Consider the following 288,358-nt stretch of genomic DNA (forward strand, 5'->3'; position numbering starts at 1 on the left):
AGCTATACTACAAAGCTGTAATCATCAAGACAGTATGGTACTGGCACAAGAACAGACACTAAGATCATGGAACAGAATAGAGAGCCCAGAAATGAACCCAGAAACATATGGCCAACTAATCTTTGATAAAGCAGGAAAGAATATCCAATGGAATAAAAAGAGTCTCTTCAGCAAGTGGTGCTAAGAAAACTGGACAGCAACATGCAGAAGAATAAACCTAGACAACTTTCTTACACCATACAAAATAATAAACTCAAAATGGATGAAAGACCTCAATGTAAGACAGGAAGCCATCAAAATCCTCAAGGAGAAAGCAGGCAAAAACCTCTTTGATGTTGCCCGCAGCAACTTCATACTCAACACGTCTCCAGAGGCAAGGGAAACAAAAACAAAAATGAATTCTTGGGACCTCATCAAAATAAATAGCTTCTGCACAGCAACAGAAACAATCAGCAAAACTAAAAGGCAACCGACAGAATGGGAGAAGATATTTGCAAACGACGTATCAGATAAAGGGTTAGGATCCAAAATCTACAGAGAACTTATCAAACTCATAACTCAAAAAACAAATAATCCAGTGAAGAAATGGGCAAAAGACATGAATAGACACTTTTCCAAAGAAGACATCCAGAAGGCCAACCAACACATGAAAAAATGCTCAACTTCACTCATCATCAGGGAAATACAAATCAAAACCACAAAGAGATACCACTTACCCCTGTCAGAATGGCTAACATTAATAACTCAGGCAACAACAGATGTTGGCAAGGATGCGGAGAAAGAGGATCTCTTTTGTATTGGTGGGAATGCAAACTGGTGCAGCCACTCTGGAAAACAGGATGAAATTTCCTCAAAAAACTAAAAATAGAGGAGGTACCCTAAGCCCCAGCAATTGCACTACTAGGTATTCATCCCAGAGATACAGGTATGCTATTTCAAAGGGACACATGCACCCCAATGTTTATATCATCACTATCAACAATAGCCAAAGTATGGAAAGAGCTCAAATGTCCATCGATGGATGAATGGATAAAAAAGATATGGCATATATATATACGTGCACAATGGAGTATTATTTGGCTATCAAAAAGAATGAAATCTTGCCATTTGCAACTATGTGGATGGAATTGGAGGGTATTATGCTAAGTGAAATTAGTCAGAGAAAGACAAATATCATATGGTTTCACTCATATGAGGACTTTAAGAGGCAAAACAGATGAACATAAGGGAAGGGAAACAAAAATAATATAAAAACATGGAAGGGGACAAAATATAACAGACTCATAAATATGGAGAACAAACAGGATTACTTGAGGGGTTGTGGGAGGGGATATGGGCTAAATGGGTAACGGGAACTAAGGAATCTACTCCTGAAATCATTGTTTCACTATATGCTAACTAATTTGGATGTTAATTAAAAAATAAATTAAATTTAAAAAAAAACTTGGGAGTAGTGGAAGATGGCAGCATAGGAGGATGCTGGGATCACCTCATCATGCTGATCACTTAGATTCCACCCACACCTGCCTAAATAACCTAGAAAACCGCCAGAAGAATAGCAGAATGGACTCTCTGGAGCCAAGCATAGACAAGAGGCCCACGGAAGAGAGTAGGAAGAGTGGAGAGGCGGTGTGTTACACAGACTGGCAGGAGGGAGCCGGGGAGGTGGAGGGGCAGCCTGCCCAGCAAGGCAGAATCCCTGAGTCTGGCTTGCAAAAGTGAAGGGGCTGGACTCCGTGACTTCTGACAGCCAGAGGGACATAACACCTGGAATGTTATAAGACAACAAATCTGCTCAGAAAGCGGGAGGGTGAGAGAACACTGGGAGGGAGATGTGTTGGTCCCTGGAAGACAGAGCTTAGCTCAGCGGGGAACAATGGTGCTGGCCAGCACCATCTCCCTTTCCCATCCCCCAGCCACAACCCCAAAGGGAACCAGTTCACCAAACTTGCTTGCACCACACAAACACCCAAACCTGTGCTTCTGTGGATCCATGCCTCCAAAGGGTTGTCATCCCACCCAGTGCTGCAGGGCCTGTCCCGCAGGGGACCACCAATGGCAAAGTGAGCCAAACCTGCCCCTCCCACCCCTGTGCACCTTGCGGATCCACCCCGGCTAATATGCCAGATCCCATCAAAGCAGCACCACAAGCCTGGCAGTGTGCAAGTAGCCCAGACAGAGGCCACAGCACTCCACAGTGAGTCCTGCCCCTGGGAGAGGGGAAGATAATGTACACACCAGTCTGACTGTGGCCCCAGCTGAGGGCTGGGGACACACATCAGGTCTGACTGTGGCCCCACCCACCAACACAAGTTATTCCAGACACAACAGGGGAAGTGCCCTGCAGTTCCACCACCCCAGGGACTCTCCAAAATGACAAAACAGAAGAATTCTGCTCAAAAGAAACTCCAGGAAGTAGCGACAGCTAACGAATTGATCAAAAACGATTTAGGCAATATAACAGAAAAAGAGTTTAGAATAATCGTCATAAAATTAATCCCTGGGCTTGAAAAAAGTATAAAGGACAGCAGAGAATCTATTGCCACAGAGATCAATTGACTAAGAAATAGTCAGGAGGAGCTAAAAAAAAAAATGCTATAAATGAGGTGCAAAATAAAATGGAGGCGACCACAGCTCGGATTGAAGAGGAAGAGGAGAGAATAGGTGAATTAGAAGATAAAATTAGAAGAAAAAGAGGAAGCTGAGAAAAAGAAAGATAAAAAAATCCAGGAGTATGAGGGGGAGAATTAGAGAACTAAGTGATGCAATCAAACACAACAATATCCATATTATATGAATTCCAGAAGAGGAAGAGAGAGAGAAAGGGGATGAAGGTGTACTTGAATAAATCATAGCTGAGAACTTCCCTGATCTGGGGAAGGAAAAATGCATTGATATCCAAGAGGCACAGAGAACTCCCTTCAGACATAGATTGAATCGATCTTCTGCATGACATATCATAGTGAAACTGGCATAATACAAGGATAAAGACAAAATTCTGAAAGCAGTTAGGGATAAAAATGCTCTCACATATAAAGGGAGACCAATAAGACTAGTGACAGACCTATCTACTGAAACTTGGCAGGCCAGAATAGAATGGCAGGAAATCTTCAATATGATGAACAGAAAAAATATGCAGCTGAGAATCCTTTATCCAGCAACCTTGTCATTCAGAAGAGAGAGAGAGATAAAGGTTTTCCCAAACAAACAAAAACTGAAGGAATTCATCACCACTAAACCAGCCCTACAAGAAATCCTAAGGGGGATTCTGTGTGTGAAATGTTGCAAGGACCACAAAGTACCAGAGACATCATACAAGCATGAAACCTACAGATATCACAATGACTCTAAACCCATATCTTTCTATAATAACACTGAATGTAAATGTACTAAATGCTCCAACCAAAAGACATAGGGTATCAGAATGGATAAAAAAACCCAAGACCCATCTATTTTCTGTCTACAAGAGACTCATCTTAGACCTGAGGACACCTTCAGATTGAAAGTGAGGGGATGGAGAACTATCTATCATGCTACTGGAAGTCAAAATAAAGCTGGAGTACCCATACTTATATCAGACAAACTAGACTTTAAAGGCTGTAACAAGAGATGAAGGAGGGCATGATATAATAATTATAGGGTCTATCCATCAGGAAGAGCTAACAATTATAAATGTCTATGTGCCGAATACAGTAGCCCCCAAATATATAAAACAATTAATCACAAACATAAGCAACCTTATTGATAAGAATGAGGTAATTGCAGGAGACTTTCATACTCCACTTACAGTAATGGATAGATCATCTAGACACACAGTCAATAAAGAAACAAGGGCCCTGAATGATACATTGGAACAGATGGACTTGATAGATATATTTAGAACTCTGCATCTCAAAGCAACAGATATACTTTCTTCTCGGGTGCACATGGAACATTCTCCAAGATAGATCACATACTGCATCACAAAACAGCCCTTCATAAGTATAAAAGAGTTGAGATCATACCATGCACACTTTCAGACCACAATGCTATGACACTTAAAATCAACTACAGGAAAAGTCTGGAAAACCTCCAAAAGCATGGATGTTAAAAAACACCCTACTAAAGAATGAATGGGTCAACCAGGCAATTAGAGAAGAAATTAAAAGATATATGGAAACAAATGATAATGAAAATACAACAATCCAAACGCTTTGGGATACAGAGAATGCAGTCCTGAGAGGAAAATACATTGCAATCCAGGCCTATCTCAAGAAACAAGAAAAATCCCAAATACAAAATCTAACAGCACACCTAAAAGAAACAGAAGCAGAACAGCAAACACACCCCAAACCCAGCAGAAGAGAAACAATAAAGATCAGAACAGAAATAAACAATATAGAATCTAAAAAAAAATTGTACAGCAGATCAATGAAACCAAGAGTTGGTTTTTTGAAAAAATAAACAAAATTGAGAAACCTCTAGCCAGGCTTCTCAAAAAGAAAAGGGAGAGGACCCAAAAAGATCATGAATGAAAATGGAATTATTATAACCAATCCCTCAGAAATACAAGCAATTATCAGGGAATACTATGAAAAATTATAAGCCAACAAACTGGACAACCTGGAAGAAATGGACAAATTCCTAAACACCCACACACTTCCAAAACTCAAACAGGAAGACACACAAAGCTTGAACAGACCCATAACCAGTGAAGAAATTGTCTCAGTTATCAAAAATCTCCCAACAAATAAGAGTCCAGGACCAGATGGCTTCCCTGGGGAATTCTACCAGACATTTAAAGCAGAGATGCTACCTATCTTTCTCAAGCTGTTCCAAAAAAAATAAAGGTAAGGAAAACTTCCAGACTCATTCTATGAAGCCAGCATTACTTTGATTCCTAAACCAGACAGAGACCCAGCAAAAAAAGAGAACTACAGGCCAAAATCCCTGATGAATATGGATGCAAAAATTCTCAATAAGATACTAGCAAATCGAATTCAACAGCATATAAAAAGAATTATTCACCATGATCAAGTGGGATACATTCCTGGGCTGCAGGGCTCGTTCAACATTCGCAAATCAATCAATGTGATACATCACATTAATGAAAGAAAAAAATAAGAAACATATGATCCTGTCAATCGATGCAGAAAAAGCATTTGACAAAATTCAGCATGCTTTCTTAATAAAAACCCTCGAGAAAGTTGGGATAGAAGGAACATATTTACACATCATAAAAGCCATTTATGAAAAGCCCACAGCTAACATCATCCTCAATGGGAAAAAACTGAGAACTTTTTCCCTGAGATCAGGAACACGACAGGGATGTCCACTCTCACCACTGTTGTTTAACATAGTGTGGAAGTTCTAGCATCAGCAATAAGATAAAAAAAGGAAACCAAAGCATCAAAACTGGCAAAGACAAAGTCAAGCTTTCACTTCTTGCAGATGACATGATATTATACATGGAAAACCCGATAGACTCCACCAAAAGTCTGCTAGAATGGATACATGAATTCAGCAATGTCGCAGGATACAAAATCAATGTACAGAAATCAGTCGCATTCTTATACACTAATAATGAAGCAACAGAAAGACAAATAAAGAAACTGATTCCATTCACATTGCACCAAGAAGCATAAAATACCTAGGAATAAATCTAACCAAAGATGTAAAAGATCTGTATGCTGAAAACTATAGAAAGCTTATGAAGAAAATTGAAGAAGATATAAAGAAATGTAAAAACATTCCATGCTCATGGATTGGAAGAACAAATATTGTTAAAATGTCAGTACTACTCAAAGCTATCTACACATTCAATGTAATCCCAATCAAAATTGCACCAGCATTCTTCTCAAAGCTAGAACAAGCAATCCTAAAATTCGTGTGGAACCACAAAAGACCCAGAATAGCCAAAGTAATTTTGAAGAAGACCAAAGCAGGAGGCATCACAATCCCAAACTTTAGCCTCTACTACAAAGCTGTAATCATCAAGACAGCATGGTATTGGCACAAAAACAGACACATAGACCAGTGGAATAGAATAGAAACCCCAGAATTAGGCCCACAAAATATGGCCAACTAATCTTTGACAAAGCAGGAAAGAATATCCAATGGAAAAAAAGACAGTCTCTTTAACAAATGGTGTTGGGAGAACTGAACAGCAACATGCAGAAGGATGAAACTAGACCAGTTTTTTACACCATTCACAAAAATAAACTCAAAATGGATAAAGGACCTGAATGTGAGACAGGAAACCATCAAAACCCTAGAGGAGAAAGCAGGAAAAGACCTCTCTGACCTCAGCCACAACAACTTCTTTCTTGACACATCCCCAAAGGCAAGGGAATTGAAAGCAAAAATGACCTATTGGGACCTCACAAAGATAAAAAGATTCTGCACTGCAAAGGAAATAAACAACAAAACTAAAAGGCAACCAACGGAATGGGAAAAGATATTTGCAAATGACATATCAGACAAAGGGCTAGTATCCAAAATCTATAAAGAGCTCACCAAACTCCACACCCGAAAAACAAATAACCAGTGAAGAAATGGGCAGAAAACATGAATAGACACTTCTCTAAAGAAGACATCCGGATGGCTAACAGGCACATGAAATGATGCTCAACGTCGCTCCTTATCAGGGAAATACAAAGCAGACTCAGACATCACCTCACGCCAGTCAGAATGGCTAAAATGAACAAATCAGGAGACTATAGACACTGGAGAGGATGTGGAGAAACGGGAACCCTCTTGCACTGTTGGTGGGAATGCAAACTGGTGCAGCCACTCTGGAAAACAGTGTGAAGGTTCCTCAAAAAATTAAAACTAGATCTACCCTATGACCCAGCAATAGCACTGCTAGGAATTTATCCAAGGGATACAGGAGTACTGATGCATAGGCGCACCTGTACCCCAATGTTGATAGCAGCACTTTCAACAACAGCCAAATTATGGAAACAGCCTAAATGTCCATCAAGTGATGAATGGATAAAGAAATTGTGTTTTATATACACAATGGAATACTACATGGTAATGAGAAAGAATGAAATCTGACCCTTTGTAGCAATATGAATGGAACTGGGGAGTGTTATGCTAAGTGAAATAAGTCATACAGAGAAAGACAGATACCATATGTTTTCACTCTTATGTGGATCCTGAGAAAATTAACAGAAGACCATGGGGGGGGGAAGGAAAAAAATAGGTTAGAGAAGGAGGGAGCCAAAACATAAGAGACTCTTAAAAACTGAGAACAAACTGAGGGTTGATGGGGGGTGGGAGGTAGGGGAGGGTGGGTGATGGGTATTGAGGAGGGCACCTGTTGGGATGAGCACTGGGTGCTGCATGGAAACCAATTTGACAATAAATTTCATATTTAAAAAATCAAAATAAAAAAACAAAAAATAACATAAATAAAGTAAAAAATGAAAACCCTAAATTAAAACAAACTATTAGAAGTAATAAATTCAGTAAAGTTGCAGGATACAAAATTAATATATAGAAATCTATTGCATTTCTATACATTAACAATGAACTATCAGAAAAAGAAATCCATATTATTTACAATTGAATCATATAGAATAAAATACATAGCAATACATTTTACCAAGAAGGTGAAATATCTTTCGTCTGAAAACTATAAGACATTGATGAAAAAGCTGAAGACAACACAAATAAATGGAAAGATATGCTATTCTCGTGGACTGGAAGAATTAAATATTGTTAAAACATCCACATTACCCAAAGCAATCTATAGATTCAATGCAATCCCTATCAAAATACCAACATTTTTCACAGAACTAGAATTTTAAAAATTCTAAAACTTGTATAAAACCATAAATGATTTCAAATAGCCAAAGAAATCTTGAAAAAGAAAAACAAAGTTGGTGGTATCACAATCCCAGATTTCAAACTGTATTACAAAATATCACAACAGTGTAATACTAGCACAAAACAGACACATAGATTAATGGAACGGAATTGAGAGCCCATAAATAAACCCACATTTATATGGTCAATTAATCTATGGCAAAGGAGGCAAGAATATAAAATGGGGAATACAGTGTATTCAATAAATGGTATTTAGAGAACTTGACAACTACATGCAATAGAATGAAACTGGATCATTTCCTTACTCTGAATAGGAAAATAAATTCAAAATAGATTAAACACCTCAACATAAGTTCTGGAGCCATAAAACACCTAAAAGAAAACATAGGCAGTAAACTCTTGGATATCAGTCTTATTTCAATATTTTTTGTATCTGTCTCTTCAGCAAGAGAACAAAAACAAAAATAAACAATTAGAACTACATCAAACTAAAAGGCTTTTGCACAGTAAAGGAAACCATCAACAAAATGTAAAGGCAACCTAAAGAATAGGAGAAATATATTTTCAAATGATATATTCAATAAGGGGTTAATATCCAAAATATATAAAGAACTTATGCAACTCAACACCAAAAATCCCGCAAATAATCTTATTTTAAAATGGGCAAAGGACCTAAATAGACATTTTTCCAAAGAAGACATACATATGGCCAACAGACACATGAAAAAATTTTCATCACTAATCACCAGAGAACTGCAAATCAAACTCATAATAAGGTATTCACTTCACACCTGTCAGAGCAGCTAATATCAAAAAGATAAGAAATAATAAGTATTGGCAAGGATGTGCAGAAAAAGGAACCCTGTTCACTCTTTCTTTTTCATTTGAGAGAAAGGGTGTGTGTGTGTGTGTGTGTGTGTGTGTGTGTGTGTGAACAGGGGAGAGGGCAGATAGGAGAGAGAGATTCTTAAGCAGGCTCCATGATCAGCATGGAGCCCAACGTGGAGCTCAATCCCATGACTCTGGGATCATGATCTGAGCTGAACTCAAGAGTTAGACACTTAACCAACTGAACCACTAGGCACCCCAAGGAACCCTTGTGCACCCTTAATGGGAATGTAAATTGTTGCAGCCACTATGGAAAACAGTATCAAGTTTCTTCAAAGAATTAAAAATAGAAATACCACATAATGCAGCAATTCCACTCTTGGGTATTTCCTTGGAGAAAATAAAAACATTGAAAATATATATGTACCCTTATGTTCACTGCAGCATTACTTACAATAATCAAGATACGAAATCAACCTAAATGTCCATCAACATATGAATAGATAAAGGAGACATGGTACACACACACACACACACACACACACACACAGGAATATTACTCAACCATAAAGAAAAATAAAGTATTGCCATTTGCATCCCCATGGATGGACCCAAAGAATATTTTACTAAGTGAAATAAGTCAGACTAAGAAAGACAAATACCATACAATTTCATTTATATGTGGAATGTTTAACAAGACAACAAACAAAATAATAGAAGACTCATAAATACAGAGAATATATGATGATTACCAGAGAAGATGGGGTGACAGAGATTAAGGTGCTCCAGCTTCCAGTTATAAAATAAATAAATCACAGTAATGTAGAGTATAGTACAGGAAATATCATCAATAATATTGTATTAACTTTGTAAGGTGACAGATGATAATTACATTTGTGGTGAGCATTTAATAATGTATTTAAATTTGGAATCATTAAATTGTATACCCAAAAGTAATTTACATTGTATGTTGACTATACTTCAGTTTAAAAATAAAAATAATAGTAATAGTGATAATAATAATAACATGAAGAGAGAGAATTGCACTGCACATACTGAAGAGGTAAGAATTTAAAAATAAAAATATGCTTAATATACTTCCAAAAATAAAAAAGAAGGAATAAAAGATGATCGTATTTGACCATATAGCTTTAATAAAGTACCAAGTAGAATTTCTGAAAATGAAACTAATAATATTGAAATTTAAAACTCAGGGTCCTGGATGACTCAGTAAGTTAAGCATTCAACTCTTGATTTTGGCTCACGTCATGATCTGATGCTTCATGCATTCAGCCTTGCATCAGACTCTGCACTGACAGTGCAGAGCCTGCTTGGAATTCTCTCTCTCCCTCCCCTCCCCTATTCATTTTCTCTCCCTCTCTGTCTCTCTCTCTCTCTGTCTCTCTCTCAATGGACAGGTTATATAACAGAATAGACTTCACTGAAGAGAAACTTAGTCGACCAGAAGGCAGAACCAGCAAAATTACACAGAATTCATACTTGAAAGAAATATAAATTCAAAATAAGAAAAGCACTAAAAGTATAAATCAATACATTAAGTAAACAGATAAGTAAAATTATACTTCTGGAATAGCAGTGTGAGGACCCCTGCAGAACTGTTTTCCCGTGAAACAACCATAACTGGTAAAAATTAATCTTTCTAAATAAAAACCATTTTTAAGTCTCTGGGAATTTCCCTAAGGGTACAGAACAACTGAAGGAATATTTGCTCAAGAAAATTTACTAAGTCTCAGTGGGAACTGCTATAACCTGTGGAACTTAAGCCCCAACTCTCTCCCTCCCCTGCCCCGCCTCAGCTTGATGGAAGCTCCACTCTGTAGGGTATGGTCATGGAGATGGGGCTCCCTATCACTTCCATTCCCAATCAATGGATATGATATCATATCAAGGAATATGGTATCACTGGGGAGGACAGGAAATCAACCTTTCTCTTCCACTCCAACTCTGAGTTGCAGAAGCTAAATTCCTGGTGAATGTGACTGAGAGTTCAAGAGCTCCCTTCCTACCCTCATGCCTTATTCATAAGGTAGAGAAGGTTAAAATACTGGGACCCTGACCATCCTCCCCCACAACTAACTCATAGGATGGAGGCTTCATCCTGTGAGAGGTAAGACGAGAAGACCACAGACTAATATTCTCGCCCTATCTCCAGAGTAGTGACTCAGAGATTGTGCCCAGGGGGAGAGACAGGCCACAGGGACAGAGAGCTTCACAGCAATTCCCAAAGGAAGTGAATGAATGTGAAACAAATAGGCAAGTCCAAATCTAAAGGTGCTCTAGAAAAAAATGGAGATTTTGAATACAAATATTTAAGAATAATCTGGTAGCTGTCTGAGATCAATAAGCTAAACCATAGGCCAGTTAGGTTACCAGAGAGACAATGGAAAGAGATAGTCAAAGAAAGTCTGCTAAACCACTGTCATCCCAGCGTGACTGCACATGCCCAAGGCATTGAGTGAAGGTGCTGCATGCCTGCTTTCTCTAGTCTCCCAAGTACCTGTTTGCCATGGTAGTCATCAGCAAATACTTAGTGATTCAAACTAATCAAATAATTAATGAAAGAATAAAATACAAGGGACACATTAAAATATAATACTGCAGAAAATCTGGAACTAAGATGATAAACCCATTAGGCAACTACTAACAGAAAGAAAGCTGGTACAGAAATGCTAATATCAGACAGCAAGCAGAAGTGCAGATGAGAGACATTCCAAAATGATAAAAAGTGCCAACCAAACAAAAAGTACAACACTCCTAAACTTGGAACACACAATAACAAAGCCTCAAGACACATATAGTGAAAACTGGAGGGACTTAAGGAAGAAATAGACAAATCCACAATCACAGAGGGAGGTTTTAACTTCTCTCACTCAATAATGTAAAACAAGGGGTGCCTGGATGGTTCAGTTAGTTGGGCATCCAACTTCAGCTCAGGTCATAATCTCACAGTCTGTGAGTTTGAGTCCTACATCTGGCTCTGTGCTGACAGCTCAGAGCCTGGAGCCTGCTTCAGATTTTGTGTGTGTGTGTGTGTGTGTGTGTGTCTCTCTTTCTCTACCTTTCCCCCACTCACACTCTGTCTCTCTCCCTCTTTCAAAAATAAATAAACATTAAAAAAACATTTTAAATAATTGGTAAAACATGCAGACAAAAAAAAAAGTAGAGAGGAGGCACAACACAATAAACAAATTTGACCTGACTCCTAATGATAATAAGATATGCATTGTTTCCAAGTACACATGGACCATTTACAAAAAAGAAACCATGCAAGGCACAAAGTGGGTCTCAACAAAGTTCAAAGGGCTGAAATCAACAGGGTACATCTACAGTAAAATTAAGCTAGAAAAAAAATCATTTAAAAATAAATAGAAAATCATAGGGGCGCCTGGGTGGCTCAGTTGGTTAAGCATCTGACTTTGGTTCAGGTCATCATCTCACAGCTTGAGAGCTCAAGCCCTGCGTCAGGCTCTGTGCTGACAGTTCAGAGCCTGGAGCCTCCTTCTGATTCTGTGTCTCCCTCTCTCTGCCCCTCCCCCACTTGCTGTCTCTCTCTCCTTCTCTCTCAAATATAAATAAATATTTTTTACATTTTTTAAATATATAAATAAATAGAAAATCACCATATGTTTGGAAATTAACTAATACACTTTTAAATAACACATGAGTCAATGAGTTAGTTCAGATTGCCAAATTACTCTTCTAAGCATTTGTATTAACCTCAACAATCATGTGTAAGAATTTCCATTTCCCCAAATGTCCATTGATTGATGAATGGATAAAGAATATGTGGTGCACATATACAATGGAATATTACTCAGTGATTAAAAAGAATGAAATCTTGCCATTTGTTACAAAGTGGATGGAACTAGAGTGTATTCTGCCAGGTGAAATAAGTCAGTCAGAGAAAGACAAATATCATATGATTTCACTGATATGTAGAATTTAAGAAACAAAACAGATGAACATAAGGGAAGAGAAGCAAAATAAGATAAAAACAGAGAGGGAAGCAAACCATAAGAGACTCTCAAATACAGAGAACAAACTGAGAGTTGCTGGAGGGGAGGTGGGTGGGGGATGGACTAACAGGGTGATGGGGCATTCAGGAGGGCACTTGTTGGGATGAGCACTGGGTGTCATTTGTAAGAGATGAATCACTGGGTTCTACTCCTGAAACCAGTCCTACATTGTATGTTAACTAACTTGAATTTAAATAAACAAATTAAAAAAAAAGAATTTCCATTTCCCTACATCCCTGTCAATACTTTGTATTTACCACTTATTGATGCAAATCAGAAGGATAAATTTGTTTTTTGAGAGTTTATTTACATTACCCGATGACCCAAAAAGTCAATTACTTGTCCATATGTGTACTAGTTTCCACTTCTTGGAGTTTTCAGTTCAAACCCACTGTTTATTTCTCTATTGGATTTCCAGTCTATTTCTTTTTAGGTTGCAAAAGATTGTTGTACATTCATAATATACATCCTTATGTGCTATATGAAAAAAAAACATATCCACAACAACACCATATGTTTGGAAATTTTAAAAAACATCTTCTAAATTACTCATGGAGAAAGGAAGTAATAAATAAGTCCAAGAAGACATCATCATGGACATAACAAATCACTTAGCATTGAATAATAACAAAAATACTGCACAGCAAGTCCTGCATCGTGCAGGCACAGTGACACTTATGAGAAAGCTTATGCCTTAAATGTTTAGGAGAGTATTAGCTAAGCCTCCCACTTAGGAAGTTGAGAACAACAGATAAATGCAAAAAATAGAGGGAAGAGAATAATAAAAATGAGAGAAAAAGTTAATAAAATAAGAATAGATGCACTAGATACAGTCAATAATGCCAAATACTTACCTGTACAATTTTAAATGATTGAGATGATTTTTAAAATGAGATTGCATATAGTAAATACGTGCATTTTATCATATGTCATTTATATTTCACTAAAACTGTTTCTTAAAAAAGGATAGAAGGAGCCAAGTTGGCGGAACAGCATGGAAGTTTTTTTTGTGTCTCACGTCCATGAAATAAAGCCAGATCAACACTAAACCATCCTGCAAACCTAGAAAACTGATTTGAAGATTAACACAACAATCTGCCCAACCTGAACACAGAACTTGGCAGGAACATGGCATAGAGAGGTGAATTGGGGAAGAGAGAAGCCACAGAGGGCAGGGAGCTATTTTTGTTTGTGGAGAGAGGACAGAGATGGGGAGAGAGTATGGGAAAAGCATCCCTCCCCAAAAGCAGTTGGAGAGAAAGTGGAAGAGTGGAAACAGCTGCAGGGACTGAACTAAAAAAGGGAGAAAGGAGAAAGGAGAGGGTTTAAATTCAATTAAGACTCTATAAACAAGGGGAGCACGGAGTCTGAAACTCTGCAGCTTGATACCTGGCAGTGCTCGGGTGAGAAGGGCGAATCCCCAGGAACAAAGTGAAGTCTGGGGGTCCTCGGGCCACACAGAGAGAGGTGGTTCCCTTGCTAGGAGGACATTTGGTAGAGCTGTGCAGCCCCACCCCCCAGACAAAGGTGCCAGCAGACCCTGGAGACCTACCACATTTGCTGGTGATGGGACAAGGTCACTAAGGGCGAAGCCCAGTGCCAGATGTGTGTTGTGATTCTCCATAATCCTTTAAATACTGCTGCTACATGATTGCATGAACATTTTATGGGGCAGCCTGGCACCCAGCTTCAGTCTCTGGGCATCAGCAGCAGCATAGTCCTCTGAATGTTCCTGAGTGCATCTGGCACCTGGCTATTGCTTGGTGAGCTCCTCCCCCAGAATGTCTGAATGGGACAAAGCCACAGTACCTCAGAAGTGAGGAGCTGGGAAACACAGCCACATCTGAGATAAAACTCAGGAGTGAGGTGCCACCTGGCAACCTGATGGCTTGGTCACAGGCAGTGTAAAAGCGGGCAGTGGACAGAAGCCAGAGACAAAGGACAGGTGCACAATTGTGGATTGGCAAGAACAGAGTTGCAATACTAGAGACTGGGTAGCTGGGTGACACCATTGTCACCACTCCCACGCATGCACATATGCACCTATAAGCGACACAACAATCCACCCCAGTGGGCTAAGCAGCGCCATCAGGTGGAGAAAGGAGCCATTATATTAAGCCACGCCCAACTGGGCCAACCTCGCTCTTCAGGACCACCACAATTCTGTCCACCTGCCTACTTTACAGACTATAAATTGCTTTGTTGTTGACATATGGAGAAAACGATGTAATTTCAATCGCATTTCAGTGTTTGCTGATCCAGCTATTCAATTTTCTTTTTTTTTTCCTTTTTTTCTCTTTTTTGTTTTTTCTTTCTTTTTCTTGAATACAGAAAAAGAAAAAAATTAGTTTTATTTTCAATTATTAAAATATTTTCCTTAATTTTTCTCTGCTATACTTTTCACTTTTTTGTAAATTTTTCAAATTGCATTTTACTTCCATCATTTCATCTTATTCTATTTCATTGTATTCATTTTTTCAAATTTTCAAATGTTTTCATTTTTTTCTCTCTTTTCCCCTTTTTCTCTATTCTATCAAGCCCCTTTCAACACACAGACCAAAACACACCTACGCTGTAGCATCATCTATTCAATTTTGTGTGTGTGTATCTGTTGTTTTTAATTTTTTAATTTTAATTTTTTTAATTTTAATTTTTTTTCTCATTAATTCCTTTTCTTCCTTAAAATGCCAAAACGAAGGAATTCATCCCAAAAGAAAGAGCAGAAATAAACGACTGCCAGGGACTTAACCAACACAGAAACGAGTAAGATGTCTGAATGATACTTTAGAATCACGATAATAATACTAGCTGGAGTCGAAAATAGATTAGGATCCCTTTCTTCAGAGATAAAAGAAGTAAAACCTGGTCAGGATGAAAAAAAAAATGTTAAAACTGAGCTGCAATCTCAACTGGATGCCATGGCAGCAAGGATGAATGAGGCAGAGCAGCGAATCAGTGATAGAGAGGACAAACTTATGGTGAAAAATGAAACAGAAAAAAAAGAGGGGGATTAAGGCAAAAGAGCACCATTTAAGAGTTAGAGAAGGACCGGCAGAAGATGGCGGCATAGGAGGATGCTGGGCTCACCGCGCGTCCTGTTGATCACTTAGATTCCACCTACACCTGCCTAAATAACCCAGAAAACCACCAGAAGACTAGCAGAATGGAGTCTCTGGAGCCAAGCGCAGACGAGAGGCCCACGGAAGAGGGTAGGAAGGATGGAGAGGCTGTGCGCGCTGCACGGACTGGCAGGAGGGAACCAGAAGGAGGGGCAGCCTGCTGGCTAAGCAGAGCCCCCAAGTCTGGCTTGCAAAAGTGGAAGGGCCAGATGGAGTGTGTTCCGACAGCAAGCGTGACTTAGCATCAGGGAGGTCATAAGTTAACAGCTCTGCTCGGAAAGCGGGAAGGCTAGAGGACAAAGGGAGGGAGAGTTGCTGAGCCCCGGGACAGAGCTCAGTTTGGCGGGGAAAAAAGGCACTCGCCAGCGCCATCTCCCTCACCCATCCCCCAGCCAAAATCCCAAAGGGAGCCAGTTCCTGCCAGGGAACTTTCTTGCTCCGGGCAAACACCCAATGTTGTGCTTCTGCAAATCCATCCCTCCGGTGGCAGGTCTGACTCCCTCCCACTGCCACAGGGCCCCTCACAAAGCGGATCACCGAAGGGGAAGCGAGCTAAGCCTGCCCCTCCCGCCCCGTGCACCTTGCCTATCCACCCCAGCTAATATGCCAGATCCCCAGCACCAGAAGCCTGGCAGTGTGCAAGCAGCCCAGACGGGTCACGCCACCCCACAGTGAATCCTGCCCCTAGGAGAGGGGAAGAGAAGGCACACACCAGTCTGACTGTGGCCCCAGCGGTGGGCTGGGGACAGACATCAGGTCTGATTGCGGCCCCGCCCACCAAATCCAGTTATACACCACAGCACAGGGGAAGTGCCCTGCAGGTCCCCACCACTCCAGGGAATATCCAAAATGACCAAACAGAAGAATTTCCCTCAAAAGAATCCCCAGGAAATAACAACAGCTAATGAACTCATCAAAAAGGATTTAAATAATATAACAGAAAGTGAATTTAGAATAATAGTCATAAAATTAATCGCTGGGCTTCAAAACAGTATAGAGGACAGCAGAGAATCTCTTGCTACAGAGATCAAGGGACTAAGGAACAGTCAGGAGGAGCTGAAAAACGCTTTAAATAAGATGCAAAATAAAATGGAAACAACCACGGCGAGAGGAGAGAATAGGTGAACTAGAAGATAAAATTATGGAAAAAGAGGAAGCTGAGAAAAAGAGAGATAAAAAAAATCCAGCAGTATGAGGGGAAAATTAGAGAACTAAGTGATACACTAAAAAGAAATAATATACGCATAATTGGTATCCCAGAGGAGGAAGAGAGAGGAGGAAGGAATGGTGCTGAAGGTATACTTGAAGAAATAATAGCTGAGAACTTCCCTGAACTGGGGAAGGAAAAAGGCATTGAAATCCAAGAGGCACAGAGAACTCCCTTCAGACGTAACTTGAATCGATCTTCTGCATGACATATCATAGTGAAACTGGCAAAATACAAGGATAAAGAGAAAATTCTGAAAGCAGCAAGGGATAAACGTGCTCTAACATATAAAGGGAGACCTATAAGACTCGTGACTGATCTCTCTTTTGAAACTTGGCAGGCCAAAAAGGATAGGCAGGAGATCTTCAATGTGTTGAACAGAAGAAATATGCAGCCGAAAATCCTTTATCCAGCAACTCTGTCATTTAGAATAGAAGGAGAGATAAAGGTCTTCCCAAACAAACAAAAACTGAAGGAATTCGTCACCACTAAACCAGCCCTACAAGAAATCCTAAGGGGGATCCTGTGAGACAAAGTACCAGATACATCGCTACAAGCATAAAACATACAGACATCACAATGACTCTAAACCCGTATCTTTCTATAATAACACTGAATGTAAATGGATTAAATGCGCCAACCAAAAGACATAGGGTATCAGAATGGATAAAAAAACAAGACCCATCTATTTGCTGTCTACAAGAGACTCATTTTAGACCTGAGGACACCTTCAGATTTAGAGTGAGGGGATGGAGAACTATTTATCATGCTACTAGAAGCCAAAAGAAAGCTGGAGTAGCCATACTGACATCAGACAAACTAGACTTTAAATTAAAGGCTGTAACAAGAGATGAAGAAGGGCATTATATAATAATTACAGGGTCTATCCATCAGGAAGAGCTAACAATTATAATTGTCGATGCGCCAAATACAGGAGCCCCCAAATATATAAAACAATTACTCATAAACATAAGCAACCTTATTGATAAGAATGTGGTAATTGCAGGCGACTTTAACACTCCACTTACAGAAGTGGATAGATCATCTAGACACACAGTCAATAAAGAAACAAGGGCCCTGAATGATACATTGGATCAGATGGACTTGACAGATATATGTAGAACTCTGCATCCCAAAGCAACAGAATATACTTTCTTCTCAAATGCACATGGAACATTCTCCAAGATAGATCATATACTGGGTCACAAAACAGCCCTTCATAAGTATACAAGAATTGAAGTCATACCATGCATACTTTCAGACCACAATGCTATGAAGCTTGAAATCAACCACAGGAAAAAGTCTGGAAAACCTCCAAAAGCATGGAGGTTAAAGAACACCCTACTAAAGAATGAATGGGTCAACCAGGCAATTAGAGAAGAAATTAAAAAATACATGGAAACAAATGAAAAGGAAAATACAACAATCTAAACGCTTTGGGATGCAGCGAAGGCAGTCCTGAGAGGAAAATACATTGCAATCCAGGCCTATCTCAAGAAACAAGAAAAATCCCAAATACAAAATCTAACAGCACACCTAAAGGAACAGAAGCAGAACAGCAAAGGCAGCCTAAACCCAGCAGAAGAAGAGAAATAATAAAGATCAGAACAGAAATAAACAATATAGAATCTAAAAAAACTGTAGAGCAGGTCAATGAAACCAAGAGTTGGTTTTTGGAAAAAATAAACAAAATTGACAAACCTCTAGCCAGGCTTCTCAAAAAGAAAAGGGAGATGACCCAAATAGATAAAATCATGAATGAAAATGGAATTATTACAACCAATCCCTCAGAGATACAAACAATTATCAGGGAATACTATGAAAAATTATATGCCAACAAATTGGACAATCTGGAAGAAATGGACAAATTCCTAAACACCCACACTCTTCCAAAACTCAATCAGGAGGAAATAGAAAGCTGGAACAGACCTAAAACTAGAGAAGAAATTGGATCGGTTATCAAAAATCTCCCAACAAATAAGAGTCCAGGACCAGATGGCTTCCCAGGGGAGTTCTACCAGACGTTTAAAGCAGAGATAATACCTATCCTTCTCAAGCTATTCCAAGAAATAGAAAGGGAAGGAAAACTTCCAGACTCATTCTATGAAGCCAGTATTACTTTGATTCCTAAACCAGACAGAGACCCAGTAAAAAAAGAGAACTACAGGCCAATATCCCTGATGAATATGGATGCAAAAATTCTCTATAAGATATTAGCAAATCGAATTCAACAGCATATAAAAAGAATTATTCACCATGATCAAGTGGGATTCATTCCTGGGATGCAGGGCTGGGTCAACATTCGCAAATCAATCAACGTGATACATCACATTAATGAAAGAAAAGATAAGAACCATATGATCCTGTCAATCAATGCAGAAAAGGCATTTGACAAAATTCAGCACCCTTTCTTAGTAAAAACCCTTGAGAAAGTTGGATAGAAGGAACATACTTAAACATCATAAAAGCCATTTATGAAAAGCCCACAGCTAACATCATCCTCAATGGGGAAAAACTGAGAACTTTTTCCCTGAGATCAGGAACACAACAGGGATGCCCACTCTCACTGCTGTTGTTTAACATAGTGTTGGAAGTTCTAGCATCAGCAATCAGACAACAAAAGGAAATCAAAGGCATCAAAATTGGCAAAGATGAAGTCAAGCTTTCACTTTTTACAGATGACATGATACTAAACATGGAAAATCCGATAGACTCCACCAAAAGTCTGCTAGAACTGATACATGAATTCAGCAAAGTTGCAGGATACAAAATCAATGTACAGAAATCAGTTGCATTCTTATACACTAACAATGAAGCAACAGAAAGACAAATAAAGAAACTGATCCCATTCACAACTGCACCAAGAAGCATAAAATACCTATGAATAAACCTAACCAAAGATGTAAAAGATCTGTATGCTGAAAACTACAGAAAGCTTATGAAGGTAATTGAAGAAGATATAAAGAAATGGAAAGACATTCCCTGCTCATGGATTGGAAGAATAAATATTGTCAAAATGTCAATACTACCCAAAACTATCTACACATTCAATGCAATCACAATCAAAATTGCACCAGCATTCTTCTCGAAACTAGAACAAGCAATCCTAAATTTATATGGAACCACAAAAGACCCAGAATAGCCAAAGTAATTTTGAAGAAGATCAAAGCGGGAGGCATCACAATCCCAGACTTTAGCCTCTACTACAAAGCTGTAATCATCAAGACAGCATGGTATTGGCACAAAAACAGACACATAGATCAATGGAATAGAATAGAAAGCCCAGAACTAGACCCACAAACATATGGCCAACTCATCTTTGACAAAGCAGGAAAGAACATCCAATGGAAAAAAGACAGTCTCTTTTACAAATGGTGCTGAGAGAACTGGACAGCAACATGCAGAAGATTGAAATGAGACCACTTTCTCACACCATTCACAAAAATAAACTCAAAATGGATAAAGGACCTGAATGTGAGACAGGAAACCATCAAAACCTTAGAGGAGAAAGCAGGAAAAGATCTCTCTGACCTCAGCCGTAGCAATCTCTTACTCGACACATCCCCAAAGGCAAGGGAATTAAAAGCAAAAATGAATTACTGGGACCTCATGAAGATAAAAGCTTCTGCACAGCAAAGGAAACAACCAACAAAACTAAAAGGCAACCAACGGAATAGGAAAAGATATTTGCAAATGACATATCGGACAAAAGGCTAGTATCCAAAATCTATAAAGAGCTCGCCAAACTCCACACCCGAAAAACAAATAATCCAGTGAAGAAACGGGCAGAAAACATGAATAGACACTTCTCTAAATAAGACATCCGGATGGCCAACAGGCACATGAAAAGATGCTCAACGTCGCTCCTCATCAAGGAAATACAAATCAAAACCACACTCAGATATCACCTCACGCCAGTCAGAGTGGCCAAAATGAACAAATCAGGAGACTATAGACACTGGAGAGGTTGTGGAGAAACGGGAACCCTCTTGCACTGTTGGTGGGAATGCAAATTGGTGCAGCCACTCTGGAAAACCGTGTGGAGGTTCCTCAGAAAATTAAAAATAGACCTACCCTATGACCCAGCAATAGCACTGCTAGGAATTTACCCAAGGGATACAGGAGTACTGATGCATAGGGGCACTTGTATCCCAATGTTTATAGCAGCACTCTCAACAATAGCCAAATTATGGAAAGAGCCTAAATGTCTATCAACTGATGAATGGATAAAGAAATTGTGGTTTACATACACAATGGAGTACTACATGGCAGTGAGAAAGAACGAAATATGGCCCTTTGTAGCAACATGGATGGAACTGGAGAGTGTGATGCTAAGTGAAATAAGCCATACAGAGAAAGACAGATACCATATGCTTTCACTCTAATGTGGATCTTGAGAAACTTAACAGAAACCCATGGAGGAGGGGAAGAAAAAAAAAAGAGGTTAGAGTGGGAGAGAGCCAAAGCATAAGAGACTCTTAAAAACTGAGAACAAACTGAGGGTTGATGGGGGGTGAGAGGGAGGAGAGGGGGGGTGATGGTTATTGAGGAGGGCACCTTTTGGGATGAGCACTGGGTGTTGTATGGAAACCAATTTGACAATAAATTTCATATATTGAAAAAAATACATAAATGCAAAAAAAAAAAGAAACTCTATGGGACCTACACAGCTTGAAGGTTGATCATTTCCGTTCACTTGTATTCTGGGAACATTTATTTTCCAGTCATCTCAAGTTTATCAGTCTTAAATAGCAACAACCATCTCTTTATCTACTTTAGATTTATTTATTACTTACCAAGAAATAAACTGATGTCAAGACACCCCCCAAAAAAAAGAGTTAGAGAAATCAGTGACTCATTAAAAAGCAATAACATAAGAATCATAGGAGTCCCAGAAGATGAGAGAGAGAAAAAGGGGTAGAAGGTTTATGGGAGCAAATCATAGCAGAAAACTTTCCTAACCTAAGGGAAAGATACAGGCATCAAAATCCAGGAAGCACAGAGGACTCCCATTAGATTCAACAAAAACCGACCATCAACAAGGCATATTGTAGTCAAATTCACAAAATACTCAGGCAAGGAGAGAATCATGAAAGCAACAAGGGAAAAAAAAGTCCTTAACCTACAAGGGAGAACAGATCAGGTTGCAGCAGACCTATCCACAGAAACTTGGCAGGCCAGAAAGGAGTGGCAGGATATATTCAATGTGCTGAAGTGGAAAAATATGCAGCCAAGAATTTTTTATCCAGCAAGACTTCATTCAAAATAGGAGAGATTAAAAGTTTTTTAGACAAACAAAAATTAAAGGAGTTTGTGACCAGTAAACTATCCCTGCAAGAAATTTTAAGAGGGACTCTCTGAGGGGAGAAAAGATTTAAAAAATATAATAACAATAATGATAATAATAATAACAATAACAATAATAATAATAAAGATCAAAAACAACAAAGACTAGAAAGGACCAGAGAACACCACCAGACACTCCAACTCTATAGGTGACATAATGGCAATAAATTCATATCTTTCAGTACTCACTCTAAACATCAATGGACTAAATTCTCCAATAAAAGACATAGTATAACAGAATGAATAAGAAAACAAGATCCATCTATATGCAGTTTACAAGAGACCCACTTTAGACCTCAAGACACCTTCAGATTGAAAGAAAGGAGACAGAGAACCATCTACCATGCCAATGGTCAACAAAAGAAAGCCAGAGTAGCCATACTTATATCAGACTATCTAGACTTTAAAATAAAGACTTTAACAAGAGATGAAGACATTATATCATACTCAAGGGGTCTACAGACCAAGAAGACCTAACAATTGTAAACATTTATGCTCCAGGGGCACCTAGGTGTCTCAATGGTTGAGTGTCTGACTTTGGCTCAGGTCATGATCTCACAGCTCATGAGTTAGAGCCCTATGTCGGGCTCTGTGCTGACAGTTCAGAACCTGGAGCCTGCTTCGGATTCTGTCTCCCTCTCTCTTTGCCCCTAACCCACTTGCATTCTGTCTCTGTCTCTCAAAAATAAACATTAAAAAAAATTTAAACATTTATGCTCCAAATGTGGAACACCCAAATATATAAATCAATTAATCACAAACATAAAGAAACTCATTGATAATAATACCATAATAGTAGGGGACTTCAACACCCCACTTATAACAATGGATGCATCATCTAATCAGAAAACCAACAAGGAAACAATGGATTTGAATGACACACTGGACCAGAGGGACTTAACAGATATATTCAGAACATTTCATCCTAAAGCAGCAGAATATACATTCTTCCCCAGTACACATGGAACGTTCTCCAGAATATATCACATACTGGGGCACAAATCAGCCCTCAACAAGTATAAAAAGATCGAGATCATACCGTGCATATTTTCAGACCATAACATTATGAAACTCGAAATCAACCACAATAAAAAATTTGGAAAGGTGACAAATACTTAGAGACTAAAGAACTTCCTACTAAAGAATGAATGGGCTAACCAAGAAGTTACAAAGGAAATTAAAAATATATGGAAGTCAATGAAAATGATAACACCACAACCCAAAACCTCTGGGATGCAGCAAAGGCAGACATAAGAGGGAAATTTATAGCAATCCAAGCCTTCCTAAAGAATGAAGAAAGGTCTCAGACACAGAACCTAACCTTACACCTTGAAGAGCTGGAAAAAACAACAGCAAATAAACCCCAAAGCATCAGAAGACAGGAAATAATAAAGATTAAAGCAGAAATCAATGCTATCAAAACCAAATACAGTAGAACAGATCAATGAAACCAGAAGCTGGTTCTTTGAAAGTTTTAACAATATTGATAAACCACCAGCCAGTTTTATAAAAAAGAAAAAGGAAAGGACCCACATAAATAAAATCAAGAATAAAAGAGGAGATATCACAACCAACACAGCAGGAATACAAACAATAATAAGAGAATATTATGAGCAATTATATGCCAATAAAGTGGGCAATCTAGAAGAAATGGAAAAATTCCTAGAAACATATAAACTACCGAAACTGAAACAGGAAGAAATAGAAAATTTGAACAGACCCATAACCAGTAAGGAAATAAAATTAGTAATCAAAAAACTGCCAAAAAACAAAACTCCAGGGTCAGATAGCTTTCCAGGGGATTCTACCAAGCATTTAAGGAAGAGTTAACAACTATTCTCTTGAAGCTGTTACAAAAAAATAGAAATGGAAGGAAAGATTCCAAACTATTTCCATGAACTCAGCATTACCTTGATTCCAAAACCAAAGACCCCATTACAAGGGAGAACTACAGACCAATTTCCCTGATGAACATGGATGCAAAAATCCTCAACAAGATATTAACCAACTGGATCCAACAATACATTAAAAAAAATTATTCCCCATGACCAAGTGGTATTTATACCTGGGATGCAGGGCTGGTTCAATATCCAGAAAACAATCAATGTGACTCATCACATCAATAAAAGAAAGGACAAGAACCAAATGATCCTCCCAATTGATGCAGAGAAGGCATTTGACAAACTACAGCATCTTTTCTTGGTAAAACCCTAAAGTAGGGATAGAAAGATCATACCTTGAGGTCATAAAAGCCATATATGAAAGACCCAATGCTAATATCATCCTCAATGGGGAAAAAATTAGAGTTTTCCCCCCTAAAGTCAGGAACAAGACAGAGATGTCCACTCTTACCACTGTTATTAACATAGTATTGGAAGTCTTAGCCTCAGCAGTCAGACAACACAAAAATAAAAGGCATCCAAATGGGCCAGGAGGAGGTCAAACTTTCACTCTTTGCAGATGACATGATACTCTATATGGAAAACCCAAAAGATTCCACCAAAAAAACTGCTAGAGCTGATCCATGAATTCAGCAAAGTGGCGGGATATAAAATCAATCCACAAACTGAGGGTTGATAAGGGGTGGGAAGGAGGGGGTGTTGGTGACGGGTATTGAGAAGGGCACCTGTTGAAATGAGCACTGGGTGTTGTATGGAAACCAATTTGACAATAAATTTCATATTAAATAAATAAATAAATAAATAAATAAATAAATAAATAAAATCAATGCACAGAAATTGGTTGCATTCCTACACACCAACAATGAAGCAACAGAAAGAGAAATCAAGGAATAGAAAACCATAAAATACTTAAGAATAAATTTTGCACCAAAAACCATAAAATACCTAGGAATAAATCTAACCAAAGAGTGAAAAATCTATACACTAAAAACTATAGAAAGCTTATGAAAGAAATTGAAGACATGAAAAAATGGAAAAATATTCCATGCTTCTGGATAGGAAGAACAAATATTGTTAAATGTCAATACTACCCAAAAATCAATCTACATATTCAATACAATACCTATCAAAATAACACCAGCATTCTTCACAGAGCTAGAACAAATAATCCTAAAATTTGTATGGAACCAGAAAAGATGCCGAATAGCCAAAGCAATCTTGAAAAAGAAAACCAATGCTGGAGGCATCATAATCCCGGTCTTCAAGCTGTATTACAAAGCTGTAATCATCAAGACAGTATGGTACTGGCACAAAAACAGACACTCAGATCGATGGAACAGAATAGAGAAGCCAGAAGTGGGCCCACAAATGTATGGCCAACTAATCTTTGACAAAGCAGGCAAGAATATCCAATGGAATAAAGACAGTCTCTTGAGCAAGTGGTGCTGGGAAAACTGGACACTGACATGCAGAAAAATGAACCTGGACCACTTTCTTCCACCATACACAATAATAAACTCAAGATGGATGAAATACCTAAGTGTAAGACAGGAAGCCATCAAAATCCTCGAAGAGAAAGGAGACAAAAATCTCTTTGACCTTGGCCACAGCAACTTCTTACTCAACATGTCTCCAAGGCAAGGGAAACAAAAGCAAAAATGAACTATTGGGACCTCATCAAAATAAAAACTTCTGCACAGCGAAGGAAACAATCAGCAAAACTAAAAGGCAACTGACAGAATGGGAGAAGATATTTGCAAACAACATATCAGATAAAGGGTTAGTATCCAAAATGTATAAAGAACTTATCAAACTCAACACCCAAAAAATAAATAATCCAGTGAAGATAATGGGCAAAAGACATAAATAGACACTTCTTCAAAGAAGACACCCAGAAGGCCAACCAACATGTGAAAAAATGCTCAACATCACTCATAACCAAGGAAATACAAATCAAAACCACAATGAGGTATCACCTCACACCTGTCAGAATGGCTAACATTAATAACTCAGGCAACAACAGATGTTGGTGAGGATGTGGAGAGAGAGGATCTCTTTTGCACTATTGAGAATGCAAACTGGTGCAGCCACTCTGGAAAACAGGATGGAGGTTCCTCAAAGAATTAAAAATAGAACTACCCTATGACCCAGCAATTGCACAACTAGGTATCTATCCAAGAGATACAGGTATGCTGTTTCGAAGGGGCACATGCACCCCAATGTTTATAGAAGCACTGTCAACAATAGCCAAAGTATGAAAAGAGCCCAAATGTCCATCGATGGATGAATGGATAAAGAAGATGTGGTATATATATACAATGGAGTATTACTTGGCAATCAAAAAGAATGAGATCTTTTCATTTGCAAGTACATGGATGGAGCTACAGGATATTATGCTAAGTGAAATTAGTCAGTCAAAGAAAGACAATTATCATATGAGACTTCACTCATATGAGGACTTTAAGACACAGAACAGTTGAACACAAGGGAAGGGAAGCAAAAATAATATAAAAACAGGGAGGAGGACAAAACATAAGAGACTTTTAAATATGAAGAACAAACAGGATTACTGGAGGGGTTGTGGGAAGGGAGATGAGCTAAATGGTTAAGGGGCATTAAGGAATCTACTTCTGAAATCATTGTACTATATGCTAACTAACTTGGATATAAATTAATAATAAATGAATAAATAAATAAATAAATAAATAAATAAATAATAAAATTAAAAAGGTATGGGATTGACCCTGATACAAACATGGAAAAATTTAGACAGTATGCTGTGAAATGGACAAAGGCAATTTGCAGAACAATGTAATCTCATTTTTGTTGCTCAAAAAGGGGAGCTGGAGAAAAGGAAGATTGAAAGATATCTCTTCAGACAGAGGTCACCTCCAGGAAGGGGACAGGCCATGAGGTGAGGACAGAGGAGGACATAGAGATGATGGGCTGGGTGCAAACTCAGGAAGGAGAAAGACAGTCCTGATGTCTGTCGCCTCCAGCTCCTTCTGCCAGGGCTCTGTCTTCCATCTTGGAAAGAACAGTGACATGCAGAAGGCCCCAGACTGCTCCCTTCATCCGTGAAGTGGTGGTCCTCACTCATCTTATGATCTTAGTGGCATCTGTCCTTCCTTCTTGGGCCAGATGCCTGTAAATAGAGCAGCTGCTAGCCCTGTAGGGCCACGTGATTTGCAAGGCAATGTCACCAGGTGGAGTCCGCATGCTCTCCCAGAGTTCCCTGGCCCCATGTTGATGGGCTGCACAGAATGTGTGTTATCAAGAACTATTAAACGGGGTGAAAGACAACTTGTTAGCAGCAAAGGAATCCTCATCAGCTTTTCTGCTCCACTGTGCCGCCCTGGCTCCACTGAACACCAACTGCCCCCCAATTCCCCACACAGAGAAGGAGCTGCTGATCTTACTGGCTGGGATGGGCATTTGCTAGGCCTCACTTACTAAAGGGCAGGGCCACTATGTCTTCAAAATCACCAGCCTTGGGGCGCCTGGGTGTCTCAGTCGCTTAAGTATCCAACTTCAGCTCAGGTCATGATCTCACAATTCATGAGTTTGAGCCCCACAACAGGCTCTGTGCTGACAGCTCAGAGCCTGGAGCTTGCTTCAGATTCTGTGTCTCCCTTTCTCTGCCTCTCTCTCTCTCTCTGTCTCTCTCTCTCTCCCTCTCTCTCAAAAATAGATAAACATTATCATTAAAAATTAAAAAAAAAATCACCACCCTTTTAGGGCCCTGAGCTTTCCTGCCTGCTTCCTGTCCATCTCATCCTCTTCCTCACCCCACCCAGCAGTCTTGGCTGAGCAAACTGGTCCCAAGATTTATACTTGTTTGGAGAAAGAAGGTTCACTTGGGAGGTCAGCATAAACTACACCTCCCCCTCAACTTCCTGCAGAGAGTTCTTCATGTGGCTGCCAGCAGGGCGCACCTTTGTTCACAGCTGTGCCTGCAGAAGTCTTCCCAGTTTACACCCTCCCAGTAGAGAGGCACTGGATTCTAACACCCAGTTCATACAACAGACATCTCACAGCTCATTTTTTAAAATATTTTCTGAAACAATTTTTATTGAGCTATAATTCACGTAACATGAAATTTACCCCCAGCAGGGCACAGCAATTGGGGTCAAGTCTGTCTGAGGTCCAGCAGAGGCAGGTAACTGTGTTCCTGGGGTTGAGTGCCCAGGCCTAGTCCACAGCATAGCCTGCAGACCCAGCGGGAGAGGGCGGCGTGGTGACCTTGGCTTCTTTTGTCTGGTAATGCACACTGTGTGGGCAGGGGTTTGGTAGCAAGCCCCAGCAATTCAGACCAGAAAGACCTGGCCTCCCCTACTCCCCTACTGGCAGAGGGTGAGCCCTTGGGCCTGGGCCCCCATGTGACTCCTCTCCTGCTCCTCTCTCATCAGAGCTGGCATGAACCTGAGTGGGGCCCAGGGTTCTTGGGTATAAGGATAGGTTCTCCTGGTGCTGTGGGGGCATCCAGTGCCTGAGCCAGTATGGGGAAAAGGTGCACGGTACCGTGTGCTGTTGGGGCTCAACAAAACCTGTGCTTGGCTCATCCCAGGCAAGGAAGGAAGTAGAGACACCACCAAATGCCACAATGGAAAGCAAAATGAAGGGAGAAGGTGGCCACCCAGGCCAAATGAATAACTTCAGGGTTCTCATGGTCAGTAGCCATGTGGCATCAACAGCATCTGTGGCTTCCATAGCAGGGGTCTGTGTGGCATGAATGGCTATTCCTCCTATCCTGCTGGCAGCACACAAAGGATTGAAATAAAATTAACAACCACTGGAGTGCAAAAGTCCCAAGTGACCCCCACAGAGGCTTGTGCAGACAAGGCCACAGAGCAGAGCAGAGCACATTGGGGAACAGGAGATGCAGTCTCCAGGGCCACCAGGAGAGCCACGGACCCCAGGCTCTGAGGATCCAAACTTACAGCACAGCCTTGTGGGCTGAAAGAAAATATGGGGCCAAAAACATGTGTGTGGGTCAGACTGAGAGAAGACTTCTGCCTGGCCAGGAGTCTTAGGCCAGCATAGAGAGGGGCTGAGGAGGAAGGAGGCACAGGAGATGCTGAGGGTTCACTTCCTGACACAGAAAGCACGAGGCTGTAACTCAGCCTTAGCACTGTACCTTGTGGTCATGGCCTCAGGGGAGGGTCAGATCTGGAAGCACACAGAAGAGAGCAGGAGGGCCTCACAATGCTTCACTCTGCCCTGTGACTTTCCCATGCTCCCTTCCCTGGGAGACCTCTATTAGGAGCAAGGAAGCTGATGGTTAGTGCTTCAAACGAGACAAAGTTCAGTGTTAGAGTTGGAGCCACCACCAACAACCATTTTATATAAAAAGGAAGTTATGAAAAAGAACAAGAATCCAAAGGGATAAAGGAAACTACCTGCTCGTACCTATGGCATTTGGAACCGGTTCAGGGTCTACCCACTGGCCTCTCTAGGGGCCCTGCCACATAAGTGTGCCCCAGTGGCTTCACCCCGCACCACATACCCCTCAACTCCCACCTAGGGCTCCACCAATGCTGCTTAGGTGGGAAAAGGCCTGGAAAGGCTGGGGACCAGCCCCCAGGAGAGCATCACCCAGTGGAGACGGGGCACCACTCCCCTGATCCGAGGGACCGCTTGGACAGCCTTTTTCCTCCATCCCTACTCACTCACTCTGCCCTCATTCCTGCTCCAGGACAGCACAGAAGTGTTTGCTGGGCTCCCAAATGTTTGCCCATGGCTTTTGCAAAGGACCTCACTGTGAGAATCTGCATACAAACTGTCTGTTAGGTTTTATTTTCTTGAATAAAGAAAGGGCTTAGGTGAAAACTTTTCTGGCTGATGTTTGCTTGTTAGAGTTCTAAACCTTTTACTTTCCATCTCATAGAGTTGGTTTATGCATCAGTTGGGGGCCTGGCAAGGAGAAAAAGAAAGTGCTTTGATGTCTGGCCAAAATCTCCCCTACAATACCCTCAAACACTGTCCCAACAGTGCAGGGCCACCCCCAAAGGTCCCACTGAGAATGAAGCAAGCTCTGGGTCTCCGTTACAAGGTAATCCTGGGTCTCATCTGCTGCTCCTGCACCGATGTCACCCCCACCTCCCACGTTCCCAGTGTTCTCCTCCATGGCCCTCACACTGCCTCCTGCCTTCCTGTTCAGACACAGATGGCCCTTTCTAGCTCTCCAGACTCCAAAATGCCCTTTCAAAGACACTTATCAGCATCCTTCATGATAGGATATAATGACTGCCTGGGTTCCTGACTCCTATGTATATTTGCCTTCTAAGAGGACCATTCTGGTCCCAGGCTTACCATACATGCTTGTCTCTCCTCCCTTCAAAGCCAGAAAATAAGTTTAAAGGGGAATATAACCCTGTTACCAAAAAAAGAATTGGAAGCAGACCATCAGCAAGCAGACATGAGATTTCAATCAATTTCTGGGAGACAGAAGGCAGATGGAAATGCAGTGGTAGATGAAACAAAGGGTGGGGAGCCTCAACACAAAATACAGGCAGACGGGGGTGAGCATGTCTGGAAGGACCCAGAGAGGCCCCAGCCCATAGAAAGGGGGTAAATCTGAGGAGACGTATCTGGAAAGAATACCACGGACACACCCAACAGGTTGTGAGGTCTGACTTCCTGCCCCTTAACCATGAAAATCCATAAGGAACAGCTCCTATCAGGCCAGAACAGGTTGCATTTTCTTTCCTTGGACTGTGCAGCACCTGGGATAGCATAAAGCAGAGTGAACACTTTTCAAATCGAGGTGACCACTCTCACCTCCTTTGCTTCATTCTCTTTTCCTTGTGACCAATGATCAGTAAAACAGGTTACACTATAAGGAAAGCAGCACCAACATCCAGAAAAAGTCCCACCTAACTGGGGAGAAAGGGCTGAGGCCCCAAAGGCTGGACATCAGGGCTACAGCATCGAAGGCCTCCTGCCACCACCAGGGATCAGGAGGCACAGTCCAGCTCAGCCCAGCTGTCCCCTCAGGCCATATGTCCAGGGCATGAGAGATGCCATGGGTGACACAGAGCATCCCACTCAAACGTGGTACAGTGTGACATGAACAAATAAAGTCAAGTGACAACAGAGTACTTTACAAGGACTAGAAATTTTCACTCCATCATCTTCTTCCCCCACAGATAGACACCCTCCCTTGGGGTCTGAAGATGCACATGGTGATAACAATCCTTTACATGGCAAACCAACCTGTCCTACTAGCTTTGTATGACCACACAAAATTAATCCTCATTCCAACTCTATGCAATAACAACTACCACCTTTCTTTTACAGAACAGGAGACCCAACACTCAGTGGTTGCCAAGGTCAAGCAGCTGGGAAGCAGGGGAGTTTAGACTTGAACCCAGACCATCTGCTCCCAGGGGACACTCTCACCCAATGCTCTGCTGCCTGTTAACAGCACCATTGTTTGCTCTCTAATTTCTGTTTTAAATTAACATAAAGTAAAAGTCGTTGCTTTGGAATACAGTTCTATGAGTGTGAACAACTGTATGCAGTCATGGAACCACCGCAACAATCAAGATTCAGAACAGTCTCATCACCCCCCAAAACTCCCTCATGCTGCCATTTTGGGGCCAGCTTCACTCCCAATCCCTGCCTCTGGAAGCCGCTGAGCAGCTCTCCATTTCTACACCAGCAACACCTTTTTAAGGACAGCATGTTGGTATCCAGGACTTTACCCCATCCTACAGCCATGAGCACTGGAGTCTGGGGGTAAGTTGAATGGAGACAGAAAACATGTAGGTAATGAAAGTATAGAATAGATTTTGACACATGACTTCACACAACTGGAGTCAAACAAGGTGCTAGCCAAGCCCAGAATGAATGGAAAGCCTGCACAAAGATTCTCTAAGCCCCAGAGCACGTGACTCTCCACATCTTCTCTTTCCTGCCTATCAAACATGAACAGTGATCACCACCTTACATGGTATTCACATGCAAGAGAATGAAGTGGGACCCTCACACAATCTACAAAAATTAACTCAAAATGGATTCATGATCCTAATGTAAAACCTAGAACTATAAAATCCTTAGAGGAAAACTTAAAGGGAAATCTTCATGACATTGGACTTCACAACAATTTCTTAGATATGACACCAAAAACACAAGTAACCTAAGGACAGCAACATGTTGCTAGTTTGGACTTAATCGAAACTAAAACCTTTTGTGCATCAAAGGGACTATCAACAAAATAAAAGTGCACCTCACAAAATGGGAGAAAATATTTCCAAATTACATGCCTCATAAGAGATTAATACCCAAAATATATATAAAGAACTCCTACAACTTAACAAGGGAAAAAAAGTTTTTTGGTTTTTTTTCTTTTTATTTTTTTTATTTTATATATATATATATATATATGAAATTTATTGACAAATTGGTTTCCATACAACACCCAGTGCTCATCCCAAAAGGTGCCCTCCTCAATGCCCATCACCCACCCTCCCCTCCCTCCCACCCCCCATCAACCCTCAGTTTGTTCTCAGTTTTTAACAGTCTCTTATGCTTTGGCTCTCTCCCACTCTAACCTCTTTTTTTTTTTTTTTTTTTTGGAAAAAAAGTTTTTTAATGGACAAAAGACTTGAATAGACATTGCTTCAAAGAAAATATACAGAGTCAATAAACACATGAAAAGATGCTCAACATCGCTAGTTATCAGAGAAAAATCAAAACTACAATGAGATATCACTTCACATCCGTTAGGATGGCTATTATTAAATAATTAATTAAGTTTTTAAAAAAAGAAAATAACAAGTGTTAGTGGGAATTTGGGGAAATTGGAACCCTTGTCCATTGCTGGTGAGAATGTAAGATGGGGCAGCTGCTGTGGAAAGCAGTCTGGCCATTCCTCAAAACAACAAAAATAGAATTACATGTAATCCAGCAATTCCACTTGTGAGTATATGTGGAAAAGAATTGAAAACGTGGATTCAAGTAGATGTTTGGACCTCCATGTTCATAGCAGCATTATTCACAATAACTGAAAAGTGGAAACAACCTATCAGTAGAACAAAATGTGGTATTTACTTTACAATGTAATATTATTAAACCACAAAAAGGACTGGGGTTTGATACATCCTACAACATATATGAACTTCAAAAATACTAAGCTAAGTGAAATAAGCCATACACAAAGGGACAAATATATATGGCTCCACTTATATGATGTATCTAGAGTAGGCAGGTTTGTAGAGATAAAAAGTAGACAAGTTGCCAGGGGTTGGGGGAGGAGAGTGGAGAGTCACTGCTGAGTGGTTACAGAATTTCTGTTTGAGATGATGTAAGAATTGTTGGAATAGACAGTGGTAATTGTTGCACAACATTGAGAATGTAATTAATGTCACTGAATTTTATGCTTAAAATGTTTAAAATGGCAAATTTATGTTATATATATTTTACTAATTTTTTTAATAATGTAGTATATAAGAAAAGAATTGTAAATGACTGAATTGTATGGAGTGTAAATTGTATGTCAGTAAAGCTATTTTAAAAGAGGGAAAGAGAAGGAGAGCAAGAGAGAGAGAAATGAGAAACTTAGTGGCAAAGGCCACATGATTTGGGACATAGGGAAGGCTGATGCCCTTGGCCTTCAATGCTGGACACAGCATTTTGAAGTCATTATCTGCCTGTTAATAATGAGACCTACAACAAACCTCAAAATTCCAATTTTTTGTACCAGAAATGAAAATGGACAGTCCCCACATTTCCTGTTTATATGAGAACAAAGTTGTGCACAAGTGTGAAGCCATGTTTGTGCAGCAGAGTCAAGGACCTTGGAAGGACAGGGACCAAGGGAACCACTTGTGCACCTGCACAATGCTGCAAGGCCCCACATGTAGGAAGTGCTGGGAAGGGTGGCAGCCAATCTGAAGTTCTCTGTCCCACTCCTTAACAGCTCTATTTCATAATCAATCTCAATATGAGTAGTCAACATTATGAATCAAAGTACATATGCGAACTATCAACTTCATTTTATTGTAACCAATCTACTCAAGGCATTATATATGATTTATTGATTTTTTTTGAAGAGCAAAAGGACCTCATTTCTTTACATGCACATTCTGTTCTGGACATTGCCAGCATTGTTTATACACAGAGCTCAAACTGAATGAGAAATCTGGACCTGATATAATAAGCACTGTGGGCTCTTTACTGGAATTGTCAGCGGAGAGAAGCAGAAACAAGAGATTATTCTGATGGCCCTATGCAGCACTGGACAGCAGAGACTGATCCAACCAGAGTCCAGTGCGGAAGTGAAACTGTGCCCACAGGGTTATTGATGTTGACTAGCAGAAAGTTTAAAGTTTCTTTGTCAGAAAACTGTGTCACCCTAATCAGCTGTTGTGTCTTTTCGGACCCCACTAACAAGCCCACTAGCTGTCTCTACAGAAGCCTGGACTCAAGATCAACTGATATGGTTCCAGCCTAGGAATGAGCAAAGTCCTGAATTTCTTACCTGCAATAATAAGCTCAAGACCCCATCCAATTTATACAGGCTCTCAAAACATGCCCACAGCCCCTTCTCCGTGTCTTAAGGTAACCTCCTGACATCAGGGACTAAATTTTGCCTTGGTGTGATGCTAAGTGTCCACTCCAAGTGAATATGGGAGGTATGTTACATATATGTTTGTTCAATGTGCATGCACCATCTCTCCTCATAAATAGTCATAAGTTTCCCCACCCTTTTTATCAACATGTATGTAAGCTCATGCCTATGGTTATAAAAAACTGATTCTCTCCCCCTTCAGGGAGGTAGATTCAAGACTTGCCTTCCTGTCTCCTCATTTGGCTGCCTCTCAAATAAACTCTCTCCTTGCTGCAAACCTGAAGTCTCAGTGACTGTCATTGCTACACATCAGGCAGACAGACTTGGGTTGGGTTACAGAAGAATTGCCATTGCTGCATCCAGGACTCATGCCCACCATGGGCGCTGGAGCTATCCAGAGGGACCTCATGGAAGCAACAGTGACCATAACCATTAAGAGGACTATTTCTACATGCCAGACCCAATTCCCTCTCAGGGCAACCTGGGAAAACTGAGCGTTGGGGAATTTGAAACTCCAGAAGTCATACACTAGGTGCAACAAAGCCTGGATGCCAAAACTAAGCCACTCTGGACCTGAAGCCAGTACCTTCAACCACCGAGCTGGACTACCTCCCCTATGCATGTGCTCCCTGAATCCATTAATGAGTGCCATAGGTTTCAAACATCTCCAAATAGAAGTTATGAGGAGCAACAGAAGAGTGACTAACACACAGAACCCCCAGAATTGTATTACAGCTCAACAATATTTGTTAAAATTATTTCCATCTTGTGGACAAACAGGTGAATATTCCTCTCTCCTTCTAACTAGCACTTTTGTTTCCGAAACAATCCAATCCACCATACTTCCTCCCTCCCAGTAGCAAGAAGACCCACACCCATGACATCACCTACCACTTGCAGTCCCCCCACTAGAAAAGCAGAGGGTTTTCCCCTGCCCCTTGCCTCTAGTGTGGCCAATAGCATAAGGCAGAAGTGATGGTATGCCAGCTCATAGCCAGGTCCCAATAGGCCTTGTGTGTTTCCACCTGCCCTCCTGTGGCGCTGCCAGAGCCATGGGACCATGTCCAGGTCAGCCTACTGGAGGATCTGAGATGTATGGAGCAGACCACCCTGGCCTGTATTAGCCAGCTCTCAGCTAGCTGCTCATGCAGCTGATCTTTAGAGCACTGGTTATATGGCAACAGTTGACAGGTTCTGTGGTCATTACCTGCTTGAGGTGGGCACTCTGGGTGTCACACTTCCATCTCACAGCCCAGCCTTGGAACCCAAGGTCATACAGATTGCATGTGAAGGGGCTGAGAATTAAATGTAAGTCATCAGACTTGAAGGACAGTGCACTTTACCCCCTTCCTGCCATGCCAGAGCTCCTGAAATTACTTTGAACCAAATGGCTGTTTTTCCACTGGAGCTTTCTCTTTCTCTTCCTTGGATTCTATGCATCAAATCTTCTGGTCCACTAAAAGCCAACAGAGATGTGAAGAGGGAAGCTTTGGAGATTGGATGAGGCCTTTCTTCAAGGGAGGTGGCCATCAGCTCTATCACACTGGGATTTAATTATGTTCTCTGCGTTAACAGGTCTTCATGGACATCTACTTGTGGTCTCCAGCTTCCCACCTATGCCTTGTAACTAATATGTGAAAAATAGAGCTAACCCTTTTAAGATTTAACACCAGCTGTGAACTCAATTCAAACCCCACTATGAAGACATGTGGGACATTCTAAAAAACAAAACAAAACAAAACAAAAACCTTGTTTGACAGCTTCCTTAGCTCAGGGGCAGAGTCTTCTGTTGCTTGTATTTATACAGAACAGGTCTAACTTCTATACTGCTAATATTACTAAATAGTATCACCTACCTAGGGGCACCTGGGTGGCTCAGTCAGTTCAGCATCTGACTTCAGCTCAGACACGATTTCCCATTTGTAAGTTCAAGCCTGGCATTGGGCTCTCTACTGTCAGCACAGAGAGCGCTTCAGATCTTCTGTCCCCCTCCCTCTCTGCCCCTCCACTGCTCCCTATCTCTTTCTCTCCCTCTCCCTCTCTCTCTCTCTTTCTCTCTCTCTCTCCCTCTCTCTCTGTCAAAAATAAATAAACATTAAAAAGAAAGCAACTTAAAAAAATAGTGTCACTTTCTGAGAACTCAGGTCATTTTCAGGAGCCCAGTTCACAGGCACATATCGGCTCTTAAAACATGGGCCAAGGCTCCTCCATGGACAGTTACCAACCTACTAAATTTATTGGATACAAGTGTCTCAAATAAAGTTAGTCAAAAGATATTTCTCCTTTTCATGTCCAACAAATCTCACTAGTATTTAGACAACAGTGACACAACTCTAATGTGGAGCAGGGAGTGTTGGCAGGGAGTCATAACTTGTCAGAAGCAGACTTTGGAGCCTAATTCCTTTAGTAGTGCTTGTTTAATGTATGGGCATATGACCCAGTTCTTCTGCAATGAAACATTAGGAGAAATCCTCTCTGGATTTTGAAGGAAGCCATTTTTCCTCTGAGGTAAAAAGAAAGAAGAAGCCAAGATATCTATCTATCTATCTATCTATCTATCTATCTATCTATCTCTCTATCTATCTTTCTATCTATCTCACCTCCCAGGCTTTCTACTTGCTCTTGTACTTTGAACAAGATAATGTGGTGAGATAGTATGGCCTGGAGCTTTGGCAGCCATCTTGTAACCATGAGGCAATAAGCCTGAAGACAAAAAGTCAACAAGATGAGTATGGCAGAAAGATGGAAAGAGTTTGCATCTCAGATGACAACGATGAGCCCCCAAATCAGCCCTCCAACCATCTCCCTCACTACTCTTTCTGATGTGAAATAATTATGTGGCTTTTTAAGCCACTACTAAGCTGGTAATCAATTCCTTGCAGTTGAAAACAATAAAGTGACACATAGATACAGCAACTTGTTTTATGAAGCTACCATAATCTTGATTCCCAAACCTGAAAGGACACTTCGAAAATAGAAAATTACAGCTTAATCTTCTCATAAGCATACATACAAATATCTTAAAGGAAATATTAGCAAATCAAACCTAGCAATATATTTAAAGAGTAATAGAATGTCCAAATTGGATTTATCCCAGAAATGCAAAGTTGGTCTATCATTTGAAAATCACTTATAGTGTTTCACCACATTAACAGATTAAAAGAGAAAATAGAACCATTTCAATAAATGTAGACAAGCATTTGATAAAACACCCACATGAGGACATGAATGGCTGATCTGGATGAATGGTCCATGGATGTGTTTACTGCAAAACTTCATCAAGTTGTAACAGAAACTGGGCATTTTGTATGTATGTTACACTCAAAATGAAAAGCCTACTTAAGAGATGGCCCAAATTTCCTCATAACAATTTCAAAAAATTGAATAAGAAGATAAAATCTTCCCACATAGAAAGCACCAGGCCCAGATGGTTTTACAGTCAGCTGATATGTCAGATGACAGAGCTCTGCAATCACATTACCTCCCCAGAGCATGTAAAAAGATTTTGATTCAGGGGCATCTGGGTGGCTCAGTAGGTTAGGTGTCTAACTCTTGATCTCATGGTTCATGATATTGAGCCCCCACATCAGGCTTCCAGTGCAGAGCCTGCTTGGGATTCTCTCTCTCCTGCTCTCTGCCCCTCCCCCACAAGCTCTCTCTCCCTCTTTCTCTTCCTCTCTCTCCCTCTCTCAAAATAAATAAATAAACTTTTTTTAAAAAAGAGCTTGATGAGGCACCTGGGTGGCTCAGTCAGATAAGCGTCATGATCTTGTGGTTCTCATGTTCAAGCCCTGCATTTGGCTTTCTGCTGTCAGCATGGAGCCTGCCTTGGATCCTCTATCCATCCACTTCTCCCTCTGCCCCTTCCCCACTTGTCCTCTCTCTCTCTCTCTCTCTCAAAAATAAACATTAAAAAAAGAGCTTGATTCATGAGAATAGTAAAACCTTGATATCAAACCCAAATGACTGACAAGATAAGCTCACCCACAAACATAAATTCAAATCCCATACAAATTTTAGGAACTTGAATATAGCACTTAAAAATTGATAGCTTGGCAGTACACCTGGTGGTCTTGCAGATCTATTTCTTGCTCCAACACTGTTTGGATGGAACAGACCCAGGGATGCCCCTTCTACCAGCCTCTGACCACCCTCCAAACTTTTTTTCCAGTTTGAACCTTTGGAGGCATCTTCTCAGCCACCCTCTGCCTCTGGAACCAGCCAACACCTTATTTTGAGCTTAGCTCCATATTATCAATCAACCATGAGCTCTCAGATTCATAAGAATTATTCCACCAAGGTGGAGGCTGCCATCAACCACCTGGTCAATACGCACCTGTGGGGCTCCATACATACCTCTCTCTGGGCATCTATTTTGACCACAATGAGTTGGCTCTGTAGGGCATGGGCATTTCTTCCACAAGTTGACTAAGAAGTGCAAGGGCACTGAGTATCTCTTGAAGATGCAAAACCAGCTCAGCAAGTGGCCACACCCTCTTCCAGGATGTGCAAAGTCCATCTCAAGATGAGCGAAGTAAAACCCTAGAGGTCACAGAAGCCGCCCTGGTTCTGGAAAACCTGAACGAAGTCCTTTTGAATCTGCACGCCCTGGGTTCTTCCCACACAGACCATCATCTCTGTGACTTCCTGGAGAACCACTTCCTAGATGATGAGGTGAAACTCATCAAGAAGATGGGCAACCACCTGACTAACCTCTGCAGACTTGGTTAGGCAAGTGTCTCTTCAAAAGGCTCACCTTCAAGCATGACCAGGAGCCCCTGAAGCCCAGAAGCCTTTGAGGGGCCCCTTTAGCATCCCCTTGGTGCCAGGGCTTGTTCTTGAGCCTCTCCCTGAAGATGCAGTAGGCAACTTTTTATCCATCTTGGAGCCTTCTCCCAAGACATGGACCAAATGGAATCAATAAAGTTTGTTGCAGAAAAAAAAAAAAAAACACCTAATAGCTTGATCAAAAAGGGTTTATCTCAGAAATGCAAAGTTGGCTTAAAGTTGTGGAATGAGGTTTATCACATAATAGATTGAAAAAAAAAGAAATGTCAATATCATCAACAGATGTAGAAAAGGCATTTGATAAAATTCAGTACCTCATACAAGTTAAGTATCAATATCATCAACAGATGTAGAAAAGGCATTTGATAAAATTCAGTACCTTATACAAGTTAAAAACTCTAAGGGTGCCTGGGTGGCTCAGTCGGTTGGGCGTCTGACTTCGGCTCAGGTCACTCTCACAGTCGGTGAGTTTGAGCCCCATGTCAGGCTCTGTGCTGACAGCTCAGCACAGATTCTGTGTCTTCCTCTCTCTCTGCCCTTCCCCTGCTCATGCTCTATCTCTCTCTGTCTCAAAAATAAATTTTTAAAAAACATTTTAAAAAATTAAAAAAAAAAAAAACTTCTTAACAAACACACTGGGAAGATGGCACAGTAGAAAGCACCAGGAATCCATATCCCCACAGAGACGGGACAATTGCACCGGCAGAATCCCCTGATGTAGCTATTTTGGAACTCTGGAGTCTATTGAAGGTTTGAAACTTCCAGGGGAAGGCTTGAGCAGTAAGCTATGGTTAATTTTAGTCAATTTCAGCTTTTAGCACAAAGCAGCTACCCATCCCCCACCCCCAGCCACATGGCAGAAAACTGTGCATGTGCTCCTAGAGTAGCTTGCACACACCTTACAGGAGCAAGAGTGGACAAAAAGAAACTTATCCTCTAAATACTGAGGATTATGCCCTGGTCACTGCTGCTTCTGCTCTCAGAAGTGCAAAGTGGAGGGCAGACATTGTTGCACTTCCTCCCATTATTGCACTGTTCATTTCCCTATGGCAGAAATAACTTCTAGGGATTGTAAAGGGCCGACATCTTTTCCCTGCCTTTTGTCTTTCTCTTTTTCCATTTTTGGGAGATATACACTAAAAACTAGGACATTCAAAAGCAACATATACAGGGGAAATTAGAATGTCACCACACATGCCCAGGGGGAGGTGAAGGCTCAGAAAAGACCAGAAAAATACCTTGAGTTTATAGTTCTGTCTGATCTTAAGCACAGTCAGGTGACAGATTGGACAACAGATCAAAAATAAATAAAAACAAAAACAGCAAACTCTGTAGATGGGAAAGAATCAGATTTCTGGAGTTATCACATTACTAGATTCAAATGTCTAGTTTTCAACAACAACAACGACAAAATAACAAGTCATAGAAAGAAATAGAAAAGTATGGCTCCTCCAAAGTAAATAAATAAACAAACAAACAAACTGTCCTGAAAGAAGACTTGCTGGCAGATCTACTTGACAAAGACAACTATATTAAGATACACAAAGAACTAAAGAAAGATGTGGGAAAAGTCAAGAAAAAAAATGTGTTAACAAACTGGAAATACCAATAAAGAAATAGAAAACCAAAAAAATACCAAAAAAGAAATTCTGGAACTGAAAAATATAATAACTGAAATGAAAACTTACTAGAAGAATTCAAAGGCAGGTTTGAGCAGGCAGAAGAAAGAATCACTAAATGAGAATTATTGACTCTGAGAAAAAGATTAAAGAAAAGTGAACAGAGCCTAAAGGAACTATGGGCATCACCAAGCAGACCAGCAAACGCATCGTGGAAGTCCCAGAAGGAAGAGAGAGAGAGGAAGGGGCAGAGAGAATATTTGAAGAAATAATAGCCAAAAATTTAACAAATCTGATGAAAGAATGATATAAACATGTAAGAAATTCAACAAACTTCCAAAGGATGAACTCAAAGAGACCCACACCTAGACACATTAAAATCAAACTTTCAGGGGCGCCTGGATGGCGCAGTCGGTTAAGCATCCGACTTCAGCCAGGTCACGATCTCACGGTCCGTGGGTTCGAGCCCCGCATCGGGCTCTGGGCTGATGGCTCAGAGCCTGGAGCCTGTTTCCGATTCTGTGTCTCCCTCTCTCTCTGCCCCTCCCCCGTTCATGCTCTGTCTCTCTCTGTCCCAAAAATAAATAAACGTTGAAAAAAAAATTAAAAAAAAAAAATCAAACTTTCAAAAGGCGACAAGAACATTTTGAAAGCAGGAAGAGAATTGTGACTCTTTCCAAACAAGGAGTCCTCAATAAGATTACCAGAAGATTTCTTGTCAAAAATTTTGGAGTCCAAGAGCTCCTGGGTGGCTCAGTTGGTTAAGTGTCTGACTTCGGCTCAGGTCATGATCTCACCATTCATGAGTTTGAGCCCCACATCAGGCTCTCTGCTGACAGCACAGAGCCTGCCTCAGATCTTCTGTCTGTCTCTCTCTCTCAAATAAAACTTATTTATTTTGAGAGAGAGAGAGAGAGCACTAGCAGGGGAGGGACAGAGAGTGAGACACAGAATCTGAAGCAAGCTCCAGGCTCTGAGCTGTCAGCACACCTCAACCCAGGGCTCGAACCCACGAACTATGAGATCATGATCTGAGCCAAAGTCGGACGCCTAACTGACCCACCCAGGTGCCCCACTCTCAAATAAAATTCAGAAGAAAAAAAAGAAAAACAGAAAAACATAGTCAACCAAGGATCCTATCTATATATGAAAAAACTGTCCTGCAGATTGAAATGAAAACACACTAAGCAGTAACTTAAAGTCTATATGAAGAAATAAATATCTCAGTAAAGGTAAATACATGGGCAATTACAAAAGCTTGTATTATTGTAACAACGGTATATAACTCCAGGTTTTGTTTCATACACAAAAACAATTATTAGTCTAAAAACTAATATTATTTTAACTTTGCAACTACACATTTTATTTTCTACATATTTTTGGAGACTAATGCATTAAACAATATATTAGTTTACATTTTGGAAACTTAAATGTATAAAGATGCAATTTGGAGAAAACAACTGGAAGAATGGGGATGGAAATGATAAAGGAGGGGAGTTGTGGGTTTTTTCAAATTTTCATTCAAACCCTAGTTAGTTAACATATAGTTTAAAATTGCCTTCAGGAGTAGAATTTAGTGATTCATCATATGCACATAACACTCAGTGCTCATCATAACAAGTGCCCTTCTTTTTTTTTTTTTTTGACTTTTTATTTTTTTTTATATGAAATTTATTGACAAATTGGTTTCCATACAACACCCAGTGCTCATCCCAAAAGGTGCCCTCCTCAATACCCATCACCCACCCTCCCCTCCCTCCCACCCCCCATCAACCCTCAGTTTGTTCTCAGTTTTTAACAGTCTCTTATGCTTTGGCTCTCTCCCACTCTAACCTCTTTTTTTTTTTTTCCTTCCCCTCCCCCATGGGTTCCTGTTAAGTTTCTCAGGATCCACATAAGAGTGAAACCATATGGTATCTGTCTTTCTCTGTATGGCTTATTTCACTTAGCATTACACTCTCCAGTTCCATCCACGTTGCTACAAAAGGCCATATTTCATTTTTTCTCATTGCCACGTAGTATTCCATTGTGTATATATACCACAATTTCTTTATCCATTCATCAGTTGATGGACATTTAGGCTTTTTCCATAATTTGGCTATTGTTGAGAGTGCTGCTATGAACATTGGGGTACAAGTGCCCCTATGCATCAGTACTCCTGTATCCCTTGGATAAATTCCTAGCAGTGCTATTGCTGGGTCATAGGGTAGGTCTATTTTTAATTTTCTGAGGAACCTCCACACTGCTTTCCAGAGCGGCTGCACCAATTTGCATTCCCACCAACAGTGCAAGAGGGTTCCCGTTTCTCCACATCCTCTCCAGCATCTATAGTCTCCTGATTTGTTCATTTTGGCCACTCTGACTGGCGTGAGGTGATACCTGAGTGTGGTTTTGATTTGTATTTCCCTGACAAGGAGCGACGCTGAACATCTTTTCATGTGCCTGTTGGCCATCTGGATGTCTTCTTTAGAGAAGTGTCTATTCATGTTTTCTGCCCATTTCTTCACTGGGTTATTTGTTTTTCGGGTGTGGAGTTTGGTGAGCTCTTTATAGATTTTAGATACTAGCCCTTTGTCCGATATGTCATTTGCAAATATCTTTTCCTATTCCGTTGGTTGCCTTTTAGTTTTGTTGGTTGTTTCCTTTGCTGTGCAGAAGCTTTTTATCTTCATAAGGTCCCAGTAATTCACTTTTGCTTTTAATTCCCTTGCCTTTGGGGATGTGTCGAGTAAGAGATTGCTACGGCTGAGGTCAGAGAGGTCTTTTCCTGCTTTCTCCTCTAAGGTTCTGATGGTTTCCTGTCTCACATTTAGGTCCTTTATCCATTTTGAGTTTATTTTTGTAAATGGTGTGAGAAAGTGGTCTAGTTTCAATCTTCTGCATGTTGCTGTCCAGTTCTCCCAGCACCATTTGTTAAAGAGGCTGTCTTTTTTCCATTGGATGTTCTTTCCTGCTTTGTCAAAGATGAGTTGGCCATACGTTTGTGGGTCTAGTTCTGGGGTTTCTATTCTATTCCATTGGTCTGTGTGTCTGTTTTTGTGCCAATACCATGCTGTCTTGATGATGACAGCTTTGTAGTAGAGGCTAAAGTCTGGGATTGTGATGCCTCCTCCTTTGGTCTTCTTCTTCAAAATTCCTTTGGCTATTCGGGGCCTTTTGTGGTTCCACACAAATCTTAGGATTGCTTGTTCTAATTTCGAGAAGAATGCTGGTGCAATTTTGATTGGGATTGCATTGAATGTGTAGATAGCTTTGGGTAGTATTGACATTTTGACAATATTTATTTTTCCAATCCATGAGCAGGGAATGTCTTTCCATTTCTTTAAATCTTCTTCAATTACCTTCATAAGCTTTCTATAGTTTTCAGCATACAGATCCTTTACATCTTTGGTTAGATTTATTCCTAGGTATTTTATGCTTCTTGGTGCAATTGTGAATGGGATCATTTTCTTTATTTGTCTTTCTGTTGCTTCATTGTTAGTGTATAAGAATGCAACTGATTTCTGTACATTGATTTTGTATCCTGCAACTTTGCTGAATTCATGTATCAGTTCTAGCAGACTTTTGGTGGAGTCTATCGGATTTTCCATGTATAATATCATGTCGTCTGCAAAAAGCGAAAGCTTGACTTCATCTTTGCCAATTTTGATGCCTTTGATTTCCTTTTGTTGTCTGATTGCTGATGCTAGAACTTCCAGCACTGTGTTAAACAACAGCGGTGAGAGTGGGCATCCCTGTCGTGTTCCTGATCTCAGGGGAAAAGCTCTCAGTTTTTCCCCATTGAGGATGATGTTAGCTGTGGGCTTTTCATAAATGGCTTTTATGATCTTTAAGTATGTTCCTTCTATCCCGACTTTCTCAAGGGTTTTTATTAAGAAAGGGTGCTGGATTTTGTCAAAGGCCTTTTCTGCATCGATTGACAGGGTCATATGGTTCTTCTCTTTTTTTTTGTTAATGTGATGTATCACGTTGATTGATTTGTGAATGTTGAACCAGCCCTGCATCCCAGGAATGAATCCCACTTGATCATGGTGAATAATTCTTTTTATATGCTGTTGAATTCGATTTGCTAATATCTTATAGAGAATTTTTGCATCCATATTCATCAGGGATATTGGCCTGTAGTTCTCTTTATTTACTGGGTCTTTGTCTGGTTTAGGAATCAAAGTAATACTGGCTTCATAGAATGAGTCTGGAAGTTTTCCTTACCTTTCTATTTCTTGGAATAGCTTGAGAAGGATAGGTATTATCTCTGCTTTAAACGTCTGGTAGAACTCCCCTGGGAAGCCATCTGGTCCTGGACTCTTATTTGTTGGGAGATTTTTGATAACCGATTCAATTTCTTCGCTGGTTATGGGTCTGTTCAAGCTTTCTATTTCCTCCTGATTGAGTTTTGGAAGAGTGTGGGTGTTCAGGAATTTGTCCATTTCTTCCAGGTTGTCCAATTTGTTGGCATATAATTTTTCATAGTATTCCCTGATAATTGTTTGTATCTCTGAGGGATTGGTTGTAATAATTCCATTTTCATTCATGATTTTATCTATTTGGGTCATCTCCCTTTTCTTTTTGAGAAGCCTGGCTAGAGGTTTGTCAATTTTGTTTATTTTTTCAAAAAACCAACTCTTGGTTTCGTTGATCTGCTCTACAGTTTTTTTAGATTCTATATTGTTTATTTCTGCTCTGATCTTTATTATTTCTCTTCTTCTGCTGGGTTTAGGCTGCCTTTGCTGTTCTGCTTCTAGTTCCTTTAGGTGTGCTGTTAGATTTTGTATTTGGGATTTTTCTTGTTTCTTGAGATAGGCCTGGATTGCAATGTATTTCCCTCTCAGGACTGCCTTCGCTGCGTCCCAAAGCGTTTGGATTGTTGTATTTTCATTTTCGTTTGTTTCCATATATTTTTTGATTTCTTCTCTAATTGCCTGGTTGACCCACTCATCCGTTAGTAGGGTGTTCTTTAACCTCCATGCTTTTGGAGGCTTTCCAGACTTTTTCCTGTGGTTGATTTCAAGCTTCACAGCATTGTGGTCTGAAAGTATGCATGGTATAATTTCAATTCTTGTAAACTTATGAAGGGCTGTTTTGTGACCCAGTATATGATCTATCTTGGAGAATGTTCCATGTGCACTCGAGAAGAAAGTATATTCTGTTGCTTTGGGATGCAGAGTTCTAAATATATCTGTCAAGTCCATCTGATCCAATGTCTCATTCAGGGCCCTTGTTTCTTTACTGACCGTGTGTCTAGATGATCTATCCTTTTCTGTAAGTGGGGTGTTAAAGTCCCCTGCAATTACCACATTCTTATCAATAAGGTTGCTTCTGTTTATGAGTAATTGTTTTATATATTTGGGGGCTCTGGTATTCGGCACATAGACATTTATAATTGTTAGCTCTTCTTGATGGATAGACCCTGTAACTATTATATAATGTCCTTCTTCATCTCTTGTTACAGCCTTTAATTGAAAGTCTAGTTTGTCTGATATAAGTATGGCTACTCCAGCTTTCTTTTGGCTTCCAGTAGCATGATAAATAGTTCTCCATCCCCTCACTCTCATTCTAAAGGTGTCCTCAGGTCTAAAATGAGTCTCTTGTAGACAGCAAATAGATGGGTCTTGTTTTTTTATCCATTCTGATACCCTATGTCTTTTGGTTGGCGCATTTAATCCATTTACATTCAGTGTTATTATAGAAAGATACGGGTTTAGAGTCATTGTGATGTCTGTATGTTTTATGCTTGTAGTGATGTCTCTGGTACTTTGTCTCACAGGGTCCCCCTTAGGATCTCTTGTAGGGCTGGTTTAGTGGTGACAAATTCCTTCAGTTTTTGTTTGTTTGGGAAGACCTTTATCTCTCCTTCTATTCTGAATGACAGACTTGCTGGATAAAGGATTCTCGGCTGCATATTTTTTCTGTCTAGCACACTGAAAATCTCGTGCCAATTCTTTCTGGCCTGCCAAGTTTCAAAAGAGAGATCAGTCACGAGTCTTATAGGTCTCCCTTTATATGTGAGGGCACGTTTACCCCTTGCTGCTTTCAGAATTTTCTCTTTATCCTTGTATTTTGCCAGTTTCACTATGATATGTCGTGCAGAAGATCGATTCAAGTTACGTCTGAAGGGAGTTCTCTGTGCCTCTTGGATTTCAATGCCTTTTTCCTTCCCCAGTTCAGGGAAGTTCTCAGCTATGATTTCTTCAAGTACCCCTTCAGCACCTTTCCCTCTCTCTTCCTCCTCTGGGATACCAATTATGTGTATATTATTTCTTTTTAGTGTATCACTTAGTTCTCTAATTTTCCCCTCATACTCCTGGATTTTTTTATCTCTCTTTTTCTCAGCTTCCTCTTTTTCCATAACTTTATCTTCTAGTTCACCTATTCTCTCCTCTGCCTCTTCCATCTGAGCCGTGGTGGTTTGCATTTTGTTTTGCATTTCCTTTAAAGCGTTTTTCAGCTCCTCGTGACTGTTCCTTAGTCCCTTGATCTCTGTAGCAAGAGATTCTCTGCTGTCCTGTATACTGTTTTCAAGCCCAGCGATTAATTTTATGACTATTATTCTAAATTCACTTTGTTATATTATTTAAATCCTTTTTGATCAGCTCATTAGCTGTTGTTATTTCCTGGAGATTCTTCTGAGGGGAATTCTTCCACTTCGTCATTTTGGATAGTCCCTGGTGTGGTGAGGACCTGCAGGGCACTTCCCCTGTGCTGTGGTGTATAACTGGAGTTGGTGGGCGGGGCCACAGTCAGTCCTGATGTCTGCCCCAGCCCACCGCTGGGGCCACAGTCAGACTGGTGTGTGCCTTCTCTTCCCCTTTTCTAGGGGCGGGATTCCCTGTGGGGTGGTGTGGCCCGTCTGGGCTACTTGCACACTGCCAGGCTTGTGGTGCTGGGGATCTGGCGTATTAGCTGGGGTGGGTAGGCAAGGTGCACGGCGGCAGGGGGGGCAGGCTTAGCTCGCTTCTCCTTAGGTGATCCACTTCAGGAGGGGCCCTGTGGCAGCCAGAGGGAGTCAGATCCGCTGCCGGAGGTTTGGCTCCGCAGAAGCACAGAGTTGGGTGTTTGCGCGGAGCGAGCAATTTCCCTGGCCGGAACCGGTTCCCTTTGGGATTTTGGCTGGGGGATGGGCGGGGGAGATGGCGCTGGCGAGCGCCTTTGTTGCCCGCCAAACTGAGCTCTGTCGTCCGGGGGCTCTGCAGCTCACCCTCCCTTTGTCCTCCAGCCTTCCCGCTTTCCGAGCAGAGCTGTTAACTTATGACCTCCCAGACGCTAAGTCGCGCTTGCTGTCTGAACACAGTCCGTCAGGCCCCTCCGCTTTTGCAAGCCAGACTCGGGGGCTCTGCTTGGCTGGCGAGCCGCCCTTCCACCCCGGCTCCCTCCCGCCAGTCCGTGGAGCGCGCACCGCCTCGCCGCCCTTCCTACCCTCTTCCGTGGGCCTCTCGTCTGCACTTGGGTCCGGTGACTCAGTTCTGCTAATCCTCTGGCGGTTTTCTGGGTTATTTAGGCAGGTGTAGGTGGAATCTAAGTGATCAGCAGGACGCGCGGTGAGCCCAGCGTCCTCCTACGCCGCCATCTTCCCCAAGATCACAAGTGCCCTTCTTAATACCCATCCCCCACCTACCTCCTTCCATCAACCCTGTTTGTTCTCTATCTTCAAGAGTCTCTGGTGGTTTGTTTCCCTCTCTCTCTCTTTTCCCCCCTCCTAAGTGCTCATCTGTTTTGTTTCTTAAATTCTACATAAGGGTGAAATCATATGGCATTTATCTTTCTCTGACTGACTTAATTCGTTTAGCCAAATGCACTCTATCTCCATCCACTTCATTCCAAATGGTAAGATTTCATTTTTTGATGGCTAAATAATATTCCATTAATCTTCTTTATCCATTCATCAGTCAGTGGATATTTGGGGTCTTCACATAGTTTGGCTATTTTTAATAACGTTGCTATAAACATCAAATCTTTATGATTTGGTAAATACCTAGTTGTGCAATTGCTGGGTCATAGGATAGTTTTATTTTTAACTTTTTGAGTAAACTCCATACTATTTTCCAGAGTGGGTGCATCAGTTTGCATTCCCACCAATATGTAAGAAGCTTCCCCTTTCTCCACATCCTCGCCAATATCTGTTGTTTCCTGTGTTGATAATTTTAGCCATTCTGGCAGGTGTGAGGTACTATCTCCTCATGGGTTTGATTTGTATTTCCCTGAGGATGAGTGATGGTAAGCATCTTTTCATGTGTCTGTTAGCCATCTGGATGTCTTCTTTGGAAAAATTTTAATTTATGTATTCTGCCCATTTTATGAGTAGATTATTTGTTTGGGGGGCATTGAGTTTGGTAAGTTCTTTATAAATTTTGGATACTAACCCTTTATCAGATAGGTCATCTAAAATATCTTCTCCCGTTCTATAAGCTGCCTTTTAGGTTTTTTTGAATGTTTCCTTCACTGTGCAGAAGATTTTTATCTTCATGAAGTCCCAATAGTTTATTTTTGCTTTAGTTTCCCTTACCTCTGGCAACATGTGTAGTAGAAGCTGCTCCAGCCAAAATCAAAGAGGTTGCTGCCTGTGTTCTCCTATAGGATTTTGATGGCTTCCTGTCTCATCTTTAGGTCTTTCACCCATTTTGAATTTATTTTTGTGTATGGTGTAAGTGGTCCAGTTTTATTCTTCTGCATGCTGCCACTTAGTTTTTGCAACACCATTTGTTGATGAGACTGTTTTTTCCATTGAATATTTTTTCCTGCTTTGTTGAAGATTAGTTGGCTTTATAGTTGTGGGTCCATTTCTGGGTTTTCTATTCTGTTCCATTGATCTATGTGTCTGTTTTGTGCCAACACCATACTATTTTATGACTACAGCTTTGCAATATAACTCAAAGTCTGAAACTGCAATGTTTCCAGCTTGACTTTTCTTTTTCAGTAATGCTTTAGCTATTTGGCATATTTTGTGGTTCCATAGAAGTTTTAGGACAGTTTGTTCTAGCTCTGTGAGAAATGCTGGTGGTATTTTGATAAGGATTGTATTAAATGCGTACATTGATTTTGATACTATAGACATTTTAGCAATGTTTGTTCTTCCAATCCATGAGCATGGAATGTTTTACCATTTAATTATAACCTTTTCAGTTTCCTTCATAAGTTTTCTATTGTTTTCAGAGTACAGATTTTTTACCTCTTTGGTTAGGTACCTTAATTCTTAGGTAGCTCATGGTTTTTGGTGCCATTGTAAATGGATTTGATTCCTTTACTTCTTTTTCTGCTACTTTGTTATTGGTGCACAGAAATGCAACAGATTACTGTACATTGATTTTATAGCCTGCAACTTTGCTGAATTCATGTATTAGCTCTAGCAATTTTTTGCTAGAGTCTTTCAGGTTTTCTACATAGAGTATCATGTCATCTGAAAATACTCAAAGTTTGACTTCTCCCTTGACAATTTGGATGCCTTTTATTTACTTTTGTTGTCTGACTGCTGAGGCTAAGCCTTCCAGAACTATGTTAAATAACAGTGGTGAGAGTGGGCATCCCTGTCTTGTTCCTGACTGTAGAGGAAAAGCTCTCAGTTTTTCCCCACTGAGGATGATATTAGTTGTGGATCTTTGGAATATGGCCTTTATGATATTGAGGTATGTTTCATTTATCATTACTTTGTTGAAGGTTTTTATCAAGAATGGATGCTATATTTTGTCAAATGCTTTTTCTGCATCTATTGACAAGATAATATGGTTCCTATGATTTCTGTTATTAAGGTGGTGTATCATTTTGATTGATTTGTGAATATTTTTTTTTAATTTTTTTTTAACGTTTATTTATTTTTGAGACAGAGAGAGAGAGAGAGAGCATGAACGGGGGAGGGGCAGAGAGAGAGGGAGACACAGAATCTGAAACAGGCTCCAGGCTCCGGGCTGTCAGCACAGAGCCCGACGCGGGGCTCGAACTCACGGACCGCGAGATCGTGACCTGGCTGAAGTCGGACGCTCAACCGACTGCGCCACCCAGGCGCCCCTGATTTGTGAATATTGAGCCAGCGCTGAAGGCCAGGAATAGGTCCCACTAGATCATGGTGAATAATTCTTTCAATGTACTATTGAATTTGATTTGCTAGTATCTTGTTAAGAATTTTTGCAACCCCGTTCATCAGGGATATTGGCCTGCAATTCTTCTTTTTAGTGGGCTCTTTGATTTTGGAATCATGGTAATGCTGACCTTGTAGAAGGAGTTTGGAAGCTTTCCTTCCATATATATTTTTTGGAAACATTTGGGAAGAATAGGTATTAGCTCTTCTTTAAATGTCTGGTAGAATTCCCCTGGGAAGCCATCTGGCCCCAGACTTTTGTTTGTTTGATTACTGATTCAATTTCTTTGCTGGTTATGGATCTGTTCAAATTTTCTATTTTTACCTGTTTCAGTTTTTGCTACTTTGTATGTTTCTAGGAATTTGTCCATTTCTTCCAGATTGCCCAGTTTTTTGGCATATAATTTTTCATAGTATTCTCTTACAATTGTTTGTATTTCTATGGTGTTAGTTGTGATCTCTCTTCTTTCATTTATTTTATTTATTTGGGTCCTTTCTCCTTTTGATAAGTCTGGCTAGGGGGTTATCAATTGTATTAATTCTTTCAAAGAATCAGTGCTTAGTTTTGTTAATCTGCTCTACTGGTTTCTTTGTTTCTATATTATTTATTTCTGCTGTAATCATTATTATTTTCCATCTTCTGCTGGCTTTAAGCTTTATTGGCTGTTCCTTTTCTAGCTCCTTTAGGAGTAAGGTTTGGTTGTGTATTTCAGACTTTTCTTTCTTCTTATGTAGATGTGTATTGTAATATACTTTCCTCTTAGGACTACCTTTGCTGCATCCCAAAGGTATTGGACTGTTGTGTTTTCATTTTCATTTCCTTCCATGTATTTTTTATTTCTTCTTTAATTTCCTTGTTAACTCAGTGGGATGTTCCTTAACCTCCATGTATTTGTGGTCTTTCCAAAGTTTTTCTTGTGGTTGACTTCAAATTTCCTTGTGCTGTGACCTGAAAATATGCATGGTATGACCTCAATCTTTCTGGACTTGTTGAGGACTGATTTGTAACCCAGCATGTGATCTATTCTGGACAGTGTTCCATGTGCACTGGAGAAGAATGTATATTCTGCTGCTTTAGGATGAAATGTTCTGAATATATCTGTTAAGTCCATCCAGTCCAGTGTGTCATTCAAAGCCATTGTTACCTTGTTGATTTTCTGCTTATATGATCTGTCCATTGCCATAAGTGGTGTGTTAAAGTCTCCTACTATTATTGTATTATTATCAATAAGTTCCTTTATGTTTGTTGTTGATTTATATATTTGGGTGTTCAAGTTGGGGGCGTAAATATTTACAATTTTTAGATCTTGATGGATAGACCCTTAATTGTGATATAGTGTCCTTCTTCATCTCTTGTTACAGTCTTTGGTTTAAGATCTATCTTGTCTGATATGAATATGGCTACTCCAGCTTTCTTTTGACATCCATTAGCACGGCTGTTGGTTCTCCATCCCCTCTCTTTCAATATGCAGGTGTCTTTAGGTCTAAAATGAGTCTTTTGTAGGCAACATATAGATGTGTTTTGGTTTTATATCCATTCTGATGTCCTAAGTCTTTTGATTGGGGCATTTAGTTCATTTATATTCAGAGTGATTATTTAAAGATATGAATTTAGTGCCATTGTGTTACCTGTAAAACTGATTTTTCCAATGACATTCCTTGTTCCTTTCTAGTTTTTTTTTTTTATTATAGTATTTCTTTCCCACTCAAAGAGTCTCCTAAATTTAATATTTCTTTCAAAGGGGTGTCTGTGTGGCTCAGTTGGATAAACATCAGACTTCAACTCAGGTCATGATCTCATGGTTCATGAGTTCGAGCTCCACATCAGGCTCTGTGTTAACAGCTCAGAGCCTGGAGCCTGCTTCTAATTCTGTGTCTCTCCCTCTCTCTGCCCATCCCCTGCTTGCCCTCTGACTCTCCTTCTCTCAAAAATGAATAAACATTAAATTTTTTTTAATATTTCTTGCAGGGCTGGTTATGAACTCATTTGGTTTTTTTTGTTCTTGGAAACCTTTTATCTCTCCTTCTATTCTAGATGACAGTCTTGCTGTATAAAGTATTATTGTCTGCATATTTTTCCCATTCAGCACATTGAATATATCACACCACTCTCTTCTGGCTTGTGAAGTTTCTGTGGACAGATCTGCTGTGACCCTGATCTGTCTTCCATTGTAGGTTAAAGATTCTTTTTCCCTTGTTGCTTTCAGGATTCTTGTCTGTGTATTTTGTGAATTTGAATATGATATATCTTGATGTGGATCGGCTTTTGTTGAACTTGATGGGAGTTCTCTATGGCTCTTGGATTTTGATGTCTGTTTCCTTCCCCAGGTTAGGGAAGTTTTCAGCTATAATTTGCTCAAATAAAACTTCTGCCCTTTTTCTCCCTAATTGTTCTTCTGGGACTTCTATGGTAAGAATATTTATTATGCTTTAAAGAGTTGCTAAGTTCTCCAGATCTACATTTATGATCCAATACTTTTCTTCCTTCTTTTCAGCTTCATTATTTTCTGTAATTTTATCTTCTACATCACTGATTTCATGTCTTGGCTATTGTAAACAATGCTGAAATAAACATAGGAGTGCATATATCTTTTTAAATCATTATTGTTTTTACTTTGGGTAAATATCCAGTAATGGAACTACTGAATCATATGGTACTTCTCTTTTTAATTTTTTTTTAATTTTTTAATTGTTTTCTACAGTGGCATTCCCACCAACAGTGCATGAGAGTGCCTTTTTCTTCACATCCTCACCAACACTTATTACTTCTTATCTTTTTTATTCTAGCCTTCTGACAGGTGTAAGGTGATAGCTTGCTGTGGTTAGCATCTTTTCATGTTGTCTGTTGGCCATCTGTACATCTTCTTTGGAAAAATGTGTATTCATGTCATTTTTTAATTGGATTTTTTAATTTGGATTTTTAAATTGGATTATTTGTTTTTTTGGTGTTGAGTTGTATAAGTTCTTTATATATTTTAGATCTTAATCCCTTATTGGATATATTATTTGAAAATATATTCTCCTATTCTATAGGTTGTCTTTTAGCTTTGTTGATGGTTTCTTCAGCTGTGATGTTTTACTTCTTTAAAAAAATATGTAATCCAGGGGAACCTGGGTGGCTCAGTTGGTTAAGTATCTAACTTTGGCTCAGGTCTTGATCTTGTGGTTCATGAGTTCAAGCTCTACGTCAGGCTCTGTGCTGACAGCTCAGAGCCTGGAACAAGCTTCAGATTCTGTGTCTCCCTCTCTCTGCTCATCCCCCACTTGCACTCTGCCTCTTTCTCTCTCAAAAATAAACATTAAAAAAATTAATATATTTTTCAATTTTTTTAATTAAAATGTTTTAATTTTAATCTGAAGCAAATGATGCTCATTGGTTGAATCTGAGTGGTAGATGTATAGGTGCTTATGGTACTCTATTGATTTTCTGTATGTTTGAAATATTTCATAATCTTAAAAATTAGTACCAGTTGTAAAGAATAAAATTTCAGACAGGTTTTTAACCCCCCCAGAGTGGTTGGTCCCTCTTCCTTAGAGCCAAAGACTGTCCTAAAAGTTAAGAGCAAGAAACAAAAAGATGATGCTGCATTAGGACCAGGAAAAGTGCAAGTCCACAGTGTAAAGCAGAATAACAAGAGGCAGTGTAGTGCCTTCGGTGCTGACTCCCAGCAGGCTTGCCAATTTGCAGTGTTGACTGTTTTAGGAATATAGTCAACTCTCCTAAATATAATGGTATAGGGACAAAGGGGGCTTCCATGCCAGGGAAGGCAGAGGGATGCAGAGGGTTCACTCATCAGTTTCTTGTTTATTTTTTCAATCAAGTTGAATTTTTTTTTTAGTTTTTTTAATGTTTATTTATTTTAGAGAGAGAGAGACAGAATGTGAGCAAGGGAGGGGCAGAGAGAGAGGGAGACACAGAACTCGAAGCATGCCCTAGGCTCTTTGCTGTCAGCACAGAGTCCAGCACAGGACTGGAACTCATGAACTGTGAGATCATGACCTGAGCTGAAGTCAGACACTTAACCAACTGAGCCACCGAGGCACCCCGAGTTTCTTGCTTATTGAAAGCATTGATAAAGTGATGAACATGGTGGGTGCACTTGTTACCCACCCAAACTGATGAGCAAGAACACAAAAGGCTCCAGAAGGATGCCTGCACCATGCCACCCCCATGTTCAGGTCTCTAGGCCAGGGCCCACTCAGGAGAGGGCAAGGAAAACAGAGGGCTTGGCTAAGTCAGACTCTGAATTCTGATTTTCCTGAGGTAAATGGTTGCCCCCATTCACAGGGCCTCAGTACTATATACACCCAAGTCCCCATCTGTCTTCCATACTAAGCCTCTTTGTTCTGGCAGAGACCCTGGGGTTGGACGGGCTGGGAAGACCCTCAATGGTTCAGGGTCCTTGGGGAAAAGAATCCACTCCCCCAGACAAGGAGCATTGTCTCCAGAGCAGATTCCCTCCTGGGGAAGCTGCTGCATAAACCCAGGCAGGCTGGAGTTTTATGCTCCTGCAGCCAGGATAAAAATGGTCATCATCAAACTACAGGAGAAAAGGCAGTCAAACCTCACACATGCCACCTGCAATGAGGAAGGGGGCTCAGCACACTGAAAGAAAATATTGGTAACTAAATAGCTCTAACTTCCCAGATTTAGAAGCTGTTTCATAGCTTTGCAATTAAGCCATTTTGAATTCTCCAGATTTTTCTTTAGATAAAACTAAAGGCCTCATTCCATTTTGTGGTGCTCTTATCTTCAAGCTGCTTGGAGTGGTTTTGGCAGCGTAATTATGTTTTCTGGGAAAATGTATTTCGCTGGAGGAAAAGACATTTCAGGCTCTGTTTATGAAGCTGCCCTGCACTTCACCTCCTAAGCTCATTTTCCCACAGAGGCAACTAGGGGGGACTCCTCACCTGCAGCTGCAAGCTGCAGAGGGGGCCCACACAGTGCCTGCTACTTGGGGGTGAGGCCTTTTGCTATAGCAGCCAACTCAGCCTGCCTGCACTCACCTCCTGCTTTTTCAAGTCAGAAAACTACACCTTTTCTTTTGCAAGCTCATTCCTTCTTCCTCGCTTGAGATCAGGGGCTATGCAAAAGGCCTATGGGGAGAGAAAGCAGGTCTGCCTGCCCAGCTGGGGCAGAAGTGAACCCCTCCCACAGATGTGGGAGAACAGGCACCCTAGAAGCTGACAACATGCTTCAGAGTGAGCAGCCTGATATATTTATCCTTGACAAGGAAATAATTTTCCCAGAGAGACAGTATTTTAGTTTGAAAACAGTGAAATTTTTACATGGAACTTTTTCCTAATAAAATATTTTGCAAGTTCTGCATTGAAAGGTCAATAGCAGACATTTAAGTGAACATGAACTCCTTCCCCATCTCACACCATAGCACCACAAGAGCATGGAGCACACAGCTCAGCTGGATTTTCTCAATTCTTCTCTAGTCCCTGGTACTCAAATGTGGCCCACAGGCCAGCAGCATGGACTTCCTTGGGGAGCTGGTTAGAATGCACACTCTCAGGCCCAGCCCAGAGGCCAGAATCTGCATATTAGCAAGTCTCCAGGAGAGGTTAGATCACAGATGAGTGATTTTATATCTCCCAAAGTTGAATATCCACATACCTACGTAACCCTGCATGTTTCACCTTCACATTTACCCTCAGGGCTGACTCTTCTCCTCAACCTGCTAAGATGGCATTGTCCACTCCCACCAACATCCCAGAGCTATTGCGAAGTAACTAAATTTTACATAGAGTTCAGTTTTGGAATAAGGACTAGGATACATACAAACATCTTAACAGGGATTTTCTCTGGTGAGTGATTTCTTGTTTCTTATTTGATCTAAATTTTAGTTTTTAAATTTCATCCACTGGATGCTTTTCTTCTGTCATCACAATAAAAGGGATAGTTTATTTTAAAAACAAGTAAGTGTGAACCTCAACTAATAGGGCATGAGAAATGGTAAATTCCTCTTGGATGACCTGTTGCACTCAGTACCTGTGTAAACCGCTGGGCCCTGGAGCTGCCTGCCTAGCTTCTCCATCTGGTAAATTGTGACCTACTCCCAGCTCCCGGGTCTCCTGGCTTCTGGTGCGCTGATGTTCCCGGTGTGCTGGAACCCTTGAGCAGAAGCACATCTAGGTACCACGCTTCCATCAATACCCACACTGCCGTCAAGCCAGCCCTTCCACCCCTTAGAGAGAGACGCCTGGCCCAAACTGCAGGCTGGCAGCTGCAAGGTGGCCCTTCTCACAGGAGAGCCACTCAAATGCTTTCATGAGTGCAGGCACTGCTGGAGTGCAGTGTATGGAGCCCAAGCATTCACCACACTTAAGAACTGGCACAACTCCGAGAGAAGGAAAGGAAACCACCAATTCCCCCAGCCTGTGTCGGGAAGAGTGAGCTGGCTGAGCATGGGATGTGAGCAAAGCTGGCTGAGAAAGGCTGAGCAGATTGCAAAGCTCAAAAACAAATGCTGGTCTGAAGCTGTAGGTCTCAAAAGTATGGCTGAGCAATCAGCTGGGGAGGTTTTCAAAATTCCAGCAGCCAGGGCATCCTCACACCACCCAAATCAGCATCTCTGGGCTTGGGTATTGGCTTCAGAGGGTCTTTTTACTTCCCTGGGTAATCCTGATGTGCAGCTTAGGCTGAGAACCAGGGTCAGCCATGTTTTTCTATAAAAGACCAGATAGTAAATATTTTAGTGTTGTGTGCTACACAGGCTCTGTCACAACCACTCTGCAGTTGAAGAGTAAAAGTGGCAGCAGATGACACGTAAATGAATGGGTGGGTTGAGTCCCAGTAAAACTTTATTCGACAGCCTCAGCTAGATTTGGCCACAAGGGCTCAGCCACCCTTGGTTCACAGCAGAGGATCTCAGATTTGAGAAAGGATCATCAGCATCCCCACTCCTACAGTGTTTGATTCAGTAGGCCTGGGGGAGGCCCAGAATTTGTATTTCTGACAAGCTCCCAGGAGCTACTGGTGCTGGTCAGAGAAGCACTGGTTAACAGCCACTGTAAATTGTATTTGACCCCAGAACCAATCCTATGACAGTAGAATGCCTGCGGACTGCTCTGGTAACACCTGCCCGAGTGACACACTTGGGAGGCGCTGGGGAATGGGTTGCCCTACATAATTCACAGGTGTTCCACTAGTGCCAATGAGGGGCTAGGCAAGAGAAGAAAGCCGTGGCAGCTCCCCTTGGCTGGTGCCCATAGCCTTTCCTGGGCCAGCCCCAAAAAGAACTTGCTCCATCTGAAATGAGTATACTCATCCAACTCAAACCAGCCTCAGTTTCAGTGTCCTCTGCTGGAAGGTCCAGAGGGCAGCCTTGCCAGTCAGCAGCCCCAATCCTGAATTGCCTGCCAACCATATACCCAAGACATCCTCACCCTTCACTGTCCAATACCTCTAAAGGTTTTCAGAAAATGACCTTGTCCTCAAGGGTGGGAGTGAGAGGAAAGACACCATGATCTCACACAGCGTTGGTAACAGCAGTAATTCAACAAGAATGATATCCGGGGGTGATTAAGCCAATGAAGCGTTTTAAGGACTTTATTTAGGGGCACTTGGGTGGCTTAGTTTCTTGAACATCAGACTTCAGCTCAGGTTATGGTCTCACAGTTTGTGGGTTCGAGCCCCACATTAGGCTTTCTGCTGTCAGCATGAAGCCTGCTTCAAATCTTCTGTCCCTGTCTCTCTCTCTGCCTTTCTCCCACTCGTGTTCACTCTCTCTCTCAAAAATAAACATTAAGAAAATAAAGTTATTTAAAACTTTATTTCTTTAAAGCAGCAAAATTGAAAGAAAGTACAGAGGTTTTCCAAATATCTACTGCCCTCACACATACACAGCCTCCCCTCCAAAGGGATTACATCATGGTTCATCCTCAGTGTTTGGACAAATGTATGACCTATATCCACCATTATAGCATCATACAAAGTAGTTACACTGCCCTAAAAATCCTCTGTACTCTTCCTATTCATCCTTCCTTTCCCCATCTCACCCCTAGCAACCACTAATCCTTTTACTGTCTCTGCAGTTTTGCCTTTTCCAGAATGTCATATAGGTAGAATTACACAGCATGTAGCCTTTTCAGATTGATTTCTTTCACTTAATAATATGCATCTTAATTTCATCCCTGTCTTTTCATGGCTTGATAGCTCATTTCTTTTTATTGCTGAATAATATTCCATCGTCTGGATGCACCACAGTTTATTTATCCATTCACCTACTAAAGGACATCCTGGTTCTTCTAAGTTTTGACAACAATGAATAAAGCTGTTATAAACATCCATGTGCAACTTTTTGGGCAGACATAAGTTTTCAACTTCCTTGGGTAAATAAATACCAAGGAGCACAAATGATCGCATGATAAAAATATTTCTAGTTTTATAAGAAACTACTAAACTGTCTTCCAATATGGCTGCACCATTTTGCATCCCCACCAGCTGTGAGTGAGAGTTCCTGTTGCTCCACATTCATTCCAGTACTTGGTGCTGTCTACTGGGTTTTGACCATTCTAATAGGAGTGCAGTGGTATCCCATTGTTGTTTTCATTTGCAAGTATCTGATGAGTATAATGTGGGGCATCTTTTCATTTGCTTATTTGGCATCAGTACATCTTCTTTGGTGAGGTTTCTGTTAAGGTCTTTGGCCCATTTTTTAATTGGGTTTTTTTTTTTTTTTTGGTCTTATTGTTGAGTTGGAAGAGCTCTCTGCATATTTTGGATTACAGTCCCTTATCAAATGTATCTTTTGCAAATATTTTCTCCTAGTCTGTGGCTTCTCTTCTCTTTCTCTTGACAGGGTGTTTCACAGAGCAGAAGTTTCTAACTTTAATGAAGTTCACCTTTTCAACTATTTCTTTCATGGGTCATGCCTTTGGTGTTGTATCTAGATAGTCATCACCATGGGGCGCCTGGGTGGCGCAGTCGGTTAAGCGTCCGACTTCAGCCAGGTCACGATCTCGCAGTCCGTGAGTTCGAGCCCCGCGTCGGGCTCTGGGCTGATGGCTCAGAGCCTGGAGCCTGTTTCCGATTCTGTGTCTCCCTCTCTCTCTGCCCCTCCCCCGTTCATGCTCTGTCTCTCTCTGTCCCAAAAATAAATAAACGTTGAAAAAAAAATTTAGATAGTCATCACCATACCCAAGGTCGTCTGGGTTTTCTACGGTGCCTTTTAGGAGGTTTATAATTTTTTACTTTACATTCATGTCTGTGATCCATCTTGAGTTAACTTTTGTGAAGGGTATAAGGTCTGTGTCTAGATTTATTTATTTGCATATTGATGTTCAGTTGTTACAACATTGGTGCTAGAGACACTATCTTTGTCTCATTTCATTGTCTTTTCTCTTTTGTCAAAGATCAGCTGACTACTTATGAGGCCCTATTTCTAGGCTCTCTATTCTGTTTCATTGATTTATTTGTCTTATCTTTCTCCAAGCCAGTGAATGTTTGCCCTCAATAATTCTGCTTCAAACAGCCCCAAGGTTCTCACAACTCAAGGACCCAGATCAGCCCCCTCCCACCTCACCTCGACTGTGGCAGAGGCAGCCTGGCCCTTCGTATTTGGTTCTCATGGGTGTAACAAAGAGTCTGTGATGTCCACAAAACCAGCTCCCAAAAAGGCAGATGTCAGTGCCACCACAATTGCAGCCCCTGTTTCCATCTCAAGTCAAAACGGGAACATCTTGGCTCAAAATCTGGGAACATCTATGTGAACTCTGAGCCCTAAGAGCCCCCTCCTTTCAGTCAATAACACCTCTAATGTAGAGGAGCTCTTGCCCATTAATAGAAAGTTGGTGCTTCAGAAGGAAGGTGTTCCCAGGGAGTACAGCTATTAGGAACCCCTTGCCTGCTGCTCCAAGGGCAGGGGGTTTCTGGAACATTCTCATATGCCTGCAGACCAGCCACCCCCAGGGCCTGTGGGTTCCTTGAGAACAGACTCTGGCACAGATAAGCCCTATAGAAGTTATTGATAGGATCTCAATGGCCTCCTACATTGTTATGACATCCAGGCTGGACTGAGAGCCAGTTTCACAAATGAGATAACTGAGGCTGAGGGACTGTCCTGAAGTATATCCTGGGTAAGTGGCAGGCCTAGATTTCTCCCACATCTCCTGTGAGACTCCTAGCACATACACCTGTTGCTTTTTGGAGCACTCAGTAGGTGCTCAGTAAACATTTGTAGAGCAGATGACAGAAGAATGGATGAAGCATTGTTGGCTTCACTTCAAAATCCATTTTCTGCCATGAACTTTGCTTCTAGCCAGCCCAGCAGGGCACCTTCAGATCCTTAGTACTGAAGACTCCCTGCTCACCTCCCTGTCTTGTGGTTTGTTCCTTCCTGGTGCTTTTGCATTGGCCACGAGGGAGCCAACCATCTGTGCACATTCTGCTGGGACACAATGGATCTCAGCAGCCAGCTCTGTGGCACCAATACATCAACATGAGGCAGGGGCTGGGTCACACCAACACCTGCATTTCCAAAGAGGTTCTGCAACACAACAGAAGTGTTGTTGTGTTCCCAAAACAATTCCAAATGCCACAAGTCTCCAAGAGTGGCAACAATTAGGAACACCATCCCCTCACATGACTTCAGATGATTCATAATGACTCCAGGGCATCTGGTCCAGCAAGGTAGTGAGGGGCCACCAAAGTGTCATGTCCCCTCCTTGCAGAAGTATCTTCCCTTCTGACAGCCAGGCCTTCTCCGTCTCAGGCCTGACTCAGACGCAGGAGCATCTCCTGCCTTCCATAGTCCATTACAGGCTCACTTTTCCCTTCTCATTAAGCTCTCTGCTTGCCAGCACCATTGTCCTGAAAGGGCCATCTGGCAGACAATACAGTTTCTCATTTTATGGAGCCCTTCTCCAAGATCCCTAATGCCCCTATGGCCTGAGCAACAGCCTTTCTGAGAATAAGAAAAGCTGAGCTAGCTGAGATGGAGGGCAGAGGCTAGAGAGGAGTGAGCAGGGATACACATGGGACAGAAGGAAGGAAGGGCAGCAGCCCCAGATGTGTGGTCAGCTCTGGCCCGTTCATGAGATGTCCCACAGTTCTGATTGGGTGGTGTGGCCACCTCAGGGGTCTCTGCACAGTTAGGATGTAGCCCGCAGGAAGTAATACCCCTCAAGAAACCATTTTGGACACAACACTGTGTTTTATTACCAAGAAGCATCAAAAGCAGGTGTCTTGCGAGACTTCTTTCTCCTAGAAGTGGTTTTTGGCCTCGACCACAAAGTGGGATCACTTGGTGAGCCCAGGCCCACCCCAGGGACCCTGATGTGGTTGCTGTGGTTATAGGCCAGGTTTGAGAATCACTGGCCCAGGGCCCTTCCCCCATGCCAGTGGGAATGCAGATCCAAGTGTAAAGGGTGGTGAGAGTACAGAGTGGCTTTGGGGGGAGACAGTGAGGGGGTGATGTGTAGGAAAGGAAAGGAAGTTGGAGAGTGAAGATGTGTGCTGGAATGTGGGTCAGAAACAGACAGGACTAGAAAGGCCATGGGTGCTGGATGATACTCACTCATGTGGAAAAGAATAGTGTATCTTAGGCTGTATAGACAAATCCTCTGCATCCAAGCCCCTGCTCCTGGTGATGGCCAAGCAAGCACTTAGACAGACTTTCCCATGGACTACAACAACTACATAAGGATAAAATCTAAAGTCAACCACTGGAGGCACTAGGAAACCACCCAGAGTAGGCAGATGCCAGCCGGGCATTGACACTTGGAGGAAGAGAGGTGCACCATGACTTTCGAGACCCATGGCTTCCAACAGGCAGGCCTAGCACTGAGAGTAGCTGCAACTCCAGAGAGCACAGGAAGCCAGAGAACCACGTCAGTGCATTCACTATTCCAGGAGTCTCAAAAAGGAGATGGCCAGAGGGCAGATCCTGGTTCCATGCATGCCACCTGATCCCTCTTGAGCTTGAACCTCACCTACCATGGTCCCTTGCTCAGCCCCTATGAGACTCCACAGGTGTGCTTTTTCAGCCCAGAAGGAATTTGGGGCCAAGACTTAGAATCAGCATTCCTCCCTCTGAGCTCTACAGACTTTTCTGGGAATTCTCTCTTACTTAACATTATATCATTACTATTTATCCATGTCATTAAGTATTCTTTAAAATTGTAATTTTTATTGAAGAAAGCTTCATCATTCATTCTCCCTGGCCTGACTGTAAAGTGGACAACTACCTTCACAGGTTTTTCTGAGGATTGGCCACAGGGTATGGAGCACCAAGTCTGTCTGGTGCTCCATAAATGCTAATTCTTCCCATGAGGACTATGCAAGTCCAGGCAGCCAGGAGAATGGGGTACCTCCAAGGCAGCCTCTCCCAAGGTCTTAGCTCTTCTCAAGGACACTTCATTCAAGGGAGACAATCCCAACTCTAGCTTAACAAAGAGGAAGTTATGAGAAGCTGGGATCTTTTCAGGGTGCCATAGACTTGAGGCTCTCTGAGGATGGCTTGGGAACATATGCCCTCCACTCTGCTGTCAGACAGTGAGTCCTAATACCACCTGATTCCCTCCACTGGGAGATGTAGTCTCAACAAGAGCTTTCACAGCTGGTTTGTCTTGATCTGGCTTCAGACCAGTTTCCCACACTGAGTGTTGGACTGTTAGAAGCAGACCCCACGGGAAAGACAGGGTGGTTACAGGACACTCAGGAAACACACTGTCCTCAACGTGACTCACAGGGTCTGTGACTGGAGTCCCCAAATCTGCATGTCTGAGAGGGTCCCAGGAGTTGGCTGCCCCAACTTCCCTTCCATGATATTTCCAAATTTGAGTTAACGCCTTTAGCTGCCTCATCTTAGTTGGCAGACCTTATTTTCAGTGGACTGGAAATAGATTGTCACTCCATGCTTAGTCTGGCTTTGGAATTTCTTTCTTGACTGATTTAGTCAATGTCACTCTTAAAGGAGGAGCCCAGGGCTATCTTCTCACCCAGTGGTAAGGCTCCTTGGGAATGTTGTTCCCTGGGACCCCCGACTCCCTGACTTTGCCCTGTGGTGTCCCCTTCTCACAGGACACAGCCAGCATGAAAAGTTGAGGGCTTTCTGGGTCTCTGTGCCTTTCCCAGAAAAGGCAGCCATGTCTTGCATCTCCCAAATGGGGTTATGATGAGCACTGTTTATTGAGCACTTAATGTGTTTGGATCCTCTTCTATGCAATTTAAGCTCATGTTAACCCTCACAACATTTCCATCTCATGAGGTACGTGCTGTGATTACCTGCATTTTATGGCTGTGAACACCACAGCACAAAATGGTCATGTAACCTACCTGAGGTCAGCAGCCAGTGGTGGCAAAGCAGGACCTCTGAACCCAGGATGTCTGAGTCTGGAATTTGCACTGGTAGCTGCTGTGTCACATCCCTTCATAACCAATGTGAGCTTGTTTGCATTACCTTCTCCTTTCTGTCTTGTCTATCAGAACGTGGAGGGCCACCCAGAGGCAGCTCTGGGGCTCTGGAGATGTGGGGGTTAATAAACCCCACATTCAGGCAGAGGGTAGGATCAGGGAACATCATGTATGCGTATGACTGGGCTCTGAATGTAGTTGGGAACAGAGGGTACGTGAAACTGACCCTTCTCAGAGTTTCTGCATCCTGCTGCTTACTTTGCTGGTGTGAAAATTGTGCACATGATTTTTTATTTAAAGAGAATTGGACATACAATGTGAGACAAATTTTAAATATATATAAAATGCTTAAATATATATGTGTTTGTGTGTGTTTGTGTTAATTACTTACTGTGGGATATCTGTGGATAGTGAGACTATACACAAGTTTTCTTATAGTTGTTATATTCTCTGGTATAATAATTCAAATTTTCTACATAACACATAATCTGATGATAGAGCGATCGATAGATATAGATGATAGATAGATATAGATATATAGATGATAGGCAATAGATGATAGATGATAGATAGATAGATAGATGAGAGAGAGAGACAGAGACACCACAGGATGGAATACTATTCATCCTAAACAAGAAGGAAACACTGTCATTTGTGGCAGCATGGATGGACCTTGAGGGTACTGAGCTAAATGAAATTGATGTGATTTGAAGTTTGGGTTCTAGAGCAAATGACCAAGAAAGAATTCTTAAGACGTTTTTGATGCAAAAAAGATGATTTTGTTACTGCACAAGGACAGGACCCCTGGGAAGAAAGAGCTGCACTAGGGTTGTGACGAGTGACTGATTATATACTTTTTAATTAGTGGAGGTTAGGGATAACATAAGTCTGTAAGGAATTTGGAAGCAAGACTTTCAAGACCTTGAGGGACTAACTATTAAGATAAGGTTACTCTTAGTCTTTAATAAAACATAACCATTAAGACATAAGGGCAGCCATGAGTTCCTTGCAGAATGTAATGCTCTGCATGTTTCATGTATCAGCCAGCTGTAAGGAAATTTAGTTTTGACTACCTTTTTCTTGCCTTTGTTCTCCTCATCAAAATAAGTCAGAGAAAGACAAATACTGTATGATTTCACTTATATGTGGAATCTTAAAAAAAAAAACAAAAACCTCATATGAAACAAGATCAGATGTGTGGTTACCAGAGGCAGGGGTGGTGGGGGAACAGATGAAGGGGGTCAAAAGGTAAAAATTTCCAGTGGTATAAGTACTGTGGATGTACACATGAGGACTATAGTTAACACTGCTGTTGGTATATTTGAAAGTTGCTATGAGAGTAGATCCTAAAAATTCTCATCACAAGGGAAAAAGCAAAAAACATTTTTTTAATTATCCTTTCTTCTCCCCCCCCCCACTCTGTATAGATGATGGGTGTTAACTGAACTTACTGTGGTCATTATTTCACGACACATGTAAGCTAAGACATTACACCTTGCTATACACCTTAAATTTACACAGTGCTCCATGTCAACTACATCTCAGCAACACTGAAAGAAAGAAACTTCTGTGGTTTGGTTTTCTATGAAGTTCTTCAAAAGTTATCCAGAGTCGATGAGGAGAAAGGTACTCAGAAGGTCCAAGACTCTCCCCAAACTTCCATTTGCCTGTGGCCAGCAATGTGGTAGCTCTGAGTCTGCTTGCCTCTCTCCCTGTGAATGGGGCAGCATGACCCAACCTGCACACCTGCTCACTGCCATCAAAGGGTCTGTTGCCCCCACAGGGCACAGAGACTCTTCTGGTCGTTGGCTGGGATATCACGGTGCTGTGGGGGGTGGTGCTGCTTCCACAGAGGCCACGAGCCTCTCCCAGCCATGAGAAGAAATGCTCAGAAATCAGCTTAGCCTCCACACAGGAAGTTCAGATTCAGGCAATATGCATTTGATCTCAGACAGGATCAGTTTTCGAAAAAATGCATTCAGAACCCTTGGACCCAATTACAAAACTGAAGAGTTTCCTACATAGCAGGCCGTGATAAAAGTTTTATCTAGAAATGCTGATGCTGAAACCCCAGGGAGCTCACGAGCAGGCACACTGCTCTGTAAGCAAGGCTTGAGAACTGGAGGAAATCACGCATAAAAATAACTGCGAATCGAGGATCTCCTGGGACATGTTTAAACACATCTGAAACATGTCTGAAACATGTCATTTGAGAAATAACAAGGTGAAGAGCAAGAGAAAATGCTGGAGAGGAAAAAGGGGAGAATAAAAAAAGAAAACCATTTCTGAACAGAAAAAAAGTACATAAATTTTAAAAATCAGTTTTTAAAATGAGTTAATAGAAAAGCATGGTTGGGCTGCAGTGAGATAAGAGTTTTCTTACTTGTGAGTCTGAAAAATGAGTTCAGCAACAACACCTTGTGCTTGCAGACACAGGGACACAGAACCTCACCTACAGCTTGTGAATTCCTATGGCCTTTTGGGGAAGAAATCTGCAGTAGCTGTTAAGTTTCAAAATACACACACTCCATGACCCAACGATCTCATTGTTGGAATTTATCCCACAGGAAAAAAAACAACAGGCTTCGCAGAGCTGTGCACTTGGTGTGTTCGTTGGTTCACTTGTGTGCGTTGTTTGAGGCGGCAAGACGTTGGAAACAACCCGAATGTCCAGCGGCAGAAAGAGAGAAAAGTCGTTAAAAAGAGAGGGGTTAAATCAATGGTTGTATATTCATTCTCTGGAATATTAAACAGCAACCAAAAAGAAATGGTTGAGAACTCTGCCTCTAGCCTCAGTGGATAAACCCACCTATCATTTTGTCTTTGTTTATTTTTTGCAGCCTGTTATTTTGTCCTTGTTTTCCATTTCCTATGTCTGTGTTTTAGCAGAAGTATTTCTAAAGCAGCACAGCCTTGAATATAATTTAAAATGGCATAACAAAATGGTCAGGGAAAAAAATGTGTTTTTTTGTTTGTTTGTGATATTTTTGCACAGGGATATATCCCTGGAGTGGATATGATGTGAAGTGTACAGGGGTCCTGGCAACACTCACTCACAACCTGGTTCGGTCTTAGCTGCAAAAGCGCTTGCTGTGGTTTCATTCTTTGTTCAGTCCACATGTTTAGGTGTCCTTCAAGTGTGTATGTCAAATTTCATAATAAATGAATTTCAACACTGCATTTGAAATCGGTAACCCATGTCATAAAATGTAAGTTACAGTTCAGTTTTTCCTATACAGTGTAAAAAAATGGCAAAATGTTCGTCAAACTAGCGAAAAATAAAACAATGTGCATTATCTGGTGGAGAAATCTACCAAACATTTGGGCCCCCGCTAACCCTTTCAGTTTTGTTATACTTATGCTAGCCTTAGTCTTTCTTTTTTTTAATCTTTTGACAACCCTTTGTACCCATTTCTCTCATCCCACCCCCCCACCTCTGACAAATACCAATCTGTTCTCTGTATCTATGAGCTTGGTTTTCTTTTTATTTTTTTCTTTTTAGATTTTCCATATAAGTGAAATCAGACAGTATTTGCTTTCTCTGCCTATTTCACTTAACAGATTAGGGTTTGTTCATGTTATTGCCTATGGAAAGATTTCCTTCTTCTTTGTGGCTGAATAATATATTTCCTTATATAATATATATATAACATATTATATATTATATTATTATATATTATATATTATAATATGTATTATATTATATATAATTTATATTATTATATATGTATTTCCTTCTTCTTTGTGGCTGTATAATTTTACATATATATATATAATGGATTATATATCCTATATATATATATACCCTATAATGAATTATATACCATATATATATATGGTATATAATATATGGTATATATATACATATATATATGGTATATAATATATGGTATATATATACATATATATATATACACATATATATATATTCCATGCATCTATCAGTGGACACTTGGGTTGCTTCCATGTCCTGGCTATTGTGAATAATGCTACAGTGAGCATGGGGATGCAGATATCTTTTTGAGTTAGTGTTCAGTGTTTTTGTTTTCTTCAGATAAATTACCAAAAGTGGAATTATGGGGCAGTATGGTAGTTTTATTTTTAATTTTTGAGGAACCACAATACCATTTCCATAGTTGTTGCACCAATTTACATTCCCACCAACAATGCATGGAGGTTCCCTTTTCTCTACATCCTCAACACTTCTTCTTGTCCTTTTTATAATAGCCATTCTGACAAGTCTTTTCATGTACCTGTTGGTCAGTGTACTGTTAAATGAGAAGAATAGTTTCCTTGGTTTATAGTGTGCTCCCATTTAAGTAAAAAAAAAAAAAAATCTCATACATAAGTATATGTTGGTAGGAGCATGGAAACAGATGTGGAAGGATACATAGGAAGCTGCCAACACAGGTTACCTTGGGGTAAAGGGTGTGTGTGTGTGTGTGATGGGAATAATTTAATTTTTTTTAACATTTATTATTGACAGACAGAGACAGAGCATGAGCATGGGAGGGCAGAGAGAGAGAGGGAGACAATCCGAAGTAGGCTCCAGACTCTGAGCTGTCAGAGCCCTACTCGCAGCTCGAACCCACAAACCGCAAGATCATGATCTGAGCCAAAGCCAGACACTCAACCAATGGAGCCACCCAGGTGCCCCAAGATGGGAATAATTTAAAATCCTAAAGTTACAAACCCAGCTCCAGTTACACCTCCATCTAAAAAGTACAATGCACTCATCAAAATTAAAAACTTCAGTTTATGAAGGCAACATTTAGATGATGAAAAGACAAGCTACAGGCTAGGAGAAACTATGAACTAGGTATACCTAATAAATGATTTATATAAAGAATATATAGGGGCGCCCGGGTGGCTCAGTTGCTTAAGCATCTGACTTCAGCTCAGGTCATGATCTCATGGTCCGTGGGTTCAAGCCCCGCATCAGGGGAGCCTGGAGCCTATTTCAGATTCTGTGTCTCCCTCTATCTCTGACCATCCCCCGTTCATGCTCTGTCTCTCTGTCTCAAAAATAAATAAATGTTAAAAAAATATATTTAAAAAAAAGAATATATAAATAAATACAAATTAATAATTTAAAATACAATCCAATTTTATTATTTTTAAATTAATTTATTTTTTAATTTGCATCCACATTAGTTAGCATACAGCACAACAATGATTTCAGGGGTAGATTCCTTAATGCTCCCTACCCATTTAGCCCATCCCCTCCCACAACCCCTCTAGCAACCCTCTATTCTCTGTATTTAAAAGTCTCTTATGTTGACTGTTGAAAACTGAGAGCAAACTGAGGGTTGATGGGGGGTGGGAGGGAGGGGAGGGTGGGTGGTGGGTATTGAGGAGGGCACCTTTTGGGATGAGCACTGGGTGTTGTATGGAAACCAATTTGTCAATAAATTTCATATATATATAAAAAAATAAATTAAAAAAAAAATAAAAGTCTCTTATGTTTTGTCCCCCTCTCTGTTTTTATATTATTTTTGCTTCCCTTCCCTTATGTTCATCTGTTTTGTATCTTAAATTCCTCATATGAATGAAGTCATATAGTATTTGTCTTTCTCTAATTTTGCTTAACATAATACCCTATCCACATAGCTGTAAATGGCAAGATTTCATTCTTTTTGATTGCCGAGTCATACTCCATTGTGTGTGTGTGTGTGTACATACATACCACATCTTCTTTATCCATTCATCCATTGATGGACATTTGGGCTTTTTCCATACTTTGGCTATTGTCAATAGCACTGCTATAAACATTGGGGTGCATGTGCCCCTTCGAAACAGCACACCTGTATCCCTTGGATAAATACCTAGTAGTGCAATTGCTGGGTTGTAGGTTAGTTCTATTTTGAATGTTTTGAAGAACCTCCATACTGTTTTCCATAAGACAATCCAGTTTTAAAATGAGTAAATAACAGGGCACCTGGGTGGCTCTGTCAGTTAAGTGTCTGACTCTTGATTTTGGCCCAGGTCACCATCTCACAGTTCATGAGATTGAGCCCCACATCAGGCTCTGTGCTAGGAGCACAGAGCCTGCTTGAGATTCTCTCTCTCCCTCTCTCTCTGCCCTTCCCCCACTCCCTCTCTCTTCCCCTCTCTCTCAAAATAACTAAATGCACAGTTTTTAAATATGAGCAAAAAAACATGAACAAATGCTTCACAAAATAAGATACAGAGAATTAAGTATATGAAAAGATGATCGACACCATTAGTTGTCAGAAAATTGCAAATTATGTACACAATGAGATGCTGTTATGCACCCACCAAAATGACTAAAAAAGACTGACAGTAGCAAGTGCTGGTGAGGATGTGGAGCACCAGGAACTCACGCACCCTTCTTGGGAGTAAAAATGGTACAGCCAATTTGGAGAAGCGTCTGGCAGTTTTTTGTGAACTTAAATATACACCCACATTATGACTCAGGGAAATGATGTCCCCAAGAGAAATGAAATCATATGTCTACATAATGAACAAATTGTATAAGAACATTTATATCAGCATTTCTCATGATAGCTAACACCAGGCAAAAATGTCATGTACATCAACAAGTACCTGAACAAACAAAATGTGGTCTGTTCACAGAATGGAATACTCCCCAATAAAAAGGAACGAACACTCCATACAAGCAAGCACCTTCAACCTCAAGAACGTTATGACACAAAAGAAGTGGGACAGGAGTGTCACCTCTGCAATTCTGTTGGACGTGGAGCTGATGGGAAAGGCTGGTCTGTGGTGAGGAACCAGAATGCCTGGTGCCTCGGAGAGGGCAGACATCGCAGGGGCTTCCGGAGGGTGGAATGCTCACTGTCTCCACTGGGTGCCAGGTAGCTGAGTGTATGGATTTCTCAAGTCTCATGGAATCATTTACTTACAGCCTTACATTCAATTCACTGTATGTGAATTTTACCTCAATCAAATCCAAATAACCTCAAAGATCAACATTTGGATTAACTCGGATTTGGGGATGCAGCCTCAGAGGGCTGAGGTATCCCAACCCTACATGCCTCTACCTGCTACACGGGCCTGTGTCTGCAGGGCAGTGACTACTTGCCTCCTGGTCCAGGGTCCTGGGTTTTACCACCTGAGTTCTGAGTATTGGGTGTTACATGTCTGGGTTTTCAATGAAGTTTTCAATAGTTCTTCTCTCATTTTCTCCACAACCTCCCACGTCTGCCCCCCACCCCCGCAGGGCTCCATGTCCTTGAGGCTCTTTAATCTCATGCTGTCCCACCTCCGTCCCACCTCTGACACTCCTGTCCTTCATGGGTTTCCCGATGAAAGGATGTTGTTTCAGCAGATGTTGAAAGGACATGACAGCCAGTAGTTTCCAAGGATGTGAGGTCAGAAGAAAAGGCCAGGAAAGAGGAAGGTTGGTGGCCTTCATGGGCCCCTGGGCTCTATCTGTGGGGGCTCTAAGACTAGGGAAGGTGCTCCTCAGAAGGGTGTTTCCCCCCAGCCCTTCATGTCCTGTGGGCAGAGACACAAGGAGCTGCAGGTGTACCCTAGAATGTGGCTGCTGGAGGGGACTGTGACAGCCAGCTCCCTGCTTCTACCCCAGCGGCCACACCTCCACAGACCCCAGCCCACCCAACCAGTGGAGGTCAGCTACTCCACATCCACTGTGACTGAAATGATGTCCCCCACATCTGGCCTTCTGAGGGGCAAGATTCCTACCCACACTACCAAATAGAGGGAAAGGGGTCCCAAGGCAGGGGTGAATATGCCACACCCCACAGCTTTTAAGTGATGGCAGGGACCTGAATTCAAGTCCTGGACCCCATGTCTGTGATCTCAAAGGCTACACCCAAGGTCATATGACCAACTCAGCCTCTCTGTTTCTGATGCAACAAAACTGACTAAAACTTCAGGGTGCCCTCTTGTATGGAACATGCTGGATGGCTAGTTGGTACAGACATACCCTGAATGCCCCTGTTACTCCCTATCTTGAGAACATGGAGATCCTGTCCTCCCTCTCTATTCCCATCAAGCAGAATGTGCAGAATAACATGTTTTTTATCATTCAAGGTCAGTGGTTCCCAGGAGTGGACAACCCGGAGTGTCTCCCTTGTGACAAAGACTGCCCAGGTGGCAGGCCTTGATCTCCCTGGAGTGCTGGTGGTGCAAGGAGGGAGGGGCTACAGAGAGTCACTAGGCTCAGTGGCTGTGCTATAAATGCTTACTGTAAGGGTCCCAGCAGCTTTATCCAGCCAGCCGCTCCTGGGCTTTATGTAAGTTCTCCAATAAACCTATGTCTTGATTGCTGCCTCTGGGACTTTTCTCTGGCCTCACAGGAGCATTACTCACCATAGGCTTAGAGTCTGCTGGGGTGCACACCTCCTCCCAGAGAGGAGTGACCCTCCATTATCACCTCTGATGGAGAGGAACTGCCCTAGAACTGGAGCCCATGAAGTGATTTAATCCATTTCAGCGTCTGCACAGAGCTCCTGCCTTCATTACCAAGGCCCCAAACATCTGAGTAAATTAGTCATGGGGGAAGGCTGCAGTCTGCAGAAGGTAATAAAACATATTGACACTGGCAAGAGTTAATTAAAGCTCTCACAAGAGGTCGTTCAAGAAAGACCTTGAAGCCAAACCCCAAAAGCATGGGGGAAATTAATGAAATTCACACCTATCCCCAGCCAGGCCATCTAGATGGGTACTAATAAGCCGTCAACAACTAACACATGTTTACTTTTTCTTAAACGACTTAATTTGCAAAAGTAGAGTGTGAAAGACAGCATCCCCAGTCTGCCGACAGAGGCAAAGGCAACCTCGGAGACACACACTTGCTTTTTTACAGAACATTTAGCTTTGGGCAGAGAGGAAATAAAGCAAACAAAGGTTATTGTGTGCACCAGTTCATCCAGGTCGAATGATGATGCCTCTCCCTGGGCAGGATCCCATCCCTGGATGGTCAGTGGAGCCAGTGTACACCCAGGTGAAGAAGAAAGCCAAAGAAGCCACTGGGGGGGGGACCCATGCCAGCACCAGCAGACACAGCCTGCAAGGAAACCACACACAAGTCAGGAGCAAGTTGGCTCAGTGAAGGCACCTGCCCCATCCCCTGGCCAGCAACCAGGTGCATTCAAGGCCATCAGGAGAGGGGTGGCATTGGCTTCCCTTGAGGTAAAGACTGTGGCACTTTCAGAGCAGAAGCATGTTTCCAGATCTATTCCAAAGGGACACCCAACACTCTGGTTAGCCAGTTGTTTTAGGGATAATTGTACCTCCAGGTTTCTGTGTAAGCTTAGACCAGCAATTCTCAAAGTGGGGTCCTAGATGAGCCAAATCAGGCACACTTGGGAGCTTGTTAGTAATGCACATTCTCGGACCCTGCCAGCCACCTCCTTCATGGGAAGTCCTAGAGCAGGGCCCAAAAACCAGGCTGTAACAACTCCAGTGAATTCTGACTCTTTGTTCCTCTCAGTGTCTTTCCTTTGAATAGTCACACCTGGGAGGGCTTGCCATTGGACCCCTTGCACAGAAGGGAACTTGGTGACAGCCAGAGTAGATGTAATGGGGAATCATATCAGGTAGTGAGTTTCCCATCTCCAGGGGAGTTTAAACAAAGGCCAAGCAATCACTGGGCAGAGTGGAATCCCTGAGACTCAACATCAACTGAAGCACGACTTACTTTGTAATGCACAAAAGTAATAAGACAAACTGATGGATGGATAGATGGATCATAGAGCAAATGTAGAAAAGGGTAATTGTGGATTAACTAGAGGGTGGGCATATGAGTGTCCGCTGAACAATTCGTTCAACATTTCTGAAAAATTTTCTAATAAAATGTTGTGGGAAGAAGTCAGGTGAAGAACTTCATTTAATAACCATCCTTTGACCCTGGACTTGTGGTTCTCTGACACAAAGTGTTGTGTGAATCCAGCCAGCCCTAGGGTTGGATCAATACCAGAGGCACTGGAAGGGTACATATCTCAGCAGATTCCCCTGCAAGAGTAAAAGATCACTAATGATCAAACAAAAGTGAGGGAGAGAAGTGGTAGAACCAACCCTAGATTCTCCCATATGAGGGGGGTTGGATCAAGATGGACCAAATTAGAGTCCTGGAATTACAATCTGGAAATTTCATACAAGAGCTGTAGAAACTAATGGTAGAAGAAAAGCCAGTGAGATATGTTACCCATGGTTCCATGTCAGCATAGAGCCAATGAATGACACCTGAGAATTACAGATGCCTGAGGGAAGATACACCCAGGGCACTTAATTAATGCAGTAATAAATGGGCTGCCAGTCGCAGAAGGGGGATTGAAACAGAGATGCCATCTCCATTTAAGTCAGCAATCATTCTGTGAAAAATGAGGAGAGTAAACACTGGAGGCAAATCAGGGCCATGAGGCAGGTATGTCTAGTGGGCAGTCGGCCCGAGAACCATGTGGAGACATAGCTGAGTAGGAGGGTCTATCCTTAGGAGCTTTTAAAATGTTCATTCCCAGCTCCACACCCAGATCCACAGAATGGGGATGCACTGAGGAGCAAATAGGCTGCATTTCTACCAAGTTTGCGGGGCTACTCTGATAAGCAGCCACCATGAAAACCAAGAATCACCCTGAAAGCTACCTATTCTGGAAGCAGGTGCTCTTGAGGCCCCACCCACATCCCAGTGCCTCAGTGCTGACAGAGGGACACTGCAAGCACCAACTCTGCCCCGGGTACTCTCTTACCATTCCCAGGACAGCCCTCAGCCCATGACCCTATAGCTTCCTCACCCTCCAGGGCACTAGCTCTGAGACCCCCAGATGCCCAGTGAGAACCTGCTTATTAGCCCACCCTGTATGCTGTGTCCCTACCTCACTCTTCCACACACATCTCTTATTGTGGAAATAAACAAAGACTACCCAAATGAGAACAAGAAAATGCTACATTTTCAGAACTTGTTATAGCAGGGGAGGTGAGCTACCATCTCCTGCATGTGGCAGAGTCTGGAGTGCCGGCTGGGGAGTAGGAGAGCTCTATGATGGGAAAAGGGGAAGGCTTCAAGTTTGTCTGGGGGCCCTGCAGGCAGGCAATCAGATGTAGCACATCCTATGTGACTGGTTAGGGAAGCATATTCCTTTTTTCTCTGGTTGATGCTAAGTTGGATACAGGGACAAAAATTAGGGAAGCTGGCAGTTATTGACCAAGTCTGACCGTTGGTCCAATTGCTACAGAGGTTGTGGTCTGGCTTCCTGGGTTGGTGCTGCAAGTTGTGGGTCAGATTCTATTGTCACTTATGGTCTGGCCGCTGTCTGTTATGTGTATGTGTCTCTCCCTGGAATCGCCTCCCTGATATGCTGGGTATACTCCAACCTTTGTCTTAGGTCTTTTCTTTTTTTTTTTTTTTTTAATTTTTTTTTTCCACGTTTATTTATTTTTGGGACAGAGAGAGACAGAGCATGAACGGGGGAGGGGCAGAGAGAGAGGGAGACACAGAATCGGAAACAGGCTCCAGGCTCTGAGCCATCAGCCCAGAGCCTGACGCGGGGCTCGAACTCACGGACCGCGAGATCGTGACCTGGCTGAAGTCGGACGCTTAACCAACTGCGCCACCCAGGCGCCCCAAGTCTTAGGTCTTTTCCAGGGGACTTAGCACAAGACCTTCCCCAAAAGATAAGGATGAAATTTAAGTGGCTTACGAGACAGTGGAGCCAGGGGACATGCCCCCAGAGGCCTACCAGCTCTTTGTCTGCCACCTTGCAGGCCACAAAGGTGCCCATCCAGTGTGGGGGTAGCCCTAAGCTTGGCAGCCATGAAAGGGGGTCTTCCTCTTCCTGACACACCCTGTGGCTAATGCAGTAATGGTCCCAGAGATGCCCATGCCCTGACCCCAAGACACATTAATATGGCACTTTACAGTGCAAAAGGGACTTTGCAGATGTGATTAAGGACATTGGGGTAGAGGGATTACCCTGGTTACCCAGGTGATCCCTCAGTGTAATCACATGAATCCTTAAAGAGCAGAGAACCTGGTTTTGGTCAGAAAAATGTGAAGAGGGGAGACCGGTCAGCGAGATGCCTTCCCTCAGCTGTCAGCAGTCCCCATGTCCCTGGGGTTGCACTAGGCTCTGGACACCAAGGAATCCTGCCCTGTGCCTTTACCTCCTCATCCTCTCTGGCCCCCACCTCTTTCAGGGATTGCCCAGAGTCCCAACTCCAAAACCCCTGAGAAGAGGCAACCCTTTCATACCCTTAGATCTGAAAGCCCAATTCAAGGGGGTGTAGCTCATGGGGGCATGTCAGCAGGGCAGGTAGGGGGACAATTAGGGTGAACACACAGTCAATCTACACATGGTCCTTGGCTCTCCTGTGCCAGGTGACAAGTCACACTGCTGTCACTCTTCTGCAGGGTGAGGCTTACATAGCCTTGCTGATGACTATAAAACAAATCTCACTGTTAACACCACTTGTTCCCCTCAAGCACACCTTTCTAGGGTCAGGCAGCTCCAAGAATGACCCAAACATCCAGGACCACATGACAAGGGCTGGACTGGCCTCCACTGTCCCCCGCAGTAGCCATATGGAAGCAGCATGGCTATCCTAACAAGGAGCTCCCCACACCTGCATGCCATGCCCTTAGTTGAGCTCTTCCTTCAGCTCTTGCCCCTCTCCTGTCCAAGGACACTCCTATCTAATCACCAGAACCCAACTTAAATATCCCTTCTGTGGATACAGTGCATCCCACCTGTTATGGATGAGTTCCCTGGGGAGCAAATGAGATAGATGGTGCTGGAGGAGCAGGAGCCTGGTGGGGAGTGAGGGCAGTTGGAACTCAGGAGCAGCAGTGGGCATGCAGACATACCCTGCCATGAGCCAACGGGGTTCAGGCTGCCTCTAGGAAAGGGGTGACCCTGACACAGGCGGCTCTCTTCAGCCAAGGATGACCTTCCCAGCAGCTGGGGAAGTGAGCACCCTGGTTCTGCCTTAGAGCCCAGCGCTGCCCTGTTCCCACCAAGCAGCTCAGACAGAGTGAGCAGCTCCACCCTCCGCTCTTGCTGGGCAGCACTGGCTATCTGAGTGACACCTGTTCTCCCCTCCAGATGAGCTCCTTGGGACCAAGCCTGGGCCTCAGACACCCTCAGGATAGGCACAGATAGTTCTGCTGACAGAGCTCTGGTCTCCAGACATCACCTAGATCTGACTGAAGGGGTGCAGCCTTCTTGAAAACGCTCACAACTAATGTCATGAATCATTGACATAGTGACACAGCCAGGTGGAGAGTCTAGTCCCCACACAGGTATTAGGACTTCTGAGGATACTTACCTAAAAAACACAAGGGTGAGAGGAGCAAAGGAAACACATCCTGCCATGTCAGTACCTGTTCTTGCTCTGGTGACCAAGCAAGAACTCTGAAGCTGGCCAGTATGGTCAGCTGATCAGGCTGACCCACCAAGGCTCTAAACTCTGAAGCCCCAAGCTGATAGCTTCCCCATTCCACACAGGAGAATCATGTGTAGAGAGTTAGCAATTCTGTCCTACAAAGTTCACCAGGCTACAGAAAGTAGAGTTTGCCAGATTTGGTAAGTAAAATACAGATGCCCAGTTAAATCTGAATTTCAGATAGTGAATAATTTTTAGTTCAAGTATGTCCCATGCAATATGTAGGATATGCTTATACCAATAATTCATCTGTTGTTTCTCTGAAATTCAAATTTAGCTTGGCCCCGTATTTTAACTGGCAACCTTAGGTAACCGGATGTCAGAAGCCATGCCAGGCCTCTAAGTCGCCTATACGTAGATGCCACAGAACTGGCAACAAGGAAAACAGGTTGTGTCCAGCCTCTGAGAATCAACTCCACGTCAGTCTGCTGAAAACTGACCAGGCTTGTGGCATCTGAATTCAGTTCCACCCTTTGATCTGGACTTCCATCACCACTAGAAAGGCCTCAGTTCTCCTGGTAAACAGCATTGCCAGCTTTGGCACACTCCCTGGTTTGCTGGCCACTGAAAAGCACATACCCTTGATCTGACCCAGCCACAAACCTGCTTCCTATCCATGTCAGCTGGGGCCCTTTTATTCTAAGAAAAAAGAAAACAACTTGAAAATCCAATTTGAATGGACTACACAGAAAGGGATTTTATGGGAAGTCATACTTGGAAAATCTAGCAGTATGTGAGCCTCAGGATGGGTTTGATTCAGGGGTTATCATGCTTGAATCTCTACAGTTCTCCCCTCTTATGGCTTTCTCTTCAGTCTGGCCTGCCCTTGTATACCAAGACAGTTCCCAGCAGCTCTAGGAACTACATGCTGTTTTATTCATCCAAGGGAAGAAGAGAGAAAGAAAGAGAGGGAGCAGGATAGAGGAATGGGAGATAGCTTTTCTTTCCTCAACTATGGGAAATAGGTCCTTCACTGGACTCTGACCAGGCCACCTCAGTCACCTGTCCACCTGAAAAAACCAAGTTGATGTGGACCAATCAGAACCCATTCCATGAGCTGGGGTGGTGTCAACCTCTCCTGAACACTTTGGCTACAAGGCCAGCATGCCTACTGCCCCACTGCCCTGCCCTGTCCATGCCCAGCATAATGGCAACAGGTGGCATCTTCACTGGATGGGTTAAGTCAGAGAGGGTCCCTTTCGGAGAGGTTTAGACCTGAGTTCTTTCTGGACCCACTTGAAGCAGATAACTTTCCAAAGATGCCCACATCTGTGTATCCCCCTCCCACATGCTTTTCTTAAGATGTGACAGTGACACTGTCTCACTGAGAGGTGGGGTCTGCTTTGTTTCCTATCCTCTGAATCTAAATGGGTCTGTGGCTACAGCAGAAGGAACACTATGCTCATTTCTTGGATCACAGCGCCAGCATGTGGATAAAATTCTCCTCACACAAATGTGTAAACTACATTCTCTGTGAACAGAGAAATACAAGGACAAAAAAGGGTCTTGTAACCTCACCATTCAGATAACCACCACTGACTTTAAAAAAGAAAGTACAAGCAGAACATAAAGGTATCAGAAGGCCATCAGGTAATCCTCTCAAGAACAACTGGTTCTTGTTTCTTCCATACCTGGTTTAGGTACACAAAAATTTCTCTCATTCACACAACACATGAGACTCCTGAGGCCACTCACTCCCTGCTCTGCAAGGCTTTGTGATGTTTTGGCCAACAGTCCTGGATGGTGTATCAGCACCACCTGCCCTTTTGCATCTGTCCCAGCGCACTTGGGCCACCATCAGAGGCCCCCATTGCCAAACTGGCATCTGCAGGCTAACCAGAGCTCAGGAGTCATACTCCATCCATCCCAGATGGGCCAGTGCCAATGAGTCTGGCACAGACACCCCAGGCCAGGCACTAGGCCAAGCAGGGAAGAGGTGGAGGACAGCAGCAAGGACCCAGAAGCCAGAGCCACACTGCCAGGGCCAGGCCCCTGCTCTGCAGGACATCTTGCAACTTCTTACCCTCTCTTGCCTCAGTCTCCTGCCTCTATAGTAATGGTGCAAGGATCAAGTGAGGAAGTAGTCATAATGTGCTGAGAAAGTACCTAGCAAGTACCTAGAGGGAGCTGTCAATCTGCTCCCTCTCACTGTCATCATTTCTATTACTAACTAATTGAGCCCTGGGGCCTGGCTGTGGCTGAGACAGGCAGCATGAAGCAGGGAAGCTCAGGATTTGGAAATAGCAGGATGGTTCAGATGTCCCTTTGGCTTCTCAGCTGTGTGGCTAGGTGGTTGGGGACAGGACAGTGTTAGAACTGATTGGTTCAGGTCAACTGAGCCCCAGTGGGCACAAATGCAAGTTGGGTCCAAGATGGATCCTCAGCCATGAAGCCAGTCAGGCTTCATCCAGCCTCTCAGAGCTCCACTCTGGAGTCAGGTCTGTCCTCCCAGGATCCTGGCTTGCATCATGGAGACTCCCCTGCCCCCTCACTGCTCACCCCCAGGCCTCTGCATCCCCCTCACCTTCAGCCTCTCCTCCATGAGACTGGGCCTCCCAGACTCCCAGCCCCTGCAGTGAGGGCCATGGACTGACAGAGGATGTTGGGTACAAGAACAGAAGGTCACCTTTCCTGAGATTAAATGCACATGCTCAGGTCACAGAGCACAAAACTCCAAGCCCAAAATCAACCCAAACTGGTCTTCTGACCCTACACTCATTCTCTCCTCTATAGAAACAACAGATGTGCAAAGGAACATCAAATGTCAGATCTTGAAAGTATCCCAAAGGGGCCTGCCAGGCTCTTCCCTTCTGGACAAGGCTGTGGCCTTCAACTGTCTTCTAGGATGCCAGGACTCCAGAACATTCCCAGAACTCAGTGTAATATCGCTGTGTTGCTGAGCAGGTGAATCTGCAAGCAGCCTCCTCTGCTGGAAAGAGCATTGTGGAAAGTCCTGCTAAGCTTAAAAATAAAACAGTCACTTATTTTAACAGCAAAAATGGGTTTATCCAGGAATAGCAGAGAACTGCAACTTGGGACAGGCACACTCCTGCAAAACCATAGGCAAGTCCAGCAAAGCAGAGGAACATTATTTAATGGAGAAGAAGGAGGAAACTGGAAGTGCTTATTTGAAACCAATGTGTATTGGATAGAAGCAAGAATTCAGGGTGATGACGGTTTCTCATTAGCAGAGTTGCAGAAGTAGTAGATTTCTTGCAGGAGATGCAATGTACATCTTTTCCCTATTAGGATCTGCGATTGATGATTTTTTCCTGTTGGGGACTCTTCTGTTGGGGTCTGTAATTGACAACTCTTCCTGTAATTGGTGTTTAGTGGTAGGGCTCCCCCTTCTAGCCTCTCCACCCCACTTTAGTGAGGTTTCCTTTATTGATCTTCACAGTCCAGACCTCAGGCTGAGCTTCAGAGCTAGGATCAAGCCCAGCCCTAGAATAAGCAAGCTGTGTGACCCTAGGCAAGTGACTTCCCTCCCTGAAGCTCAGTTTTCTCATTTGCAAAGTGGGAACACTGATACCCATCTTAAAGAGTTATGATAACAATTAACTGAGCCAATTTGCTATTGTGCATCCAGGAGGTGATCAACAAACATCAGCTCTTCTGATTATTTCCATCCAGTCAACACACCAACCCTAGGTAGCCTCAGACCTTTTCTGCCTCCACCTGGCACCCCTGCCCTCCATAGCTCCAGATCAGCTGACCTCCCAGAGACTAGGGAGAAGGCCACTGGTCTGGAAGCTATGGACAAACAAACCTTTACCATGTTTTTCAACGGATGAAGCTTTTACAACCTTGCAAGTGCCCAACACACATTGTCCCGTTTACCCTCCCATGGATTCTGTGAGGTGCATGTTTCATTGCCATTTGTCTCCAGATGAGTCAACAGGCCTTGGGGGGCTGCCTTCACACTTGCTAAGATTGGACCCTCACAAACCACAAAAAGCCCAGCTTGTGCCCTTTGTGCACATGAGACTCTCAAGGCTCAGAGAGCCTGAAGTCATTTTTTAGGACATTCTCCCTCCCTTGCTGGCTTTAAGGAAGCCAGTGGCCATGTTGGGAAGGCCCACGTGGCTAGGAACTGAGGATGGCCAACAAGCACATGAGCTTGAAAGGGGATCCTTCTCCAGTTGCGCCCTTAAATGGGACTCAGTCCCAGTCAACACCTGAATTGTAGCCTGGTGAAGCCCTGAAGCAGAGAACCCAGCTAAGCTGTGCCAGATCCTGACCCGCAATTACTGAGACAATAAACATGTGTTTCAATCTGCTAAGTTTGTAGTTGTTTGCTATGCAGTAATAGGTAATGAATCCAATAACTAGAGCCATGCCATTGGATTTTTCTTGCAAACTTGCAAAGGGAGGGACAGTGGAGGAAACAAGCCAAAAGCACCCTGAGAGCAGGGCTGCCCGGAAGTTCACACCGTCTGTGCCAAGATGCACCCTCTGCAGTAAAATTCAATGTGTTTGAATTGCCTTGAGGCTGCCAATTGTGTCCATGGGCACAGACACCAATGCCATGACACCCACCTCTCCTGCAGCCCAGCCCCTGCTGAGGATGAATACCAAACCTGGCACACATGATCAGGGCACAGAGCCTGGCAAGGAGACACCACCTTGGAGCCCTTGTGTCGTGGCCACTGACAGCCAGAGGGTGAGTGTCCACGACTGACACAGCAGACCCAGCAGAAAGCGGGGGCCCTTATTGAATGCCACCATCTACCATCTACACTCTGTGCCAAATGAGCTTTGCTAATAACAGTCCTCCTGATAAATCTGGGTAGCCAGGGACCCAGGAGGCCCCAAGAGTTGATACGGCTTGTCTGATCTCCTACTTGAAAGTCAGTATGACCCAGCAGGAGCCATCTGAGGAAGGCTCAGGCATCTTCTTCCTCCTTGTAGGGCAGTCCTAAAGTCTGGGGGGTTGTACGAACCACCCCAAAGCTAAGACCATACAATGTGCTCTAGCCCAGCCCTGAGCATTTATACTGAGGAAGTCCCCAAACCCTCACCACAACCATCAGGGGGAAACTGAGGCACAGAGAGGCTGTTCCTCACCTAAGGTCCCCAGCTGTTAAGAGGCAGAGCTGAATTCAAACAAATTCAGGCTGTGTGGCTGCAAAACTCCCACTCTAACTGCTGGGCTGGGAATGTAAAGGGAAACCTCTTGGGTCAGATTCTGTTCTTCCTTCTTCTTTGCCAGTGTGGAGCCAAAGTTGGGAAGTAATCATACACTTAACCAGCAAACACTGCTGTCTGCTCATTTCCAGGTGCAGTAATAACCCAAAGGGAGCATGTTTCCTGGTGATGTTCATTCTCTGAAACTGCAGTCTGCACCCCATTTTCCTGCCCACTTCCTAGGGGGAGATGCCCACTGACACCAACAGGAGGGTGGTCTCCTGCAAGGGGCCACTCAGAACGCTGGAATCTTGGGCCTAAGAAGTGTCTTCTTTTGAAAAGGAAACTCAGATCATTCTGCTTCTGAAAATCCCTGTTATTATTTTTTTAGTTTATTTGAGAGAGAGAGAGAGAGAGAGAGAGAGAGAGAGAACACAACTGGGGGAGGGGCAGAGAGAGAGAGGGAGAGAGAGAGAATCTCAAACTGGCTCCGCACTGTCAGTACAGAGCCTTGGGGCTCCAACTCAGGAACCGTGAGATATGACCTGAGCCAAACAGGGTCCGCGGCTTAACCAACGCAGCCACCCAGGCGCCCCCGTTATCTTTTTAATGCGTTCTCTTCCATGTGTGTTCTGAAGGTAGAAAAATCACGAAGGTTTTGTTCACAGCTTCTCATTTCTCTTCCTCCTCCCCTTGCAAATAATCGGTTTGGAAACTTTTGTAAAGGAAGCGGTTGACTTGGTAGCCCAAAGATGTGGAGGTGAGGAGCTTCTAGTCAAAATGATTCAGCAAGAAACCATCACCGCCCCGCGCCGCCCCAGCCGGAGGCAGGCAGCCCCCACCCCGGCCTGGGGGCGGTTTGCAGGGCGGGTCCCCCCCCTGCTCTCTAGCACTGGGCACCGACTCCCCCAGTGCGCACCGCTCTCCACACAGGCAGCCATGCGGCGAGCCCGGGAGCTGCTCGCCTTCTGCTGCCTGGTCTTGAGCACCACCGGGCGCCCTTCGCGAGGTAAGGACAGGGTCTCCCCTGGGCCACTTCGTGTTAGGGCTCCAGGGCTCTGGTCGTCCCCGTGGCGAGGTCCCGAAATTGCCCGACGGCGGCTGGGTGCGCCATGAGCTTCCAGCCAGGTTGCCCAAGTCATGTTGCTGAGCCCCAGGGAACTGCCTGGGGCGGGCGGGGGGAGGGGGCGGGCAGGGAAGCGTCCTTTGTTTTCTGCCCCTCCAGAGACCGGGGGCCTGAGAACCGTCTGCCCGAGGGAAGCTTTCCTGTGGCTCCTCCACGGGGACCTAGCCCCGGAATGTCCAATGGTTAGTTCCTGCTGCTGTCCTTCGACTTGGCTCCCGGGAGCCTGAATATCAAATACTTCCTGCCCGTCCAGCGCTGGGGGAGAAGGGGAGGGAGGGAGTCGCTGCTGTGCTCCTGGCAGCTGAGGCAGGAGACTGGGTGACTTGCCCAAGCTACACAGCCAGTGAGCACCTGTCCTCACTGGAGCACGGAGAAGCAGGCGATGCCCTCCCATCACTGGAATCATAGGCCAGGGTCACTGGTGGGGACTTAAAGGGCCCCCACTCCACCTCCTTTAACTTATATGGTGGAGGCCTCACATGCCCTCATGGTGACACTGCCTCTGACCTCTGGATTGTCTCAGGTGGGTGCTGCATTTGGGGACATCAGGGACAGGACACCCTGCTTCCTCTCTCTCCCCAACCCTCCTTCTTAGCTCTCATGGTTAGGAGACCCCCCTTCTCCCCGGGATGCCACTGTCTTCCTGTGCCCCCTACTTAGTGCCCATCCCAGGAGGGGACATCAGGGGAAGAAACTGGATGTTCAGCACATTCCTTCTCAAAACCTTAGTGAAGGGTCTGCTGGAGAGATGTGGAGCCTGCCGTCTTAACTATACTGGGATTTCATTATTCACACTCATTGTCAATTGTTTTGCCACGTTCCTCTGCTTGCCTCTGTTTCCTCACTGAACAAAGCAGGGACAGGAACAGGATTGAGTGGGAAATCCAGAGACAGGTGGCACTGGCCAACTACTAGTGGCCTCTTGCTGGCAGGTGCTCCCTCTGCTGCTGCTTACTGCTGGACCAAACCCTCTCCAATCCATGCCCACACCAGAGCCGCCTGTCCCCTTGGGAGGTAGGGGAGATGGGCTCTACCACAGCAGCAGCCCTCTGCTGTGAGACCTACTCTCTGTCACTGAGCAGCATCTGGAAAGTCCAGAGCCCACACTCACAAGCAGAGAGCCTTGGGGCACCATAGACTCCCCAAACCTACTAGCTGTGGAACCTGCAGCCTAGCCTCCCTAAGTCTCAGTGTCACCATCCATGAGATGGGTAAATAACTGCATCACCTTGGAGAGTCCTGACTGTGGGGGCCCATGGAAAGCACTCTCACTGGGTCTGGGGTGCTTGGGAGCCACCCACCCACATCCCTGCTCTGAGTCTCTGCCATGTCTCTGCCATGCTGATAGCTTCCCCCACCCCCACCCCTCTGATGTAATCCCTTCTTGTGCTTCCTTCATTTGACAGATGAAGGCCTAGCAAGAACCTCAGAAAGAGGGGCTTGGAGGCCCCTCTGTCTGGTGGATGGACAGAGACAGGAACTCAGCCCAGCCCCAACTCTGCCTCCATGGCTCTGACAGCCTTTCCCTTCCCTCCTCTGAGAACAGATTCCAGAGCCTTCCCATGGGGGAGTAGAGTATGACAGGGCCCCTGATGATGGTGCCATTTGGGCATATGACTTCCCCACACACAGACACTAAACTGCACTGACAGAAATGCAGAGCCCCATGGCAGCTTCCCTCTCTGATCCCTTCAGGACTTGGGAAATTGCTGCATCATTGTCCTTAGCCCATCTGTTATCTCTCTGGGAGGCTCCACTGGGCTGCCATGTCATACTCTGCCTCCCTCCCCTGCCCCTAGCCAAACTTGCAATGGCCCATCTTCCCATTTACAGGGCTGCCAGAGCAGAGGCCCCAGAGACCAGCAGCCACCACTCCTTCCACCTGTAAGATGACATGAGTTCTTGTTACCAGTAGCAAGGGCTAGGTACATCTGCCACACCCAGAGACCACCAGCAGCAAGGTTCACATTCCCCTGCATCCTGGGAAGGGGCCCTGAGAACTGCTATAGGCTGCATCTGGGCCCATGGGGGTCACCTGTTTACCCTCAGAGACCCCTGCTGTAGCCATATTGCATATTTGATATTTGATAATCATTACACTATTGCATGTCATTTGTCCATAAAGCTTCATGTGTACTGGCTCCTGTCTTCTCATCACTGCTCTGTGAGGCCAGTGCCATTAACATCCCTATTTTACAGAGAAGGATACAGAGGCTCAGAGAGGGGTAGGCAACTTGCCCAAGGCTTCACAGCCTGAGAGGCATAGCTGGGATTCAAATTCTGAGCATGCGTCAGTGGGTTAAATCAAGGACTAACCATATGTAGCCTCAAAAGGATGGGCCTATCCTTAACTGAGAGCCCCCTGAACACAGCTGGGTGGGTGCAGCCCCATGGAATTCATGGCAATGACCCAGACTTACTGAATTTTTGTGTCTTACAAGAAGAGCACACGGATATGGGGCTCAGGGTGACATCTCCAGGTAGGGGCAGTACCCTACCCCAGTGGACCCCAGTACCCATGAGCCTAACATTCACCACCCACCACCCAAGTTCTTAAGCATAGCCTTCCAGACTGTAAGCTCTAGGAGCAGGAACCTATAGGGCCTCCTCCCCAGGGGTCTCAACACCTGACCCACAACAAGGGCTCAGAGATGCTGTTGGGGAAAGCCCAGCGTGGATGTGTCCAAGCAGCTGCACAGAGGAAACCACCCCAGGTGACAGGGGAAGAGGCATCTGCAGGGACTGTCAGCATTTGGCTCTTGGGCACCCTGGTTCCCTTCTCAGGGATAGTTTCACAAGCTGGGGTTCCCTCCACCTCCAGTAGAACACTCCTGAAAGAGAAAGGTGATGGGGAACCCCAGCCTCCCCAGAGCACCCCCTTTTCCTTCCACTTGCAGGAACTAGCCCCCCCCCTCATAACTGGGACCCCCAAAGTAGCAATCAGGGTGGGGCAGGGCAGACCGGAGGGGACCACAGCTCTCTCCAAAGGGTCTAGTCTTCCAAACAGCTTCAGTACTTGGACACATGGCCAGCATCCTGGGTTCTACTGCCTTCCTACAGGACATGTGTCCAACACATCTTAGTTTTTCAGAAAAGTAAATTAAGGAACATCTACCAAAAGCATTTGCTACTGGATTATTTTACCAGCTGTTCTTGGTGAGGAAGTCTTTGCCCCACGTCTCTTACAGACATTGCTTGTAAGTTTGGTGGTAATTCCAAGGCAGATTACTCCTCTTTACTCTGTGTAGGAACAGTCAACTGTTGCAGCAGGTAACATCCTGGCAGTGTCCCCAAGCTCTGGCATCATCTGTCCAATTGTGGATTTCATTTAAATTCTTAGGTGTTCTGGGGCCTGTACGTGCAGTACTCCCCTTAGAGAGGAGATGCTCGGAGAGCACCTTGGGGTGGCCTGCAGAGCCTGGCACACAAACAGGGGTCAGTGTCATACCTCTGAAGGAAAGGGTGTGGAGACAGATGGAGAACAGGACAGGATGTTGGGAGTAGGAATCATTTGGGATTTATATGGAAAGTTACATTTTTAAGCAAGGAATAGCAGAACATTTCCTTGAAGCTCTGCCTCCCATTCTGATCAGAGGGAGAGGAGACTTTTAGACTCCTCTGGGTGTTGAACAATGAGGAGGGGTGGTTTATGGAAGACGACACGGGGAGATCCCCTGGGACAGGCCCCAAGCAGCTGCGGAGACTGTGGGATCCCCGGCTGCCCCCTAGCTGATTCCTACCCACAGGTTCTGCTGCAGTGCCCACTGTCCTGGGCCTGCTGAGTGCACGGCCCCTGGAAGGAGGCTACAGCAGCCTCAGATAAGCAGCCCTCTAACTTTAGCATCTTGCATCTGCACCCCGAGTGCTCAGTCCCGGGTGCTGTAACAACTGTGCATGCTGGGGGCAGACCTCAGTCCCCCACTCAGCCCAGCACAGCCTGCTGTCTCCCTCATCTGCCCCCAGGTCCCCCTGTGCCCTGGTGTCTTGCCTAGTCTCTTGAGTCATTTTCTTCAAGATCAGCTACAGTTATTCCTCTCCTGAGAGCAGGAAGGGTCCCTGGGCATCCTGCTCCCGGGGCTGCTCTGGCAGAGCCTGCATGCCCTCCTTTCATACTTGTCCACCCTGGCCAGGCCCCACAAGGGACATCTGCCCACCTTCATCTTTGCTGTTCCCCCAGGCTTTGTGCCCTTCTGGGCGTGCCCCCCACTCACTCCCCAGCTGGCATCAGAACCATTCAGGCTGTGATGCAGAATCTGGGACTGCACTCCCTAGGGAAGGCCCACCTGCCTGGGCAGGGGCAGCACAGTGCAGCTCCATGCAGAATTTCTCATTTCTCCTCACAAAACTGCTCCTCTGCCCATTGCTCTTTCTATTGTCACCCAGGCCATCACCATGCCCCCGGTCTGAATCCTGGATCAACCTTTGCTTGCTGCCCCCGCCCCCCAGCCTCCAGCTGCCCTGTCAGTCCTGTCTTAGCACAGCCTTGTCCTCTTCACCTGGGTCACCTCCACAGTTTTTTCAGTGGCCTCCCATCTGCCAGCCTCCACCCCCTCCCCCCAGGGCTCTCTTCTTGCCCAGTGTCAGCTTCCTGGGAGCCTCCCGGCCTGCGCACCTCCCCTTCCAACCTCCCCTCCAGGACTGTGGGCTCCCCAGGCTCTGAGTCATTTGGCGTTACCTGTAGTGTAGCACCTACAAGAAATACTTCTTGGATGAGAAAAAAAAAAATGTTTGGTCTTTATAATTATTTGAAGCTGATTTAAACCCACTCTGCACTCCTCTGGGGCCTTAGTCTCTCCTGGGTGGAATGGGGACACATGCTGCCCTTGGTTCTGACAAGAAAAGAACAGTTCTGGCTCTCCTGCTCCCCAGACTTCAGCTGCACAGCACACACCCAGATGCCCCATCCCTGACGACAGCCCAGGGCCCCCTTCGTGCGGGAGGGGCTCACCCCTGGCCCAGGCCACCCAGGCTGCCCTGTCATCTCTTGCTCAGAACCCACGTGGTGGTTCCTGTTCTTCTCTGAAGGACCACTGCCTCTTTGGGACATTGATTCTCCATGAAAAGCCTTTCCCTGTTGATTTCTCTTGAAGGATCCTAAAAATAGATTTGACTTTTCAACTTTTTTTTTTTAATTAAAAACTGTTCAGACAACTGTGCTGATGAAGTTTTACTGACTTGAAGCCTACATTTTAGGAAATGTGGTTAAATAAAAATAAACCAACTTCAGTGTTTTCCCTAAACTTTTTGTAACATTACTGAAATTGCTCAGGAACCAACATCACATGTTTGAACAGGACACTTATCTAAGGTTAGGCCGCACCTATTTTCACTTCATTTTTTAATCCTGTTAAATTCAAGGAAAATTAAATTTAATACGTTTTATTTAAAAAAACATTAGCAGTGGTTACCTTTGAGATCATGAGTGACTTCTAATTTTGTTCTTATATTCTTCTGTATTTTTTCAATGTCCCACCAAAAAATACATAAGCTTATAATCCGAAAAAGCAATAAATGTAATTTATACAAAGCAAAAAATAGAAGTCATATTGATCCATAGCAAGGGGGGGGGGGTGGTCCTCTAATCTCTGAGAGCAGGAATAACATTAGAGCTTCAATCCTTGTACCAACGTGGTTTCATTCTTTCTCTGCCATCTAGACTACATTGATGAGCAGAAATGAAGCTATCAAAATGGTTTTTTGTTTAAACTAAAGATCATGCTACACTTCCTGTGGTCAACAGGCACAGGTGCTAGAGGAGCAGGCCCTGGGCCCAGCCCCTCCCTCCTCACGTTAGCATGTTTGTGTGCAGGGGCCAGGAGGCCCCCCCAGTAACACCACCTGAGTCACAACCACGTGGGAAGCTGGGGAAATGCAGGTTCCAGGGCCTGACCCAGCCCAACCAGCCGAGCTGCTGGTGCTCAAGGATCACAAGTAGTTTTCCTTGTTTCCATCTTCAGAGACTTTAACCAAAGACTGTCCTGCGAGGACTGGATTCCTGCAAGAGAATCCCAGTGTTGTAAGGGACAAAGCTGTGAGGGAAACTGAGGCCAGCAGATGGCCATAACCCTGTGTTGGTAAGGGCACCAGCAGTATGCTGTTTTCACAGGGGACAGAGGGCCAGGTCCTTCGGGCTGCTAAAGCTTTGGGAGCCTTGCAGAGGTATCATGGGCTTAGTCTTGATGTTTCGCCTTTGGCCCAAGGAACCAGCTGGGGAAGATCCATCTGCCAGGCAGGGCCCTGCTTGGTCAAGCAGTGCTGGCCCTCCCCAGACAGCAGGAAGCCCAGGGCCACAGAACACACAGACCTGTACCTTCCCATGCCAGTCCTCCTTCCATTGTACTACTCACACAGGGGAGGAGAGAGCAACCAGCCAGTGCCCACCTCCCATCCCACCTGTCCTCGTTCTCACACTTGGCAGGGGTCTCATGTACACAAGGAGGTGTACAGCATACAAGGCACTATGTGCACAAGGGGGTCTTGTGCCATAGCAGGGGCACAGCACACAAGGCACCATCCTGCTCAGCACTTCCTAGGCCCAGCCAGCCCACTGGCTCTATCTAACCCCTACCCCCACTCCCATACAAGGTAACAGGCATTTCCCTCATCCCCCTTCTGTCAGTCCCCATGGGTGGGGGACTCCTTGTCCCCAGTGGAACATCCCAATGCAGCTTCCATTCTAGAAGCTCCCAGAGCTTCTATTAAAGCTCTGTTGAACTTAGACTGCCACTTCCTCCCCTCAAGTTGAGATTTCTTGACAACCCAGGGAACCAGCAAGTATCTTGACTCCCTGAAGGCCTGCCTGCCTTGTCACCATTATCTTCCTCAACCCAAATACACTTGAGTGTCTCCGACCTGAGCCAGACTTTGTCTCTCAGGAGGGGATGGGGTGGGCTGGGGTGGGCTGGGGACAAGTCAGGACTAATCTCTCCACCTTACATATGCTCAGCCAGGAAGCTTGGTTAGTGCTGCTGCTACCCACACATCCTGAGTCTCCACTTCCTGCTGTTTCGGCACCTCTGCCTGGTGCTAAACTCAGGCCTCCCCCGACTGAACATAGCCGCCTGCACCACAGGTGCTCCCCAAGGTCACAGTAGAGGGAAGCAAAGTCTCAGAGCAGCTCAGGACACCATGTCCCTATCTGTACCCACAGCCACAACCACGTATAGCTACTGAGCACCTGAAATGTGGCCATGCTACTGAGGAGCTGATTGTCACAATCTGTTTCTTTAATTTTTTTTTTTTTTCAACGTTTATTTATTTTTGGGACAGAGAGAGACAGAGCATGAACGGGGGAGGGGCAGAGAGAGAGGGAGACACAGAATCAGAAGCAGGCTCCAGGCTCTGAGCCATCAGCCCAGAGCCCGACGCGGGGCTCGAACTCACGGACCGCGAGATCGTGACCTGGCTGAAGTCGGACGCTTAACCGACTGCGCCACCCAGGCGCCCCACAATCTGTTTAATTTAGTTAATGAAATAAAACCACTCAGCCCAGGATCATCTCCGGCATGCTAATATTTCAGGGAACTCTGGGAGAAAGTCTTAGTAAAGCAGTTTACGAATGTAAAATCCTCTTCCTATTCTCCCTCCCACCAGTTTATTTAGACTTTTCCCTCCAAACTTTTGACTTTTTATTTAAAAAAATTTTTTTATTATTATTTTTTACATTTATTTATTTTTGAGAGACAGAGAGACAGAGCACTAGTCGGGGAGGGATAGAGAGGGAGGGAGACACAAAATCCGAAGCAGGCTCCAGGCTCTGAGCTGTCTGTCAGCACAGAGCCCAACGCGGGGCTCGAACTCACAAACCATGAGATCATGACCTGAGCCAAAGTTGGACGCTTAACTGACTGAGCCACCCAGGTGCCCCTGACTTTTTATTTTAATACACCAGTTGTCCACTGTAGAAAAATTGACAAATGCTGTAGAAAAACTGACAAACAGAGAAACCTAAATTCACCATGAGATGAGCCACCAACCTGAAAAGGCCACCATTGGCTTGTTGTGATACAGAACCTGTGGGGCTTTTTTTTTTTTTTAAGTTTATTTATTTATTTGGACAGAGCATGAGTGGGTAAGGGGCAGAGATAGAGGGGGACAGAGAATCTAAAGCAGGCTCTACACTGTCAGCACAGAGCCAGATGTAGGACTTGAACTCACAAAACTGTGAAATCATGACCTGAACCAAAATCAAGAATCAGATGCTCAACCAACTGAGCCACCCAGGCACCCAATATATTCGTGTTTTCTAGTTTGTAACCCGAATTGGCACATACCCATGCCTCGGCTCTCAGCCCTTCTCTACATGCCCTCCTTGCTTCAGCCATGCTGGGGTCCTGGGCCCTCAGACTCCTCTGCCCTCCTGGCCCACAGCTTGCCCCCGGGCTCTCTGTACAGATTTGTGCAGATGGCACAGCCTGATCCTGCATCTCCTGTGGACAGACCCCTGCACAGCTCCTGCCTTGCTTCACCTGCCTGCTTCTCTAGTGTTTGTCTTGCCTGTTTATTTACGGAATGTGAGCTCCAGTGAATATAGATTCTGCACCCCCTGAGCCTGCGGGATGAGGAGGGCTCCAGAAGGGCCAGTGAGTGAGCTGGACAAATAAATAAAGTCGGGTCCTTCTTCAGAGTGTGGCCTGGCTATGCTTCTGTGGGAGCTGAAAGCAGAGGATGTGGAGAGCAGGGAAGGGGTGTGGGGGTCCCTAGTTCTGCCAGGCTCTGTCAAGCACTGAGGGACCCAGCTGCTGGGGGAGAAGCCCCTCATGTTGTTTATCCCATCTTTTATCCAAATATGGGCCTCTGTGGAATAGGAAGAGCATGGAAGGATGAAAGCAAGCCAGCCATCCCTCCCTCCACCATACACCAGCTCTGCAGTGGAGCTGGGTGGGAACGTCGCCCAGGCCTGACCCCCATCCTCAGACTTGTATCCAGAACAGCACAGAAGGAGGCAGAACGTGAGGGGTACTGGGTGCTATGCTGCTGCTGGGAGCTGGGGCCCCTGGGGAGGCCAACCCAGAGCCTGGAAGCTGGGCAGATTCTGACAAGAGTCACTGAGGCAGGGTACAGTAGGAGTGTAACCACAAGTGAGAAAGTAGGACAGGCCTTTGGGCACTTCCCCATGGTCCACTTCTTGGGGACAAGCTGAGGAGCTGGGGCCAGATGGTGGTGGCCTCAAAGGCCAACTGGGGTGATTCTTCTAACCCCTGGGGCTGCATCCTGCCCAAAGGCTCTGCCACCTGGAGACATGTTTCGGTTTTCTTTAATGCATTAGGAACCTGGGTTCTGAAGGAGGCTGTATGGGCAGGCACAGAGAGACAGGACTATATTTTATTCATCACCAGACCACTCACTGCTCCTGGTCCTCAGCTCTGAGTAGGGACAACCATGGGGACGCATGATAAATGCCCTGTGGGGTGTGGGGTGGCTGGTTGAGGGGGTAGGTAGATGGCTGGAGGCCACACTGGGAGCAGACAGGAGAACCAAGGTATGAGGTGCAACACTGGCCTGAGGACCCTGCTAACAGTAATGTTCTTGTCTAGTTCTGTGCTTCTCTCTTTCAGATTTTTGTGCCCAGACCCTTAACTCAGATGTGAAACCAGGATTTCCTAAAACAATAAACCCCAATGACTCAGCAGTCCTCAAAGCGGCCAGACACAGCGTTGAAAGGTTCAACAACTGCACAAATGACATCTTCTTGTTCAAGGAGTCCCACATCAGCAGAGCCCTGGTCCAGGTGAGGGTCTGGGTCTCACCAACAGCCCGTCAAGGACATCCCTAAGAGGCCAGGCTGCAGTGACTCCTGTCTTACCAGGGGCTGGCCCACCTAGTACCCATCCATCAAGAACACAGACCCAGGCAGGCCAGGAGGCTGAGAGCAGCAGCCACACAAACAGCCCATGAGCAGCCAAAGCCAGAGTCACCCAGGGCACAGCCAAAAGGCCCTGAGCCACCTCTTACGAAAGCATGCTTCTGGGTGGAGCCATCAGGTTGTGGCCCACAGCACATCTGGAGCTAAACCAAGGAGGGCAGGGGCGGAACGGGGCAACTGGCACTGGGCGTGCTGAAGGCTGCTGGGTGGGAGTGGGGGGTGGTGGTAGTGGGAAGAAGTGGAAAGCCACCCCACAGGAACCAAAGTGAGGAAAGCATTGCCCCTGCAGAGTGCACACACTTGCACCACCCATCAGAGCCCCTGCCCTGTCTCGCCCCCGCAGCAGCCCCATAGGACATCTTGCCATTCTCCATTTGAGCCATGTTCTTTCACTCACAGAGCTTTGCCCAAACCACTGCCCCTTACCCACACACAAACCCCAAGGAAAGGTGGTGAGGTGGTCCTACTCTAACAGTTTTTACACATACTAATAATGGTACCCCTGTGTGACAAGATTATTGGAAATTCTTATCATCTTTATACGTTTTGAAAATTGCAAACTTCTTTATTTTTGAGAGAAAGCATAAGTGGGGTAGGGGCAGAGAGACAGAGGGACAGAGAATACCAAGCAGGCTCCAGGCTGACAGCAGAGTGCTTGATGTGGGGCTTTAATTCACAAACCATGAGATCGTGACCTGAACCCAAGTTGGATGCTCAACTGACTGAGCCACCCAGGTGCCCCAAAACTGCAAACTTGTTAAAGAGCAGCATATTTTTATGATCATAAAGTGTGTTGTAGAAAGGCAGTCTGGTGTACAGTGGGCTTTGAAAAGCTGTCCCATGGAAATAGCCAAAGTGTTAGCTCTGCAGGGACTCCCCTCAAGGGGCTGTGGGATCTTCTCAAGCCTGGCTCTCACCTCCTGCGGGAACACCATAAGCTCGTGGTGCTCCTGCTGGTGCTCGAGGGCCTACAGGAGCTGGTGGATGGGAGGTTATCCCTTGGTGACATTGGGGACTTTATTTCACCTGGTTCTTAGTGGGGCTGAGGCTTTATTGAGAGACCACAAACAAGGAGATGATCCAGGTTGCTGCCACATGCAAGTGGAGATCTATTTTGAAACTGGGAAAAAATTAACCACTGCTGGCATGCAGGGCAGGGACTAACCAGCAGGTCAGCACAGGCTGCAGGTGAGTGTTGGGCGTGGAGGGGGCATCACTTCGCCTTCACGGGCACAGGGCCCATCCCTGCTGATGGAGAGTTCTGGGCAGGAAGGAAATGTCTTGGACACAGAGCCGCAGTCTCAGCTGGGGACCAAGAACTGGTGCCATGAGCAGGACCAACATGAATGGGTAAGGGAGGGTTCTGGGGTCCAGGCGGCAGTGTCCCTCCCAGAGCTCTCTGGTGAGTCCCAGATAGGCCTGCACACCCTCAGCCCCTTTCCAGGGGTCACGTCCAGGCTTCTCTCCTCCCTGTCTCCATGCCTCCTGCTGGTGTGGCCAAGTAACACAGATGTGGCCTGTTTCCCCCTTAGATTGTGAAGGGTCTGAAGTACATGCTGGACATGGAGATTGGCAGAACTTCTTGCAAGAAGACCCAGCACCCTAGTCTAGACAACTGTGACTTCCAGACCAACCACACCTTACAACGGGTAATCAAAGGGGTCTCGCCTCCTTACACGCACTCACTGCTGTCCCAGCCCCTACCCACTCCCCAGGACTTTGGGAAACACCCCCTTCATCACCTCTCTGCCTGCAAAGTTCCAAATCTCACTCACAGACCCAGGAGAACACAGAGATGAGACTCCCAAGAGAGCACCTCAACCTGCCCACCCCACACTTCCTCCTCCCTGAGGGACATACCTCCAGGAAATAAACACCATGAACTTGGGGACAAGGGGTAGTTACAGCAAAAAGAGTTTTCAAACAGTTCAAAAATTATAGACACACATATACATGCAGGGAGAGAGCAAATGTGGCAAAATTCAATTTGCAAATGAAAGAAGTATATATTCTTGAATCACTCTTTCAACTTCTTTGTAGATGTGAAATTCTTCAAAACAACTTGGGGCAGGGGGAGAGCTTAATAAGGAAAATGCACACACACACAGGTATGTGTGCACATGCATAGCCCACAGGCAGCAGCACCAGAACTTAACCTCTGTGGAGCATGTCGGGAGGGCGGCCTCTGCCCCAGGAAGATTCTCAGGAGGATTCTTCTTTGTTTCAGACTTTCAGTTGCTACTCTGAAGTTTGGGTCATCCCCTGGCTCCAGAGGTTCAAGGTGCCCGTCCTCCACTGTCAGTGACTTCCACCTCACAGCAAGATTGCACCTGTGCTGTTTACTGTGCTCAGTCACAGCCCTGTCCTGGCTGTCACAGACCCTTGGACCTTCTATAGGAGCTCAGCAGTGAGCAGAAGTACCCACAGGTTCACTGCAAAGTAGCCGGAGTGGAAGAAAAAGATACTACCCCTGGCTAGATTATTTCACATTTTTTTCTAAACTTCATTTTACTAATGCTGTGTCCCAGACAGATTTGGGGTCTGGACACACAGGAGCGAGTCCTCTGGTGGGAATTTTTCAGGTTCTGGATCCCTGAGCAAGCCCAATTACCCTGTGGTCCCACGCTCACCAATGAAAAGCCCAGAGATCCATCCTTCTGACTGAATAACTGTTACAGCACTGGCAGAGGACCCAAGTCTGCTATTAAGCATCTTTGGCCTTTCATGGATGAATAAAGTCATGAATAAATAGGAATAAAGAACTGACCATCTCAAAGCATCTTTAAAGGGACAGTTAGGAAAGTGAGGTGTTGTGAGGGGTGCCCCTCTTAGTGGTCTAATGAGTATAAGTGACTTCCATAAAGCCCCTTGGAGGCTTTTCCAGCCACTCACTGCTAGCTAAAATATACTGAAGACCAAAGCAGCCAAAACAGGCCAGCATATATCTACATCATGAACTGGCAGGACAGAAAGCACCCGACTTTGGAGGGCACTTACCCTCCAGCTGGGTATTCTTCTGACAGGGAGCCATACACCCAAGTTCTCTCCACTGCCTCTGAGGCTCAGCATGCACACAGCAGCACCTGGGCAGGTGGGGTGAGGCAGAGTGCTGGGACCACTGCCCACAGCACCTCAAAAGAAGGGAGTCAAGGTTAGGGATGGAGATGTTGTGTTGAGAAGTTGGGAGAAGGAGGGGACCACTGTGAGGTGGGAGGCACTAGGGTCCTCGTAAAAGACAGGGATTGAGCTGGCATTAGAAAGTGCAAGGCTGGGCCACAGAGACACCCAGGAGCTTGTAGACAGAGGCTTCACTCAGAGAAGACAGCCCCCCCAGCCACCTTGTGTAACCCTGGGTTCAAATGCAGAGCCCCTCATGTTGGACTTCTTCCTCTCCAGGTCTCTTCAAACTATAGGCAAAGTACACTGTTGCCTTAAAAAAAAAATACAACTTGATAATTCATAGGAAACAGAAAATCTACATTAAATATGTATGACAACTTAGTACACAGTTATAAACTCGATCAGTGTGAACATCATAATGAATTATCCTTTGGCTTCCTTCAGTGAGGACAGAACTACTTTAATTATCCAAATCCTCATTCATTTTTGCTGGCTCGCCGCCTTCTGGTCATTTAATTCAGGGACAGTAATGGCAACTATGCCACAAGACATTTAATTTATTCGATGACTCTGAAGGCCATCCTTTCATAAAGATAAATGAGTTCACCCGGCCCTGTTGATCCCATACATACATTAACAAGGTGGCAGGAACCCCACCTTGGACACAGACAAGGGGACAAGAAGACACAGCAAATGAAGGGATGACCCCCTGCTAGCTCCCAGTCAGTCCTCATTTACATTTAAATACGGATCAGAGCACAGAAGGCCAGGCCTCTCCTGAAAATTATTACTAACCCTCCAGTCCCACTGGCCAACGTGGTATCACCTGGCCTCAAGGTCAAAGACGAGAATGCATACATGTCTCGGGTAGAGCAGCCTCACAGTACCACTGCTCCAAGCTGAGCTGCATTTGAACTCCCCCTGCTTAGCCAAGAGGTAGGGCTGACCTTCCCTCTGGGAACAGAGAAGGAAGCCTCACAGTTTAATCTCAAAACTCTCAGGTTTCAACACTAACCTATCCCCACAATTTTCAAAACATCATTTGAAATCTTGTCCTACAGGGATGCCTGGGTGGCTCAGTAGGTTAAGAGTCAGTCTGACTTTGGCTCAGGTCATGATCTCACGGTTATTGGGTTCGAACCCGGCATTGGGCTCTGTGCTGACAACTCAGAGCCTGAAGCCTGCTTCAGATTGTGTCTCCCTCTCTTTCTGCCCCTCCCCTGCTTGCACTCTGTCTCTCTCAAAAATGAATGAACATTAATTTTTTTTTAAATAAAATCTCTTATAAAGTAAACAAAGAGAAGTCTTAGAACTAAGGCAAACCAGCTACCGAAGATGCCAGTTGGCTGTGGGCCCCCAACCTCAGGCGTCTGCAAACCTTCTCTACTTGGGGAGCCTCAGGGACCAAACTCCAGGTGGAAATGGGACATCTGCTGTTTTATTATTTCCAATCTGCTTTATGTACTACACCTCATAGAAAACAATGCTTTAAATAACTCTTACACCAGCCATGGTCACAACAGAAGAGGCTGGGCCAGTGAGCCAGTGTGAGGCTATTCTGATTTTTGGAAGACAAGAGCTGGAATACCTGTGTCCTCCATAGAGACATATCTACCAATCATACTCTCGCAGACGTTTTTTGTTCTGGCCGCCCCTGAGCAGGCCCTGAGGGCACACTGTTTGTTCCATCAATGCACTTTGGCCCTACCAAAGATTTCTCTCCAGACTGACCTGGGAAGGGATGCCAGAGAGCCATTTGGTAGGATTCAAACAGATGAAACTAAACACCCACACAGAGATGGTGTAACTTACTGCAGGGAGCAGATGTCAGCCAGTGATGCCCTGAAGTCTCGTCTTGCCAACCCAATTTTACCTGCTGTTTTCAACTTAGAGCTTTACTCTGACTAGGAGAGAATGACTGATACAGAGGGAAGCTGTGATACCATCTAATGTTATTGTCACTGAGAAATGTAAAGTTAAGTACCTGGGATTCTAAGACATACCAGAAATAGGACTGAAGAGAAGAAATACTAATTGCTCAAGGTCTTGAAACTGAGCAAAACCAGTCAAAATTCTAACAGTCTTGCCCTGAGTGTTCTAGCGCTTTCCCCAGCCATGCCTCCTCACTAACTATACACAGACTCTAAGGGATTCAGCTCTACTGTCCCTTCTCCAGGGGTGCAGACAGGCCCCAGCCATGACGGGTGCCTCCCCAACTGCCATGGGGGCCACCTGTGAAGCTTGAAACTATGATGATGCCAGGCCACTCTAGAAGACCAGGAACCCCAGAGGACTCTGATGTGCAGCCAAGGTCCAACCCCTGGGCTGGGCAGTGACCACCAAAAGGCCAGGTCCTGGGAACACCACCCTGCCTCATCTCCCAGCTTCCCCGGCACATTTTATAGTCAGAGCACGGTTTCTGGCCCAGCAGTGTACTGGCCCTGTGTTCCCAGTGACTTTGGGAAAATCACTCCCCCCAGCTTCCATTCCCCTATAAAATGAGGCCACATCTCTTTCCATCAGTAAAAGGTCAGTGTATGTGAAAACCCCTTTTTTTTTAATTTATTTAAAAAATAAATTAACTCAACACTTTCAGAGAGAGAAAGCACTCATTGGGGGAGGGACAGAGAGAGAGGGAGAGAGAGAGAATCCCAAGCAGGCACCATGCTGTTAGCACAGCACCCAACACAAGGCTCAACTCCAACTCAGGAACCATGAGATGATGACCTGAGCCGAAATCAAGAGTCAGACGCTTAACTGACTGAGCCACCCAGGAGTCCCTGTGAAAACACTTTCTAAACTACAGACCACTCTGCAAATGCATGTTGATGATAAAAATCTCAAAACAGGGCCTCTGTCATATGAAAGGCAATAAGTGAATCCTGACAGAATTTTTGTAATAGATAATAAAGAAGCACACAATGAATGAATCAATTTAATTTTAAAAGCATGTTAGTAATTCACATTAGTGCAAATCTGCTTCATGTTTACAACAAAAGCACACCACATACTTAAACCTAACAAGGCTATATTTTGTACCTCACCATGGCAAATTACCAGATAAAACACAGCAAATGACACTTTGAGACAGAAAATCAAAATCTGAGTCAAAATCAAGACTCCTTTGCTGAAAACTCTGGAAAGCAATTTACCAGCTTCTCTGCACTGCTAAAAAGTAAGCACTAAAACCAAAGCCCTCTGTTCTCGATCAAGAAGTCAACTTATATATGCTCCTCACATTTAAATTGTTTTTTATGGCAGAATGATCAGGCTTTCCCTTTTCCTGTACAGCTGATGTATGGGATGCACCATTATCTACTAAGAAGTATTTAATAATCACTACTCAACTTTCTTTCCTGTAAAGTAATATAAATAACATTAAGTCATTCACCTAATACATTCTGCATTGCATCAACTGGACTGAAGCCAATCTCTGACCCTGTGCTACTGCTGCTGCACATAAAGCCATCCCTGAACAGGTAACACCAGATGAGCCAACCACCAGATCCTGCCTGTTTCCCCTAAAATGAGGCCAGCCCAGCACATGGGAGGGGGGTGGCCGCTGTTGGGAAAGGGAATGAAGGGATTAGTGCCAGCTAGTGCAACACCACATAAATGGTTGAGATTTTACCACAGCTATCAATCCTCTTTGAATTTTAATATCATTACCTATTGAAAATATTTCCTTTGTTAAGTTACTTAAAACAATTCCAGAGAGACAATCTCCTATGGATTCTCACAAACAGGACAGAAAGGAACAGATATTAGGCCCATTTTGTAGGCTGGAAACAGGAACACAGTATGACATCAACAAGCCCAAGAATAAAGCACTGCCAGGAGGCAATGGCTGGAGGGGCTGCCCTGTGCCCTGAGCCAGTCAGATGGACTGCTTGTCCCTAAACAAGGTCCTGACCAAAATGATCCTCTTATCAGCCCTCAATGGAATCAAATTCCAGTCCCTGTTAACATAATTATATTAGAGAAAAACTCCCAGGCAACACCATCAAAAAAGATTAATCAGCAGAAAAGTCAATTTAATTATCATTATTACATGGGTTCCCCTGACAAAATTAGGACCAGTGTACAGGCATACCTGTCAGGATATACAGCAACTTCAGGCTTGTGACCCTCTAGCAAATGGCACTAGCATGTGCACTATTCATCTGTGGGCCTAGTGGTGAGGAACAAAGGTATGTAAACAGGACCTGCCTAAATTCTCCCCTGCAGTACCCAGCTGCTGGATCATTCCATCAACGTGGTAAGTTGTTCACAGAGAAGAGCCCAGGGAGTCCTGAGCTGCTGCTTCTATGCATTTACTCGGGTCCTTGCCTTTATTTATTTATTTATTTATTTATTTATTTATTTATTTTCAACGTTTATTTATTTTTGGGACAGAGAGAGACAGAGCATGAACGGGGGAGGGGCAGAGAGAGAGGGAGACACAGAATCGGAAACAGGCTCCAGGCTCTGAGCCATCAGCCCAGAGCCCGACGCGGGGCTCGAACTCACAGACCGCGAGATCGTGACCTGGCTGAAGTCGGACGGTTAACCGACTGCGCCACCCAGGCGCCCCTGGGTCCTTACCTTTAAATGGTTATAGGGACTCAGGAGTCTTGAAAAGCCTCTGGTTCAGAGTGGGGCAGGCTGGAGGGTGTGAGCTATGGAAGGGAACACCCAGGATCAAGGTCCCAAGTCCCACACAACTCTACATCTAGAGTTAGAATATGGCTGTAAGGTCTTTACTTACATAGCTCCGCCCACTGGCCTCAATACATGTTTGCACTGAGCTCTCCTTGCCCTTCCCATGCCCCTCCCCCAAAGACAGGTATTACCCCATTTTACAGTAAAGACACTGAGGCTGGCAGGACAGCCAGTAGCAAAAACAAGATCCTTAGACAGCTCATCTACGCTCTATCCACCAAACCTTGAGGCCTGTTATAAGTGTATGAAGTCTCCTAAGTCCTAGAGAATCACTGTACTTAGAAAGGTTTTTTTTTTAACAGAAAATAGTTTAACATGGACTTATCCTCCCTATGGCAAATTATGCTTCCCTCTAAATGCAATGTCAAACCCAGGGGAGAGGTATCCCACAGGGGCCCAGACATCCACAGGGTCTCACTGTCCACTTCCAAGGACTGGCAGGTACAGGTGGAAAGGGCTGTGTGCATAGTACCTCCTGGAATAGGAGTGGTGCCCAGTGTGAGGACTCCTGGCACAGCTACAGTCAGGCTGGCTAAACAGACTGAAGGTTGAGTCTGCAGAGGAAGGGGGCCCTGAAGGAGCCCAGGTATAGGTGCCCATCATGCTCGTGCACTTCACTGATGTAGGAGGCCACCTGCCCGTCGGGATCGTGCAAGCTTCTCCGGAACGCCCCGCTGTCGCTGAGTTCTAGAACAAGGCTGTACCGTGGCACAAACTTCATCACAGTCTCCTGACTAAACAGCTGGGAAGGAAACGGCATGAGGAGAGGTTAGTTTCTGACCAAGGGAGTGGTGTGAGCAGATCCAATTTGCTAAAAACAAGACCAAAGGCCCAAAATGGAATCACTTATGCTCAGTCCCACATCACTAAACCAGATCTAACTTACTTACAGTTTGGGCTCTCCCAGAAATAGAATCTTACATGAGTCAATCAGAAATATCCTGATCAGCACTAGCAAGGTAATGTGCCTGACAGACCCCTTCCATCCCCTAAAGGAAAACAGCCCGGCAATAATCAACCTGGGTTTTTTTGTTTTTGTTTTCCCAGTGTAACCCCCTTGTTCCCACCTCTTCCTGCCTGGAAGTCTTTCATTTTGTACAGTTCCTCCAAACTCCTATCTGCTCGACTAGATGCTGCCTGAATCAGGAGTCACTGATCAAAGCCAGTAAGATCTTTGACATTTACTCAGTTAAATTTTACTTTTAACAGATGCCACAGCCACTCGCCATCTCATAAGGACCCAGCTCTTCCAGTGACAGGGAAGCCACATAGAATAAACCAGCTCCCTGCCCTTGGCACAGGACCTGCCACCCCACAGGCATCCCCCACCTCTGCCCCCATGCAGATCAGGCCAAGGAGCCTCCTGTCATGTGCACCCAGAGGCAAGACTAGCCCAGCACAAGGATTACAGCTTTCTAACAGCCCTCTGCATGGTACCCGCTAGACCCAATGCAGGCGCTACTCCAGACAACCCAGCTGAACCCAGAGAAGGGTTCAGGGCTCCCCACATCTGACAAAGACACAACACTGAAGCCAATGTCCAGACTGACATGGACTCCAGCACAGCTTAACCAGAATGAACGCCAAGCTCTCAGACTAAGTTTAACACATTTCAAACATGCAAGGTGCAAATGATGGAGACATGACGGCAGTTTGTGTTGATGAGAAAAGACCTGGACAAGTTAAATGAGCATGTCCCTGCCCCCTGAGCCCTGGCAGCTCTGCTCAAGGCCAGAGTACAGATGGAGGAAAACCCCTCCACGCTAAGCAAGGCACTGTCTAGCAGCCTCCTGACTCAGCCAGGTCAAGGGCCACATGGGGCTACTGAAGGGTTTTAAGAGCAGAGAAACCAGAGGGTGAAATATGAAATTTCTGGCACAGCAGGACACTAGGGAGGAAATGATGCCAGTACGCGACTGCATAAGGCCAATGAGCGCAAATTAATAGGCAGATGTCTACCTCTTTTTAATTTTTTTAAATGTATTCATTTTTGAGAGAGAGAAAGAGACAGAGTGAGTGGGGGAGAGGCAGAGAAAGGGAGAGAGAGAATCCCAAGCAGGCTCCGTATTGTCAGCACAGACATGGGGCTCGAACTCAAAAAACCATGAGATCATGACCTTAGCCACAACCAAGAGTTGGATGCTTAACTGACTGAGCCACCCAGGCGCCCCTATCTACCTCTTAATGTAAGGGGAAACAGCCAAACAACTGCACGTGTCCAGTGGATAATGTCTCCTAGACAAAGGAGAAACCTTGCAAAGGTCCAAACAGACATACAAGTTGACTGAGTTCTAAAAAGTTTTATGGCAACCAAAGTTACATTATAACTTAAAACACTCCATAAGACTTCCCACGGCCTGTGCCATCTCACTTCAGTGTTAGGGCCTCCCTTTTCTGCTCTATCTTATCCCTAAGACATCTCACCCTCTCTCTTTGGTTTAAGTTGCTTTCCCAGAAAGCCCTCAAATCTTCGCCCCAATTTCTAACCCCCAGTGCTGAAACTTCCCCACCCAGACTTTCTAAAAGCTCTTCAAACTCAACAGACTCCCCAGCAGAGGAGACCAGGCCCCTGACACCAGCTGCTGATGCCAAGAACCTTGCCCTCATGCCTGATCCCTTCTCTCCAAGCCATGCAAGCCGGGCTCCATGGGGTCTTATCATGTGTATGTACCTCCCACCCCAGGCTCTGCCCTACCACCCTTCCTGGCTGCCGCAGCCTCCTCCACGCCAAGCTCCTCACAGCCAGTGGAGCCATGCCACAGGCTGCTCTCCACACAGCAGCTTCAGTTGTCACTTTAAAATTTCCTTTGTGCTATATCACTCCCCACCCAAACAATTCAGTGAAGAAGTGACTTGTGAAACCCAGCAGGGTAGGTGTGTGCAGAGGCTGGAACCACAGTGGCCTAGACCAAGAGTCAGTCTTAGCAGGGTGAGGGACAGTCCACGCTGGGGGTAAGGAGAGGGCAGTGGCATGAAGCAGGGCATCAGAACCCAGGCAGGGTGAGACATGTTCCTACAGTGGGGTGATCAGGCACAGGCTGGCAGAGCTCAGGCAGAGTGAGGAGGGTGTTTGCTTGGGGACAACTTGGTGCAGGTACCAGAGCCTCTGAGAGGAAAGGCAAGCCCCTCACATGGCTGGGAGGAGGAAGAAGGCCCAGTGTAGGATGCTAGAGCTCTAGCAGGACCCATGATGGAGGGACAATGGTCAGATTGGTGATGTCTGGGGAATCTGATCAAATAGGTAGGAAAGATAATAGGATCTAGGTTTCTCACTACTAGAGAAGGGAAATACAAATACAGAAGTGGAGAAAACTAGAATAAATCCTGTGGTATGAGACTGGAAGCAGCAATACCAGCATTACTTACCAGCATCAAATTAAATAAACAGATGGCAAAAAAACATGTGTGAACATGTGTACATACACTGTATATACAGTTGACCCCTGAACAACACGGTTTAAACTGCAGCAGGTCCACCTATATGCAGATTTGTTTTGATAAATATAGTGCTGTAAATGTATTTTCTCTTCCTTACAATTTTAATATTTTTTTCTCTAGTTTACTTTATTGTAAGAATACAGTATATAATACATATAACACATAAATTATATGTTAATCAATTGTTTTGTTATCATTGAGGCTTCTGGTCAACAGGCTGTTGGTAGTTAAGTCTTTGGGGAGTCAAAGGTTATAGGCATATTTTCAACTGCACAGGGGCCAGTGTCCCTAACCCCCATGTTGTTCAACGGTCAAATGTATTGATAAATGTATGAATACACATGCATATATTCCCTGGTTTTGTCTATTGAGGGAGCCTGGTGGCAGTGATACACCAAAAGCAATGAGCACAAGCAACACCAGATCCCCTCTAGAAGGAACCAGGGCTCCTTGGAGAAATGGTTGATTACAGAGCTGGAACATGGAAAATACTGGAACATGGAAAATACAAGATGAGCCTAAACACTGTATGGTGCCAGAAAGTAAGGAACCACTCCAAAAATGTTAGGAATATGTGCAAAGGTCAGGGAGCCACACTGAAGGGGCTCCCACTGGCCATAGCCAGACAATTTGAGCCTCAAAATAAATAATGATAGTAATAGACTATAATCCATTGAATAAAAAAGACAACCATGAGATCATACCGATGTTTACTTATTTAGAAAGTACTTCTTCACAAAATATGTGTTAATTACTAGTGGAAAAAGAGTGACTTCACAATGGAGAAGCCTGGCATTCACCACAGAATCAAGTGGCCAACACTGCCACCACCAGCATGGGACAAGCTGACATTATGTGCCTCCTCACAGGACACACTGAGAACACAACTTCACTTCATGGTCTTCCTGCCAGAGATGCATAACCTAAATCTAATCATTAGAAATGCCAGATGACCCAAATGGAAGTATACTCTGCAACATAACTGACCTGTAATTCTCAAAAAGATCAAGACTAAGGCACTGTTCCAGACTGAAGAAGAATAAAGAGATGTGACAAGTCAAGGCCACTCCTTGTCCTGAGTTGAATCCTCTGTTACGACATCACCAGGGTAACTCCCAAAACTCAAATGGGGTCTGTGGATTGGATGGCCACCACTATCCATGTGAGTTTCCTGTTTCAGTGGGTGGTCATGGGGAGAATGTCCTTATTACAGGAAAATCACAAAAGTATCTGAGGATGCAGGGCATCAGGTCAGCAACTTATTGCAATAGTTCAAGGACAAAAGTCCTTTGCTGCTCTTCTAAGTCTGATACTGTCTCAAAACTAAAAACACAGAAAAACTAAAAACATACCAAAATCCTCAATGACTTCAATCACATTTAGAATAAAATCTAGCCTCTTTTTCACATCTGCAAGGCCTGTGGTCCTCTCCCATTGCACTCAATCTGCCGTCTCTGCGGCCACACAAAGGTGCTGAGCTCTCCCGCGCCAGGAACATGTGTCACCACTCTGGCTCCTTCTCACACCTGTGGTCTCAGCTCCCTGAGCACACATCCTTCCACAGTAATTCTGAGAGCCTACCGTGTGCCAGACACTGTTCTAGGTGCTGCGAACACAGGAGCGAACTAAAGATGGAGCATGTGTTCTGTCATGCGAAGAGACAAACCACCACCCCCATCACCACATCACATCCTTGCTGTGGGAAGACGGACAGGCACAGAATTGGAGTACTCACTACAGTCAGTACGGGCATTATGTGCATATTCTCATTACATTTTTTCAGTACCTAATGAAATAGAACAATGCTATTATTCTTTCCCCTTGAAAGATGGAGGAATTGAGGCAGAGAGAGATCATATCATCTGCCCAGGGTCCCACAACTGGTCTGGCCTTCTTCAAAACTCCCGTCCTTCCCACCTCACTATTCTGCCTCCTCTTAGGTCCCAGTAGGAACAGATGGTGGCTCTGGAACCAACAAAGTGAAGAGGAAGAATGTGTTATTTCTAAACAGATCAGGATTATCCACAGTGACACACTGAATTTGGAACAAAACTGAAGGCCATGGGCCAGCCCGACAGAGCAGGTACCCACAGCCCCTCAGCAGGGCCCAGACATAGGGCCCAGCAGTACAGAGACTCAGTAATTGCTGCCTAGTACCTTTCAGGGCCTTAAGTTACAATTATTTTAACATCTATTCAATATTCAATATCCAATATCAATTTCAAACATCTATTCGGTCTGTGAAATGGAGCTTGTTAGAAATGAAGGTTTCTGCATGATGGAAGTACCTATATCAGCAGGTTGCTCATCCAGTATAAAACATATAGAATTACACTGAGTACATTTCATGGAACTCACTGGGGAAAAAGGCTTTTGTAAAGGATCTGTGGCTGGCCATTGGTGGGGGTAGGTGATTTTTTTTTTTTAATGAAAAAGTTTGGTTGCTAAGAGGTCAAAGGTCAAGATCTGGTACAGGGTGCAGGAGAGATCGGGATGTGAATGACAGAAAGTTCCAGAAGGTAGGAGGACGCAGGGTGGGATGGGGCCAAGGTAAGTGTGTGCCTGATGACCATTTGAGAAGCAGCAGTATGGTCTGCAGGGGCCCCATATGAAGGCCTAGTTGCAGGATCTGTGGAAAGGGGAGGTATGGAGGGGGCAGGCATGACTGACAGACCATGATGGTGAGGTGACAACAAAACCAGAAGGAAAATATCAAAGGGTTCAAATGTTTCCATTTACATTTCAGGCTGAATAATAAAATATGTTTTAAAGAAGTCACTAACAGTACTAAATATGATCAGAATGAGAATTTTTAAAGCTACGAAGGTCAAAAAAAGATCGTAATTAGATGCATTTTCATTTTGTTTTTTGGAATTGTAGTTTTCATACTTACCTTAAAAATCATTCTTTTAATATAGGGTCTCTCAGATAAGAAATCCAACATAGAAAACCCAGGATTGGAGCGAATGGTCCCCATGCCAACCCAGTACCCGCCAGAGCTGCTAGGTCGGATGTTGTCTGGAAATCCAGGCAGGTTCTCCACGAACAGATCAGCCCCTCCCTTCATCAGGCCAGACACATAGAATCTGAAAAATTCACCCAAGCAGGTAGTGAGCAGAAGCCCCCGGATTTATGGAAAAATTTTAGCCAAGCACCAAAATTGTCTTGGTTCCAATCAATTTATGGAAACAACTATAAACCTGTCCATCATGAACAAAAGCACAGCTGATGACAGGGGCCCCTGCCCTGGGCCCAACTAGATGCAGTTGCAGGAAGATGGCCCACCTAATGGATAAAGGGACCCAGGATGCATGCAATCAGCATTAAATTGAGACTCTCCAAGGCTGCAACTTTTCAAGCAGGGTGAGACGGGGGAGAGGGAAAATGCATTCCTGAATTTTACTGCTTTCCTTATCACACAAAGGAGAAGGTAACCTGCCGCATCTCATATCATGTAGGTTGATGTCTCCTAGCCCATCCCAGGCCAGGCCACAGTGAGCTCTGGCCATCCCGACAGCTCAGTGGGTACCGCACGTACCTTCTTATCCTTGCCATTGTTGTCTCGGCCACCAGGACAAAGTCCTCTGCAGGAGAAAGCTGCACTCCGTTGGGGAACCGCAACTGGTCCAGTAAAACCTTCACTTCCTGGGTCTTGGTGTCATACTCTAGCAGGCTGCAGGGCGCCAACAGCTAAGACTCACGTGGGAGAGTTCGTGGCCTTGCCCCATTGGAGCCTTGCTCCCCTCTGAGCCTGGGGCAGAGGCCTGCAGAAGGGGATCCTCCTTACACTGCAGTGACAAGGCCCCTGATGGTCCTCTGCCCAGACCTGGCTCCAGGCTGCCCCTGGAGGCCTTCCCATCTGAAGCAGACCCAGGCATCCTCTTCCTGAGAACCCCCTAGTCAGTTTTCTCGCTGAGCTGGAATCTGGCTCAGCACCAGGGAGGGCCCCCATGGCTCCAGCCTCACAGGAGTTCCCCTTTGGAGGGATGACCTGAAACCCAGGCCAGCCTGCACGGTCCTGCCTAGAGTTCCAACCGACCACATGCTCAGATGGACTGGCCTGTTTTAATTTCATTTTTCAAAGAGAAAGTGTGAACATCTTGCTCTGTTGTGTTGCATCCATCACCCATTTCCAGAAGCCATTAATGTCCTATCTCAAAAGCTGCAATATTATGCTCAGAAACACTCCAATGACTCCCACAAATAAGCTCTGTGAAGTCACCCTGACTGACTGATGATCTCATTGAGCAGAAGATCTGAAATAAACACTCACCGCCCATCATCTGTTCCCTCCATAACCAGAAGCAGGTAATCTCGTCTCTGCCATTTGCTGCTAGAATCTGTAAAGTAAATCTTCCTCCCATCCTGAGTTACTGTAAGATCATTCACAAAGGACATTTTCCTCCCCTCTATCGGTGTCTCAGAGGAGAGCAGGAGCTTCACCTCACCTGAGGTAGGAAGGAAGAAAAGAAGGGAGGGAGAGAAGACCTGTTTTCATTCCAAGAAATTGTATCTCAATGATCTCAAAATATTAATCAGCTTACCTGATTTAAAAGGAAAAACTAAAATGAGCTTCTCTCACATGCCAGTAGATTTATTCCCTTACAGTTAAAAACCAGTGTTTTCCTTTCTTTCATCTGTTAGGTGATAAATTTTTTAAACTAACTTCATTAAAGGCAGAATCCTCCCTCTAAGGATGAGGACCTCTTCCTTTTATCAAGACAAACTGACTTTTAAAAATCTATTATGAGTCTTAGGGGCACCTGGGTGGCTCAATCGGTTGAGCATCCGACCTCAGCTCAGGTCATAATCTCACGGTTTGTGAGTTCAAACCCTGTGTATCAGCACAGAGCCTGCTTTGGATCCTCTATTCCTCATTCTCTGTTCTTCCCCCATTCTTTCCCTCCCTCTCTCTCTCTCTCCCTCCCCCTCTCCCCCCAAAAAGAAAAAAAAAATAATAATCTATTACAAGTCTTAGACAAAAGGCAACTTTCTTTTCATTTGCTTGAGAGAAATACAAAATGTTCCATTCACCTGGTTTTAAGTAAAGAAATAGTGATGGTGGTAAACTTTTAAAAATAGGAAAACAACCATTTATGGAATGATAAGCTCTCTCTTTGTATAATCTCATTTAAACCCTCACACGATCCCCCAAGGTAGGCACTACCATTAGCCCTGTATCATGGATGGGTAAACTGCACAGAGAGGCTGAAGCAGCTGCATAGTCACACAGCCAGCAAACAGGTCCCAGGTACTACCCACGATAACAAATTCCTCCATCATACAAACTCCCCTGCTGAAGCACATAGAGAAAAACAGGAGGAACAGGTGGACAAAGAACAAATGAAAAGACAGACACAGAAAACAAACAGACGAGATACAGAGAGACACAGAAAAACAAAGATAGAGGAGTTCTAACTTTTTAAGGATAAGATCCTGCAGCTAAAAAACAAATAGGAAATTGGGATATATGACAAATACCATCATGTAACTGATACATGATACACGTAGGCATTACTTGCAGTACTATTCAATGAATAAAAAAATAATACAAAGTTTCCAGTAGTCTTACTGAACAAATATCATTAAATCCACTTATGTACATATTGTTTAAAACATCTGAAGTCACCACAGAAGGAAAGAAGACATTGTTACATACGTTTCCATGGATTTACTTCAAATAGTCCCTTATACGCATCAGCCACAAAAAGAGTTCCATTGGGCCCTGCCCGGATGCCCAGGGGCCTCCCACAAGCAGGCTCATCATCTCGGGTTTCTAGAGAAACAAATGGTAGGAATCAGTGGCTGGTCCCAGGTTCTACCTGTGTCTCCAAGCATCTCATCCATCCCGTACTAAATATATGTCAAGCTGTTCAGAACAAAAAAGACCATGGCTTTAGAGACAGATGTATAGCCTAGCGTTCCAGCCCCCTCAGAACTTATGACAACTGTCTGGTGTATCCAGAGAGACCAACTGAGAACATGGATCTGAACATATGAACAACAACTGGTACCCGAGAATCACATTCATATCAGCATCCTGAGACTTGGACAGTTAACTCAGGGACATCATCAGGACCCAGGCCCCAACTCTAGAACCCCCACCCCGGAATCTCAGGAATTGTGAGTTTAATCCCAATAGCCTGACCTGAACACTGTGCCCATCTATGGCACTGCCAGTTGTCCCTCCACCTGGCTTAAAGTAAGAGCTACTATTTTAATACCTTTTTAAAACCTGAGGCAATGCATATTTATTGCAGTGGTGTTCACTGCAGGGTTCCTTATGCAGAGGCACTTACTGCAAGGATTCTCACTGCAGGGGTGCTTATGCAACATGCTTACTGCAGGGTGCTTTCTACAGGGTTGCTTTCTGCAAGGTGCTTTCTGCAGGGTTGCTTACTGCGGGGTGCTCACTGCAGGGTTGTTTACTGTGGGGTGCTCATATTGCAGAGTTGTTTACTGCAGGTTGCTTACTGTGGGGTGCTCACTGGGGGGTTGCTTACTGCGGGGTACTCACTGCATGGTTGTTTACTGTGGGGTGCTCACTGCAGAGTTGTTTACTGCAGGGTGCTCACTGCGGGGTTGCTTACTGTGGAGTGCTCACTGCGGGATTGCTTACTGCAGGGTACTCACTGCGGGGTTGTTTACTATGGGGTACTCACTGTGGGGTGTTCACTGCAGGGTTGCTTACTGCAGGGTGCTCACTGCGGGGTTGTTTACTGCAGGGTGCTCACTGCAGGGTTGCTTAGTGCACGGTGCTCACTGTAGGGTGCTCACTGCAGGATGCTCTCTACAGGGTTGTTTACTGCAGGATGCTCTCTGAAGGGTTGTTTACTGTGGGGTGCTCACTATGGGGTTGCTTACTGCAGGGTGCTCACTGCAGGGTTGTTTATTGCAGGGTTGCTTACTGCCAGGTGCTTAGTGCAGGGAGCTCACTACAGGATCACTTACTTCATGGTACTCTCTGCTGGGTCGCTTACTGCAGGGTGCTTAGTGCAGGTGCTCTCTTCAGGGAGCTCTCTGTAGGATGCTTTCTGCAGGGTTGCTTACTGCAGGGTGCTTACTGCATGGTTACTTACTGCCGGGTGCTTTCTGCAGGGTTGCTTAGTGCAGGGTACTCTCTGCAGGTTGCTTACTGCAAGGTGCTTTCTGCAGGGTTTTTAAGGGTTGCTTACTGCATGGTTGCTTTCCACAGGGTGCTTACTGCAGGGTTGTTTACTGAGGGGTGCTTTCTGCCAGGCTGCTTACTGCAGAGTACTTTCTGCAGTGTACTTAGTGCATGGTTGCTTACTGCAAGGTGCTTTCTGCAGGGTTTTTAAGGATTGCTTACTGCAGGGTGCTTACTGCATTCAGGATTGCTTACTGCAGGGTTGTTTACTGCAGTAAAGGGGTGAGCGGTGCTTACTGCAGGGTGCTTTCTGCGGGGTGCTCACTGCAGGGTGCTTACTACAAGAATCCTTACTTCAAGACACTGACTGCAAGATCACTTACTGCCAAAATATGGAATGGAAAAGGCAGGTTAAAAAACTGGATATACAGTATGATTCCATCACAAAACCAGAGTATCTGTGAACAGAAAGATATCTGAAAAGCTATTCACTAGAACGTTAACAGTTACATCTGTGAAAACTCTGAGATGATTTTTACTTCCTTCTTTGTACCTTTGTGTTGTTTGCAAATGAAAATGCATCATTTTTACAAAAACATTCTACCTATTAAAAAACAATAACTAGGGGCACCTGGGTGGTTCAGTGGGTTAAGCGTCCAACTTCGGCTCAGGTCATGATCTTGCAGTTTGTGGGTTCAAGCCCTGCGTCAGACTCTGTGCTGACAGCTCAGAGCCTGGAGCCTGCTTCAGATTCTGTGTCTCTCCCTTTGTCTCTGCCCCTCCCCCACTCACACACTAAGTCTCTCTCAAAAATAAACAAACATTAAAAAAAAACAATAACTAATAAAAAATCTGTGGGTTATCAGTTTTTAATGGTGAGATTCTTCTACTCTCATTTCCCAAAAACTGAGTGACTTCAGGGTGTTTTGACTTTGAATGACACTGCTGAAATTCCTGGGAAGCTAATGTAGGAATGACATTTAAACCTCCAAGTAACAACAGAGCCAACTGTGCTTCCACAGCAGCACTGTGACAATGGCTATAATCTTCTCCAAAGTTAAACCTCAAGGATGAACACAGGCCACTATGGAATGGCAGGGGGCGGGGCCCATGAGATAACTGGCAGGTGTGAAGGCCACTGCCTCGAAGAGTAACAATCAGGTACAGTGAGGTCCAGGGACCACAGGGCAAATGAAGAGCTGGTGGTCATACCCAGGTCAGGTTCGATCTGCCAGCTGGTCAGGGGCTCTTTTTTCTTCAAGGGTGAACCTGACTTCTAGGGAGAGTCAGTTCCACACAGTCATTCAGCACTTTTCTCAGTAACAAGAGACATGTATCAGGGGGACGGTCACTAACTTACTGCATGGGCCTGAACCAAAGCGGGCAATGGTCTCTACTTCACCATTTTCAAGTTTTACGATCCGGCCATCTGCCGTACCAGTAAACATCACATCTGTTTGAAAAAATAAAAAGGAATAAGAGTTACTAGATTAGCCTAAGAACTGTCATAGCCTTCTACAACAGAGGTGGTTTGTTTGTATTTTTCATCTCTAGAGAGAAAATGGCAGTTCTGAAGATGAAGAAGTTGTCTGAGTCCTTAAAAAGTCCTTAAAGCAAGCAAGCAGTGATAAAACCAGGGGGGCCTGGGGCCCAATGTCCCAGGTATGTGGGCTTGAACCTGACGTTGGAGCAAGGGTGCAGCCAGCAGACACCAATCTGAAAAAACAAGCGAGGATTTTCTACTCTCAAAGGAGCAAGGACTCTCAGGCTGACTCAGCACTCAGGGGCATATATGATCATGTCCGCCTCCAGTGAGTGTCTGCTGCTGCGTGGATTATATCCAACTGAAGAGAAAGAACTGCTAGAAAGTCACTCAGGATAAAACTAAAGCACACTGAGTGCTCACTTCATCAGCACATATACAATTGGATCAATGCAGAGATTAGCATGGCCCCTGTGCAAGGATGACACACAAATTCATGAAAACACTCCATAGTTCTTAAATGTATACAGGCAAACTCTAGGACAACCACTAAAACAATTCTTTAGAAAAAGTATAATTGATATGCTAAGCAAGAAGATAAAATAGAATCATAAAAATGGTCAATAAAACTATAAAAGTAGCTATACTTGTGGTGAATATAGCATAATGTATAAAATTATCAAATCCCTAAGCCATACACCTGAAACTAATGTTAACACTCTGTCAACTATAGTAAGACAAACAAAAAAACATAAAAGGCAGAAAGAGGGTGAAGACAAAAACAGGAACAAAAAACAAAGGAACAAACAGAAAACAGTAATGATTATGGTAAGTATTAATCCAACTATATAAATTATCACTTTAAATATCAACGGTCTAAATATACCTATCAAAAATACAGAGACTCTCAGAAGAAATCAAAAAACAAGACCCACTACATGCTGTCCACAGGAAACGCACTTAACATATAAAGATACACCAAGAAGAAGATATACCAAGTCAAATGTTGACAGAGCCAACTTCAGAGAAAAGAATATTAGGGATAAAGAAGAACATTACATATAATAAAGGGTCAATCTTCTAAGAAGACATCACAAGCTTTAATGTGTACGTGCCTAATAACAAATCATCAAAATCCATGAGGCGGCATTGATAGAAATGTAACGACAAAGAGATAAAAACACCATAAGAATTGAAGACTTCAGCATCTCTCTATATCAGAAATGGACAAGTCCTGCAGACAGAAAATCAATAAGGACATAGTTGAACACAAGGGCACCATTTACCAATTACATACAATTGACATCTATCAATTACTCATCCAAATACAGCAGGATACACCTTTTTCTCAAGTTCACATGGAACATTCAGGAAGACAGACCACAATCTGGGCCATAAAAACACCTTAATAAATTTAAAAGAATATAAATCATACTCTCAGACTCTCAAATCTACTCTCAGACCACAATGGAATTAAAATCCAAATCAATACAGAAAGATGGCTGGAAAATCCTAAAATACTTGAAGATTAAACACACTTCTAAATACAGCGAGGTCAAAGAAGATATCTCAAGAGAGACTGAAAAACATTTTGAACTAAATGAAAATGAAAATACAACTTATCAAAACCTGTGCATGCAGTGAAAGCAGTGCTTAGGAAGAAATGTATACCATTGAATGCATATATTAGGAAAGAAGAAAGAACTAAAATCAATTACTTAAGCTTTCATCTTAGGAAACTAAAAAAGAAAAAGAAGAGCCAAGTAAACCCAAGGTAAGCAAGAAAGAAAGGATAAGAGGAGACTGATATCTGGCACAAAAACAGACACACAGACCAATGGAATAGAATAGAAACCCCAGAACTAGACCCACAAACGTATGGCCAACTCATCTTTGACAAACCAGGAAAGAACATCCAATGGAAAAAAGACAGCCTCTTTAACAAATGGTGCTGGGAGAACTGGACAGCAACATGCAGAAGGTTGAAACTAGACCACTTTCTCACACCATTTACAAAAATAAACTCAAAATGGATAAAGGACCTAAATGTGAGACAGGAAACCATCAAAACCTTAGAGGAGAAAGCAGGAAAAGACCTCTCTGACCTCAGCCGTAGCAATCTCTTACTCGACACATCCCCAAAGGCAAGGGAATTAAAAGCAAAAGTGAATTACTGGGACCTTATGAAGATAAAAAGCTTCTGCACAGCAAAGGAAACAACCAACAAAACTAAAAGGCAACCAACGGAATGGGAAAAGATATTTGCAAATGACATATCGGACAAAGGGCTAGTATCTAAAATCTATAAAGAGCTCACCAAACTCCACACCCGAAAAACAAATAACCCAGTGAAGAAATGGGCAGAAAACATGAATAGACACTTCTCTAAAGAAGACATCCAGATGGCCAACAGGCACATGAAAAGATGTTCAGCGTCGCTCCTTATCAGGGAAATACAAATCAAAACCACACTCAGGTATCACCTCACGCCAGTCAGAGTGGCCAAAATGAACAAATCAGGAGACTATAGATGCTGGAGAGGATGTGGAGAAACGGGAACCCTCTTGCACTGTTGGTGGGAATGCAAATTGGTGCAGCCGCTCTGGAAAGCAGTGTGGAGGTTCCTCAGAAAATTAAAAATAGACCTACCCTATGACCCAGCAATAGCACTGCTAGGAATTTATCCAAGGGATACAGGAATACTGATGCATAGGGGCACTTGTACCCCAATGTTCATAGCAGCACTCTCAACAATAGCCAAATTATGGAAAGAGCCTAAATGTCCATCAACTGATGAATGGATAAAGAAATTGTGGTTTATATACACAATGGAATACTATGTGGCAATGAGAAAAAATGAAATATGGCCCTTTGTAGCAACGTGGATGGAACTGGAGAGTGTAATGCTAAGTGAAATAAGCCATACAGAGAAAGACAGATACCATATGGTTTCACTCTTATGTGGATCCTGAGAAACTTAACAGGAACCCATGGGGGAGGGGAAGGAAAAAAAAAAAAAAAGAGGTTAGAGTGGGAGAGAGCCAAAGCATAAGAGACTGTTAAAAACTGAGAACAAACTGAGGGTTGATGGGGGGTGGGAGGGAGGGGAGGGTGGGTGATGGGTATTGAGGAGGGCACCTTTTGGGATGAGCACTGGGTGTTGTATGGAAACCAATTTGTCAATAAATTTCATAAAAAAAAAAAAAAAGAGGAGACTGATATCATTAATATGAAACTGGAAACAGTAAATCAAAAGAGAAATCAGCAAAACCAAACGATGGTTCTTTGAAAAGATCAATAAATGACAATCCTCTAGCCAGGCTAAGAAAAAAGAGAGAAGATACAAATTACCAACATCAGAAATGAAAAAGGGAATATCCCGATAGACCCCATGGACATAGAAGGATAATAAAGGAATATCATAACAACTCTATGCTCACAAATTCAACAACCTAGAGGAAATAAACCAATTCCCTGAAAAACACAATCAGCCAAAACACAAGAAAAAATAGACTATTTGAATAGGCCTATATCTATGGAAGCAATGAATCAATAACTATAACCTTCCAAAACAGAAAGCACAAGCCTCTCATTAATGAATTCTTCCAAACATTTATAAGGAAGAAATAACACCGGTTCTCTACAATCTCTTCCAGAAAATAAAAGCAGAGGGAATACTTCCTAACTCGTTCTATGAAGCCAGCATTATCCTAATGACAAAACTAGTCATTACCAAAAACTACAGACCAAGATCTCTCATGAAGACAAATGCAAAAACCCTCAACAAAATATTAAGTCAAATCCAATAATATATGAAAAGAATCATACACCCCAATCAAGTGGGATTTATCCCAGGTATGCAAGGCTGGTTCAGCATTTGAAAATCAATTAAGTAATCCACAGTATCAACAGGTTAAAGAAAAATCACATGATCATATTGACACATGCAGAAGAGCATTTGACAAAAATCCAACATCTGTTCATGATAAAAACTTTCAGCAAATTAGGAATAGAAGGGCACTTCAACTTGATAAAGCACGTCTACAAAAAACCTACAGCTAACACATCCTAATTCTTGGCAACAAACTTGTAAGCTTTCCCACTAAGATTAAGGAACAAAGCAAGAATATCCCCACCTCACAACTCCTTCACAATACTGTACCAGAAGTCCTTGCTAATGCAAAAAGAGATGGAACTAAAAGGTATACTGAGAAGAAATAAATCCATCTTTGTTCATAGATGATATGATCGTCTATGTAGAGAATCCCAAAGAATCAACAACAACAACAACGAACTCATAGAATAAGTGATTATAGCAAGGTTTCAGGATTCAAGGGTTATATTTAAAAGTCAATGACTTTCCTATATACCAGAAATGAACAAGTGGAATTTAAAATTAAAAACAGAATAGCATTTACATCAGCACCCAAGAGAATAAAATATTTAGGTCTCAATATAGCAAAATATGCACAAGATCTATATGAGGAAAACTACAAAACTCTGATGAAAGAAAAAAAAAACAAACTAAATAAATGGAAAGATGTTCCATGTTCATGAACAGGAAGATTCAAAAGTGTGAAAAGTTCAGTTCTGCCCAACTTGATTTACAGATTCAAAACAATCCCAATCAAAATCCAAGCAAGTTATTTGTAGATATCCTAAAACTGATTCTATGGAGAAGGAAAAGATCCAGAGTGGCCAACACAATATTGAAGAGCAACGTCAGACGACTGACCCTACCTGACTTCAAGACTTACTATAATGCTACGATAACCAAGACATTGTGGTAATGGCAAAAAGAATTAGACAAATTGTTTGATGTAACACAATTCAGAAATAGAGCCACATAAATAGTCAACTGATCTTTCACAATGCAATCTTATATAATATATTGCAATATAATGGAGCAAAGATCATATTTCCCACAATGGTGCTGAAACATCTGGACATCCACATGCAAAAAATGAATCTAAACACAGACGTTACACCCTTCACAACAGTAAAGTCAAAATGGATCACAGACCTGAACGTAAAATGTAAAAGTATAAAACTCCTAGAGGATCACATAGGAGAAACTTTAGGTGACTTTGGGTGTGGTAATTATTTTTTTGATACAACAGAAAAGGCACAATCAATGAAAAAATAACTAATAAGTTGGACTTCATTAGAACTAAAAATTTCTGCTCTGTGAAAGACACTGTCAAGGGATTTAGAAAACAAGGCATGGACCGGGAAAAAATATTGCAAAATATACATTTGATAAAGGACTGTTACCCAAAATATACAAAGAACTCTTAAAATCAACAATAAGAAAATGAATATACCAATTTTTCAAATGGCCAAAAGCCTTAGATACCTCACCAGAGAAGGTATGCAAATGGAAAATAAGTGTATGAAAAGATGCTCAACATCATATGTCCATTTGGGAACTGCAAATTAAAACAATGAAATACCACTATACACCTATTAGAATGGCCAAAAATCTAAAACACAGACAACACCAAATGTTGGTGAAGATATAGAGCAACAAGGATTCTCATTCACTGCTGGTCAGAATGCAAAATGGTACAGCCATTTTGGAAGACAGTTTGACGGTTTCTTATAAAACTAAACATATTTTTACAATCCAGCAATTGCGCTCCATGGTACCTACCCAAATGAGTGGAAAACATAAGTCCATATAAAAACCTGCACATGGATGTTTACAGCAGCCTTATTCACAATTGACAAAATTTGGAAGCAACCAAGATGTCCTTCAGTAGGTAAATGGATAAACTCTGGTGCACTCACACATGGAGTATTACTCAGCAATAAAAAGGAATGAGCTATGAAGCCATGAAAAGACGTGGAGGAAACTTAAATGCAAATTACTAAGTGAAAGAAGCCAATTTGAAAAAGCTACATGCTACATGATTCCAATTATATGACATTCTGGAAAAGGCAAAAATATAGAGAGTAAAAAGGTACCCAAGGTTGCAGGGTGGGGAGGGATGAAAAGGTAGAGCACAGAGGAATTCTGAGGATTTGTAGAGCAGTGAAACTACTCTGTATGATATTATAATGGTGGATACACTTTATTACACATTTGTCCAAACCTACAGAATGTACAATACCAAAGGTGAACCCTAAGGTAAACTATGGACTCCAGGTCATAATGACGTGTCAGTAGAGGTTCATGAACTGTAACACATGAGCCACTCTGGTACAGCGTGTTGATAATGAAGGAGGCTGTCTATATGTGGTGGGGGGGTAGGGGAATATGGTAAATCTCTGTACTATCCCCTCAATTTTGCTAAGAATCTAAAATGCTCTAAAAAAAACAAATCTACTTAGAAAAATGAAAGCATGTTAATTGGTGATTACTCTTCTCTGGCACCGTCCCGAGGCTAGTGCCTCCTTCTGCTGCCAGCAACATGCCAGCCAATCCCCAGGGACAGCTTCCAAATGAAGCTGGAAGCAGGGGCTCCCTGGGGGCCTCCGTGTGGTTACAGCTGCAGGCAAATTAACAGGCCCCCACTCTGCCTAACCAGAAATGTCACAAGGAGAATAACCAGGGCCTTTAAGGAAAAAAAGCAAGCCCTGGTGGCAAGGTGCAATGAGGGGTCAGTCTAAGACAAAAGGGAGGAACTAAGAAAAGCATTCTCGTTGAAAGATAACGAAAAAGATCACTGTAACTCCCTGAAGTTCCAGTTGTAAATATCAATATTTGGTTTTTCACCAAAAAACACAAAATCTGCGAAATGTATTAATAAATACCAATGTCTTTTAAAGAGAAACATGAGGTTCTATCATGAAGTGCCTATCCCTCTTACAATTTTGACTCAGCCAGCCAAACAAACCAATAGTCACAGAATGCATCAGATTTGGGTCCCACATCCAGCAGCACACAGGACGCACAAGTCCACCACCACTTCACGGAAACACACCATCCTTCGGAACGAGGAGTGGCCTGCCGCATTAAGCGGCTCAGAAATCCTCATCCCATTTTAAGTTCTTTAACTTCTCATTAACCGTGTCTTTTGATTCCTGATCTTAATCTTCATCCTAAAAGGCAGAAAGTGCCTTGTGGCTAGAGATTCAAGAATCAGAACCAGAGCCACATCTAGTTGTTAGCACACAGTTAAGTTACCCCTAAACATACCCACCAAAGTCAGCCTCACACAAAAACAAACAAAACAACAGTGGAAATACAGAGAATCATTTGTACTCTTTTCAAAAATGAAATCTGTACAAAGACAAACTGAATGAAGAAGCAATGTCCTATCAAGTAATACCTACCAAACTCTGATAAATGAGCTAACATCAAGGTCATCATCTTTCCTTTTTCTCTTCAATTTGATGGGCCCAACACTTTGAGCAGAAAAAACTGCTCCACAGACATGAACTCAAAACCACACAGCACTGAAATGGTCTGTAACTCAGACAGCTGAGGGGCGTCTGCTCGACAAGCACAGCGCCTCTGCAACTGAGGAGGACGTCCAGGACCCCCCCACACACAGGAGCAGATGCATTGCGGCTGCTCTGCCAGAACCCCCCTCATAGAGCCTTGACGTTCCAGGGGTTTACTACTTACCCCCAATATTTGCTATGGACTCTGGCCCAATAAGTTGATTTTCAAATAGCCTTTCCGCCTGTCGTAACTTCATATTTGGTTGCAGAACACCAAGCAAGAGAGGGGGTTCTTTGAAGCTGTAAAATAATGCAAGTATAGGGATTTGTCTATAAGAAATACATGAAGAAAGTGTTAACCGGGGACCTTCATGCGTTATTCCCTGGTTTTTGACAAAGAGGGCATGTTGCAATAACATCCTCAGTTGCCAGAAACACAAAGGTCAAGGGGAAAAAAACATTCTAGGATATCAGAAAAGGTCACCGTACAGAAAAATTAAAATATGATTATGCCTAATGCAAGAACTTTGATAATCACTTAAGACAACTTGGGGCCTCCAACTACACAAGCTCCTGTCCCAGACCTTGAGGCAAGTTAGACCTCTTCACACCCTCTGATTCACATACCCTGGCATTTATTTTCCCAGTGGCTGCCCAGTCTGCCCAGTCTGCCCAGTCATTAAAGTCCAACTAAGGCAGAGGAGAGTGGTGCTGACATTTCACAGCTGATAGAGTTGCTTCCTGCTTCAAGGAGAAGACACAAGAAATAAGAGGAGTTTGGCTTGGGGCTGGTACCACCAGCCCATCATTCAGCACAGGTGCACTCTACCTCCTACCTGTCCCTCTCAGGGCTCAGCCTGGCTTTTCTCTGAAGCCAGCTTTCGCTGGGCCCTGGACCCTTCCCCTGACAACAGACTTCAGCTCCAGAGATCTTCCCTCTCCACTAGTCCTTCCCATCTACACACAAATACACCTACTTCTCCTGAGCCATCAAATCCTGCTGGTGACACCTACAGAAAACAAACACAGTTTAAAGCCCTTCTCCCCATGTCATCTGCTACCGCCCTGGTCCAGGCCACCACCTTCTCATTCCCACTTCCTCCCTTGTTCCCTACAGTAGATCCTCAACCCAGCAGCACCATGCACTTTGCGAGACACAGTCAGATCACAGCGTTTGGCTCTCACAGCCCTGCAACAGCCCCATCTCACCCAGAGCCTACAGCCTTTCAGGGACGCCCTTCCCAGCATACCCACAGTTACCTCTCTCCACTCCTCTCCCCCTGACCGTAACAGGCACCTCCCACCTTAAATCCTTAAATCTGTGCTCCACCCTCACCTTCTCAGTGAGGCCTGCTGTTAACACCCAATATAACATTCCATACCTAATACTCCCCCAAAAGCCTAGCCCCTACCTACCCTACTCTATTTTTTCCATAGTATTTATCAGCCTCTCACTTCTCTGTTACATTTATTGTCTGTCTATCCCCAGTAGAACACATGGCCCGTGAGATCAGAGATTTGTTTCTATTTTTCACTGCTGAATCTCAAGCACCTGGCATACAGGAGGCTCCTAATGAACACTGTGGGAGGGAGGAGTGGGGAGAGGAAGGGAAGAATGGAGTGGAGAGGGAGAATATCTCCCAATTCCTTCCCTACCTTGCCCTCAAGCAGGGCAGTTTCCCAGCCAGTCCAGCAGAGTGCAAGAACCAAGAGGGAGTGGTGGCTGAGGCTATGGAATGATGGAGAAGTTTCCCCACCTTGCCCAATCCCTTCCTTCCCAGCAGAGCACTTCACTTCCTACTGCCTCCTCTGAGTCAGGTGTGTACTCAAGATACTGTACAATTTCCTCTGAATTAAACTCTACCCCTACCCCCCATCCCACACCTTCACTATACTCTGCCTCCCAATTGTGGCTTTCTACCTGCTTTAAAAAAACACTCTGTGTAACTAGGAGTTTTATTTCCGAAGGAAGAGAGCAGGGCTGCAACCTGCATACTTTGGTGAGAAGAGCCTAGGCTACAGAGATGGACACGGCTGGGTTCAAATTCTGACCTTGGGAAGGTCAGCCCTCCTGAGGTGTGCGTGAAGACTGAACAAGCACATACAGCCAGAGATAGAGGACAGCACACCAGATACTCAGCCAACCCCTACCGCCCAGTCCTTGGACTTTGCCTAATTCCTTACACAAAGGAAGTCCTTAAGAAATATATATAGCATCAACCTAATCAGTATATCGTGCACTGTCCCTGCCAACAAGAAGTCTGAGTATTATCTCGATTGGCACACACAAAGAAACTTAAATGAAAAAATGTAAAGGATGGGTAAGAAAGGGCTCCCACTCCTGTAGCCTGAGCAGAAGCATCAAGGAAGAATGGCCCCAGGAAGCCCAAATCAGTGCTCTATGGCCAGCCAGGCCACATGGAACCTTGTTAAAGCCTGTGAACTTATCAACTCTTATTAACTCCCTGTTAATTCCTACTAAGTCCTGCTAACTCATATCAAGTCCCATTAAATCCATGTGTTAAATGTATCCTGAAAGAACTGACCAACATCCTCCAGAAATCAGGATGTCATACATGCTGTGTCTACGATGGTCCTCCAATCTGCCAAACAAGGAATGAAAGAAAGTCACCTTGCATGGCAGGTTTTTGACAAAGCCCTGCAATCTTCCTGGTGACTGCTGCTTAGAACTGAAACCAACTTCATATAATCCATTCTGGAGGGATCTGCACCCCTCTTCATTTTTCTCTTTGATTTCTCAGAGATTTCTTTTTTTAAAAAAAATTTTTTTTTTCAACGTTTATTTATTTTGGGACAGAGAGAGACGGAGCATGAACGGGGGAGGGGCAGAGAGAGAGGGAGACACAGAATCGGAAACAGGCTCCAGGCTCTGAGCCATCAGCCCAGAGCCTGACGCGGGGCTCGAACTCCCGGACCGCGAGATCGTGACCTGGCTGAAGTCGGACGCTTAACCGACTGCGCCACCCAGGCGCCCCTATTTCTCAGAGATTTCTAAGTGTGGTGTAAGGTCTCACAGGATGTCATGTAAACTAGAGGTAGATTCTCTGAGGCACCTCCATCAGATGCCCTCCCACCTGGCCAGTTGGCTTGGCCTGACCCCGTTCCCTGCCATGTCCCATACTCCTTGGCTCGTGGAGATAACAGAAGCGGAGCAGAAGCTGGTAGCTCTGCTTTTCCATCATCATCAATACTGCAACCACTTACTTGCTCCAGAGAGTGGGTTTCCCCCTTCCTTGCTCTTTTTGCTCTGAATAGAGTTTGAAAGAAGCTTTTTTGCTGTCGTCGCTAGCATTTTCTTCCAAACCTCAGCTCATTCCTATTCTTACACCTTCGCCAGTCTTCTGCTTTTGTTCTGCATTTTGGGGCCACTCCTTCCAGTTTTTGAGCAAGTCATTCCTGAAGTCTGAGCATGGGAGAGATCCCTGTCAGCCATTCTGGTTTCACTGAGTTTCTCCTCCCTTTCCTCCTCATCAGGCTCATCTACTCCACAGACAGAACTTGCTTTGTACAACTTCAAATCCTTAGTGGGCCATGTTTCCTTTCAGTTTCTGGTCAGGAGCAAACACCTATCTTTCCTTTGAATTTCTTTACTCTTTCCATGCACAAATTCACCTCTACTGAGATCAAAGGCCTCTAGCTACCAAAGCTCCATCTTTGCCTGCTCTTTCCACTCTCCTGCTCTTCTCCAAGGTTAGCTCCCCAGCCAAGGTTTTGATCCCCGGCTGTGGACACGGTTCACACTCCCACCTTAAACAACTAGATTACCTAGAAAGCCCCAGGTCAGTTTCTATTTGGGGTGGGTTGAGCTACATCCTTCTACATGTTGAGAGGGGTTAGCAAAGAGAGCCTCCTTCCTCCACCATGTGTCCTGGGAGACACCCTCAGAGAGGATACCCAGTATGCACTTGGGTCCTGCTCAGCCAAAAAGCCGCATGCAAGGGTCCACTGACACACCAGGAATTATAAGCTAGCAATCTCATGAGTCTAGAATGCCCAGGCCTTCACCCAATCTCAATCTTATATTTTAACAGCACTTTGTGCCTTTACTAATTCTAAATCCAACAACAAAAAGTAGACTCTTGTATACAGATGTCAATCTAAGGTCAGAACTGTGTCCTTTTTATATCCTTGAATCCAGCTGGGTACCTACTTAAAGCACTGTAGGTGCCAAATACTTTCTCAGTAAATTGAGTCCAATATAATGCCTTTTTATTTATAAAACATCAACGCATAATTCCATTGTATATGTTATATTCACTCTATAATGGGGACATAGTTCTGGTCTGAAGTTGTTTTTTTTTTTTTTTAATTTTTTTTTTCAACGTTTATTTGTTTTTGGGACAGAGAGAGACAGAGCATGAACGGGGGAGGGGCAGAGAGAGAGGGAGACACAGAATCGGAAACAGGCTCCAGGCTCCGAGCCATCAGCCCAGAGCCCGACGCGGGGCTCGAACTCACGGACCGCGAGATCGTGACCTGGCTGAAGTCGGACGCTTAACCGACTGCGCCACCCAGGCGCCCCAGGTCTGAAGTTTTTAAAGCCTTACATGGACTAACTTACTTAAAATAAACTTCAGAAAGCATCACCTCTGGGCAGTTTCAAAAGAAAAGGGGAATTTACTTACTGAACCAGACTGCACAACCCTCAACATCAACGTCATAAATCATCCCACCAGTAAGAGCCTGGCTCTGCACTATTATAATTACAAGTGTGAATACATTTCATGGGGCCCCTAGGTGTATACTATTTTTTTCAAGTTATAATGGACTACATTACTCATAGATGCCCACCAATGAAAGGTAATTTAGGAAAAATAGAACACTAATCACAAGTTTAAAAAAAAAAATCAGTTACTTATATGGGCACCTGGGTGGCTCAGTTGGTTAAGCGTCTGACTTCGGCTCAGGTCATGAACTCAGTTTGTGGGTTCGAGCCCCATATCAGGTTCTGTGCTGACAGCTTGGAGCCAGGAGCCTGCTTTGGATTCTGTGTCTCCCTCTTTCTCTGCCCCTCCCCTGCTCATGCTCTGTCTCTCTCTCTCTCTCAAAATAATAAACATTAAAAAAATTAAAATAAAAATCAGTTACTTATAAATTTTAAACAAGGTAACAACCTTTGTGTGTGCTTTTGCCACTTCAAATGAATTCAAGTTTTAATTATCTCTAACACATATTCGGGATTCATATTCGGGATTTTTTCTGGGTTTTGCATTTGGTTTGTATAGTTTTGTTTTTGAAAGAGTATCATGGACAATACCATGCATATATTTTGGTACACCTGAATCCACACAAAGCACAGGCAGTAAAGAAATCACAAGTCTCTGTCTCTGTCTCTCTCTCTCTCTCTCTCTCTCTGTGCCCCCCCTAGTAACTTACCTTTCAAACCAAATTGGTTTATTACCCTAGATACTATCCCAGCCTACTCTATCTGCCATGCAAGCCCTCCCAAGAATGGCCAGGGAAGCTCACCTGAGAGGCTGTGGGTCTATGGGAGAATCCAGCAGCAACAAGGCTCCAAGCAGGGGAACTGTGAGGGAGACAGCCAGCATCAAGAAGGTCACTCGGAACACACGGCCACTAAAGGAGCTGACAGAGATGGAATATAAAAAGGCAATTAGCAGAGGCTCAGCCAGGACAAGCTAGGCTGGTCTTAAAGCCCATCAAGCAGGAGCAGGCCTCTAGCCTAGATTCACCCCAAGGCTGCCAACCTCTGTGGCTTGCAATGACACTTTAGGACGGCGGTGTGGGAAACTCTTACTTGCCAGTTACTGGCCAGACAGTATGATAGGTTGCACCTTCAATCCTCTAGTAATGTCTCAAAGAGGGCAAATCAAAGAATTGATAAACACAAAAATGGGAGAAAAGAGGTACAAGGAGGTAATGGAGACACACTCGTCTATAGAGAAGATACATGCTTCCCAAAAGCCACTATTTCCTGGCACATAGATTCAAAGCAGCAACCTTAAGATTCCCAGATTTTGTAGATACAAGAGAAACAAATTCATGAAGCAAAAAGAACACAGGACAACTTCCTGAGTGACCAACTCTCCAATCATTTTTCCAATCACACTTTTAAGAACTCAAAAGCACATCCCAGCTCTCTACCTGGTAGAAGTCTGACAGATACTGACAGTTACTTAAAAAGAATCTATACGATCACAATTCCAAGTCATCTTTACTAAAGCCTTACAAAGATCTAGATGTCTTGGGAATCCTGTGTGACATTTTTGGACAAATGACCAATGGTAACTAAAATAACTCTCAAATGACCTCACATACATCATTGCTCATCTGCTAAACAAGAGAACACATTTAGCCTCTTGCAACTAAATAAACTTTATAGGATCATTATTTGCTGTAAATGAAAATTTACTAAATACATCAAGATTAACTTAAAGTAAATAAAATCATGAGCTCCCAAGGCAGAGAATCTTTCTCTGTCCAAAAAAAAAAAAAGTTGACTTAAAGAAAAAAATCCAGACTCACACTTAACAAACACTTCATTTAAGGACAAAGTTTTGTTTGACTTCTGACAAGCTAGGCTTCCACTGTATAAACCTGATCCAGGTAGAGCATAGAAATGTGGGGGCTTCAGGGAAAGTCCTAACTTTCCCAATAGTCAGCAACTCCACTTCAGGCAAGGTTCTTCACCCAAAGTCCTTAAGTTTCCCACTATGAAATGGGGTTTGGGGCAGGATAACCTCAAAGTCTTGCCCAATTTGAACATGCATGATTTTAATAAATGAATATGGAAGAAAATAAAGCATCTGTTTCTATTGAGTAGAAATGAAAGACAAAGGGAAAGAAAGACAAAAGAGGAGAGTGAAAAGCTTTCATAGTGTCACCTTGCAGAACCATGGACAGCATAACTGAAGAGTGTTTCCACCAACAATCTGAATGGGCAAGAGAACAGTCTCCCTAGAGCCTCCAGAAAGGAACACAGCCCTGCTGACACCTTGATTTTAGCAGAGACCTGTCCAGCACTGCTGACATCCAGAACCACAAGTTAATCCATTTGTGTTGTTTAAGCCACTAAGTGTGTGGTCATCCGCCATGACAGCCATAGAAAACTAACACAGTCGTCTAATTAAACTACTTTTGTTGCCTGGAAGTGGGGGACTGCTGTAACATGTGGAAATAGCTTTGTAATTGGGCAGTAGATAGAGGGAAACATTTTGAGAAGCAGGACAGGAAAAGTCCGTACTTCCTTGAACAGACATGGTAGAAAAATGGATGTTAAGGACTCTGCTAGCAAGGGCTCAGAAAGCAGCGAGGAGCATGGCAGAGAAAATGTACATCATCACAGGGAATGATTAAATTGTTGGGAACAGACTGTTAGCAGAAACACGGACAGTGAAGGCACTGCTAGCAAGGGCTCAGAAGGATGTCAGGAACAAGTTACTAGAAACTGGAAGAGAGCAAATCCTTATTATACTGTGTCCTGCAGCAATGTAGAAAGTAGAACTTGTAAATGACGAGCCAGGATGCTGAGCTGAGGCCCTTTCCAAGCAAAATGGAAGGTGTGGCCTGATTTCTTCTTGTCCTTTCTCCTCCAGAGGACAGCATAGGGGGCAGCACTAAGCACTTCTTTTGGCCTTTGACATTTCCTCCTTTGCTAATGAGAACTCTAGTCTGTGTTTACCTTCCTTCTAATAACCTTCCAAAAATGAATTTTGTTCCTAACTTCCTTCTCTTCACTCACACAGGGCTCAGAGCCCAACCCCCACCCCAGGCCAGGTCATCAGTCATTACCCTTTTGCTAGCTGGGAAAGAAGGCAGTCCCTCCCACAGAACCCGGCTGAGAGAGGCCAAGGGTGCCCAAGCTCCTAGAAGGGGACAGGTAGCCAGAAAGGGAAAATTCAGGCCAATTTCTCCCTCTCAGCCCTGTCTCCAAACCCTAAGCCACAGAGTCTTCTAATGTGACTGACACCAGTCAAGGGTACAAGAATACAGTGCATGAAAATGCACATATTGGCACAGATCAGCTATGACCTGACATGACAGCTGGCTAAGGCAACCTGAGAGATCTGCAGCAAGGGAAGGAATAAGGGCCATAAAAAGAGTAATGATAAAAACAGTGACAATAAGAATGTGCCATACAATGGGCTTCACATGGGTAGTCAGGTAGAACTATGTACGTCTCTGCTTTCCAAAGAGAAAAGAAAGCAGAGAGAGACAAGTGGGCCCACAGCCCACTGCCAGAACTGGAAGAGCACGATGGAGGGCCAGATCTGAATGTAAGGCTGTAGTCACCGTTAACAATGTTGCCTGCCAAGGACAAGTGGACGGGGAGAAGATGCCCAGACCTGGAGCCCTCGGAGCTGGGGTTTGAAAACTCTGCACAACTTAACCGTGTTTTGCCTATTCTAAACATTTCATATATATGGAATCATATAAAAATGTGACCTTTCACAAATGGCTTCTTTCACTCAGCATATGTTTTGAGATTCATCCAGGTTGCAGTATGTTATCACTACTTCATTCTTTTTTATGGCTCAACAATATTCGATTGCAAGTATATACAGGCATGTCTCTTTTACTGCGCTTCACAGATATTGCATTTTTTACAAGTTAAAGGTTCAAGACTTCAGTGGGAGATAACTGCAGATGTGGTGGAAACAGCAAGAGAACCATCAGAAGTGGAGCCTGAAATTGTGATTGAATTGCTGCAATCTCGTGATGAAACTTAAATGGATTAGGAGCTGCCTCTTACAGATGAGCAAAGAGTGGTTTCTTGAGATGGCATCTACTCCTGGAGAAGACTTTGTGAAGATTGTTGGAATGACAACAAAAGATTTAGAATATTACATAAACTTAGTTGATAAAGCAGCAGCAGGGTTTGAGGGGATTGATTCCAATTTTGAAAGAAGTTCTACTGTGGGTAAATGCTATTGAACAGCATCACGTGTTACAGAGAAATCATTTGTGAACGGAAGAGTGAATTGACGCATCAAAACTTCATTGCTTTATTTGAAGAAATTGCCACAGCCACCCAGCCTCCAGCAACCACCATCCTGATCATCAGCAGCCATCAACATCGAGGCAAGACCTTCCACCAGCAAAATGATTATGACTCACTGAAAGCTCAGATGCTGGTTAGCATTTTTAGGCAGTATTTAAAATTAAGGTATGTACATTGTTTTTCTATACATAATGCTATTGCACATTTAATAGACTACAGTGTAAGCATAATTTTTATATGCACTGGGAGACCAAACAATTCATCTGACCCACTTTATTGAGGTAAAAATGGTCTGGAACAGAACACACATTATCTCAGAGGTATGCCTGTAACACAATTTGTTTATCCACTCATGGACATTTGGGTGAGAGGGGGAAATGAGTGATTACTGAATGGGTACAACATGTTTTTATGGGGTGATGAAAAAGTTTTGAAACTAGAAAGTGTTGCCCAACACTAAGTATCACTGTACACTCTAAAGTGGTTATTTTCATGTTATATTAATTTCACCTCAATTTTTTAAAATGTTAACAGTGATGAAAATGTTCTAAACTTAAGGCTGTGGTGACTGTTGCAAAACTCTGAATATACTAAAAACCTCTGATCTGGACATTTTAAAATGGGTGAATTTCACAGTATGTGAATTATATCTTGTTTTAAAAAAAGTCAATGACCCAAACTATGCAAAGTGCCACTCTGAGGCCAGGACACTATAACTCAAAGTGATTTTCTTTAAGTGGCCTAAAGTCTTTCAACACACGGGAAATAACAATGTTTCTGTATGGTAAAGCAGGGCTATTTACAAGTCCAAATAACAGGAATAACTTTGTGTGATTCTTTTAAAAGAATCCCAAGAGAGACAAATGCAAAAGTGTGTGGTGAACGTGTGTGGCTGCACTGCACACAGCATTCAGGTAAGGTCCAACAAGGAGGTCCTGTCCTTACAAGGAGGCCAATGTAATCACCCCTCACCACCCCTGCTAAAGGTGCAGTCAGCCCCAGAGCAAGCTGCATTGTGCAATCTTTCACCACAGAGCTGTCATTAACAAAAATGGTGACACTCTGGCCAAACTGCGACTTTACCTTTTCCTTACCTAACATGATTCTACATAAAACACATCCTTCTCATTTGTCTCAGACTCTAAACTCTCCTTTACCACACCATAACTTACATTTATTTTAATCTTAATTTAGTAACCCAATTCAGAGATCTCGAGTCCCTGCTTGAATATCTGGTTGTCCCTTTACGTAATAGTAAAAAGCTCACTGATCTCCAGAACAAAAAGTCCAGCCAGGACTGAAAGCAGGTGCTTACAGCTAAAAAGGCAGCCAGAAATTGGAAGTCCATCCTTGCCAGAGTTCTAGCTACTGTCTTCTTACAATCACAGTCTAAAAAGCTAAAGAAAATTCAGAGGCCACCCAGTCCTGGGCTCCCAAAGCTGCCAGTCCCTGGAGGGCCTACACCAGATGACTAGGGCAACTTTAAATAAAGTCCAGAAATTCTGATTGGGCAGGGCCTGGGAACCCTTTTTCTGTTTTCACACTCCCCAGTTGTTCCTGATGTGCAACTGGATACCACCAACCTTGTCCAACTCCCTACCAGGTGAAAGAAGTCCATCAACATCTCCCTGGCTGATCATGAGACACAGCCTCTGATGGAAAGTTCTATGGTCAAGTTTTAGAAACAACAGCCTAAACTTAAACTCCTTGAGCAGTGCCAGCTAACAGAACTGTCATGATAGAAATACAGCAGCTACTAGCCGCATGTGGCAGCTGAGCACCTGAAATGGGGCCAGCATGTTATACAAATGAGCCAAAGATGGCCTCTGTATATTGGCTCTGTGTTGTTTATTTCTTTACTGCAGGCTGAGACCTTTAGTTCAAAAGGCCCACCAGCACCAAACTCTAACTTTTACATACTCAATTATCTTTAAAACAGCCAAACAAGCAAACTTTTAGCCATTTAGAGTCACCTGCCTTCCATACTCTATGAAAGCTCGTGGAGGGCAGTTACCCATTGATAAGACAGGCCTTGAAGTTTTAAGGCCCTTACCTGCTACTGCTGCCCCTGGGGCTCTCTGACACAGAGACTTACTGAGATACAGGTGGCCCCTCTCCTTCCCCCTTGACTCCCCTCCCCTTCTGGACTGTGGACCCCTCTCCTGCTCCCATATGCGAAACTGTCCAAGTGTCACCCAATAAAGCTCATGTGTGCCACTGCTCCCTCAGTTGTATCTTTTTTCTTGATGAGCCCCCAAATCCCTCACACTCCCTACATAGTGCAAATGAGGAACTGAATTTTTAACAGTAGTCCATTTAATTTAAATAGCTACATATGGCAAGCAGCTAGCACATCAGACAGCTCATTTAACATTCCTTCACACATGAGCATTTAATAACAAACCATATACATGTGCCAGGTACTATCCACGGCCCTGAGAGGATAGCAATAAATAAAATAGTTTCCTGCCCTCTGTTTATTTTAGTAAATAAGTAGATGCCAAACAGTGACAAATACAATGAAGAAAAACACAGTATGATGGGGTACAGAGGGGGAAGGTTGGCCACACACAGGGGTCAAAGCAGATGACCTCTGAACAGAGACTTCAGTGAAGCTGGGGAAAAAATCAAATACCTCAGGCAGAGCAATGTAGACAGAGGTAACACAGTAAGATTCAATAAGCACTTGGCATGAATAAAGAATACATGCTTTAAGGGGTTAACTTTAAGCCCCCATTCCCAAACCTTGACCACACAGACAGAATGACCAAGGCAAGCATTGAGGGGAAGCTGCTGGAACAGGTCAGGCCCACAGCCAGGGGCAGATCCCACAGTGCCCTGAAGGTCGGGGAAGTGCTTGCCAGCATGCAGGGTGAATGTCCATGAAGGCTACAACATAGAGCACTTCCCTACTTCTTTTACTTGGGGGACATTGGCTGCTCAGGTCACCTCACACAATATGTTCTGCGAAACACACTTCATCTCTGCTTGCACTGACTGGGCCCAGCTGTGTGCCTTCAGGGGCAGCAAACCCTTGACCTCCCAGACACCCAAGATCACACCACCATCCTTGGGCAAAGCATCCCCAGTCCTGCAGGAGTTCCTCAGATGGTAGGGATTGCAGAACTTTCCTGGTTGTTTCAGAGTTTGTCAAAATTCCCCAATAAATTAAATGTGATGCCCATCTGTGATGGGTATGGAGCCGGATTAAGATTCTTTCTCCCTCTCCCCCTCCCCCACACACCCCACAGGTTCCCACTCTCATGCGCATGTGCTCTCTCACTTGCTCTCTCAAAAAAAAAAAAAAAACAAACAAACAAAAAAAAAAGTGGTGCCAGAACTCAAAGCAAAGCTCTAGTTTAAACCATAACCATCATTCCACAAAATGGCTTTAATTGCCATAACTGAAAAATAAGATGACTCTACATAAAAATCTGGGTTTCCAACTTCTCTGGAAAAAAGAGATCTATGAAACCTAAGGCTGCAGGACAGGTGCACAGGGCTTTCCACTCTTCAGACAAACACACACTCTTTTCTTCTCCCAGCCCCACACCTGCTACAGACTCTACCACAAACAAAATGACCACTACATGTGCAGTGCTAAGGCCAGGGCCTGGAACATCTAAAGCACTGGGGTGTCTGGCTGGCTCAGTTGGATATGCATCTGACTCTTGATTTTGGCTCAGGTCATGATCCCAGGGTCATGGGATTGAGCCCTGCATTGGGCTCCACACTCATATAGAGCCTGCTTAAGATTTTCTCTCTCTCTCCTTCTGCCCCTCTCCCCCACTCTCTCTAAAATAAAAAATAAAAATAAAAGCACTCCCTAAATGGTAGGTAGCAGGAATGCTGCTCCCCTGGCAGCATCTGAGTCTGTGACTGTGTGGCAATGGGGCTTCTGTACCCATTTATTTTAGCCCAAGGTTCATTCCTGCAAACTCACATTTACCTATAATTCTGCCTTTCCTCCATGTCTGCCCCCTGCCTCTACACATCTGCCTTATTAAATAAAGGACACTCCATTTATCTCTATCCATTTTCACTGACAAAAGTGCGCACGTTCCCACAATACTCTCTTTCCCAATCTGTGTTGACACATCCAGGAAGGCTGGCAACTTCCGTTCCAGGGGCAGTTTGGGAAATCAATTTATTTGCCCAATCTCTTAGAAAACCCCAGAGTGATGCTCACCTCCTTGAAGACACCTGCACCCTGAAATTTCCAACATTTCAAAGGGCAATAGAACAATCATGGTGATACAACAGGATTTGGCAACTACTATTGGTTCATCCATGATTTGCAAAATCCTCTATAATTTCACCAGGCAAACCTGAAAGATGTTCTCCAACATCAGGGCAAGGCATCATTCATGGACTGAAGATTTCATGAGATCAAAAACAACCTGTGATTTTGTGGAAAACCTATTAGCCACAAATCTGTGGGGCACCAGAGGCCCAGGTGTCAAGGTGACCCGTGGAATCTGAGAAAGTCAAATAGCAGCCAGCCTAGTCTTTTAACCAACTGCACCTTGAATTTGTTGGTGTCACACATTACTTTAAACTGGGGCTCCTGGATCGTAGATGTCTTCATTTTAGCATTGAAAATAATAAGAAACAAAAGAGCCATTTGAAACACACACTCAGGGTGAAGGGCTGAGAAGAAATCATGGATTCCTGACTCTTCATGTCCATTACTTTATGATGGCCACATCTGTCTCTCCACCCTGCCTCCCTTTTTCCTCAGTCTTAAAAAGAAAAATGAATGTAGTAGAGATTTTTAATTAGCCTAAAATCATTTAGAAGTTTATTGAAAAAGCAGTTGTTAAATTTCAATGTATTCACTCTTCAGTCCTTAACAGTTACATAAAGACATTAAGCAGCTATTCTCTCTTCCAGACTGAACTATGTTCCAAAAGAGGAGGAATAGTTTCAGTGTTACAATCATTCTGATAGCGTTTCTAAAGCATACGGGGAAACTAATGCCAAATAATTATCAGCTTGCTCCAGTATTGTTCAAGTGCTTAGTTCATCTATATTCCAAACTGAATAAAAGGATTTAATGACCACATTCCCCATTATAGCTTAAGTACAGAAATTCAAGAGCTTTGGTATAAAACCTTATTTCCAAAGCATAATTTTAAAAATATGCTTCTCAATCCTTGTCCAGCTGCCAGTGCTATCCTCATTCATTCATTTCTGCTTCTCTTTTGACTCCATTACTCTAATGTTATATAAATCACTTCACTCACATAGATCTCAATGACCTTAGCAATCAGAGATAACATCACATTTTATGTCAAGAGTCAGGAGACTAGCTAAGGTATCACTAGGCATCCCTTCCACTAAAATCTACTGTCCTATTTCTGTTAATTGAATAACATATTATTCAAGGGTTTGGTTTTTTTTTTTTTCCCTGTTTAGCACATCTAAAGTTTATTCTATAGTTGTCAGATTTCTATTTCCTTTGGTTTCCTTTACTTCACCCACAATACACAATGCTTCCCTGTCTTTTGGTGAATCCTAAATTTTTAAGGTAAATCAAGAAGACAATGAGAAAATTTAGAAAAACAACTATAACTCTATAATATACAATACTAAATGTAAGGAAGAAGGTGAGAACTCATTTTGAAAAAAAGATCATTACAGATATATGGCAATGGGATCAAATACATAAGAGAAAGAAGGAAACACAGGAAAATAAGAACAATGTTCATGGACAGGGAAGTCAAGAAAATTTCTTAAATAAACATAGTTTCGTAAAAGACACAGTGGAAAAGATGAGCAGCAGATGATGATTCTGGAACACCCAATTTATCCTGCCACTAAGTCAGAAATCCCAGAGAAACTGAAAAACAATTTAATTCTGCCCCTCTGTCCTGTGGTCAGGAGTGTTCAGAGGAGCCCAGGTGAGATGGGCCCATCCCACAAGTGCCTGCAGAAGCTACATGCCCTGGTTTTCAACACACTGCACCTCAAAGCAAACTCAGGGCCAGCTACTCTTTCATTTCTCATATAGCAAGTATGAAACAAGTCTCGTTTTCATGGTTTCTGCCGTAAAGCACTGCCAATCCTTGCGTGTTAACTCTAAAAACCTCCTCTGTCATCAGCAGACCATGACTTCACAATATCCACAATAAGTAGAGTGACCAACTTGTCCTGGTTTGCCCAGGGTTAGCATTGAAAGTCCTGCATCCGTGGAAACCTCTGAGTTTATTCAGCATACTCCTGACTTTTCCACAGGCACCGGGAGTCAAAAATAACCATAATCTCTTCTCTGCCATTTGCCTTTCTAGAGTCAAAACACTCGTCTCTGCTATAGCTCTCCTTCAAATGTGGTCCTCTTATTATCAGTGAATAAATTCAGTCTTTCCCCACAAAAACTGGCCCTCATTCAGTATGCACCACACCCTTTGACATACTGATATTTCCACTAAATATCTCCATCAACTTAGAATTCAATCAGTTCCACAACTTTGAGGTTGGTCTACATGAAGCCTCTTGGTTCTCCCTAAAAATTCAAAGTTACAAGCCTCAGGAGACAAAATTAAAAAAAAGAAGCTTAAGTATTATATATGTAAATAGATGTTTAAGGGCCATGCTTCAGTTTTTAGCTAACAAAATAGTGTGCTTAAATTCTGGAAGGTTGGGAGAAGCAAAGGCCAAAAATCTGAGATTTCTTTATTAGGTAGGCATCAACTAGTTTCCTATGCTTCTCCGTCCCTATCAGGAAAAAATCTGCAAGCTTGAATTCTCACAAAATTTGCTTAACATTAAATGTCACTTCTGTTCTCTACTTTTCCCTGAAAACCACGGTGAAGGCTGGTGACCACGCAGAGAGAGGTGGGCAGGTGCAGAGGCCAGCTCTACGCTGGAACACGAGGCGCGACCTGAGCATTTCGGACCTTCCTTCCGGACAGAGCGAGCCAGGGACAGGGAAGACCTTGGACCCTGGCCAGATGGCTCTCCCCCGGGGATCAGGTAAGCCAGCAAGAAGAATAGGGCGGAGGAGGAGGAGGGGGCTGAGGGAAAGACGAGGAAGCAACTGCTCTAGAAGTTAGGGTGAGATTGAGACGAAGAAAGGGGCAGATGGGAAGCAAGGCGGTCTTGAGACCCCGAGAGCCGGGAAACAATGCTGAGATTGGAAGCAGAATGCACCAAAGCCTCAAGAAGGCGGCAGGTGCATTTCCTTGGCCAGGGCCTGTTTCCTGCCCTGTAAAATGAATTTAGCCAGAGGAATTAACTGGAATGGCACCTGCACCCCGCTTGGCAACGCATTTACCCAACTGCTGTTATTGCTGTCCTGTTGGTTAGGAGGGTCGACCCAGCCATTCGCGGCCCACGTCCGGGGTCCCGGCCTACCTGCCGTCCTTGGCCTCGGGGACCTGGCCATCGTCCGTGACGACCTGCGGCCGCAGCGGCCGGCGCTGCCGCAGCCCGTCCGCCTCGCTCATGGTGCGAGCGCCACGGTTCCCAGCCCCGCTACAACCCGGGAGACAGCAACGAGAGCTCAGCACTTGCTCAATCCCGCCGCACCGCCCTCGGCCACGCCCCTCACCCGACAGCGCGCGGATGTGACGTTACGACCACCGCTCCTTCCGGGAGCTAGCGCGCGGGGCCTCCGGAGCGTAGGTCAGAGGTTCCTCTCCGCCTGGACTAGTGAGTGGGTCAGGTCTGGGGTCACGTACCTGGCTCGGGGTGCGGGGCTCCGAAACGGGTCCCGGCCCAGTGCGGACGCCTTAGAGGCATCGGGAGGCGCGTAGCCTAACCCCGGGGTCGCCCAGCTCAGCGTCTGCGCTTCCTGTGTTTTCATTGCAGGCGGTGGGGAGGCCGGAAACGTTATGCTCAGAGTAGTGCACATAGGCGGTGCTGGACTTAGGTGTTGGCCTTTTGTGTCGGTAGAAGTTGGCGCTGCTTGTGAAGTGACAAAGACCCTGGCTCATATAAGCGGGTTAAAAAAATAACAATTTCATATTTTGGGAGGGACACGAGTGCAAGTAACGCCCGCCTAAAATTTATATTACCTTTTACAAACATCCACTTGGGAAAATTTGGGACAAATATGCCGCCCTTTGGATTAGGGACATTGAGTATTAAATCTTTTTGTTAACAGAACATTTGATAAAGTTTGTGAAAGAGTTACCCTTAGAAGTAAAAGTGGGGCTGACATAGTCATAAGAAGAATATATGCAACTAGAGAGCTTATCCCAGGTCTATACTTAATAGAACCACTGGGTAGAATAGTCCATTGACTGAACGTGCAGGTGTTTTCACTTAATACACTGCAAAAATCACGTTAACTAATACATGCTGTTTTGTCCATGCTGTAAGTGTATGTATCTGAGGTAGCATACACTGAGTTGTGGATAATGATAGACAGAATGGGAAACCCATTAAGCTGTGTACACCTTGCATTTCTTTGATGAAGAGGGGGAAAGTAATTAAATGATTGGTCAGAGGATTTGCAGAACAGGCCAAGAAAGTGACATTACTGTTTTAAGAGTCCCTCAATATAGCAAGAGTAGAAGCAGAGTGACTTTAGAATGACAAAAAAAGAGGAATTTTGAAAATTATTGTTTTGTAAGTTTAGGATTTTTCACGTGTGCATTACTCATAATGGGCATTACTAAGCACAGCTATGCCTGTTTTTATTTTAGTCCCTTTAACATGATTTAATGTGAATAAAATCAGAATTTGTCTAAATAAAAAAAAGTAAAAGTGGGGTATAAATAGAAGCTATCATTAATTGCAACAAATAAGGTTTAAGAAAGCAGGAAGCAATCTTCAGTTCGTTCGTTAGCAATATTTTAGTCAACTAGGTATATTTCTAGGTGCTGGGAGGTGACAATGAGACAAGTCCCCTCACTGAAGGTAAACTAATGAGAGATGACTTTAATCAGGTCATCATAAAGATAAACGTAAAATGTGAAATGTAATAATTGAACTAGAAAAGAATAATATGATCTTGTGAGAGCATTTGACACATGAAGGAGCTGAGAAAGGATTGGATTTGGGGGAAAAACAGGATTTCCAATCAGAGGAAACCAAGTCCTGTTACTGTGCATCATCTCTAGAAAAGGCATGTTCAGGATGAAGTATTAAAGAATTAATTTCCTGGGTGCCTGGGTGGCTCAATTAAGCATCTCACTTGATTTCAGCTCAGGCCATGATCTTGTGGGTTTGAGTCCCATGTTGGGCTGTGTGCTGACACCAGGGAGCCTGCTTGGGATTCTCTCTCCCTCTCTCTGCCCCTTCTCCCCTCATGTGCTCTTGCACTCTCTTACTCTCTCAAAATAAACTTAAAAAAAAAAAAAAGGAATCTCCTTATTGCACTTGAAGGTTTCCCTGATCAAACATGCCATTATCTTTCTTAGGCACTAGAATCCCACATGACTGTTTAATAAGAAACCAAGAGCCAGCATAAGGGAAATGAGTATATATAAATCCAGTTCAGGGATTCCAGGACTGCCAGGGATATAGTTAAGGCCTGGGAAGTATTTTATTTCATTCCCTCTCCAATACAACTGGTATAGCTGTTGTATCAAGGATAATTTAAACAGCACTGCATGACCTGGCCCTTCCTGCCTGTCTGGACTATCTCTCTGGTTCTGAATCCTATCTTTCAGATACTCAGCATTGCTTGCTGTTTCTAATTCTCTGCTGAAACCCCTTCTCCTAATTTCTCAACCAGAACATCTTTATGTCTAAGACACTTTGAACATGCCCAATTATAGGACTTAGCTCATTGCATTAGATTTCTTTGTATTTCATGCCCAGCGGTAAGGATCACCAACAAAAAACAGCCAGGAACAGAATTGTAAAAAAAAAAAGTAATAATAATAAGTTAAGTTTATTGAACTTGCTACAGCAAAGGAATTCACCAGAGGACCTGTGAGGCTCCTTAAAAGGGGGGAGTTATGGAAGCATCCATGTGAGGGTTAGGGCTAGTGTTAGTAACAGATAGTCTTGGCAGGGATGGGTCAAAATTTATAAACTAGGAGAGTCATTGGAGGAGTCAGTGGTCTTATCTGGAACACATGAGTCCATGTGGAGTCCATGTGGAGTTATTGGGAGGTCAGCTTGTCTTATCTTGGAGCAAATGGTCTGAATGAGCTAAATTAGTTAAATGGTCTGAATTTAATGCTTGTTTTTGCTGGGCAGCACAGTTTAGTACCATTTTTCTGTTTGCAAGTCACGGTGAGGTCCACATTGCTGTTTGTGGCTTCAGTTCTCCCCCCAGGCTCCAGCCTAGCTGCCACCCAGTTATCAGCAGGGAGATGGGACCCCTATAATTGGTTAGACCAAGTTTCTCAACTTCAGCACCACTGACATTTTGGGCCAGATAATTCTTTGTTGGGGGTGGCAGGGAGAAGCTCTCCTGTGCATTGCAGGATGTTTAGCAGCATCCCTGGCCTCCATCCACCAGATGCCAATAGTGTCCCACCTAGTGATGCTAATTAGTAATGTCTCCAGACATTTCCAAGTGTCCCCTGGGAGACAAAATAGCCCCTGGTTGAGAACCACTGGGTTAGACCAACCAGAAGCCACCCTCTTTGCACCCTGAGACTGGGGATGAGGCCCACTTCCATTGAAACTTTGGCCCACATGGAAGGCAATTGATTTCAATAAATCAGGGTTCTACCAGCATGGAAGGACAGGCAGTGATGCTGGGCAAGCAGCCAATTGTATGCCTCACAGCTTAAACTAGAAATACTCCCTATTTCCAGTCCAGTGCTTTTTTCCAATCCCATACTGTTTCCATTTCTTTCACAGATATCTGCTGAGAGCCTTCCAGGTGCTCAGCCAAGTGCTGTGACGAAATGAAGGTGAAATAAGGTGAGCCAACATGCAGACATGTTATAATCTCAGAGGGGAGATAAGCCTAATAACTGATATAAAATAGTGTCATGGAAGAACTGCATGATGCCTTGAGGGCCACAAGGAACAAGTGCCATCAGGTAGCAATGCCCAGAGAAGGTTTCATGGAGGAGGTGATGTGTGAACCAGGCCTTGGATAAGTAACATTATAATGGGCAGGTTGAGGGGATGGAAGAGGACAAGAAACAGGCCAAAAGTATGGAGTGCCCATGGATTGGTCGATAAGGTGATGACAATCAGGGCAGACTTCAAGGTTATGAGTAATCAAGGAAGACAAACCATCTCAAAGGGGTAAAGAAGAGCAGCAATAGACAGAGCCCTTCTCCCTGCCCTGAATCCAGGGGAGAGAAAGAGTGGCCTGCCCTAAACAGGGCTTCAAGCTAACTTGTATTGTGATAGGAAGCTCTGGTGTCAGCTCGGGCAGGAAAATGGAAAGTTAGAGAATGTAGAATAACTTGTTCACTGTAGAAAAAGCATCTTAGAGATCATGCAGGTGCCAGGCACAGACATCCACAAAAGCCCACTTAAGATGAGGGAGGGATCTATTGGAAGGATATGGGGATATCTCACAGAATACCATCACAGAAAATACAGTCAAGCCTCACAGGGACTGGAACAAGGGCCTGGAAAAACAGGAACAATGTTCGTCTCATCCTCCCTGGGGCCTCGCCATGTTTTGTCTCTTGGTCCCTGCATGTTTCTGGGGCAAGCCCTGTTATTTGCCTGCCTCCCTTCTTTTTTGCTGCCCTCTACTACAGCTGGATACATTGTTACTTTTCCAGCTCTTAAAGCTAAGGTGGTCCTAGGCTAGATTCTGGCCTTGAGATAAAGAAATCTAGGGTTTCTTTTGACCTCTAGGAAAAGTTTTTGCTTTTCTGATAAAAGGGAGAGATAGGCCTTGCCCTTTCTTCTGCTCTGAACCCCAGAGTTGTGCTTAGAGTGACAATAGTGTCTTGTGACCATGGGAAAACACTTTGAGGTCTAAACGACAGCAGTCTGAGAACAGAAAACCTAGGCTGCTCACCTCTGCCAGCAACCACCTACACCTGGGCTTTCAGATTGCATGAGGAAAACAACCCCTCATGCATGTGAGCAGTTTGTGCTTGCACCTGAATGCGTTCCATCTGACACGCATTCTCTGCATGGACATGTCCATGGCAGAAAACTACTGCCTCAAGCCCAGTTCTCCATGACTTCCCATTTCAGGAATCCCACCAACTAACTACAGTCTCTTTGTCCCAAGTCCAGATTCCTGAATTGAGACTCTAATGTTCCCAACTTTGGTGAGGTGCCCAAGCCTGGTGCTGTGTTAGAGGACAAAATCCCACATTCCACTGAACGTTCAGGAGGAACGAGAGAGGGAACTAGGCGGCAGGACTATGCGTGAGCAGGACAGGACAGCACAGCACGTTGAATGATGTCTGCTCCAATGAGAAGCAGGTAGGGGAAGAGGTAAGGATTATAAATAAGTTGACTAGAGAAAACTCCCTTAATTACACTAATGAGGAAGATTCTTAAGATCGACCCAGACTTGATAGGAAATGGTTCTCAGTAAGAAAGACATTCCCCAGTGTCTGCATGGACATGGACATTCATTGTTATTATTTCTGTTGACAAGTAGCTCGTCTGTCCCATTGTTCTTTGGGAATCTTAACACTGACATTTCCTATTTGGCACGGGTCACTTGTTAATCACGTTTCATTACACCCAGAAATCATTTCTTGAAAGCAACTAATTATTTCCCTTAGGCAATTTCTACTCTGCCTTTTTGAGCAAACATATGCATACTTGTAAGTGTATGGCTCCTGGGTGACTCAGTCGGTTAAGCATCCAACTCTTGGTTTCAGCTCAAGTCATGATCTTAAGACCTGTGTCAAGCTCCACGTGAGCCTGCTTGGGGACTCTCTGTCTTAGCCCCTCCCGACTCATGCTTGCTCTTTCTCAAAATAAATAAACTTTAAAAATATTCAAATAAAAGAGTTAAGTGTTTCCTTGACTCTCAAGAATAAAGAGATATATGATTGGCAGAGATGACGTCCTTCTTTGGGAAAGAAATCAGCCCAAAATATGTCTGTGCATCCAGAAGGCTGCTTGGCAGAAGTTTGGGTCTGCAAGAGCAAGGAGACTAGACAGAGTTACCCAGTTGGTGGCTCTTACTAAGAAAATCCCACCCTGCGGGCACCTGGGTGGCTCAGTCAGTTAAGTGTTCAACTTCGGCGCAGGTCATGATCTTGCAGTTCGTGGTTTCAAGCCCTGTGTTGGGTTCTGTTCTGACTACTAACAGCTCAGAGCCTGGAGCCTGCCTTGGATTCTGTGTCTCCCTCTCTGCCCCTCTCCCACTCGCACTCTGTCTCTTACTCTCTCTCAAAAATAAACATTAGAAAATCCCACCCTATTTGCAAGAGAAGTTGGCAGGCCAACTATTCCAACAGGTTTTCTAAACTCCTTGGTACTTAGCAGTTTGTTAATAATGTCCTAGGACAGGCAGCCACAGCTTTCTTCCCTTGTCTCTTGCTCAGTTTATTTAGAGTCGGATTTTTGCCTCTGGCTTGTCACCTCTTTGGCCATGGTTGGTACCCTATCGTGCAGATGTCAGGGGCACTAATCAGCTCCTGTGCTATTTGGAATAAAGGCTGGTGCAGGCAGGAATTCAGCTTCACGTTTAGCAAAGGCCATAGTGATGGAACCCTCAAAGTGGTACTCTTGGAGGGTCACAGTTTGCCTCTGGCATGACTGGCTGGGAACAAGTTTGGTGGTGTCCCCTAGTTTCCCCATATCTTTATGATAAGGAGAAGAGGAATCCCAGCAACCAAGCAAAAGAGTGTTGAAATAGAGACTTCTTTTTTTTTCTTCCCACTCTTTTCCCTCCAGAGAGCAGGGTGAGAACAAAATGATTCCCATCTCCAATACTTGTACACCAAGACAGCCGGCAGGAGGGGTTTTTTTGTCCCATAGGCAGCCACAGGGTTTGGTCAAAACGGGCTGTGTTCTTCACAGGCCTGTGCCATTCTTTCACAGTGGCACCTTCCCCTCATTCCACCAGAGAATTCCAGAGTGTGTGTCTTCACTCTGCAAGACAAAGAGCCATTCTTGACACATGCCAGCTACCAGCTAGGCAAGTGTGATGTCTATTCATTCAACAGATACTAAGCACTTGCCATGTCATGTGTTAGGCAGTACTCTAGGCACTGGTAATTTGCAGGTGGATCCTGCCCTCAGGGAGCTTACCTTCAAGAGAGGAAGGAGACTGTAGATGCACGTACACTGCACAGTGGGTGAGAGGGCAGGGAGTGGGGGCTACTGTTTGTGTGGGGTGGTAGATGGAAGCAGTTGACACTAAACTGTGAATAAAGTCCACTAACTGAATGTGAGTGGGAAGATCGGGGTCTTGGTGTTTGGGTATTATTTGCATTGTTTATCAGGGTGTGGCTGCAGACATAGGCTGTGAACACGTTTGCTTTCGTTCCCGTAAGTGTCACCAAGCTCCTAAAGTCCTTGCAGAGAAGTGAGCCCTGAACACAGGGCATTTACAAATTCACTGAGAAAAAGGATTCCTGAACTTATCCACTGATTTTAAGTAGTTACACTTTCTCAAGGGCATTTTCTTGTTCTACTCTTTGCCCAGGGTCCACACACCAGAGACAACACCAAGCAGATGACTGCTTCTTCTTCCCCTTTCTGCCCCATAGTACTGCTCTCTCAGCTTGCTTCCCCTTAAATCACCTGTGCCAGGAGGACCATCCTAGTAGTCAGATGCCATAATCAGAGTGTGTGGCCTTCACAGTGTCAACAGCTGGACTCAAAGGCATAAAATGAAGGTAAAAATAAAGCTGATTCTAGGCAGCAGTGGCTCAGTGCCTCAGTGGGTCCCTAGTGAATTATTTTGCCCCAGAGTGCTGAGCTTCAAGACAGTGGTTCTCAACTTTGGCTGCACATTAGAACCATCTGGGAAGCTTTAAAATATGGTGATGCCTGCATTGGTTGAGCATCCCACTCAACCAATTGATTTTGGCTCAGGTCATGATCCCAGGGTCGTGGGATCGAGGCCTGCATTGGGCTCCACACTGAACATGGAGCCTGCTTAGGATTCTCTCTCTCTCTCTCTCTCTCTCTCTCTCTCTCTCTCACTCTCACTCTCACTCTCCCTCCCTCTCCCTCTCTCTCTCTCTCTCCCTCTCCCTCCCCCTCTTCCCCTCTGCCCCTCTCCCACACTTGCACTCGCTCTCTAAAATAAAAAGTTAAAAAAACTCCAATGCTTCTGCCCCACCCCAGAAGTTATGATTAAATTGGTCCAGGGTGTGGCTTGGGCATTGTGAGTTTTGAAAGCTCTCTAGGTACTTTTAAAAGCCAAGTTGAGCATCACTGCTTAGAGAGGAAATAAGAAATAGAGAAATATGTATAGTATTCCATTTTAGGGAGGTAGAGGGGACAGGGGTCTGAGTCCAGTGTCGCTATGATTAAGAGACAAAAAGAATCACCCCTTTTACCAATTTGCATTCGGATCCTGAAGAACTGCCTGCCTGCAGGAACATCTGAGAGGCAGCTCTGGGATGAAAGAGGCTGCAGAGATTTGGCAAAACTCTGACAAAACACCCCTCCTCTTGTCTGGGACCCTGAGGGGCTGTGATTTATTGGTGGGAACACAGACTGTGGTCAGGAATGGGAGGAGAGAGGCTCTGACATGCTGGCAGTGTTTCCTATCATGACCTCAGTGGAAGTCACCTGGGTTTTGTTTCATGTCAGTTTGTTAAGCTGTACATGTTTTATACACCCTTCTATATATGTTATGTTTCATCCAAAAAAATTACTTAAAAAAAAAAGCTATTGCCTAGGGGTGCCTGGGTGGCTCAGTTGGTTAAGCATCTGACTCTTGATTTCGGCTCAGGTCATGATCTCATGGTTCATGAGATTGAGCCCCCTCACTGGGCTGACTATGCAGAGCCTGCTTGGGATTCTCTCTCCCTGCCCCATCCCCCAACTGTCTCCCTCTCTCTCAACAAGTAAACAAACAAACATTTTTTTTAAAAAGCTATTGCCTAGTTTGAAAGCTCTCTTTCTCCAGGTCACTTTCTTAAATGGAAACAGAAATACATGAAGTGTTGGGATTATTCAGTGGTCTCTGAAAGCTGGTCACTAGGGCCTAGTTGACTATGCAGAATTATTAAAAGTCCAGATTCCCCAACCCCCGCCTCCTGAGATTCAGGCTTAACAATTCTGAGACAGGAATCTGTGTTGTCATCAAGCAGGCATCCAGGTGAGCCTGGCACCAGTCCCTGGAAACTTTCCCCGGGGACCACCACATGCTCTGCAGCCAGCAGCCCATCATGAACACAGACCCAAGTGGGGACCTGACTTTGAAAGCCCTCTGGACCCAAGAATCCACAACTTGGAATAGCAATCAGCATGCAGCTGGCTTAGATCCACTTTTGAGAGAAAAGTGAATTTATTTTTATCAGTGTCTTAATTACTTGAACTCAAAAAAGCAAAAATGTCCATCCAACCCAACAGTTTAGAAATAAAATGTTAACACAAGAAGTTGCTTCCAAAACATATAATGGAAGAGAATTTCATCAAATGTCTTTCTTGTGCCTGGAGTATGAAAGTTATACAAAATATTTTCACATGACCAAATCATAAAAGCTACTTCTGAATCTAAGTCCCATACAGAGACAAATTTTAAAGGTTATATTAAGTAGTAACTGCAACCCTCTAGGGAAATGTTTTAGGAAAAAGGGAATGACTAGAAAAGTCATGGTCTTAAAATTATGGTATGGCATTTTATCGCTGGCTACTACCTATCTCTACAGCTGTTGACTGATAACACACCATATGAGTAATTTCCAGCTTTTTAAGCTTTGGGGTGAAGATAACCTTTTGCCAGGTTTTATTTATTTATATTACATTGGTCCTCCTATTTGTGCTACATTTCTCACCTACACTACATAAGATTCACCACATAAGATTCTCTGCACACTCTGTATTTGTGGACCATATTCACAAAAAAAACCCAAATTTGTAGGTTGGCAGTTATCTGACTCTGTTCAGGCTGCTATAACAAAACACCATAGACTGGAGGGTTATAAACAACAGAAATTTATTTCTCACAGCTCTGGAAGCTGAAGTGAAAGATCAAGGTGCAAACAGATTTGGTGTCTGGCGAGAACTTTCCTCCTGGTTCAGAGGTCACCATCTTGTCATCGCTGTGTCCCCACATGATGGAAGGAGCAAAGGAACTCTCTGTGTCCTCTTTTAGAAGTGCACTGATTCCATTCATGAAGGCTGTGCTCTTATAACCACCTACCAAAGGCCCCACCACCTCCTGTGATACCATCACCTTGGAAATGAGGATTTCAACATATGAATTTGAAGGGACACAAACATTCACACCATTGCGATAGCCAAGCACATCTTTTGATTGATTACATGGTGTAAAGATATACATGGATTCCATTTAAGTCTTGTTTCTAATGTAGACAACTTGTAATCACCTTACATATCCATTCATAATGTTAAATAAATGCTCAAATTCAGTGGTTTGCTACATGCAGCCATTACAAAGAAGAAGATGGGTCACCGTCTACTGATGGGGAGATAGTCATGTGACACTGGAAGGGAGAAAAGAAGTACAGAGTAATATGGAAAGGCCTCACTAACTTATGTGAAACGTTTGGATGAAATGTATGTTGGAAACCAGAATCTGTCACATTCTAGAGACATTATGCAAGACTTCCTCCTCATGTGAAAACAGATTGAGTAATTGAGACTCACACTCTCCATGGGGATAATGATGAGCAAAACATTTACAACACTTGCATACCAACACCAGAGAGCCTGAGTGTGGTAAGGAATTACTGGGCCAGGGAAAACAGAGGCTCAGGGAGGTGAGGCCACTGCTGGGAGCCACTTTTTCCCGACAGCATCTGCAAGTTCTGGGGAAAGTTGGGAGGCCATGCCACGTTTCAGACAGCTGGTTCTCAGTTGGTTCAAAGACACACCAGTAAGAGTCCTACTGAGTCATGTGAGACGGAGCAGTGGTTCACAGCGCTGGCTGGCCCGATGTGAGTCTGCTTGCGTTGGTTTCCCTCCTTCCCTGTTTCACAACCTCATTCCTCACACCTGTCCCTGGAATCACATTCCTAAGCAAATCACCTGCACGCAGGCCCTCATCTCAGTTTCTGCTTCAGGACCATGGAGATGAAGGCAGTAAGAGAACTAGAAAATAGAATGTGAGAGGTCCCAACATATGGGAAGTTAACGATCTTCAAAAAAGGAGACCAAATAGGCAAAAACTACATATGAACAGATAATGATTGAAATATTAAGATGGACAACAAGCCATTAAGATGGACCAAGAAGCCCTACAGAGCCCAAGCAGGACAAATAAAACAAGTCAACCAAAAAGTAATACTGCAAAAACTAAAGACTGTTGGTATTCACAGGTGGAGAAATTGTGTATTTACTTGGTTTAATCCTGTTATGTAGCAAAATTCCCAAACAGTGATGAAGGGAAACCTTACATAACTCCAGTTAAAGATCACTAAAACTCAAATTGGCATCACCACCCCTCCAAAAGCACTGTCTCCTGGAAAGCTTCCTCTCGGTCTGGATTTAGGCTTCTCCCCCCTATCAAAGATAGAGCTACTCAGAGGTCAACAGTAAGGTGCCTTAAAAAAGCAATAAAATAATAAAACTAAAATGCCGTTGATATTCTTCAAAGCTCTCGCAAGAAGGGACCACACCACCTTTGGTTTGAACTTGGGGGTCAAGAGTGGAGTCAGACCAGCTCCATCCACACCCCAGCTCTGCCCCGAAGTGAAATGAGAGGAGGAGATGGGGTGACCTGCTTAGGGCCTCCTTGCACACTGTGCCCAACAGTATAAGCATTGCTGCTGTGCTCCTGACATTGGGTATCCTGAGGGCGGCTGGCGCAGTGGGTGCAAGTCAGCTCTGCAAGGATTGATGGCTCAGGTTCATTCCATGGCCAGATCTCTCTCAAGTCAGGCCAGGGAGACTGGGTGAGAATTCACACTCCCCTTGCTTTTCTATGATCTCACTGCTGTGGGTGAACCTGGAATGAGCATGAGCCTGAATCAGCTCATGACTGATCTTTAGATAACTGCTGTCATGAACATTAGCTGTGATTTTTCTGTTTCTAGACTTAATAGGGACATTTTCCCTTTGGGAATTAATTATGTTGGAAAGCTGAATTTTCCCTTGAAGCACAACTTTTCATTTTGTTTTAGCTACTCTAAATGAGAATTATTCTTCAAAGGTACCGCATACTGCTTTTTTTCTGAATCTGAATAGAATTTCCCTTTGGGTTTATTGTTATTACCAATTTCATGCTGGCCTGGAGACGCACTTAATGCCAAGATTAGCTCTCTCTGGATCCCAGTCCAACCCTGTCTCTGTTTCCACACCTACAGATATCTCCTCTCTGCTTTCACTGTAGCTGCCTTCTCTTCTCTCTGCTTCTCAGTGGTCCTGACTCGGTTTTTGCTAGGACATCTCAGTTCTGACAGAAAATCCAAAGCAAAAAGTGACATCTGAGGTCAGGGCAGATGTGGTACAGCTTGACCAGCCTCTGCACATCTACCTCCTGGGCTCCATTTTTCCTGTGCCCTTCTGTTCTCAGACAGGCCCTGCCTCAGGGCAGCCAAAATCCTACTGTAGCTCATCTCTGCATCCTGTCTGTGGCCATAGATTATTCCCGCAAAAGAGGGATCCTGCTGTGACTTCCCACCGCAACCTGGGGTGCAAAAATGTGTCTTTCCCCCCGTGCATTCAGTGCCTGGCTGAGGCCCCTGGGAATACTCCCAGCCTCCCTGCCCCCCAACTTCCAGAGCACAAGAACAAGCACTGTTCCTAGGAATAGCCATTCCCAGTTCCTGCTTTGGTCCAGCTTTCTTAGGAGACAGTTGGGTCAGGGCCTTTCACCTCCCACCCCCCATGTCCCCAGTTCATAGAAACCTCATCCACCCACATGTAAAGAAAGGACAAACCTGAGTAATGGCACGTCTCTCTCAGGCAAGCCTGTGCTTTTCACAGAGGCAGTCTATGACAATGAGATTCTTTTTGCTTCCCTATCCTCGTCTGTGCTCCAAATCAGTGCCCACCACCAGAACCTTGTGTGAAGGTGGAAATGTTCTTGTCCATGCTGTCCAATCCGGTAGCTATTTGCCACGTGGCTACTGAACATGTGCACTGTGGCTACTGCCACTGAGGAACTGAATATTTTATTTTATTCTGCTCTATTCTGTATATATTTTTTACTTATGCCTAAATAGCTATGTATAACTAGTGTATTGGATAGCACAGCAATCTAGACACAGATAGGTTTACCAAATAAGAGTGTAAGATAGGTAAGCTCTTAGTGTGTCTTTCCTCCCTGTAAAGGATTTCCTCCCCAATGGATTTTTTTTAAGTGTTCTCTTTTGAATGACTAGGCCCTTTCAGTTTTGTCCTTGGGATTATATTCAGCAATAACAATAGCATTATTTCATCAAAAACATCACAACAGAAGGAAGAGAATGAACAAAATAAACTTTATTTTAACCATCCTGGTCACTGTCCGAGTTTATACCCCAGCCATTTCATAAATAGCACCATAACTACAGTCTGCCAAGTCCACCACACGTGTGACAGGTCCAAGTGCATGGTTCTCTGTTGCTAAGCACTGCTTGTTACTTAGCAACAGAGAACAGACCATCACTCTGTTTCTGTGGGCCACAGCCAGTGGCCGCCCTGTTGGTGTCACAGGCATACTTGCCTAATCAGAGAGAAGCCAGCACAACTATGACCCACAGTAGGTGTTCAGTACCCCAGACACCCCTTGAACACCTACACAGCTGCAAGGCACATATAATGTGGGGTAAAGATAAGGACAACTTTTCCCTGTTCCCAAGGACCCAGCTCAGCAGGCTGCCTTCACCTGTGTTCCACGCCACTGGCCCTCTTGTGCTTGGCTAATAAACACTTTGCAAACCTAAAGGTTTATGTCATCTTGCTAATGTTCAGATGGCTTAAGGCATTCTTAAGAAAAAGAGAGAGACCTGATTCAGAGTTCTAAGTCTCATCCTTGGACCTCTGTGGTTCTTCCCACACCAACCACAGAATGAAGGATAGGCAGTTTTCAAGGATCCAGTCCTGGCCAAACAAGTCACCTGAGTTTTCATGGGCTTCCCCGAACATCCGTACATATTTGGAGCATGCTGACCTTCTACCAAGAGGCATTTGAGGTGGAAAGGGGAATCTTTCCACATCACAGCTTGGAGAAACAGAATATATGAGTGGTTCTAGAACTAAAATTGGAGCACGTTCATACCATCACTTTTAGAAGTTAGATTTCCTTATACATAAGACAGGGTAAATAGAAATATACACCAAAACAAGGATGCTACAAGCTTGAAAGTTCTCAAGATAGCTATATTTAGACAGAGGTACAAACATTTCAAATTCAGATTCCCAGAATGCCAACATTAAAAAGGCATCCTCTGACCCTCTCCACATTTCCCCATGAGCAAAGGCACAAAAGGATATTTTCATAACTCTAAATGTTACAAAGAATGTGTATAAGTAAATCTGCACACTACATGTGTATATCTGCGCATTCTTCCAAAATATAAAAGTATAAAAATAAAATTTCTGCCTTTTGTATCTAGTACATCTGGGGGAAAAAATATGATTGCTTCTGGTTCTCAGTCATCTGAGCAGGCACACCTCACCTTCCTGTGCTGTCTGGAGGTGACACAGAAATGGAGATGACATTGACTTTTCATCCCAGGAAACCAAATTCAGGACAAGGGAAACAAATGCTAAGCATATCTAATAGTATCTCTTCATGGGTCCTCAGCAGAAAGAAGGCAGGGCTTAGCACAGACTTCACATTTGGGCAGTGTGGATTACACTCTAGGAGAGGAATGCTTCTGGGAGAGTAGGAAATGAGCCAATCTGAGAGCTACATTCTGGAAGGACAGTTAGGGGCATGGGCACTGGGTCTCAGCCAAAGCCCATCACTGAGCAGCAGTTTGTTTGTCTTTGTACTTCTGGTAGACCTTCAGGATTTCCATGATGACATGGGGGTCCTCCAAGGTGGTGGTATCTCCCAGATCCTGAGCTCTTCCTGTAATTATCTTCCTCAGGAGCCTCCGCATGACTTTTCCAGACCGAGTTTTTGGAAGACGCTTCACAACCTGGCAAGGAAAGGGTGTGGAATTCAAGTTCAGGTGGTGCCCATACTCCCAGCAGTGTCCAGCTGCACTGGGATAACAGCAAGGGATGACACCCTTGCTGGGGGCTCAGGAATGAATGACTGAGATGCCAGGCCTGCCCCAAAGATATGGAGACCTGTGGTCTCTGGTTATATCTTCACACCATCTGGACCTAAAGCTGAAATCAACCTGAAGGGCAGAATCAACCACACATCAGGGGTTTGCTGAAGCCTTCCTCCAGGTCAGGTCTGTCCATACCTGGGTCTGCCTCACTGCTGATACCTCTGTCTCCTGTTCACTACATTAATGAGGGCTCCCAGATAGCAACAGAACCAAGTATATGCCATGGCACCTCGTCTCCACCCACTGGCCTGGCCCAAAGTGGCTTTTTGCTGACATAAGTGGTAAGAGCTACTTCAGACAAAAATGTTGTCTTGCTTAGTATTTGAAAATTCAGCATTTTCAAACAGCCAGGGCCCCTTTAATGTGAACAGCAACATGCTAAGAGCTATGTTTGGGGCTTATTTGGAACAGTGACCTATCTTTTGAAAGGGGAGTTCAGGTCTCCCTAAAACTCTGGTCACCAAACAGCTTGACTTCGTATGACACCAGGGGAAGCTAGGGCCATTCCCATCTCAGAGGACCTCCTCTGAACCAAGGAAGACTGTGGGGGGAAATGTTAACAAAGGAAGGAGTGGAAACCTAATAAGGCTAGAGAATGGGCCCCCTTCTTCCCCAGACCTGACTCTAACACAGACCCTCTCAGACAGGGTCTGGCAGTGTCTCCTGCACTGACACCAGGAGATATGTTCAGAATCTAACTGGGGCTGGGGAACACTGGTACTTTCCCCATGTTTCTCTATTTAAAATCTCTTATGAATAAGGCAGAGACTTAGACAAAATGCAACAATGGAGGAATTTATCCCAAATGCAAGAAAAAGGTAAGTCCGTGGCCAGAGATCTAAGTGGAACATATATAAGTAACATGCCTTATAAGATATAAGTAACATGCCTGATGGAGAATGTAAAGCAACAATCCTAAGGATACTCACTGGGCTTGAGAAAAGAATAGAAAACATCAGTGAGACCCTGACCACAGAGATAACAGACTTAAAAAGGAATCAACCAGAGATGAAGAACTCAATACTCAAGATTGGAAACAGGCTTAATGCAATGAACAGCAGACTGGAAGAGGCAGAGGAATGAATTGGTGACTTAGAAGACAAAATAATGGAAAATAATGAAGCTGAACAAAGGTGAGAAAGAATTATGAAACATAGCAATAGACTTAGGGAACTAAGTGTGACTCCATCAAATATAATAACATTAACATTTGTATTATAGGAGTCCCAGAAGAAGAGGAGAGAGAAAAGGGGGCAGACATTTTTTTTTTTTTTTGAAGAAATGAAAGCTGAAAACTTTCCTAATCTGGGGAAGGAAACAGACATCGAGATCAAGGAGGCACAGAGAACTCCCATCAAAATCAACAAAAGCAGGCCAACACCAAGACCTATTATAATTAAATTTGCAAAATATAGTGAGAAAAATCCTAAAAGCAGCAAGAAAGAAAGTCCTCAACTTGTAAGGGAAGACCCATAAAGCTAGCTACAGATCTGTCCACAGAAACTTGGCAGACCATGATATATTCAACATGCTTAATGGGAAAAATCTGTAGCCAACAACACTCCATCCAGCAAGGCTATCATTCAGAGAAGAGAGATAAAGAGTTTCCCAGACAGACAAAACCTAAAGAAGTTTGTGACCACTAAACCAGCCCTGCAAGAAATATTAAAAGGGGACTCTGAGTGGAAAAGAAGGACCAAAAGTGACAAAGACAAGAAAGGATCAGAGAAAATCTCCAGATACAATGACAAAACAAGTAATAAAATGGCAATAAGAATAAGTACATATCTATCAAAAATTACTTTGAGGGGCGCCTGGGTGGCTCAGTCGGTTGAGTGTCCAACTTCAGCTCAGGTCATGATCTCACAGTCTGAAAGTTCGAGCCCCACGTTGGGCTCTGTGCTGATAGTGACAGCTCAGAGCCTGGAGCCTGCTTAGGATTCTGTGTCTCCCTCTCTCTCTGACCCTCCCCATTCATGCTCTGTCTCTCTCTGTCTCAAAAATAAATAAACATTTTTTAAAAATTAAAAAAATTTAAAAAATTACTTTGAATTTAAATAGACTAAACACTCCAATCAAAAGACATAGAGTGACAGAATGGATTAAAAAAAAAAAGACCCATCTATATGCTGCTTACAAGAGACCCATTTTAGATATAAAGCCACCCTGCAGATTAAAAGTGAGGGGATGGAGAAATATTTACCATGCAAATGGATGTCAAAAGAAAGCCAGAGTAGCAATTCATATTTTGGACAAAACAGATTTTAAAACAAAGACTATAACAAGAGACAAGGATACTATATAATCATAAAGGGGATAATCCAACAAGAAGATATAATAATTGTAAGTATTTATTCTCCCAATATTGGGAGCACCCCAATATATAAGACAATAACAAAAATAAAGGAACTAATTAATAATAATACAATAATAATAGGGGACTTTAACACCCCACTTACATCAATGGACAGATCACCTAAACAGAAAATCAACAAGGAAACAATAGCTTTGAATGACACACTGGACCAGATGGACTTAACAGATATATTTAGAACATATCATCCTAAAGCAGCAGAATACACATTCTTTTTGAGTGCACATTGGACATTCTCCAGAATAGATCACATATTAAGTCATAAAACAGGTCTCAGCAAGTACAAATACACTAAGATCATACCATGCATGTTTTCTGATCACAACACTATGAAACTAGAGGTCAACCACAAGAAAAAAAATTGGAAAGACAACAAATACATGGAGATTAAACAACATGCTACTAAAGAATGAACTGGTCAACCAGGAAATCAAAGAAGAAATAAAAAAATATATGGAAGCAAATGAAGATGAAAACATGTTGGTCTAAAACTTTTGTGATGCAGCAAAAGTGGTTCTAAGAGGGAAGTATGTAGCAATACAGGTCTACCTCAAGAAGCAAGAAAAATCTCAAATAAACAACCTAACCTTACACTCAAAGGACCTAGAAAAAGAACAATAAATGAAGCCTAAAGCCAGCATAAGAAGGGAAATAAGATTAGAGAAAAGATAAATGGTATAGAAACTAAAACAAAATAAATAATAAAACAGGTTCATGAAACCAGGAGCTGACTCTTTGAAAGAATTAACAAAATTGATAAACCCCTGGCCAAACTTATCAAAAAGAAAAGAGAAAGGACCCAAATAAATAAAATCACAAATGAGAGAGGAAAGATAACAACCAACACCACAGAAATACAAATAGTACTATAAGAGAACATGAAAAATTATATGTCAAAAATCTGGATAATCTGGAAAAAAATGCATAAATTCTTAGAAACATAAAAACTACCAAAACTGAAACAAGAAGAAATAGAAAACTTGAACAGACCAATAACCATCAAAGAAAATAAATCAGTAATCAAAAACTCCCGACAAACAAAAAGTCCAGTGCCAGATGACTTCACAGATGAATTCTACTAAACATTTAAGGAAGACTTAATACCTATTCTTCTCAAACCATTCCAAAAAATAAAAAAGGAAAGAAAACTTCCAAATTCATTCTATGAGGCCAGCATTATCCTCCTACCAAAACCAGATAAAGATTCCACTAAAAAAGAGAACTACAGGCCAATATCCCTAATGAACATGGATGCAAAAATTCTCAATAAAATCCTAGTAAATTGAATCCAACAATACATTAAAAGAAATATTCACCATGATCAAGTGGGATATATTCCTGGGCTGCAAGGGTGATTCAATACTTACAAATCAATCAATGTGATACACCATATTAATAAAAGAAAAGATAAAAACCATATGATCATTTCAATAGATCCAGAAAAAACATCTGACAAAATACAGCATCTATTCGTGATAAAAAAAACCATCAACAAAATAGGTTGAGAGGGAACATACATCAACATAATAAAGGTCATATATGAAAAGCTAACATCATCCTCAAAGAGGAAAAACTCTCAATTTTTCCTCTATGGTCAAGAACATGTCCACTCTCACTGCAGTTAATTAACATAGTACTGGAAATCCTAGCCACAGCAAGTAGACACCAAAAAGAAATAAAAGGCATCTAAATCAGCAAGGAAAAAAGTAAAATGTTCACTATTTACAGACAACATGATACTCTATATAGAAAACCTGAAATACTCCACCAAAACATTGCTAGAACTGATACACAAATTCAGTAAAGTCATGGGACACAAAATCAACATACAGAAATCTGTCACATTTCTTTTTTTTTAAAGTTTTTATGTATTTATTTTGAGAGAGAGAGAAAGAGCACCAGGGAGGGACAGAAAGGAGGGAGAGAGAATTCCAAGCAGTCTCTGCACTGTCAGCGTGAAGCCCAACATGGGGCTCAAACCCATGAACTGTGAGATCATGATCTGAACTGAAATCAAGAGTTGGACGCTTAAACAACTGAGCCACCCAGGTGCCCCTGTTAAATTTCTTTAAACTAATAATGAAGCAGCAGAAAGGGAAACTAAGGAATCAATCCCATTTACAATTGCACCCAAAACCATAAGATACAGAGGAATAATCCTGACCAAAAAGGTGAAAAACCTGTACTCTGAAAACTATAAAACACTGATGAAAGAAACTGAAGATGACATCAAGAAATAGACATTCCATGCTCATGAGCTGGAAGAACAAATACTGTTGAAATGTCTATACTACCCAAAGCAATCTGCACATTTAATGCATTCCCTATCAAAATACCAACAGCATTTTTTCACAAGAACTAGAACAAACAATCCGAAAATTTGTATGGAATCACAAAAGGCCCTGAAGAGCCAAAGCAACCTTGAAAAAGCAAAGCTAGAGGCATCACAGTTCCAGACTTAAGGAACATTACAAGGCTGTAGTAATCAAAACAGTATGGTACTAACACAAAAATAGACACACAGATCAATGGGACAGAACAGAAAACCCAGAATGAACCCACAACTACATAGTCAATTAACCATCAACAAAGCAGGAAAAAATATCCAATGGGAAAAAGACAGTCTCTTCAACAAATGGTGTTAGGAAAACTGGACAGTTACTTGCAAAGGAATGAAACTAGACCATTTTCTTACACCAAACACAAAAATAAATTCAAAATGTATTAAAGGCCTAAATGTGAGACCTGAAATCATCAAAATCCTAGAGGAGAACACAGACAGTAACCTCTTTGGCATCAGCCATAGCAACTTCTTTCTAGATCTGTCTCCTGAGGCAAGGGAAACAAAAACAAGAATAAACTATTGGGACTTCATCAAAATAAAAAGTTTCTGCACAGCAAGGAAACAATCAACAAAACTAAAAGGCAACCTATGGAATGGGAGAAGATATTTGCAGATGACATATCTGATAAAGAGTTAATACCAAATATGTATAAAGAAGTTTTATAACTCAACACCCAAAAAAACAATCTAATTAAAAATGGGGAGAAGACATCAATAGACATTTTTGCAAAAAAGACATCCAGATGGCCAACAAACCCATGAAAACATCCTCAACATCACTCATCATCAGGCAAGTACAAATCAAAACTTCAATGAGACATCACCTCACACCTGTCAGAATGGCTAAAATCAACAACACAGGAAACAGTATGTCATGGTGATGATGTGGAGAAAGGAGAGCCCTCTTGCACTGTTGGTGGGAATATAAATTGGTGCAGCCACTGCGAAAAACAGTATGGAGGTTCTTCAAAAAGTTAATAATAGAGCTACCCTATGATCCAGCAATTGCACTACTAGGTATTTACCCAAGGAATCCAAAAATACTAATTCAAGGGGATGCATGCACCCTGATATTTATAGCATTATCTACAATAGCCAAATTATGGAAACAGCCCAAGTATCCATCAACTGATGAATGGATAAAGAAGACGTGGTATGGGGCGCCTGGGTGGCGCAGTCGGTTAAGCGTCCGACTTCAGCCAGGTCACGATCTCGTGGTCCGTGAGTTCGAGCCCCGCGTCAGGCTCTGGGCTGATGGCTCAGAGCCTGGAGCCTGTTTCCGATTCTGTGTCTCCCTCTCTCTCTGCCCCTCCCCCGTTCATGCGCTGTCTCTCTCTGTCCCAAAAATAAATAAACGTTAAAAAAAAAATTTATAAAAAAAAAAAAAGACGTGGTGTGTGTGTGTGGGTGTGTGTGTGTGTATGTACATATATATATATATATATATATATAGTATATATAGTAGAGTGTGTGTGTGTATATATATATATGTGTGTATATATATAGTAGAGAATATTATCTAAGCAAAATTAAGTCAGTCAGAGAAAGACAAATACCATTATGATTGCACTCATATGTGTAATTTAAGAAAAAAAACAGAGATAAGGGGAAAAAAGAGAGATGGGCAAACCAAGAAACAGACTCTTAACTACAGAGGGGAGGTGGGCAGGGGGATGGGTGAAATATGTGGTGGGGATTAAGGAGTGCACTCGTTGTGATGAACACAGAGTAATATATGGAATGGTTGAATCACTATATTGTACATCTAAAACTAATTATCACTCTGTATTGTTAATTAACTGGAATTTAAATTAAAACTTTAAAAAAAAATAACTAAAATCTCTAATTTTCTTCACCACTCAGACCTGCTCCTATAAATAGCTTCCAAAGGCCAAAGTAAGAGAATGCCTAATCCTGCCCAGCACTGTACCCTGAACAGGTGAATTGTGTAAAGGTTTGCTGCGAGGTATTCTGACCTTCCCCTCTCTATGAGGATACAGCAACTCACCATCCCCACCTACCTCCCTGGAAACCAAACAGCTAATGTCCACTTTGCTGCTGATGAAAGGATCACTTGTTGTTTGTTAATTGTGGGAAGCAGAGAAGGAGGCTTACAACCAGTAGTGCCATCACACCTGAAGGGCAGGTGCCACTCACCAGAATCTGATCAGGCACCGCATACTTGGCAATCTTGTTGGCCACTGCTGACCTGACCTCCTTCACCACCAAATCTGGGTCACCTGCATTGTCCTTCAACACAATAAAGGCAAATGCAGCTGGAAGGAAGCAAAGATTTGGGGTGTATTAGACCACAAACCATCTCCTGAGGCAGAGCATTGTATATAGTCACTATAAATCCTACAGATCTTAAAATCATACACTGGTGACCTTGTAGCAGCTGCTTTGTTTCATTGTAGCCCTGAAGATGTGTTTCCATTTCATCCAAAGCAGAAGCAATTCTCACAGCTCCTTTGAACATCCCAGTGAAGCCAACACGTAGTTGAGAGCTCTCTGGGGCTCTGGTTGATTGGCTGGGGGTGTGACCTTGGAGGCATAACTTAACCCCCTCCCACTGTCCTTGCACCTGTGAAGTAGACCATAATGTGGGCTGACAGGAGAATACTATCCACTCCTGTGAGATGGTACATGGGAACACAGCACATGGCACTAATCTTGTGGGTACATGTATAGCACGGTGGGAACTAGCCACAGTAGCTATTAAAATGTAAATGAAGTTAAGGTTAAGATGTAGTTCCTTGGTCGCATGATCCGCTTATAGCTATGGCTACTCTCCTGGACAGCACAGATGAAAAGCAAGCTCCATCTTGGCAGGAAGTTCTGTTGGGCAATGCTGACTAACCAATATTTTAACATAAACACTAATTTTTGTCTGTCAGTATCCTGCCAGGTTCCAATTAACAGTGGTTCCCACAGGTCTCTACATTTCTTGTGAATCCACCTGGGATAATCTTGCATATGTGGTACCCAGGGATCCAATTCTATTGTTTCTCCACATGAGCAATCCCACAACCAGTGGGGACAGTCTCTTTCCCCATGGATCTGCAATGCCCTGTCATACATGGAGTTCCTATATATGTGTAGCCTGTGTATACCTGCACCATTCCACCCATCTTAATTAATTCTCCCCATGGCACATGCCATGGCACAACCTACTTGTAGCTTCTTCATTGATTGTGTTTATTGCATATTGTCCATCTCTCCCCTCTACTCCCTGACCCTCCAGCATGAAAGCTCAATGAAGCAGGGACTTATGTCCCTTGCCAGGTCTGGGTCCTAATCAGACAAGACCCAGGGCCTCCCCTCGATTAGATCAAGTGCACAGGGAGTAGGGACAAACAGGTACCCAACAACTTTTGCTGTTGTGTATTACAAATAGATGGCTGCTCAAATTTGTTAGAAATCAGAAAAATGTATATCACCATACCCATGATACACACGTCTTCCCCAGTACTAAAGTCCTGGTGATCCCAAAGTTATTTGTGTGCATCTGCTGATGGGATTATGAGGTGGCCCAAGGCCTCTGAGTGTCACAGGCAAGGATGTGTTCCCATCTCCATCCCTCTCCTATCCCTGCCCCCTCTCCAGTGCTTCCCAGTCTCCTGCTAAGGAAGGGCGGGGGAGGGGGGGGCAACCTCATGAACACATGCTTCTCACGGCAACTGAAAATGCTGTTTTTAAAGGAACTTCAATAAATGTTGAATTTTACAATGAGTTGATTTAGATAAGGTGTTTGCGTAAATAATGGAATAGTGGCACATAAACATGGCAGGAAGGCAGGTAACAATGGGACATGCTGCGACAGAGGCTGTCCCTGACAGCAAGAGGGAGAGTGTCCAATCCCAGGCTGCTTGGCCAGGCAGTGGAGGATGGTTTGCCCAACAGGGCAGTGTAGGGTCAAAAGTATCCAGCTAATGCCAACCCAAGTGAGTGTGGCCACTGTGTACCAAGCACTATGATACTCAAGTGATCCTGCCACTTCCCACACCCACCTGCTTAGAATCTGGCAGACTTTGGAACAATGTGTGTCTTCAGTAAGACCACCCTGACCATCATTTAGCACTCCCCTGGCATGTCACTTGCATGGGAACCACAGGTCAAATTCCTCCAGAACAAGTCCCAGAGCAGCAGAAGAGTCCACTCCAGGGCACACTCCTGTCTGCCAGCTCCTATGTGGCTGCAGAGCTGGCACCAGGCGCTGTAACCCAGCATGTGCAAGGAGACGCTCTGAGCACGATAGGACATTTCATGTGAACCGTCGGCAACTGGGCCACCACAGCCACACAGACAGAGGATGAAACTCCCAAGCTCAGTAGAGGCCAAATAGGTCCTGGCTGCTTGTGGATGTGTGTCCTCAAAGGACGGCAGAATTAGGACATTTCAGAAATCTGACCCTCACCTAACATGCATGCCATCAAGTCTATTCACCCAAAATCCACGTAAGACAGAAGGAAGCAACAGCTTAACCTATAAAAATCCCCTGCCACCCACCTTCCAGATTCTGCTCCTTTTACAAAGTGCCCACAATGGGCGTAAGACCAGGAATGAGGAGCTCCTTTTGTGGGCACTCACCTTCTCCTTTGATGTCATGGGGGTAGCCAATGACAGCAGTCTCTGCCACAGCGGGATGGCTAGCCTGTGCAGAACACAACAAGACAAAACATGCAAGAGGTGAACCGCCTGAGTCAGCACGCAAGTAAATCTGAGGCCTCAAAGAGGCATCCTACCCAAGGAGGCTGGGCCATTCTCACCATCGAGTCCTCGATCTCAGCAGTCCCCAGCCTGTGGCCACTGATGTTGATGACGTCATCCATCCGCCCTGTGATCTGGTAGTAGCCGCCCTCGGTCCGGTAAGCCCCATCTCCAGTGAAGTAGTAGCCTGCACCACAATGGGAGAATTCAGCACCAATACCTCTGAACCAGGACCCAGCAGGGCTCCCGTCCCTCCAGGAAGGATACAGTAGTACCCACACCCCAACTCTCTCTATGGAAGAAAGCCCTGAAGCCCCAGCTCTGCTAACCTCCTGCCTGTTTGTACCCCTGGCAACCCCTTGTGGAGACACTTCTCTAGATAGTGCCATCTGGCTATGTGCTAGAGAGAGGGCAGTGGCTCTGAGTCAGCAGAATTCTGACCATGTCATAACCGCAAACGTTGGGGAGCAGAAGATGTACAAGGAGCCCACCCAAGCATCCCCAAAAGTGAGTCTCTTTCACAAGCTTGAGACTGAAGATGATGGGTTCCCACAGGCACACTGTATATATTCTTCCAACCCAACAACACAAAGCAAAACAGGAAAAAAACAAAAAGTAAACCAGAAGAAAACTCACAGCCATCATGACAGTTTTCCAAAGTTGTTTCTTCATCCTTCTCTCTTAGTAGCCTAAGGCATGCACACCACAGGCCAGGCACTTTGGGTTCTGCATGCAGCCCCACTTAACCCCCAAGAATTCTTACCAGTCCAGAGACCAGGGGACTTAGGGAGGTGAAGTGGATGGGGGGAGGATTCCAACTCCAAAGTATCACTGCTCTACACTCAGTCATCATTTCCTTAAAAATGTTTTCTGAGCTTATGATTCCCAGTGTGTGCAAAAATGCATGACATGATCCACTTTAGCCAGCTCACCTGGGTAAGGCTTGAAGTAGGCCTCCATGAATCTCTGGTGGTCTCCATAGATGGTCCTGGCCATGCCCGGCCAGGCCTGGGACAGGCACAGAGCCCCAGAGACATCACCGCCCTCCACAACGTTTCCCTACAGACCCAGAGACACACATGTGAGAGAACTGGCAGATTCTGCTTCAGAAGCAAAAAACTAACATTCTTCTGAAAAATGATAGAGGGAAGTGCCAGAAAAATGCATGAAAACAGAAACATGAAAAATGACAAGGAGGCCCCAAGAGGAACTGCCTTTCTCCTCCGTAAGGAAGCAGCATGGAGAGGGTTTCCCAGAAAACCTAGGGCTCACCCCATGTGGCAGTTTCAACTGTGTCCTTGAATGCTTGCCCTCCACCACCTAAAAGAGCCTGGCACACGTGACGTGGGACAGCGAGCAGAGGAGGCCATGAAGGCAGACAGGAGTGTCAGGAGCTTGGCAGGGCACCCGTGAAGGAAGGAGATGCCTCTGCAAGGCCCTTACCTTCTCATCCATGAGAATTGGGACAATGCCATAAAAGGGTCTCATAGCCATGCCAGGGAGGATTTCTGCTCCTTCTTCCGAGGGGCGTGGGGCGATGCAGATGCCACCCGTTTCTGCAGGGAGAATGGGGAAGAAATGCAGGATGGGCCTAGCAGCTAGTGGAATGTTTATCGAGACACTGCCATGAAAGTGTCCATTGCAGACACACAAGTGCTCTCCCAGGGTGGGAGATGGGTGCTTGCCCCTGTCTGCTCAAGGAAATGACACAGTGATCCCAGTGACACAAAGACCTCTTTCTGAGGCAAGCCCAGACTTGGGTTCTGGTCCTCTCATCTGCAGAAACGAGATTGGGGACCCAAGGAGAGGTCAGTCCAGCTATGGCTCTCCACAGGGATAGGGGCTTCCTCCCTTCATCCATGGCTCTGTGGGAAGGGGAAGAACCCACCTACTTGCACAGGAAGATGGAGGAAAAGAACTGCTTCTGGGCCCACACCAAACAATGAAAAGTGATGCTCACAATTCTGTTCTCACATCTCTGGCACTTCCCTCTATCAGCCTGCATGGAAATGCCTCACAAGACTCAGCTGTAGGGAGTCTCTGTCCTGAGCCTTCCCAAATGGAGGAGAACAGAGCTATTTGCAATACCTCACATTCTGGCTTCTTGGAGAATGAGACCACAGTTCGCTACATTTATTACATCAGTGGTGATCTCTTACTCCGAACAATACTCCAGAGCAGAGAGGACAAAGAAAAACAAAATGACACAGAAAAAAATGTGTTTCCCACTAAAATCTAAATTTAGACCCTGGTCCCTTACAGCAGGGTCCATCTGCATCAGATGTATTTGTGTTGGACACATGGACCCTACAGGGAAAATGAACATTTAGCTAAGCACCTACTACCTGTCAGCAGTAGGCAACGTGCAGCACTTCTATCATCTCTTTCCATCCTCACTGGGGCCTGTAGTGGAGTGCCCCCATTTCACCAATGAGGAACCCAAGGCCCAGAGAGGTCATTACAAATCTTACAGCTGCAAAAGGGCAGCCACACACTGTCTCTCACTCTAGACATCAGATTTTTCAACCACCACATATGCTGAGGGGCTGAAGCATTAGTGGTGTTGGATGGCATTCACAGAGCCTCACTCACACTTGACCCTCCAAGACTCAGGCTCAGCCACATGTTCTCATATGCTGTCACATGCAGTGAGTGAGCCCTGCATCAGGTCCCCTTCTCCTCAGGGGCATTCTCACCTGTTTGCCACCAGGTGTCCACCAGTGTGCATCTGCAGTCCCCCACCACCTTGTGGAGCCACTCCCAGGCCTCATAGTTGATTGGTTCTCCCACTGAAACCACACACAAAAGGAAAAAAACGATATAATACACCTCAACAAAACTGAAAATAAAAAGGATAGGTTTTTATAGGGGAAACTGTTCTATAATTTTTCTGAAGGACATAAAAGAAAATTTGAAAAAGCAGTGAGATTCAGCATATTTATGGCCATCAAAAAAATACAAATTACAACAAGATATTTTAGCCATCATGTAAAAAATTTTTAAGTTGGATAAAATGTGGGGGAACCAATAGCACATACACTATAGGAGTGTAATTTGGTATGGAACTGGGGAACAACTTGGGTGGTTCTCTTAATATTTAAAAGTGGAGGGGCACCTGGGTGGCTCAGTCGGTTAACTGACTGACTTTGGCTTAGGTCATGGTCTTGTCATTCGTGAGTTCGAGCCCCACATCAGGCTTTCTGCTGTCAGCGCGGAGACTGCTTTGGATCTTCTGTCCCTCTCTGTCTCTGCCCCTCCCCCACTAGCATGAGTGCGCGCACTCTCTCACTCTCTCAAAAATAAATAATAAACATATTTTTAAAAATTGAAAAAATAAACATGCATACACCTGATACAACTACTTAGGAAACTGTGGTAGAATCCACTAAAGCTAAACACGTATATACACACACATGCTACACACACACACACACACAAATGTGCTTGCATCCTGTGACTCTATAGCCTGACTTCTCCAGCAATGTCTAGCTGCTATGACCTCAATGTTTGTGTACCCCCAATATTTCATATGTTGAAATCTTAACCCCTAAAGATGATAGTATTAGGAGATAAGGCCTTTGGGAGGTAATGAAGCCCTCAGGAATCGGATTAGTACCCTTGTAAAACAGACCACCCAGCTCCCCCCTCCCTTGGACCATATGAGGACACAGGGAGAAGGCACCATCTATGAACCAGTAAGAGGGCCCTCACCAGAAGACAATCGTGCTAGCACCTTGATTGTGAACTTCCCAGACTCCACAACTGTGAGAAATAAATCCCTGTTGTTTATAGTCATTGGTGTTTTGTTATAGCAGCCCAAATGACTAAGCTACCACCCTAATGAGATGCCCATACAAGGCTGGCACTCAGTCAGAACTTGCCAGATTAAACATACCGCTGCTAAAATAGTGAAATCCTCTCATGCTGGCTGTCTCTTGCTCAGGACCACTCACGTGCAGCAAGTAACCAAGGCCTGACCTGGCCAGGGCCTCCCATGCTGGTCACACAGGTGCTGGATGTTGTGTGTTTTGCCCTTGCACTCACCCACACCCACAGGGAGGCCAGAGGATACCATGCAGCACTGGCCCATACACTGAGGAACAGCAAGAGACAGAATATGCAAACACTGGGGCGTGACTACTGGACCACACCCATGGTAGCCCCCACAGGAGGGTAAAATCAAGTTCTCAAAACATAGAACAGAGCCATATGGAAAACTGCATGTTGCTGAGTTACAATAAACATAGGATAATAGCACAGTTTGATCTTGTTCAGGGAAAGAAGACATTTCAGAACTGAGCTATGTCTTTCACAGTAATATAACTGTGAAGAAGGCATCAGAAGGTGCACAGGCAATGGGGTTGCCTGGAGCAGCGCCATGGAGGACATCAGCTTTCATTACCATGTTCCAATTTTTTTTTTTTTTTCCCAGCAAGAGTATAACTATGTGTCACTTGTGAAGCTGAAAGTTAAAAAAAAAATGCAAATCTTGGGGTTAAAGTCCTAAGTAAACTAGATTCTGCTGACCAGTCAGATTAAATGAAGTCAATGCACCCAAAGCCTGGGCTGTGGGGGCTAATCCAGCCACACGGAAGCAGCCTGAACTGTGGAACCACAGTGGAGATCAGCACTGCACTGGCTCTGGTCAAGGCATGAAGCTTCCTGGTCCATGGTGCTACTCTCTTTTGCCGGTGTGAGAAGATGCCAAGTGCTGTTTACCTGCCTGCCAGCACTGCTTATTGATAACCAGGTCCCAGGGAAACCCCTGCAGGGCTCCACTGGTGGTGCTCATTACATGGCAGGAATGTGCCCACGAGACCAGCAAAATACACAGAGCCTGGCCAATCCTCTGTGTGTGCTCCCTGGTACAGAGTTGTTCTGGGCCTGATCCAAGAGAGGAAGTGGAGAGAGGACTACAGAAGCCTGTCTGGCCTAGAGGATGCCTGGCTGAGGCAGCTTTTGGATGGGACATGCACCCCCACTCTAATGCAGCTACTGAGCATCTCCTTCTGAAATGCTCAGAGCAAATGCCTTATCACTGGGGGTCCTAGTGAGTCTTCCTTAGCAGTTGAATCCCATGAGTGCATCTAGAAAATCAAACCTCCCTTCATCACTAACCTAACTCCTGGTCCCACTCAGGTGGCCTACAAATGGCACCTGGAGGATCTGAGTGAGTTTCTGTGGCCCTCTGCTTGCCCTCGGTCCCCAAGCACTGCCCAGCCCAAAGTGCAGGGGCACGTCATAGCCCTTGTGATGTGGAGGGCAGGTCTTCTGCATCCACACAGCCCCCAGTCAAATAACACAGGACGCACACTCCATAGCCTAAACATGCCAAGAGAGGCATCTCAGACTCACCACCATCTAGAAAGGAGCCCAAAACACTTTCTGCTGACCCCACCTGGAAAATTCAAAGTACTTGGTCATCCAGACACCAACTGACCCTAATCACAAGGGAGGCTCTGAATAGAAGGGAGCTAGGCACATGAAAACAGGTCTCCCAGGCAAGGATCCAGGCCATCCTGGGTGGGAAGCAGCATTGCTGGGTAGCAACTGCCCTGGAGATGCCAGCATCTGGGTGTTGAGCCCTCAGCACAAATCTGAGCCTTCTGTTTCTGGCCCTGCAACTCAGCTTCACAAAGAGCAGTCAACCCTCACTGACCTGCTGTGTTTCCCTGTGTGTGGGCATTGGGATGCTGAGGATACTGATGGGTGTGACTTTTGGGAGCTCACTGCCCAGGGAAACAGTCAGCATGAGAACAGATATCCAAGTACAGAATATGGATTTGTCTGAGAAAAGAGAGCCCGAGGTCCAGAGCAGCCAGGGAACTCCACAGGGAGAAGGTGCACAGAGACAGACCTTGAGAGAAGGTTGGAACCCACACAGATGGAGAGGAGCACTATGGCATTTCAGGCAAGGGGAGTAGTATGAACCAGGGCCCTGAGACCTATAACAGCGCTACACACCTGTGCCACTGATGAGTGACATGCACATGCTGTCCTGAGCTCCCTTCCCTGTGGACACATTTGGCAGCAAGACACCCCCCTTGTGGTACCTGCCCTACATGCCTCCTCTGTGAAAAACCAAGAAGATCTAAGTATTCACCCAAGGAGCACAGAGGACCTCCCTGCCCTTGTTTTGCCTATTCACAACATGTGTAGGGGCAGAAATGAAATGAATCAGGAACAAGAAGAGAGAACGGGCATGGGTACCTTCCACCCCACTGGTATCATCTGAACTAGCCCCACATCACCTTTCCCAGATGTTTCCATGTGACTTGGTGACATATATAAAAATTATAAATGGAGATAACCTTTGATCTCATAACTCCTTGCCTTGGAAATATCTACAGCAAGAGGGGCGCCTGGGTGGCGCAGTCGGTTAAGCGTCCGACTTCAGCCAGGTCACGATCTCGCGGTCCGTGAGTTCGAGCCCCGCGTCGGGCTCTGGGCTGATGGCTCGGAGCCTGGAGCCTGTTTCCGATTCTGTGTCTCCCTCTCTCTCTGCCCCTCCCCCGTTCATGCTCTGTCTCTCTCTGTCCCAAAATAAATAAAAAAAAAAAACGCTGAAAAAAAAAAAATTTAAAAAGAAATATCTACAGCAAGAACAGCACACAAGCACAGAATGATGTTTATTATAGTCCTTGGGACCATCCGGTACTAAGCAACAGAGGAACACCTTAGTGACCCAGTCAGCTCCTGCACTGCAGTCCCATGTGACCACTGAAGGAGGGCTTGGGCCACCTTACCAGGTTGGGAATTTTTCATAATAAAGATGAAGCACAGAACTCAGGCACAGAAACATCTGGAATATTGTGCTCCAGACTGTTTGTTATCACCTGGGGGCTCCAGGAAGCTGCTTATGGGCAGGGACATCTGCTTTCTATTCAGTATGGCACTGTTTGAATTCACCACAGCCATAGCCACGCAGCTTTCATAATTAAAACCATCCTGAAGCCTGCACTGGCTCTGCCACATGGCACACACACACCTCTCCAGCAGCACAGCAGGCCACTCACCTGACCCCAGAGTCCGCAAGGAGGAGCGGTCATACTTCTTCACCCAGGAGTCGCCATATTTCAACAATAGCCGGACAGCCGTCGGGGCCCCATAGAACTGATTGATCTTTAACCTCTGCACTGTCTCCCAATATCGACCTACAAAAAGGCCCAAGTTCACCATCAGTCTGAGCCCACTAGATAGCATCTATTCTAACTTATTTAGAAATCAGACAACAGTTACTGTGTGCTGGATACATGCAAACCCCTGTGTTAACAGAAAGGAATCCAACACCCATCATTGGGATAGGAAGGGACCCCTGTGGCAATCATCACCCAGCACACCCCACATCCAGGGCTGGTGCATTTGGAAACAGCCTTCCCCTGGCTCTGGATGGCTGCATCCACGTGGTATATCCCACAAGATACAGCAAAGACTGGTTCAAAGGGATATCACTGTGAATTTAAAAAATAACCCATGTAGCACTAACAAAGAACTTATGTTCACACTTAGATGTCTCTGAGGTTGTGACAGGTGCTTCCCCTGGAATAGCAGTGGCCACAACTGAGTGAGCCCTGGGGAGCAGGGCAATTGTCCAGCACACACACACACACACACACACACACACACACACCTGGTTTCCCACAATCCCCCTCAACTCACCACCATGGCTCTACACACGGAGTGGGCTGAGCTTCGAGGGGTTGAAGTGATGGGCCTGAAATCACACCTAAGGTGTGGCCCTTAATCCCTCACTATGCCCCCTACATAATCTTCCTAGGGTGCATCTAGTCCATCAGGAGGCTGAAGAGGAGCAGGGGAGGTGACAAAGAAGTTCTACACACATCATTATTAGCACTGTGGAATGCTTGGCAGAGCCACCACAATTCAACTGAATTATAACAAATACTTGGGGTTTTGTGCTGCCTGAAAGAGAGATGCCAAGGTGAGCAAGATGTGGGTCCTCAAAGTAATCTCAATTCATGGAGGTGGCTCCAGGACACACACAATGCTCTCTGACAGATGTCCCTGAAGGCAAAGGCAGCAGAGCTGGAGAAACCCCCCCCCCCCCCCCGTCTGTGGTAACAGGAGGCTGGCAGCTGGCCTGGGTGTTAAGGGCTGGATCTGGTCAGGTGGCTAGAGAGGGGAGAGGGACAGTGCTAAGGGGATGGCCCAAGGCACCCAGTTTGCTAGCAGGACAAGAACTCTGGAGTGAGTTGTCCTGAGACAGCTTCCAGTGACAAATCACACTCCCATCTACTGCTTATCTGATCTTACTGCAGACATGGCCCCTGGCCCCAGCCCACCTGGCAGAGCAAAAGGCCTGGCAGCTATGCCACGTGACCACAAGGACCACAGCCTGGACAGAGTGAGGGAATCTACTCCACCCTCCTGTGAACTTCTCCTCCTTCCTCAAGCTTCCTCCTGGGGACCCTGTTTGGTCCCCAGTCCTCACCAGCATCAGGGTAAACTGGGGTGCTCTCAAAAAGGACAGTGGTCGCTCCATTGCACAGGGGTCCATACACCACATAGCTGTGTCCTGTGATCCAGCCAATGTCGGCCACACAGCCAAAAACATCGCCTGGCCGGTAGTCAAACACAAGCTGCAGAAACAGGAAAAGAGGCTGTTAGGAGCCTGTCACCCCATGCTCCCATAAGTCACTAACAGTGTTCTATAAATGCAAGACACAGCTGCTCCCAGGCCACCAAGAGCAGGAAGAATAAGTGCACCGCCAGAGCTCCATGAAGCTACAGCAGTAACGAGACAGAGTTACTGCCACACACAACATGCGGATTCTCACAGATGACAGTGAAAGAAGCCAGACCCCAGGTGTATACTGTATGAGCCCCAACCCAGCAAAGCTGATCTGTATACTGGAGGTCATGCTAGTACTAGCCCTGCTGGGGGGCTGCTTGCCAGCGGCATGTCAGCGCCTCTGGGAGCTGGAGACGCCCCAAGTCCTGAGGCAGGTGGTGGCCAAGTGTGTATCCACAGGTCGAAGCTCATCTAGCCATATGTCCAAAATAAGGGCACCTTTCTGCATTAAGTTATACTCCAATTTTTTAAATCTCAAAAATTGCCAAAAAAACAAAACAAAACAAAACAAAACAAAAAGCCAAAAAGACCAAGAAATGCCTCAAGCATCATCAGTTTCTGAGAGCCTGAGCAGGGAGACATGCGCCTCCTGCATTCTTGCCACAGGGTCCAACCTGAGCCTGACCTACCTCTGGATACAAATGCCCCTCTGCAGGAAACACAGAGATCAGAGGGACAAACCTCTGGGTGTTACAACAAAGTTGAAGGAAACGGAAGGGATTGAAGAGAACCAACAGGTTAAAAAGGCTTAAAAGACATATTTAAAAAAAAAAAAAACAAACAGTAAGCTACAGTATCAGGGGATGCATGTTGGGTGACTAAGCTAGAAGAGGGGAAACACGGGGCAGTGACACTATCAAAGTCAGGATATGGGGGAGGGGCTGTGGTTGGACAGGCCAGGAAGGGCTTCTGTGAGGCTGACAGGACATTTTTCCACTCCTTTTTTTTTTTTTTTGATTAATTTATTTAAATTCAAGTTAGTTAACATACAGTGTAGTATTTGTTTCAGGAGTAGAAGCCAGTGATTCTTCACTTATATACAACACCCAGTACCCCAGTGACATTGCACTTCTTTACTGAAGTGGGTTGCCTTATAATAATTCAGTAAGCCACACATAGGATTTGAGTGGTTTTCTGGATTCTATTCTGTATTCTGATCTATTTTGCAATAAAAAGATTTCTTTTAAATCTTTGGGCGAGTGGGTCAGAGTGGCTAAAATGAACAAATCAGGAGACTATAGATGCTGGAGAGGATGTGGAGAAATGGGAACCGTCTTGCACTCTTGATGGGAATGCAAACTGGTGCAGCCGCTCTGGAAAACAGTGTGGAGGTTCCTCAAAAAATTAAAAATAGATCTACCCTATGACGCAGCAATAGCACTGCTAGGAATTTACCCAAGGGATACAGGAGTGCTGATGCATAAGGGCAATTGTACCCCAATGTTTATAGCAGCACTTTCAACAATAGCCAAATTATGGAAAGAGCCTAAATGTCCATCAAGTGACGAATGGATAAAGAAATTGTGGTTTATATACACAATGGAATACTACGTGGTAATGAGAAAGAATGAAATCTGGCCTTTTGTAGCAACATGGATAGAACTGGAGAGTGTTATGCTAAGTGAAATAAGTGATACAGAGAAAGACAGATACCATATGTTTTCACTCTTATGTGGATCTTGAGGAACTTAACAGAAGACCATGGGGGAGGGGAAGAAAAAAAAAAAAAAGAAGAGGTTAGAGAGGGAGGGAGCCAAAACATAAGAGACTCTTAAAAACTGAGAACAAACTGAAGGTTGATGGGGGGTAGGAGGGAGGGAAGGGTGGGTGATGGGTATTGAGGAGAGCACCTGTTGGGATGAGCACTGGGTGTTGTATGGAAACCAATTTGACAATAAATTTCATATTAAAAAATAAAAATCAATCAATCAATCAATCAATCAATCTTTGGGCGAGTGGACCAGTTTCTTGCTGCCACAGATGAATGTGGAGAATCCCCAGGAGTCTCCAGACAGTATAGTGGTCTGGAGATGGGCAGGGCCCTGTGCAGCTGTGTCCCAAGGCAGGGGGCTGGGGGGATTATTTCAAGGAAGACTGTGGTTTCACAGCACCAGAGCATCAGGACGCCCACACCCAAAGCCCCACAGCATTCGGGACTGAAAGAATGTTTAATACAACTTGGACCAAATTGCCAAGTCTTTCATGGGGCTGAAGATTTCTCTCCCTGCAGTTCTGGGAAGGGTAGCAAGTGCCTGGGGCCAGCCATGCTCCAAAGGGCCTGACCCTACTGTATACCTCCAAAATCTCTTCACACCCTTCAGAGCCAACTGTCCTTATCCCCTAGAGAACCACATGTGTGCATACTTTCATCTATAGAAGGCTCAAAGTTTCTATTCCCAATTCTTAAAAAAAAAAATTCTTATTGAAGAGAAATTCAAAAGACGGTCCCATGCCTATACTCCGACTGCTTTTGCTCATGTAGACTGGGTCCTCCAACAATTTTGGTAATTATTATTACTAAAAACTAATCTCTCTCCACATTTACAGCTTCCCTAATGTTAACTTCACTGTAAACTGGTGGAAACAATTTGATCTACTCTGTGACTTTCTTGGTATTTGGTTTCATTAGCTATATTTTCCAAAGTATTTTTACTTACATGATGTGTCAATCCTTCAACCTTCCTCCCACCACCGAGAGCTGAAGAGGGGTGGGGTTTTCCAGTTGAGAACACTGAGGTCAAGAAAGGTTCTGTGGCATGCTCAAGGTCACCCAGCAGGCAGAAGACAACTGTTCTAATATGGATTTGAGTTCAGGTACTTGTCTGCTCAGCCTGGTTCGGTACAACATCTGTCTTTCTGCTTTTCAACATCGTTAGTCCTGGGTGTGAGCAGCCGCCAGTGGGACTGGTGCAGCACCACTCAGAGACTGTGTGATGCTCAGTGTGCATGCTTGCTACCTGCCTCCCAGCACCTGCTCCTCCCCATTCATTTCAGGAGATTCACCTCCCACATGACCAAGCCTGACCAATGAGCACATTCCACCCCCATCCCTAGCCACAGTGACTGAGGCAAATGGGGCCCTGACTGCAACCAGGCCAGTGATTTTGCTGGCACTATGAGGCTCTCTCCAGTCCCTGGGAAGGAATGTGGTCAGCACAGAGGAAGGGGGCCAAGGCAGGAGAGATGCCACCACGCGGGACCAAAATCGGAGCCCTTCTTGGATGGGCCTGGGCTTGCTGGTCACCTGGCTACTCAGTTCCCTTTGCAGCTGGCACCAGCAGTGCAGTTTTGCCTTTTGCAACAGAGAGGTCCATAAACACTATCTTGAAACCAAATCCTACCTGGGAAAAGTCAACTACTCCCCAAGTAACCAGGGATGCCACATTAAAACACAACCCCCACAACCCACCAATATTCAAATCAGTACCGATTTTTTTTCTTAAATGTTTATTTATTTATTTTGAGAGATAGTGAGTACAAGCAGGGGAGGGGCAGAGAGGGAGAGAGAAAATCCCAAGCCGGCTCCATACTCAGCATAGAGCCAGATACAGGGCTCAACCCCACAAACCATGAGATTATGATCTGAGCTGAAATCAAGATTCAACACTTAACCAACTGAGCCACCCAGGTGCCCCCAAATCAGAACTGATTTTTTAAATGCACTTATTGGAATAAAAAAAATGACATACCATCTGCTTTATAGGCCCTAAAGGATGGCCCACTGTAATATAATTGCCATATACTAAATTTAAGTTTCCTTACAAAAGTAAATCTTTTTCTAATTTTACTTTTAAAATGTGGCCCCAGGGGCGCCTGGATGGCTCAGTCGGTTAAGTGTGCAACTCTTGATTTTGGCTCAGGTCATGATCTCACAGTTTGTGAGATGGAACCCCATTAGGCTCTGCGCTGTCAGCATGGATTCTCTCTCTCCCTCTCTCTCTGCCCCTCCTCCCCCCAATCTCAAAATAAATAATTTTTTTAACAAAAAAAATGTTTTCCTTTCTTTTAACATCACAAGGAAAAAAAAGACCTTTTAAGTAGAAGAGAACATTTTAACATGTAATAGTAACATATTCATCTCTATAACAACTCAGTTGTAAAACATGAGTTTTGACATTTTTTTAGGGAGGGAAGGGCCCAGGATGGCCTCAGCACCTGGGCCCCTGAGCATCAGAACACAGCTGTGCCAGTGAACATGTCAGACCTGGGGAGGGCTCAACTCTTACAGAGCAAGCAGACAGCACAGACACAGGTGCAAAGGGGCTAAAGACCTGCAGTGAGTCTCAAATTTTCGATCCAGACTCTCCCAACAAGGACAGAACTCAGCCCCCATGCTTACCACTCGCTATGCCAGTGCTACAACTCACAACGGCCCTGCTCCTGAGCACACAAGAAGAAACATTAGCACCTCATGCATTCAGGCACTATGTTACAGCAGGAGTTCTAGCCCTAAATTCAGCCTCTCCTGGCCCCCTGCTCAGAGCCCTGCCCGGGAGGTGGGACACCCCGCACTCTCAACCTTCCCCACCAAGGCCCGTACCCTGTGCGTCACAGCGGCATACAGCAGGTAGCCCGCCTGCGTGTGGACGAGTCCCTTGGGTGTTCCGGTGCTCCCCGAGGTGTAGAGCAGGAAGAGCATGTCCTCACTGCTCATGCTCTCTGGAGCACAAACAGTGTCCTCCTTGGCCATTTCCTAGAAGGGGGAAAACACAAACAGCCCCATCCAAGGCAGTTACCCTCTGCTCCACATTCACCCATCCTAAGGAACACCTCTTGCCCAGCTGCTGCAGGCCTCAGCAGACCAGATTCAGTTCACCTGCTCTACTCTGCCCTAGTTCAACTCCAGATGCAGAGAACACAAAATAAAAGGATGGATCTGATCATTTCTATTCCATTAAGTGTTTCAGTATGTTTGTGGTATTTGAGCTCCATCTTCCCAACCAGGATGTAAGTCCATCAGATACCATCAGGGAACCCTGAACAGTGCTGGGGGACCCAGGTTGAGAACCACGATCCGACAAGACTCAGACCCAGTTAACCCAATAGGAATTAACCTCTCCTTAAACTGTACAATGTGAGACAAACCCACCTGCTCGAGGGGGATGTCCAGACGCCCCATGTGGACCTTGTTGTCTGTCCTGTGAGCCACCAGGACATGTTGGATGGTCGGGCAGTGCTTCACAGCTTCATCTACTATCTTCTTCAGCTCCACCACGCGTCCTCCCCGGAGTCCTTGGTTGAAGGTGATGACCACCTTGCACTTAGCTAATGGAGACAAACAGATATTTCTGGTCAGTTTCCTTCCTACTATGACTCTCACAGCCCAGACTGACAGCCACACAGTCCAGGCCTAAGAGTGTGATACACAAAGTCCATTCTTGAGTAAAAGAGTCAGCAAAATGTGGGGGGAGGGGGTCTGCCTGCTTTGTGATCTTTGTGCTCAATGCAGAAATGCCAGGCCTTTTCCCAGCTCTGAGGGGGAGACTTCCACCATTCCCTCCCACCTGCCCTGGGAGCTTTCCCAGGTGAGAGGCCATCATACTGCCCTCAGCCACAGCCACTATAGTGGCAAAGCAACATTAAGATGCAGAGACCAAGAAAGCTGGGCAGCCAGAGACCAAGCCCCAACATGTCTTGTGTGGCCCCTGCCCTGTCCAGGGTCAAGAGGCTTCACTGCCCAGAAAATAGAGGCCACACCCCAGTGGATGCCAGGAGCTGCCAGTCCCTACCCTTGCCTTTAACTGAAGGAGCTCCAAGATTCACACCTGCTCTTCAACAACCTGGTTAGGCTTGGCCAGGCCCAGGGCAATGCAGGGAAGACCCAAGCTTCCACAGCTGACCTAGGGTGGGCCCTGAGCAAGGTATCAGGTACAGACAAAAACTGGGCATCAGAACCACAGGCAAAGGAATGACCCCCTAACCACCAACATCGTGCCTCAACCTGGGATGACCCAGAGGGATCAAGGCTGCAGTGGGCTATTATATAGCTGGTCTCTAAGGAAGATCCCAGAACAAATACTCAGCTGTAGTACTAACTGCCAGGGTCCCACACACATCCCCAGACCTTTTATCACTCTGCACCAAGGGCTTCTTCCAAAGCCAAAGGAACAAGCACTAGGGGATTACACAAACCCAGGAGCCCTCCACCAATGACTCAAGAGCTGGAATATACATACCCCAGGTCCCTCACATGTGGTGTCACATCCTGACACATGTGGTTCCATTGCCTCCCAGGGCTCCCTGAGGGACTGAGCTCCGGGCATCCACTGTGGATTCTTGTCTGGTGGATTCCTCTTCCAGCTCCACTCCCCACTGCCCTACAGTGCTTCCTAGGACCACCTCCCAAATGAACTGGCTACCCTGAGCTCTTATCTCAGCATCTGCTTCTGCAGGAGCCCTGACTGAGGCACCAATCTCCTTCAGCTTTTCAGTGTGAAAAGTGCCTTCTAGCAACATACTCATTCTTTCTTCCTCCCAAGGGCGCTAGAGATGACATGACCTTGAGGACCACCTAAGAATTCTCTCAGTCCTTCTCTGGGTCACCCAGGGTCAGATAGATACAGAGTGCTTGCAATGCCCAGGGCAGTTGTCATCCAGCTCTGCACACCAGAGGCCCCCAGCTACACACTCTTTGCTCCTCAGGCCTTGGCCATCGGTCACCCTGGGACAACTAAATCAGTTGGGCAGAGTCTGTCAGAGACCACCCTGGCCTACATCCTGGAAGCTGGAATTGGTCCAGGTAAACACCTAGTGGGGCAGGAAGAGAGAAGATCTAGCAGGTAGAAAGAGACTATCCTCAAGGGGATGATAGACAAAGAAAGCTCAGGATCCCCCAGGAGAAAGTAGTGGCCCCAGCCCATCTCGGGTGTTAGAATCACATTATGTGGGTTATGGCCCCTCCGCAGCCTCCCATGGCACCTGCCTCGTTCCTGGCACTCACTTGTCCAAGGCTTCCTGCCCAAGCAGTTCTCCAGGGCAGGAACTTGCGTGCACATGCCCAGTCCCTAGGAGGTGCTTGGAGAGCACAGCTCACTCTGTGGTTCCCCCCCACCGAGGCTGTGTGATGGGCACAGGGTGTGTGTATAGCATTAGGGCACAGACCAGATCAGTGTGACACTTTATCTAGGAAGCTTCAATTTTACCTCCTTGGTTTTTGAGCAGGTATTGGCATCTATCTTCATTTCTTATTGCTCCCATAGCCAATTACCACAAACTTAGTGGTTTGGAAAACTCATAATTTAGTTCACAGTTCTCTAGTCTAGGTGAGCTTGATAGGGTTCTTTTCTTGGAATCTCATGCCCAAAATCAAGGTGTCAGCAGGCAGAGTTCTTATCTGGAGGCTCTGGAGGAAAGTCTACTTCCAGGTTATTCCAGGTGTTAGCAGAACTCAGCTCCATGTAATTGGAGGACTGAGGTCCCCATTTCACCATTTTCCTTGCTGTCATCCAGGGATTATTTTCAGGTTTTAGAGCAACCTACATCCCCCGGCTTGTGACCCACTTTATCTTCAAAGCCAGCAAAGGCAGGTCAAGTCCTTCTTATGCTCTGAACTCCCCTTCTGCTACATGTCCCCTGCCTCCAACAAGAGAAAGTTCTCTGCTTTCCAGGACTTATGTAATTAGATTGGGCCCACCTGGATAATCTCCACATTTTAGGGCCCATCCCATCTCCTAAGCCCTTTTGCTATGTAAGGTAACATATTTCAAAGTTTGGGGGGATTAGAGCGTGGACATCTGTGGTGGCCATTATTTGCCCCTACCCACAACCTCTCAGAATCATCCTCCTGTTGTCCTCTCTCTCTATTCCTCACACAGCCTAAAGCAACAGAGAACATAAAAGGAAGAGGAGTGGTCAGAGCCTGGACGCCAGGCCAGGAGAAAGAAACTTTAGACTAGAACACACTGACTGAGGTTGCCATGCCTAACTCATGATGAGACCCTGGTGGCCATGCTCACACTCCCACCCTGCCCCTCACACTGATGGATTAAAGGTAGTGGCAAATTCCTTCACCTGGTCTCATAGTACTTCTCAAGTAGAAGTAGAGTCCTGGTCTCCTTCCCTTGAATTTGGAATGTCCAGACCGGTTGAACCAATGGAATATAGCAAAAATGATGCCATGTGTATTCTGGACCTTGCCTTTAGGGCAACTGGCAGTTTCCACTTCCTTCCTGTTGGAACCATGAACCATCATATAACATGTCTGACTGCCTGAGGTTGTCTGGGTTAGTCATACAAACAGGCCACATGAAAGAGATGCATGGCAGGCTCCAATCATGTAAACCAATCAGTTTATATACCAGATTACATGGAGCAAAAAAAAAAAAAAAAGACATTCTCACTAAGCCCATTGCATTCCTGCCCCCACAGAATCATGAAATATAATAATAAAATTTACTGTTTTAAGCACTAAGATTTGGAGTAGTTTGTTACACAGCAATAAATGACCAAAAAAACAAAAAACAAAAACAAAACAAAAAAAAAAAAAAAACCCTCATTGACACAAACAACTGTCCCAGTAGAGTCTTGTCCCTGGAAATGGACACCTGAACAGATGTACATGGAGGCTGTAGGTGTTGGGTAAGAGCCTCTTAATGGTAAAGTTCCAGAAAGAAGTTACAGGAGTTTCCCCTGCTGAGGGCTTCAGATATGACCTGGCTCCTACCCTTCCATGGCCTGTTGTTTAGGATTTCTGAAGTTCTTGGATCTGCTCCAGCACCCAGCTACTGAATATCCAGGGCCCACTGCTTTTGCTTGTTTTAAAGAATCTTAGGGCACTTGGGTGGCTCAGTCAGTTAAGCATCTGACTTCAGCTCAGGTCCTGATCTCACAGTTCATGAGTTGAAGTCCCACATTGGGTGAGTTTGAACCCTGCTTCAGGTGAGCACAGGCCCTGCTTCAGGTGAGCCCTGCTTCTCTCTTTCTCCTTCTCTGTCTGTCTCTCTCTCTGCCCCTCGCTCACTTGTGCCCTCTCTCTGTCTTTCAAAAAAATAAAAAAACAGGAGTGCCTGGGTGGCTCAGTTGGTTAAGCATCCAACTTTTGGTTTCACCTCAGATCATGGTCTCATGGTTCATGAGTTTGAGCCCCACATTAGGCTCCACACTGATGGCGTGGAGCTTGCTTGGGATTCCATCTCCCTCTTTCTCTCCCTCCCCTGCTCATGCTCTCTCTCAAAATAAATAAAAACTTAAATAAATAAATAAATAAATAAATAAATAAATAAATAAAACATCTAAAAAAAAAAAAAGAATCTTAACAGAAACACTTGACAACCATGACCATGTCAACAAGAGAGAAAAAGAGCAGCCTAGTGTAATGCTAAAAGCATGAACTCTGGTGGCCCAATGCCTGGGTTCAAATCCTAGTTCTGTCATTAACTAGCAATGTAACCTTGAGCAAGTCAATTAACCTCTCTGTGCCTCAGTCTCCTCACCTTCAAAAACAGTAGCCTCCCAACAAAGAAAAGCCCAGGACCAGATGGTATTATTGGTGAATTCTACCAAACATTTAAAGACAAATTAACATCAGTCTTCCTCAAACTCTTCCCCAAAAACTGCAGAGGAGGAAACACTTTCTAACTAATTCTATGTGGCCAGCATTACCCTGATACCAAAGTCAGATAAACACATCACAAGAAAAAAAAAAAAACCTGCAAGCCAATACCCCTTATGAACACTGATGCAACAATCCTCAACAAAATGACAACAAATTATATCCAGCAGCATATTAGCAGGATTACACATCATGACCAAGGGGAATTTATTCCTGGAATGCAAGGGTGGTTTGACACATGAAAATCAAGGATGATATACAGATCATTGGAAAAGAATAGAGAACTCAGAAATAAGCCCTCACATATAGGACAAATTAGTTTTGACAAAGTGCCAAGGCCATCCAATGAGGGGGAAAAAAACAGTCTCTTCAGTAAATGGTGCTGGTACCACTGGATACCCAGAGGCAAAAGAATGAAGTTGGATCTCACACCATACCCCCAAAAAATGAGCTCAAATTGGATCAAAGACCTAAATATAAAAGCTAAGACCATAAAACTTTTAGAAGAAAACATAGGAACAAATCTTCATGACATTGGAGCTGGTAATGGATTCTTGAATAATACACCAAAACAACACACAACAGAAGAAAAAATAGGTGATCCAGACTTCATCATGATTAAAAACTTTTGTGCATCAAAAGACACTATGGAGAGAATGAAAACACAACCCACAGAATGGGAGAAAATCATTGCAAATTATAAATCTGATAAAGGTCTGGCATCCAGAATACATACAGAGAACTCTTACAACTCAACAACAAAAAGCAAATAGCCAATTAAAAAATGGACAAAGGGCTTAAGTAGACTTCTCCAAAGAAGACATACTAATGGACAAGCACATGAAAAGATGCTCAGTGATATTAGTCATTAGGAATGTAAACCAAACCCACAATGAAAAACCACTTCATACCCACTAGGATGACTATAATTTTTTTTAAGTAGGCTTCACACCCAGGACAGAGCCCAATGTGGGGCTTGAACTCATGACCCTGAAATCAAGACCTGAGCTAAGATCAAGAGTCAGATGCTTGACAAACTGAGCCACCCAGGTGCCTCTATAATTTTTTTTAAAGTAAAATAACAAGTGTTGATGAAGATTCAGAGAAATTAGAACTTTCATACATTGTTAGTGGGAAGGTACAACAGAGAAGCAACTTTGGAAAACAGTTTTGCAGTTCCTCAATAAGTTAAATATAGATTTACCATATGGGCCAGCAATTCTACTCCTAGGTATATACACAAAAAATTGAAAACAGATGTTCTCATGAATGTTCACAGCAACTCTATTCACAATAACCAAGAAGTGTTAACAAGTCAAATATCCATCAACAGATGAATAAATCAACAAAACATGGTACATCCATACAGTGAAATTTTATTTATGGAAAAAAGAAATGAAGCAATAATACATGCTACAACATGGATGAACCTTGAAAACATTGTGAGTAGTGAAAGAAGTCATAAACAAAAGGCCACATGTTATATGAGTTCATTTATATGAAATACCCAGAATAGGCAAATCATTGACACAGAAAGCAGATTAGTGGTTGCCAGAAGCTGGGTGGAGGGGGAAATGGGGAATTCCTGATTAATGGGTATGAGGTGTCCATTGAGGGTGATGAAAAAGTTCTGGAATAGACCGTGATGGTGTTTTCACAACATTCATTGCATGAATGTGCTCAATGCCACTGAATTGTATACTCTAGGATGGCAATAACAGTAATAAAAAATGAAGAAAAGGAGAAATAGAGTATTATACCATATTTACAAATACAAAGTTAGTCAAATTTAAGGAGATGATCTTTGCAAAGTATTTAGAACAGTGCCTGGCACATAGTCGGTGCTACAGAGTTTAAAGAGAGAAAGAGAAATGAATGACAGCACCAACCCTTGAAAGTGGAGGGAGAGACACAGAATGAAAGTAGAAAGGCTTCCCAGCCCTTCCTAAAGGTAGTCAGCAGGGTTCTGAGAATTCTGCCCTTTAGCTCTGTTCACTACCCAAAGGCAAGTCTTCAGTGAGACACAAAGAACTCTCAGTGACCCCCATAATTTGGCAACCTTCTTAGGGAACCAGCTCAGGGGACTCTCTAGGATCTTACTAGAGCAGCGGTCAGACTTTGCAGACATGGGGTCACCATCCATACATTCAGCTCTCCCACCAGAAAAAGAAGGGAGACATTATTGTTCTGCACACTGTTCAAAAGACTCTGACCTACCTGTAGACAGAAAGCCTTAAAGATGCAACATAAGCCCCTACCTGACTCCAGGCCTCCAGAAGTGGTCCACCCACCCTCTCTCATGATGAAAGTCTTCTAGTTGTTGACCTGTGAGACCTTCCCCATACATCTCCAGCCTTATCTCACCCTACGTGTTTTTTTCCCTCCTCCACCACAGCCACGCCAGCCTCCTTCAAGCCCTCACAAGCTGTGCTCCTCCAACCAGTCAGCTGGTACCTAGCTGTTCCCTCCACCTGGAATCTTCTTTCCCTTCTTCATCTCATTGCCCTCAGATCTCAGCTTGCAGAACTGAGAACTAAATGCACACTCAGCCATGTCCCTGTCCCTGGTGGTATCTGTCATTTGTGTGACTTTTATTAATATCTGTCTAAGTCCCTGATGGCCAGGCCCCAAGGAACAAAGACCAGGGTCCTTCCCACATGCTCACCATCATTGATCCTCCCAGCCAGGGACTCTGCACTGAAGCCAGCAAAGACAACCGTGTGGACAGCTCCAACCCTGGCACAGGCCAGCATTGCAGCCACAGCCAGTGGTGAAACAGGCATGTAGATTGCTACACGGTCCCCTCGACGGATTCCATGTCTCTTCAGCGTGTTGGCTAAGCGGCATGTGGTCTCCAGCAGTTCCCTGCAGCACAAGGGAGAGAAGGGCATCAGAGATAGGAAAGGGCCAAAACACAGAGTAATTTGGGGTGGAATAATTCTGTAAACAGCAAGTACTGTACACCCAGCAGGCATTCAAGTGCTTATTGCATGGAAAGATCTTTTCCAGAAAATAATGTTTTCAATTTTGTAGGCTGTTACAGAGATTCACACCCATATTACTGTGGTAAAATGGCTGTCCTTGTGTCCATTTTCAGGCTTCTCAACACAGAGTCCAAAGCCTAAAATCATCATATCCCTGAGACTTCTGGAAATGTTCGTCCTCAAAAGAGATCTCCTAAGGCCTTTAGTGGGGAAAGTAAGGCCCCAGTTTTCTGAATCAATGCAGGCCATCAAGTAAGGCTCTAGCCAGAAGGGCCCAGGCTCATGCAAAAGACTCCTGTTCTGCATAGCCACAGTGAATAGGGAGGGAAAGCAGGTGGCAGGACAACCAACCACCCTGTAGCCCCAAGGAATGGTTGTGGGGTAGTGACAGCACCGCCTTTTCCTCCGGGCCAGGCACTGAATGGGCTTGGCGTGACGGAAATAGGCAGAGCATACGCAGAGGCAGCCTGACACCCACCACCTGGCACCTCTCCTATCCATGAGACCCTTCCCTCCACTCCCAGGCTAATCTTGAGGTTCTGCCTGCCAATCAGAGCACAGCATCTCCCCGGAAAAACGGATTGGTTTAGGGATTGGTCCAGCCCAATCAGAGTCAATGAGAGTCAACTCTGGAAACAGGGAGCACACGCAGGCACCGCTCACTTGACTGTGGGGCAGGAAGTGGAGAAAAGGCAACCCTGAGAACTAGGCACTCCCTTCCATCTTGTTCCACCAGCTGGTCCAGCTGACCCTGGACTTAGCAAATAGCCAGTCATTTTGCCATTTTTGTGTACACAATTTGATTTTAATTTGTTATTTAATCACGGAACTAACACGGAAAGACAGAATGAGGGGCAACCACCTGAACCACACACCAGCCTCTGCATCACTTCAGCAGGCCCTAGTGGGGCAGCACCGACTTCCGCAGGCTCTGGAAGCCAGAGGCCAGACCCTCCAAGCTTCACAAAGCTCCTTAAAAGTTTGTGTGTCTAGTTCCCCTCTGTTCATCAAGGAGAGGGCTCCAGAGAAAGGCCAAGTTCAACAAGAAGCCGCCTGGAAACACCAACGGAATGAAAATGAACACTCCCCATTTCAGGCAGAGCCTTCAGGGGGGCCTTTGTTTCTTCCCAAAGCCATCCTGCAAGAAGACCTAATGAGAACAAGATCACAAGCCCAGCCTGCACTTTGCCCCCCAACCAGTGGTTTCTGCCCAGGCTGGCACCAGGATTTCATCTTTTCTCCTTAAAGCTTTCAGGACAAAGGCTCCATTCACTGGTGCCTCACCCACCCCTTGCCTAAGTTTATGATGAAGGAAAGAGCACTTCCTGACAGTCCCCAACACCAAACTCCCCAGAATCCAGAGCTCAGAAGCACTCCTACTACTCCAGGGAAGGAGGATGGGACAGCCTGTGACAGTACTGAGGAGGTAGCTATGGTCAGTGATGCAGGAGAATAATTCAAGTCCAGTGCAGGCACCATTTTCATAGCTAAGGATTTAAGCTTCTGAGCAGTGCTCAGGGAGATGGAGGCTTGAATGTGTGTTACGCATATGGTGATGAAATTCGGTCCTTATCCTGCAGACCAAAGGCAGCAGTCAGAAGTCAAGGAACAAGTATGAACTGTCTAGACAGAGTGGCCTGGGTTAGCTTTCTATAGTAGCTGTATTAAACATGGCAGCTTACCTTTCTCAGCTGCCATGTGATCATCTGAGAAACAACAGGTGACATGCACCTTGTGTAACTGTCACAAGTGTTAATGACAAGCGTCATCCACCCAGGACCCTGCCAAACATTCAGTAAGCATTACCTTTCCCATCAGATGTCTGTGTTTAAAATCATTTTCTAAAACCACTAAAATCAACTAACTACTTTGGTTAAATCCTAAGATGTTAAAAATTCCATTCCAAACACCACAGGGTTAGAGAGAAAGTATCCTCCAGGACCACAGCTCTGACTAGAGAAATGCAGACACATGCATGACAGTGTGAAGGGCATTTATCACCTCAACTTCATGCTACAGTCGCTGAGAGCAGCAGGGAGAACTTTCTGGAAAAGTTGTCTGTGGTGAGGAGGAGCAAGGCAGCAAAGAGGAAAGGAACGGTGGATTTTCCCTACAGGGGCAAGAGTCACCTGGCTGTTGTAGGGCAGTTGAGCTATGGCCCTGGAGGAGGTCTGAAGACCAAGCTGAGGCAACCTACATGTTCCCTGGAGGATCAAGGGGTATCAACATGTGCTGGACCCAGAGCTGCATCCAGTGGGTCCCATACTCTTGCTTCTGCATCAGAAGGAGCAGTTTCTAATAAAGAATTTGATCTGGGTAAATCTCCAAGCACACTCCCCTTCCTATGCACTCTGCCAAAGCCATAAACCTCAAAATCAAAGGGCTCCTTGAAGGTCAGATGGTACAGCCTCCCTGGGGTCCAGAAATCTCATTGCCATACTGTTGCCCACAGTGGCCCAGCCTCTGTTTCAGTATCATACTGCTGGAGGTCACCATCTCACCAGGCTGCTTCTTGCTTTGTCATTTTAGTAGAGAAAGAGTCTTCCTAAAATTGGACTAAGTTTTGTAGCCATTCAAATTCCAACCATCAGTCTTGGCTCAGCCCTTTAAAGCTACCCAGAATAAATCTAATTTGTCATTCAATAACACCCCTTCAAATTCTTCAATACCCTCACCCCAAGAAGCCTTTCTTCTCCCAGTTCTTTTATTCAGCCATCCATGACCCCACTTACTCTCTGTAGATATACCTCCAGGTTACCAAATGGACCCCTACATTCCCATAGTGTCTGTTCAGTAAAGAATATGGGTACCCAGACCCTTAAATTCAACTCTACATTTAATAATATAAATTAAGAGCACATTAATTTCCTCCACACTTGTACCATTGGAAAATATGATCAGCAAACCTGGGTCTTCAAATCATTGAAAAATCAATGTCATTTGAGTGATCCTGTCATTCTACGTACTCAAAACCTGTTCAAAAGCATGTTCTTGGACATTTGTGACTTCTCAAAGACTCCCACAAACTAAAATGCTACTATTTCTGTACCAAAAAGATAAAGCAGCCACTCAGAGGCTGGTGCTTTGGGATGTCACTGCAGGAAATACTGGCTTCCTTGTGCCTACAGGGTCTTTCCAAGGGACGGCAACATACAGCTTTCTGAGAAATGATCTCACTGAAGTGAGTTAGTTATATTTTCAAGTGCAAAGGGAAAAGTAACATTTGTTTGTCAGGTACTGAGCAAGATATCTAAGTTTATCTGCAATGTAGACTCCTCAAGGCCAAACCTTCAATGTGGACATATGGAAATAATGTGCACAAATACATAAATTTGGCATGGTTTTCATGGTGCTTACTACCAGCAAAACGCTGACTGACCTTGGGAAATGGGAGGAGACATTCTATAGCCAACTGTTAAACAGCAGCAGAGAATATTGTTTATATAATGCTAAAGACATAATCTGGCCTCAAGTATTTGTAAACAACATGACACTTGTCAGCAGGGATAAAGGCTCCCTGGCCCAACTCAGTCCAAAACAGGACACAGCTGGAAACAGAGTTCAGAGGAAACCAAGGAAGAAATACACTGATATTTATTTATTTATCTATATTCTAATTAAAGCTGTTTTTTCATGGCTACTATTTGAAAGTATCTTTCCCTCCTAGCCATTTCCCAATCCAGGGAAGTAAGAAAAGCTGTGTGTGTGTGTGTGCATCTTGTATTTAAGAAATAAACAAATTAGGAATGCATGATTTGCTCACTTCCTATAATTACTCTGGCTCTTAGTGTTCATTAAATAGATACTTACCACCTTCATTGTCCATCTGCCCCACTAAGTACAAGCTCTACTTGGGTAAGGATTTAGGGGATATTGCCTTCTTCCCCGTGCCTAGAACTGAGCCTAGTTCATAGAAGGCGCTCAATAAATGTTTGTTGAATCAGTAAGAACAGCAGATAAGTGAGAAATGATGAGAACTCTGGCATATGTAGGACAACTTGGGCCTGTGGTCTTATCATGAGCACCTGTCCACTCTGCAGACGCCTTCTGTCTCTCTGTGCTAGAAAAGGTGAGGCTGGCCATCACATCAGTGTCACACTGGCAGGATGTCCTATCCCTTTGACAGCAAATGGGAAGGACTACTCCCACTGATAAACTACTCACAGCTACTTTTCTCTTCATTTTCTTATGCCAATAAGGGAAATAAACCCAGGCAATTATGTCAATATTGTGAATGTAAGGCTTGTGACAGACACAAAGTACTTCATAGTCCCTGCTCCCCAGCAAGCCTGGTGCTGACAGAGGAGGGGCCAACTCCAGGGTCTAGATGCAGAACTTGAAAGAACATTCATCTTGCTTCTCTGCAGTTCGATATTCTCTTCAGCAAGCCATTTCAGGAAGATGGGATAGTAAGAGAAGAAAAGGAATGAGAAGAAAGCATGAGGATCCCTTCCTCATACAGGGTTTGCCTGGAGGGCCAGATGGGGCATGGAGATGGCTCATGAATCTCAGAACCAGCTCTAGGAACAAACTCCTTCCTCTGCGCAGACCCCTACTATAGCCGCTAAATCTGATTTAATGGTGATAAAATTTGGTCACTCTGCCACTCACTACCACTGGGAGAATAGACACCCAGGAAATGGGCTAAATACGTTCATAAACCAAGATTGATATTTCTTATACATAATCATTTGTTTTCATGACCATGACCTTTAGCAAAGAAAAGCTGCAGTGGAATATAAAACAGTAGCCACACTTAAAGATGAAAAATTGTTGAAGCTGCTATTTGCCAAGGAAGGCCCCAGACACAGGGTTTTCAAGAAATAATAGCTGAATTGCCACTGGTAACACTAGGTCAACCAGTGAACCTGGGGTCACTACAGCTGCATGTTTTCTACAGAAACAAGTGTTTGGCAAACAAGTGTATTTTTCTCTAGGCTATGCTGTAGTTTCTGGAAAGTACTGGATTTGGGGAGCTAATATCTCAGGACAGTGTCTCATCAGAAGTCAAACTACATCTGATCAGAAACGGGTTCCCACCCCAGCTCCCTATACACTTGGGGCCTTGACTGTCTCATCTAGACAACAGCCTAATAACAGGACTCATTACCAAGGTATCTGTGAGGACTGCTGTGGTCTGATGTGTGTGTCCCCAGATTCATACATGGAAATCCTAACCCCAAAGATGACGGTTTACGAGCTGGGGCATGGGGTCATGAGGTGATTGGATCATGAGGGTGCCCTCAGGAGTGGGGTCAATGCTCTCACAGAAGAGATCCCACAGAGCTCCCTTGCCCTTTCCCACAGGAACAATGTGAGAGGACAATGGCTATCACCCAGGAAGAGGGCCCTCTGCAGAATGCAACCATGCTGGTGCCTTGATCTTGGACTTCCAGGCTCCACACTGTGAGAAATAAGTTTCTGTTGTTTATAAGACACCCAGGATGTGGTGTTTTGTTACAGCAGCCCCAAAAGATGAAGAGAAGGACCAAAATATGAAGTCCCATGCACATTTAAAGGCATTCTATAAACAGTAGCTATAATTACGGCAGAAAAAGAAACTCCGTGTAAATCAGTGATTCCTTAATAGAAGTGGGTACCCCCATGCTTCTTCTCAGGAGAAAGAATAAAAATCCCAGTTTGGTTTTGTGTCAGTCATGGTGTCATTAGCTCAGGATGAAAGAGACTCAAGGATATTTCAATGCCTTGTGTTGAAGCCCTCATCTGCATAGCCCACCTGTTCTGTACCCTCACAGCAGGTGGCAACAGGAAGGCTTCACCTTGAGGGGGTCAGTGGATTTGAGAAGCATGTGTCATGCACAGTTGGAACTGCCTATGTCCTGCAGGTCACAGGCACTCAGCCCTTGGCCTTGGTTCTGAGAGGCTGGAGGTGCCATGCTCTGAGCACCCCACCTGTCTGTCACCGACTGTGTCTCACCATCTCCACTAGCTGCCCCACCTTCTCCAGCAACACCTGTCCCCTATTGTGAATACAAGGAACCTCCTCTTGAGGCCAACCATGACTACCTTCTAGTTCACTCCCCAACCCCCATATGTTGGCATCCAGGATACCTCCCTCCTGCCTATCGATCCCCCCATTCACATTTTCTTCCCATGGAACAACAGTAACAGCTATTCAGTGAATGTCCAGTGCCTAGGACTGCTCTGACTGCACACACCCATTTACCCCTCACAACAGCTCATGGGTATGAGCTGCCATCACCACCACCCCCCTTCCATCTCTTGGATAAAAAAGCTGAAGCAAACAGAACTTAACTGACTTCCTGAAGGGGTCAGGGCTGGATTTGAACCTGGCGTGGTTCCGAGGGTCCTGCTCTTAAGCAGTTTCCCCCCACCCCACCATAGCCTTCAGCATCAGGACAGCTTGTTTTCCATGGCAAAGCTTCCTAAATTTCATAATTTCTGCTATCTGCCAACTCTATTGTTATTTATGTAACATTTGGGGGAGGGTAGTTTATTTTTTAACATAAATTATTTTTAAGAATAAACTAAAAACCCTAAACTTGAGGCTGACCTTGTTCAAAAGGAAAATTAATAAGAGCAGTGTTCAAAGCCAGCTCACTGTAGTTACATGGAGGCTTTCTTGTAATTAGGATAGAGGAGAACAAGAGAGAGGATGGGGATGGGGGTGGGGTGTACTTTTCCTTCATGATTCTGTGTTTGGCTCTGCATTCAGGACCACCTGCCCAAGGGTATTCCTTGCTAGGCATATCTGGGTTGAAGCATTCACCGTAAGTCTTTCTCTCCTGCTCTGACACAACCTGACATGCAGTCGGCCTCTAGACAAACCCCTGTGGAATGGAGGTAACAGTCACACTTGAAAAAAATCTCTGTCCTAATTAACGCCTGATTTCCCCTCAGACCTCAATGCTTGGCTTCCAGCCAAGTCTTGTCTCCGGAAAAGGAGTTCTTTCCTTTCCAGACCCAAAGCCTAGTTCACAAAACTGAGGGAGCCGGATGCCAGGCTAGCGGCCCCGGTCAAGACTGCGCTGGTGGACTCCAGTCCTGGCCACCAGCCCAGAAAACAGCTGGCGCCCTGGCAGGACATTCACCCACTGGCCGGCCAGGCATGTTTACTCCCAGGGAAAGTAACAGAAGTATTTCTTTTCCCTGGTGGAATCTGGAACAGAATGAAGTTTTAACTTTCTAAAAACATTCCCTTTTCCCTGGTTTAAAAAGAACAAAAGCCACAGGATGTTTTTCAGGTCCCACTCCAGGCTCACATGTCCCACGTGTGGTATGGCAGCTCTTTCCACATTGCTGCCTGGACAGCAAGGGCAACAGGACACAGGGCAGCAGAGTTCACGCCGACACTTCCAGACCAGACAGGACCCAGGGGTTCCTCTATTTCCAGGCATTCCTGTGAGTCCGCAGAACATTCCAAGTTAGCATGCAGAGTAAAGTACGCAAGAAGACACAGCCGCACCGGTGGCAATCTGGAGGCTGCAAGAATTTGGTACGACTGCCTCAGGTCCAGGGTGCCTTTCCGGCCTCTTGGTAGCAGCTTGGAGAAACTGCTAAAAAGAACAGGGGGTCTGGGACACCAACTTCAGCTCAGGTCATGATCTCATGCTCTGTCTCTCTGTCTTTGTCTCTCTCAAAAAATAAATGAACATTAAAAAAAAAAGAATAAGGGGTCCATGAAACATACTATTGTGCTGCCAAATGTTTAATAACAAATTATCTCGGTGGGGTGGGGGGAAGCCCTGATTTATAATAGCATTTGCCAATTATTGTGGTGTGAATATTCCCCCCATGAAAGATTTCCAGCTACCAACACGATTTACTGACCAACTGAGCAAGGGGCCAGGAGGGGGAGCCCCTGTGACACCAGAACTCACCTCATGAGCCCTCAACACCCCAAAAGCTGCCTGTGACCCCCATGGAGGCTGTCCGTAAAGGTTACTTCAACTGTTTCTTTCATAAAAACAGTAATTGTTGTTTGCTTATTTAACTCATTAATAATCATGCATTTAATAATAAGCAAATAATTGCTAATAGAAATTTAAATATTCATTTGGAAGGAAAGGGAGGAGCAAAATGCACACTCTTTTTTCCACTCAAGCCAGCTCCTTTTTCAGGCCACAGTCTCTCTGACCCTGAGTTTAAGGCACTGCATTCTGTGTAAGCTGAGAAATTGGGCTTTCTGAGGCTTTCCCCCTACTGTGCACATATACTCCACAGCAACCCTGTCACCAGGGCCCCTGCAGATGGCTGCTCAGCTCAGCCCTGTTCAAAGGCACCTGCCCCAGGATGCTGGCTGCACACCCCTTCTGAGGGGCACCCTTTTGGAGGCCCACAAAAGTGCCCCCATTTGCACCAGCTGGTAACATGCCAAAGACCTCCTCAAGTAGAACACTAGACTGGAAAACTGTCCCACAGTTTAGTCATAAAGCCCAGAAAACTAACAGGTTTATAATGTGAGGATAGAAGACTGCCCTTTTGGAAAATGGCCTATCCTGCAATGAATCCATATCTAGCCAGGCCTACCTTGGTGAAAGGATTAAGTGAGTGACAGGGTTAAGATCAGAACCTATTAGAGCAGACCTTGAACTGCTGTGGCACACACAGGAGTGACTCAGAGGGTTTGTTCACCTGCACCAGGAGGAAGGACCACCAGGCCCCACCTGAGTGGCCTGGGATCTGGGCGGTTATAGGCCCGGTCCTCATACTGTTACATTCAACTGCACAGGAATCGAACAGAATCAGGGTCCAAAAACCCATGCTGGACTAGACCTGCCTGCAGTCACCATGCCTTTCTCTCACTCGGCATCTGTTCCAGCCTCCTCAGGACGCACCTGCCACCTCAGACACCTCTCATCTGGAATTCTGTGTAGGACTCAGGCTGCACCTGGTAGCTGCACATGGGGAGCAATTGCAGTGTGGGCTGCTGTTTTGCTGCAGTTTGGGAGATGCTGGGGTTTTCCTGGAGAGATTCCACTAGCTACAAAGATGTCAAGAGAAAACTGAGCAGTTGAGTCATCAAAATGGTGGTTTCCTGGCCCCGGACCAGAGCCACAGTGGTGTGTTTTGAGCACTCAGCAGTGCCTGCGGGGTCTCCTGAGTCCATTCTGATTGTGCCAGAGGGTGAGGCCTAGAGTCAACCCAAAGGCTTTGTAAGCACTCTGTGTAAGCTCCCTCTCTGCTTAAAAGAGTGGCACTGGCTTCCCTTTTCTACAGCTGAATCCTAACAGATATGTTCCCTATGATGGGTGCCAGCAGCTGTATAACCAGAGATGTATTTTCAAATAAAGTTCCCAGGCACCCCCAGGAGATCCTGACTCGGCAGGGCCCAAGCAGGGCTGGGTCTTTATTGTTGGAAACCTCCTCAGGGGAGTCAGGCACACCCTGAGCTGGAAATCACTGCTTTAGATGATACCAGAATGACACATCACTGAGGTGTGGAGACCACACGGAATTTCTGAAGATGTCTGCATCTGATAGGACCCTACATGCCCTCTTCCAAATTCCATGTCCTTGTTGCCACATTAACTCAGTCAAAGCTTGTGTCCCCAAGACTTCATCCAAACAAAACCAGCAGGGAGAATGAGGATATGCTGGCCCAAATGAGTCACCTTATCTGCCAAAGGCTCAGAAACCTCACTCCAGCCCTCTCAGAGGAAGTTTACATGGATTTGTTGATGGAAAATTGTCAAGCCTCTCATTCAAACCTGACCCACTGCTGTTACCACATTCAGATGAGGTGCAAGACAGTCTTGGGCAGGGCCAGGAGGAAGAATAGGTCCAAGACAGCCACGGGAGGCCCAGGACAAAGAGTGAAGGGTAAGAGAGTGCCAGGCCAGGCAGCCCCTGTTCTGACAGCACCCATCTGTCACTCTGTCACCCCTCCCCCGGCACCCATGGCATCCCCCACCCTTGCCTCTAAGGTGTTCCAAGGCCCAGAGCACCCCTCACACGCTTTGCTTCCTGCCCCTCACTGTCCCACAGTCACGGCAGGACTCCACAGCCCTCAGCCCCGCCTTCTTCTGTAGCTGACCCTTGTCCCTCTTCAAGGCCACCCAGAGCATGCTGGCACTGACAAGCCTCCTCATCGCCAGCTGATGTTAGCACTTAATGAACGTGTGCTTAAGCAGGGGGTGCGGGCAGATGCTGGGAACACAGGGTCCTGGTCAGTAAAAGGCTATTATCAGCAGAGCTCACCCTCTCTGCACATACCACCAGGAACCACCAGGAACCACCAGGAGTCCAGCCTGTCACCAAGTTAGTATAGCAGAGCAGCCAGAGGCCCCTTTACACTGTCACCTCCTCTCTCAGGATGGAGAAAGAAGACTCAGATTCCTCAGTACGTCAGCTAGAGCCAGACAAAGCTGAACTCAAACCCCATTTCTGACCTTTCCAGGTGGGTAAGCTTGAGGATCCTGGAAGCTCACTGGGACCTCAGGTCCTGGACTTTAAAACCAAGGATGACCATGAATGTGAGCTAAGATCATCAGTGTGAACTCCTGTCCAATCAGCCAGGGGCTACCCCCAGACAGCAGGGTCAGACGTGACTTTTGGAGGATGGAGGCCTGGACACCCCATTCCCAGTCACCAGGAATATTCCCAGGAGTTGTTCTTGGTGCCCTTTGTTCCAAGCAGGCCATGGACAGAAGGATCCAGCCTGGCAGGCACTGGAGACTGGACACTGGGCTGAGCATGGGAAGGGACCCCCCAGGGCACACCCACATGCCACCTACCCACTTTGCCCTCTTCTCAGCCCTGCCCCAGACTGGGTGCCCAGAAGCCAGCACTGCAGGGGCCACACCGCTGGGGACTGGGCCAAGTGCAGTGCCATATGTGCCCCCCAGCAGTGAGGGCCATGCTTCGTCACCCTCCCCAGGGGCCCAGCCAGCCAGGGGCCCACTCCCTTCTAGCTGCGCATCGATTTTCAACTCTACATTGGACAGTATGTCTAACCTCATTGTGACCCCTTCCTTCTGTATCCACCTAGCATGAGAAGAAATGGGCACTGGGAGGGAGAGGGGGCAGAAATGAAGATGCAGCCCCCTCGATGTGCACTTCTGAACAGGTGAGGAGGTTCACCCACTGCCCTCTGTGCCCACGGTGCTGCCCTGATGAAAACCAACATGGGGAAGGGCCATGTGACACCACACGGCCACCCACAGTGAAGCTGTAAGTCAGGCTCATCCCACTGTCTTGAGCCTCCAGAAGCAGAAAGGAAAAAAGTCTGAAACGACAACACCTAGTCTTAGAAGACGCCTCCCCAAACTGTCCCCACTCCTCAGGAACATGCATCAAGCCCCTTTCCCACCCCAGAGCTTGACTCCCCCCCACCCTTCAGGTGTGTGCTCCCCCGTCCACTCCCACTCCAGGGCCTGCACCATGCCCTCACCAGGTTGTGCCCCTCCACCTCCCACAACCCAACCATCCCCCAATAGTCCCTGCATGCAGAAGAGGAATCCAGCTCCAAGGGAGGCATTTGCTTAAGTGTGCTCCCAGAAGTAAACCTCTGCCACTGTTTGCCCCAGAGAATTCTCAGAAGGGTCCCCATCAAGGAGGTTTCCCTAGCCATGAAGATAGACACTCTCAGGGTACAATATTCCTGCTGTAGTCCCAAGATTTGGCATTCTAAAATATGAAATTCCAAGAGACTTAGCTGGTTCAAAAGAAGAACAAGAACAATAAGTGATCATGTATAGAAAGATTCAAAACCCTTCTCAGTTTCAACATCTGGAGCCAAAGTCTTAAGGAAAGATAAGTACACAATCCAAGTGACCCAGGGTTTCTACCAGATCCTGGCAGTCAGCATGTGGATTCCCGACCAAGTTTTGCAATCAGAGTTACTCAGAGGTCAGCAGGAGAAAGAGTGTGCCCAGGGCACCTCCCTCCTCTTAGTCAGGGAAGCCAGGACACAGCACATGAGCCCAGGGCCTCTGGCCTCTCCTCCCCATATCCAGGGGAGCCCACTGAGCAAACTGACTTTGCTCTGTGTGACAGATGGCCCGTGCCATGGGAAACTTCACTAATCACAGGGCTGTTTTACCCCAAAGCACCTAACCCATCAACCTCATTATGCCCATTAAGGATCCTCCCCTTCAACTGCCCTAATATTTTAACAAAGGAGTTTGCTCATTTAAGTAATTAATTTGGGGGCAAGGAGAAGAGCAAGCAGCAAAGGTTGGGCCCACAAGAAGGAGAAGGGGCTGCCTTTTAGCTGACTAGAGATTGTTCTCCCGAGGTGAAGTCCTCACTCTGAAAACGCCACCCCACAGGGCCACTCCATGCCTTTCCATCATCAAATCTGAAATCCTCATCATCCCAGACACTGTTCTGGGCTTTTGTTCCCCATGCTCCACACTCAGACACCCAGCAGAGGAGAAGGATGTTTCCATTTTGCAGATGAGGAGACAGAGGGTCAGAATGGTAGAATGACTTGCTCAAGGTCATACACAGCCAGAGGACAGAGCAGGCACGGAGCACAGGGTCCATCCACCTCCACCCTCCCTGGCCACTTCACCCTACAGTGCCCTCACCTGCCATTGTTTCTCTGTCTTCATCATCACACTGCCCCCTCTTGTGCCTCTCAAAACCCAGCCCTCCTCAGAACTTCCCCAAAGCCTTCTCCAACCTGGTGTCCATGCTGGAGTCCTACTTCCTACTGCTGGAATCCAGGGGGACCCTCCTTTCTGTCACAAACAGGGCCAAGGAAACAAAGAAGCCTGTGCAGGAGGTGCCTCCAAACTGCAGACCTGCCCCACAGCTCTATGTGTGTTGGTCTAGCTGCCCCAGAAAGAGTATTCCCTGTGGGCCCCATCTTGTATTCTCTGTGGGCCCTCCACATTAGGCACAAGGCTGTGTAGTCTCAATAACAACCAGTGTCTGCCCACCATGTCTGGGAAGAAAGCCGTCTCCTCAGTGTCCATCCAGGGGTTCTGAGGCAGGCAGGGTAGAAGGAGGCCTGACATCCCCTTCACTCCTCTGGACAGGGGTTCCTCACTGTGTACACCTGCTACCAGTAAGAAGATGGAACAGCCATAGAAATCACCCCTTCCAGGGCCCTGACCCACAGTGAAAACTATACTCAGTTCATGTTGTGGGCACACCCAAGACAACACCTACCCTTTTTGGTGAAGCCTGTGGACGTCCAGCTCTATTGAACTATGTTGGTCGTGACCACCACACTGAACCACACCTGCCAGTGTTGGAATAGTGCAGGTCTTATCTGGTCCCTCATTTTATAGCTGGGCCCACTGAGGCCCAGAGTGACAGGCTTCAAGGTCACAGAACTGGCCAGGGCTAAAATTCTTAAGCTCTGGGCTCGAGTTCAAGTTCAGACCTCTTTTTGGAGAACTCAGACAAAAGATGAGCTAAGCCTTGGTAAATACTCTACGTAAGACACCCACATCCTGCTGTCACCTCTGTTTCAGGGCACCCACGTATACCCCACAGTCTGGGACCAGCCACAGGACCTCACTTTGCTCCACTCTATGCCCTCGTCCATCCCCAGCTTCAGAAATCCCTAGTCCAGACTTCCAGGCTCCAGGCAGACAGTAATCTTGAAGCCTCATAATCTACCTCACCACCAACTTCCTGAGGAGTTTGTTTTTCTCCACATCCTCATCCCCAGGGACCTCTAGAATCTGTCACTTGAACTACAGGTGAAGGACAATCTTCTAAAAAGGCACTATGCTAGAAAAGGACACGTGGACAGTTGAAAGGGGCAGTGCCTAGAGTGCTATTTGGCTATACAGCCTCAAGGAGCCACCCAGCTTATCTGTGCCCCAGCTGGCCTCTGAAGTCCCTGCCCTCGGAGGCCTCAAGCCCACAGGCCCAGCCTCAGGGGATGCAGAAGGGGCCCAGGGTCTGAAGTCTGCTGGTTCACTAGGATAGAACAGCTTCCTCCAACTGGCTCTGAACACATCTCTCTGGGCAGAGAGGCAGGCTAGAAGGTGGGCTGGGGCAGCCCTCTGGCTCTGGCTCCAGACTAAAGTCACAGTCTGCCTTCTTCTCTGGGAGATGTGCACAGACCATCCCAGGCTGATCCCTGCCAAGCAAAGCATTCCTGCTCCCTCACTTCCCTGCGGGAAAAAAGTGTCACACCTCTAAAGAAGGGAGCTCAACAGAACCATGCTGATTATCTCGCCTCCTCCCAGAGCCCCATTGCCATCCCAGGGCCCACCTGCACTGCTGAGCACATTCCTGCAGCTTCCTGGTCAATCTGGCAGGGTACGCCTTGGAACCGGTGCCAGCTGGTGTCGCAGAGGGAAGGAACTGATTGGGCAGGCGAGGACACAGGGCCTCCCCAAGATTCCCAAAGCCAATCCTGCCAGGCCTTCCCCACCCGAGGGAGGTGAGATTACAAATATGTGCCAGTATTCAGAATAGCAGAGTCCACACACAGGCAACTCTGGGCACAGCTCCCAGAACAGGTGGCAGGACCCTACCTGCCACCCAAGAGAACGTTCCAGGACAGATCCCAAGCACAAAGAGAAAGCAGGTTGTAGAAACGCACCTGGAGAATAAGCACACTCAAAATGTACGTGTGTAAGTGTACCACGTGTGTGTCTGCCCAGACATGTGATGAATAGTGGAGATTCTGGTAAGCAGGGTGGAGGTGTCACTTGTGCCCATTACAAGCTCTACAATGATTCTCCAGGAACATGCTTCCTCAAAAAACTTTAGCAGTCACAGAAGGGAGAGATTCTGGGCTCCCAAGGAATGAGACAAGTTAGTGACCATTCCCTGTGAGCTAAACCCCAGGCAGAGGCTCCGCATCAGCCCATTTGAGAGACTCCATCATCAGGCCCCAGTGAGACTGCTGATCATGGCTGAGGTAGGTGATGGATGGGACATGGCTTCACCACTCTGACCTTGCTGCCCCAGGACAGATCAACTCCTCTCTCTGAGTCTCCTCCTTATCTGTAAGATAAAGCTTTGACAACCTATTTGGGAAAAAAAATCAGAACAGCGGTTGCTTCAGGAGGGTAGGGATGGTGACTGAGAAAGGCCATGGGAATCCTCTGGGACAGTGCTCCTTGTTATGTATCTCATAGGGGTTTGGGTTATACAGGTATATACATTGATCAAAACTCAGCAAACACACACTTGTGCATTTTGTTGTATATAAACCTCACAGCAAAAAATAGAAAATAAACACACAATTAACTGTAGTTAATATCATGCCATCAAATTGCTCAGGGGACGTATGTTAATGTCTTCAACTTACTATGAAATGTATCCAAAAAATAAGATGGACTGACCCATGGAGGGATGGATATATAAATCACATGTGATAAAAACAAGCATTGTAAAATGTTAAGGGTAGAATCTAGGTGGTAGGGAGACAGTAGGTGCACTGCTTGAAAAATTTCAAATTATGAAATTTTCCATAATAAAATGTTAGAAGTAACAATAAGGACAATAATAATTCCTATGTAATCAGGCGGTGGTACTTAAACAAAATAACTTAGCTACAATGCTTAAAACAGTTCTGGAACCCAGGAAGTACTTGATAAATAGTAGCGGCTACCATAATCATCACCATGTTCATTTAATAAGTACTACTTTAACCTCCAACACATTTTGTCACTTCCCCATGCCTACAATCACTTTGGTTATCACAATTAACCCATCCTACAGATGGGAGATTACAGAGCTTCACAAGATCACCCAGCCAGTAGGAGGCAGCTTCAGAATGGCAGATTGCAAATTCCTCCATGTCCAGAGCAAAGGCCACAGTGCTTGTCCCAGGGGTGAGTCCTGGACTCATCAACCTGCTACCTTCTGTGTCTGAGGTCACAGTGGGGGAAGAGTTTGGAGTGGCCACCCACAACTTCCAAACAGACAAGGTGGGTGTGGTCCCCAGCACACAGCCTCTGAGAACCCCAGCCCCACAGAGTTTCTTGAAAGAGCTAGGGCTCCAAGTCTGGAACTTGGTCTTCATGCCGACAAAGTCACCTTGGCTGCCACTGCATGAGACACTGGGCAGGAGAGCACTTTATTTTAGTGGCAGTTTATATGCTGGCAGGACATCCAGCACCAATGTCTAGGTGGCTTTCCTCTGAACAGGGAGAAAGAAAACCTCATGTCAAAAACCTAAAATGACCAGGAGAATAATTAACCCATATCTCTCAAAAACTAGCTGGAATTATAAACAACCTGTACACACACTTACTCAAACACTTACTCAAACACACACTTACTCAAACAGCAACTAGAAACAGTCATCTGGTACTAAGTCCAGATAAGGTTTATAAAACCATTTCAAGCTAAGTCTGCTTACTTTTAGAAAGAGAATAATAAATACTTTGCCTGTACTCATAAGCATGTCCCTTGCCTGGGACTGCTTTGGTGCAACTGAACTGAGATTTAACACACTGGCTGCAGTCCTGAAAATTCCCCCATGGCTTACATTTAACCACACATCTCAGCAGGCCAGACCAAGCCCAGCTCTCGGATCACTTAACACTGCTGACCATTAACTCAGTGTGGATGGGGGGTGTCCAGTTAAGGGGGTATCCTTGGAGTCCAGGCACACCTGAGGCAGTGACAAAGGGAAAACGGTTCATCACTGGGCCAGCTTATCTCCAACAACCAGTTGGTAAGCCCTTCTACCCCCACCCACAGTCTTAATCTTTTACTAAAGAATTACACATTAATCAAGCTGGGCCAATAATAGTAATGAACAGTGAAGCCAGTTTCTTTGTTAGAGCAGTGTTCCTCAAACTCAAGTGTGCATAGGGGCCTGGGGCTCTGCCTCAGTTGTCAGCATGGGGCCCAAGGCTCCCAGGGGGCAATGCTGCTGGCTGGTGGGCTGCATGGAGGCAAGAGGTTTATCTGTACAGGCTCATGGAGAGACAGGTCAGCAAACAATGCAGGCACTGGTAAAAGCCGGGACAGCCGAGGGTTGTTGAGGTTGGGGGATGGTAAGGTGGTGCCCACCAGGAGCTGCAGCAGATTAACAAACATCACTTTGCTGCACCCAAAAGTCAATGAGTACACTCTTACCAGGTTTGATGAATTTGGTCTGTGATAAAACCTGAGTCTGAGAAACAAACAGAAAACTAGGGGTGCCCAGTAGTCCCCAAGTCACCGAAGTGGCAGGGGAGTTATTCCCTCTCTCAGGCCCCCTCCTTCCCTGAACACTCCTTCTACCATGCCCCCCTCGCTCCTACTGCCCCAGCCACAGGTGTTTCCTGGACACCTGTGCTTATTAAGAGTCCCGGGTGGGCCTAAGAATTCTCCCCCCAATCTTGGCTACTCCTTCTTGGCAACAAGACCTCAGCTCCAATGTCACCTTCTCAGACTATTCAGTCTAAAGTGGCCATCCAGCCACATGCTACCATGTATTTGGGGACTGTTTGTTACTACAATATACCCCAGCCTGTCCTGACAGATACAATGGCACTCAGTGAAACTTGTTGAATGATTGGACGAGAAAAGCCACAAGCTGCCCACAAGGAGAGTGATCACTAGTTGATGGTGAAGGGTGCATAGTGATAAAGGTCATATGACTTAGATTCACAGTGGGTCTGAGATAGCATTGTAAAGGTAACTTTAGGCTTAAGCAGAGGGAGGCTTACCCCTTGGAAGGGGAAACCAATGCCCTGCAGTGACTGACCACAGAGATCCCTGAGCGAGGCAGTTCCAGAAGGAGGCAGTGCTTTAGGAAGCCAGGTTACTATTCCTGGACACAGGGTTCCTTCAAACCCTCAACATGCACACAACATCCCGAAAGGTGCTTGACACATGGAACGTGTGGAACACTACTTATCTAAAGATGTCGGGAGGACCCCTCTTGAAATGGCTTGATCTTATTTATGGTGCCACTCTCAGAGCACTGGGAGAAAGATGCTAATTAGACTCATTTGTTAATTCCAGCATGTATTTTATTCAGTTTGCATTCATGTTTACTTTCCTGGGACCAGAGAACATTTCCAAAGCTGAAACATGCCCCTTGATACTCAGATGACCTCCTGCTCAGAACCAGACAGAAGCACACAGCACTGTGGCAAAAGCCTCCCCATGCCTTGAACATTTGTCATATTTGTGTCCAAAGACCCAGTTCTTTTTGTGGGAACCTAACAGCACCAAGTATTGCTGAGGTGAACAAGGGCAGCCCTCCCCCAGGCTGGGCAATCTTGCTCCTATAAACAGCCCATCAAAAGTGTTTGGGGCTGGTGTGTACCACAGACACAGATGTAAAGGCCCAGGAGACCCTGCTGGGCACTGAGATGCTGTCAGGGGATACACAATACCTGTAGGTGATCCTCACTTCAGTTCCAGGCTCATCCCGCTCCCAGATCAAAGCGACGCTCTCTGGGGACTTCCGAACATGCTGATCCAAGCAGTTGACTGCACAAAAACAGGTTTTACGGATGTTACACTTGGTGCTTTTAAAGTTGGATAAGGGGAGGGTTTGGTTTGCTGTGGCTTGGGCTACTCTCCACTGAGGTGGACCCTACCATCCTCAAAAGCAAGTATTCTACCTCCTTGCAGGAAAGGTGATTTGTCAGAGCCTGCAAAATGAAACTACCAGTACACAAATAGGATTTCACATGTGCAGGGCAATCTCTTGTGAATACTCTGAAGCAGGCACTTCATCTCTGCGGGCCCAACCCTGGCCACACATGGGTGTCACCCAGGTCACCCCCAGGGACCCTGACCCAATTAGCTCCATGGTTTTCAAGGCTCCCTGGGTAGTTCTAACATGCAGCTGGGGCTGAGCACTGTAACCTGAGATGCTGGAAAGAATGCTTAATGCAAACAAGCCACCCGATTCAGTATACAGTTCATGCAGAAAGCTCTGGAGTCTGCTGGAGGTGCGACCCAAGACAAGGATCAATATCCCTTCTCAGATGTCCAGCCAGTACCCTACAAACAAGCCTCTACTCCATGTGATGAAATGATGGAGAAATGTTATGCTCATTTTCCGGAAGGTTCTGCTTCCCGCCCCCTCTGTTACCCAAGCTCAGATCACATGACTGCCCGCAAAAACAGAAAATCAGTTCTGACGATTTACTGTAAACCTGAAGATTAGTAAGATCAGGTTCATTTGCTAACATCCTGTTCAGTACTCTTGATTTCAAGGTGAGCTTCGATCTGCCTGGTTCATGCAGGTGCCCTTTCCTACCAGCCCTCACAGCCAGATTTTCATTACTCACTTCTCCTTTAGCAGGAAAAACAAAAACCACAAACAGCTTCTGGGGCCAGCAGGCCTCTGCCAACCTGGTCTTCAGGGTCACCCCAGTGTTCAGGCGTATATATATATATATATTTTTTTTTTCTTTTGAGTGCAGTTACTTATCTTCTCCAATTCCAAATCATCCCATATAAATGGGATATGCATTATCTACCATGTTTAACTCACAAGACTATAATTGGGATCAAATACAAAGACTAAATGTTGAAGTGCTATTATATGAATGCAAGGTACTGTTATCAACTGATAATACCATGCAGTGAGCTACAGGGACTTTAATAAATATTTCTTGCTGAAGTAACTGTTCTGACAAAAGTTATGGGAGCCGATGCTCATAAAAGATCATGTGATTCCCATAATTCTTGACAGGGTGAACCCACACGAAAATATTTACATACTTTAGCTGCATGTGCATCTGAATTACATTTTCTCCTTCTTGGGTTATTTTATCTATCATTTACTCTTATAATAAAAAAATTTCAGGGCTACCTGGGTGGCTCAGTCAGTTAACTCTTGATTTCAGCTTAGGTCATGATCTCAACAGTTCATGGGTTTGAGCCCCACATGGGGCTCTGCACTGACAGTACAGAGCTTGCTTGGGATTCTCTGTCTCCCTCTCTTTCTGCCCCTCCCTTGCACCCGCATGTGTGCATGCTCTATCTCTCTCCCTCTCCCTTTCAAAAATAAATAAACATTAAACAAATTTTCATTTGAACTTTCTGACTCCTAACAGGTATACAAGTTATACCTCAAAAAATTTAATAAACAAAGATAGAGGTCATCTGGAAAAATTATTAATACTATTAGTACTTACTGATGCAGGAAAGTTCTTTAAATTACTAGAAAAACAAAAGAGAAGAAGTGCCATAAAAATAGCAGATAGAGGGGTGCCTGGGTGGCTCAGTCGGTTAAGTGTCCAACTTCGGTTCAGGTCATGATCTCACAGTTCATCGGTTCGAGTGCCGCGTCAGGCTTTGTGCTGACAGCTCAGAGCCTGGAATCTGCTTCAGATTCTGTGTCTCCCTCTCTCTCTGCCCCTCTCCCTCTCTCCCTCTCTCTCTCTCTCTCCTGCTCTCAAAAATAAATAAACATTAAAAAAAAGAGAGAGGAAAAAAACAGCAGATAGAAAATGCAAAAAGAAGTCAAACTGAGGAGATTGGTAGCAAAATCTGGGTTTGCACAAGAAAACTGACCTCAGTGTGTGTATGTGGGTGTGTGTGTGGGGGGGTGTCAATTAGTCCAAAATTTAGAAATCAAGAGTTTTCACACAAAACCACAGATTTCTGGAACTAAAGCAGTGACTGCCCCCTCCCCAGGAGGGACTTACCCTTTCTCACTCATACCCCCCACTTCCCCACCCCCCAACACCAGCCCACCACCCCACCCTCCACCCATGCTTCCGGGCCCTGAAGGATTTAAGTGATGAATCAGGAAGAAGTGACCCTGGGAAGGTCACAACAAACCTGAAAGTGCCCAGCTGAGAATCCACAGACTGGGTTACAGCTGTGCACTGTGTGGGGATGGGTGGTCCAACGGGAGGAGGGGGCTGCTCCCATGTGCACATGAGTGCTCACTGGCCCCTGGCTGTTCCAGGCATCACAGGGGAGCTAGTTATAAGAGCAAACTCTAAGCCTCACACCAAACCTGCCCCACAGAAGACCCCCTGAGATGTGTGCACACCGAACCAAGAAGCCTGCTCTAAAATACCTTCTCCCACTCTGAGTTTGACCCTTTGTGTCACCCTGAAAAGTGGGGAGCTCAGGTGTAGCCTAGAAAACAGTTACCAGGTGCTCTGGGTGGTCTAGTGACCTGCCCAAGGCCACAGTGGAAAAGGCCACAAACCACACATGACGCCTCACCCAGGATTCATCTCCCAGCATTGCTTGTTCCCACAGCAGCCAGGGAACCAGAATATACATCTCATCCCATGAGTGATGGCCCAGCTTCAAGCCAAGACCCTCACAGCCTCAGACCCCAGCAGGGCATCCTGCACCTGGTTTATACCAAGCAAAAAGGAAGAGCTGCAAAAAGTAGAGGAGAAATATCTGCCACAGGATGGACACTGGGAATCCAGGGTGTGGATGAGTGGCCAGTGAGAGCAGCCATGTATCCCCATCTTCCTGGGGCTTATGGATGGCAGGAATCCAGGCAGGTAAGCACTGAGCCCCAGGTGCAGTATCCCCTACGTGCCTTCCCTGCACACAGGGAGTGTTCAACAAGCATCCGCCAAGGCTGCGCATGATCTACCTCTCACTGCTGGCCATGTTGAGTCTGGTGAGCTCCTTCCTGCTTCTGGGCCTTTGTGCTGTTTCTCCTTGCCTGGGGGACACTGTCCCATTGTCCCCACTGCTTCCTTTCACCTGGTGCCCACACTCGCGCAGGTCTTGGCCTACATGTTCCCACTCTCACTAAGCACTTCACATCCTGTGGACCTCATGCCTCCCTCTAACTTTTCCTGAGATGTTTACACTTGCTGCCCCTCTGTAGGCTGGGACCCAATGTCCTGTCAATATTTGTACCTGTGCAGTCTAACCCATAGCACAGAGCAAAGAAGTACCATAGCTCAGAATGATGGACAGACCATTCAAGTCCTCAGGCTGGAGGGTAACACTGGAGTCTAAAGGACACCAGGTTAGCTCCACCCTTAGGGAAAGAACAGACCTCTTGTCTTTGTGGCCTTATCCCTCAGAGTCTCTTTCTAATCTAAACTAGCACTTCTGAATCCTCCAGAACTCCCAGAGGGCTTGTTAGCACAGAGATGGTGAGGCCTCACCCTGAGTCTCTGAACGAGCAGGTCTGGGTGGGCATGAACATCTTCACCTCTAGGAAGATCCCACTTGCTGCTGCTGCTGCTGCTGCTGGTGGTGGTGGTTCAGGACCCTGCCCCAGCAGATAGATGTGAATGCATACATCTACACACAATCTATTCTAGATTTGGGATGGGTGGGTGGGGGGGGGGGCTTTCTTTTCCCTTTGGGGACAGGAGTAATTAAAGATTCAGGGCACCTGGGTGGCTCATTCGGTTAAGTGTCCAACTTCAGCTCAGGTCATGATGTTACAGTTCATGAGATCAAGCCCCACACCAGGCTCTGTGCTAACAGCACGGAGCCTAGAGCCTGCTTCATATTCTATGTCTCCTGCTCTCTTCCCCTCCCCCACTCACATTCTGTGTCTCTCTCTAAAAAATAAATAAACATTAAAATTTTTTTTAAAAATAAGACTCTCTGTAAGACATCTGGCCAGACCTTTGCTGGATGGCAGCCTGGAGTCATGTGAAAAACCCATGCTCTGGTATCTGGACCCTGTCCAACCACTCACTAACCACAGACAGTGCTTTGCTTATCTAATTTAAATCTTGCTTTCCTAATCCATCATGGGGGTAATGGCTCCTGATTCAGAGAGAAGGTAGGAATTAAAGGCCATTTGAGGGTTTCCTGCATGGGGTCAGATGGTTCTGCTGTGTCCCCAAGAGAAGCACCCTCCACAGCTGCCCTGGATGATGCTCAGATGACACAAACACATACACAAAGCACAGCTCAGGGTCTGAGATGATAGTGGTCCTAAAATGCCATGTATGTGTTGGCTTTTAACACATGTGTATGGTTCCTGCTATTGCCTTCATTGCAGGGAGGAAAAGAAAGAAGGGGGATGGGAGTGAAAGAAAGGAAATTCTTTCTTCACATTTAATTTTTTTATCTGAGGCAGGGGAAGGGGCAGAGAAAGAGAGGAAGGGAGGGAGGGAGGGAGGGAGGGAGGGAGAGGGAGAGAGAGAGAGAGAGAGAGAGAGAGAGAGAGAGAGAGAGAGAATCTTAAGCCGACTCCACGCTGAGTGTGGAGTCCAACATAGGGCTTGATCCCATACCCCTACGATCATGACCTGAGCAAAAATCAAGAGTCAAACGCCAACTGAGCCACCCAAGCACTCCCCCCTTCCCCACATTTAAAAACAAAGCTTCTACCAAAAGAACTGGGCAGTGGGACAAGAAAATTCCATTTCCAAGAACAAGTGGGGAAGGACTTAGGTCGATTTAAGGCTCAGCTCAAACACCACCTCCTACTAAAAGCCTTTTCCAATATCCTAGCACACAGTGACCTCTCCCTCCCTGTCACTCCATGGCTCACACCATTTAATGCTTACTTACCTGCCCAGTGGTCTCCACTCTGGGACATAATGCTAACTCTGCAAAATCCTCCCCCATCTGGGTCACAAGTCCCTGAGGACAGGGACCATGTGCCTAAGATTCATTTATCACGGGGTTGGGGTGGAAGGGCGCTATCATAATTCTCTCCTTAGCAGCTAGAAAAATCTTGAGCAAGTTACCCCAGTGTGGATTTTCTCACTTATTGATTTGTGGTTCGTCTCCTGGGCAGAATGTATGCCCTGTGGTATTGGCATGGTTTCTGTACTGTTCATCACTGTGCTTAAGTTGCAGCCTTCATTTCCACATCTGTAAAATGGGAAGACCAACCACCTCACACTGGTGTCATGAGGATGAGATGAGAAGAGATGTTCCTAAGTACAGATCTACAACTCAGGCCTGACACTACTCTGCAAACAGATAAGCAAAGCCTGCCGGTGGTTCATGGGTTTTGAGTTGTGTTTTTTTTTTTAACTTTTTTTTAATGTTTATTTATTTTTGAGAGAGAGAGAGAGAGAGATGGAGCACGAGCAGGGGAGAGGCAGAGAGAGAGACACACAGAATTGGAAGCAGGCTCCAGGCTCTGAGCTGTCAGCACAGAGCCCAACTCAGGGCTCAAACCCATGAGCCTTCAAGCTATAAGATCATGACCTGAGCCTAAGCCAGCTGCTTAACTGACTGAGCCACCCAGGTGCCCCTTGAGCTGTGTTTTTTAAAAAAGATTACAATAGGATTATCATTTCCATTATAAAGATGGCACACACTTATGTAGGGATTTTCAAGAACTCTTATCAGATGTTTAAGTACATCCCTCCCCCTCCCCAACTTTAAGTGAACCCACATATGGAAATTCAATTTTTTAATCAAAAGAAATGAGGGAGTTAATATTCACAAAGGGATTCACAATGGGTTTTCTTTAAATAGAAAATCTCCCTGTCATAAATTATATTTGCCAATTTTCCAGAAGCATCTGCTATTTAAAGTAAGTTGTGCGTCTGACAACTGGGAAGGATTCAGTGTCTTCCGGAGGACATTCCTCCTAAGACCTGGGGTTAGACTTTCATTTAGACTTCCTTGAAAGACTTCAGAAAAGTTACTTTAACCATTGACAGAAAAGTGGACCACAGAAGTGCAGCATCTTCCATTCTCAGTGTGTCTGTCTTCTGAATTAGGGGAGGTGCAATTGTAAAGAGGAGAAAAGTATAGCAAAATGGTTTCCACAGCTGCAACTCATGCTCCAAAAAGCATCCAGAAATCTCTGGATTAAAAATAGTTTTTCTACACCCTTGCTTAAAAGTAAGAAAACTCATATTAAAAAAAAAAAAATCTGATTCATTGGGGCACCTGGGTGGTTCAGTCAGTTAAGCGTCCAACTTCGGCTCAGGTCATAATCCCACAGTTCGTGGGTTCGAGTCTCTCATCAGACTCTGTGCTGACAGCTCAGAGCCTGGAGCCTGCTTCCGACTCTGTGTCTCCCTCTCTCTCTCTCTGTCTTTCCCCTGCTCGCACTCGTCTCTCTCTCTTAAAAGTAAACAAACATTTTAAAAAATGTTCAAGGGGCGCCTGGATGGCGTAGTCGGTTAAGCGTCCGACTTCAGCCAGGTCACGATCTCGCGGTCCGGGAGTTCGAGCCCCGCATCGGGCTCTGGGCTGATGGCTCAGAGCCTGGAGCCTGTTTCCGATTCTGTGTCTCCCTCTCTCTCTGCCCCTCCCCCGTTCATGCTCCGTCTCTCTCTGTCCCGAAAATAAATAAACGTTGGAAAAAAAAAAATTAAAAAAAAAAAAAAATGTTCAATAAAAAAGTTTTTAAAAATCTGATGCAGAATTTGGTGTTCAGAAAACAGAATTTAGTTGTGTGTTTTGCAACCAACACACATCATTACCCTCCAGTTCTGCATTTGCAATTTCCTGACATCCTGAGTTTATATGCCACAGAGCAAAAACCTTAATCCGTTGAGCCCTGCAAAAGACAGAGCCAAATTTCAAAGACTGGTAAGAATCCTTTTTAGATACTAACCCTTTATCGGCTATGTCGTTTGCAAATATCAGAGGGTAAGTGGGTATGGGGATGGGTGAAATAGGTGATGGGGATTAAAGAGTACACTTATCATGATGAGCATGATTGTACACCTGAAACTAATATAACACTGTATGTTAACTATATAGGAATTAAAATAAAAAACTTAATTAAAAAAAGAATCTTTTTTAGAATCAGTTTTAGGTCTTGGCTTTCCACAGAAACTTGAAAAGCAGTTTTATGTAAATGTAATAGAAGCAAATCAGTAAAGCCTGGATACTCTATCTGCCCTGCTCAGGGGTCCTCTGACACCATGACCCCACCTGACACTCTAGCTATCCCAGAGCCCCAGGATGGACTTTGAGAGCCATGTCGGCCACCAGCATGTCTTCCCAAGCCTGCTTCCCGCTTATCCAAGACTGATCCAATGCAAACTCCTATGGTCTTAACAGAAAACGTCATTCCCAGTAACACTGCTGAAGGCCAAATTCAAGGTCACAGGCTTCCCCATGATTCATTAATAAATAACACAAGCCAGTGATTGGGTACAAGGCCTCTCACTTCTCACTTGCTGTTAACCACGGCCCCAGGTGTCCCCAGGTTGTTCCCTCCTGGTCAGAAGAAGCCTAGCAGTTTCTGCTTTGGTCTCTGAGACCACTGGTCATCAGCATTCCCCGGGCCCAGCAACATGCTGTGACAAGCCCTGTGTAGGTGCTTTGGGCCACAGTTCCAGCTGAGCCCAGCCTGCAGTCATCCCAGCCTAAGCCCCAGACCTGGGACTGAGAAACAAGGCAGATGCAACAGCCCAGACAACCTTCAGGAGCAGAAATAAGTCATCCCCAACAGGCCTTGTCCACAGCCCTGAGCCACAGAATCTGCAAGAGTAATAAAATGGTTGCTACCTTATGCCAGTAAACGTGGGGTGGTGGATATGCAACAATAGTAATTAGAACAGAGTTTGGTTATACACTATCTGTACTTTACAGAGGAGGAGATGCATACGAAGAACAGTAAGGGGAAAGTAAGGACTCAAACCTAGGTGTGATTCTAGACACACCCAGGACCACTAAACTGTACTGCATCACTCATATACCATTTTTGTTCGTTCAGCAGAGTCATCTCCAGGACACTAATCCCAATCCTGCCCATTTCAAAAGTGCCTTCATCTGCCCTGGTTTGGGGATGATAGGTCAGTGGTTCTCCACCTTGAATGTGCATGTAGGGCTTGTTATGGCAGGGCCCCACTCACTGGGGTTCTGATTCTGACAGTCTAGCATGGAGTCTGAGAACTTGTGTTTCTAAACAGTTCCCAGGTGATGCTGATACTGCTGGTCTGGGGACCACACTTTGAGAACTGCTAGTACAGTTGCTAGTACCCTGAAGGGGTAATGGCAGTTTTGAGAGCAATGCACCTTTGGAACAAGCCATCATTGTGCTATCACACAAACAGATCAGGCCAAAACACCCCCACCCCTTCCACAACTCTCTAGATGGTACTCAGGGCAGCTATGGCCTGGCCTGATCCTCTTCCATAGTGTCACCTCTGTGATTTACAGACACTGGCAAAGGACAGAGATATCCCAGGCAGATGAATGGGTGGGCATACACACTGGAGGAAGGAAGCTGCAAAAAGCTGTCTCTCTCCATAACAGTTTCCTGAAGCTCAGCTGCTGGCTAGGCAGCCATAAAGGAGAAATAAGTGAAGGAAAAAGAGGCAGAAGAATTCCTGCTGACCACACCCAGCTGTGACTGACTGAGGTTCACCAGGCCCTAGGTACCTGCCCCACAAGGTCCATCCTCACTCTCTTATCAAAGAGTAAGAGGCTGCAAGTACGCACAAGCTAACCATGAATGTTTACACCCACTTCAGGCCTTCCACGTCCAAAAGCAGCCTCAAGGAGCTGCACTTTATGCACCTTCCTTCTGTAAGTCACTGTCCTCCCCTTCAAAGGCACATTCCACCAACTCTGCAAACCTAAGGGTTTGGTTTTTTTTTCCCACTTAGTTCAAGGACACTTGTTGCTGACTCAATTTTAGAGAAAACACTTAGCTAGTAAGTGACTCATTTTGATTAAACCAGCAAAGTAATGTACAGTATGAAAAAATACATATATGGTCCAAAGTTCCCTTAAGTTTCTTTGCCGGAAAAATAATTGCCAGGCACTACCTATAATTTTAAGACCACTTCAGAATGTAATAAGTTAAAATCATTACTACCTATTGATCACCAATAAATGCTGGACTGCTCCATACTTTCTGGCACTCTGTCCTGACAACCAGAGTAGCAGGTGGGCATTATCACCCCCAGTTTGCACAGGAGGAGACTGAGGCTCTGAATAGAAAAACTTGGTGGAGCTGTGCCAGACAGCAGATCCAACCTCCAAGTTCAGACCCTGGCATGGCCCTGCGGTGAAGACCTGAAGGCCCTTTTCTTAAACACCTCCCAGAGCCCATCTAACTCCATATTCCCAGACAGGAGGCAGCCCCTCTGACCACCGCACCTGCCTGCAAGTCCCATCCTGCCCCAGCAGACCAACACCAGGCCTACCCTGCCTGGCCACTACTGCCTCCAGTTCCTGGACCTTCTCCCCTTGTGGTATGGGAACACAGTGTTCCCAATCCCAAATCTTAATGAAACTATAACAGGATTCAATCTCAGCAGATACCAAACTGGTTAATGGGGTCTCAATCACCACCAGGTCTGAAGCAAGTCGTGGGTCTTCCGGGTGCAGCTGAAACTGTCAGTTAGGAGACACCCATTCCATCCTTCCCACCCACAGTCCCAGAAGCAAGGAAATAACCGATTCCTACTGTTGGCTCAGGATTTGTTCCTACCCGAATGCCTTCCACTCCTATGTTTGTTTACATGGGTAGTTTCTCCCCAGGCAAGTCGCTGGGCCCCGCAACTGGCGGTGACAAGTCAGACACTTATCGTTTTTTGCCTCCCCCAGGGATAGGAGCGGGCAAGTCCTGACGGACACCTCTGCGCCCCAAACCCTACACCCCAGCCTGGCACATAGTTCGCCCGCAACTCCGCAGGCGCGCGCTCCGCAGTGCGGTGGAACCAAGTAGTTCACTCTGGAGGCAGTGGAGACAGGAGCCGCGCTGGGACAAGGCCAGCTTTGGGGCGACTCAAGCTCATGCCCGGAGGTCTCCACAGGTGCGTGCGGAAGCCGGGAAGGTGGAGTCGGGGCGCGGGGTTGCAGTGGCAGTTGGAGCCTGCCGGGCTGGGTAGGATGGGGGCGGGGATGGCGAGGCGCCACAGTTGAGAGCTCGACTAGCAGAAGACTGGAAAAAGGGCCTCCCGTGGGGCCTGACCCGCCGGGCCGGGGACGGCTGGGCCCGCCAGTTTCTGTCACGTCCCCTCGAGACGCGTGAGCTAAAGGCGCCCTGGGTCCCCGGCAACCCACTCACCAGACACGTTTAACTGGCCTCCCAGGAACCAGCCGATCTTGCCGCTGCTGAAGTCACAATCCCAGACGGTGTGATAGGGGGTGTCCCAGACGAGCATGTCCCGCGCCAGCTGCCCCCAGAAAGCGGCGGGCTCTCGGGCAGCCTGTGCGATCTGCGCCTGGTATGAGCCGGGCTGCGCTGCGGCTGCGGCGGGGGCGCTCACCCCGCGTAGCGGCCTCACGGGCTGACCAGAGCGCCAGCTCAGGCTGCCCAGGAGTCTCCCCAAGCTGCGACCCAACCCGCGCGCAGCCATCTTGCCCGACGCCTGGAGGCACTCTTGAGCCAGGATCTGAGGCGGAGAGCCGGAGGCGCCCTTTGGTGTCTCCGCGAGCCCCGCCCCGTCTCCGCCCTCCGGCCACCACCCACTTCTCGGGGCCCGGGTCCTGTAGGGACCTGCCTCTCTCCCGGACCTGCCCGGGTCCCACCCTTTCTTCTCCGGCCTTTGAGAAGGGGTCCGCGGAGGAAGAAGCGCTGGGGCATGCATACGAAAGGGAGGGCCGCGGCTCTCGCGGGACTGCGATGCCACAGCCCCCCTCCCGTCTCTTCGCTCCCGTCCAGACTCTTGGCATCAGGCCAGGATGTTTTGGTTTCAGTTTGTGGGTCTTCAGGATCTGAGAGCTGCGCCACGAAAAAACAAAACAGAACAGCGACCTGTTTGCGTTGGGGAACGCAGGCTCCCAAGCAGTGGCTCCCGGAACCGTCTGCAATAGGAAGGAGCCAGCGCAGAATGTGACTGGTGGAGAGAAGCGCGCAGGTGGGTCCGAGGACCACCAAAGTTAGGTCGTTTCAGCATCTCATAGGTTGAAGTCAAAGTATTAATCCCTTTGTGTACCCTTGAGAGTGAGCCAGTCACCCTGCCAGGCTGGCCCATGCCCCACCCCCCAACACACACACAAGTGGCTCCCGTGGGCCAAATGGGCTGGTTAGTGATCCTTGGGCCAGGACCTTGGTCCGGAGTCTGATGTTCTTATCAGCCAGCTGCCGGCCTCAGCCCTCGCGGAGGTCACCTGCTAAGGGGAGGTGAGCGAGAGTGTAACAGGGAAGCAAATGGCCTACTAACCTTGGAAACATGAAGGTTTCTCCCATTGCTCCAGCGTCTGTGGCCTGGGTTCAAACGTTGACTTTTCGAGCTCTGTGACCCTGAGCAAATTTCTTAACCTCTCTGTGCCTCATTTTCCTTTTCTTCAAAACAAGAGTAACATCTCTTTCCCCAGGGCCTCAGTCAAGACTAAATGCAGTAGTATATGAAAAGTCTAGCCTGGAATGGGCACAAAGGAAGCCCAGTGGTGGAGGCTGTGTTCTTGTTATCAAGCTAAGAAGGAAACTCATAGAATCTTGTCTCAACCAGATACTTAAATATTTCAACACCCAAGGAGTAAACACATACTAAAGAAGACAAACAGAGGGGAAAGGGAATTTGGAAAACTGGTTGGTTGAGTTCTTTGGGTTTGGGAAAGATTACTTCCTGTCAGCTGTAAGATCTGGAAAGGGAAATATGATGCAGAAGAGGGTCTTTTGGAGGAGCTTCCACTGGAAGTCAACCCCAGGCCGTGTGTGTGTGTGTGTGTGTGTGTGTGTGTGTGTGTTTGTGTGTGTGTGTGTGTGTGTGTGTGTGTGTGTGTGTGTGTGTAATGCCTGTCTTCTGCCAGAGAATGAAGGATTTTAAGGCTGGTAAGCCAGTGACAACAGCTAGCACTAGACATGTGCCTTGCTCTATGCCAGACGCATCTTTTACTTAGCTTAAAAATTATCTAGGGCAATCAATTTCTGTTAATTACCAACCCCCTGGTGGAACAAATGAGGAAACTGAGCCCAAAGAAATAAACAGTGGAGGAGCAGCAGTAACATCCAGCACCCCCGCTCCTTCCTCATTATCTGCTTCACCATTTGGCCTGGATCTTCATTTTAATAGAACATATAGAATTGTGAATGAAGATTATAACTGTGGCAGGGGATCCCAAAGATGGCTAACAACATTTCATCCCCTGTAAGTGATGATGTACACTCCAGCAAGATGAGGAGCCTGTCCCCCACCTCTTGAATGCAGGCTGGTAGACTGCTTTGATGCTGGAACACAGGGAGCACCCCTCTCTGATGGACCTAGGTCTAGGCCCTGTGAGACCCTAGCCACAGCCCCGTCTTTCTTGGAACCCAGCTGTGATGCTGTAAGGGAGCCCATATAGCCTTCCAGAGGAAGAGACCCCACAATGAGAACAATGAGGAAAGTACATAGAATTGACTCAACTTTAAAATAGGAGCACCTGGGTGGCTCAGTCGGTTAAGCAGCCGACTTCGGCTCAGGTCATGATCTCGCGGTCCGTGAGTTCGAGCCCCGCGTCGGGCTCTGTGCTGACAGCTCAGAGCCTAGAGCCTGTTTCAGATTCTGTGTCTCCCTCTCTCTGACCCTCCCCATTCATGCTCTGTCTCTCTCTGTCTCAAAAATAAATAAACGTTAAAAAAGATTTTAATAAAAGAAAGAAGTACATAGTTCTTGTTTCCTTCAGGTTGCATAAAGAAAAGTGATTATGTGTACATAAAATATTTCAGAATTCGGGTGGTACAGAATTGCACTTCCTGCAGCCCATTACCCAAGAGGTGACTTGGAGGAGCTTCCTCCTGAGTGTCACAGCCTTTGGGGCCCCTGAGGCCAAGGCCATCCCTGCTGCCTCCAGGAAGCCTATCTCCCAGAACAAGGTGGAACCACTCTATCCATCTGCCCCTGTTATATCCACAAGACTGCTTCTGTGGAGCCTCAGTGGTGCTGAGAGAGAGCAGCAGGACTTCCAGGAAGTGCTAGTCACATTTTCTTCCCAAGAGGCCCCTGGGCCAAGCCCCTACAGCTGAAAGATGTACGTTGGCAGGTGCAGAAGTAGGGAGGCCTGAGAGATTTTCCATAGGAAGCTGGGGCTTACTTTGTATCTACCCTGTGGGGTTAACCCAACATGCACAGCAACCACAGAGCAAGAGGGTTCACCACCAAAGAACAAAACAGAGAGGAAGTGAAAACCAGGACCACCTCCAGGTGGTACTGGGTTGACAGCGAGTGTCCTCCTGGATGTGGGGGACCCTCCATCTGAAGGCAGTGCTGCATATACAGCAGCCAGACATTGTGGCGGGTGTGTTCTCTGTCAATTCTAGTAATATGCTAACTCAATTTCATCAACACCAAGCCCTGGAAGTTATCTAGCCCTACATGAGTATGAAAGGCTAGGGTGTCATTTATCCACAAACCCACAGAAAGGATTTATGCTCTTGGGTTCACCTCCATAAGACCCCCTCCCCCTCACACACAAAAGCCCACATAGTCAAAAGCATCGTCAGTAAAGACAATGGCATCTCTGTGTCTAGTAGTCATTGATAGCTGGAAGAACCAATCTTCTAACTGCTAGGGTCCACAGGGCCAAGGGAAGAGAGCAAGGCTCCCTGCACCCACGTATACTCTCCTCAGTCTCAGAGCTGCCTCTCCTGCAGACACCCTTGCTGTGGCAATAGCACTGCCTGCTCTCACCCAATGGCAGGCTGACGTTATTAATGGTGATCATACAGACACAATGAGGGTCCCTCCAAGCACCAAGTGGTAAGAACTTTGAGCCATTGGCAACCATCACCCATGGGTCAAACCCTTGCTTCCTCATTCAGCAGCCCTTGGGGAAGCTGAGTAGACAGACAGCGTTGGACAGGGTGCCAAGAGACTGGATTAGGCCTTCAGTTCTTCCCCCCAGCCCACCATGTGGCAAGCCCCTTGATGTCTCTAGGCCTCAGGTTTCTTATCTACAAAATGAGCAAATGTAGCAAGTTCTAAATCCTTTAGCTCTAAAATTCCAAGCAGTGTATTCTTCCTCATAAGAAGATGCCAGATTTAATATCCAAAGGGTTTTTTTGTTCTGTTTCAATAAAATCATAGCTTCTGTTGGTATGGGAAACTTAATGATAGATTTAAAGACTGTTGCACTTCAGGTTTATGGATCTCATGCCCTATCCCTTCCCCATTCCTTATCTTTCTTTGGCTTCCAACTCAGTAGACTGCCCCCAGCCCAGCTCGATGGGCACTGTCCCCATCAGATTAGGACAGCCACTGTGTCTCACACTCCTTTAGGGCTGAGTGATGCAGTCAGGAGCACTGTTTGTGGTTTCCTTTAAAGTTGGCACAACTAGAATTGGCTTTATTCTGGACAGAAGTGCAATCAGAGTTTACGTCTAATGGGTTTCTGATCCAGCAGCTTCTAAGAATGGCAGTCAGTTCTGCCTGGGAAGGTTTTTATTTCAACTTGCATAAAACAAAAAATTGAGGGGGTGGACAGCTAGAGAAAGTGCTCTCAGCTCACTCTTAAGAGTTTTCTTTGAATTCAAATGGTGACTAGTGGAGAGATAACAGGAGGAGGAGGAGGTTTATTTATACTCCAGAGGGCAAAGCAGATGAGACAGCCAAGAGCAACACTGCTCAGAGAAGCCAACTCTTAAACCAGGACAGTCATCCTGAACAGTGTGTGGATTTCCCCATGTGCCAGGAAGGCCCAGTGGCCATTTGTCCTCATGGTTCATCCTATGGGTTCGTCATCTGGCAGAAGTCTGTAGAGTCCACTCACTCCTGGTGAGATCCTAATGCCCACCCTGTCCCATTCATGGTTTCAGTCCAACAGATATCTTTGCTCAGAAGCTTGTCTGGCAGTGATCACCCTGGATGCTTGGCTTCTCTGATGCAAGAGTCTATAAGAGAGGAAGGCAAACCAGGAAGAACTCTTTGGGCAGGTCTGAGGAGTTGGGCCCCTTTTCCTGCCCCAAGAGGGCAATGGCAGCTGAAACCACTCTTGCCATCTCTGTTGTGGCCATGGTAATGTCTCCAGGGGCTCTCCAGCCTCTTAGCTCAATCAACCCAAGTGTAAGGGTTTACATACACGCACAGCTTTGAGACAAAGACTGTGGCAGGAAAGGGGTCAGCCAGCAAACATGTGCTGACTGCCTGGAATGGACACTGCTTTCTCTGGGGCCAATCCCTGTGGGTCCCAAAGAGAGATTAAACAGTGTCCCAACCCTGAAAGCACCCACTGAGTGTCCAGAGGATGTGTATTGATTGCTATATTGATTGATTGGATGGAAAAATCAGTGATAGAAAATACAAAACTAGTATCAATCAAATTTCTGACAGCAAGGACTTTGAGAAAGTTCAAGCTGGCCAACACTGCCACCTGGTGATAGATTCTATGTTTAACTTTTTTTCATCATAAGTGTACTCTTTAATCCGTATCACCTATTTCACACAACCTTCAACCTCCCTCCCCCCCTGGTAACCATCAGTTTGTTCTCTATAGTTAAGAGTCTGTTTCTTGGTTTGCTTCTCTCTCTCTTTTCCCTTTGCTCATTTGTTTTGTTTCTTAAATTCCGCATATGAGTGAAACCATATGGTATTTGTCTTTCTGACTGACTGATGTTATTCACTTAGTATAATACTCTCTAGATCCATCTATGTTGTTGCAAATGGCAAGATTTCATTCTTTTTTATGGGGAGTCTACATGTAACTTTAAAGTTACTTCCTATCCTGACTGGGAAACCTAATGATTATAATTTACAGGACAGGTCAACCAGAAGAACACAACACATTCCTTGAAATCATGTCATCATGAAAGAAAGTCCAGAAATATTTCCTGAATAATGACACCCCTTGATAGTCTTTGTCTCTTTAGTGAGTTCATGAACAAAGACTGACTATGTACAAAGCAGTGTGGCAGTCCTGAGCTCAAGGGACAGACACTCTGGTTAAGGAGATGAGACATCTGTTATATATGACCGGGGGAAGGGGGGGCGGTGGCGGTGGGGGATATCAAGGTGGTAGACAGGGTATATGAAATAACTGAAATAATTTATTTGAAATTCTGATAAAATGGGAAAAGATAGACTTCATGTCTTAGTCCATTTTAGCTGCGATTGTAAGGGTTAAATTGTAGTGTAGGGCTAATGCTTAGCTTGAAAAATAACAGCTTTGTGTTGACACTGAAGGTTAAGAGATAACAGCCTTGCTTTGCTCTGGTAAACTAGGACTCATACTCTTGTAAATTAGGCTTCACCAATTAAGGAAACAAAAGTTCAAAGAAAAGAGCATCAGAGGCAGGGTCAAGGAGACCCACTGGTTGCAACTTAGAGGCAGAAAGTCTAAAGTAAACACCTCATTAGGCAACTGTTTCTAACTCATCTGGAAACTGTTTCTTTGTTCTGTTCCCAGGTGATGATAAAACGATGTGATCGGTTATAAAAACTCTGTACCCGGGCTGTTCGGGGCCGCACTCTTATCAAGAGTGTTGGTCCCGATCGGTCGGCCTTGCCTCTCATTGTAATAAACTTTCTTGTGACTGTCGCTGGTGCCCGTAGCATTCTGTTTCAGGAGTCGTGTGGATGCAACACTATACAAGTACCACCAACTGGTTGACTTCAACACAAAAGTTAATTTCTCATTGTTCTGGAGACTGGAAAATCCAAGACAAGGTGCCAGCAGATTCGGTGTCTGGTGGGGAGAACCCTCTTCCTGGTTCATGGACAGCCATCATTTCACTGTATCTTCACATGGTGGGAGGGGTGAGTGAGCTCTCTGGGGTCTCTTTCACAAGAGCACTAAACCTGATCGGGGGGCTTCACCTTCATGACCTCAGCATCTCCTAAAGGCCCTGCTTCCTAATGCCATCACCCTGGGGGTAGGATCTCAACACATGAGTTTTGGGGGTACACAAAAATTTGGTCCATAACAACTGGTTGAAGAGAAATCCTGAGGGAGGAGCCCTTGGAAGATAGGAGACAAATGGTGGAATTTGGGGAAGAAACTACAGCCCAAAACACACATAGAGTATGTTCTTAGAAATTAGAAACAATTCTAGAAAACTAAAAATAGGCAATGTAGTTACAAACCATTGGTGAAGGAAATGGAACAAAATTTGGTCAACCAAAAAATAAAAAGCAGAAATGGGTAAGATGGGAAAGGAACAAGCAAGAATGATAAATTAGAAAATATAAAACAAGATCAAGGGGTGTATGTCCAAACATCATATCAGTAATAGCTATGAATTAATTAATCAAATTTCCCCCCACTAAATAGACATTGTATCACAGAGTCAAAAGGATAAAGAGTTTGGAAAAGAGGATGCAAGACATGGAGTGTGGAAGACACACACACAAACACACACACCCACACACACACCCTTGGAGTTTTAGAGGAGAGAGTGAGAAGAGGCAATACTCAGTGACTTAAAAGCTTCAAATTTTATAGAATTAATGAAAGACAATACTCAACTTCTAAAGTGCACAAATTCTGAGCCAGTTAAACAAAATGAAATCAACACCTATACACATCATTGTAAAACTGTCAGAAATCAAAGACAAGACAAATAGCAGGTCATAAAAACAGAAAGAAAAGGGGGGATGCCTGGGTGGCTCAGTTGGTTAAATGTCCGACTTTGGCTCAGGTCATGATCTTACAGTTTGTTAGTTCAAGCCCCGTGTTGGGCTCTGTACTAACAGCTCAGAGCCTGGAACCTGCTTCAGATTCTGTGTCTCCCTCTCTCTGTGCCCCTCCCCCGCTTTCACTCGCTCTTTCTCAAAAATAAATAAAACGTTTAAAAAACTTTTTTTAAACATAAAAGAAAGGTGGATCACCTGCACAGGAATAATAATTAGGTTGACAGCTGGCAAAAGAGGAATATCTTTAAAGTATTACAGGATCCATGCTGACAATGTGAAACCAATTTGGGATTATTCTCTGTCTCCCTCTCTCTCTGCCCTTCCCCCACTCATGCTGTTTCTGCCTCTCTCAAAATAAATAATTTTTTTTTAAAAATAAAGTATTACAGGAAAATAATTGTCAACTATAGTGTAGTTAGTGAAATCATTTTTCAACAAGTACAAAGTACAAAACAAAAACTAATAGAGTTCTCCACTCTATTCCTTTACTAATGAATTACTTCAGAAGGAAGAGAATTTAGCCCCAAATAAAGATCTGAAATTCAAAAGGATAAGCAAGGAAATCATTGCACTTGTGGGTAAATCAAAACAAACATTATCTATATGAAATTGTAACAATGTCTACATGGTGGAGTTAATGAATGAGATGGAAACAAAATCCTGAACAACAGGAGTGTTGAAGTTGATGGGAGTAGCATTCTATAATTCTTCCCATGGTTAGGAGAATTTTAAACTTAAATAAATATGCCTGTTACAATTTCTAGATTAACCATAGATAGAAACAGAATCTATAACTTCTAGTCTAGTAGCAGGGAAAATGGAGTAAGAAAGTCTGAGCAATCTGAGAAATGGAAAGAAAGAAACAAATTTAAAAGAAAAAAAAGAAAAGGTGGAAAATGTTTTTAAATACACATAAAAATAAATTAGTGAAAATAAATTCAAAAAGGTCAATAATTATATTCTATGCATATGGAATAAATTCTCTTATTAAAAACAAAGATTGTTGGAATGGATAAAAAAAATCCCAACTAGATACTCAATCTAAAATGTAAATATGTGGGAAAAAATAAAATGTAAATATATGGAAATATTGATAATGAAGCATGGAAAATATTTACCAAATGAATATGAATTAAATATCAGACAAAATGGACAGTAATTCAAAATAAGAGGGAAATTACATATGATAAATGGTCATCAGTAATTCTTAACTTGTGTACACTTAAAAATACAACTCCAAAAGCATTAAGTAAAAATTGACAGAAATACAAGGAGAAACCAACAAATTAACCCTCATAATTTTCAGGTCACGTATACACAATCCCAAAACCATCTTATAAAAATCGGGACAGTGACTGGATTTAGATTTACAAAAATGGTTGTTTGATTGGATTCAAGCTTTGTTTACAAAATTGAATTCAGTAAAGCCAGTTTGTGTGTGCAGGTGGAATTTCAGATCATAAGAGTTATTTCAGTTTCCACTACACTCTGTCATGGTTAGGATGTTGTTCTACCACACCCGCCTGAGACCTTTGAGGGCTTGTGACAGGTGGTTTGGCTTGAGAAGACATCCAGGGAGAAAGAGGAGGGGTGATAGAGGAGTGCAAGACAGAACAAGAAAGAGGGAATGCCACAGCAAGAGTCCATTATCCTGTCTGTCACTCCTGTGGACCATGAGAGATGGATCCACCAAGGCTTTCAAGGTGCTTTGTAGAACGCAAGGTAGAGTTGTCCATCACAGAGGTGGAAAGGAAAGCATTCATCCACAAGGATTCCACCACCTGCTGGTCATGAGTTATGACTTTTTGCACTTCTAGGTCTCACAGGTGGAAGTACCAGGTGGACTCCCAGAAGGATCCATGCCTCAGTGTTCCAGAATTTCAGGCAGAAAGCAAGAGACATTCAATGCAGCACCCAGACTTGCAAAGCCAGTGGATACAGCCAAAGTTAAGAGATGTTCGAGAAGATGTAATGTGGGGCACAAGAGTATCTCAATCAGAAATTTCTTGAAGGACTCTTCACTGTATTGCTTGGTAAAAGAAATGGATTTCTGTTCCCCCCCCCCCACACACACACACACACATGAACACATACTTCTTTGCAATATTGGGCTTACACTGGTTATTTTTATGGAATTCCAGCCCGGCCATGGGCTCCCTACACATGACATTTAAAGATATCCCAGAATATCCCTTACCTCCCATCCTTGGCTGCATCCCCATTCCCTTTGCTCAGGATTTAATGCAATTTCAGTCATTGTACAAAACTGACAGTGTGTTGAAGAGAGAAAGAGAAAAGAGATAGTGCAGGTGGCCTTGGGTGGAAGGGAGTGAAAGAGAAATCCTAAGGCTGTGAAGCTGAACAAGCAAGGTGGCTAATGAGTTAGAAAGATGAAGGTAGAAAAACATAGAATGTCCTTCACATAAAAATGTTCAAGCTGTGAATTTAGATGGATATTAAGCTACAAGCAAGGCAAAAGCATATCAGTGTGCTTGCCAACAGGTGGCACCAGTGGGTAAACTTGTGATGCTTATGTGAGTTTTGGGTTTGGGGGTTTTTGCCTGCCTTCCTTCTTTCTCTCCTTCCTTCCTTCCTTCCTTCCTTCCTTCCTTCCTTCCTCCCTTCCTTCCTTCCTTCCATATCTCCTTTCCTTCCTTCCCTTTTTCACTCCCTCCTTTCTTTCCTTCCTTTTTTCACTCCCTCCTTTGCTCCTTCTTTTCCGCCTGCTTGCTTGCTTTCTTTCTTTCTTTTTCTCTTTCTCTCTCTCTCTCTTTCTCTCTTTCTCTCTTTTTCTCTTTATTTCTTTTATAGAAGAAAGAGAGAAAATAACCAGCCTTGGGGTGAACTTTTAAGGAAAGGAGGTATCCAAAAAAGTGAGAATAGCACCATGGGTATCTATAGTTCCTTCCTGACAGATAAGTGCTGTAGAAGTACTTGAGAGGATGGACAAAGCCCTTTAATATGGAGAGGTGTTTCCAAAAGAACAGATTCCTGCATCTGTATGTTGGACCTAGATGTCACAAATAAGATTTTACTCTCATCAGCCAGGTACCAGATGTGGGAAAGAATACAATCACCTGGGAAATTTTTGCATTTCTAGAGGCCTGCAAGTGGGGAGTCTGGAAAGGGGATCATAAGTGAAGACAAAGGGAAATTGGCATGTTTATTTAGGCAGAACAAAACTTCATGAGAAGTTTCCCAGAGGAGCAAAATTCAACAGCAGTAGAGGGTGTAGCTAAAGGTGATCATGAACCAAAACAGAGTTTGAAGCGGCTTGCTTGCTATCTGATAAAATCCTATAAATAGGGACCTAGATGAACTGAAGTTAAAATTGTGAGAGTATTTCACAACAGTTCTTGGAGAGGCAGATCTTAGAACTGCTAGGGAAATCACTACACCCATTACAAACCCATGGTCCCATTCCCAGAATTCTTAAAAACTTTCCGGCCCTTACTCAGCATCCAAAGTGAGGCCAAAGAATCTCAAAAGCAATATCTGAACCAATGGCCCAGAGTTCATGAGCTGCCATTATATGCCCAGCATGAGCTCAGCAATATGGAAAGGGAGAGCAGAAAGTCTAGGTCTCTCAACCTTCAAAGCACTTATGATTTGAATTTCTAGGACACCACCTCCAAGAGTTGCGAAATGTCTAAGTAGATGGAAAGTGATTTACTCTCCTCAACAGAAAAGATTCTTCCTTAGATCATGTATTGCCTTGTCCATCTCTTTAACCTCCTCAAAGGATTTGAAAAACAACTACCATGCCCATCTATCTCCAAAATATGTGCCTTCCAATATAAGTTTCCCTTAGTTTGAAAAAATTGTTGGGGTGCTTGGCTGGCTCAGTCAGTAGGGTGTGTGGCTCTTGATCTCAGGGTTGTGAGTTCAAGCGCCCTGTTGAGTGTAGAGATTACTTAAAAATACAGTCTTAAAAAAAGTTATCAAATAGTAATATGTTAAGAGCTCAAATAATGCAAGTGGATGTATAGCAGGTAACAGGAGCCCCTGCTCTCCTATCTCCCACCTGCAGCCTTTCTACTCAGCCACCTTTCTAATCCTGTCAGCTGTTCACATCAGGGATAGTCCCACCAAACCTGAAATCTACTCATGAAGATACATTAAACACACCCAAACTGAAGGGGCATCTTATAATTGATCCATGTGCTTAAAAAATATCAATGTCATGAAAGACAACGAAAGTCTGAGGAATGTTCCAGATTGAAGGGACATGACAACTAAATGTAATACATGATTCTCGACTGGATTCTGTATGGAAAAAGGAAATTGTGGTAACATTATGGACATTATGGAACCAATGGACATTATGGAACCAATTCGCAAAATTGAAATGTGACTGTGGGGTTAGATAAGAGGCTTGCATCCACATTTAGAAATCTGTATTTTTTTTCAGATTTAGAATATTGTAATCATACAGAGCTGTATTAAATAAAATGTCATGTTCAGATTAGAATACTGTAATTCAGTAATTAGGTATGTATCTAATTGATACTGTATTGTATCAGATAAAAATGTAAGATTCAGATTGAGAAATACTGTATTCTGTTCAATTTTAGAATATTGTGTTCATATTCAAAATATTGATTCAGATTTTCTGAAGTTTATAACTACTCAGGTTATATAAAAGAATGCCCTGGGGCACCTGGGTGGCTCAGCTGGTTAAGCATCTGACTTCGGCTCAGGTCATAATCTTGCGGTTTGTGAGTTTGAGCCCAACGTTGGGCTTTGTGCTGACAGCTAGGAGTCTGGAGCCTGCTTCAGATTCTGTGTCTTCTTCTCTCTCTGCCCCTCCCCCACTTTTGCTATGTCTGTCTCTATCAAAAATAAGTAAAAAACATTTAAAAAAAAAGTCCTTATTCTTAGGAAATACACACAGTGTTAAGAGATAAAGAGGCACAGCCACAACGGAAAAGAGAATGGAAGTTGTTTTAAAAATTAAAAATAAAACTACCATATGATCCAGCAATCCCACTTCTGGGGATAGATCCAAAGGAGATGAAATCAGTAACTTGAAGAGGTAACTTCACCCTCATGTTCATAGCAGTATTATTTATAATAGCTGACACATGGAAACAACCTAAGTGTCCACTGACAGATGAACAGATAAAGAAAGTGATATATGGGGTACCTGGTGGCTCAGTCGGTTAAGCACCGACTTCAGCTCAGGTCATGATCTAGCGGTTTATGAGTTCAAGCCCTGCGTCGGGCTCTATGCTGACAGTACAGCCTGCTTCAGATTCTGTGTTTCTCTCTCTACCCCTCCCCTGCTCATGCTCTGTTTCTGTCTCTCAAAAATAAAATAAAAACATTTAAAAAAATTTTTAAAGAAAGTGATATACATATAATATATAATATTATAATATATAATAACAATAATGGATTATTCAGCCACGAAAAAGAAGGAAATCCTTCCTTTTGCAACAACATGGATGGACCTGGCGGGGGTGGTTATGCTAAGTGAAATAAGTCAGACAGATTTTTGGGGGCTATGACTTGATTGTTGGTTCACCTATGAACTGGACTCTGGCAATCTGGCTCCTCACCCCCTCCCCTGTTCTTAGAATATGTATTCTACTTGCTTTTCCCCACTCTAGAGGTTTCCCCAAGGACACAACCTTGAGAAAGTGAATGTGGTCTTGAGACCATCTGGGCAGTATATATGACTAAACCCAGTAAAGGCCTCTGTAAAAACTTTTAAGATCTGGCAGGTGGGTGCAGAAATCTATTTGTCTTGCTGCCACCCAAGACAAGCCTCATACGTGAGTTTTCTTTGTGTATTAGAATGCCCACCTACCAACCTTGAGTGGCCAACTCTTTATTTCTCTCTGCCTTCTGTGTACAGTTGCAGGTTTCAGATTTTACCTAGGATGCTCCCAAGGGGCTTACAAACCAACACAGAGAAAGACAAATACTATATCATCTCACTTATATGTGGAATCTGAAAAAACCAAACCCATAGAAACAGAGAGTAGAATGGTGACTGCCATGGCAGAGGAGTGAAGGAAATAGATAGATATGGTCAAAAGGCACAAACTTTCAGTTATAGGATAAATAAATTTGGGAGATCTAAGGTACGGCATGGTGACTATATTTATCAGTACTGTATTGCATACTTGAAAGTAGCTATGGGAGTAGCATTTTAATGTTCTCACCATAACAACAACAAATGATAATTCTGTGGGGTGAAGCATGTGTTAACTAACCTATTTCAGCAAACATTTTGCAATATATACATGTATCAAATCATTATATTGTACATCTTACATTTACAAAATGGCCTATGTCAATAATACCTCAATAAAGCCATAAAAAAATAAAGGGGCAGATTTTGTATGCAACTTCCTCTCAAATGGTTCAGATATGTATGTATGTATATACATAGTGTGTGGATAGTTTATTGTATTTATACTGCTAAACCAAAGGAAACAATATTGATTTCTATCTCTTGTTCTTCTGTCATTTCTGAAAATATCTCCTGAAATCATGAATGTTTCTCATGCACTGAGATGCTGCCTCCTGATACTCTCAGCCAGCTGGGAGTATGACTCTGGGAGTGTGACATATTAGGAATCTTTCCAAATTGGCCTTGCTAAAATTGTAATTTTTAAAAATCTGCTTTGGGGCTTTTACAGCCACATTTCAGCCAGAAAACAATTTGAAAGCTGGAAATGATTCAGTCCTGCTGTCAGTCTGTGGTCAGGCTTAAATTTGACCTGCTGCATGATTTTAGTAAGGATTTTAAAACACTTGTATAAAATGCCTGCTTGTTTCCTCATTATTAAATTGGCACTTTCGAGAACCAGACAGGAGACATGAGCAAAGTGCAGATTTCTCATCAAAAAAAGTTTTCACACTGTGTTTTTAAAAAGTTTTGTTTTTGTTTTTTAATTTGAGAGACAAAGAGCACGAGAAAGGAGGTAAGGGGCAGAGGGAGAGAGAATCTCAAGGTGGCTCCACACCCAAGCCATGTGGGTGGGGGTGGAGTGGGGGGTGGAAGAGGGCCCATCACAGGTCTCATTCCCAAGACCCTGGGATCATCACCTGAGCCTAAGAATCAGATGATTAACTGACTAAGCCACCCAGGCACCCCTAAAAGAGTTCTTGTCCAGTGTGAACTTAGCCTTAAATTGAAAAAGAGGTATTACTATTTTAATAATATTAATATTAACAACAAATTTATTTTATTTTTACATACCAACTTTACAGAACTTAGAAAACATGAAAAAAGACCAAAAGTCTGTCCTACTTTGTTCCTGGAGCTCTTCCTAAATGTTATTTACACAAAGCATTCCAACAGGTTACTACTATTCCATCCTGTACTTAGTTGGTACCCTGTTGTTAAATAATGGTGGTAAGTATTCTCATTTGAGTCTTGATATTAATAGGAATGCCATTAATAGTCATAATGATAGCTAATATTTATTTTGCTTTCTCTGCATGCCAGAAACCAAGCTAAGTACATTATTCATGTTCTCTCGTCTAATCTTCCGGGAAAATGAGTGTTCTATTATTATCCCCATTTTATGACTGAAAAAAGTGAGAGATCAAAAAGGTTATGTAATGCATCCACAGTTACAAAGTGAGAAGGTAACAGAGCTACCTCAAAGACTGTGTTTTTATATATATGTATATGTGCATTATAAAATATTGAGATGCTGTTTTTGAAATAAGCATCCTTCTATTCCTACCTTTAAGGTTTTTTTTTTTAAAGAAATGGGTATTTGTTGAATGAATCTGTTAAGATAGCTTTTTGTTTATCTGGGTTGTCAATAAAATGTTTAAATAATTTTCTTTCACAATATTAAATTCTCTTTGGATTCCTGGGGTAGACCTTCTGTCGTCCAAGATTGTTTCCAGCATACTATTAAATTCCAGACACTGACACTTTATTTAGGAATTTCATATTCCCATTAGTGGTGCTAACTAGAGAGTTTTGAGGAGAGGCTACACTATCTTCATTGGGTTTTGGAATCCAGGTTATGTTAGGGTTAGAAACCCTTTCACCTCTTTCTATGCTCAGCAGCAACTTATATACCATGAAAATGATCTCTTCCTTCAAAAATGTCAAGAATTCACACGCAACCCCATCTAGATCTAGAGCCACTTTATAATACAATTGACTTTCTTGGTTAGTGATTTTTCAAATCCCATGTTTATTCTAGAGTTAATGTTAGTAATACGTATTTTTCCAGAAAATGTGCCCATTTGTGGGGGAGTTTTAAAACATATCAGTATACTTGCCAGTCGTGAATAGTATTTTCTTATGTATTTAAAATTGTCTACATTACTCATTCTGGTCCCTTTCTCTTTTGCCTCTTCCTGTTTGTTCTTTCTTTATAATATTCCATAGAAATTTGTCCACTATTTGTATATTTTTATGTAAAACTAATTGTTTCTTTATTTCATTCTGCTTTACATATTTGTTTACTTCTACTTATATCTTTCTTTCCATTTATTTAGAGTTAGTTTTTAATCACCAATATTTAATTAATATGAAATATGAAACAACATGCCCTATTGTTACCATTTTTAGAGGTTGCACAATATTTTATTCTATGAGTGCGATGTATATTAAACAGGTTACTAGCTCAAATTCAATCTTGGATAAACTAAGGATGAGAGATGGAAGCAAGAATCTTATGACCAGCTGGAAGGCAGAAGATGGTCCAGAGCAAGTATGGCCACTTGGCTTAGAGCCTGGCATGCTGCCTCTAGACAGGAAAGATAGAACATAACTTCTAGAGTTCTTCACCAACACCTGCTCTTTCGCTGTGCAGTGTCAGGATTCAGCAATAATTTCTATGAGCCAGAATGAATAAAAGAAGGTAGTGCTCATGGTTTTCTGCGTCTGCAGTAAGGATAGGTGATATTTAATTCTCACAGAGTATGGAATTAACAAGGATGAGAAAAATAGGCCAAAGGAAGGGATCCTTTGTGTTCTCATGGAGAGATGAGAGAAAGCAGGCCCAGCCTGACTGCACTGATTTCCAGAGGAAGCCTCTCAAGCTCCCCACTTTCCTTCCCCATTCTGCCTTCTTCATGAAGCTTCACATTTCCCCCTCAAACCTAAGTCTCTCTGAATTTGAACTCTAAAAGGTGAATTAGACCCAGCCACCACCCTATGGGAGTTTACAAAGCTACACATGACACGTGCTGCAGCCTGGAAAATGAAATCCTTCAATCCTTCAATCCTGAGATTGAAAAGGGCTGATAGGAATGGGGGGTGGGGGGAGAGCTTCATTAGGGGATCAGTGATCTTGGAGATGTACATATGTGTAACAGAAATAGTGCCTTGAGAAGCAAACACACCACACAATGTTTATTCTTAAATAATAAATAAATTGCAAAGGAAATACAGGAAACAAAACATTCATGAAATCCAAGTTGCTAAAGTGCTTTCAAACATAAATTTTAAAAGACCAAGAAGCTTTGTCTGACCTTAAAACACTGTTTATAGATATTAAACACAGTCCCATGCTATTTCAGAAGGGAAGGGAAAGTATGGGTTGCTTTCTTGTTTATGAGTTCTGATATGCACAGCCTATCAAATGACACTCAGGATAATACAAAGTATTGCTTAATGAGAAAAGTGAAATGTCCAAAGCCAAGTTCAAGGTAAAGATACTATAATTCATTCATATGTCCGTATGGGGTCTTTGCTATTTATAAAGACATCTGATTCTCTGGAGATTAAATAAATTTATATTTTCAAATTCAGATGGAGGACATCAGACCACCTATTAATTTACACAGTATATTGAACCAAATCTCAAATGAGGCCCAGCAGTGAATACACTTTTTGAACTTTAAATCCTCCCTTCTCAAGTTCTACAAAAAAGAAGTAAAATTTTACATAAAATTAACTGCCTTTAAGGAATGGTTTCCATTCTAGGGTGAAAAGGGCTTTCCCTAAGGTATCCATTTGTCTTCTTAAAGCAAGTGGCATTACATTTTATCCTGACACTGGAAGAAGAAAATCCAGCTGAGAGTCCTTGTCTTAGACAACTGTTATCTTGTGGAAAATGCCATAAGGGATGAACTTGCCAGCCTTTGAGGGTAGGGCCTGTGGGCCTCATCAGACTCCCACCTTCCCTGGCTGGAGCCCCTCCAGCCCTGAGGAGTCTGAGCATCCTCTAGCATTGGTGCCCTGGTGTACTTTCTTGGTCTCCTGCCGGGCAGAGCTGGAGAGATCAATGGCCATATCTTCCAAGCCATTCTCAGGGCTGGCTTCATCTGAGCTTCTCTGGGATCCTGTCTGCCTTGGGCTAGAACCTTCCTGGAGCTGGTCTGAGTCCCAGAGTCCTGTCAGCTTTTCTTCACTTCCTGGTTTTCTTATCATCCCTGTGGATTTTTTATGCATCCCTTGCAAAAAAGAAGAGAAAAAATAAAAATAGGTATCTCCAAATTCAGCAATTTTGTAAATTCTTCCTTGTCTAGCTTCTCTAAATCCCATTAGAAATGTCCTCATCATAAGGGCACCTGGGTGGCTCAGTTGGTTAAGCATCCAACTTCTGCTCAGGTCATGATCTCACAGTTTGTGGGCTGGAGCCCTATGTGGGGGTCTGTGCTGACAGCTCAGAGCCTGGAGCTTGCTTCGGATTCTGTGTGTCCCCCTCTCTCTGCCCCTCCCATGTTGATGCTCTGTCTCTCTCTGTCTCTCAATAATAATTAAACGTTTAAAAAAATGCCTTCATCAGCATCTGTCTCCAGGGCCTCTAGGGGAACCAGCTAGGCAACTACCCCCATTAAGGGTTAAATCTAATATCTGTCTGTGGGGTGCACCCAACAAAGGTGCCTTATTTGGATATCACAGTAATTGTTCAAATTTAATTGTTGCCAATATTTTAAAATCAGGAGATTTTACATCAAAAGCCAGATTTCCAGCTTCTCTGGAAGTAAGAGTATCTGGCAGCACTGAGCCCACTTTCTTACAAGGCCACAGATATGCAGATGCCAGTGAGCATCACTGCCCCACATCTGACCTGCTTGTGGAAGTTCAGAAGGGTGAACTTGGTTCCCTGCCCCAAATTCTGTCTCTTCAGTCTTTGAGGGCAAAGTCTGGACCATATTTACTATTGGTATCTCTAGTCTCAGCATAGTGTCTGGGGGTAGGGGCTAAAAAAAATGTTTGCTAAACAAAAAACCTCCTCCCCCTACCAGCCTAGAATTCTTCATGCATACACCTAACTCTAATCTCCCACCCTGCCCTAGGTGCTATCTTGTGACTCATTCCTCTAAGGTGTGATCTCTGCCCATTGGTCTCTGGTAACAACAGAAAACACCAGAATGCCTAGCCTCAAAACTTAGACCTTACCAGTGTAGGCTGTTCTAGCACCAAAAGTCTAAGAGACAAAAAGCAGGTTGTTAGTGGCAGACTGCCAGGACCCAGACCCAGACCTCCTGGCTCTGATTTGTAGGGCGTTAATCACCTGCAGGTTTCACTGGTTAGCACTGCCCTCATTACTATTACCATGAGCTCTAAGTTGTATGATTTCCAAAAATTCTAACATTTTGGAATGTATTTCACATATTACATCATTCCACTCTTAAAACCAAGGCTTAATGTGACCTTTCCACACACTGTGTACACAGTTCCAATGCAAAATAAATCAATTGACCACAGTTCAAGCCTTTGAATTAATTAAAAATTGGATGTGATATTCTGGGCCCAAATCTGAGTAAATTTACATTGATTGGCTTTGCAAATGGCTGCCTTTTGTGGGAACCCCACTCCCTCCCCCAGTATCTCTGGGCCTCTTGCTGGCTGCAGGGCCCTTCTTCCTTACCCAGAAGCCATGGTGCACAGGAACCAACCAGGCCACCCTCGGTGGAGTTGAGGACAGAGTCTGGCAGCGGGATGCAGTGTCTCACCATGGCCCCATAGAGCCCATATTCCGCCATCACACTGCTGCCACCCCAGCGCTTCTCCCGCTTCCGCCACTTGGCCCTCCGGTTTTGAAACCAGACCTAATATGAGGCAGGACAGGAAGCAGAAGAGCATACAGGAGACACAGTAAAGAGGATGCTTCTAGTTTCCCCTGAGCAGGGAGTTCTAAAAGGGCCAACTATCCACTCAAGTCCCAGACCTTTGAGGAGCTGTACCTACTGCTCACTCAGAACTCAAAAGGACTCATCATTGTGGGGCTAATGTGCAGTTTCCACTGAGGCTTTCCAGAAAATGAGAAATGACAAAAAATAAAATCAAAGTGTTCTTTCACAGATTGTGTAAAGAAGTAGAGAGCAGGATATTTACATTGTTTTCTCTCAAGGAGTGATAGTCAAAGATTAGACAGATAGATAGATAGATAGACAGATAATAGATAGAGTTATAGATATATATAGCTATATATGTAGTTTTTAGTTGCAGCACACATTATTGTGTAATTTTAAAGAATTAATAAATAAAAGGAAAAAAAGACATGCAGATTACAGGAAATATCTTCTTGGAATAAAAATACAGAAAGTCTCTAGCATTGTGGTACCTGCAGCCAGTGAGCCTCAGTGTGTGTCAGTGGGAATGTGTTAGGCTGTCTACAGGTGGCAGTGGGTTGACCCACTGTGTGTGAGAAAAACATGTTCTCTGTGATGTCTCTGGGAAAGAGAAAAGGGACCCTAGACACCTGTATTCTGTCTTCAGGGAGCTCAGTTTTCATAGCCAGCATTTCCCGGGCATACACATCAGGGTAGTGGGCCTCGCTGAATGCCTTCTCCAGCTCTTCCAGTTGGTGGGCGGTGAAAACAGTCCTGTAGGGAAGCCCAAAGCACATATGTGGGAACACGTCCGCAGGAGGCTACCAGGCTTCCCAGACTTAGAAGACCCCATGCCTGCCTTTCCACACCCTAAAAGCCCTCCTCATGATAACTGGACATATCACCTCTGAATGATTAGCCTCTGGAAAGTCCAGAAGTTTCGTTCAAAAACAACAATAAAGTTCTTTGACATTTTTTTCTCCTCAATGAATTCTATCAACTCATTCTAAGAATATCTATTTTAAAGGTCCACAAATTTGTCTTTAAAATGCTACAAAGATTGTCCTGTAGCCTCCTATGAATAGCAGAATTATGTTCCCAAATGCCTACTATGTGCCAACCAGGAGGTCACTGGGCCTGCCATAATGCAGCATCATATATTCTCAGATACTGTGTCCTGAGGAAATAGCCAGGGAGGACAGCCTGGCTGTATACCTGTGTCGCCGCTTCTTTCTCTTGCCAAGGGTGGGGGACACCTTCAGGTCACTCCTATCTTCAGATGGGCTGTCCTCATCTGTTAGCACCGGAGAAAAGAGAGGACTTTAAAGGTGAGCATATTACCTTTTATAAGAAAGAAAGAAAGAAAGAAAGAAAGAAAGAAAGAAAGAAGAAAAAGAAAGAAAGAAAGAAAGAAAGAAAGAAAGAAAGAAAGAAAGAAAGAGGGAGGGAGGGAGGGAAGGAAGGAGGAGGAGGAGGAGGAGAGGAAGGAAGGAAGGAAGGAAGGAAGGAAGGAAGGAAGGAAAACTTTTTAAAGGTAAGCACATTTTTCACTTTCTTCTCTGGATTTTAATATGAGGTTTGAAGTTATTATTCTGCTGGAGAATGTGAGTATTTAACAATATTCGCTAGCATTTTTAGCACTCACTATATTCTAGTCACTGTGCTTAGCATTATCCATGCATTATCACAGTTATTCTTCAAAAAAGAACTCCAAGATAGCTACTAGTATTATTCTATTTTTACAGATGAGGAAACTGAAGTGCAGAGAGATTAAGTAACTTGCCCAAGATCACACAGGTAGTACATGGTGAAGTTGGGAGTCAAACCCCAGACTGCGTGAAGCTACTTGGCCATTAATGACACTCTCTATTCCCACTTAGCTCCCAAATTCATCCACTTCTTTCTGCCTCCAACTCCTCATCTTAACCAATAAACCAACATTTCTCTAAGTGGGGCGGCTAAGGTCTGACATCAAAACCTTTGTCAGACGTGCACTCCCTGCTCTCCTGTACCAATTCCAAATCTCTGGAAGCAGATCCAGGAAACTCACTCTTGACAAGATCTAGTGGTATTTTGCCTTTCATTTTCTCACAGAAAGAATTCATCCTATGAAGGTGGTTTTTGCATTTTTAATGAAACCACTAATAGAAGGCGTCATTTTATCTTACACAGAGACTTGTGAAGTGTTGTTTTTTTTTTTTAAACTGAGTGAAAGCTTGCTTGTCTGCTAAATTGGCATGCTTACTTTTATTATATTATTACTTTTAGTTTCAGTGGAGAGACTCAACGTACTTTTTTGCCTTATCTGCCTACTAGATGCTTAGCTCTAGGTTTTACTACATAGTTTCTCTCAGTCTGCGTTTTCTTGTATAATTCTCCATTTTATTCCCCCCACACCCCAAACCTCTCAATTTCTTGGCCTTTGCTCTTTATAGACATTCATTGCCTTCTCTTTCCCCGTAATGCACCTCAACTTCTTTGAGGAAATAGCTGGACTTGGAACAAAATGTTGAGCCTAGCTGCAATGAAATTGGCAAGGTTGCTTCCTTTCTCACGTGTGCGGGAGGACGGAAGGCAAGGCAAGGAAAAAAGCGCGGTACCTAGGCTCCTATTTCAGCACCCAGGGAGGCGGACAGTTCTAGGCCTCCAGGCCCTGCTCTCTTCACTCTTTGAATCCAGCAAACCTTTGAGCCCCTGCGGGGTAGTGGGTTCTGTGCTGGTGATGAACAAGCACGCCCTGGCCTCCCCGACCTATGCCGTTCGCAGAGACCGAGGCTCAGGCGGGGGCTAGGGAAAAACCCTCAGAGACTGCTGCTTAGTCGCCAAGACCCCCGGGGTAGGTCCGGAACGGAGTGGTGGCAGTATCTGCTGTGCTGCGGGACCAGGTCCCGGAGAAGAGGCAGGGACTTAGGGAAAGACAAGGGGAAGGGAGCGAGACTGCTAGAATACGCCTCCCCCGACGGGGCCGCGCTCTGGGGTCCCGAGTTCCCTTAGATCCGGGATGCTGGGAGTAGGGGCTCAATGAGACGATGGTGAGTTACCCCTGTACGGCCCCAAGCCTGAGGAAACAGGGGCAAGACCCCGATGCGTTGGCCTGATTACCGGACGTCGAGACGCTCTCGCTGCTCTTCTGGCTGCCGAGAGGGGGCGGCGGGCGACCAGGGGCTTGCGGGGCAGCGGGTTCAGGCGCCCCGGGTGGCAGGAACGGCACGTCGGCCATGAGCAGGCAAGGCGCCCGAGGGGCCGCGGGGGGCTGTGCGCCGAAGCCGCATAGAAGGCCGAGCCCCAATGGGAGGGCCCCGCGCGCCATGCAGGAGCCCGCGAGACCCGAACCCGTACAGGGTGCGGCCACGGAGGACTCGCAGCCAGATCCTGGCCCGGGGCCGGCAGGCGCGGGCACCTCAGCTTCCAGGCCCAGAAGATCCGTAATAGCGAACCCGCGGGGGCGCAAGCCGCTGGGGGAGCTGCCTGGCACCAGCACCCTGCTCCTGGAGCGCCCGTCGCAAAGTACGTCCCGGCATGTCATGGCTCCTCAGTCGGTGAGGCTTGACTTTCTCTGGGTCACGTTTGCGGAGAGCGCACAGCTGGGAGGATGCTTTATACTCCCTGACAGCCCGTCGGGCGCGGAAGGCCGGGAGGGCTCCAATCAGTGGGGCGCGGACGCGTCATCGCCCAGGACCCTGCGAGATGGGGACGCCACCAGTTTCCCTCCCCTCGGTCGCCGCCCTCCCAGCTGCAGTCCCCTCAATTACCTCCTTCTCTCTCCTCTCCAGCTGTCCCCCTGCCCAGTCCCCACCCGACAGCCCCCTCCCCCGTTCTCCGTGAAAGGAAAGTAGGGAGGGCACGACCCTGCTATCTGCTGGTTCCTCTAAAAAGCTGCAGTTTCCAGGCCCCGGAGTGGTCTTCCTTTCCTTCCAGATTCTCTAGGTGGAGGTCCCCCTCACAGCTACCTCGAAGGCTCCCTCCCAAGACACAGTTGCTCATTAAGACCTAGGGCCTCATTCCTAGCCACACTACCACCAGTATGACACTCACCAGCCCTCCAACTCCACCGCCAGAGCCAAGACCTTCCACGAAAACCTCTGAAGGGAGAGGAGTGGAAAACATTTATTTAATCCACGCCCACTCCACCTCCAGCCAAATTCACCCCCAGAGCCCTAATGGCTGAGCTGCAGCGGGCCGCAAAACTCACAAGAGCTGAGAGAAGGGGGAGTAGGGAGAAACAGATATAGAGTGGACTAAGGAACGGTGCCGGTTTAGCAAACAAAAATACTGCAGATCCAGTGAAATTTGAATTTCAGATATACAATGAACTTTTTTTTTTTTAGTATGAGTATGTATCAGTATTTTATCTGACAGTTCTAAATTGGGTGTGTAGGGGGGGCGTAAATTGGAACATAGGACCTGTCTACTGGGACACACCCCTCTTCACAGAGGCAAACAAATTACTGTCAGATTTTACAATTATTCAAAGAAAGATTTTCCTGTGAAACTCCCTGGCTTGTTGAAGTTGGCGCCAAAGCACGTGAGTAAATCACTCCTGGCTCACAAGTGAAATTTGTGAAAATTTGAGTCCACTCAACCCGAATCGCTCGAAACCCTGAGCCCACCCTTCCCAAACATAGAACCATGGACACAGAATCTTCTCAGTCCCACCTCCTAAGGGCCCAGCGGTCTGAGGTCGCCCAGCGAGCAGGCGGCAACTCTCTGAGACCACCCGTACGCGGCGTTGTCTCCCTGCGCGCGCCAGAGAGGACCCCGAGTCAGGGAAAGTGGGTTTCCCGCTCCCTGCGCCTTCGAGTGGAGCCACTGTTAAACATGCAGATTAAACGAGGGGTTTCAGATAAAGATAATTACAAGAGGCTGCGCATTAGCTTTCCATTATTAAAGGAAGACCCAAATCTCCCCCTCGCAAGCTGTTCCTGGGATTAGCAAAACAATAACTTTCCTCTGAGATAATTGTCATTTGAATCGTTCAGGGGCGGGGGCGGCTTTAGACGCCAGCGTCGTTTTCGGCTCCGCCAGGAATTTTCCCCAAATTTATCTCTGGGTTTAAAGTAGGGTGTTGGTGGTAAAGGACCAAACCAAAGTGCTCTAGCTCTTTGCCCTGCAGAATAGTCGTTTTGTAATTCAGAATTTGGGGCCGCAGTTTAGGAAGACACCTAACGATTCACACATTTTGCAGACCAACTCCTGGGCCAACAGGCTGAACCACTGGCCCTAGGGTGGCCCAACCCGGGTCACTCGTAAGGGGAGGGTCTAAGAGGCGGCTCCCCTGCTAGCCCGGATGCTCTCGCAGCTCTAGCAGTTTGGAGTGCCGACAGCTTCCCCTCGCCTCCACTAGGGTCTTGAAGTCTCCCTCCCCTCCCCTCTGCAGAAGGGGCAGGTGATCACCGAGAGGACAGACCTCAAGTGGATGGCTAGGAATCCCAAAGTACCAAAAGGTAGGGCGGGAGGAGCCCAACTTCGGCCACCCCACACGGTGGGGTGAGCCAAGAGCACACCGGTTAAACCCATTCTGAAGGATCTTACAAAACCTCTTTTGCAGATGAAAACTACTGAGGCTTATTAACCCGGTCACACCGGTCACAGAGAAACCGGGAAAGCGAAGCTGAAAGAGAGAAAGCCGAGAGAAGGAGCCAGAATCAGAGCTCTAAGGGAACCTTGCAATTCCTGTACAGGAGCATCCCTACGGCCTCCTCCTGCTCCACCTGCAGGAAGGGGTCCGCCAGACCAGGTTGGAGAGACCGCTGAACCCCGGGTGTCTTCCTTTTTGAATCGTGGCGGCGACTGGAACGCAGCGCCTGAGGGCACTCTCATGGTCTCCTCCCCAGTGAGAAGTGCCTCCCCTTCTCTCTCGCAGCGCTAATCCAGGTCCACACTCCCATCCCCAGCAGCCTGCGGCGGAAGGTCGCCTACCGCGCAGGACTCTGCGGGATCTGCTCAGAGGCCCGGCGCCCAAGGATGGGAACGCAGCCACCGGAGCAGGACCCAGCGCCTGGCTCCACGACCGCCACGGTGTGGGGAGCGCTTCCAGTCGTTTAGGAGACTGGGAAAGGAGAGTGCGAGTTGGTCCCCGAGCCTACCCACACTCCGCGAGTCCCCTTGCGCTCCTTGCAGTTAGAGAGTCTATGGGCGGGAGCAAGAATTTGGGGACCTTCTACCCTGAAAGGGTGAAGGGTAGGTTCCTCCCAGCCCCCTCTCTTCACAAACAAATCTGCAGCCAGAGGCAGAGCCCTCTGGAGCCTCTCTGCCCTGGGTCACTCTCGGAGTCGTTTTGGAACCCTAAATCTGTTAAGGGGTCCGGATCTGTCTTCCTCAACTGGGATTATCCGGGATTTAACTAATCAGTAAAGGTTCCTCTGCTCATTATTTTCCAAGGAATGTTTCCATCTCCTCTCTGGGGCTAACCAGGAATGTGCGCTCCGTTTCCCCTGGTCTCCCACGGATCCCGGCTCTTCTCAGCAGACCAGGTGTGAGTGGCTCAACAGAGATGCCTCCTCAGCTTTTCCGAGACGGCCCTGGCCAGGCTGGCAGCATTAGAGATACAATCGGAGTAGGATAGACACGGGTGAATAAAATGTATTGCCATGTGAGTGCACAAACAAGCCCATTCATTCATTCCTCTTCTGGTTTACTTCCTGCCTCTCTGGCTGCTCCTTCTTTCATATCGCCCCTCAAAGGCTGTGTAGACACTGCTCTGCCCTGTCCACCATCTCATGCCCTGACCATTCTGCCTACAGGCAGCCCAGCCTCCAGTGCCAACCCGACCACGTCTTTGCCTGGGGTCTTTGTCTGGTCTCCAGAGGCCACTTTGCCTCCTAGCCAGAGGTGCCAAGGCTTAACAGGCCCTGAGAAGCCCTGGACCACCAGCCCCAGGCCTAGGGTAGAATAACTCACACTTGCATTCTATTCTGCTTCCCAGAGGTCCCCAAAAGGGTGTGCCCCAGTTACTTGCTAATTATTACATTTCAATTTGCTTTCTTCCTAGGTGCTGTAGGTGCCCCACCCAGACTCCCATTCTTGGGCTCTGACACCTCCCTTCAGCTGCCTTGACTGTAGGCTGCTAACAGCTCACCATTGCCCCTAATGAGAATTACCCTCTGCTGACAAAAGCCCTTAACCTAGACCCTTCTATCCCCACATCCACAATGTCTGACTGACATATTAGACTGATACAAGGCTACCGCTTGCCTGCAGAGGGACAACTCTGCAGAGCCCTTTTTGCTCCAAACTTCTTTCTGCTCATAGCTCAGGCCAAGGCTCAGCTGGACCTACGAGCACACCCTTGCCTAATTCCTCCCTCTTTTCTGACCTCCCTCACCCCTGAGACCTCTTCAAACCCTTCCCCAATAAAGCTCATACATCCTACTCTCTGTTCAGCTCTACTTCTAGGGACCTGTTCCCACCTTGCTTCCCCACTCCCCTACTGGTGTTGTCCCAAAGCATCTCCCAGATAAATGACTTATGCTGGCGTGCTTGACTCAGAGCCTGCCTCTAGGAAAACCCAGACTCACACATTGTATTTCTCAAGCTCCCTTGGGCATTCTTCTCTCTCCCCATGTGAGATCCCATGATTCAGTCATCATCTGCTTGCCAAGAACTGCCAAATCTGTCTCCAGCCTGGGTACATGCTCCTTCATGCACATCTATGGCCTTCTGGACCTCTGTCCCAGTCTCACAGAAGCACCAAAGCACAGCCCACCAGTGCTGAATGCAACATCTGCACCCTCCAGTGTACATCTCCCCAAGACTTCTTCACCTTCACCCCACAGGCCCAAACAGCACGCTGCCCACAGGTCTACCTTCAGTTGCCAAAAGTAACATAAATAATGACAAGGGCTAATACCTCTTAGGTTCTTACTATGGGCAGCTACTATTGCATATGCTTATCAAAAGGATCATGTTTCATCCTGACCACAGCTCTAAGGGTGGATGCTATTATTGTCCTATATCTTTCAGGTAAAGAAGCAAAGATTTAGGGGGACAAATAATCACATAAGTTACCCACATTCACCCTGCTGCCAAGTGGCAGAGCCAGGATTTAAACCAAACAACTGTGAGACTAATGCCTGGTTCTGTTCCACTAGCTAGCCTGCATCTGTCTTCAAGTTCTCCTCCCTGCCCATCACCACACTGTGGGTCAGGAGAAGTTTGCACTTTCTGAAGGGAAATGTATTTATCAGTCTAGGGCTACTCAGTATCCAAACAAGTCTTGAGGTGCCCACAAAGATGGCACCTCAAGGTGGGGTAGATGCTTTCTCTTCCCACTCTCTGGCAGTTCAGTTATCTGGGACCTCCCCCCAAAGACTGAGGAAGAGGTGGTGATTTTTGTACAATGGCAGCATTGAGTGTCCAACAGCTACTCTGCATATCATTGTCACTGTCCTTTGGCACAATTCGGCCTTGTTCACAGATGTCTGGCTGCCAATCCCTGCCCTTTTTCTCCAGGCTTCCATCAATTGGAGTGGGAGAGGGAGAAGGTGCCATTTAGTAAACTTTTTTGCTGCATAAATTAGCTGGATGTGGTTTCTGAGATCTGAATCCAAGAACCCTGTCTTAGGCATTGGGCCTCTCCTCTGGTATCTCCCCTACCTTCCTTATACCCCTTCCCATATATCTCCCCTACTGATCTTTATTCCTCAGCCGCAGTGATCCCTCTAAAGCGCAACCTTGTTGCTCAGGACCTCAAATTCCCCAACAGCGAAGATCCCACTGCCAATGCCCCTAATTCCACTGACTGAAGAAGAGATTCCATCACATGCAGGACTCATCAATGAATTAGTGGACTATAGGGAGTTAGCAACCTAGTTTCTTATAAAACTGACCCAAAACTATGGGAAGTGCTGGGATCAGGAACTACCTATCCTTCATCACCCCCATGAGGCCCCCAACTTCTGAGGTCCCTTCCTTGGCTGAATGTTCTGCAGACTATTTCAGCATAACAAATTGTCCTAAAATTTAGCTGCTTCAAATGAAACATTTTATTGTGGTCATGGTTTTGTGGATCAGATATTTTGGGAGAGTTTCACTGCACAGATCTGGCTTGGAGCCTGTCATGTTATTGCTATGTGGGGCTGCAGTCTTCTGGGGAGGCTAGTGTCCAAGGTGGCTCACTCACTCAGCCCAAGGCTGATGGGGCCATGGCCTCTCCAGCATGGTTGAGTTAGGGGAGTTGGGAGCCTCCCAAGAGAACCAGACAGAGTTGCATGGCCTTTGCTGACATTGCCTCAAAAGTCACAGAGTAGCACCTCCAGCACTCTCAACTAGCAGAGCCACATTATGACACTTTAGGGACCTTGGAACTTTTGCCATAATGGCCCCCTCCTCCATAAAAAATATTCAAATTTTATTTTACGACTGTGTTGGTATAAAAGTAAGTGTAATCCAGTCTGGATTCATTATTATTTGTTCATTATAATTATATTATTTCTGATTTTAAAATAAATTAAAATATATTCATGGGACCTAAAGTATAAGCCATTGGGCACCATACCTGCTGTGTCTAATCAATAAATTGTCTCTGTTGTGATTTGAGCAGGCACAGGTCCAGCCAGAGTCAAGGATAGAACATAGACCCTACCTCTCCATAGCAGAAGTACATGTTTTAATTTTTTTTAACATTTATTTATTTTTGAGAGACAGAGTGTGAGCAGGTGAGGGGCAGAGAGAGAGGGAGACACAGAATCTGAAGTAGACTCCAGGATCTCAGCTGCTAGCACAGAGCCAACCCGGGGCTGCAACTCACCAACTGCGAGATCATGACCTGAGCTGAAGGCAGACACTCATCCGACTGAGCCACCCAGGTGCCCCAGAAGCACATGACCTCCACACTGCAGTTGAAAGGCAGGTGCTGAACAGTAGTCACCCAGCCATAGAAGGCCAGTGCAAAGGGCTCCTTACCTTAAGTCCTTCCCAGATTCCCCAGTGGAAAAAATCTCTTCCACATTCTTGCAGTACTTGATGTTCCTTATGCATCTTGTCCTGCCCTTCAGTCTTTTCTGTCTTTATCCTTCCATTGTCTTCAGGTGCCCAGGACCAAGTCTTACTCACAATCATATTCCCAGAAAAATGTTCTTTATCATCCAAAACAATGCATTTTTTCATGTGGCTTCTGGATTTATCTTCTCACTCTAGACCAGTGGTTCTCAAAGTGTGGTCCCTGGGCCAGCAGAATCAGTTATCACCTGGGAACTGGCTAGAAAGACAAACTCTGGACCCCACCCACCTACTAAATCTAAACTCAGGGTGGGACCCAGTAATCTCTCCAGGGGACTCCGCTGCCTGTTCAAGTTTGAGAAACAGGGTCTTCTAGCAATGCTTCATGAACCTTGTGTTCTTTGTTTAACAAATATGGTCTGAGCACACAAACTCCCAGTTATTCCCAATGCTCTGAGGAGCTCACAGCAGACAGATGTGAGCTAAAAGGACCTGTAAATCAAGGGCATAAAAAAAATGAGAGAAACTTTTATTTTAAAATGTTGTATGTCAAAAAATATGTTAATAATAAAACTAATATCCCCCAGTAGTGGAGCACTGGCTGTGTGCCATGTGCTGTGCAAGTGCTTTATATGTATCAATTTAATACTTGCAACAACTGTAATGAGAGAAGTCTTATTATTATCCCCATTTTGTGGATGAGAAAACCACGGCACAGAACTGTAACTTGCCTGGATGGAAGTGAAGTCAGGATCCAAACCCTGACTGTCAGCCTTGAAGCAGCAAAGTCATGATGGGGAAAATGACAATGTTCCTCACACTTGTCTGTTGTTTGGCATTGGATTTGGCCTGATTTCTATATGCTTGGGTCCTGTAAAGGACTTAATCTGGCACATCTCTAACTGCTGTCAGTCGATGGTACAGTGGGCTTGAGGCAGATTTCTGTGAGAGACTCACATACCCATCATTGGTCTTTTCTCCTTAGGTTCTGAGATAATAGGGAAATCCCAGGTAGGAATGTAGGTAACACTTTGGCCCCAAGGAATGTATTTTCCTTCCTCCTTCTGGGACCCTGTATCTGTCTCTCTCCTCCTTCTTCTTCCTTCTCCCCTCCTGCTCAGCGCCTCCTTCAATATAGGTCATCAAAAGGACTCATGGCCATGAATCATGATTGCCATCTGTGAGTCAACTGAACCCCAGGGCAGAGAGAAGGTGTGCATTGCCTCACCAAATGGGAGGAAGAGACACCAACAGGTATGTTGCTTGGGCATGGAATGGAGTGAGGGGGTAATGGCACAGGTCATGTCAACCAAAAGGTCATGGGAAGGGGACACTAAGGGCAGACAGGAGCTGTTGATGAGTTTCATTTCCAGTGTTAAACATGCATTAGGTCATCTACTGGTGGAGACAACTATCTGGCAGCAAATGATAATGAGTTTGTAACCAATTTGTAGAAGAGGTGAATATGTGATCACCATCCAGGTCCATACCTAGGCACTGAGGCTCTGGGTGAAGGTAAGAACAGTTCCACCAGGGAGGGGTGACTACAGGTTCCTCCAGCTCAAGGAGCACCCCCCAAGGACACAGACACCTCCCATTTGAAGGAGGTCCTTGTTCCTGCCAAGCACTTTTCTCTGTCAGCTCTCTCAGAAATACCTGCCACATTTGTAATTATTCATTTGCCTAGAGGATTATTGTGCTTTGCCTATCCCCCTTACAAGATGGTATAGCTGGCACTGTCTGAGGACTGTCCACCAGCCCCCTAGGTCACCTGCAGCATCTGTGAACAGTTCCCAAACACACCAACAGCTTCCTCCACAGCACCTTCAATGCTGCCTAAAGACATTCTCAGGCCCCAGGAATGCAGTGGCCAGGTCTGGTGTCTGGGGAGGCAATGGCCTCAGCAGCAACCTTCTGAGCATGACTGGGAGTTGGTGGGTAATACCAAAGCATCCTTGCCAATTGGGGCAAAGAGACTGCGGGCATTCTACACAGTCATTCCAAAGACCCCATCAGGATTGAGCCCCAGCAAACACCACTCATTACCACAGACTTCCTCCACTTCTCCCTTACCAGAGCTGCCTTGTTTCACTTTCCAGGTGAACTATTTTACCCCAGTCCCTGTCTCAGGGTCTTTGGGGTGGGGGGAAGGGACTGAAACCTTAACAGTGGATAAGCTCCACAAAAGCAGGGCTAAGCCAGCATGGCAGCACTGTGTGTTCAGTGTCCAGCACATGGTTGGCACAGAATGAGTGCTTTTGGAAGGTTTGCTGAGTGAAAGAATCCAAGGGTGTGACACATATAGACCACATGCCTGTTGCCAAAACTTCAGTTCCTCCCCATTTACTCAGCACTCTTTCTCAAGAGTTCCCACACCAGAAGCTCAAGGCCTGGTCCACAAAGATGAGCTGAGAGCACATCTCCTCCATAGCAACCCTGGCACTCAGGGCAGAAAGGAGACCAACATTGGAACTCACAACCCAACCCTGGGACTAGTCATCCTGCCTAGTACTTCTTTTCACAGAGCTGTTGTGTTCACTGCTGCCAACCAAGGTTTTGAAATGCAGGGCACCAAGCAGCCACTCTGAAACTGTATTTTCATTTGTGCTGGGTTTTTGCCTGTGAGGCTAAAGGAGGTGGCATTAGAGGCTGGAGTGGGTATGGGACTTGTGGTGGCCCAGGCCTTCGGCAGGATGGGGCTGGAACAAGCCATCTGTGCTCCATCAGCCTGGGCAAGGACTGCAGCGTGTCTATCTGGTGATTGAATCTTACTTGTTCTACCTCACTACCCCCAAACATGCTAACTAACCAGACATCTTCAAGTTGACTAAAGAAATCCTCATTAAAGAGGAGAGGAGGAAGCAGAAAAGAAGGTATGACAGTGAAGCCTCCCGCCACCCGCCCCCCCACCACAGGCTGCCGTAGGCTTTAAATCAGCCCTTCCTGAACACAACAAAGATGCCTCTATTCAAAGGGCAGCTCCCCAGAGAGAGAGGAAGTGGCAAACACTGAGATATTTCATTCTTTACGGGGCTATTACAGGCGAGGCTTTCACCCACCAAAAGGGGAAGGTATTTAGAAGTGATTTGTGTTCTTGGTCCTCTCACACTTGGAGGGACTTTCATTGCATACTCCTCACATGCTGGGAGGTCACTGATGATTCCCCAGCCTGGGGTCACCTTTGTTTCATTTGTTCTGGAAATTATCAGATTTTATCCTTTTTAATATGGTCCTTCCTCCATTCCTTCTAGGCTGTCCCTTTTGAGTTCCAGTTATTCTTTGGTCAGACTTTCTTATTCTCTCCTCCATGACTCTTAAGCCTCTGTTTCATATTTTTGTTTTGCTACAGCTTTAACTTGATATTCCCTAATTTCTCTTAAATTGTGCCTAATCTGCTAAAGTAGTTTATTGTGCTTTAAGTTCAGTGGCTATATTTTTCATTACTGTCTGATTTAAACTCACTCATTTTAGAATCTGCCTCAAACAGTATTTGAGCACTTAAAGGTTAAATTCTGTTATTTGTTGTTTCTGCTGACTCCTGCTCAGAGTAGTTTTGTTTTGATTTTTGTTTTTTATTAAGACTTTTTTTAGAGCAGTTTTAAATTCACAGAAAAATTGAGCATAGGTACACAGATTTCCCATATACCTCCTACCCACACACATGCACAGCCTCCCCAACTATTAACATCCCCCACCAGATTGTACATTTGTTACATTTGATGAAGCTACATCAACACATCGTTATCACCCAAAGTCCATAGGTTACATTTGGTTCACTCTTTGTGTTGTACATTTTATGGGTTTGGACAAATGTATAATGACATGTATCTACCATTACAGTATCATACAGAGTGGTTCACTATCCTAAGAATCCCCTGCACTCCACCTGTTCATTCCTCCCTCCCTTTAAATCTTGGCAACCACTCATTTTACCATTTCCATAGCTTTGCCTTTTCAAGAATATCATATAGTTGGAATTGTATGCTATGTAGCCTTTTCAGACTGATTTCTTTCACTTAGTAATATGCACTTACGGTGCTTCTATGCCTTTTCATTGCTTGATAGTTCATTTCTTTTTTGTGCTAGATAATATTCCATTGTCTGCAGGTACCATAGTTTACTTACCCATTCACCTCCTGAATGATAGCTTAGTTGCATCCAAGTTTTGGCAATTATGTATAAAGCTGCTATAAACATCTGTGTGAAGGTTTTTGTATGGACATAAGTGTTCAATCCCTTTGAATAAATATCAACAAGTGCAATTGCTGGATCTTATGGTAAAAGTATTTTCAGTTTTGTGAGAAACCACTAAACTGTCTTCCAAAATGGCTGAACCATTTTGCATTCCCAGTAGCAATGAATGACAGTCCCTGTGGCCCCACATCCTCACCAGCATTTGGCGTTGTCAGTGTTCTGGATTTTAGCCATTCTAATAGCAGTGGTATCTCACTGTTGATTTATTTATTTTTTTTTTTAATTTTTTTTTTCTTCAACGTTTTTATTTATTTTTGGGACAGACAGAGACAGAGCATGAACGGGGGAGGGGCAGAGAGAGAGGGAGACACAGAATCGGAAACAGGCTCCAGGCTCCGAGCCATCAGCCCAGAGCCTGATGCGGGGCTCGAACTCACGGACCGTGAGATCGTGACCTGGCTGAAGTCGGATGCTTAACCGACTGCGCCACCCAGGCGCCCCTCACTGTTGATTTAATTTACATTTCCTTGATGACATATAATGTGGAACATCTTTTCACATGCTTATTTTCCACCTATATATCTACTTCGGCAAAGTGTCTGCTATGGTCTTTGGCTTACTTCTTAATCAGATTGTTTGTTTTCTTACCGTTGAGATTTAAAAGTTTTTTGTACATTTTAGGGGCACCTGAGTGACTCGGTTAAGTGTCCAACTTTTGATTTCAGCTCAGGTCATGATCTCATAGTTTGTGGGTTCAAGCCCTGTGTTGGGCTCTGTGCTGTCAGCAGGGAACCTGCTTTGAATTCTCTCTCCCTTTCTCTTCCCCTCCCCTACTTTATCTCTCTCTCTCAAAATAAATAAATAAACATTTTTTTTAAAAAAAGAGTTCTTTATAAGGGGAGCCAGGCCTGGGTGCGGTTGTAGCTCAGGGGCTCAGTCTGAAGCTGGAGAAAGTGGTTCCCTCCCTCCCTGGAGGGCTGCACCTTACTACAGAATCTGCCTGCATTAGCCACACCGGGTGCAGTGGCTGGGCCAAGAGCACAATCTGCAGGAAAAAAAAAACGCCACCGTTTCCCTAGAGTGCTGGGGGGAAAAGACAAAGGCTGCCTGCATCCCCCCACCCCAGGGGCTTGGAGGCGGCAAGGGCAGTGGCTCAGTTTGCAGTAGAAGGCGGTCCTCCCTGAAATGCTGTGGCACAAAGCCAGCCAGGACCACATATCACCACACTGAGAGGCGCTTCCCCAGGGCCAGAGCACACAGAGCAGGACTTTGAATCCTAGCCAAGCGTGCAGGGTGAGGGCAGTTGGCGGAGAGAGAAGGACCACCCCATCTGCACCCATGGCACAGTCAGGACGACTCAAACTGAGTCCACGGGTCCAGCTCCGTGGAGAAGAGACTGGGGAATCATCATTTCCTCTGCCCCTACCACCACCAAGGCAGGGCCTCAGAGATCAGTCCCGGGCCCATAGTAGAGATGGGTTCAGATTATCCCAAACCACACCGCTTTGCACTGGGTAACTGCAAATCCACCAGAGCAGCACAGACCCAATGGACAGCTACTCCCAACAAGTGATGCAGCATTGCCTAGATTAACTCTAGGTCAATTCTGGATATATAGCTATATTCTCCACCTCGCCCCCATTTCTCCTCCTTATCTCTTCCCTCACCTAGGCTGGCTACTCTTGTTATTGGTCTGTCTAAACAGACATATTTAATCCATTGTCTTGATACATGTTCTACACCTCCCTCTTTACACTCCTTTCTCTCTCTCTGGAATAATAAAACCATATAGTTTTTCTGTCTGGGTAACTTTATCTTTGTTTCATTTTCCCTGCCTCCTTTCTTTTCTTTTCTCTCTCTCTCTGGATTTAGTCTCTCTGCCTAATCAATGGTTATCCCTCCTCCCCCCACTCCTGTCATTTCTCTCTTTGTATGTGCTCTTCCATCACACCACCTCCACCCTCTTCTTTACTTGTACTAGGATTTTGGGGTTTTTTGTTTTTAGTCTTTAGGTTTTTCTTTTGTTTTTTGTTTGTTTGTGTTATTTGTTTGTGTGTTGGCATGTTTTTGTCTCCTGTTTGTCTGTTTTCCTTTACAGGGCTACTCCAAGGAACAAATCAAAGCACACCTGGTGGAGGGTCCAAACTATTACTACAAGTAGGGTAATAAAATAAGCAAAGTCACAACAACAGAGATCAAGTAACAATCTCTGAAAAAACACCTCCTGAAGGGCCAGGCCCTGGACAGTGTATGACCCTCCTTTCATATAGCAGTGCTGGCAGGTGCTGAGCACACAAGCTTTTAAAATGCATAAGGGACAGAAAACTAGCCAAAATGATGAAATGGAAGAGTTCTCCTCAAAAGAAATTCCAGGAAGTAGCGACAGCTAATGAATTGATCAAAACCAGTTTAAGCAATATGATGGAACGAGAATTTAGAATAATAGTCATGAAATTAATCACTGGGCTTGAAAAAAGCATACAGGACAGCAGAGAATCTATTGCTACAGAGGTCAAGGGACTAAAAAATAGTCATTATGAATTAAAAAATGTTATAAATGAGGTGCAAAATAAAATGGAAGCAGCAACAGTGCAGATTGAAGAGGCAGAGGAGAGAATAGGTGAATTAGAAGATAAAATTATGGAAAAAGAGGAAGCTGAGGAAAAGAGAGATAAAAAAAAATCCCAGAGTACGAGGGGAGAATTAGAGAACTAGGTGATGCAAATGGAACAATATCAGTATCATAGGAGCCCAGAAGAAAAAGAAAAGAGAGAAAGGGGCTGAAGGTGTACTTGAACAAATCATAGCTGAGAACTTCCCTGATCTGGGTAATGAAACAAGCTTTGAAATCCAATAGGCACAGAGAACTCCCTTCTGATGTAACTTGAATCAATCTTCTGCATGACATATCATGTGAAACTGGCAAAATGCAAGAATAAAGAGCGAATTTTGAAAGTAGCTAGGGATAAACAGGCCTTAATATACAAAGGTAGACACATGAGTGTAGTAGATACCTATCTACTGAAAATTGGCAGGCCAGAAAAGAATGGCAGGAAATCTTTAATGTGAGGAACAAAAAAAAAATATTCAGCCAAGAATCCTTTACCCAGCAAATCTGTCATTCAGAATACAAGGATAGATAAAGGTTTTCCCAAACAAAACCTGAAGGAATTTATCACTACTATATGAGCCCTACAAGAGATCCTAAGGGGGATTCTGTGAGTGAAATGTTGCAAGGACCACAAAGTACCAGACACCACTAAAAACATGAAAACTACAGATATCACAATGACGCTAAACCCATATCGTTTAATAATAACACTGAATGTAAATGGACTAAATGCTCCAACCAAAAGACATAGGGTATCAGAATGGATTTAAAAAAAAAAAAGACCCAGCTCTTTTCTGTCTACAAAAGACTCATTTTAGACCTGAGGACTCCTTCAGATTGAAAGTGAGGGGATGGAGAACTATCTGTCATGCTACTGGAAGTCAGAAGAAAGCTGGAGTAGCCATACTTATATCAGACAAACTAGACATTAAATTAAAGGTTGTAACAAGAGATGAAGAAGGGCATTATATAATAATTACAGGGTCTATCCATCAGGAAGAGCTAACAATTATAAATGTCTATGAACCTAATTCAACATCACCCAAATATATAAAATTAATCACAAACATAAGCAACTTTAATGATAAGAATGTGGTAATTGCAGGGGACTTTAACACTCCATTTACAACAATGGATAGATCATCTAGACACATGGTCAATAAAGAAACAAGGGCCCTGAATGATACATTGGATCAGATGGACTTGATAGATATATTTAGGACTCTGCATCCCAAAGCAACAGAATATACTTTCTTCTTGAGTGCACATGGAACATTCTCCAAGACAGATCATATACTGGGGCACAAAACAGCCCTTCATAAGTATACAAGAATTGAGATCATACCATGCACACTTTCAAATCACAATGCTATGAAACTTGAAATCAACCACAGGAAAAAGTCTGGAAAACCTTCAAAAGAAAACCCTACAAAAGAACACCCTACTAAAGAATGAATGGGTCAACCAGACAATTAGAGAATAAATTTAAAAATATATGGAAACAAATAAAAATGAAAATACAACAACCCAAATGCTTTGGGATGCAGCAAAGGCAGTCCTGAGAGGAAAATGCATTGCAATCCAGGCCTATCTCAAGAAACAAGAAAAATCCCAAATAGAAAATCTAACAGCACACCTAAAGGAAATAGAAGCAGAACAGCAAAAACACCCAAAATCCAACAGAAGAAGAGAAATAATAAAGATCAGAGCAGAAATAAATATAGAATCTAAAAAACTGTAGAGCAGATCAATGAAACCAAGAGTTGGTTTTTTGAAAAAATAAACAAAATTGAGAAACCTCTAGCTAGGCTTCTCAAAAAGAAAAGGGAGATGACCCAAAGAGATAAAATCATGAATGAAAATGGACTTATTACAACCAATCCCTCAGAAATACAAGCAATTATCAGGGAATACTATGAAAAATTATATGCCAACAAACTGGACAACCTGGAAGAAATGGACAAATTCCTAAACACCCACACACTTCCAAAACTCAAACAGGAAGAAAGAGAAAGCTTGAACAGACCCATAACCAGTGAAGAAATTGTCTCAGTTATCAAAAATCTCCCAACAAATAGGAGTCCAGGACCAGATGGCTTCCCAGGGAAGTTCTACCAGACATTTAAAACAGAGATAATAACTATCCTTCTCAAGCTGTTCCAAAAAATAGAATGGGAAGGAAAACTTCCAGACTCATTCTATGAAGCCAGCATTACTTTGATTCCTAAACCAGACAGAGACCCAGTAAAAAAAAAAAAAAAAAAAAGAGAGAGAGAGAACTACAGGCCAATATCCCTGCTGAATATGGATGCAAAAATTCTCAATAAGATACTAGCAAATTGAATTCAACAGCATATAAAAAGAATTATTCACCATGATCAAGTGGGATTCATTCCTGGGATGCAGGGCTGGTTCAACATTTGCAAATCAATCAGTGTGATACATCACATTAATAAAAGAAAAGATAAGAACCATATGATCCTGTCAATCGATTTAGAAAAAGCATGTGCAAAATTCAGCATCCTTTCTTAATAAAAACCCTCGAGAAAATTGGGATAGAAGGAACATACTTAAAGATCATAAAAGCCATTTATGAAAATCCCACAGCTAACATCATCCTCAATGGGGAAAAACTGAGAGCTTTTTCCCTGAGATCAGGAACACGACAGGGATGTCCACTCTCACCACTGTTGTTTCACATAGTGTTGGAATTTCTAGCATCAGCAATCAGACAACAAAAGGAAATCAAAGGCATCAAAATTGGCAAAGATGAAGTTAAGCTTTCACTTTTTGCAGATGACATGATACTATACATGGAAACCCGATAGACTCCACCAAAAGTCTGCTAGAACTGATACATGAATTCAGCAAAGTCGCAAGATACAAAATCAATGCACAGAAATCAGTTGCATTCTTATACACTAATAATGAAGGAACAGAAAGACAGATAAAGAAACTGATCCCATTCACAATTGCACCAAGAAGCATAAAATACCTAGGAATAAACCTGACCAAAGATGTAAAAGATCTGTATGCTGAAAACTATAGAAAGCTTATGAAGGAAATTGAAGAAGATATAAAGACATGGTAAAACATTCTGTGCTCATGGATTGGAAGAATAAATATTGTCAAAATGTCAATACTACCCAAAGCTATCTACACATTCAATGCAATCCCAATCAAAATTGCACCAGCATTCTTCTCGAAGGTAGAACAAGCAATCCTAAGATTTGTGTGGAACCACAAAAGGCCCCAAATAGCCAAAGTAATTTTGAAGAAGACCAAAGCAGGAGGCATCACAATCCCAGACTTCAGACTCTACTACAAAGCTGTAACCATCAAGACAGCATGGTATTGGCACAAAAACAGACACATAGACCAGTGGAATAGAATAGAGACTCCAGAATTGGACCCACAAAAGTATGGCCAACTAATCCTTGACAAAGCAGGAAAGGATATCCAATGGAATAAAGACAGTCTCTTTAACAAATGGTGCTGGGAGAACTGGATACCAACATGCAGAATAATGAAACTAGACCACTTTCTTACACCATTCACAAAAATAAACTCAAAATGGATGAAGGACCTGAATGTGAGACGGGAAACCATGAAAACCCTAGAGGAGAAAGCAGGGAAAAACCTCTCTGACCTCAGCCACAGCAATTGCTTACTTGACACATCTCCAAAGGCAAGGGAATTAAAAGCAAAAATGAACTGTTCGGACTTCATCAAGATAAAAAGCTTCTGCACAGCAAAGGAAACAATCAACAAAACTAAAAGGCAACCAATGGAATGGGAAAATATATTTGCAAATGACATATCAGACAAATGGCTGGTATCCAAAATCTATAAAGAACTCACCAAACTCCACACCAAAAGTCAAATAATCCAGTAAAGAAATGGGCTAAAAACATGAATAGACACCTTTCCAAAGAAGAGACCAGATGGCCAACAGGTGCATGGAAAGATGCTCAAAGTCGCGCCTCATCAGGGAAATACAAATCAAAACCACACTTAGATATCACCTCATGGTAGTCAGAGTGGCTAAAATGAGTAACTCAGGGAACCCTCTTGCACTGTTGGTGCAAATGCAAACTGGTGCAGTTGCTCTGGAAAACCAGCAATAGCACTGCTAGTAATTTACCCAAGGGATACAGGGGTGCTGATGCATAGGGGCACATGTACCCCAATATTTATAGCAGTACTTTCAATAATAGCCAAATTATGGAAAGAGTCTAAATGCCCATCAACTGTCAAATGGATAAAGAAGATGTGGTTTATATATACAATGGATTACTACTTGGCAATGAGAAAGAATGAAACCTGGCCATTTGCAGCAATGTGGATGGAAATGGAGGGTTATGCTAAGTGAAATAAGTCATACAGAGAAAGAAAGATATCATATGTTTTCACTCATATGTGTATCCTGAGAAACTTAACAGAAGACTATGGGGGAGTGGGAGGGGAAAAAAAGTTACAGATAGGGAGGGAGGCAAACTATAAGAGACTCTTAAATACTGAGAACAAACTGAGGGTTGATGGGGATTAGAGGAGAGGGTAAAGTGAGTGATGGGCATTGAGAAGGGCACCTGTTGGATTGAACACTGTGTGTTGTATGGAAACCAATTTGACAATAAATTATATTTAATAAAAGAAAACAAAAGAAAGAAAATTACAGGCCAATTCCTGGTGAACACAAATGGAAAAATCCTTAACAAAATATAGCAAATTGAATTCAACAATATATGAAAATAATCATACAACATGGTCAAATTGGATTCATTCCAGGATTGCTAGGAAGGTTTAACATCCACAAGCCAATCAAGGTGATATGCCACATTAACAAAACAAAGCAGAAAAATTATATGATCATCTCAACAGGTGCAGAAAAGTCATTTGATGGAATTTCACATCCACTTATGGTAAAAACTTACAACAGTTAGTATAGAGGGAATGAATCTCAACGTAATAAAGGCTGTATTTACAAACCACCAGGTAACATATTCAGGGGTAAAAGGCTGAAAGGTTTTCCTTTAAGATCAGAAAAAAGAAAAGGTTGCCAATGCTCACCACTTTTATTCAACATAGTATCAGAAGTCCTAGCCACAGCAATTAGGCAGGAAATAGAAATAAAGGTCATGCAAATTGGAAAAGGAGAAGTAAAACTGTCAGTATTTGCAGACAGCATTATACAATATATAGAAAACCCTAAAGACACCACCAAAAAAGCTATCAGAGTAAATGAATTTATTAGTTTTGGGATACAAAGTTAATGTAAAGAAACCTGTTACGTTTCTATCCACTAATAATGAATCATTAAAAGAGAAATTCAGAAAAAAATCTCATAACTTCATCAAAAAGAATAAAATAACTAGGAATAAAGTTAACCAAGGAGGTGAAAGACCTGTACACTGAAAACTACAAAACATCGGTGAAAGAAATTGAAGATGATACAAACAAAAAGAAATATATACCATGCTCATGAATTGGAAGAATCAGTATTGTTAAAATGTCCATACTACCCAAAGCAATCTACAGATTCAATGCAATCCTTATCTAATTTTCAATGTCATTTTTCACAGAACTAGAACAAATAATCCTAATATTTTTGTGGAACCACAAAGACCCAAAATAACCACAGCAATCTTGAGTAAGAACAAGGCTGGAGGTATCATAATCCCAGATTTCACACTAAGCTACAAAGCTATAGTAATCAAAATAATATGGTACTGGCACAAAAACAGATTCATAGATCAACAGAACAAAATAGAGAGCCCAGAAATAAACCCACACTTATATGGTCAATTAATCTATGACAAAATAGGCAAGAATATACAGTGGGGGAAAAGAAACCCTCTCCAATAAATGATGTTGGAAAAACTGGACAGCTATATGCAAAAGAATAAAACAAAAAATAAAAACAAATAAGAATATCAAACTAATAAAACTTTTGCATGGCAAAGGAAACCATTAACAGAATGAAAAGATAAACTACTGAATGGCAGAAGATACTTACAAACAATATATGTGACAAAGGGGTTGATATCCAAAATATGTAAAGAACACATACAACTCCATAACAAAAAGAATCCAATTTAAAAATGGGCAGAGGATCCGAATAGACGTTTTTCCAAAGAAGACATACAGATGACCAACAGGCACATGAAAAGTCGTTCAACATCAGTAATCATCAGGAAAATACAAATCAACACCACAATAAGATAATACCTGACAACTGTTAGAATGGCTATGATCAAAGACACAAGGAATAACAAGTGTGGGCAAGGATGTAGAGAAAAGAGAAACCTCATGCACTGTTAGTGGAAATGTTAATTTGTGCAGCCACTATGGAAAATGGTATGAAGATTCCTCAAAAAAGTTTTAAAGGGGCGCCTGGGTGGCGCAGTCGGTTAAGCGTCCGACTTCAGCCAGGTCACGATCTCGCAGTCCGTGAGTTCGAGCCCCGCGTCAGGCTCTGGGCTGATGGCTCGGAGCCTGGAGCCTGTTTCCGATTCTGTGTCTCCCTCTCTCTCTGCCCCTCCCCCGTTCATGCTCTGTCTCTCTCTGTCCCAAAAATAAATAAAAACGTTGAAAAAAAATTAAAAAAAAAAAAAGTTTTAAAAAGAGCTACCATATGATCCAGCACTTATTAATACCACTTTTGGGTATCTATATAAAGAAAACAAAAACACTAATTTGAAAAAATATGTGTACTTCTCTGTTCATTGCAGCACTATTTACAATAGACAATTGTCCATCAATAGATAAATGGATAAAGGAGATAATATATATGTAGTATACATACATACATATATATTGCACCAACATGGATAGAGCTTGGGGTATTATGCTAAGTGAAATAAGTCAGACAGAGAAAGACATACAATATGATTTCATTTATATGTGGAATCTAAAAAACAAAACAAAACAGAAACAGACCCATAGATACATAGAAAAAACCAGTGGTTGCCAACAGTTGGGGGGAGGGAGGTGGGGTAAGGCAAAACAGGTGAAGGGGATTAAGATGTACAAACTTTCAGTTATAAAATAAATAAATAATGGGAGTGTAATATACAGCATAGAGAATATAGTCAACAATAATATTAAAATAATTTTGTGTGGGGGCACCTGGTGGCTCAGTCAGTTAAGGGGCCAACTTCGGGTCAGGTCATGATTCACAGTTCATGAGTTCAAGCCCCACATTGGGCTCTGTGCTGACAGGTCAGAGCCCGGAGCCTGCTTCAGATTCTGTGCCTCCTTCTCTCTCTGCCCTTTCCCTGCTTGTGCTCTGTCTGTCTCTCTCTCAAAAATAAATAAACATTAAAAAAATTTTTTTAAATAATAATTTTGTGTGGTAATCATTTTGTAATGTAAAAAAAAAATCAAATCATGTACCCTTGAAACTAATATATTCCATATCAATTAATTAGAATTAAATTAAAAAGTTAGCTGTAGGTTTTATAGGTATTCTATTTTTTAAAATTCGTTAGTTAACCTACATACAGTGTAATATTGGTTTGAGCAGTAGAACCCAGTGATTTATCACTTACATATAACAGCCAGTGCTCATCCCAACAAGTGCTCTCCTTAATGCCCATCACCCATTTAGCCCATCTCCACACCCACTTCCCCTCCAACAACCCTCAGTTTGTTCTCTGCATTTAAGAGTCTCTTATGGTTTGTGTCCCTTTTTGTTTTTATCTTATTTTTCCTTCACTTCCCCCGTGTTTCACCTGTTTTGTTTCTTAAATTCTACATATGAGTAAAATCATATGATATTTGTCTTTGTCTGACTGACCTATTTCACTTAGCATAATGCACTCTAGTTCCATCTACATTGTTGCAAATGGCAAGATTTCATTCTTTTTGATTTGCAAGTAATATTCCATTGTATGTATGTACCACATCTTCTTTATCCATTGATCGGTTGATGGACTTTTGGGCTGTTTCAATAATTTGGCTATTGATATAGTTATGCTTTATTAAGTTGACAGAATTCCCCTCTATTCCTAGTTTTGGTCATAAACGGATGTTGTGTTCTGTCATAAGCTTTTTCAGCATCTATTGATACCATCATGTGATTTTTCTTTTTTAGACTGTTGGTGTGATGGATCATGTTAGTTGATTTTCAAACGTTGAGCCAGCCTTACATTTCTGGGATAAATCCCACTTGGTCATGATGTAATTATTTTTATAAACTAATGGACTTTGGATTTGCTAATATTTTGATAAGGATTTTTGCATCTATGTTCATGAGAGATACTGTAGTTTTCCTTTCTTGTAATGTCTTTATCTACTTATAGTATTAAAATAATGCTGGCCTTACAGAATGAGTTAGGAAGTATTTTCTCTGCTTCTGTACCTTCTAAAAGAAATTGCAGAGAATAGGTATAATCTCTTCCTTAAATGTTTGGTTGAATTCACCAGTGAACCCATCTGGGCATGGTGCTTTTTTACTTAAAAGGTTATTAATTATCGGGTACCTGGGTGGCTCAGTTGAGCATCTGACGTCGGCTCAGGTTATGATTTCTTTGTGTCTCTCTCTCTGCCCCCACCCCTCGCTTGTGCTTTCTCTCTCTTAAAAATTAAATAAATAAATAAACATTTTAAAATAAATAAATAGTTGTTAATTAGTGATAGGAGTCCTAGTCAGATTGTCTATTTCTTCTTGTATGTGTTTTGGCAGATTTTGTATATAGGAATCCTCTGTACTTTCTGCTCAACTTTTAAAACTAAGAAAAAAAAATGAAGTCTTATCATTGATGTTGGCAAGGCCCACAAGGGAAAGTTTGCTCTCAGTACTTCACACTCCTGATTTTTGTACACATAAATGTGTACTATAAATAGTCCCTGGAAATTCCCCTTGAATGATGGGAGATAAGTTTTGACTCTACAAGGACACTTATTATATTTTATTCAGCATTTCTAGGTAAGGCTGTTAGTGTAATCAGTTCACAATTATGGCCCCAAATGGAAATCAGATACTTTCCCTCAGAAACATTTTCAAGGCTCTTCTGGGTGCAGGTGTCAAAAACAACTTGAATCAAGAGGTTGGGAAGGTGGCAGAGTAGAAGGACCCAGAGCTCACTCCATCCCACATTTTTGACTAGATATTATCTACACCCAAGTCAACAAACTGGAAACCAGTCCAAAGATGGAAAAACAAACTCTGTAACTAAATATAGGGAAGAAATGGGGCGCCTGGGTGGCTCAGTCGGTTAAGCGTCCGACTTCGGCTCAGGTCATGATCTCCCCGTCTGTGGGTTCAAGCCCCGCGTTGGGCTCTGTGCTGACAGCTCAGAGCCTGGAGCCTGTTTCGGACTCTGTGTCTCCCTCTTTCTCTGACCCTCCCCTGTTCATGCTCTCTCTCTGTCTCAAAAATAAATAAATGTTTAAAAAATTTTAAAAATAAAATAAAATAAAATAAAATAAAATAAAAATAGGGAAGAATCTATAGCTCAAAGGTTAGAAAAGTCAGAAAGGTGAAGGGAGGCTGCCCACAGGAGGGAGGCATGTGTGTGTGCAGAGAGAGCAGAGAAGCAAGCTCTTGTACCAGGGTGTTCACACAGGAAATACTAATCCCCATAACTTTTGGCTTTAAAAGCCAGAAGGACTGAATTCCATGAATTTATAAAATCAGTGGACCTGAAGGTTTAAAAGTCTCCTTACTCAGCTTTGGGCAGGCCAGAAGGGTGAGTGATAGCTGGGTTGTTGCCTTTAAGAGACAGCAGTCTGCACACACAGGCATCTAAAAAATGGCAGTTTGCACAATGCCAGGGACAAATGGGAGACAGCTCTGCTCATAATGATTTTGAAGCATGTTGGGGGACTTCTCTGAAAATGAGGAAGCTGACAGGTGCCAATTTCCTCCCCTGCCCCACCCCCAGCATAAACACAGAGCAACCTGCAAGAGGTGAGGCTGTACACACACTTGCTGCCTGACCTGCTGGCAGTGCATCACATTACTGAGTTCTCCTGAATATTAGTCCACTTCCCACCTGCTGGCCTTGTTCCTGGCCATGCATGCACCCTGAGCAGCCTCTGTGTGCACAGCTGCTACATGCACCACATCCATCCACTCTGAATCCCTGTCACATGCCTCTAGCCATCATTGCACACCCTTGGCAACCCTGGCACACAGCCCCCAGCCACCATAATGCTTTGGGGGTACTGCATAGGACTAGTGGTCCAATGCAGATTTTGCTATTACTTCCACTCCACTCCCAAGTTCCCCAGTGGGCATCCTCCACAAAGCTGGACTGCTGGGTCCCACTAACACCACAGAGAAAACACAGCCCAGAACAGAAAGAGAGTCACTGCAGATGACTGCACTGAAAAGAAAAGTGACTCAGATACAATGGCAGGGCATAAGCAGCACACATAGGATATTCTCTTGAAATGTCAAGTTCTGGTGAACAGGAGACACTGCACTGCAGGACACCTCAGGACCCCTTCTTCATAAAGTCACTACTTTCAAAAGCAGAAGACACAGCTGACTTTCTTGATAGAGAAACAGACACAGAGAGGCAGACAAAATGAGGAGACAGAGAAATTTATACCAAATAAAAGAACAGGAAAAAGACACAGCCAGAGAGCTAAGTGAAACAGATATAAGTAATACGTCTGATAGATAATTTAGAGCAATGATCATAAGGATACATGCTGGATTTGAGAAAAGAGTGGAAGACATGGGTGAGACACTTAACACAGAGACAAAGAATAATAGAGTAAATGGCTCAGTAAACAAAATGAGAAACACACTTGAAGAAATGAATAGCTGGTGGAAGAAGCAGAGGAATGATTAGTGACCTGGGAGAAAGAGTAATGGAAAATAATAAAGCTGAACAAAAAGAAAGAAAAAAGAATTACACAAAATGAGAATAGTTTTAGGGACTTGGTGACTACATCAAACATAATAATATTCATATTACAGGAGTCCCAGAAGAAGAGGAGGAGGAGGAGAAGGAGGAGGGGGAGGAAGTGGGGGAGGGGAAGGAGAGGGAAGAGGGGGAGGAGGAAGGAGAAAAGAAGGCAGAAAATTATTTTGAAGAAATAAGATGAAAATTTCCTTAATCTAGAAAAGGAAACAGATATCCAGGAGGCACAGAGAACTTCCAACAAAATCAACAAAAGGAGACCAGCAGCGATACTCAACCAGGGGAAGATGGCGGCATAGGAGGACGCTAGGCTCAATGCGTCCTGCTGGTCACTTAGATTCCACCTACACCTGCCTAAATAAACCAGAAAACCGCCAGAAGACTAGCAGAACGGAGTCTCTGGAGCCAAGCGCAGACAAGAGGCCCATGGAAGAGGGTAGGAAGGGCAGAGAGGCAGTGCATGCTACACGGACTGGCAGGAGGGAGCTGGGGCGGAGGGGCTGCCGGCCTGCCAAGCAGAGCCCCCGAGTCTGGCTTGCAAAAGAGGGGCCGGACGGAGTGTGTTCCGACAGCAAGTGGGACTTGACATCTGGAAGGTTATAAGTTAACAGCTCTGCTCGGAGAGTGGGAAGGCTGGAGGACAACGGGAGGGGGAGTTGCTGAGCCCCGGATGACAAAGCTCAGTTTGGCAGGGAACAAAGGCACTCGCCAGCGCCATCTCCCTCGCCCATCCCCCAGCCAAAATCCCAAAGGGAACCAGTTCCTGCCAGAGAACTTGCTTGCACCGCGCAAACACCAAATGCTGTGCTTCTGCGGATCCATCCCTCCTGCGGCGGGTCTGACTCCCTCCTGCTGCCACAGGGCCCCTCCCGAAGCAGATCACGAAGGAGAAGCTAGCTAAGCCTGCCCCTCCTGCCCTCATGCACCTTGCCAATCCACCCCAGCTAATACGCCAGATCCCCAGCACCACAAGCCTGGCAGTGTGCAAGTAGCCCTGCAGTGTGCAAGTAGCCCAGACAGGTCACACCACCCCACAGTGAATCCTGTCCTTAGGAGAGGGGAACAGAAGGTACACACCAGTCTGACTGTGGCCCCAGCAGTGGGCTGGGGGCAGACATCAGGTCAGACTGTGGCCCCACCCATCAACTTCAGTTATTCAAGTCAGCACAGGGGAAGTGCCCTGCAGGTCCGCATCACTCCAGAGACTATCCAATATGACCAAACGGAAGAATTTCCCTCAAAAGAATCTCCAGGAAATAACAACAGCTAACGAACATATCAAAAAGGATTTAAACAATATAACAGAAAGTGAATTTAGAATAATAGTCATAAAATTAATCGCTGGGCTTGAAAACAGTATAGAGGACAGCAGAGAATCTATTGCTACAGAGATCAAGGGACTAAGGAATAGTCCGGAGGAGCTAAAAAATTCTATAACCGAGCTGCAAAATAAAATGGAAATGACCACGGCTTGGATTGAAGAGGCAGAGGAGAGAATAGGTGAACTAGAAGATAAAATTATGGAAAAAGAGGAAGCTGAGAAAAAGAGAGATAAAAAAATCCAGGAGAATGAGGGGAAAATTAGAGAACTAAGTGATGCACTAAAGAGAAATAATCTACGCAAGATTGGTATTCCAGAGGAGGAAGAGAGAGGGAACGGTGCTGAAGGTGTACTTGAAGAAATAATAGCTGAGAACTTCCCTGAACTGGGGAAGGAAAAAGGCATTGAAATCCAAGAGGCACAGAGAACTCCCTTCAGACGTAACTTGAATCGATCTTCTGCATGACATATCACAGTGAAACTGGCAAAATACAAGGACAAAGAGAAAATTCTGAAAGCAGCAAGGGATAAACGTGCCCTAACATATAAAGGGAGACCTATAAGACTCGTAACTGATCTCTCTTCTGAACCTTGGCAGGCCAGAAAGGAATGGCAGGAGATCTTCAATGTGATGAACAGAAAAAAAATATGCAGCCGAGAATCCTTTACCCAGCAAGTCTGTCATTTAGAATAGAAGGAGAGATAAAGGTCTTCCCAAACAAAAACTGAAGGAATTCGTCACCACCAAACCAGCCCTACAAGAGATCCTAAAGGGGATTCTGTAAGACAAAGTACCAGAGACATCGCTACAAGCATAAAACATACAGACATCACAAGGACGCTAAACCCATATCTTTCTATAATAACACCGAATGTAAATGGACTAAATGCGCCAACCAAAAGACGTAGGGTATCAGAATGGATAAAAAAACAAGACCCATCTGTATGCTGTCTACAGGAGACTCGTTTTAGACCTGAGGACACCTTCAGATTGAGAGTGAGGGGATGGAGAACTATCTATCATGCTACTGGAAGCCAAAAGAAAGCTGGAGTAGCCATACTTATATCAGACAAACCAGACTTCAAACTAAAAGCTGTAACAAGAGATGAAGAAGGGCATTATATAATAATTACAGGGTCTATCCATCAGGAAGAACTAACAACTATAAATGTCTATGTACCAAATACGGGAGCCCCCAAATATATAAAACAATTAATCAAAAACATAAGCAACCTTATTGATAAGAATGTGGAAATTGCAGGGGACTTTAACACTCCATTTACAGAAATGGATAGATCATCTAGACACATGGTCAATAAAGAAACAAGGACCCTGAATGATACATTGGATCAGATGGACTTGACAGGTATAGTTAGGACTCTGCATCCCAAAGCAACAGAATATATTTTCTTCTCGAGTGCACATGGAACCTTCTCCAAGAGAGATCACATATTGGGTCACAAAACCGCCCTTCATAAGTATAGAAGAATTGAAATTATACCATGCATACTTTCAGACCACAATGCTATCAAGCTTGAAATCAACCACAGGAAAAAGTCTGGAAAACCTCCAAAAGCATGGAGGTTAAAGAACACCCTACTAAAGAATGAGTGGGTCAACCAGACAATTAGAGAAGAAATTAAAAAATATATGGAAACACATGAAAATGAAAATACAACAATCCAAACTCTTTGGGATGCAGCAAAGGCAGTCCTGAGAGGAAAATGCATTGCAATCCAGGCCTATCTCAAGAAACAAGAAAAATCCCAAATAGAAAATCTAACAGCACACCTAAAGGAAATAGATGCAGAACAGCAAAGACAGCCTAAACCCAGCAGAAGAAGAGAAATAATAAAGATCAGAGCAGAAATAAACAATATAGAGTCTAAAAAAACTGTAGAGCAGATCAATGAAACCAAGAGTTGGTTTTTTGAAAAAATAAACAAAATTGAGAAACCTCTAGCCAGGCTTCTCAAAAAGAAAACGGAGATGACCCAAACAGATAAAATCATGAATGAAAATGGAATTATTACAACCAATCCCTCAGAAATACAAGCAATTATCAGGGAATACTATGAAAAATTATATGCCAACAAACTGGACAACCTGGAAGAAATGGACAAATTCCTAAACACCCACACACTTCCAAAACTCAATCAGGAGGAAATAGAAGGCTTGAACAGACCCATAACCAGCAAAGGAATTGAATCAGTTATCAAAAATCTCCCAACAAATAAGAGTCCAGGACCAGATGGCTTCCCAGGGAAGTTCTACCAGACCTTTAAAGCAGAGATAATACCTATCCTTCTCAAGCTATTCCAAGAAAGGGAAGGAAAACTTCCAGACTCATTCTATGAAGCCAGCATTATTTTGATTCCTAAACCAGACAGAGACCCAGTAAAAAAATAGAACTACAGGCCAATATCCCTGATGAATATTGATGCCAAAATTCTCAATAAGATACTAGCAAATCGAATTCAACAGCATATAAAAAGAATTATTCACCATGATCAAGTGGGATTCATTCCTGGGATGCATGGCTGGTTCAACATTTGCAAATCAATCAACGTGATACATCACATTACTAAAAGAAAAGATAAGAACCATATGATCCTGTCAATTCATGCAGAAAAGGCCTTTGACAAAATTCAGCAACTTTCTTAATAAAAACCCTTCAGAAAGTCGGGATAGAAGGAACATACTTAAAGATCATAAAAGCCATTTATGAAAAGCCCACAGCTAACATCATCCTCAATGGGGAAAAACTGAGAACTTTCTCTCTGAGATCAGGAACACGACAGGGATGTCCACTCTCACCGCTGTTGTTTAACATAGTGTTGGAAGTTCTAGCGTCAGCAATCAGACAACAAAAGGAAATCAAAGGCATCAAAATTGGCAAAGATGAAGTCAAGCTTTCACTTTTTGCAGATGACATGATATTATACATGGAAACCCGATAGACTCCACCAAAAGTCTGCTAGAACTGATACATGAATTCAGCAAAGTTGCAGGATACAAAGTCAATGTATGGAAATCAGTCGCATTCTTATACACTAATAATGAAGCAACAGAAAGACAAATAAAGAAACTGATCCCATTCATAATTGCACCAAGAAGCATAAAATACCTATGAATAAACCTAACCAAAGATGTAAAAGATTTGTATGCTGAAACTATAGAAAGCTTATGAAGGAAATTGAAGAAGATATAAAGAAATGGAAAAAACATTCCGTGCTCATGGATTGGAAGAGTAAATATTGTCAAAATGTCAATACTACCCAAAGCTATCTACACATTCAATGCAATCCCAATCAAAATCGCACGAGCATTCTTCTCGAAACTAGAACAAGCAATCCTAAATTCATATGGAACCACAAAAGACCCAGAATAGCCAAAGTAATTTTGAAGAAGATCAAAGCGGGAGGCATCACAATCCCAGACTTTTGCGTCTACTACGAAGCTGTAATCATCAAGACAGCATGGTATTGGCACAAAAACAGACAAATAGACCAATGGAATAGAATAGAAACCCCAGAACTAGACCCACAAATGTATGGCCAACTCATCTTTGACAAATCAGGAAAGAACATCCAATGGAAAAAAAGACAGTCTCTTTAACAAATGGTGCTGGGAGAACTGGACAGCAACATGCAGAAGATTGAAACTAGACCACTTTCTCACACCATTCACAAAAATAAACTCAAAATGGATAAAGGACCTGAATGTGAGACAGGAAACCATCAAAACCCTAGAGGAGAAAGCAGGAAAAAACCTCTCTGACCTCAGCCGTAGCAATCTCTTACTCGACACATCCCCAAAGGCAAGGGAATTAAAAGCAAAAATGAACTACTGGGACCTTATGAAGATAAAAAGCTTCTGCACAGCAAAGGAAACAACCAACAAAACAAAAAGGCAACCAACGGAATGGGAAAAGATATTTGCAAATGACACATCAAAAGGCTAGTATCCAAAATCTATAAAGAGCTCACCAAACTCCACACCCGAAAAACGAATAATCCAGCGAAGAGATGGGCAGAAAACATGAATAGACACTTCTCTAAAGAAGACATCCAGATGGCCAACAGGCACATGAAAAGATGCTCAACATCGCTCCTCATCAGGGAAATACAAATCAAATCCACACTCAGATATCACCTCACGCCAGTCAGAGTGGCTAAAATGAACAAAACAGGAGACTATAGATGCTGGAGAGGATGTGGAGAAACGGGAACCCTCTTGCACTGTTGGTGGTAATGCAAACTGGTGCAGCCACTCTGGAAAACAGTGTGGAGTTTCCTCAAAAAATTAAAAACAGACCTACCCTATGACCCAGCAATAGCACTGCTAGGAATTTACCCAAGGGATACAGGAGTACTGATGCATAGGGGCACTTGTACCCCAATGTTTAGAGCAGCACGCTCAACGATAGCCAAATTATGGAAAGAGCCTAAATATCCATCAAGTGATGAATGGATAAAGAAATTGTGGTTTATATACACAATGGAGTACTACGTGGCAATGAGAAAGAATGAAATATGGCCCTTTGTAGCAACGTGGATGGAACTGGAGAGTGTTCTGCTAAGTGAAATAAGCCATACAGAGAAAGACAGATACCATATGTTTTCACTTTTATGTGGATTCTGAGAAACTTAACAGAAACCCATGAGGGAGGGGAAGGAAAAAAAAAAGAAGTTAGAGTGGGAGAGAGCCAAAGCATAAGAGACTCTTAAAAACTGAGAACCAACTGAGGGTTGATGGGGGGTGGGAGGGAGGGGAGGGTGGGTAATGGGTGTTGAGGAGGGCACCTTTTGGGATGATCACTGGGTGTTGTATGGAAACTAATTTGACAATAAATTTCATATATTGAAAAAATAAATAAAAAATATATAATAAAAAAAGGAGACCAGCAGCAAGTTATATTATAATTAAACTTGCAAAATATAACAATAAAGAAAAAAAGCTTAAAATCAGCAAGAAGTCATTCACTTAAAAGAGAAGACCACGAGGTTAGCAGGAGATTTTCCCACAAAACTTTGCAAGCTAGAAGGGAGAGGGATGATATATTCAAAGAATTGAGTGAGAAAAATCTGTAGCCAAAAAAAACTCTATCCAGCAAGGATATCATTCAGCATAGGAGAAGAGATAAAGAGTTTCCTGAGAAACAAAAACTAAAGGAGTTTGTGACCACTAAACCAGCCCTACAAGAAATATTAAAGGTAACTCTTTGAGTTTAAAGGAGAGACCAAAGTGACAGTAAAAGGGTAGGATACACAAAGCAGTGAAAATGAATACTTCTATAAAAAATGAAGGAACTGAATAAAAAAGGATATAAAATATAATAACATATACATAAAAATGAGAAGGAGAGGAGAAAAAATGCATTCAAACTTAAATGACCATCAACTTAATATACACTGCTATATTCAGAAGATGTTATATGCAAACCTAACGATAACCACATATCAAATGCCACTAATAAACATGTAAAGAACAAAGAAAAATAAATGTAAATATATCAGTAAAGGAAATCAGCAAACTATGAAAGAGAAAAAGACAAGAAAGGATCACAGAAAATCATAAGAACAATCACAGAACAAGTAATAAAATGGCAAAAATACATATCTAAATCAATCAAAAGACATAGGGTGGCAGAGTGGATAAAAAAGAAGATTCATCTATATGTTGCCTATAAAAAGAGACTCATTTTAGTCCTAAAGACACCTGCAGATTGAAAGTGAGGGGATGGAGAAACACCTATCATGCAAATGGATGTCAAAAGAAAGCTGGAATAGCAATACTTATTTTGGAAAAAATAGATTTCCAAACAAAGACTGTAACAAGAGACAAAGAAGGACACTATATAGTAATAAATGGGACAATCCAACAAGAAGATCTAATAATTATAAATATTTATGCACCCAACATTGAACACCCAAATACATAAAACAGTTAATAACAAACATAAAGGAACTAACTGATACTAATACAATAATACTAGGGGACTTTAACACCCCATTTATATCAATGGACAGATCATCTAAATGGAAAATAAAACAAGGAAACAATGGCATTGAATGACACACTGGAACAGGTGGACTTAACAGATATGTATTCAGGACATTCCATCATAAAACAGCAGAATACACATTCTTTTCAAATTCAGATGGAAATTGATTACATATTAACTCATAAAACCAGTCTCAACAAATTCAAGAAGATTGAAGTCATACCATGCATCTTTTCTGACCACAACACTATGAAACTAAAAGTCGACCACAAGAAAAAATCTGGAAAGAGCACAAATACATGGATGTTAAATAATATTTTACTAAACAATGAATAGGTCAACCAGGAAATCAAAGAAGAAATTAAAAATTACATGGAAAGAAATGAAAATGAAAATACAATGGTCCAAAACCTCTGGAATGCAGCAAAAGAGATTCTAAGAGGGAAGTATATAGCAATACAGACCTACCCCAGGAAGCAAGAAAAATCTCAAATAAACAACCTAACCTTGCACCTAAAAGATAAAGAACGACAACAGACAAAACCTCAGATCAGCAGAAGGAAGGAAATAATAAAGATTAGAGAATAAATAAATGATACAGATACTAAAAATACAATAGAACAAATCAATAAAACCAGGATCTGGCTCTTTGAAAAAAATTAATAAGATTGATAAACCTCTAGCCAGAGTTATCAAAAACAAAAGAGAAAGAACCCAAATAAATAAAATCACAAATGAGAGAGGAGAAATAACAGCCAACACCACAGAAATACAAACAATTAGAATATTGTGAAAAGCTATAGGCCAATAAGGACAACTTAGAAGAAATGGATAAATTCCTAGAAATATATAAATTACCAAAACTGAAACAAGAAAAAATGGAAAACTTGAAAAGATGAATAATGAACAAAGAAACTGAATCAGTAATAAAAAAAAAAATCTCCCAAAAAACAAAAGCCTAGGGATAGTTGGCTTCACGGGGAAATTCTACCAAACAGTTAAAGAGAAATTACTATCTAGTCTTTCCAACTATTCCAAAAAACAGAATATGAAGGAAAACTTGCAAATTCATTCCATGAGGCCAGAATTACCCTGATACCAAAACAGATAAAGACTCCATTTAAACAGAAAGCTACAGGCCAATATCCTTGGATGAACATAGATGCAAAAATTCTCAATAAAATACTAACAAACTTAATCCAACAATTCATTTAAAAAAAATCATTCTGAGCACCTGGGTGGCTCAGTCAGTTAAGCATCCAACTTCAGCTCAGGTCATGATCTCACAGTTCATGGGTTCAAGCCCTGTGTCAGGCTCTGTGCTGACAGTTCAGAGCCTGGATCCTGCTTCAGATTCTGTGTCTCCCTCTCTCTCTGACCCTCCCCAACTCACAGTCTGTCTCTTTCTCTCTCAAAAATAAATAAACATTTAAAAAAAATTTTAAATAACTCTCCAGAATCAAGGGGGATTTATTCCTGGGTTCAAAGTGTGGTTCAATACTTGCAAATCAATCAATGTGATAACACCATATTAATAAAAGAAAGAATAAGAACCATATGATCCTGTCAATAGATGCAGAAAAAGCATCTGACAAGTACAGCATCCATTCATGATAAAAACCCTCAACAAAGTAGTTTTACAGGGAACATACTTCAACATATTAAAGTCCATATATAAAAAGCCCACAGCTAATATCATCCTCAATGGGGAAAACCTGAGAGTTTTTCCTCTGCACCCAAGAACAAGACAGGGATGTCCACTCTCACCATCATTATTTAAGATGGCACTGGAGGTCCCAGCCTCAGAAATAAGACAAAAAGAAATAAAAGGCATCCAAATTTGACAAGGAAGAAGTCAAAGTTTCACTATTTGCAGATGACATGATGCTGGATGTAGAAAACCAAAAGATTCCACCAAAAAACTGCTAGAAATGACAAATGAATTCAGGAAAGTCACAGGATGAAAAATCAATGTACAGAAATCAGTTTAATTTCTATACACCAATAATGAAGCAGCAGAAAGAGAAATTAAAGAATCAATCCCATTTGTAATTACACCAAAACCCATAAGATATTTAGGAATAAACCTGGCCAACGAGACGAAATATATGTACTCTGAAAACTATAAAACACTGATGAAAGAAATTGAAGATGACTCAAAGAAATGGAAAGACATTCCATGCTCATGGATTGGAAGAACAAATATTACAATGTCCATACTACCCAAAACAACTACACTTTTAATGCAATCCCTATCAAAATACCAATAGCATTTTTTCAAAGAACTAGAACAAATAATCCTAAATTTTGTATGGAACCACAGAAGACCTTAAAAGTTTGCAAAGCAACCTTGAAAAAGAAAAGCAAAACTGGAGGCATCACAATTCCTCACTTCAAGCTATATTACAAAGCCGTAGTAATCAAAACAGTATGGTACTGGCACAAAAACAGACACATAACTCAGTAGAACAGAATAGAAAACCCACAAATAAGCCCACAACTATATGGTCAATTAATCTTAAACAAAGCAGGAAAGAATATCCAATGGGAAAAAGACAGTCTCTTCAACAAATGGTGTTGGGAAAACTGGACAGCTACATGCAAAAGAATGAAACTGGACCATTTTCTTACATCATACACAAACATAAGTTCAATATGTATTAAAGCCCTAACTGTGAGACCCAAAACCATAAAACTCCTAAATGAGAACACAGGCAGTAACCTCTTTGACATAGGCCATAGCAACTACTTTCTAGATATGTCTCCTGAGGCAAAGGAAACAAAAGCAAAAATAAACTATTGAGACCACATCAAAATAAAAACTTCGGCACAGCAAAGGATATGATCAACAAAACTAAATGGCTACCTCTGGAATGGGAAAAGATATTTGCAAATGATATATCCAATAGATGATTAGTATCCAAAATACATAAACAACTTATAAAAGCAAATAATCCAATTAAAAATGGGCAGAAGACAACATGAGCAGACATTTCTCCAAAGAAGACATATAGATGGCCAAAAGACACGTGAAAAGATGCTCACCATTGCTTATCATAGGGAAATTCAAATCAGAACCACAATGAGATATTACCTCACATTTGTCAGGATGGCTAAAATCAACAACATAGGAAACAACAGATGTTGGTAAGGATGTAAAAAAAGGGGAACCCCTTTAGAGTGTTGATGGGAATGCAAACTGGTGCAGCCACTGTGGAAACTAGTATGGAGGTTCGTCAAAAAGTTAAAAATAAAACTACTGTATGGTGCAGTAATCAAAATACTGGGTATTTACTCAAGATACAAGAACACTAATTCAAAGGGATTCGTGCATCCCTATGTTTACAGCAGGATTATTTACAATAGTCAAGACATGGAAGCAGCCCGTGTCTGTCAACTGGTGAATAAAGAAGATGTGGTATATGTGTGAAATGGAATATTACTCAACCATTAAAAATGGAATCTTGCCATTTTCAATAACATGGATGGAGCTAGAGAGTATTGTGCTAAGCAAGATTAAGTCAGTCAGAGAAAGACAAATACTATATGATTTCATGCATATGTGGAATTTAAGAAACAAAACAAACAAGCAAAGGGAAAAAAGACAAAAAAAAAAAAAAAACAAGAAACAGACTCTTAGCTATAGAGAACAAACTGATGGTTACCAGATGGGAGGTAAGGGGGGAAATAGGTGATGGGGATTAAGGAGTGCACTTGTGATGAGCACCAACTGTTGAATGGAATTGTGGAATCACTGTATTGTACACCTGAAATACATATTACACTGTATGTTAGCTAACTGGAATTTAAACAAAAACTAAAAAAAAGTCACCTGAGTTGAATTATAATAATTATTATTAATGCACAATTGAACAGTACACAATAAACATACTTCAGTTTTAAATAACCATTGAATACAGAAACTTCAGTTTTATTGGAAATGTATCTTTTTTTTTTTTTTTCAACGTTTATTTATTTTTGGGACAGAGAGAGACAGAGCATGAACGGGGGAGGGGCAGAGAGAGAGGGAGACACAGAATCGGAAACAGGCTCCAGGCTCCGAGCCATCAGCCCCGAGCCTGACGCGGGGCTCGAACTCACGGACCGCGAGATCGTGACCTGAGCTGAAGTCGGACGCTTAACCGACTGCGCCACCCAGGCGCCCCGGAAATGTATCTTTTATTAAAATAGAACTTTTGTCAATTACTTCATGTATGCATGGGTGAATACTCCTTGTTGCTAACCTGGGACAGCTTACATCATCCATTTTGTCTTAATTCTCATTTTTTATGTACAGAGTATTGCAGAGCATTGGATTGCCTGTTTATGTAAAGAAGAGGATGGAGCTCGAAGCAGTTTCTTCAGAGCAACCTCACTCAATTATTTGAACCCTTTCTTATCCCACACCCTAAGTCCCATTTTTCAATTATCTATTAACTAACAACTTAATCAGGTAGTCTTTCGATTTGTTAAAACAAAGAATAAGAAAACTGCCAAAATTATTTCTTATCCAGCCATTGGAGTCTTTCACTTTTTCCTTTTCAAAAAAGCATAACCCAAAAGGTTTTATTTAGATCTATCAAATGACTGTCAATTATACCTACTACTCTTTTGCTTTACAGGCACCTTGATTAGTACCATCTCCTAGGATCTGTTAGAGATAACTTGTTTAAGGAACAAAACCATGAAATTGAGGTAAGATTCAAAACTGTGCATTTTAGAAATGTTCCAGCAATGCTAAGCAAAAACTAATACATTCAATCAATTTCCATTTTATATGTTATCTTAAAGTGCTTAAAAATAAAATGCCTGACAGAGAGACAGATATATGTATAATACACACAGAGGAGTTGACTTCACACTAATGTTTCTGACAGAATTAGCACAGCCTCTCCACATCTGAGATGGAGGAATTAATCCTACTCAAATGAAGCCGGTTTTCTCAAATTCAGGGAATTGATTCCTAGATTATGTTGTAGGAAGATGTTTATCCTGCACATGTGTGCAGTATATGTTCTGCTGGTAGGAGAGCATCATAATCCAGGCTTACAGCAGGGGCATGAATGACTGCTTCTAAGTGCGTTATTTACAGAGTATTCCACAACGCACTCCCCAACCAGTGAAAGAGAAGAGAAATGTCTCATGAGTGACAGCAGGAGATTTGTGCCAACGTAAAATATATTTTTATTTTTATCTTCTATTTCAGGGATTTCCAGTACCCAAAAGTTTTTTTTTTTTTTAACAAAAGTCAATGACAATATTTTTTCTACAAATTTAGATGAATGTTTTTCAAAAATATAAATTCAGAACTTATTTCCAACATATTTTTACATGCAAATAGAATATTTATCAGTCAGAAGTAAAGGTGAAAATTTTCACCTCTTTTGCCTTGACATTAAAATATGCAGCAGTGAGGTGCCTGGATGGTGTGGTCGGTTAAGCGTCGGACTCTTGATCTTGGCTCAGGTCGTGATCTCCTGGTTTGTGACTTTGAGTCCTGCATCAGGCTCTGTGCTGACAGCATGGAGCCTGCTTGGGATTCTGTCTCCCCTTCTCTCTGCCCCTCCCCTACTTGTGCACTCTCTCTCTCTCTCTCTCTTTCTCTCTCAAAATAAATAAATAAATAATATATATTTATATACACATATATATTTATATATAATATATAAATATTACACACACACACACACACACACACATACACACACAGAGCAGAGACACAGGCCTCACCACCCACAAGCTTTTCCCCATAACTGAGAAGTCAGGGGATGCAGAACTGGCATGCTTCTAGGACACTGGTATTTCCCAGGATGGTTTTTGTGAATGTTAAATATTCTGCTTCTAAGGAAGTGTAGTTGGAAGGTCAGTGCCCACCCAAATGCTTTTGCTGGGCCAGTGCCACCAATCTCCTGTTGCTGTGGGAGTTGTTGATTATGGGCTCACTGGACATCCTTCCCTGGGGATCTTCCTAAGGCTGACAGAACTGCCATGCCCTCAAGTGCCTGAGGACTCAACTTCCCTTCAGTGGCAGACACTGACTGACTGAGCAAGTCTTCAGGTATAGCCCCAGCCTCAAGATGGGATTCACTGTGGTACAATTGCTGCTCCATGTCCTTGCTCAGCTCCTTCTCCTGGCCCATCCCACCTCCTCACTCCCTGAGAGCCCTCCCTCAACAAATCACAGGCACAAATTCCATCTCAGACACTGATTCCAGGAAACCCACCTAAGCCAAGTGGTTACAGAAGAATGGGCCTCCCAGTGGTGGGTAAATGAGTGTAACTCATAGAACTGTGCATCAAACAGGATGAATCCCACTGCCTTTCCATTTTACCTTAATAAACCTGCCCTTTAAAAGGAAGATGAACTTCCATGGAAAAATAGTTATTATTGCAAGAACAAAAGATCTCTGTTTATAACATGTTAACCAAGGGAAGATTTCAGAAAAGCAAGAAGGGAAGCATGACAAAGGATCCCTTCCTGCATTTAAAATATTCTCTAGGCTTCCTAATGTGCAGCATCTCACAGGTGAGAGAATGAGCTAAGGGTCAGGTCATTCCATGGTGTCCCAAGTACTGACCGAGGGATGAGTACAATTAAAATCTCCCTTGTGGGAGGCAGATATAGGCCTTCAGTTATGGAATGAGTAAGTCATAGGAATAAAAAGCAGAGTGTAAGGAATACAGATAATGATATTGTAACAACAATGTAATAGGACAGACACTGCACTTGTGGTGAACATATCATAATGTATAAACTAGTCAATTGCTAAGTCAATTGTTACTAATGTAACAGTGTGTATCAACTATACTCAAATCAAAATAAAAAATAAAGAAGAATAAATGTCATGCTCACAATGACTAGTAACAGTAACAACAACAACAAAAGTGGTCTCCCTTTTGGGAGAAAAGGAGGAAGCAAGAGATGGAAAGGAAAAGAGAGGAGGCAGGAAAGTCTGGACCTAGGGCCACATTCCCCACCCACAGAAGAGGTCTTCCAAGCTCCTTTGGTAATCTATGACAAAGTCTGGGCTGGGATTCCTGCTCTGCCTTTCAAAAGAGCACTGCTCAAAGCTCTAAAGGCTTTCCTCTGCCTAACTGTGCTGTGTTCACAGGGTCAGTGTGATTATTCGGGGTGTGGCATAGTTTTCTTCTTGTTTATTTTTCACTTAACAGCTGCATGTTAATAGAAAGCCCCCCTTGATGAAGGATTTGCCTCGGATTTCTGTAATAAAATAGAAGGATTTACAACAAACGTTGGAAGAACCCTCTGCAAAAGTGGTATTTTTCAAGTGATTATGAGGCCCAGAACATATTGCCATACCAAGGCTGCAAGCCTGCCCTCCCTGTTGAGGGCAGTGACAGATGTCCTCTGTTAATGTCCAGTGATTAAATGAAACTGCAAAGGCACCTCCTCCTCTGTGAGGCTCCCTCACTCCCCCTTCATCCACAGCTTGTTCTTTTCTTCTTAAAGCCAGTGCCACCACTTGTCAAAAAAACCTACATTTTCCTGTAAGTTGTGGGCCTTCTCCAGAGGTGAACCCATGTGCTCCTCCTTGTTCCCAAATGAACACAGAGGACACTTTGGGACAAATAGCACCATTGCTGCCAACTGAAAATAAAAGCCAATGTGGACACATCCTCAGGTGGGAGTGGATACAGGTGAGAAAACAATAGGTACAAAAGTTCATGAGGATGGTCACCAGTGCCCTCCCAGGAATTTATCCTAAGGAGATCATTTAACAAAGGAAAACATGCTCAACATCATTTGTTGTCAGGGAAATCAAAACCACGATAAGATATCACATCATACCTGTTAGGATAGCTTTTGTCAAAAAAGACAAGAGATAACAAATGTTGGTGAGGATGTAGAGAAAAGGGAACCCTTATACACTGTAGGTAGGGATGTAAATTGGTGCAACTGTTATGGAAAATAATAAGGCAGTTCCTCAGAAAACTAAAAAGTGAACTATCATATGATCCAGCAATCCCACTCCTGGGTATATACCCAAAGGAATTGAAGTCAGGGTCTCAAAGAGATACCTGCACTCCCATGTTCATTGCAGCATTATTCACAATAGCCAAGATATGAAAACAATCTAAATGTCATTCAGTGGATAAATGGATAAACAAGGCGTGGAGTATATATACATGGAATTTTTTCAGTTATTAGAAAGAAAAAAATCCTGCCATTTGTGATAACATGGATACAACTGTGGGGTGGGCTTTATGCTAAGTGAGGAAAGTCAAACAGAGAAAGACAAATACATACAATCTCATATGTTCAATCTGAAAAAACTGAACTTGTAAAAAGAGAGTAGAATGGTAGTAATCTGGGGCTGGGGGAACTGGGGAAATATTTAAGGGTACAAACTTACAACTAGTAGATAAATTAGTTCTGAAGACTTAATGCACAACATAGTAATTATAGTAAATAATGCTGTGCTATAAACTCAAAGTTGCTAAGAGGCTAGACCTTAACTATTCTCAAAACAAAAAAGAAATGACAACTATGTGGCATGATAAAGGTATTAGTTAACACCACTATAGTTAGTAATCATATTGCAATACATACATGTATCTCACCAACACACTGTACATCTCAAACACCTACAATGTTAAATGTCAATTGTATCTCAATTTTTTAATGAAAAAAATTTTAACAGAAATAAAGGGCTCAATTTACATGGATGTTCATTGAAGTATTTGTTAAATAGCAAAAAACTGAGAAGAGCTTAAAATATCCCTTTAAGGCAGATAATAAATAATTATAAGTTCATTTGACTGGTTATGATATGACCATTAACACAGGAGTCTGACACTTGATAAACAGTGATAAATTGAGCAGCAGATTTTGTCCTCATTACTTTCCCAAATTCTGCCAAATGAAAGTAAAGGGGGAAGATGTATAAACCTACAATGGCAAATGGAATAGGAGATAACAGTAGACAGGAAAGGTCAACAAAACTTCAAACAGAGACAGTAAACAGAGGACTGGTGCTCGGGGCAGAGCAAGAAAGGCCTGAGGGCTGGTGCAGGAACACCTATGAAATGTGGGCTATCACGTGCCACAGAGACCCAGGAAGCCTCCGGTATTGAAAACCCACGTACCACTGCAGGCAGGACAAGGTCTGGGGCTAAAAGTGGGAGCAATCTGTATGAAGAAAGAGACTCCCACAGAGCCATCCCTTTTCACCACAGGACCACTCCTCTCCCTGCACTTCAGAAGCCAGGGCTTTTTCTCTAGAGAAATTAACCCAGAAAGGCTCCAGAGGTGGCGACATTGATCACAGTGGAGGGAAAGGCTTGGCACAAGACAGAAAGTGGCAACTTTGAGAAGAAATTGTGAGACCCCCCTGGCCAGGACACTAGGTTGGTGCCTAATTACCTACAGGGAAAGCCAGCAGTCAACAAGCACCCCCACCACACACTAACACAAACACAATGACATACACTCTCTTCTCATTCTCACACATTCACACTCACACATATGTACACCCACACTCACACACACACATACTCTCACACATCCACACACTCCACCACACCTATGTACAAAACTTCCATCTGCTTTGGGGTTAATCATTCTTAAATGTGAGGGGCTAGCTGAGGAAAGCCCTTAATATTGGACACAGAGATGAAAACAAATAACCAAGAGCTAGAGAAACCCAATGGAAATAGAGAAAGTGTGGAACAGAAAACATTAAAAGAATTATAACTAACATCTTCAAAGAGATGATATTTTTATCTATGAAACTAGAACATACTTTTTTTTAAAGGAACAGTTGGAAATTAAGAATGATTTCCTGAAAATTAAAAAATGTGATAGCCAAAACAAAAATAGTTCAGTAGCAGGAGTTTAAGATAAAGTTGAAGACATCCCCCAGAAGGCAAGTGGAGAAAGGCAAGAAGGTGAACAGTATGAGAAAATGTAAGAAAATTATGGAATCAGGGGTGCCTGGGTGGCTCAGTCAGTTAAGCATCTGACTTTGGCTCAGGTCATGATCTCACAGCTCATGAATTTGAGCCCCACGTCGGGTTCTGTGCTGATAGCTCAGATCCTGGAGCCTGCTTCAGATTCTGTCTCCCTCTCTGTCTCTGCAACCTCCCCCACTAACTCTGTCTCTCCTCTGTCTCTCAAAAACAGATAAACATTAAAAAATTTTAAGGAAAATTATGGAATCACTTCAGGGATACAACACTTGGCTGACCAGAGTTCTACAAAGGGAGTCAAGGGGGGGAAATGGAGAGAATCACCAAACAAAGCACACAAGAAAATGTCCCAGAACAGAATTTTTCTCTTGATCAAAAGGCCTACCAGACACCCAGAAATAGAAATGATGGAGGGCCCAACATTGAGGCACATCACGAAGAGATTACAGGGTACTAGGGACAAATAAAAGATCCCAGAAGTCCTTAGAGAGGAAAAAACAATTCAAACACCTAGGGTGAGAAACTGGAAAAGATTCCCCAACACAATGATGGAAGCCAAGGGGGACTTGCTTTCACAATTCTGAAGGAAAATTGCTTCCAACCTAGAACTTTATCCACATCTAAACTGTCAATCAATTGGGAAGTGATCTCTAATGTGAAAATTAGGCTTTTTTCAGATCTATAAGACTTGAAATATTATTTTTGTAAGGGTTAAATTGTAGTGTAGGGCTAACCTGTAGCTTTAAGAAATAACAGCTTTGTTTTAACACTTTAGATTAAGAGATAACAGCCTTGACCTATCAATCAAGGGAACAAAAGTTCAAGGAAAATCAACTGGATTCGTGTTTGATTGGATTGGGGCAAGGGCATGTCTGAACTGTTTCCACCCCCATCTGGGAACTATTTCTTTGTTTTGTTCCCAGGTGATGATAAGAGGATGTGGTCGGCTATAAAAACTCTGTATCCCGGCTGTTCAGGACCACACTCTGGTCAAGAGTGTTGGTCCTGATAGATCGGTTGGCCTTGCCTCTCATTGCAATAAACTTTGCTGTGACTGTCACTGGTGCCTGTAGCATTCTGTTTCAGGAGTCATGTGGATGCAGCAATTTTGACTCATCTTCCCAGATGAAGCCACTGGAAAAAGCACTCCACTAAAATGAAGGCCAGAAACCGAGAAAGAGGAAAATATGGGATCCAGGAAAAAAGGTCACATAAGGGAAAACCCAAAGAAACTCCTGGGAGTTTGAAGAAATTCCAAGATGATATCTGTGCAACTCCCTGGCTGAAGAGGAGATTGGAGAGCTCCAGGAGATATGTTTGTAGGGAAAATAGATCAGTAGATCAGTAATGTTATCTGACATACTTGGCAGCATAAAAAAAATGTTGTGATAGCAGGCTGTCAGAGGGTGGGGAAAGAATTAGTGGTATTCTCAGAAAACAAAGCAAATTTTTTAAACTTATTTATTGTTTAATTTACATCCAAGTTAGCATATGGTGCAACAATGATTTCAGGAGTAGATTCCTTAATGCCCCTTACCCACTTAGCCCATCCTCCCCCTCCCACAACCCCTCTGGCAACCCTCTGTTTGTTCTCTATATTAAAGAGTCTTCTATGTTTTGTTCCCCTCCCTCTTTTTATATTATTTTTGCTTCCCTTCCTTTATCTTCATCTGTTTTTATCTTAAAGTCCTCTTACGAGTGAAGTCATAGGATATTTGTCTTTCTCTGACTGACTAATTTCACTTAGTATAGTACCCTCTAGTTCCATCCACATAGTTTAAAATGGCAAGATTTAATTCTTTTTGATTGCCGAGGAATACTCCATTGTATATATAAACCACATCTTCTTTATCCATTCATCCGCCAAAAGACATTTGGTCTCTTTCCATACAACAAAGCAAATTTTAAATGAGACGATCATTAACTCCAGGGAAACAAGAAGTTCTACAAGAAATCAACTGTAATTATAACACACTACATAGTTCTAATAATACAAACATAATCAGTTTAACAAAAATTATAAGGAGGATGTGAGAAAAAGAAGAAAGCAGAGAAGATAGCAAAGTCCTAATACACTATAATCTCTAAAATGCTTGTACCAAGAAATGGCTAGATAAACATGTTATTTAGTAATAAGCAGATAAATTCTAGAAATAGCTAAAAGGATTGGAATTTGTTGCCTCTGTACAGTGGGAAGGGAGGGTGAGAAGTAGTAGGACATCTTAGCCCAGTTTCTCCCCAAAGCAGATCCTAAAACAGGCAATTAGTACAAGAAGTTTATTTGGAAGATGATTCCAGGAAACACTGGTAGACAAAGTGGAGAGTGGGACAGGGAAAGGAAGGAAGCCAATACAGAATGAATTAATGATCAGGTTGCCACTGTAGACAGCTGGAGCTCAATCCTCCTGGAAATCTCTGAGAGACTATGTAGAACATACTCAGAATTATCACTACTCATCCCTTACTGACTGAGGGCTGCGCCTGGAGGCACTAACTCACTGGAATTTTGTGCCTGCTCCATGCATGCACCAAGCACACTCCTATGGCCAAATTGTACCTTCAAGCAGATAGATGCAGGTGCTCAAGGTAGGAATTCATGAGCATGTCCGCTGAGACTACAGATAACATCTGAGATGGACAAAGTGGGTAGCAATGGGGCACCAGAAATGCTACTTGGACCAAGGTATTATTGTGCTTTATAAGCTACCAGTAGTCTTAAGTTAAAAAAAATTTTTTTTAGTGTTTATTTATTTTTGAAGGAAAGAGACAGAGTGTGAGCAGGGGAGAGGAAGAGAGAGAGGGAGACACAGAATCTGAGTGGGGTCTGGGCTATGGGCTGTCAGCACAGAGCCTGATGTGGGGCTCAAACTCACAAGCTGTGATATCATGACCTGAGCTGAAGTTGGATGCCCAACTGACTGAGCCACCCAGGCACCCCTAAGTTTTTCAACTACATTTAGGGTCTCTAAAATAATCTCTAGTAAGCCAAAAGACATCCTCTATTTCCTCTGCAGTAATCCAAATGCACACTGAATGCTTATAGTTACTTTCAAAAATGACTTCATACTTCCATTCCTACTAATCAAGTAGTGTGCTTGTAGGGGTTGTTACCAAAGCTATCTATGCCAGTTGTACTTGTCTGCATTATGCAAGTTAGTTAAATAATTTGTAAACAAAGAATTAGAAGTAATATGTAAACCAATAAGATATGAATAATATGTAAACCAACAAGATATAAACGCAAAAAAAAAAAAAAAACTTTCAAATTAGATTCAGAGAGTATACCTGTACAACATTAGGGAGAAATTGTAAAACTCTGGAAAAGCTACCTTGATTTCTGCTTCTGGAGGTATGGTGTCATAAGTATCCTGAAAAGCCCTCCTCTCTGCCCTGATCTGGATAGAAAAAATTAGACTCCCCTGATAATTGAACATGTGGATCTGGTAATCTTACACTGCCCAAGCAGTAAGAGTAACCTGGCCAAGCCCAAGAGATTAAAACAAAATAATTGCAGTAAAATTAAATTAAATCATTTCAAGGCTGGTTGTGCTCTCTGGTACCTAATCATCTGGGTACCAGATGGAAAGCACCAATAGAAATGCCACTAGAAAGTGCTAATCAACTCTAAAGAAAAAACACAATGTTCTGCTAAGAGTTCTCACGGTTCATACTCAGCTAATGACTCAAAATGAAGACAGAAAGTAAGCATCAGATTTAGATACCCCCTCCAAGACTTTAAGTATTAGAATTCTCAAATATGGTCTATAAAATTGTTACTTGTGAAAAGTTTGAGGATATAAACAGTGATGTTAAAAAATGAGCAAGGCTTAAAATACTATCAAAACTGAACAATCAAGAAATTTTTTAAATTAACATAGTTTGAAAATGAAATTTCTGAGAAAAATATTTCATTGTGAGTATTTATTTAGTGAATATTTCATATTCACTAAAGTAATAATTTCATTGCCTCGCTGAAAACAGAAATAGTGAACAGGACAAAGCTGAAGAAAATGCCCAGATTTCAGCAATGGAAGAAAATGACATGGATAATATGAAAGAGAGATAACAAGAAAGAAGAAAACCTAACTTGTGTCTAATCAGAATCTCTGAAGGAGAGAATAAGGGAGAGGGAGTTATTTGTCCTAATGATTCCTAAGTATTTTTCAGGATTAAGGAAAGACTTGAATCCTGCAGATACAAAAGTGCAATATTTACCAAGAAAGATAAAACAAAAATACAAAAAGAAGATCTTAAAAAGCAAGTAGAGATAAAACAGAGTTACCTGCAAAGAAGCCACAGTTAGACTTCTCTAGCAACAATGGACACCTGAAGACAGTGGTTGATACCTTCAAAAACTGAGAGAAAATAACTTTCACAGAAGAATCTAGATTGAAGCTCTTTCCCAGAATAAGGGTTATTAATGGAGATAAGTTTCATCTGAGTGACCCATCTGTATCATAGGGTAAACATCCACCTGCCAAACATATACTCCTCTTATCACCCTGTGAAGTGCATTCCTTTCCTCTGAAATCCCTGCCCCCTGCCCCCTTCTTCTTAGTTCAGGATTCATTTTGTCGGACTAACTTTGGAATTTCCATGCCTTTATGGGTTCCCCTTATGTACACCTATTAAATTTGATTTTCTCCTGTTAAAAAAAAATAACTGGAATCCTAGCATTCTACCCATCTGATATAATCTTTCAATAATGAGGGCCAGTTCACAGATGACATGATCTTATATGTAGAAAACCCTTAAGATTACACACACACACACACACACACACACACACACACAGCAGGATACAAAATCCACACACAAAAATATGTTATGTTTCTATATACTAAAGATGAACATCTGAAAAGGAAGCTAAGAAAAAAATCCATTTACAATAGCTTCTAAAACAATAAAATACTTAGGGATAAACTTAACCAAGGTGGTGAAAACTTATAAATTGAAAACTACAAAACATTACTGAGAGAAATTCAAGAAGACACCAATAAATGAAAAGACATCCTTGTTCGTGGACTGGAAGACTTAATATTATTAAGATGTTCATACCACCCAGAGGGATCTTACAGACTCCATGCAATCCCCATCAATATCCCAATAATGTTTATGGCAGAAACAGAATCCTAAAATTCATATGGAATATCAGAAGACCTGGAATAGCCAAAACAATCTTGAAAAACAACAAAACTGTAGGACTCACACTTCCCAATTTCAAAACTTACTGCAAGCTATAGTCACCTAACCACATGGTACTCACATGAAGACAGACACATACATCAGTGGTATAGAATAGAGAACCCAGCAACAAACCATCACATATATGGTCAAATGACTTTTGATGGGTGCCAATGTCATTCAGTGAGGAAAAGACAGACTTTTCCACAAATGGTATTGGGAAAATTGGATATCTGCATGCAAAACAATGAAGTTGGATCCTTACCTTATACCATATTAAAAAAATTACCTCAAAGTGGATTGAAGACCTAAAACCATAACATTCTTAGAAGAAAACATAGGGTGAAAGCTTAAAGACACTGCATTTGTCAATAATTTCATGGACATGACACCAAAAGTACAGGCAAAATACATACAGTTCCCAGCCAGGGTAACATAAAACCTCACACCAAAGGCCTATTTATTCAGTTCCTATTCCAATTTCACTATATGTGGCAGTTGATTACTTGTTTCTTAAATTGTCACTAAAGCAAAGTTGATGAAAAACAAACTTAGGCCAGTTTTTTAATTGAAAACATAGATGATACATAGATAGATAGAACAATTGCATAGGAACCAGGCAGGTGATAAGCAAAGTGAAAGGAGTATGAAAATGACCATGAGGCCTTCCCAACTATTATTTATTTAAGCCCTCTTGAGAGTGGCAACACTGCAATGAAATGCTCTTTTCCTCTTAGGTAACTACACATGTACACACAGTGTTGGGAATGGATAGGGAGTGTGGGGACTGGGGGGAAACAGAGCACCTCTTCCAAGGGGACACACTTCTCAGGTAACAGCTCGTCATGACCATGGGTAAATGAGAGCCTGGAGTCTGTAGCTCTTCTGATGTCTCTGTGAAAAGAAAAAATACTACGTGGCAATGAGAAAGAATGAAATATGACCTTTTGTAGCAATGTGGATGGAACTGGAGAGTGTTATGCTAAGTGAAATAACTCATACAGAGAAAGACAGACACCATATGTTTTCACTCTTATGTGGCTCCTGAGAAACTTAACAGAAGTCCATGGGGGAGGGGAAGAAGAAAAAAAAAAGAGGTTAGAGAGGAAGAGAGCCAAAGCATAAGAGACTCTTAAAAACTGAGAACAACTGAGGGTTGATGGGGGGTGGGAGGGAGGGTAGGGTAGGTGATGGGTATTGAGGAGAGCAGCTTTTGGGATGAGCACTGGTTGTTGTATGGAAACCAATTTGACAATAAATTTCATATTTTAAAAAAAGAAAAAATCCATATATTTATATAAAATCAATCTATTTTTCATTGTAGCTCGAAGTTTTGTTTTAATACACTTGGGGCCAAACAAAACATTCCTGGAAACTGGGCAGGAGCTGAGGGCTATGTCTGGGAAAATGCATCCCCACCAGGTGGTGCCTGACAGATCATCCTGTACCACACATGCCTGTATAGACACACAGTCCTCGGCTAAAGATCACCACAAAGCCCCTACCATTTTATCAGTCAAGTGTCTGCTGAAAACCTCAGAATATTATTAACATCCTGTCATTGAAAACCTTGCAGTGTACACTTTACAGGGTTGAATTTTATAGTGCATGAATTATTCCTCAAAAAAAAAGTGTTATGTTTTAAACAGGCAAACATGCTCAAATCTAACCCAAAACTTGAGGAACTCAGGTGACTTCTGCTTTCCTCGGGTCAGGCAACACCCAGGGCTTCAATATTTCCTTCTCCCTATGCCGCATGGAGCATGAGTTAATACTGAGTTAATACTGAGTTCCCATTAATTATTGATTTTTTCCAGATAATGCTTGTTAAAGAAGAATTAATACTATTGTTTGAGAACAAATACTGCCCAAATACTGTCTTTAGTGGGATTGTAATCAGCTTTACCCACTTTCCATCTAATCTGATTGAAGCAGATTTTGTACGAAGTCTTTTTTTTTTTAATTTTGTAGCTATTAAAAGGTCACCTATTTGCATCTGACTGAAACTCTTAAGTTCCTGGGATAAATTTATAATTATAAGTTCATAGATGACCTAACCAGGGATTGAATTACTATTCTTTTAATTAAAAGGGGGGGGCAGGGAAACAGGGGAAGGGAGGGAGAGAAATTTTCACATATACTGGAATCTGTGGGAGAAATGTTGGGTGCTGCATTACTGAATATACTGTAGCCTATTTTCCCAGCTCTGTGTCATAAGTCTGTTCATCATAATGCCTTTTGACCTTCTGCACTTACTCCATCATAATTATCCTTTAATACTCTTATAAATGAACTTTTAGCTTATCTTCCATTAATTCTCCAGAACAAGCAAAGCCATCTAAATAAAGTGTTTAACCCTTTTGTGGTTCACAGAGGCAAGCAGGAAATTCCGATCACACTCCCATGTGGACATGAACGTGAGTTGCAGCCACCTGCCTCTCCTCCCGACCCCAAGCAGGGATTAACAACTTGTATGAGTTCAGTGAGTTTAGGCCCAAAATGAACAAACCTTTTATAAAATTTTAAAGAGAGAGACTCCTGGATGGCTCGGTCAGTTAAGCATCTGACTTTGGCTTAGGTCATGATCCTACAGTTTGTGGGTTTGAGCCCCGCATCAGCCTCTGTGCTACAGCCCAGATCCTGGAGTCTGCTTCAGATTCTGTGTCTCCCTCTCTCTCTGTCCCTCCCCCACTCGCACTGTGTGTCTCTCTCTCAAAAATAAATAAACACTAAAATTTTAAAGAGAAAGGAAAAGAGTTTTATTCAAGCCCAAGTGAGGACAGCTGTCCAGGGTACACAATCTTCATAAAGAAGAGAGTGCTCCAGGGAAGGAACATTTGGTGCAGGGTTATATATTTTTTACATAAAGAGTTACAAATCATCATGGTAAAGGACATTCCAAAAAGTTACAGACTTTATCTCATGTTTTTAGTGTGTGTTACGGCTATAGGACTTGAGTCTTATGGGAACTAGAGAGGTATTTTTGTTTTTCTTATCTTTATGCTTGGAATGCTCCTTTTTGGTTTTTTACTTTGTTTTGTTTAAAAAGCAGACGTACAATGTGTGCCCAGGGCAGAAATAGAGGTCATACTTTAAGGTTTTGCCGAGTCATTTTGTTTAACCTTAGTGAATGTTAAAGTATAGCTTCCCTGGGAGCCCAGAAGCAGGGTTCACAAATATTAAAAGTTGAAATTATCCTTTATCATGAGTGAGGGAGAACTCCCCACACCAGGTGTGGGGAAGGCTAGATAGAAGAACTGAGGGGATGAGCATACTCAGCCCCAGAGCACAGCCCTAAGGAGCAGGGCCACTGCAGGGCTGCAGTGGCCCCAAGATGGGATGGGATGGTCCATGGAGGGTGGGGACCTGCCCTTGCCTTCAGAACATGTGGGGAAGTTCCAATTTAGACTACAAACAACTCGGGTGGTGGTAGGACAAGAGCTCTGGGCCAGGCTGACTTGAGTCCCCACTCTTCATCTTGGTGGCTGTGCAACACCCAGCAGCTGATGTGGCCTCTCACAGCCTCCACCAGTGTCCTTTTCTGTAATATGAGAGCAGTCTTGTGTATCCCACAGATGGTGGTAAGGATTGAAGGAATGAGGTTTTAGGACACAAGACAAAGAGCCCAAAATGGAGTCTCTTGTGCTCAGTCCCATGTCATCAAACCAAGACCTAACTTAATTACAGCTTCAGCTCTCCCAGGAATGGAATCATAAACGAGTCAGTCAGAAATTCCCTGATCAGCACTAGCTGGATATCTGCCTGATAGACCCTTGCAATCCCCTAAAGGAAAGTAACCTTGCAATAACCAACCCACTTTTTGCCTACTATAACTTCTTGGCTCTTGCTCCCTTCTGCCTGTAAAAGCCTTTCATTTTGTGCAGTTCCTCTGAGCTCCTTTCTATCTGCTGGATTGGATGCTGCCTTATTCAAATTTTTGCTCAAATAAACTCTTAAAGCCTTTAATATGACTCAGTTTATCTTTCAACTCAGGACAGATAGAACATAATACCAGTAAGACTCACTGGCCAGACCCCCTCTATTCTCCTGCAAATGCTGAAAGTACTTCCTACTATCAACTGAGAAACAAGGCAGAGCTAAAACAGAACAAAAGAATTTATTTGGGGTCTCAGAATTGCAATTCGGGGAGCAATAGGGGTAATAACCCAAATTACATCCCCCTAGGGAACAAAAGTAAGTTGAGGATTTTAGAAGACAAAAGGAATACTTGTATGTGTTGTTTGCAAATAATTTTGATTGGTTGTGGTGATAGAAAGCTAATCTTGACTAAATATGATTGGTTGCTAAGGCTAACACTAAGCTAAGTCTCTCACTGTAGCAAGTTGCAGGTTTTCCAGCAAAGTCCTTGGAATATTTGCTGTTTGGCCCAGTTAAAAGTTCATGGTTCTGGGAATGCAAGCTGGTGCAGCCACTCTGGAAAACAGTATGGAGGTTCCTAAAAAACACTAAAAATAGAACTACCCTACACCCAGCAATTGCACTACTAGGCATTTACCCAAGAGATACAGGAGTGCTGTTTCGAAGGGACACATTCACCCCCATGTTTATAGCAACACTATCAACAATAGCCAAAGTATGGAAAGACCCGAAATGTCCATTGATGGATGAATGGATAAAGAAGATGTGGTATATATATATATACATATATATATATATATACACACACAATAGAGTATTACTCAGCAATCAAAAAGAATGAAATCTTGCCATTTGCAACTACGTGGATGGAACTGGAGGGGATTATGCTAAGTGAAATTCATCAGTCAGAGAAAGACAAAAATCGTATGACTTCACTTATATGAGGACTTTAAGAGACAAAACAGACGAACATAAGGGAAGGGAAACAAAAATAATATAAAAACAGGGAGGGGGACAAAACATAAGAGATTCATAAATATGGAAAACAAACTGAGGGTTAATCGAGGGCTTGTGGGAGGGGGGATGGGCTAAATGGGTAAGGGGCACTAAGGAATCTACTCTTGAAACCATTGTTGCACTATATGCTAATTTGGATGTAAATTTTAAAAAATTAAAAAAATGCTATACATATGAATATATATGTTATATATGTATATGATATAATCATATATAAGATATGAGATCATTAGGTTATCATTATAATATTTGTGTGCTTTTGTCTACATAAGGAAATTGGAAAAGCAAGTTGGATCTGTTTTTACTGATTTCTAGAAATCTCTACAACATATTGACAAGTGAAAGGACACTGTAGAATAACTTACGTGTGTAATAAAATACCATTTAAGCACAAATGATCAATCAACCAAAATCCCTTTCTATGCTATATATCCATTTGAACAACAAAAATGTATGGAAAAATATATACGAGACCACTAAAATTGATTTCCAGAGAGAAATGACAGGCTTAAGCAGAAGGCAGACAAGGGAAGACAATTAACTTTGCTTCTATATTTTTGTATTATGTCATTTTATGTATTACAACAATTTGTATTACAATGAGATCCATTTCCTTAATGGCCCCCTGGTTCATTTTAAAACCACTTGAGGGGCACCTGGTTGGTAAAGCATGCAACTCTTGATCTCAGGGTTATGAGTTCGAGCCCTACATAGAGCTCATGAAAGAAAGAAGAAGAAAGAAAGAAAGAAAGAAAGAAAGAAAGAAAGAAAGAAAGAAAGAGATTAAAACTCTTTGATATAAGTGACTCCATTTCATTTTATGTTTCACACTGTAAACACCTATAACTCTGCCTCTGGGAATTTTTCTGGCCTGGGCACTTACCTAACTACTGGGAGTTCCAGAGAGTTAATGGCCCCAGAAATAGCCCCCAAAAAACAAGGGCAGGAGCTGATAGACAACTGTTCCAGCGCCCTGGACTTTAGCTACAATGACCCTGAGGTACCTGCTCTCTGGTTCCCAGTGCTCCCCTCTGGGAAGAAGCTCTAGTCATCCACAATGGTATTGCCCCCACTGCCTGCCTCTCTTTTCCTCTCCAGGTTGGGGTTTCCTGGAATCACCAGCAACACTTAGCTATGGCTGTTTTGTCCTGGTCCCATATGCCCCTTCCCACCAATGCTGAGCCCTGTGAATTGCCACCACTCTACCTTCCAGCTTCACATCTGGTTTGCATATCTTACATAGCCACCAATCAACCACCTTTGACTAACCCATTTACCTAGGTCACCACCTGGTGAGCTGTTCTCTCACCAGGAAGGCTGAAACATCATCTACCACCTTCTTCTGGTGGTCTTTCTACAAGTAGGTGCAGCCACTGTCTAACTGGTATCTATACCATCTCAGGCCCATAGAACCCCCATGCTGTGCCTGACTATCAGGAGTTGCCAAAAATGCCAGTCCATATCCCCTGCCCCCAGGGAGCAGAGCCCAGATGGGATCCATATGTGCATAGTGCACTGGAGTAAACCCTGGGAAAGAGGGAAGAAGCAGGGCAGGAAACAGAGAGAAGCAAGAATGTGGTTTCAGGTGAAGTCTGGTTCCAAACTGATCCCACAGGGGTCCTGGAGCAGGGACCATCCTATTAAGACAGGAGGCAGGGACTTTGTACCCACATGGCACCCACCCCAGCCAGGCAATCAGAGGCTACAGGCAACCAGGCATCAGCAGATGGAAGCAGCTGCTCTGGACCAGGCAGCTTCAGTTCCCTGGAAGGGTCCAGGGACAAGTGACAGGAGTGAAACCCAAACCCCCATAGTATCTGGGGAGGACATACCCTCTGACCAGAAAAGGAGATCCCAAGGGTCTGGACAGGGCACAAAAAACATCTGCTACAATGGCTTAAAGGTATAGAGAGTAAGCCAGAGCTTGTACATGGATGTCAGGACCAAAGGTCTGGATGGATCCAAAAGATTCAAAAGTATCAGATATCAAGATCAAAGCATGATCTAGAAAAGGAAAGTTTCTATT

The 288,358-nt window shown here is 43.9% G+C and overlaps 4 protein-coding genes, 1 long non-coding RNA gene, 1 other non-coding gene and 1 pseudogene across 17 annotated transcripts; 4 read left to right on the forward strand and 3 right to left on the reverse strand.

The window, feature by feature from the left end:
* Positions 1-39,087: 39,087 nt before the first annotated feature.
* On the forward strand, positions 39,088-39,622 carry LOC115511208 (annotated as a pseudogene).
* Positions 39,623-83,931: 44,309 nt separating this feature from the next.
* On the forward strand, positions 83,932-97,599 carry CST7 (cystatin F). Of its 4 annotated transcripts, none has more exons than XM_030310227.2 (5): positions 83,932-84,184; positions 93,838-94,031; positions 95,436-95,516; positions 95,699-95,815; positions 96,394-97,599. In XM_030310227.2, exons 1-5 carry the CDS (start codon positions 83,956-83,958, stop codon positions 96,469-96,471), a joined length of 699 nt encoding a protein of 232 aa, XP_030166087.2. In that variant the 5' UTR covers positions 83,932-83,955; the 3' UTR covers positions 96,472-97,599. The 4 variants fall into 4 exon arrangements, with proteins under 4 accessions (XP_030166087.2, XP_030166088.2, XP_030166089.1 ...); XM_030310228.2 differs by having other exon boundaries at positions 83,949-84,184; positions 93,859-94,031; XM_030310229.2 differs by lacking the exon at positions 95,436-95,516 and having other exon boundaries at positions 84,035-84,184.
* A 2,607-nt stretch (positions 97,600-100,206) lies between these two features.
* LOC115510411 (adipocyte plasma membrane associated protein) lies at positions 100,207-137,877 on the reverse strand. Of its 3 annotated transcripts, XM_030310237.1 has the most exons (10): positions 137,745-137,876; positions 126,896-127,012; positions 121,590-121,705; positions 113,894-113,986; positions 111,085-111,201; positions 109,699-109,873; positions 108,964-109,098; positions 108,319-108,511; positions 101,871-102,729; positions 100,207-101,615 (listed from the first exon to the last, which is right to left on the reverse strand). In XM_030310237.1, the coding sequence occupies exons 1-9, from the start codon at positions 137,834-137,836 to the stop codon at positions 102,520-102,522; spliced, it is 1,248 nt and encodes a 415-aa protein (XP_030166097.1). In that variant the 5' UTR covers positions 137,837-137,876; the 3' UTR covers positions 100,207-101,615; positions 101,871-102,519. The 3 variants fall into 3 exon arrangements, with proteins under 3 accessions (XP_030166097.1, XP_030166095.1, XP_030166096.1); XM_030310235.1 differs by lacking the exon at positions 108,964-109,098 and having other exon boundaries at positions 137,745-137,877; XM_030310236.1 differs by lacking the exons at positions 121,590-121,705; positions 137,745-137,876 and adding an exon at positions 124,631-124,829 and having other exon boundaries at positions 126,896-126,971.
* LOC115511324 lies at positions 114,432-114,533 on the forward strand. Its single transcript, XR_003967994.1, has one exon. It is a non-coding gene; the product is annotated as a U6 spliceosomal RNA (small nuclear RNA).
* Positions 137,878-137,930: 53 nt separating the features above from the next.
* On the forward strand, positions 137,931-149,171 carry LOC115510412. 4 transcript variants are annotated; one of them, XR_003967711.1, is made up of 3 exons: positions 137,931-138,041; positions 141,156-141,218; positions 142,504-143,206. It is a non-coding gene; the product is annotated as an uncharacterized LOC115510412 (long non-coding RNA). The 4 variants fall into 4 exon arrangements; XR_003967712.1 differs by adding an exon at positions 147,368-149,171 and having other exon boundaries at positions 137,964-138,041; positions 141,156-142,712; XR_003967713.1 differs by adding an exon at positions 146,504-147,342 and having other exon boundaries at positions 137,964-138,041; positions 141,156-142,712.
* A 1,612-nt stretch (positions 149,172-150,783) lies between these two features.
* On the reverse strand, positions 150,784-212,242 carry ACSS1 (acyl-CoA synthetase short chain family member 1). 4 transcript variants are annotated; one of them, XM_030310231.1, is made up of 14 exons: positions 211,902-212,239; positions 201,388-201,484; positions 182,830-183,029; positions 175,704-175,879; positions 175,155-175,307; positions 170,474-170,621; positions 169,038-169,175; positions 164,718-164,810; positions 163,465-163,577; positions 162,954-163,080; positions 162,081-162,208; positions 161,902-161,965; positions 159,469-159,587; positions 150,784-152,452 (listed from the first exon to the last, which is right to left on the reverse strand). In XM_030310231.1, the coding sequence occupies exons 1-14, from the start codon at positions 212,191-212,193 to the stop codon at positions 152,273-152,275; spliced, it is 2,028 nt and encodes a 675-aa protein (XP_030166091.1). In that variant the 5' UTR covers positions 212,194-212,239; the 3' UTR covers positions 150,784-152,272. The 4 variants fall into 4 exon arrangements, with proteins under 4 accessions (XP_030166091.1, XP_030166092.1, XP_030166094.1 ...); XM_030310232.1 differs by lacking the exon at positions 159,469-159,587 and having other exon boundaries at positions 211,902-212,240; XM_030310234.1 differs by lacking the exons at positions 201,388-201,484; positions 211,902-212,239 and adding an exon at positions 190,393-190,457 and having other exon boundaries at positions 150,787-152,452.
* A 17,235-nt stretch (positions 212,243-229,477) lies between these two features.
* VSX1 (visual system homeobox 1) lies at positions 229,478-234,898 on the reverse strand. The gene is made up of 5 exons (XM_030311777.1): positions 234,475-234,898; positions 232,588-232,666; positions 232,023-232,146; positions 231,189-231,369; positions 229,478-229,764 (listed from the first exon to the last, which is right to left on the reverse strand). Exons 1-5 carry the CDS (start codon positions 234,896-234,898, stop codon positions 229,478-229,480), a joined length of 1,095 nt encoding a protein of 364 aa, XP_030167637.1.
* Positions 234,899-288,358: the final 53,460 nt, after the last annotated feature.

This window comes from Lynx canadensis, chromosome A3 (assembly GCF_007474595.2).
Source record: "Lynx canadensis isolate LIC74 chromosome A3, mLynCan4.pri.v2, whole genome shotgun sequence".
Classification (NCBI taxonomy): domain Eukaryota; kingdom Metazoa; phylum Chordata; class Mammalia; order Carnivora; family Felidae; genus Lynx; species Lynx canadensis.

Bases quoted from the DNA above. Each gene is read 5' to 3' on its own strand.
- CST7 (XM_030310227.2), top strand. From the start codon at position 83,956: ATGATTCAGCAAGAAACCATCACCGCCCCGCGCCGCCCCAGCCGGAGG. The intron at 95,517-95,698 runs GTAAGGGAGGGT...TTTCCCCCTTAG, and splicing joins AGCAGGACCAACATGAATGG to ATTGTGAAGGGTCTGAAGTA. The intron at 95,816-96,393 runs GTAATCAAAGGG...TCTTTGTTTCAG, and splicing joins CCAACCACACCTTACAACGG to ACTTTCAGTTGCTACTCTGA.
- LOC115510411 (XM_030310237.1), bottom strand. From the start codon at position 137,836: ATGAGCGAGGCGGACGGGCTGCGGCAGCGCCGGCCGCTGCGGCCGCAG. The intron at 127,013-137,744 runs GTAGGCCGGGAC...CATCTCTGTCAG, and splicing joins CCCGAGGCCAAGGACGGCAG to CTCCTTTAGTGGCCGTGTGT. The intron at 102,730-108,318 runs GTAAGTATGAAA...TTTCCTTCCCAG, and splicing joins TTAAAAGAATGATTTTTAAG to CTGTTTAGTCAGGAGACTGT.
- ACSS1 (XM_030310231.1), bottom strand. From the start codon at position 212,193: ATGGCTGCGCGCGGGTTGGGTCGCAGCTTGGGGAGACTCCTGGGCAGC. The intron at 183,030-201,387 runs GTATTGTGTATC...CTTGTGCTGCAG, and splicing joins GAAGTGAGGATCACCTACAG to GGAACTGCTGGAGACCACAT. The intron at 169,176-170,473 runs GTGAGGACTGGG...GCCTTTTTGTAG, and splicing joins CCCAGTTTACCCTGATGCTG to GTCGATATTGGGAGACAGTG.
- VSX1 (XM_030311777.1), bottom strand. From the start codon at position 234,898: ATGACATGCCGGGACGTACTTTGCGACGGGCGCTCCAGGAGCAGGGTG. The intron at 232,147-232,587 runs GTATACAGCCAG...GCTTCCCTACAG, and splicing joins AGAAAGAAGCGGCGACACAG to GACTGTTTTCACCGCCCACC. The intron at 229,765-231,188 runs GTAAGGAAGAAG...CTTTTTTGCAAG, and splicing joins CTGTGCACCATGGCTTCTGG to GGATGCATAAAAAATCCACA.